Here is a 288,358-nt window from a genome sequence, read left to right on the forward strand (position 1 = left end):
AGTGGAAGCCCCGAAGGGCCGCAGGAGCGCTTCTTTCTTCGGTGTCGATGTGCTAGCACTAACCCGGTACCGAGCGCAAACAATACCGTCAAATTTTCCGATAGTCAACTAACTTTTCCAAACCGAAATACGGAGCGAAAAGGAACACGTCCAAACCTGATGGCGGAAAGAAAACAATCTAAGATGGAGTTGACGCCGATGCGCAATGGAGCCGAAAGGGAGGAGTCCCTCGATCTCGTGACTCGAAAAGACTTCTTCGAAGAAAAACAACTTGTAACACTCTGAGCCCAACACTAGATGGCAGGATAATGCACAGCATGTGTATGTATCTGCAGCTACACATGCCATCGAACATATATATATAGACACACACACACAAGTAATACACACACAACTCTGTTGCTAATTTAAAGAAAAAATCTGACATTATAGTAAAAACCTAAATTCATATCACATTTCAGTGTAATACATAAAATATACATGTAGATCCAAATTTAACTCATTACTCAAGATAATCGATAATCCCAGCATTTCTTCACATCGACACAGCTCATCTCTTTATTTTTCACTACCCACCTACCATCGGATTCAGGTATTGTACACTGTAGGTTGCTACCCCATTTAGATGTGAACTTCTGAGCTCCTTTCCTATCTTCATTTTTATTAATGGATTTATCAACATATGCTGTACAAAAAGTAGACCACCACTGCTCGATATTGTGTGAGCTCTGTCCTTTTTCAGGACAAGTAAGTTGTGGGAATAACAAAACCTGCCCTTTTTAGAGTCCAGCACCCTCTATATGGCACCTTTGGAAAGAAACGGGTGGACCTCCTGAAGCGGGATGGCCAGAAACTCTTCTGAAATTTGTTCTCGGTAGGAGGGATTTTGGTTGGGGAGGAGAGAAAAAGGCAGGGCACAACTTTTCTGAACAATCAGCAAGACCCAACTGTCATACATGATGGATTGCCAACTCAGGAGGGAGAGCCTGATCCTGCTTCACACTTGTTGAGCACGCGCTGCTGACGGCAAACTAAAGTGGTTTATTGGCTGTAGCCTGTCTTAAAATTGTCTGAGCCAGAGTGGACCTAAGACCCTGATAACAAGATCTTAATGGCCATGTCCCAAATGGCATGTGTGCAGTGGCCCAAAAGTCAATGTTTACACATTGTAGTGCAAAGCTGGTGGAGGAAAATCTGCTTTCCAAAGTCATGCATTCCCCTTGATCGTCTATGTGGAGATTAGGTTGGTAATGAGCTAGGGTTTACCTTAGTAGCTGAGGCATGTACAATGAGACTCTCAGGAGCAGTGCGCTTGGTGAGAAATTCCTGATTACAGGGCACCGTCCTAAGATGTCTAGCCACCGGGTGGCTAACAGGTGGACTAATACATGGTTTTGATCAGAGTATCTGTGAGGGCATCATTAAATGTGAGCAAGGCCTCATATGTTGCAGGCTCAGGCTTTAGAATATCTGTCAAATCATTCATTTTAGTCTCAATGGAGGGCAGATGAACTTCTAGTACCTCAACTGCCTTACAAACCAGTACTGCAAATAGGGCACTTTCTTCAGTTCATGGCCTAGGTGGCAAGTAAAGCTGTCTCAGTAACTTTCAAGCCCACTGGGCAGTCTGTAAATCAAGGTATAAGGCATCAGTGTAATGAGGGGGCAGTAAGCTACCCACTCACAATTGAAATTATCAATAGTCATGGGGTGCACCCTGTTCAGGCTCAGGGTCAGCACCAAAAAGTTAATGGAGCCTCTCCTGATAGTTGCAACACGGTAGAGGTACACATTTAGAATTGTGGTGCATGACAACCGGTTGCACTTTTGTAATTTTGTAGAGTGGCATCGGTCGAGCACAGGCCGTTGTCAGTTTAGAGTCCTGCTTGATTGCCAGCTCTGTATCATCCACTGATGGTATTGGCACAGGAGTCAGGAACTGGTGTGTATCTCTGGGTTGGAATGGAAGTCTATGCCAGGGTTAGTATTGGCCCAAACACTGGTTCCAAGGGAACATACTGCCATGAGGCAGAACCTGCTAGCAGTAGCCCAACTGGAGCCCCATGCACTTCTGTGGTTCCAAAAAGGCATGCTAGATGGACCAGGAAGCTGGCTGAAAATTTGCAAATGGCCTCTTTGAAGGCCTTGACCAGCTCCAGTAAACGATGGGTCTGGAATGTCTAAGGCATATAGGTACCAAGTAAGGGATCTGGTTCGAAGCCAGTGACCTCCATGGAATGTGGCTTACATAGTGATGTCTTTGCAACTTTTCTTTGGAGTCTTGAGAAGAGGGATGGGGTCAAGTTCCAGTTTGCTTTCTTATGCTTATGATTGGGCTATATGATTTGCAGAAAAACTTCAAGCGGGAAGTGGAGTAACTGCCTAACAGCCCTGTGACCTGAACTGCACTTGGAGCAGGAGAGGGACCAGCACGAAGACCTTGAATTCTTGTGTTCACCGAGGTATAACTTCACCCCCTCATGCTGAATCACGTGAGGGTACATTATGGTCCATTTTTCATATGACTTAGAGTTGTGTCCGGTGCCCAGACACCCAAGGCACACTTCATGCAGGCCTGTGACTGACATCTGCTTCTGGAGTCACAGCACAGCTTGAACTCTTTGGTTTTCATTGAGGAATTGTTACCTAGCACACTGGAAAGGTTTTGGAATCTTTGGTGGATTGACCAAGTCGGGAGCTCCAGATCCACATCGAGGAGTGCTGGATGAAAGGAACTGATGATCACACGCATGGTGGTGCTTTTTTAGTAGCTCCGCTCCATAACTTCTGGGCTGGTAAGAAGTCAGCGCGGGGTCACACAACATGACCTACTAGCATGTGGGATCGTGGCTAAGAAATGTTAGAGATTCAGTGTGACGTCTGTGGGATATTTTAAGGTGACAAATTTGCAGTCAGATGTATTCATCAGAAAGAAACATATTTAGCTTCAATCTAGGCAGTCTAAAATAGCTACTTAAAGAGAGAGTGGCTATGGGGCAGCAGCAGCAGACAATAACACCATTTAGGGCAGATTTGGAAGCCAAAGGTTTAGTAGAGACAACCTACAAAACATTGTGAAAGAGTGGTGTGAGCGGTTTGCTGTGGCATAGATCTTTTATTACATCGTGAGCATACAGGTCAGCACGGCATTCATGTTCTTCTCTGCCTTTATGGCTGACTTGCCAGAGTACTTATACGTTGTTTGTATCATAATGGAGTATATTGAAAAACGCAGTAAGGACTGATTAATGTGTTATGGGTCAAGCAGTTTAGGATAATCAAGGAAAATGTACACTGCATGCTTGGCAGAAGCGGAGTATACAGTGCTATGGAGAGATTTAGAGGTGAACTATTGTGTGTTTGGCCAGTATCGGAAATAGGAAGACCTTTTGCAAATAAGATGATTGTTGTTGGTGTTTCACCTAATGGGGGCTGTGTGAGAAACAAAGTTATGTGGCATCACAGCAGGGTTGCTGAAGACTAGTTATTGGACAAGGTACCATAAAGTATATGATACGCTGTGCCTTTAAAGGAGGTAGAGTTTTGTGATGGGATGAAGACCTCAAACCAGGTTGTATTGCCAAAGATGAGAGTAGTTTATGCACATAAGCTCCCTAAGCATATAGCTTACTGTGTATTTTAAGAAAGTCGTAAGTGGGATGTGTTCAAATTACTTCTTCATTTTCTTAGATGAAGGTCCATGTGATGTAAGGATCTGGTATGCTTCTGTTTTGTTTGGACGATAGGAATGACTGTGGCTGAGAATATGAACTGTGAGCATGGAAAGCCAAATATGGAGCGGTATCCCTGCCAACATCACCAAAAAACTCACAGTGTGAGGAAGGGGCGGGGCCTTGGAGGGGGCATGACCTTGTGCCAAGAAGCACATAAGAGGCACTTCTGTCCCCAATTCCCCCCCATCCCATCCCCCCGGCACCTAGAAAAAAACAAAAGCTTGCAGGGGTGTTTTTACTCCCATTCATGGACATCGGCAGTTAAAAGACTCAGAAAAGGAGCTGAAAAACCAATGTTTACAGTGGTTTTCAGCTCGCTTTCCCAGCCACCATGTGATAGTGACTCCTCACCGGGAAATTGTGTGAGAGCAGCCAATATCGTGTGTCACACGGTGGCACCGTGTGAGTTGGCAGATTTGGAGCTGGTACATGGAAGGTAAAGGAGACTGGTGGAAGAGCAAGTGGCTTAAGCCTCGCTTTAAGCACCTATTCTGCTTAACCTCCTCTCGCCACTTACAGCCAGCAATGCAAAGAGACTGAACACCAGAGATCCAATTTAAAAGAAGAGAGACAGTACCAGCCATTGGGTTTCAAAATATATTTTATTTGGTCTCTTTTATCATATCGCGATCCACAGGTTGCAGACAGCAAATTCTGACATTTTCTTGTGCTTTTAGGCTCAGTCTAGGAATATACAGTTTTTTCAAGTCTTGAACATATCTTCGTTGATCTCCCTCAACAAATGAGTGAAGTAGGGGATTTGGGGCTGAACGCAAATTAAGTTTCAAGAGTTTGGTCATTGAGCTGGAGATGGTGGTAACGGCAGAGCACAGTCAGGCATTCACGATGCTCTGTTTGACGTATAAGTGACCGAGTTTATGCAGCCCAAGCACCCTCTCCATGCATCTGCCTGTCTAGACATCCTACTTTAGGCCTAGGTCTACCGGAGAACTGAATGAGCAAATGTTTGGGTGGGGAGATCCTTGGGGAAAAAAGAAAATCTGGGAAATAAGATGTGTGCGAGGAATTAATGGAGCTCACAGAGAGATTATTATAAAGCAAAATGTGTGCATTCCCTGTAACAGTCTGTGTAGTCTCAGGAAACCAAACTCTGATGTCATTTCATCCCTTTATCTGTATTCCACAGGTCGGTGCTGAAATATGTTATAACATAAGAACATGACTCCTTCCTAGAATTAGACTTTATTTAAGTCTAAGGGAAAAATTAGTTTTGCTAACAGGAAGGTGGTGCTTTAAGATTTGAGTCTCTCATGTCTCTGAGTGAGAATTTGAGTATAGAAGACTACCAGAAAGGAAGCTTTGTATCTCCGTGAGGGGACTGCTTCTATCAATGTTTGAGTGTGCACAAGGGACACATTTTCCAAACAGTAAGGAAGGAGTGTGCGTTTTAAAGACATTATCAGATTTTTTCACGCTTGAAACGAGGTTTATTGAGAGAGATTTAGTACTGAAATGTTTCTTTAGGCTAGAATTGAGCATGTGGGAATGTAGGTCCACACAGAAAGCAGATGAATGGTCTTTACAATTCTATGGGTCAGTGAGTGTATCTGAGGTTTGTGCACTGTGTGGATATGTATTAACCTAGTTGTGAGAAAGGTGTGTGTGAGCGAGTATGAGTCACTTGTTCTGCCTCTGCATGAACATGTCTGTATGTATGTAGGATGCAATCTGTGGCTTTGTCTTACAACAGATATATGTGTGGATTTGTGGCTGGTCTGTGTGTGGGGATTAGCATATGTATGATGTTAGGCTGGTATTGCCTGGTTTAGTTCCAGTGGATCTCCCAATTTAGACAGTCACTGTATATTGTTTTGCGAGGGCATGAGGCAAGGAGGTTGTTGTTTTTTGTGTAATTTGTGTAATTTGTGTGCTATTTGCCAGGTCTCTTACATATACCTGTCCTGCCATCCTTACGCTTACTTTGGATTAGACCAGCTTCATGCTGACACCTTCCTGATAGTGCCAATGTTGGAAAACAAGGCACTTTGGTGTATAAGGACTCCGATAGTGGCATAACCAAGCATAGTGACAAATGTGCAGATATTTTACCAATTATAATTTAGGAATCTCCTCCCCAGTGGAAGAGGTTACTTAAAATCCCATGTTGCCTAAAGGGAACATCTGTTGAAATTCACTGGCAGTTCATTAGAAACTCAAAAACATTGCCATCCTAACCTTTTTCATCTTAATGGCTGACTGGCCACTTGAACCCATTTGCCAGGTGTTCCAGTAATACTGGTGGGTTGTACATGAATTCAGTGAAGGGTGCCAGGATGGAGAACTGGGATTACAAGCAAGTACCATTTCTTTCTCCATCATTGGATCTGCACTGGTATCCATGATTTCTCAACAGAATGGAAGTCCACCCCTATCAACAGGAGCAAAAAACAACAAATTTATAAAGTGTAAATGAGGTGGACAGAAGGAAGATGAACACCACTTAAACAACCAAGTTGTCAAGTGCATCTTGGCTTATTTTAGCTTCTGATCTGGATTCAGAGGTTTAGGCAGTATTCTTAAACGTGTGAACTGATCTCCATGTAGCATCTGTGTAGTTCTCATAAATAATAGTTGGCCTTTGCTAGCCACTTTTTCCCTTGTAAAATGAGCAAAGTATTTTCCTGAGAGGTATATATTTTAACTTGTGGTACTAAGTCAATAACATGTTATGGTGAAAGGCTGAGTGGGTTCATAATTCTTTGCTCCTATGGAGTACGATGTATGGTTCATTAAAGAGCAGGGCTTGGATTTCACCAACTCCAAAAGTGACACAACTAGGAAAGCAATCTTTCAATAAAGGTTTTTGCATATGGGTTCCAACAAGGGGCCAACTGGCCATGGAAACACAAGGTTTAACTACCAAAGGGTGCTTTATTTTTGTATGGATGGACCCCCGAAAAATCTATAATTAATGGGACAATAAAGAAACAACCTTGAAAGAAATTTTTCATTAGGAGCTCATATACGTGAAATAAATATATAAATATTTTTTAAAAGGCAAATATAGGAGGCATGGTCATTCAGTTTTTCTTGCCATGGTTAGTTGCATCCCACACAACACTTGCGAAACGTCTTTCAGCTGACAAGCACAACAACATGATTGCAAGCTCTAATCAATATAGAATTTGATAATGTTACTTGCAGAATGTATTAGCGAGACCATGAAGGTCATGAACTACAAATTAGGGTACATAATTGTAGGTTGCACTCTGGCAGCAGGTCTGATCTGCACTACCATCTTCTCTGAGGTTGTTTTGAGTAGAAATTCGAACCTCTACTGACACAATCCCTCAAGAGTGATCCAATCTGCTTTAGTTTCTTGAGAATTTTTGTGATAACAACAACTGGTAGAAAAGTGGAAACAACTTTTTAAACCTTTTGATCAGGCTAATCCTGCCTGGATCCTACTCTTGAATTGAGAGTTATCCAATAATAATTAAATAATCAAATCAGTGTCGGAAGCAAAAGCCTTATCCTACCATCTACAACTAAAGGTAATCATTGATAAACATATGATTTTAAAAAAAAATGGCTTGGTTGTCTGTGCCATTACTAGACGAACTGGATCAAATCTCAATACACTAATAGGAATTTATCTAACTAAATCACTGTAGCTTCAAGGACACACAGTAATTGTCTAAAATGTCTGCTCATTCACTCAAAGTGGTGTTTTACAGAAACCATAATAACGTTTAATACATTTTTAAATGAAAATCTGCAGACTAACAGAGAGGACCCCTCTGTAAATGAAAAGCCATTGCTGCACTTAGAACGGGATATTCCCAGATCATTATCCAATACTAAATGTTAAACTGATTTGAAGGAGCATGTATCCCCTGCTCAGCATTACTGGTGAAGAATGTTTGCTTAATCAAGAAGGCGAGACACTGTAAATTGTGCTAGGAAGCATGTTTTACTGTGCCTTGCGATTTAAGTATTTAAATGTGTGTGTTCCTCCAGTAAAACCAAGAGATGCCACCAGATGTCCTTAAACAATATAAATGATTTGACTGAGTAATTTGGTCGACAAAGAATGCCTCTGGCACCCCTAAAATCTTTCTCGGCCTTTATTGAGATTGGGTGAAAGAAAGTTGTCCCTAACGGGGCTTTCATATTGTATCATAGGGATCCATTGCTCTCTAGTAAATGCAAAGGAGGTGCTTATGTTAATGTTTTTTAATAGACTTTAGAACTGAACGTCAGCAGGCGGTTTGGTTGGATGCAGTCTAATGTGGAAAACATGCAAATAAAAGACAATATCTATTTCAGCAGTTCAGACTTCATTTCAATCTAATTTCACAAGGCTTGCATGGCTGACAGACACCTACAATCTTGAGAGATTTGTGTCTATCAGTGTTCCTATGTATTGATACCTGTCCTCTGAAGATGGTGCTAATGATTTAAATACATGTGAATACCCAGAATTTGTCTGGTATCCGCCCCCCACATATAGGAGTTCTACAACACATGTTTGAATGAGGTAATAAGGATAGATGAAAACTCATTTTCCTTTGAGGTTGGATACCGCTAATACCACCATTCCGATGAGGAATGATCTTAGGGCAAATTTCAGGCCTAAAAGTAGGTCCATGAGCTCCAAGCACTCCTTGATTAGAAAAGCCCTGAATTATTTGCCAACATGCATCGTGTAAATCTACGGCACATACTCAAAGTGTTGCAAAGAACATTTGGTGAAGTGTTGCACCAAGAATTTTTCTCAGCCAAGTGTTTGCTGTTTTAAAGTTCACAATAGGCACGTTTCAGGAACTATCTTGAGTTATTCCTTGAGGCCCATGTACCCACATGATTGTATGCTTCAGCATCCTGTGTCTATTTGTTCAGGCAGTGTTGCTTGGCTCTTGTGGGTGGTAATTTTGGAGATTTGAACCTAAGAGCTTAGCCACCGCCTCATATCCTTTACTAATTTATTATTTTTGCTGCTTTTCCAAGACACGCCCCCCCTAATGGAGCAGTTAAAGGTGAGGGAGTACTGGGAAAGTCACTCATTTCACGTAGCATGGGGCCTCCCTTCCAAGACTAACGGTTTGTGGTTTCATCTTCGACTTAACTGTGAAACGTAACAATCACCAAAATATCTCCACCAATTATTGTTGACCTGATACCAATCTAAAAGCTATTCAAAGTAAAGTTACATTTTCAACATGTCCCTCTAAGACCAGTGAGCAATGAATTCTAGAACTGTAGAGTATGGACTGAGATGGTTCAAACGCCTGTCAGACAAACATGGAGAATTGATCAAGCTTGCTGAAAAGGAAGGCAACATGCCTTTGTCCTTTGAAGCACTAATAATTCAGTTTTGAATGGGTTCAGTGTCAGGAAGGCTAGTTTGAAGAGACAATGCCAAACAACTTTTAAGGACAGCACCAGGGAGCAAATAAATATTAACAGACAGGTCACAGCAGATTCCCGTGTGACTCTGTATCTTATCCTGCAGGCTGAGGAAACAGACGCGAGAATACAGTCTGTCTTCAAGAAATAACCTATCTCACTCTAGAACTGTGCTGTAAATTCCATTATGATTCAGGCCTGGAAGAAAGATATGGTGACTGACAGTCTCGAGTACTGGTTGAGGGCCCCTGGGGTCCACAAGGTCTCCCCAAGGGATCTGTGACTGTTACTAAATTAAATAATATTAAAATTAATATTTTAAAATGAATATAGTATATACAAATAAAGACACAAAATTGAAAACGGAAACCTTTTCTATATTTTATTGTGAATTAAATGCAATATTTAAATAATTGAGGATTTGTTTGGTGTACACTTTTTATATTTTTTGTGTAGTGTTCTGAAGTTAAAATCATAGAATCTGCTTAGGCTGGGCGTCCTCAGCTTTCAATAAGGACTTAGTGGGGGTTCCTGGATTCTAGTAATGATTCAGTGGGGGAAGTTAAAAAGCTAAAATAAAAAAGGCTAAAAGTCAGAAGTCAAAAGGGCTAAGAACCGCTGTTCTAGAGTACCCCTTGAATTTCAGGCTTATGAGATATACAGTATCAGCCTCTACTTTCGTCCTGCGCATTTCATCATTGAAGAGTGACCTCCATTAATTACAAAGAAAAATTGGTCTTTTATGCTGCCCATCAGGTTTGAGTTGTGTTAGTCTCAGCCACGATATGCAGCACATTGAGATGCTGTGGAACAAGCTGTACATAGATGAGTCTGCAAAATTTACAGAGCACCTGACTATTTTACTGGATTACAAACAAACCACCAGCAATACCTCAATTACAACTTCCAGGAAGTCATGCTTTTTATCAAGCTGAAGGTGGGGGAATTTGCAGCCTTTTTCGCTCTGGTTGTTTTTTTCACTGTCCTTTCAACTGCGTGTATTTTTCAGCTCGTCTGGTCCGCAAGGAACACAAGGATTATGATGGAGCCAGCTAACATTTTCTCCATGACAACACAATAACACAGGCAGTGTTGGTCCAAAAGTAGGTCTCGGTTTGATTTGGAGGTCGATACTTCTTAACGATTAGGGGTGCTTTGGAACTCGCCCAAGCACAGGCCTACATCATGTCCACTGCTGATTCCATCAGCTCAGGGATCAAGGTCATGAGATGCCCTGCCAGAGCTCTGTGAAGCAATATTTAAACAAGCATTTTCAATGCAACGGGGCTCGCATTTGCTCGAGCTGGAGCTATTTGCGTTGTAAACTCCTAACCTAACTTTTCTTGCCACACAAAGTAAAAGAAAAAAACAAAGTGCGATCGTGTTAAGTAAAATGCAGCGCGATTGCGCTGAAATTGAAAATGAAAAAACGGAGCGCGATTGCGCTATGTAAACCCCAGTGCGATCGCGCTGTGGGGAAAATTAACAGAAAAGTAGTCCAGAAACCAGGCTCAAAACATCGAGCCTCGTATGTTTCTAGTAGTTTACCGGTGCTGTATAGGCGGGCTAAACACCAGAAAAGGCATGACGTATGCATGCCTTTCACAAATGAAAGCAAGCAGATTTCAAAGAGCAAGCCCAGGAACCAATGAAAGAGACTGACGTGACCTGGGCGTGGTTGAAGCCCAAAGAGAGATTACTTTATGGATGGAGCGCTTTGCGCTCGCCCATAAAAACGATGGAGGTCGCGGTTTGAGGGATGTTGACTAGGAGGTTTTACTCTACTACCTCAAGAAAGGTCATTACCTCTTTAACCGTAGGAGGGGGCCTTTATAGTTAAAATAGGTGATCATGACCTTCAAAATTATTCAAAAGTGGTGCCCTTTACGTATGTCTTCTTGCACTGGTAACCAGTGTAAAGTTATACCTGCCTGCAGTGTTCTGATGTGCTATTTTTGCCGTGTGTTTCCTAAGATGGTGACAGAGATTTGTTTTTGGAGTTGTTGCTTCCTAGGCTACTTCAGGTAGAGGTACCTCTTCTCTCATGGACACTCAGGAGAATGTGATGAATAGCCCTTAATTAGATCTTCATCGACACTTAGGGCATAATTTGTGTGTTTCTTCTCAAAAGTGATTCTTCAAACAGCATATTCCTCGAAGAGTGCCTCAATACTGATCCATGGGGAAGCTTCTGCTACCTCAAAGTTCTCAACGTTAAATGCTTCAACATTGTCTAGATGACTAGCAGCCAGTGGGACATGTTTATATGACATCACATTCCTTGCTGTGGAACTGAGAGGTGGGAATGCTGCAGTGGTTATTCCTTTTCACAGATCCCAGCTGTGAAGACTCATATTTGGCCTCAAAGCTGAGAGGTGGAGGCAGCAGCGCCTCCTAGGCTTTGTAGCGACTCCTCTGAGGCTTTGCAGCAGCCCACATGTGCTTTGTTGGTAGCTGAAAAATACCAGCTGCAACTCTGAGGAGCCCCGGTTGTGATTCCACCCTCCTGGCCATTTTTGACATATTAGATATTTTTAAATAGCAAAGAAGCGAGGAAACTACACACTACACAGGGTTTATGGATTATTTTCTTAACTTTGATTCGATGTAAAGTACATTTCGGAAAACAAAGATGTGGTGTCTCCTATAGTGAAAAATGAAAGAAAAAACAATTCTTGGAAAATGTTACAGGGGAAAGCTCACATCAAAATATGTTGCATGTGGTGTAGTTCTGAATACGTGTCTGAAAATAGCCAAATGTGACGAGCAACAAGAGTGCCAGTTGTTCAGAGATCCTAATTTAATTGAGTAAAACATGAACTGCCAGACAATTTCCTCAGGGGTACCCTATTCGAATGGGATATATCTTTTCTCCTTTTGTTGTTGTGCTGCCTGTCTTGCCAACGTTCTTCTGTTTTTTCCACTTATGATAAAACAATTCTCAGGGAAGTTCACGTTGTTCTGCCTCCTTTCTGTGAATTAAAAAAATCTAATTGGCAGCCGGTTTGTAAACAGAGCATTTACTCATGTGTTGTTCCAGGACCCCACTTATAGGTTGAGCTATTCATTGCTTGTGTACATCAGTGAAATTCCATGGTGGTGATTGTCTTGGGACTGCAGGAGAGGTGAGAGGTGAGATGGGCAGAGTAGCAAATGAGGGGACTAGGAGATTCTGAACTTCAGTTAACATTCAGGAATGTCCATTCAGTAGTATATGACACTTGGAATCAGTGAGAAGAAGGATGAGTTGAGTGGGCAGTACAGGTAGTGAGGGATCCAATGCTTTTATTTTAAAAAAGCGTGCTTCTGGAATATTTGATAATTTACCTCAATGTTACCCAAGAATTGAACCACAGTTTAATACATAAGTAGACCTTCACATCACTGGTTTATATGCATGTACCCCGACGCGAGATACAAACACAGCTCTGCTGATCACACTAGGTGCTACAGCATTTCCATTACGGGGAGTCGAATTAAGCTGCAACAGTGCACCTGTCGGCTATCCTCCTCGTAATCCAATACCAGACGGGTGCACTCACTGGCCTGCAGGGTAATCCTACACCCATCCTTGGTCTGGCACACTCTAGAAATGCCCTGCGCATGGACGCAGTAGTTCGTGGCTTCTTGTACACTCTGGCAGCTCCTCATGATCTGCAACATGATCTCGTACACAGCAGGGGATTATCAAGCACCCAATGTGGTCTTTCACGCTAAAGTGGGAAGAGACTGTCTGTTGAAACACTGCATAGGCGGCGGCTTCTCACTCCAGTGGAGCAAGGCTCAAGATACAACTAATACTTAATATACTCTGGTAGGCCGCACACTTTTGAGTAAGGCCTGAAACACTGCAGTAACAGAACGCACTCTGGTCTGGCATTACAGTGGGGGGGCTTGGGTCCCTCAAACTTCCATGGTAGATGGTAGGTAAGCTAGTTTGACATATGTAACTGCAAAGGGGATATCACACTCTCTCATTGCAAGCCATACTTTAGAGCCTCACCTCAACCAGTGCTGAAGGAGGGGTCAGTGCTTCATCTTGGGTATGGCACTCCAGTAAATGATTACACACTCCAACCTTACCCCCTCACACTGCTTGTAGGGAAAAGGAAACGTCACCCAACCTTAGACTCTCCCAAAATTTGACACAGACAACACACGCACAAACACATATCTCCTCCCACACCATGCTTGCATTCACTGGGATTCTGGGGGAAGCTGAATTATCCATTCTGCATGGGTCTAGGCTCACCAGCTGTGAATCAATCTCTTTCTCTCTCTCTCTGGTAAAGGTGGACTTCTGTGGTGTGAACGAATGATGTTAGCTAAACAGCCTACGTACCTCTGGCTGATAAAACTGAGAAACCAATTAAAATTACTGGCTAGATGTACTTACGGTGTTAGAAGCTCAAGGGGAAGTAGGGATCTGCATCAGTACACAAACCTGCTAGAGCTCATCCTCTACCTCATTCCCCGTTCTGTGGCTCATGCTGCATTTTTTCCTGAGCTGGTACCCTTGGTCTCCAGCAGCGTTATAGGAAGAATCTCAGAGTTTGAATTATATCTGGCAAAAGTTGATAGGGGTGCACGATAAGAACACCCACCTTCACGTGTCCAGAGAAGTAGGAAAGCCCCTGCCAGCCACAGACCTTGTATTTGCTAATGGGTTCCATTCTTTTTAGAAGGTACACACAAATGCCACTATCATCTGGTTCATGCAAACATCAAATTTCATTCATCTATCACTGAATCACTTAAGGATCAATGACCTCATCCAGAGCTTTTCGTCTTTGGCAAAACTTTCTAACCCCTCAGAAGGTCTCCCGATTATTAACTTCTACAGCCCTGCCACCAAACATTAAACACCTACCCAACAATTAATTTTACACATACCCATACCCGCTTTCATCTTCCAAAATCGTTCTTAATCTCTTGACCTTTTGCATAATATCTGGAGGAGAACGATAAACCCTCTGTTCTCCTCCACCTGCGAGACGCTTCTGGGCTTGAAGCTGGAACGGATTTCATTCTCAGTATTCTTAGTGGGTCGCTTCAAGGCCCATCACGCCCACCTTGTTGTGTTTCAGCCCACCAGGGGTTCAGGCTGCGGCCAGTTTGTTGGGTTTCTGGTGTAAGCGTCAGTCTGGAGGGCCTGGCTGGAAGCTGGGGTGACGTGGCTGGACTTGGTTGCCCTGCTCGTGGACTTAAACTGGGACGTGGGGCTGGGAAGAAAGGGGTATTTGAGCCACCGGTCCGGATGAGGGAAGGGCTGAAGGGGTCATTGTCCACAGAATTAGGAGGAGCAGGTAATACTTTGCGATCTTGTACAGGAGTGCTGGGGTGGGAGACCCAGGCTGAGCTCTGGAGTAAAGGGGAGGAGCTGGATCTAGTGGACAAAAAAGGGTCAGAGTTCAGGAAAGGATTTCGGGAGAATGTAGGGCTCCTTTCAGATGTTCGGACATGGTCTTTCTTGCATCGTGGCTCTGGAGAGGCTTTTGGACCAGTGGAAACAAAACTCCAAGGGTCGATACGGGGCCTGACTGGGGATGGTCTTGGCCGTGGAATGATCTGGACGTCAGAATGTGGAAACTTAGGGCTGCTGGTCCTGAAACAGGTAGGTCCGGAGGAATCCACCCCTTCTGTGTTCTGGAAGGGAGGAGACAGAGTGGTGAAATCTAGAACCAAAAAGAGAAGACAACCTTCATTAAATCAGAGCTTCGATTGCACACTGTCACATCTTCACCTAGCATCTCGTACTTCCTGAAAATGTGCTCTCTGCTTCCTCGTTCAGCAGTGTACTGGCTTCTCCAAGTAACATTTTAGATGATTTTTGTTTTATTTTAGTTTCTGTTATGCCCTGGTTTGATAACGGATGCATAACAAGCTCTTTAGTGCCCATGTCGCGAGCAGCTCATAGAGGAGCTTTCATCGTACTTGCATACTGCAGTTCCTCTAGGGAAATATTTTATATTGTAGTCTGTCTTCTAATTCTAATGGCGGACTTTTCCTATGAAGTTTGGAATGCTGGTTCTATTTCTGTGGCTCCTCGGCAGATATCTAATCTAGCTCTATTTCCTAATAATACTGCTAGGGAAGGCGTATCATATATGCAAGGTTCTTAAATACTTTTATTATGCAAGTCATGTTTCTCTAGCATTAGCTTTTAGGAAGTGTGACGTGGATGATGTTCCTGTATTTCTATGGTTCCCTTACAGGTTGTCAAAGCTGGGTCTTTTTCCATATCCATGATGTCCTCGGTCACTCCTTTAGTGGAGTTTACTGTTGGTTCTATTTATAGTTCTCGTAAGTGGTTTACTTTGCTAGACCTTCCCCACCAAGTGGATCTTGTTATGCCAATTTATTTCTATGACCTGTGAACCATTTGCTGTGGAAATTGCTTATCATCAAGTAATGTTCTCACTGGGTGTGCTATGTATTCTTCTGGTTCTAAGTTTGCCAGTGTTTGCTATAATAGTCGAATGGGGTTTCCCAAGGAGAGTCCCATTTCGATGGCTATGATTCCCACCAGACTTCCAATCTGCCCATGACGTTCTTTCTATGGCTCATGGGCCTCCTGAGCTTAACTGACAAGAATATGTTTTAGGATCAAATGTAAAGTAAATGTATTAGCCTGTGCAAAGAAAGCAATCATGTAAATGAAAAACACGTTTCAAACTGCCAGAGCATTTCCCATTAACTAAAAATAATTCCACCCTCAGCTTCTTAAAGTCATATGTTTATTAGTCATACTTTTGTATATTGAGATGGTTTTACTGAGTTTTATGCAAAGATGAACACAACCAAGAAAACAAATCAAAGTAAAAAAAAGAGTTGACATTATAGGCTATCGAACTTAAGCATGGAGTGTGGTATACACACCAGGCAAACTCTTGCTTTCAAAATGCACGTGCGGTATGGTGTTTAAGAGGTTGATATAATTAAAGCCAATGGAGAATGAACACTTTTTGGAGGGTGACGTGGGTTTTAAAAGCAAGTGAAAAAGGGGTGGATTAACGCCAGGGGGAGTGACAAGTAAAAACAATTAAATAGTGCAAGGAAATATAAACGTCCAAAGATTAGCACATCTAAGAAAATATAAAAATGTAGTATTTGTGCAGCCACAAATCTGAAAGCTCAGAATTCGGCGGCCCTGAAGTTTTGGAAGTATAGATCTGGTTTGCCCAACATAGGTATGCCCTTAGGAGTGCTCCAAGATACAAATAGGGTCACATTGGCTGTATCAAGTACAAAGTTAGCTGCCCACGCCCTCCTCACCCAGGTGTGAATGGATAGGCGCACATGGCTGATTTCCATTCCAAAATGATTGTGTTTGAGGCCAACATTAGCAAAAGGTCTGTCAAAAAAAATATTTGAAAGCTAAAGGTCTGGGAGTGGACCGGTTCTGAAACCAAAGTTGTGATTACAAAATCTATATCGATACTTATACTGAATATCTCAAGAAGATTATTATTTCCTTCCCATAAATGCTACACAAATTCACAAAGGTACAATGTCTTTGGTTCCAATATAAGTTCTCCGTGGCCAGGCTTAGCTTGAATAATCTGCCTGGTGTCCAGAAGTAACTGTAGACAGAAAGATATCTCCTTTGACCTGATGTTGGGACTATTTTAGAGATGCCTGACATTTTGCAAATATGATTCCACCTGCCAAACAGGGGTCAATTGCCTCAAGATGGAGAAGTGTGGAGCTGGCAGATTTGATAAGTTCTGGATTCCAAGGGTACAGACATAGGAAGCACACAGAAGGCAAGCACTAACCTAGCCTGGTTATAAGAACTTTACATTTTAAACAACCATTTGCAATTCAATGGGTCACATGTTTGCTCCAGTTAGAGCTATTAGCATTGTAAATTTCCAAATGGACTTGTCTTGCCACATAAATTGGAAATGAAGAGTAAAACAGCTGACATAAGTGAGCCGATTCAAAGCGCCATGAGCGTGGAGGTAAGACACAAAAGGAAAAAGAAGTTTGCTTGCAGTCAAACATATCGGCAAACGTGCAATTATCCGTGTAACAGGGTCGGTGTCCAAGGCTGTAACAAAACCACCCCAAGGAGGGACAAAGGTAAAGCAATAACCAAAGATATCAAGGATTTTTGGAAGGCAAGCCCATGAATGAGTGATAGTGATGGGTGAGCGGTTGGCATGGTTAAAAGTCCACAGATAGATTACAACAGGTCAAAGCGCTTGCGCGCTCGACCTAAAAACAGAAAAATAAAATCAGTTTATTTTATAATTCAGTCAAACTAAAAGGAGAGAATGCAGCTTCAAAAACACACCCCAAGATATCACTTCCCTTGCCCAATCATCTGATTTAATGCAAATTGACTAGGTTGACCACCCGTTTGTAATTTTCTCCAACCATCCGTAATCTAGCCCTACCGTCCGTTGTCTGCAAAGCATGTATTAACAGACTGCATTTGTACCTAACTTTAGCCTTTAAGCTAAAGACAAAAGGTAATTAGGGCAATTCAGTTACCCAGCTGGAGTGGAAGGCAGGGAGTCTCCTGTGCTCCGATCCCAAGGGAGGAGCAGACAGATAAGAAACAGGCCTTCTTGCCAAGGGGCTGGGAAACCAGTATTGGCTTAATTGATGGAGTCACTTGAAGGTTTCTGATGGCAAAGATATTTTCTTTTAGAGAAGTACTGTAAGAGTGCCCCAAGTTGAGCTGTGGGGTGTGTGTTTTAATGAACAGTTATAGAAATGTTTGCACTGGGTGTAATCTGTATATTATTGAAATCTATAATTTAGAAGCACTTTTTATCTTTAACCTAAATGTATATGCGCATTTTGTGGCAGCCTATATTACGCTGTGTGTAATGTATGTTTTTAAATAATGACTTAAATATTCACATGCTTTCAGGGTCCGCTGGTCCTCATAGTACTAACGTGCACTGGCAAAGCCAATAGGTCTCATCTATGTAAGAGCTATTGACTTTGCCAATGTGTTTTAGCCATGTTATACACCAGAGTGGCTGCTGTTCAGCATGACTAAAAGTTTGTAGTGTAGAGGAGAGTGGCACAGAGTGTCGTAGAGTGGAATGGAAAACGAGGAGAGCAGAGTGTTGTGGAGTGGAAGAGTGTGTCATATTTAGGGGTGCCATAATGTGGAGTTGTGTAGAGTGGCATACAGTAGAGTGCACTGGTGTAGAGCACATTGGGGTAGAGTGTTGCAGAATATAATGGTAAAGACTTCAGTGGCATGGAGTGCAGCGGCATGGAATTAATCAGTGTACAATGCAGCATTGTAGAACACAGAGGCAAAGAGTGGAGTGGTGCACATCAAAGTGCAGACGTGAAGAGTGTAGAGTGGCATAGAATGCTGTGGCGTAGAGTGTACTGGCATAGAGTGCAGTACTACAGAGTAGAATGTCGTAGAGTTCAGGGGTGGAGAGTGCAGTGTTGCAGAGTAGTGTCAGAGTGCAGTGGTGTACAGTGGAATAGAGTGCCCTAGAGGGCAGTTGTGTAGAGTGCAGTGTCATAGAGTGTAGTGGTTTAGGGTGCAGTGGCATAGAGTGCCATCTGACCGAGTGGAGTGGCACAGAGTGTACTGACAGAGTGGCGTCGTGCAGGGCAGAGTGCAGTGGAGTAGATTGTTTCAGAGCGGAGTAGAGTGCAGTGGCACAGAGAGCAGTGGCATGGAGTGGTGTAAAGTGGAGTGGTGCTGAGTAGAGTGAAGTGATGTTGAGTGCAGTATGCATGGTGTGGTAGCACACTGCCATTACAGACAACATGTTTTTTATTTAAATTATGATTACATTTTCACAGACATACAGTTCTTACTAATAAAACTATCTAGTGCACATACGGTGATGTGTGGAAAGTGCATCACCTAGTGTAATGATTTGTTTTATTCATATTAAAGTATCTGTTTCCAACACAGTTCAGACTTAACCAAAAATGTGCTTCATTTTTATTCCTAATTCGGATATATTCTGTAATACTTGCACAGTTCCTTTAAATGTTGACATGTGATAGGTAAAAATCTCTTTCCTACCCCCTGTTTCGAGCAAGACTGTCACATAAATCCTCTCACTTTGAAGTCAGAGAAAGCAATGTAAGCACCAAGCTTGCGCCAAAGACAAAGCCTGACATATGACCTTGTTTTTTAATGCATAGCAAATATGACGAGATAAGAACAAGCTTCACAGGCCTGTTTATAGAAAGGGGGCACTCCGAAGGATACTGTAAATATGGTTCAAGCAAGAGAAGCAAAAACTCAAGCTGGACAGCATAAAACAAATAAAACCAACAAATCAAAAGCAAGGAAATGTGAGTTACAAACCACAAAACGAGTGGCAAGCAATGGGCGGGATGCATTCCACAGATGCTCTCCGAATATGTGGCAGCCGTGGGATACTTTGTGGGAATAGTCCAGTATTATTGCCCAGTCTGTATTCTGCACAGGTTTGACTATGTCAGTTTCGAGGGTAGTATGGAGAGAAGCCTTGGAGGGGTCTCCATGTTGCAGGAAAGGTCTGTACACCCATCATATCAGTTTGACACCAATCCCTCAATTCCTATGCTATAGTACTTCTGGCACACTTCATGTAGGGTGAGATCTAGATGGCAGACATGAAATAAGGCATTTAATGATTGTTTAAGGTGTTTACAAGTAAGGAATTGACCCATGGGAAGACTGCAGTCTGCCACAAGGGTTTGGAAATCTAGTATCCATCCACAAACAAATCCCTAATTTTAAGATGCCTGCAGCATGCCACTGACAGAGTTGCCCTGAGCGCAGTAGTCCTGTGTGAGTGGGAAGGCCTAGCATAGGTAGTGCAGGAGCGTAGGGTTCCTTTGTGTTAGTGAGTTTATACGTTTTAGAAAAGCAAGAGAAAGCTGTTCAGGATAACCTGGGATGGTGTTCAGTAGAATGGTCAGGAGGAAACAATCAGTAGTGCAGTAAGCCATACTTATAGTCTTTACGGATAAACCCCATCTAATGCAGGGGTGGCTAGACAGCCAGCAAGCCACATGTTGGAGCTGTGCAGCTAAATAGTAGCGTTCTGAGTCTGAAAGGGCTAATCCACCCGCAGTCATGGGTAGCTTTAGAGTGGAAAGAGCTACCGGACTGCACACAAGTGACCAAATCAGGTGTGGAGCGTGTATGAAGAAGGAATGAGGGATGAGCAGGGGAAACTTTGCAAAATAATACAATGATTGGGGGTCGTACACCATCTTCACTAGTGCCACATGGCCTATTACAGAAAGCAGAGGAGAAGACAGAAAACCACACTGGGCTCGGAGAGACAGTGTTACTCCTCCCAGATTTCCACTCTGTTGATTACTGGGGAAATTGTAGATTTTAAACCCTAGGTATTGAAAGGTAACTGATTCACAGTTCAATCTGAGGTATAATTCTATATAAAGGGAAAAACACTGCCATATGTTAATGAAAAACTAATTACATTTTAAAATCTTTCCCATCTTCTTACATTTTGTTTGTGCAATTTACATCCTAAATATTTTCAAGATTCTTTGTGTACTTTGACACAAAGGGATAAACTAGATCACTGGTTTGGCCTTTGCTCAATTGCAAAACCATTTTAAGACATGGACGGAGTGAGCACTTGCCCAGTCCAAACATGTAAAGGGTCTGGGCACTGCTCAGTCTTTACAGGCACAAACAGCGGGCCATTGCAGCAGAAGAGTTTGCCATGGTGGGTGGGTGCTGCTTGTTCAACCACTTTACAGTACCTCCTCTGTTTCTCTCCTCTCTGCTGAGACAACTCCCCACGTATGCAATACTTTCTGATACTCTTGGTGGAACCATCCTGTCCGATTTTACTAATTGTCCCACCTTGTTCTTCTCTTCCTTATTTATCCAGTTCTTAGCAACAACCCTTTGACTAAGTTCCTGTGGATCTCCCATCTGATCTATATTTCACCCTACTCTTTTATTATCTTTCATTGGTAGTTTTGGCTCCCAGCTCTGAGATAAATGTAGAATCCCAAACGTGCACTCTACAGCTGTGGGACTACAGGCAAGTTTTGGGTACTTCACATCCTGACATCAATTGTGAGACTGTCACCCACACCATCTGTGCTGCCTCACTAATATTTTGTTTAGGTTTATAGTGCTCTGGAGGTTGAGGTGAGCCAGATGTTTTTGTTCAACTTGCCTAAACTACCATAATGTTACCGACTGTAATGTTTCCCAAACTGTTTGCGTGGGCTTTAAAAATTTTAGAAAGATAATCAGTATGCTGTTACTGCTTTCTCTCCAAGAAAGGCTGGGTAGATTTGGGTAGAGGTGATGGCTTTGACACTGTGTTCAAGGGCAACAATTTACTATTGGACAAGGACGTAATGTGCTACGTGAATGTAGCATACCAGGAGGCATTCACAAAAAGACCATAGTGAATAAATAATGCTATGTAGAAAATTAGAAATAAATGCACTGATAGCATTGTGAGGTATGGCCTCTTCCTAGATGTACCTATAAAACTGACGTTTTCGTACACAATTGTGCGTGAATACATGGCAACTACAATAAAGCTTAGGGTCTTACCAAGTCGTGTTTTCTCTTCAAGTTTCGGACTCTTTGGCGACCTATGACCCGATAATGGTGACGGAGCACCCCTAGGCACCGAATCGTACCCCAGGTCAATCAGCAGGTCCTCGCTCACCAGATTAGTTCCTGCTGTGGTTGCAAGCGGAGCCGTCTCTTGTTCGCTAGGGTTTGGGTCACTCAAGTCAATGAGTATTTCAGGCGGCTCGCTCGTGACAGGGGTTGGAATCAGTTCAACATTATCGTGAGGAGAAGCGGGTGTTGCACCTGCGAGACAGGCCTCGCCCATCTGTGTAGGAGAGGCGCCTTCCTCCCTGGGCGCATCCATTGGCTGCAGGTCCCGCCCTAGACCCAAGGAAGCCAAGATGGCAGCTCCACGCAGGAGGGCCCGGTGGATAAGCTTTGGCGTTGTGCGGTTGGCGTGAGGAGACACGCGTGCCATCGGAGGGGTTGACTGGCCATGGTGCTCGTTCCTTCTTGTCTCCTCCGCTGAAGGCTGGGGTGCACCTTCCTTCCCTGTGCTCACCGAGGACGACGGGGAAATACTTATTGTGGTGTCGCCTAGAATAATAGACAAAGGAGAGTGTTAAAAACACAACACAAGGTAAGCTATGGAAAGAACTTTACGTTACTTATCGTTATCACAGTTTCAGTGAGCCACAAAAAAAAAAAAAAAAACCTTAGGACACTGAGGCAAATCCAATTTTTAGAAATGGACAGCTCTTGCTTGATCTGTTTGTTAGTATAAGTAAATAAGTGAATATGTTGTGATCTCATAAATAAAACAAAATATTTAAAGGAAAAAATAGATATTTTTTTTCATGAGCATACAAAATGGGAAATCTGCAGCAGAAAGGTCTGGAGTTGCGTACAGTGAAGCCATAAAGGGTTACATGAAGCATGGAGCCAGTGACATCAAGGTCTGTATTACCTACGCATTACTTTTTCAGAATGTCCGCCCAAATACAAACCGATAAGGATGCATGCAGAATTAGAACCTGTGTTTATCATTTCAACACCCACTGCTGCATTTTTTAAATAAAATATATGGCTATTGCCAATTTATTTATAGTAAATGGTACGTTAGAAACCAACCTTGCAATCATGAGTTTGTCATGCCAAGACTTTCACCTGTCAACTGCAATAAGCACACTTGTCAGCGGAAGTATTCAACTCACCGAGCCATTCTACACAGTAACACTTTATTTGTCACAAACAACTGCATTTTAAGGTAGATTGGAGTGCAAACGGACCTGCTGAAGAGGTCTGTGAGCACATTCAGCAAATCTCATTTGACAATATTGGTAAGATGGTTAATGATCTTGCTGTAGGGATTTTAGTGCATCAAGCAGGTCTCGTGCTATAATAATGATCAGTTATCCTAGGTGGTTAAGGCACTTACTATAGAGCTCTATGCATCAATCCAACAAGTCCCACAGTAGATTAATGGAAAGATGGCTCAGGTGTGTAATGCATCTGCTGTAGCGAGCAGTTCGTTTTCTACTATCCAAAGATATGTATTGCTGCACAGCACCAACTGTATCCTGCAGGCCACAGGTTTGTGTACAGAGAAGACAGCTTCCTGTGTTAATATTTTTTTATTGCCGAACCCCTTCTGTAAACTGCTGGTCACAAATTCCAATCCTGGGAAAATAGCTCAGTCGATGGGGTACTGTACAAATAGCTGGGTTTAAACGGTAAAAGTATACTTTGAGTACATTCGCATTTCAACTGTTATTTTGTTTTTGCAAGGCGGATATATTGGGTAGTAACAGAGAACGAATTTGGGGACAGAAAACAATTCAGTTTGTACTGTGTGCTATATACATTTCCATTTTGGTGTAATTAATCTCTCTCTCGCTCCTTCCTAACGGAAGCAAAGCTATTGGCCCATGAAATATATTTGTTAAAGGCAGTTCCAGATGCCGCCAGCAGGTGGGAGAAGAGGTAAGGGCATACATTTACCAAATCTCCCACAGTGTCGCGAAGACGTTTGCATTATGAACATGGCTCCTTCCTTCCCTAGTTGTTTACAATGTATTTACACGGTTTCACTGATTACTGGGTGTTGAGACGACTCCGTTATTCACCCGCAGCTACAGAGAGAATATCGTTACGAAACGCGGTAGTGTGCATCGAGGCACTGTTGATCTTTCACGAGGACGAAAACAATTGACATAAGGGGCCGCTTCTGATCGTTGTGCACCGGGGTGTGTCATGATTTAGCTCATACGATGCTGCAAAGCAATGTGTGTAACATTTAGGTTCAAATCTTGGTATATCAGTTAAACGGGTTATGCATGACCTCCAAATGGATGCAGGTCATTTGCAAGACGTACATTTTAATCCCCACAGGCAAAGAAGCATTCAAACATTAATTCTTCTGAGGCCAGTAAAATGAGTAGCTTTGAGGTGGGTGGCAATTAAAGGCTAGAAGAGGTAGCTGGGTTCTAAATTGGTGAATGCTAAGCGTTCATATGTCGGATATTCTTCCATCGCGCTTGCAAGTGTGAAAAGTTCCGTTTTCCGGAGCTTCCAAAATCTGTTGTAATTTGATTCCGCTCTCAAATGGTTGTCTAAGGGCAGCGGTATGATAACTGTGATCCGGAGTGTAGCGCAGGTGGTCTGCGAATGTAGGGGCGGGATCAGAGATGCAACTAAAAATGACAAAATATTCTGCAACTACTTTGTTGGTCTTTCATCTGCAGATAACTGCATATAAATAAAAACGCACACACTTTAAATGAAAAATAAATTAAAGCTCGACTAATCTGGGAAACGCATTGTTCTGTTAGGAAAGCCCAGATGGTTAATGTAATCAATTCCGATATCTATGGACCTAACTGGAGAGTCACTGATCTGCATTCTGGTTGGTGCACTGAGGAATTTGTGTATTTACAGTGCTATGTGGTCCCAGCTTGTGACAGAAGGCACTGTGAATATGCAAGTCATTAGTCTAAAAATGTAGTACACTCAGTATAATTGAGACAATACAATATAAGATAGGCTGCCTCAAGAAGTGCACAAATATTGTTTAAATGCTTTCAAACGTATTTTTATCGATATACAATTATACCTATTGTAAACTTTTCTTAGTGTTCCATTAAAAGGATGAATTCTAAAACTGGTAACACCTTTAGCATAGCGAAAAAGAACGCTCCTTTATCACACTAGGGCATCAAATGATTATCAAATAGTTCTATCACTTAAAGCCAGGGCTACTGGAATTATGTGATTCTGCGGGTGAGGTGTTTTTCGCATAGTTGTGGATTTGCTGCATTTGCCTCATCTTCTATCATCTGCTACATAATTTGCAGATAAATGTCTCTAGCTCAAATGGATCAAAAGTTACAGAAAATGTATCAACACTTGTTCCTGCGCAGCTGAAGGCACTGCACAAAGGCTGACCATTCACCTTTCAGTTGTGTATTTAGTGTATTTGGGTGTTAAACTAGTACTAATAAGGTGAAACCTTTGTCCGGACAGTCTTAAAAGTGTAAAAATGACAAAATAATGAAATTATATAAAAAATTGCCCGATTATGTTACATAATTTGTATTTTCATGTTGCATAATTTAGTTAACCCTGTTGCATAATTTGCTCTTTCCTTGTTGCATAATTCCAATGGCTCTGCTTAAACCCTATAAGGAACTTCAACCAGCCTTTAGAATTGTTGATTAACAACTGCACATATTTATATTTCTTTCTGGTAGCAGATACCCTGGAGAGAAGGCTTGTTTCTTCTTTGGCTTTGCCTTTTTTCATTTCCAATTAAAGGAGACGCCTTCTTTCAACATGCTGAGGCAACTTAAAATGAGCATTAACTGAAGAACAGTTGTTTGTAAAAGTATGGGAAGCTGTTTTGGTAAAACTAAAAGAGCTTGAGGACATTGTGTCCACTTCATCCTGTGGGTAGGGGTTTTCCACAGTTTTGGCCCTTGCAATTAATGGTGTGTCTCCATATTTTAGCTTCTTATAGATTCAGTGGTGAATACAATACAGCGGCTGTACTCTCAACTATGGGTGTGCGAAATCTGCATCATTTGCTTCTGCATAGTTATGTAAAATTTCAGCAAAATTACGAAAAATGAAAAATGTGCCCATGCATCAATTTTTGACACAAAGGTGCATTTCATGGAGAAAAAAATGAAAAAACTCAAAAGTGCTGCAATTGAATAGTTGTTCCTATGCATTCACAGATTTTTTTTTACCACAAATGGTGCATAATTACATGAAGTTGCGCAATGGTGTAATTTTGGGAAATTAATTTAACTGTAACTTGAAAATGTGGACAATATGCAGGAATAGTTTCAATTTCACCCAGGCCTGTTCACAACCTTTTGTAGCAGCTTGGATAGTGAGACACTTACTATTAGTGGGAGAGTCACATTTGTTTTCCATCTGAGTATTACATTTCTTTACCTGTCAGACTTATAGTTGAATCTGTATGTAAACACAACGGAAGAGGAAAATGTCACTTACCCAGTGGACATCTGTTCACGGCATGTAGTGCTGCAGATTCACATGCTATGCATAAGTCCGGCATCTAATGTTGGGCTCGGAGTGTTATAAGTTGTTTTTCTTCGAAGAAGCTTTTTTCGAGTCACGAGATCGAGTGACTCCTCCTCTCGGTGATAGTGCGCATGGGCATTGAGTTCTTTGTTAGATTGTTTTCCCGCAGATGGTAAATTAAGGAGTGAAGAGATGTCCATGCAAAGTATATACATATTTACATAAATAAAAATACTGCAACATCTACAGGCTTACTGGGAGGAGGGAGGGCATATGTGAATCTGCAGCACTACATGCCACGAACAGATGTACACTGGGTAAGTGACAGTTTCTGTTCGATGGCATATGTAGCTGCAGATACACATGCTATGCATAGACTGAAAGGCAGTACCCTCCTAAAATAAGCGGTGGCTAGCCCGTAGGAGTTGGAGTAGTTTGAAATAGTGTTTTAAGCACTGCTTGACCATCATTTGCTTGTTGGAGAGATAGCACATCTACACAGTAGTGTTTAGTAAATGTGTCTGGTGTGGACCATGTGGCTGCTTTACATATGTTTGCCATTGGTATATTTCCTAAGAATGCCATTGAAGCACCTTTCTTTCTAGTAGAATGTGCTTTAAGAGTTACTAATAGTTGCCTTTTAGCTTTAAGGCAGCAAGTTTGAATACACTTTACTATCCATCTGGCTAATCCCTGTTTTGAAATAGGATTACCCTTATGAGGCTGCTGAAAAGCCACAAAAAGTTGTTTAGATTTTCTGAAAACTTTTGTTCTTTCTATATAATACATGAGAGCTCTTTTGACATCAAGAGTGTGAAGAGCTCTTTCAGCAACTGAATCTGGCTGTGGAAGAGGGCTGGCAATTCTACTGACTGGTTGATGTGAAATGGTGAAACCACCTTGAGTAGAAATTTTGGATTTGTCCTAAATACTATTTTGTGTTTGTGAATTTGGAAGAAAGGTTCTTCTAAAGTGAATGCTTGAATTTCACTAACTCTCCTAAAGGAAGTAATTGCTACTAGGAAAGCAACTTTCCATGAGAGAAACTGAAGTGCGCAAGAATGCATGGGTTCAAATGGTGGGACCCATAAGCCCTGTGAGCACAATGTTAAGATTCCAGGCAGGGACTGTGGAGCTCTAGGCGGAATAACTCTTTTAAGACCTTCCATAAAAGCTTTTATGACAGGGATTCTAAACAGAGAAGTATGCTGTCTGTTTTGGAGGTAGGTGATAGTGCTGTTAAATTATTTTTAATAGATGAATATGCAAAATTTGCTTTTTGTAAGTAAAGCAAGTGACATACAATATCCTGTACTGATGCTTTAAGTGGATCAATGTTTTGGGGTTCACAGTAATATACAAAACGTTTCCATTTAGCTGCATAGCACTGTCTAGTTCCAGGTTTACGCACATCTTTTAGAATGTCCATAAATTCTGCTGGAAGCTGTAGATATCCAAACTCCATGGCCTCAGGAGCCAAATCGCTAGGTTGAGCATACTGGGATTGGGATGCCTGATGTGACCTTTGTTTTGATTCAATAGGTCTGGTCTGTTTGGGAGCTTGTGATGTGGTACTAGAGATAAATCCAACAGTGTTCTGTACCAGTGTTGACGTGTCTACGTGGGAGCTATGAGTATCATAGTGAGGGAGGTGTGACTGATCTTGTTGACCAGAAATGGAATTAGTGAGAGAGGGGTAAAAGCGTAAGCAAATATCCCTGACTAGTTCATTGATAGAGCATGACCCTTGGATCGAGGGTGTGGGTACCTGCATGCGAAGTTTGGGCATTTTGCATTTTCGCTTGTTGCGAACAGGTCTATGTCTGTGCTTCCACACATGTGAAAGTACTGTTGAATCACTTGTGGGTGAATTTCCCTTTTGTGTATTTGTTGCTGCATCCTGCTTAAGAGGTCTGCTAATTGGTTGTGTATCCCTGGGAAATACTCTCATAGTAGTTGAATGTGATTGTGAATTGCCCACTTCCAAATTGTCTGTGCCAGAAGGGGCAATTGAGATGAGTGTGTCCCCCCTATTTTTGCAGATAATACATTGTTGTCATGTTGTCTGTCTTTATCAACACTGTTTTGTGGGTGATCTGTGGTTGGAATGCTTTGAGTGCTATAAACACTGCTAGCAATTCCAAGTGATTTATGTGGTAAGTTTGTTGAATGGAGTCCCATTGTCCCTGTAAGGTAAGATTGTTGAGATGGGCTTCCCAACCTGTCATTGATGCATCAGTGGTTATTATGGTCTGTGGCACAGGGTCCTGAAATGACCGCTCTTTTGATAAGTTGGTGTGATTCCACTAACGCAGAGAGTTTTAAGTGTGGCGGTCCAACATCACCAGATCGTGAAGTTGGCCCTGTGCATGAGACCATTATTGTGAGAGACACTTTTGTAGGGGTCTCATGTTTAGACATGCATTGGGTACTTTTGCTATGCACGATGCCATCATTCCCAATAGTTTCATGATAAGCCTTACAGTGTAAGTTTGTATTGAGCTGTGATATGAGAATGTGGAAAGCTTGAATTCTCTGCGGGTTTGGGTATGCTAATGCTGACTGTGTGTTCAGAATTGCTCCCAAATACGGTTGTATTTGCACTGGTTGGAGATGAGATTTTTGATAATTGATTGTGAACCCTAGGCTGTGTAGGGTATGGATTGTATATTGTGTGTGCTGTTGATAGGTTTGAATGGTACTGGCTTTTATGAGCCAGTCGTCCATATAGGAAAAGACATGTATACGTTGCCTTCTGAGGTATGCTGCAACCACTGTGAGGCATTTGGTGAATACCTTTGGTGCTGTTGTTACTTCAAAGGGTACACTTTGAACTGGTAGTGCTGGCCTGCTGTCACAAATCTTAGATATTTGCATTGTGCTGGATGTTTGGGAATGTGGAAGTAAGCATCGTTTAGATCTAATGCTGTAATATAGTCTTGTTTTTGTAGTAAAGGAATGACATCCTGAAGAGTGACCAAGTGGAAATGATCTGACAGGATGTACTGATTGAGGGGTCTGAGTTCCAGGACTGGTCTGAGAGTACCATACTTTTTTATATAAGTATAGACAATATACTCCTTTCCTTTGTTAAGGTATAGGTACCATCTCTATTGCACCTTTGATTAGAAGTGATTGTACTTCTTGTTTTAATAGAATGAGATGCCTGTGAGTTAGTCTGTGTGAACGATTATTTGGAATATTTGGTGGAGTGGAATGAGTTCAAGACAATAAACATGTTGGATAATTGATAGAAACCACGATCCATAGTGATGTTGTGCCATGGTGGATAGAAATTCACCAGTCTTCCTCCCACAGGAGATGTGTGCTCTGTGGGGATGGTGAGAAGGTCACTGTTTATTTGATTGTGAGGTACCTCTGGATGTGGAAGGTTTACCTCTTCCTCTATTGTCGGATTCTTTATAGGAGCCTCCAAATGATCCTCTAGTGTAGAATTATGAGGATTGTTTTTGATGGGTGGTTGCTGTTTCTGTAGTGGATGGTTTGAAATCCCCTCTAAATTGTGGTCCTCAAAAAGTACCCCTAGTGGGTGTGGTATACAACGCCCCCATAGCTTTAGCTATTTCCGAATCTTTTTTAAGTTTGTCTATTGTTGTGTCCACCTCAGGGCCGAATAACTGTTGTTTATCAAAAGGCATGTTTAGGACTGCCTGCTGTATCTCAGGTTTGAAAGCTGAACTTCTTAATCAGGCATGTCTTCCAATAAGCACACTGGTGTTAACTGACCTAGCTGCTGTATCAGCTGCATCCATAGCAGATCTAATAGCATTATTAGAGATTGCTTGTCCTTCGTTAACTATTTGTTGTCCCTTTTTTGGTGTTCTGGAGGGAGGTATTGTAACAGCTTCTCCATTTTGTCCCAGTGTGCTCTGTCATACCTAGCCAAAAGAGCTTGTGAATTGGCTATCCTCCAGTGATTTGCAGCTTGTGAAGCTACCGTTTTCCCAGCTGCAACGATTTTCCTGCTTTCCTTATCAAGAGGAGGGGCATCTCCTGTGGACTGACTCTTAGCCCTTTTCCTCGCTGCACCAACTACAATGGAATCAGGAGGTAGTTGAGTTCTTATAAACACAGGGTCGGAGGGTGCTGGTTTATATTTTTTGTCCACTCTAGGAGTGATAATCCTAGCTTTAACAGGCTCTTGAAAGATATCAGAAGCATGTCTGAGCAAGCATGGAAGCATAGGAAGACATTTGTGTTGCTTATGCGTTGATGCTAGTGTGTCAAACAGAAAATCCTGCTCTATGTGGTCAGTGTGCATTTGCACATTATGGTAGGCTGCAGCTCTAGCCACTACTTGATTATATGCTGTAGTATCTTCTGGTGGTGAGGGTCTGGCAGGATATAACTGAGGGTCAGTTGATAAAATTGGATCTGAGTCATATGTATCCCATGGACCTATGTTCTGTTGGTCATCACTAATATCATCCCCATGTGGTGAAATTTAGGATGTATGTGGTGATAATTGTGCCTCATATGTGGGTGATGGTGGTGGAGGTGGCGTGGAAGGAGGAACAGGAGAATGTGGTGGTGAAGGCTGTTTCTGCTTTGAAGTCACTCCCTGTTGTTTGTCCTTGAAGACCTTCTTTGGTGTAGGTTTTGAAGTGTGTTTAAAAGTCAATTTCCTTTTAAAGGACATTGGAGGGGAGGCAATTATTCTTCCTTTAAACACCATCTTGAGACGACGAGCTCTACAGTCCCACAAAGTCTTTTTTTGATCGAAAAGATCTACAGGTGACACAATTGTCCTCTTGATGGTTTGGAGATAGACGAAGATTGCACACAGAATGCTGATCGGTGTATGGAAATTTAGTGACACCGAGGACAGAACTGAAACGGAGTCCATTCCATCAGACTCACATTGAAGTAGGCCCTTACAGGGCTTTGCCCTTTCAAGGATGAGAAAACCGACCCGACGGTCTAAATTGGATCGAGTATAGATGGAAACACGATTGAAAACAATACCAATGATATTGTAGAAAGAGCAGAATATGTTCTGAATTACCGAACCGAGATTCACTAGATTGAGAGGAAACACGTCCGAACCAGGCGGCAGAAACAAACCAATCTAACAAAGGACTTGATGCCCATGCACACTATCATCGAGAGGAGGAGTCACTCAATCTCGTGACTCTAAAAAAGCTTCTTCGAAGAAAAACAACTTGTAACACTCCGAGCCCAACACTAGATGGCAAACTTATGCATACCATGTGCATCTGCAGCTACACATGCCATTAAACACATGGATTCACTTGCACACCACATTTAAAGTAGTGTTTATTTTATACATGGGCTCTGGCAGACTACACTCTTCTCCTAATTGTGAAACTATGATCAGCATGCCAGTGGAATGACTCACGAATGACTACAATCCTGGAAAGTAAAGAATCATTGGCGATAATATTGCTACCTCTACTTTATGATTATTGATACTTGAAGGATTTTATGAACAAATATTTCACAATCACTTTTGGAAGGAGAATGAATTGACAATTATATTGTGGTTTTAATCAATTTATTTGTGTGGTTAAATCAGAGTAAATTTGAGAATAAATGTTGATATGGTTTTAAAGAGAAAGTGTGATACTCTTCCTCTACCCATCCACAAATTTTAGGAGTGTTCCCGCCCTTTCCCAAATGAGACAATGATTTACCCCTGCCGTTCACAAGTTTAAACCTTTGACAGTTTTCAGGGTGCAAATTACTTACCAGTCTGAGAATGTTCATCTTCTATTTCAGGTTATGACACCCAGCAAACTGTTGCATTAACTAATTTATTTATTTTTTATTTTATTTTTTACATAACACAAACGTGGACCAAGGGCACTGAAGCATTTAATTTACATGAGCATCACAATAAATTACACAAGGGCATATTTAGTGTTCTCTTTTGTTTTGGTTTTTAGCCGCAGGGAGATTATGTGAATTGCACAGAGTCACAGGATGGAGAGTGGACACCGGTATTTGAAATTGGTTCCCCATTTCCAAAGTTGGCAGATCTGGCTGTTAGGCCACATCTCATATCTTAAAAAAGAATAACTAGCCCTTGTGAGCAGATTTACAAACAAGCATAATCCTGCCACGATGACAGGCAAATGTAGGTAGAGCCACATACGAGGGCAAAGTCCCACCATTCCTAGTTATGTATTGGATTTTGGCTGCTTAAATGCTACTATAACTTTGAGAATCAGACCCTTTGTTTCTTCTGATGCCCTGCTGGCTCTGGAGGGAAGGTGGTGGGGGAGGGAGTGCGACAATATCTATCTGTACGCCCTCTGGTCTCTAACACCTATGTCCAGCCAGGACACTACACAAAATACAACTTGACAATAGGCATTACTGTTTGTTTTCACTTACAGTGATTAAACAGGGTGCTGAGAAGGGCACCCTGGAATCTTTAAATTGACTAGATCAAACCTCCTAAGTTCCTGTTTATGGCTCTCAGAGACTGATCAAAAGAAGACTACACAGTGGAAAACCAGACAACTGGAATTAGCATCAGAAACACTGTCCGAAACACCCTCACTCAGGCCTGCCAACTCATGCAGTGCCACTTTGCGTCACGTGATCGGAGTTCCCGTCAAAGTTTCTCTCTGAAAAGCCAATAGCACACAGTGAGCACAAGACGAGCTGGAAACCCTTTCAAAAAGTAGGCTTTCAGTTCAAGTGTGGAGGATCTATATCACTGAAGTTAGTAACAGTTTTTCTCTGTGAAATGGAAGTCAGCTTCACAAGGCTTTGTTTGTGCATTGTGGAAAGAGAAGGAGATGCTTCTGAGGAAATTAAGGGATCTAACTCCTGCCACCTCTCATGGCCCTCCATGAAGGACCCATGTCCCACTGAAGGGTCTTAAGTCCCACCCAGTCCAAGTCATCACCTTCTGTCTCAGACTGAACTTTTTTTCAACATTGGCAGGTCTGCCCACCCCATTCTTCTGAGAAAAGAAAAACGGTATTAGTTTACAGAAAGAGATCCACCTTGTAATAATCCTAACAGCCAATGCCAGGAGCACCATACATATCCAGAATATTTTTAATGTTTGCCTCCATTGCTTAGGAGAAATGATGGATATGATATTAGGTTGAAGGCTTGGAACACAGATTTATTTTCATAAAAAGTGAGTTGTGTGGCTAAGTCTGAAGACTATTTTCCTCATCCATCCTGTTTTCTTGTTCTTTCTAGTGACAAGGTCATGGCATAGCCAAATTATCCAATCAGAACACTTACAAAATGCAAAATATAGTGAAGGGCTCCTATATTCCCATCACCCTCATACAAAGAAAACCATGAGGTCCTGCTCCCTTCCCAACCTTACAAACCCTCAGTTAAATAAGTGGGATGTGGTCTGCTGTTGGGGCTCTTGGGTGTGACTGACTACCACAGGAAGCGTGCACCCTTCCACTATAGCATATGTTTATGTCCTGTTTGGGTCGTTCAAAGATACGGACACCACTACTACCTTGACGTGGCAGACTTTGGCCATGTCTAACGTAAGCCTCTAAGAGGTAAACTCATTATTCCACGCATGGTTTGTATCCACTTGAGTGTGTTGTGTTTGCTCTCGCCTAGCTTTCTGAACAACCTAGGGAAAGTAGTAACTGGATACTAACCACTACTAATACCAATCTGTCACATAAGAACCTGCATAATTATTGGAATGAAGACTCCATTTAAGCTATACGGCCGAATTTAGGAGCACCACCAGTCCAAAAGGGACCATGAGAGAAAGTGCAATGATGATTTATAGGATTCATTGGACACAATAGATAACTATATTGTTATCAAGAATCTCCATGATCTTAAATAATGGCACTTTCATTTAGTAAGCTGCAAAGAGGTTTTCGGTTTATATTCCAAGTAGTTCAAGACAGACTAATCTGAAATCTACTCAAGTCCCAATAGTATTTCAATCATGTATTACACACTTGCCGCCTTCCACAAACTCGCCAGACACCACCACCACCAGGAGGAGAACACTAGTAACATTAACAAAGGAGTGCACAGAATCAACAAGTTAAACAATGTAGGCATCACTTTTCACGTAGCAACCATGTTCCCTATCAGTACCGTTTACATCTTCCATTTTGGGCACTGCGAGTGTTTCAGGTTGTTCTGGGCTGATGTACCACGTGGTTTCCTCGAGTCGGGATCGCCTCCTGCCAGGTAATAAGCAAGAGCTGTATGTTAGATGTTTTTGGCCCAAAAAAGTTTTTGGGCATTAGCCAAGACTTCTTGATTTTACCAAAATAATGTGTGTCATATACTTATTTATAGGGGCTTTCAGTAAGCCTTATACATTAATCTTTCTCTTTCGTTCTTACATTTTATTTCGACCTGCTATAGCACACGGGATGGAGCAAGTAGATCACCCCACTTCAGCAAATGGCTTAACGTCAGTCTGTGTGATGGCACAGCCTCACACAAATTAGTGTCTTAAATGTCAGGGACTGTAAACATTATAAACTTTTGTTTATAGACTGAAGAGGACCCCTTAGCTTCCCAAAAATACAGTTTTGCAAAAAGCTTAACAAAACCCCCACACCTGTTGGCTTTGGCAATGCTTATTCGTCTTTGCCGCATCCACCCTCTTGTCCACACTAGAATTGGACTAGAATTCAGAAGCGAGTAGCTTTACTCCATGCCACTGAGATGCCATATTTGTCTCCTGCACTTTTACATAGGAAAGTATTATGGGAGTCACTATCCAATTGTTTTAATTCAAACGACCCTAGATTACAACCTGAAAGCTGGGGCTCAAAACACTGTCTATCGTCCGTGACAAAGATCTGTGAGGTTACAGCAAGGTGATTCAGTGGTCGTACCTTCCATCCGAGGTACAGGAGTCCCATGGTTTTGGAGAGCTAGGCCCCCAGGTCCATCCGGATTTCTTCTCTCCGTTGCGGGTGCTTTCCTGCTGTCGACGGGCAGTCTTGCGCCCCCAAGTCTGGCTGGTCTCGCTGGGGTCCACTGTTCATTGGGTAGAAAGGGTGAGAAAGACGTGGCTAGTGAGCAAAACAAATGATGGGAGGGCATGAATCTGTGATCGGAATCCAGAAATCAAAAGTTGGGAGGTAGGATGGAGACAGTAACAGCGAAGATGGTGATTTCTGTCCCTGGTGAACACCTATTGTCCACTGTACCAGGGTCCACCTAACAGGATAGTCAGAGACCTCCCCACCAGCTACATTGCTTTTATTTAGTCTGTTACTCTGGAACCTCACAAAAATGCTGTATTGTGGATAACCTGCCGAAATACATTTATTCATGTTACCCACAATTCATCTCTTTTCAAGTACACGTTCTCTGTGGCACACTTCCTAAACTACGTCTGGGCACTCGGCACAGCAGGATATTGACATGGCACTAATAAAATAGGCTGAATTTAAAACATGGGCAATTAAATTCTCCAAGCCAACAGAAACTCCTCTAGTTGCCTGTGATGCAAATATAAGCAACATAAACGAGCTGGTTTACAGTGGGGCTCAATCTATGAGCTTTCACTCTTTGGCTTCTACTGGGAATGGCAGCTGGAACAGTGTTACTGTCGGGTAAAATAGGAGAAATAAGGTCCCCATCAATCAGAATAGAGGGAAAGAGGAAGTTATAATTAAGGGCATCGTGAGGAAGGAACTAAGCCAGGGACAGTGGGAGACCCGTCTATATTAGTTAATGCAGTGAGAGACCCTTTCCCCTCCAACATATGCCTTGTTCATACACTGTATGGCTCTGAAGCGTGGGAACGTTGGGGATCCTCCGGAACCATTCTCTAGAACTTTTTTCCTCTGGTCCAGCCCCGGAGAGGCCTGCACGGTGATCCTGTGCTTGAAATCTGGAAAAGAGGCCAGAAAGAAAATGAAATAATCAGACACAGCACATAACCATATTCAAGGTGGGTGGACAGAGGCTGAACCACAATTTGGAGTGAGGTTGGACCCAACGGAGAGTGTATGTTATGGGGTGGAGAGGCTGAATTTGGAATTTCTATAGCACCAAATATGCTTGATTAGGCCTGCGGGTTCCTGGAGAACAGATGGTAATTTCTTAAGAAAGATAGGATGCCTGGAGATTTAAAAAGCAAGATATACGTTTAGAACTGTGCAGGTGCCTTATGAAGACTAACGTAAGGTATCTTCTGAGGTACATTCTAGAACAATGTCTTTAATGTAGGTCAGGATGTATGTTTTTAAATATCTTGTGAGGCATATATTGTGGCATGTTATGGTGTACCTTGCGAGAGACGTAACACTCCTTGCCAGTACCTTTTTGGCATCCGCATGTCTTGAAACTTAGCAAAAGGTATTTTTTTCTCTTATTTTGTAATGTTTTCTAGAAACGTCCATTAGGTTTCACTAGAAGCAATTCATGAAATATCTCCTGCATACATGCCAACAGACTTGGTTCGGGTGGGAGACCCCAGATTTTTTAAGCCAAAAATGTCTTCTGATTATAATTGCCTCTTCTGTCATATGTCAATGGGGAAAAACCATCCCCCCGATATTTTTTTTTATATCCCCCACCTTCCAGTTGTAAAATGCGGACATGCATGCTTCCAGTGTATATTTTTGGGAGGCTTCCCCCCGTTAATTGTTTGAGGTTCTTATTACAATTTTTATCTCTTTACTACCCTTTTTTGCAACACAGATGACATCAATTTTCCTGTGAGTTATCCCCATATCAAAACAATCAGAATATACTGCTGTTTTTTATTTATCTTTAAAGGGTGATTTGTGGTACATAATCCCTGTGATACGAGCCCGGAACAAGACATCAGGCGGAAAGCGAAAAAAGGGGTATTGTGCAGAAAGTGGAATGGTGGAGGGCCTCAACCGGAAAGCAAAGAAGGTGAGGCAGACTAGTTTCTATCTCTCTAGATGGGAGAACACCAGCCACCCCCACAGGCCCTCGACTGTCCCCCGTCGCTTTAGGTAACTTGTGAGGGTCACGGTGTGTCAGCGCGGGGAGAGAAATTAATTTGACTTATGTAATTAAGCTTTCTTCAGTGCTTAGCTGGCTGGGCACTGTACGGAGGCAGGCTGGGGACTTGGCTGGGTGGCGGTGTTGGGGGGGGGGGGGGGGTTGCTGCAGAAGCGGGGGGAGGGGCAGCGCCAGCCTGGACACGACACAATGGCTTCGAGTGTGCACGCTGCACACCCACATGCCTTAGTCAGCAGAATGAGGGGGAGCAACAGGCTGTCTGGACCCAGGGATGGACTGCTAGAGGAAACACTGGCTGCACAGGAGGCCTGCCTCTGGTGGGGGCATGGGAGAAGAGCGGGGCTTTCAGTTCTGGTTTGCCCGACCACCCAGCCCATCCCTCTAGTTCACTCGCATTTAACATGCATACAGAACACAGGCATGTGTGAGAGAGGGGCTACACACACACACCTCAAAAACAAATAGCTACAAACAGGCATTCCTAGCACAGACACGTGGGAAGAGGCACAAAGAAATACAATTTGTAGTGTTAAAAATAGAAACCAACTCAAAATTAACGGGCCAAACAGAGAAACTAGCTGGTAGATGAACAGACGGACTCACAAACAAACACACTGAGGGCACTCATTAACATTGGAAACCACGCGCAAAAATAATCGCCGAATACATTTATCGTTACACAATACACACAAATAAATCTGGAACGTGGAAGCAGACCCAAAACAAACAAGCATTGGCAATGCCAAACAGTGTAAGTAAATAGCAGTGAGATGAATATGCATCATCTGTGTGAAAGCAAAGAACGTTAGCATAATATTGGTGTAGGGGAAAATGTCATGTGACAGTTGCACTGCCAAGACAGGCCGAAAAAGCCATGTAGGTTAATGACTGTCCTCCTCCCATCTATGCTGCTGCCAGGGAAACACAAACACAATACATTTCCTAGTTATCTAAGGCACTTTTACAGCATTACAATGTTATGTGTGTGCCCCTGAATGCTCAAGCTAAGTCAGCTGGACAACACACACAAAATGATCACAGCTGCGAGGAGGGGAAACAGTTTTTTTGGAAGCACACAATGTCTGTCCAATCAAAACAGGTACTCCTGGCTCCCAACATGTAGGCGGAGCCGAAGTCCCTTTCTAGTGATGTTCACATTGTCTGGCTACAGCTCCGCTGTCATGCCAGACCACAAAGACATAGGTGAGGCCTGAAAAAACATACACGCAGTCAAGTTACACTGGACTCACACAAAATGCCAAATAGACATGCATACTAATAACACTAAAATAAATGCACACAATATTTAGATATAAAAAATATGGTAGGCAAATGGGTCTACCAAACACAGAAACATAAAAGTCAACAGATACAAACAACTGCTACATACACCCACAAAGAGACATTCCACAGTCGCACTGAGGTGCACAATAGAGCAGACACCATTACATCCTGAGACACCTAGATAAAACACATAAGCATACATACATTTGTAGACATACAGATGCAGAGACAAAGGTACACGAGCTTATGTAACACACTAGCAGATGCAAAGGAAAAACTTATAAGTGACTGAAACACAAAACTGGCACGCAGACACAAATTCCATTTGCAATGGCAGAAAAATTAGACTTTAAGACAGAGGTGACGCACACAGAGACTCGGAAACAAGAAGTGAAAAAAGAATAACAGACACATAGGCAAGCTGTCCATACTGTCACACGCACCGAAACAGTGAAAAACAGAGCGCACGCAATAAAAATCATAAAAAAGGCAACTATTTAACCATGGCAGGAGGCCTGAACAACAAACAGAAGTTCACAGACTGGCAAATGCATGGACACGTTACACAGACAGCCATACTCCCGTACAGACTTACATAATCATTATGAAAAGAAGACCCCAGAAGCCACGAGTTAGTGATATGGTCTGCAGCTTTCTTGTGAAAGCCACATTTGTCAGCTCGTGAAGGAATTGGTATCCAAGGAAGCAAGACAACCGCGTGCGCTACTAACAGCCAACATCCTTCCTTTTGAAGGAAGAGCCTTACAGTGGAAAGGAAAAGAAAATTAAACGGCCATCTTGAGATGAATGGGAAAGAGGATCGGCCCCGTGTGGGCTACTCCGGCAGCTGGCCTGTGAAACAAAGACATCAATTCCTGCTAACAGATCCCCTGCATATGCACAAGGAGGATTGAAGATATTCTGCCCCCTCCGGGAACTCTAGAGCCAGGAAGTCACAAAGGCCATGTCAACCTTCCTGCAGAAATCGGGGACAAAAGGAAATCAAACGACAGAGAGGTACCTGAGCTCTTGGAAGGGAAATACAAACTTGAAAACAGGCTGAAAGTACATAAAGTGCTAGTAAGGGCTCCAGGCTTCCCATTTAGAACTGTGCCACAGAAGTTCCATTATACACCCAGGGCTCGTAAAGAACCCAGTAAGACATACAGGGGTGAACAGAAAAGGGCGCCATAGTAAAGAACAGTATGCTTTGATAACAAAAGAAAGAGCAAGCACTGCCAAAGCCAAAAGTGTCCGAGTTTAAAGTGCTAATACATGGAATGTAAAAACATTAAAGCCAGGCAATAAACGAAAGGCGGATTATACTGAGAGCTCCCTAGCTGTAAAGGAGTACCTCGTGCAGGTCAATCAATACAAGCACGGGAGAGAAGTCTGAAGGATACACCCAAAGAGCCAACAGCATTAGGTGAGAGGGTAATGTTCTACTGGGCGTAGCCAAGATGTGCTACTCAAAGTCTCAAGCCAAAGTTTCAAGAGACTGGCAGAAGAAAGCCAATGGTGGAGCCGGGAGACCTAAATTGCACTCCATGCGTGTTTTAAGCAACATGTCTGCTTGACAGTTGTCCTAAGAATGATCCAAGAAGGGTCAAGTTCTGTTGTGCCTCCTTGCACGCCCACCTTCCTTGTCAATCACCTCAGTGTCCCCGATGTTCACAATAAAGGTTTTGACAAAATTGAAAGTGATGGAGGAGACGTTCAGATCACTATCGACTAAAGAAGAAATACAGCAGCTAATAAACACTTAACAGTAAAAAGTCACTAAAGTTCAACTACAAAAGCAACCAACAGCGACACCTAACCACTCCATCTCAGCCCCCTTTAGTGTTCCTGGTGCACACAGACCTTCCTCTTGCACAGGTTGCCTTGCACTTAACTGCGCAAATGTTTAACTTAGAGCTTGACAATAACAAAATAAAAATAAAAAAACAACAGACACTGCATAAAAAGTAACTAAAAGATGAAACATTCCACACATAACACTGTAAAACACGTCGACATTATTGTTGTAGAAGTTCTCTTGATCCTCATTACTACGATGACATTGATGTAGGTGAGACCTCTCGCCCTTAGACTCACTGTCACCCCCATCCTAGGCTACATTCTGGTGTGGGTCCCACTCCCCAGCATATGGCTACCATGTATCTGGTTCTAATAGAAACTGTTCTGGTTTTGGTGGTGCAGTCTGTATAAACTGCCTCATTCTATGTCTGGCTCTAGATAGATCTTTGTTCAGGGTGCAGTGAAAATCCATTCGTACTATGTCATATTAACACGTTCTTGTTTAATATAGTGCCTCAAACTGCACGTTTGCTGTTTCTTAGAGCTGTAAGTGACACTTTTAATGCTCACAATTTACTAAACTGAGAAGGATTTGAGGGTGAGTTGGCCTTCATTGATCTAAACTGAAGAGCAGACAAGAAGATCACAGGAGATATCAGCAGACAGCATTTACTGCTTGCTAGTGTGTTCAGTCTAGGCAAATGTTAAAGTGGTATTATTGCAGTCTGATTTGAACCACATGTGGAAACCCTGCCTCAGAAAGAACTTCTTTCCCCTTCCATCTGACAGCAACATTCGAGACGCAATGCCTCTATTAGCTTTATCAAAAGTTGCCTAAGGTGTGAGCCTTATAGTACTCTGATCTCAAACTCTCTTCATCCTCTGATGGCTCTAGATCGTCATTTTAAAACAAACCTGCATCCTTCAGAATGTGATTTTGAAGGAAACTCTACAATGGATGTTGAGAAACATGCTGGACGAGATGCCTTATGAAAGTCAAGATCTCTGACCCCACTTAAAATATTCCTCTATTTTTCCAATACTTACCGCTCTTCAACCAAAGATATTTGCTCTATGTTTGCACTTGCAGTGTCATGACATTAGAGCCTGGGCATGCCAGAGAGTGGGGACAACAAACTTGGCAAGCGCTTAAACGCAAATAAGATAAGTGTGTTTTTATCTCCTAAAAATACAAACTTAAAATATGTATTCCCTATCCTTTAATTTTTACAGAGGGTTCTTATAATTAACACAATGGAATTGCACTATTGAGGCAGAGCAAACACAGCTCTGTTCCTCTTTGTGCGCGTCTATATGGTCTGACCTAGACTGTGCTGCACCCAGGGAAGCCTTCATCCCTGCTCTTAAAGGGACACGGGGTGAGACTTCTGCTAAACCTCACATTTGCTGTGGATTAGGATTGCCTTATTTCACATTACTTTTGTTTTGCTCCATCTCTAAGGAGAAGTAGGGGTTGGTCCCATAGTTAGTCAGGCTAAAACTCCAGCAAAAACGTTATTTTATTCAGATGTAGGCATGGGGTAATAGGTACTGTTTGGCCCTACAATTTCCTACACTCTTCAAAACCATTACTCCCTTCACCTCTGCTCCTTTTTGTTATTTTATGTAACAAAGTAGTCGAGGTGCTCAAGCTTAGAATTTCCTCCATTTTGGAGCCATCTGTCCACTATAGTGACCTTAGTGCAGCCGCAAGCGCTGAGTGCCGTACCAAGAGGCATGCCAATCTTGTCACTATCCCGCCCCTTCAACTTGTTCCTCTTGAAGGTGCCCTTGCGCTTCTTGACATTGGGCTTCTCCTTGTTCATCTGGCGGATGAGGAGCGTCAATTCCCGTTCGAACACCTCTAGCTCCCACTGAGCCAGCTCATGCTCCCTTTGGCGCAGGAATTCCTCATGTGACTTCTGCTCTAGCGCCGCACGCTTCAGTTCTTCCTCACGGCTCAGCAGCTCCTAGAGTTGGATGGAAAGAGGACAATAGATTTAATGGCATTGAGGAGTTCAGGATAAAAGTGTGGAGGCCAAATAACATGGAAGGAATAACATGGAAGGAATAACTAGGGAAGGAGGTAGGGGTCGAGCTTCAACTGCATCAGTGGGTGCTTTCGGTGAGTTTTGAATCTGTATTAAGTTTATTTGTTCAGCAATTAGAAACCCCTCCAGAAAGCTTTCTTAATAATAATAGAAGTGGTTAAAAAAAAAAAAAGACGTTTTGTCAGCGGGGTGATTACAATCGAGATGCAGAGTTGTGAGTTATGAAATGTACAGAAACAAAGCAGAGTATTCATTTTAGAGTTTATATATACAGACGCAAAACATAACATGCAGATTTCTATACGCAAATCAAGGGATGAAGGTGAGGTGGGTGGTGTGAGGAGGTAGATAGCAGATGGCTTTTCGAAGACTAAGAAAGTGCGTATTTAGAGAGAATGTGAAATGTCAGAGTATCTCAGAGGAGATTAAAAAGTGCAATCCAAAGGGGAGGGTGAGAGGAAACCTTGAAAGGGACTAGGTTAGAAAACTGCTAAGGTTTTGGTTGGCAGAGTTGGAGTTAGTGCTGGCGATGATAAGATGAGATTTTCTCTTTTTTCTGCCTTTTCACTTTCTTTTTCTCTGCTTTCGCCTTTCTCGTTTTTTTTTGCCCTTTTCCCCCCCTTCGTTTCCCTGCCGCTGCGTCCCCTGCTGCCCGCCCCCCCTGAGCTGCACATTTGCGCTCTGCTCCCGCCTCCCAGCTGCTCCTCCCTCCCACTTCCCCTTCTTAATGGCGGTCGCTGCGCGGTGAGGAGCGTGACCCTTGACCTGTTTGTGGTCAGAGAAGCTCCATACACCGCACATCTCCACCTGAATGCGCCTGTGACTTTTTCCCCGCCCTCGCTGCTGCTGCAAGTTCGAGGCCCTCCTCCACTCGCAGGCTCCCGCCTGCGCCTCATCCCTGGTGGCCAATGGAGAGCCGTAAGTATTTTGTGTCTGCCTTGTGTCTGTTTTTCTCCTTTTTCTGCCGTTTCACTTTCTTTTTCTCTGCTTTTGCCTCATTCTTGGTTATTTTGCCCTTTTTCTTCCTTCGTTTCCCCGTCGCTGCATCCCCTGCAGCCCCGTCCATTCGCGCTCCGCTCCCGCCTCCCAGCCGCTCCGCCCTCCCACCTCCCCTTTTTAATAGCGGTAGCTGCGTGACCGCACCGCTGTTCCAAGCCCGTCTGCGCCTGGACTGCACCCAGCGCCAGACCCCCTGCCCCCGTGACCGCCACAGCACCCGACGCTACTACAAAGCCAACACTCTCCACGCAGTCAACACCCGCCGATCAGCCACCTGCTTCCAGGCCTCACCAAAGCTCATCCACAGACCCTTCTCCTGCCGAAGCTGCAGCTTCACCAGCCCCCGAGCAGCCGCCCCGCCCGCCAGAACTGGTCGCAACCACCTCAGATGCATCCTTCTCAACATCCGCTCAGTCCACAAGCACGCCATTAAACTCTTGAACCTTCTCGACTCATCCTCCCCGGACATCGCCTTCCTGATGGAGACCTAGAGGAACCCATCCTCAGCACCCGACATCGCCATAGCCATCCTGGACGGCTACAAGATAACCTGAGGGACAGCACCAACACACCAGGAGGAGGGATCGCCATCGTCCACAGAAACACCATCAGAATCTGGACCAACACCGAAGACACCCTCAGCACCACCGAACACATGCACTTCCAAATCCACATCGACCCCCAAGACAACCCTCAGAGGAACCCTCATCTACAGACCCCCAGGACCTCGACCACAGTTCAGCGACTCCATCGCCGACATAGTCAGCACTCAAGCCCTTGCTTCTACAGACTACATCCTCCTCGGAGACCTGAACTTCCACCTCAAGAACACCAATGACAGCAACTACACTGCCCTGCTCGACAATCTTGCCAACCTTAGACTCAGACAGCTCATCACGTCACCCACCCACTCCGCCGGACACACGCTTGACCCCATCTTCTCCGCCAGCAGCTACGTCACCTTCAGCCACACCACCGAACTCCACTGGACCGACCACCGCTGCATCCACTTCACCTTCGAGAAACCCACCACGCACCACCACCGCAACAGTTCCCCCGCTGCAGCTGGAACAAAGCCACCAACGACCAGCTGATCTCCGCCCTTGCCCGAACCCCACCAGCCAACACGACCGACCCCAACACAGCTGCCCGCAACCTCAGGCAATGGATCGACGACTGCACCAATGCTCTCGCCCGATCAATAAACCCTCCTACAAACGCATCACCAGAAAGGCCACCTGTTTCACCACCGACCTCCAAACCTCCAAACAGACTTGCCAAAAACTCGAGAAGAAATGGCGCCAAGAACAGACACCAGCCACCCACACGGCCCTCAAGAACGCCATCCGCAGGCACCACCAGCTCATCCGGACCGCCAAGAGATCCTCCTTCAAGGAACGCATCGACAACAACGCGCACAACAGCAAAGGGCTCTTCAACATCGTGAAGGAACTCTCCAACCCCAGCTACAGCACCAACGACATCCCACCTTTGCAAGAACTCTGCGACTCCCTTGCCACCTTCTTTCACCGCAATATCACAGACATTCACGACAGCTTCAACACCAAGACCCCACCAGCAGTTGCCAGCACCTCTGACTAACCGCCCCTAGCCACACCAACCTCCTGCTCTCCTGGACCCACGTCAGCAACGACGGCATCACCAAAGTCATGAACACCATCGACTCCAGCTCACCATCCGACCCCTGCCCGCACCACATCTTCAACAAAGCGAGCTCCATCATCACCCCCCCAACTCTGGACGATCATCAACAGCTCCTTCGAGACCGCCACATTCCCGGAAAGCTGGAAGAACGCCAAGATCAACGTCTTACTCAAGAAACCCTAGGCAGACCCTAAAGACCTCAAAAACTACCGGCCCATCTCCCTGCTCCCGTTCCCGACAAAGTTAGTTGTGAAAATAGTCAACAGACAACTGACCCACCACCTTGAGGAAAATAACACTCTGGACCCATCCCAATCCGGTTTTCGCAGCAACCACAGCACCAAGACCACCCTCATCGCCACCACCGACAACATCAGGACCCTGTTGGACAGAGGCGAGACTGCGGCCCTCATCCTCCTGGACCTCTCGGCCGCTTTTGACACCGTCTGCCACCACGCCCTACGCACACGCCTCCACGACGCAGGGATCCGCGACAAAGCCGTGGACTGGATCACCTCCTTCCTCACCGGCAGAACCCAGAGAGACGCTTCACCCCTTCCGATCTGAAGCCACCAAGACCATCTGCGGTGTACCCCAAGGATCTTCCCGCAGCCTGACCCTCTTCAACGGCTACATGGCACCGCTCGCCAACATCATCCGATCTCACAACCTCAACATCGTCTCTTACGCCGATGGCACCCAGCTGATTCTCTCCCTTAACAAGGACCCCGCCACAGCCAAAACCAACCTCCACGAAAGAATGAAGGCCGTCGCTAGTTGGATGGAGAACAGTCGCCTTAAACTGAACTCGGACAAGACAGAGGTCCTCATTCTCTGTCCCAACCCCTCCGCCTGGGACGACTCCTGGTGGCCGACCACACTGGGAGCCGCACCAATGCCCACCAACCACGCACGCAACCTGGGTTTCATCCTAGACTCATCGCTCTCCATGACCAAACAAGTCAGCACCGTCTCATCCTCCTGCTTCAATACCCTCCTCATGCTCCGCAAGATCTACAGGTGGATCACCACCAAAACAAGAAGGGCGGTCACCAAGGACCTCATCAGCAGCAGACTGGACTACGGTAACGCTCTACGCCGGAACCACAGCCAACCTCCAAAAAAGACTGCAACGCATACAGAACGCCTGCACGCCTCATCCTCGACATCCACAGCCACATCACAGCCCACCTGAGAGACCTACACTTGCTCCCCGTCAACAAGAGGATCACCTTCAAGCTCCTCACCCACGCCCACAAAGCACTCCACAACACCGGACCAGCATACCTCAATGAACGACTCACCATCTACAACCCGAACCGACAACTCCGCTCCGCCGACCTCGCCCTCGCCACCGTTCCACGCATCCACAAGACAACAACCGGCAGCAGATCATTCTCCTACCTCGCCGCCAAGACCTGGAACACCCTCCCCCATCCACTTACGGCAGACCAAGGACCTGCTGACCTTCAGGAGACATCTCAAGATGTGGCTGTTCGAGCAGTAGCAGTTCCTCCTCCCTCCCCCCCCCCAAGCGCCTTGAGACCCTTGCGGGTGAGTAGCACGCTCTACAAATATACTGATTGATTGATTGGGTATGTGGGCAAGAAGCTGGGATTGGTTTTAAGATTTTGAAAACTATGGTGGGTATGTTGGCAAGAAGCTGGGATTGGTTTTAAGATTTTGGAAACTATGGTGAAAATTTTGTAATGGATGCTGCTCCTGGCTAAGAGCCACATCTTTGAGTGATGGTGGTGTTCATCTGTGGAGAATGAAACCTTGTAGCAAAACTGATGTTTTACATCCAGATGCGAAAAGTCGTAGTGTGTAAAGCAACAAGTCAGTTGTTATAATAGTGTGGTTAATCCTAATGTTGATAACAGTCTCTAGCAACTTTAGCTCTTGTGGATATATGGCATGTGCTTACATACTCTTGCAACACACCCCCGGCAATGCATAGCTGCCTAGATTATTTCTTTGTACACACAAATGCAACTCATGGGGTAGTGGACACACAATACTTAACCCGCTATCTGTCAGATCACACACCATTATTACTTACATATTCACTGGAGTGACAGAGGCCGAAGATACCCCCGTATGGCGACTCAGTGTTGACTGACCAGGTCTTTAGGACTACGCTTACAGATAACCTTTACCAATATTCCAACCACAACAGGGGTAGTACACACAGCAAGGCAACAGACGGGAATACTATGAAAGTGTGATCTGAGGAGTGTGCCTCACCACTACGGTCAGCATACGCTGGATGCCGGAAAAAGACCTGGTACGAAAGGAGACAGAACTAGCAGCACTTGAAAGGGCATTATCATCTAGCCTGGACAGCCTAGGTGCATGGGACAGACAACTACACAGTATAAGAGCTGTGGGACAGCTTAAGAAGAACACAAGAAACACAGGGCAATGCCACTGGTATTTAGAGGGAGACAAAGCGGGACGAATGATGGTCTGCTTGATACACTCTGAGAATGTTACGCACCACATTTTAACGATTCAAAATCAACAGGTTGTAGCGGTGCATACACAACAGGCAATTAACAGTGCTTTTGCATCTCACTTGCAACAGGTGTATACTGAGTCCCCACATGAACTAATGATGACCCCTCTGCCCAGCTTTTTGACAAACCTGCCACTTCTGTGCTTGTCTCCTGGGGACTGTAGGATCTTAGGAGCCCCACTAGATAAACTAATAACTCCTTGACTCAATTACCTCATTGAAAACCCCTTAAGCACTGGGAAACAATGGATTTCCTGCTGAATTCTATACATTTCTTTGACAGCTTATCTGACAAATTACTACCAGTCTACAATGTGGTCCTGCGGGGAGTTTGCCTCCCAGATGCTATAGGGAGGCTCTGATCGTTATGATACCTAAGCCGGGTAGGGAACCCTTGGAGATGGCTTCTTATAGACCACTCTCCATGTTGAATGTCGATCAGAAGATCCTTACCGATGCTCTGGCAAAGAGACTACTCCTCTACCTTCCGCAACTCATTCATAATGGCCAATCAGGCTTTATCCCACAGAAGAATAAGCTACTTAACTTGCGTTGCCTTGCCCATGTCCTCCATACGCCAGAGCTACAGGATGACCCTACACATTGGCCTTTCTGGATCTAGAACAGGCCTTTGTCTCTGTGCGATGGGAGTATATATGGCAGAAGCTGGACAAACTGGGATTGGAGAGTATGTCGAATGGGCGCAGTTACTTTATACGTCCTGAAGGGCTAGGGTAAAAGCAGGTCGATATGTGTCAGATGTCACTGAATTACAGTGCAGAACTCAACAAGGATACCCCCTGTCTCCTTGATCATCACTGTTGCAATGAACCCCTTGCCTGTCTATTGTGTCAGGCCCTACATGTATGGGGTATGCAAATGGGCAACACTGAACATATAGGGGGTCATTCTGACCTCGGCGGTAAAAGGCCCTTACCGCCGGTCAGAAGTCCGCCATACTACCACTGCGGCCGCGGTAAACCGCCACGGTCATTCTGACCACCAACTGTGAAACCGCCAACAATCCGACATCCAAGGAAGGCCGCCTCATCAGCGGGCCGCGGAAAACTGGAGATGACCAAACCTCCACCGTCACGCCAACACAAACACGCCCATGCCATTCTGACTCACCAATCCACGCGGCGGTCTTTCAACCGCGGTATTCCATTGGCAGTACACACCGCCGCGCTCAAAATACACACACAGCTCCAAAACACAGCCACATTGGACAATTTGAAATACACACACCTGACACACATACAAACAACACTCCCACACATCCAATCAACTATAAAACACACACCCACATCACCCACAAACCCCCACTAGTTGGAAATCGGAGGGAAGGCGAGAGAGATAGAGATAGAGAGAGCGAGCACAGCAATAGAAAACCCCAACACACACAGGAACCCTACTTCATCACCCACACCACATCTACGCACACATCACCACGCACATCACCACAAACACCACCCCACACCTCATCCACACCACCCCATGGTACCCCAAAGACACCCCAGGTTCTCGGACCAAGAACTCAGGGTCATGGTGGAGGAAATTATAAGGGTTGAGCCCCAGCTCTTCGGCACACAGGTGCAGCACACCACTATAGCAAGGAAGGCTGAGCTATGGCAAAGGATCGTAGACAGGGTCAACGCTGTGGGACAGCATCCCAGAAATCGGGAAGATATCAGAAAGCGATGGAACGACCTACGGGGGAAGGTGCGCTCGATGGTGTCGCGACACAACATCGCTGTGCAGAAGACTGGCGGCGGACCCCCACCCACTCCACCCCAATTCACAGCATGGGAGCAAGAGGTGGTAAACATCCTGCATCCTGATGGCCTCGCTGGAGTACACGGAGGAATGGACTCTGGTAAGTCGAATCTCAACTACTTCACCCCCCCCCCCAACCACCAGCATGCCAACCCCCCCCCCTCACCCCCAATCTCAACCCCCCAGCACACAACCTCCCTGCCAATGTCTTACCAGCACAACCCACCCTAAACAACACCAACCCCTGAATGCCAACACAAACCATACACAGCCACCACCAAAGCATGACCATTGCACATACCCATACACCCCCCCCCCCACCACCCTCACAACACCTCCCACAAGGGAATGCCAGCACTGGGGGACAAGGGCACTCAAAATGCACGCCATGGCACACACCGAAACAATAACCATACTCCTTTACCCCTGCAGGGCCCGAATGCCAACACACCGCCACGGAGGGTCCAGAGTTGTCCATCCCACCCCCAGAACAGGCCCCCAGCGAGGACAGCAGCTCTGTCGACCTAGAACCTGATGACCAGCCCTGACCATCGGGGACCTCTGGACAGTCGGTTCCCCACACACAGACACAGGCCACAGCAGACCCAACCCCCTCTGGGAACACAAGCACAGCTCCGACCCAGCGGGCCCATGCCTCTGTCTCGCGGACGCGTCAATCAGCGGTGTGTCCGCCACTACAGGGCACCCAGGCTGACCCAACACCCCAACAACAACAGGGACCTGGGGGCAGTGGTAGTGGGCACACCGTCCAGGGGACAGAGGCTCGGGGAAACAGGGCAACTGGGAGGGCTGCTGTGCGACAGGGGGGGGAGGACAGGCCCAGGGAACCGACTCTCCAAGAGGCCCTCACCACCATCATGGGAGCATACCACCACTCCCAGGAGACGATGGCGACGGTACTGGCCAGGTTCACCGAGATCCAGGCACAGCAGGAGGAACGGTACATGGGGTTCAGCAATTAACTCAGGAACATCGCTACCGCTATGGGGACCATAGTCCAGGCCCTCAACCGTATAGAAACCACATTGCGGGACGATGTGGCACCACAAAGGGCCCCTGTCACTAGCCAGGAACAGCCTACCACCTCCGCCGGCGCTAGTGGTCAGGAGGCCCCCACAGAACGACGGGCCACCAGAACCCCACCTCCTGCTGAAGAACAACCACCCGCAAGAGGAACCTGAGATCTCAAAGGAAGACAGAGTAGGATGCCAAGACCCCCGCCAGCCTAATATCCCCCCGGATGTAATTCCACTGTCCCACAGTGTCACCCTGTCCTACCTTGAACTGCCCCTGCTCCATCCTTCCACAGGCATATGGACAATGCACCTGTGCGACCGAGAACTGGACTCTGCCATGGACATAACTCCACCCTCACCCATCACCGTTTTAATATCATGTACCAATATCTAGCACTAAAAATAAATCACTCATTGCACTGAAATAATTCTGGAGTCAGCCTGTATTATTTACAAATGTATAACACATTACTTATCAATAATGTTCTGTTATTTATGTGATGACAACATACCGATGTCAATAAGCACTAGTCCATGGGCTAACCAAGCAGAAGTCACGCAGTGGGTCATACAGCACTGAAAAGGGAAGGGAAAATCAAACATCAGTTTAAAAGAACTGGGTGGAAATACACAAAGTAAAGATGCAGGGGGCTTTCAGTAAATGTTAAATGGCGTGGGTGATTCCTACCTGTGTGCTACTGAAAATACTGTTGGATAACTCTGTCCCTGTTGTCTGGGTCGTCCTCTTCGTCTTCCTCCTCTTCACTCTCCGCAGGCTCCACAGCTGCTTCAACACCACCATCTGGACCATCCTCCTGCAGGAAAGGCACCTGACGTCACAATGCCAGATTGTGAAGCATACAGCAGGCCACGATGATCTGGCACACCTTCTTTGGTGAGTACATCAGGGATCCCCCTGTCATATGCAGGCACCTAAACCTGGCCTTCAGGAGGCCAAAAGTTCTTTCAATGATCCTCCTAGTTCGCCCATGGGCCTCATTGTACCGTTCCTCTGCCCTGGTCCGGGGATTCCTCACTGGGGTCAATAGCCAAGGCAGGTTGGGGTAACCAGAGTCACCAATTAGCCACACACGTTGTCTCTGTAGCTGTTCCATCACATAAGGGATGCTGCTATTTCGCATCCCATACGCGTCATGCACTGACCCAGGGAACTTGGCATTCACATGGGAGATGTACTGGTCAGCCAAACAGACCACCTGGACGTTCATAGAATGGTAACTTTTCCTGTTTCTGTACACCTGCTCATCGTCTTTTGGGGGTACTAAAGCCACATGGGTCCCATCAATGGCACCAATTATGTTGGGGATATGTCCAAGGGCATAAAAATCACCCTTCACAGTGGGCAAATCAACCTCCTCAGGGAATACAATGTAGCGCCGCATGTGTTTCGTCAGGGCAGACAACACTCTAGACAAGATTTTTGAAAACATAGGCTGAGACATTCCAGATGACATGGCCACTGTTGTCTGGAATGAGCCACTTGCCAAAAAATGGAGGACTGACAGAACCTGCACTAGAGGGGGAATTCCTGTGGGTTGGCGGATGGGGGACATAAGGGCTGGCTCCAGCTGGGCACACAGTTCATGTATAGTGGCTCGGTCAAGTCGGTATCGTAGTATGATATGGCGTTCTTCCATTGTCGACAGGTCCACCAGCGGTCGGTACACGCGAGGATTCATCCTTCTCCTCGCAAGTCCCAGCGGACGGTGCCTAGGAAGGACAACATGGAGCACAGAGTCAAGCAAATCACAGGTACGTTCACCACTGCATGCATAGCACACGGTTATCTATGTATTGAAAGGCGTGTATGTGTGGCAATGCAAGGCCTAGGCCTGTGTGACGCAGTACAAATTATGCCATGTGGGCCCTTGAAATGGCGGCTGCCTGACCTGTGAAGTGGGACAATGGGATGTGAGGTCAATGCGCTGGCGTGGCACACCGTGGCGGTAGGCGGTCAAAGACCGCTATACGAAGCCGCATTGGCTAACATTGAGGCCTATGGGTTTCAGGAGCCAATGACGAGGTGCGCCGGCGGTCGCGGTACGCACCGCCGCGGTACGCACCGCCGCGGGCGTGACCGCCATTTTCTATCTGCTTAATCACTCGAGACCTGATCATCCACAGGAGAGGACCTATACTGCAAGTGCTGCTGTGACCTCGGTCTGGAAGTGACAATGGCTGCTGCGACTGGGGAAAGGGCCCCTGCCTTCACGTCTGAGGAGTTGGAGAAACTTGTGGATGGGGTCCTCCCCCAGTATGCGTTACTCTACGGTCCTCCAGACCAACAGGTAAGTACACTGGGTGCACATTGAATGGGCTATGCCTGTGTGGAGTGGGGTGGATGTAAGTTGGTGGGGTGGGGTGCGAATGAGGAGTGCAACGCATGACAGATGAGAGCATGTGCCATATGGCAAGGTTGGGGAGGGGGGGGCCAATCGCATCTAACATGCAGAACATTGATGATTTTTCCTTCCCACCCTGTACATGTCAAATAGGTCAGCGCCCATCAGAAAGTGGACATTTGGCGTGCCATCGCCAAGGAAGTCCGGGCCCTGGGGGTCCACGTCAGACGGGGCACCCACTGCCGCAAGAGGTGGGAGGACATCCGCCGCGGGACCAGGAAGACCGCCGAGTCACTGCTGGGGATGGCCTCCCAACCTAGGAGGGGTGCCAGTCGTACCCTGACCCCCCTGATGTCCCGGATCCTGGCGGTGGCCTACCCTGATTTGGATGGGCGCTTGAGGACATCACAGCAGACACAAGGGGGTGAGTATCAGCACATTCTGCTATCTCTCTGCGCAGTGGAGGCGTCTGGGTGGGGGAGGAGGGTTGTGGGTGACATTAGGCCAGGGCGCTTTCTGTAGTGTAGTCCTCTCCTTTAGGCATGGCCCTGTGCTCCCGGCCCCCACCTCTGTAGGGTGACAAGTACAGCTATCGATGGTCCAGCATCACACATGTGCGCCTTTGTCGTCTCTAGACCTGTTGTCCTAGTCAGAAGTACTGAGTAGTGTACCCCGAATGCGCAGCTTAGTGTATGAGGCTCCTGTGTCTGTCCTCTCCGCCAACGGTGTTGACATTGCATGCACTCAACCTGGTCTTCGTTTTTCTCCCCCTACCCTTCTTCTTCATCTTCTTGTGCATGTGTGCATTAGCATCATCAGGCGGAGGAGAATTGGCATCGGAGCACGAGGGAGCTGCAAGTCACAAGGCCCCGGTGGGACCAGGAACAGACACCGAGGGCACCAGTGATCCGGAGGGCGAGGGGAGCACCACAACGGGGACCGGTGGTGACACCAGCGACAGCGACACGTCCTCGGATGGGAGCTCCCTAGCGGTGGCGGCAACATCCGGGCCCCCCGCCTCTACAGGTACAGCCGCCACCCAGCGCACCAGCCCCGCCCTCCCAGCAGCCCCTCAGCCTACGCTCCGTGCCCGCTCGCCCAGGAAGGCGGGCGTCTCCTTCGCCCCAGGCACCTCAGCCCCTGCCCCTGTTACCCCTGCTGCCCTCAGTGAGGAGGTCATTGACCTCCTGAGGACCATCATTGTTGGGCAGACTACCCTTTTGAATGCCATCCAGGGGGTAGAAAGGGAGGTGCATCGGAGCAATGCCTACCTGGAGGGCATTCATTCGGGTCAGGCTGCCCATCAACGATCGTTCAATGCTCTGGCCTCAGCACTGACGGCAGCCATTGTCCCTGTTTCCAGCCTCCCTCTTCTGACTGCCTCCACCCTGTCTCTGTCTCCTGTTCCTCAGCCTATCCCATCCACACCATCAGACCAGCCTGCACACACCTCAACACCCAAGGGCAGCTCATCCAGACACAAGCACCACAGAACCCACAAGCATTCACGCAAGCAACACCCAGATGCAGACATTCCAACAGTCACTACCACCTCTGTGTCCCCCTCCTCCTCGTCTCCCTCCTCCCTCCCTGTGACGTCTACACTCACACCTGCATGCACACCACCATCAGCCAGTGCTTCCATCACCAGCACACCCTCCAGTCCAGTCCGCACACGTGCAGTCACCACCCCCACTACCATTTACACGTCCCCTGTGTCCTCTCCCACTGTGTCTGTCACCCCCTCTTCCAAGACACACAAACGCAGGCAGACACCCACCCAACAGCCATCCACCTCACAACAGCCTCCAGCACAAGCACCTGCACCCAAAGACAGCACACCTGACTCTCCTACAACCACATCCTCTTCCTCCACTCCCATCACCACTTCTCCTACCTTTTACCTTGGTCCTAAGAAAGTTTTCCTCGCTAATCTTGACCTCTTTCCCTCCACTGACCCACCCCCTCCATCTGCAAAGAGTCCCAAGAGCACCTCAGCCACCACCAGCCCAGCTTCGAGTGTCACTGTGGTGCATGGGTTCTGGAGTCCACCCTTTGCCAGCAGTGACACTTCAATCAGCAGCAAGGGGACAGCCAGCCCCCCCCAGGCAAGAGGACCCGGAAACTAAAGGGCCGCCGTGTGAGGACTGACACGGCTGCCCCCATGGAGCCAAGTTCGCCCACTTCACCAGCCACAACAGCTAGGGGAGGCAAGGGCCCGAGAGCCCCATCTAAGGAGCGAAAGGGCAGCAGGGCGGAGAAGTCAGCCAGCAGGAGCGCGGAGCAGGAGGGGCCCACAAGCCCCATCCCGGGTGTTAGGGAGAACACCAAAGGGCCCAGGACTCCGTCACCGAAGGGTCCAGCAACAGCACGGTCGGAGGGCGACTGAGCAGGGAGTCCAGGCCAGGTCTGGCTCCCTTGACTTACTGGACGAGCACCGCTGAAGAGGGCCCCGCCGTGCAGAAGAGCACCGCTGAACAGGGCCCCGCCGTGCAGAAGAGCACCGCTGAACAGGGCCCCGCCGTGCAGAAGAGCACCGCTGAACAGGGCCCCGCCGTGCAGAAGAGCACCGCTGAACAGGGCCCCGCCGTGCAGAAGAGCACCGCTGAAGAGGGCCCCGCCGTGCAGAAGAGCACCGCTGAACAGGGCCCCGCCGTGCAGAAGAGCACCGCTGAACAGGGCCCCGCCGTCTCAAGCACCGCTCCGCTGGGCCCCGCCGTCTTAAGCACCGCTCCGCTGGGCCCCGCAGTCTCAAGCACCGCTCTGCTGGGCCCCGCCGTCTCAAGCACCGCTCCGCTGGGCCCTTCCTGTCAAGCACCGCTCCGCTGGGCCCCGCAGTCTCAAGCACCGCTCCGCTGGGCCCCGCAGTCTCAAGCACCGCTCCGCTGGGCCCCACCGTCTCAAGCACCGCTCCGCTGGGCCCCGCCGTCTCAAGCACCGCTCCGCTGGGCCCTTCCTGTCAAGCACCGCTCCGCTGGGCCCCGCAGTCTCAAGCACCGCTCCGCTGGGCCCCGCCGTCTCAAGCACCGCTCCGCTGGGCCCTTCCTGTCAAGCACCGCTCCGCTGGGCCCCGCAGTCTCAAGCACCGCTCCGCTGGGCCCCGCAGTCTCAAGCACCGCTCCGCTGGGCCCCGCAGTCTCAAGCACCGCTCCGCTGGGCCCCGCCGTCTCAAGCACCGCTCCGCTGGGCCCTTCCTGTCAAGCACCGCTCCGCTAGGCCCCGCCGTCTCAAGCACCGCTCCGCTGGGCCCTTCCTGTCAAGCACCGCTCCGCTGGGCCCCGCCGTCTCAAGCACCGCTCCGCTGGGCCCTTCCTGTCAAGCACCGCTCCGCTGGGCCCCGCCGTCTCAAGCTCCGCTCCGCTGGGCCCTTCCTGTCAAGCACCGCTCCGCTGGGCCCCGCCGTCTCAAGCACCGCTCCGCTGGGCCCTTCCTGTCAAGCACCGCTCCGCTGGGCCCCGCCGTCTCAAGCACCGCTCCGCTGGGCCCTTCCTGTCAAGCACCGCTCCGCTGGGCCCCGCCGTCTCAAGCACCGCTCCGCTGGGCCCTTCCTGTCAAGCACCGCTCCGCTGGGCCCCGCCGTCTCAAGCACCGCTCCGCTGGGCCCTTCCTGTCAAGCACCGCTCCGCTGGGCCCCACCGTCTCAAGCTTCGCTCCGCTGGGCCCTTCCTGTCAAGCACCGCTCTGCTGGGCCCCGCCGCCTCAAGCACCGCTCCGCTGGGCCCCGCCGTCTCAAGCACCGCTCTGCTGGGCCCTTCCTGCATGCACTGTTAACGGTTCACTGTGCCCACCATGCCTCCTCCTTGACCAGTGGAGACTGTAATCCACTTGAGAGACTGTGACTTTGCACTCCCCAGGATGGCACAGTGGGCAACCCACCCACTTGTGAGACTTGAGAGACTGTGGCTTTGCACTCCCCAGGATTGAACAGTGGGCAACCCACCTACTGTAGAGACTTGAGAGACTGTGGCTTTGCACTCCCCAGGATGGCACAGTAGGCATGGTGGCCCCTTCGTGGTTCTGGCGTCGTGGACTCATGTGGCTGTGGTGCCCCCCCCCTTCCCTTCCCCCTGAGGTGCCTGTAGTTTTTTCATCAGATGCCCCTGCAGTGTTCTCTCCAGAGGACTCAGGTCTCCTGTGTGGGCTTTGCCCTTGTGTTGTTACACTTTGGCCCACGGACACTTCGATTTTCTTTTGATGTGCAGGACTAATTGCCTCGGTTATCCATTGCACTGTATATAGACTTATTTTGATATTGATTTTTTGGCTAGTTGACCATAACTTTTCAGAGCCTAGTTTGTACATAAATTTTAATTCACAATTTAATTATGTCTTTGCATTTATCAGGGGGGTTTGGGTGGTGTCACTGTGACTTGTTGCTCTGCATTGGTGTGTACATAGTTTGGGGTGTGGGGGTCGCATATGTGTGTGCCCGTAAGCTTTCCTCCGCCCCCCTCCCGTGTGTCGTAGGTGCAGTACTCACCGTTGTCATCTGCGCCGGCGTTCGTACTCGTGGTAGATGAGCAGGTAGACGAGAGCAGGTAGTATGTTTAATTCGGGTTCCATGCTGTCCTCCTTCCTCGTGGAGTGCGTAGAGGTGAGCGTTTTCCCGTTCGTAGTCTGTTTCCGCCGTGTTTTTATCGGCGGGGTTCCCGCCCCGGAAAAGGTGGCGGATTGGTGAGTTGTGATAGGGTGGGCGGTACATTGCCTGCCGCCTGCCTGTTGGCGGTGACCGCCGCGCTGTTTGTCTGTACCGCCGCGGCGGGCGGAGTGTTAATGTGGCGGGCTGTGTTGGCGGTTCCCGCCAGGGTCAAAATTCCATTTTTTGGACCGCCAGCCTGTTGGCGGGTTGGCCGCCGCTTTATCACCGACCGCCAGGGTTAGAATCACCCCCATAGTGTCACTGCATGCTGATGACGCAATAATCTATCTCTGCAAACCCAATATATAAGTTCCACTGTTGCTAAATGTTATGCATGAGTTTTGGGAATATTCAGGATTGCTACTTAATAGTATTAAATCCATACTGTTCCTGTTTGGCGTTTACAGGGCTTACCTGCACAACAACTCCCAATGATAGGCCTGCCCTGGACGGTAGACAAGGTTAAATATCTTAGAATATATATTATGCATGCTGTGCGACAGACTTTTCAGTGAACTTAGGCAGAGTGATATCTAATTTGCATGCCCGATCAAGTTTTGGAATATCCTTAGGTTGTCTCTGATGGGGAAGATAGCGATAATTAAAATGGTGATCTTGCTTCGCTGCCTTTACATCCTACAGGAAGCAATGTATGAGATACCCAGAGAGGTGTTCCGAGAAATAGACTCCCTATTGGTGGAACTTCTATGGGCCAGTGCGAGATGCAGAGTAGGCCTCAATGTTTTTAAAAGGGAATGGGATAAGAGGGGTATGGAAGTCCCGATCTAGAATTGTATTACCTTGCGGCCCAGTTGCAGCATGCTGTACACTGGTTGGCTGGTTGGATGGTGACTCTAACTGGGAGAGATCATTATTTCAGGACATGCATGACGGATACCAGCTAGGTAGATTGTTGATGTGGTGTCATGACATTCTAGGCACGTTCCCATTTTTCATCCAGTTACTGGGCATACTCTGGGACCAGAACGGTTCGACAAGTGATCGGGTGCATCTCATACGCCCCAGGTTTGGATATACAAATTATATGACAGTTGATAAGTGGCAGAAGAGTCGGTGTTTAATGCTGTCCTATCTCTTCCGTGGATGGGTGGTGCTTTATTACTATACAGAAGCCAATGAACACTTTTGATCTGGGGAGTGGACAATACCTCCAGTATGCCAAAATTGCAGCCACTGCCCGACTATTATGTCAACGTTCCCCGTCGCCCCTCAATCCTCACATAGGATGATGATGCTGTTAAATATGGTGGGCGGACATTGTCTCATAACATTTGTACAGGGCCCTTTGTGCAGATAAATGAACAGTACTGCTGTTACTGGAAGAGGCGTGGCAATGTCTCTGTGACGATCCTATTACTCCAAAAGACTGGCACAAAATACATACTGGGGTCTGTAGGACATCTACTTGTGCATGATTCAAGCAATAGAATATAATATTGTGCATATGATATACCTCTTCCCTAAAAAATGCATTCCATTTATCCTGGCAGGGACCACCGATGTCCGCAATGTGGCACTGCTGAAGCCGATTATTTACATTTCTTTTGGCACTGCACAATTGTGGCCCCTTTCTGGGTGGCTGTACTTTCCCATCTTAAACACGCCACAGGTTGGGAGGTGTCCCAGCAGATCACCCGATGTTTGCTGGGTCTACTCCCTGAAAACCCTAAGAAAGCATTAAGCAGATGGTATGTCATATTGGGGCTTACGTGGAAAAGAGGAGCATTGCAATACATTGGCTTAGTCCCCGATCCGACGACTGAAGATTGGAAAAAGGATTTCATTGAACTGGCTGGAGCGGAAGAGGCACATATAAGGAGAACACAGAGACACAAAGGCAGCAAATGCCCTGTTGGCCTGGGGGACAATCACCCAGGCTTTATCAGAGCCCTTGGAAACGTTTTGTTCTGCTGTTGGAAGTGACGGAGCTGCTTCCCTGTTAAATGGGATGAATATATTTGGCCTTGGCTGACACAGTCAGGCACCTTCTATAATGCTCTAAGACATCTACGGAGATATGTACATGCTTAGCGATGGGGAACACATAACAAACAGCTTATTATTTACCACTACATACTGAGAGAGCAGGAAGCTATTGGGAGGGGAAATGGGGTATGAAGAAATGTTTGCACTGCTGTTTAAAGGAGGTTTTTTTTTTTATTTCCTTTTTTTCCTGTGTGTTCTTGTTTCTTAAAATTGTATGTTCAACTTGCAATGATACTGCAATTCCACTCATGGAAATATACCCAATGCTCTTCCCTTAATGTGAAGACATTCTTACCAACTTATATTCTTTTAACGTCAGAGTGTTTCCTGATACGTATTCACCAAGATCACTGATGTTCTGATACCAGCCTCTGATGTGGATTTGTGTTCACTGAGTGAAGATGCTTATGTGATGCTATTAAGACGTGCTGTGTTGTATATTCTCAAATGCTAATAAAGAAATGTATTTAAAAAAAACTTTAGTGTTGATAAGGAATTGGGGGATTGTAAGGAGAAGTGTAAATGGGATAACGTGATGAGAAGTAACTGAGTCTGACTGGAAAAGATGAAGGATTCAAATCTAATGGTAGAACTTGGCCGAGGACTCTAAGTCTCACTTTGTTACGGGCCTTTAATGCTTGGCTCTCCTTTCGTAAAATTAAGTGAGGGCTTGACTTACTGACCCCACAGGAAGGGCCAGACTGGGCCTTCTGTTGATACACGAAAAAGTTTGGACTTATTTCCCTCTATCGACAGGAAGGCCATTCCTAATAGAAATGGAGGTGGCCTGTTTTCCTGAAATTAACGCAGAGCCAGGACTATACCCACAAGGAGCAAACAGTTAGTTAGGGGCATTGACCGCCGCACTGCATTTCCAACGAATCAATCATCCTTTCTCACAAAGATCAGAGATAAGTAAAAGGACACGAAGACGATTCTGCCTTATGAGTGAGATGTGATTTTCACTCAGGGTGGTAGTGTGGCTCTGCGTCCAAGTTTCTCAATTACTGAATCTTCCCTGAAGGAAGTCAACTACTGCACTGTTTATCCAAATAGGACAGGATTTACCCTAAGAGGAAGTCACATGATGACCATCTTACCCAAGTAGGAAGTGCGGGACTGTGCCTCTAGCAGCTAAAATCGTTGCCACAGAAAGCATGTTGCCCAACCAGTTTATGGTGCGCCATGTGACAAAGGTGTCTCGTGTTCTCATTCCATTGTGTTACTCTTCCCTTGTGTCATTTCAGATACCACTGTTGGTTAGCAAAGATCTACGAGAGCAAATTAAAAAAGATATATTTTGGAATTTTCACCATTTTTGAACCAACATGCGAGCAACAGCTGATTTTATGTCTAACTCACATTTGTGTGCTGAAATTCATCTTCCGGCACAACTCTGACTAAATGACAGTTTTGGTAGTTTATCAACACACTACTAAACAGAATGTTGCATAACTGAACAACATTTTTGTTTTTTAATTAGGTCGTGCTTTAAGCAGATTTTCTAGGGCCAGAATAGTGGCATGGATAAAACACAACAGAATACACCCAGCGGGGTCCTTCAAGGTGCTATAATCATAGCCCTGGGGAAAAGTCAGACACTGGGCAGGGACTCCACAGAGACTCTTGCTCTGACTTCTTTTTTCCATGAATCCTGTGGTACCGAAATGCAGCGTCTTGTACAGTGTATCTTCCTCTTCTCCCTGTCTTCTGCTGTTCACAAGTCCAGATTCTTCAGTTCTCTTCACAGGACTTGTGGTTAACCATGCACACTGTCCTCAGCTATGTGGCCTCCAGAAACTGTCACACAATTCCAGCTGATCCTTACCAGTGATGTGACCAAAACACCTGTGTCTCTCACAAAGCTTACCCTCTTTGAAATCATGAAATATGTTAACTCAAAGCTCTCACTCACATTTTGTGACATTTAAAATGAATCACTCATCCACTCTATTTTTTCAGTGATTTGAACTTGGCAGCACACTCTGAACAAGCATTTGCAATGTAATAGGTCTTGCGTTTGCTTGAGTTAGAGCTATTGGCACTGTAAATGTATAACTGGACTTTTCTTGCCACATAAATTGGTCAACCCTGCTGCATAATTTGGTCCTCTCTGCCACATAATTCCAGTGGCCCCGCATATAACTAAATCACTTCCATTTACTGCAGAGAGTCTTGCCCTGATGGTCATTAACATTTCTTAGATTGTTTTTAGTACTTTTTTCTTGTAATTTAATTTTAATGAGGGTGATGTGTGAGGGACTGCTACTGACATTTTCAGAGAAATGTGTTTGTTTCATGCAGCATACATCAAAAAGGTTCTTTAAGACCAAAACAGGACCTCGCATATTAGAGATGGAAGGTGTCAAGGAGGTTATTTGCAGTAATATTAGTGAGCTGCTGCTGTGTTACAAGTATTGAAAACACACATCACTATCCCTTAATATTAGATGTAAACACATTAAGAATTTGGACGAGTGTGCCTGTGCATTGTCAGTGACCTGGTCAAAGGGGTTGATTAAGTGCTGGAACTGAATCATAAATTCAAATCTGTTATGAACAGGGGCCCCCAATATACATTTGGCCGAGGGCCCCCAAAACCCCTTAAGATGCCCCAGGGGAGAACTAGGACAAAAGTATGATAAATGTGGTTGCACAAGTAGGGATGTGGATTAGGCTGCAGTTGTCAGTAGCTGGGAGAGTATATCTTATGAAGATGGATCTTTTCCTGAAAACACACTTTTTCATTCCACACTTTCAGTGGCTGAAACATGCCAATATATGGTAAGCAGGGCCCATAAAAGGGTCTTCAGGGGCAGCAGAAAGAGAGAGGAATGCAGATTTGTAGGTGGAGTAAGTGGAATAAAGCACATTGCATTGTGAAATGACCAACATTTTTGAAGTCTTTCCAAACAGAGAGAGGAAGACAGCGTGGGCCTGTTTTTGCCTGTGTGTACAAATTCCTGGCGAAATCTGACAGACACCGCACCATACCCGACTGAAAGCACCTTTCCATGCAACAAAGGATGACATGGTATATAATATTTTAAAGTGACTTCAAGCTCTGCAGCTATGTGAATTCTAGGTGCTGGACAACTTATGCCTTAAAATCTTCTCCCAAATCACTGTGGTTATTCTGCAGTTTCATAAAGCCCAAACTCAAGCAGCAGGCATTGAGGTACTTTACAGGAGCCCCAATTATATTACACAAGTGTACATTCATTTTATGGGGGGCACGGGGAGATTAAGTGAATTGCCCAGAATCACGGGATGGTGAATCAACGCAGATACTTGTACCTTGTTCCCCAGTTAGAACAGTGCAGCTTTGGCGCTATGCCACATTTGAGACATCTGTTGACGGAGCGCATCAATTACAGCAGGAATGCTTTGGATAGCATGGACCAAAAGAACACAGAATTAAATAAAGCATGTGAAATCTAATCAGGGAAAACATGGTTACATTAACTATTTCACACTTATAATATGCTGGTTGAAACAAACCTGCAACCTTTACCGTTCTAATGTGCACAAAGCAGGGAAAGGGTGCGGTACCACAGGGTGTCCCCTTGGGATGTCTTTTGGCCACACAAGGTACTGCACCCTTCAATCCTGAATTCAACACATCCCCAATTACTTCCGGGCCCCGTGCTGAAGAATGAAGCGCAGCACCTGTTTTGTGAAAAGTTTTACACTGGCATTCAGGTTAAGAGGTAGGGGAGACAAGAGTAATATGCTGGCTGAAAAAAATACGAAGCAACATCCTGGAAAAAGCAAACACTGATAGAGAATGCTAAATTAAGTAAAGCATGTGAAATGTAAGCAGGACCAACATGGTTACATAAGCTGAGAGCAAGAATGTTCTGCAAATGAAAAGGGAAGCTTCAACGAACATGAGCAGGAAACCAAGAAAAAAAGTCTCACAATAAACAGATTAATATGACAAAGCGCAATTGTACAGTAGTTAGTCCCTGCTTCCAAAGAGAAAAAGGAGGGACAAAGAGGCAGGACTGACCACTAGCAAGCAAGAATTTATAAATGACACTGAAACTAACAAATGAAATGGGTTTAAGCCCACAGAAGTACATTACAAGTATACAAGAGGTCATACACTTATGCTCAACATAAAAAATTGTCAAACAGTGACCAAGACCTCCAGTATTACGTGCCCTAATTTTCACATGTCCCTTATTTTTCATGTCTCCCAAAACCATACATTTTCCCTTCTCGAAGTCACCAACCTCTGGTGAATATAGCTTCTCCAAATCTCTTCACCACTCCTTCCTGATTGTTGATTTTCAATTGCTCAATCTTGCCTTCTGTGTCACCTCCCGATCATCCCTCCCACATGCTGTCACTCCCAATTACAGCTATCCTTCGAGCACCCTTACTTCTTGTGAAGGCCCTTGTTCACATTAATATACAATCCTTTGCATGTACCACACTCTCCTTCACCTCATCCAATTGCGCTCAATTAGTTTTGAAACAACTGTTTCTAATCACTCCTATCCACTACCAATGTGTGATATTCCACTTCCCTCCCATTATGCAGCTGCCTTCTTATTGTCTGTGTCTCCTTCTTACATGTGTCTACTGCATATGCCTCATGGTCTCACCAGCTGCTTCCCATGTGCTGTGGCCCAGGTTGCCATCTGTGAAGCCTCATTCCCCCTTTCCTCATCCCATTAATCTCCATCTCCGCTATTGGCACCTGTGTGCATGTTTTCCTTTTCTATTGCCACAGACCCATTCCATAAGTGTCTTTTGTATCATGGCTCCTTTCTCCTAAACTCAATATCGCACCCCATCCAATGTGCTGTGGCTTACAGACCTCCATACAACTAGCACCCTTACTTTGCGACTTGGAAAAAGCGCTGAAAACAAGCTACCTTTTCCTTGGTTCGCAGTTCATCAAACATGCTCTGGATTTCCAGCTTCCAGTCATCCTGCATGGAGTGGAATGAGTCCTGGGGCATCTCCTCCAGCACCTGCACTTCCAGCGCCATCAGCTGCTCCAGGATGGAGACGAAGCTTGGCCGCTTGTGGGGATCCTGGGCCCAGCACTCTGGAAGGAATATAGGTATGAGAAGCAAAAGGTGTAGAATTGTGATAAAGGACATACACCACAAACTGCCTCTTGTACATTACACCCTCTACATACATAGTGGAGTGAGCCATGGTGTTCAACCAGCATGACAACTGATCAACACTGTGTGACTTTTGGAATATCTTGCATGATGGTTGCACCGACAGCTATCTGTATTTGATGACCTCTACTCTTCCCAGCCTCCTACCACCAATTCTTTCCACCTTTATAGATAAGGAGTGTTTTGTGTTCTTTATCCTGTCTCCATAATCTCCCAATATATGTCCTTCAGATTCTCACACAGACAGCTGTGATGACTTCTTCTTTATCTGTCACTCTCCACATGCAGTAGAATTTCCCAGTTTAACCCGATCTAATTCTCCATCAGTCTCTGCGATGATCTGTAAATTCCCTGAAGCTGTTGCTTCATCTTCCAGGCTCCTATTCTGTCCATTCAGATAACATACATGGTAGTTGCTACTGCCTGTACATTCTCCTTTACTGCTCACACACCTCCTCATATTCCACTTTATTCTAACTGTGTCCCATCCTCTACGGCATATATGTTCAGTGTGACTGTCACCACACACTTCAGCACTTCCCAGTCTATCCCTGTAACAACCCACCCTACTTCGGGTTGCCATGACTCTCCCACAAACAAATGCCCTAGTTTCCAAGTCTTTCCTCATTAGACCTCATCTCTCCATCTTGAGCAGTTGTGATCTGTAACTTTCCTTTAACAGTCTCCACGCCTAGAGCCTCACAATCTGTCCTCCCTCACTATAACTGTTGGTTTCTGCTCTTCGTTGCCCACACCTCTGAGCTCACCTATCCATTTTGACGGAATTTTCCTCTCTACATCTCTGTCAACTTCTGTATTCTCTCTAGCAATGAACACAGAACTGGGTGACCTTTTCAATCATCATCAGATTCTCAGCTGTGGCTACTCTGGCCTTTATTTTCTCTATGTACGCCCTCAAATGCCAGAGTCACAGTGAGCACAACAGCCATACTCTTGTCTTTATAGCTAAAGCAGCAGCTTAAGTTCTGAGGAAAGCACGCCTATATAGAACCAGATCAAACTCTGCTGCTTGAAGTGCTCCATTGTTTTTTAGAGTAGTGCTAAAAATGAGTTTACAAGATCCTTCATCATGTTCTACTGGACCCTCTTCAGATATGGCTCTTCTTCATTTGTGCATATGTATGTATTGGGATGTATGCGGCACAAAGTAGGAAAGCAATGGAGTGTTGCATATGCCGGGGTATGAGGTTGTGCCAGTTATGTGCACTAGGGGTAACTGAGTGGCGGGGAGGCTTCGTTTAACATTCGGCTTAGGGACAAAAGGAGGTTCCTTAATTATAGCAAAAGAAATGCTTTTTGAATGGTTGTGTTTTCAACTTTCTTCTGAAGAGGTTATTCCAGATCCCAGGTGCATAGGTTAGGAAGAATTAACATCTTAACGTTTTTGTAATGTTTAGCATCTAATCTGTCAATGTCATGGCTTTGTGAGTTACCATGGCTTCTAGAGATGGTAAATCCTTTTTGTGCTATAATGAGGTGCATTTGTTGTAAGTGTCTTGCAGATGTCACAAAACATCTTGAAAATGATGTGGGTCTGCAGTGACGGTCAATGGAGTGGTGAAGTGGTCACACTTAGAAAGGCAGCTGTGAGTAGGAAACTCTCGAGAGGTGTCAAAGGTGCATGTGGAATGCCGGTGAGCAAAGAGTTGTGTCACCCAGAAGGGAAATGACAACACTTGTAAAATGACTGCCAAGTCCACTTGGGGGAAGGGTCTGTAGGGAAGTAATAACTGACACTTGGCTATTTTTTTCTGGGGGTAAGGACTGGTAACATAAATTTTCAGTTGGCGATTAATCTACTAATTTTAGTTTTGTGAGAATCTGCTGTGTGATTCCATTGAGGTTCAAATCAGAGGCACTGCTGGTTTCGATTAGTTTGAAGCTGTTGGCTAGAAGATTAAACCTGTGGTCTTTGTGGAGTTCAACTTATAGTAGAAACTTGACATGCACACTTCGAAGATATCACTGTAATCTTTGAGCTGGTCAGCGTAACTGTTCCACAGATTTCATTTAAAGGTGGGTGTTATCAGTGTACCAGAGGGTTTTGCTTCCAACATTGGCAATTTGTGTTCTTACAAGGTCCATCTGTAGGCTCAAGATCACGAGAGAGAAAATTGTTGCTTGGACTACTTCACAACAGGTCACTGTTATATGGAAGTCTTCATCTCTTAGAGCTGATGCCAGTTGGCGAGGAAGAACCAGTGCACCATATCGTCGTCAGCTTCCATGCATGTTGACTAGATGTTTATCAGAATCTGAAAGGTTCAATTTGTCAAAGACAGCTGACAATATGAGGTAGAATGGGAGGCAGGAAATCCGAATGTCTGTATTCACCACAATATTCATGTGCAGCAGCATGGTCGGAAGCCAGCTGGCCATTAGTCGACAGATGGATATGAGTGAGGCATTGACTACATTCAGAGTGGCTGTGAGAGCTTCCCAAGGAAGGATTGTATGATCACGGGTGTGATAACATCATCTTTATAAGTGGTAGCATAGTGGACGAGGAAAGTATCCATTTAAACATGGTCTTCTAGTCTAATATAATCTAAAATGATTTATAAAGTGCAAGAGGTTACTCTAAAGGATGTCCTGGCACTGAGAGGAGGCTTAACTCGCCTGCAAGAGCAGAGCAGGCCTTGTTATTAGAGATCTTGTGCAAAAAGTCAGGTATTGGGGGCTTTTTGGAAGATTACGTGATCAGAAATTAATTGAATAGATGTGGCTACAGAATTCCAGTTTTGGTTGTTAAATAGGACATTTGAGAGTAGATGTGGATCTAGGAAATCTCGGGGTTTATAGAGAATCAACTTGGTGCAAAGGTAAAAAAGACCAATCTGATGAATTGCATATTGTGCAATGCACAGCATGTTGAAGAGAATGCATTTTGGGATGGATAACCAGTGAAGAGAAATCCTGAAAACTAAAATCTGAGCCTTCCAAGGTAGATTGAATATGAAACGAATTTCCGAGTTTTGAATTTGATGAAGGAGGGTCATTGATTTATGAGGGAGTACCAGGTAAAGTGTGTTGCAGTAGTCCAGCCTTGAATCTAAGTTCTGACAGCCAAGCGCTTGTCTGTTAAGGGTAGGAATGGACACATTTTCAAAGCAAACAATGATGTTGAAAACAACTGGGAGGAGAGCGTACTGATTTGAGGGATAAGGTAAGATTTTGATCCAGCCAGACACCCAGGTTTCTGACATCAGTTACTCGAGTGGACAGGGGACCCAAGGTTGCTGGTCACCAGCCCGAGGAACAGGGTGTGGCTGACTTCCCTAGAAGAAGAATTTTGTTATGTCCATATTGATTTTCATTAATTAGTTGTTCATCCAAATCACAACAGCTAAGAGTTTGATGTGTGCATCAAGAGGCAGAGATTGAACAGAATCTGTGAATCAACAGCATAAGTCTTAAAAAGACTGACCAAAGGAACAGATTAAACTAGCTAGATGATGAGTGTGCATGTTAAATAGTGCAATGCAGAGAGAGAACTCTTGGGGGACCCACAACTCCAATTTACAGAACTTTTATATGAAAGATCCTTGTCTGCATGTTGTGTGGAGGTATTTGAGATATGATGGCTGCTTGCTTAATGTTCTCAATATGCGGCACTATTTTGTCAAATTTCTCATTGAAGAACTGGTTGATGGTGGGGCGAATATCTGTGAAGTGAGATATTGGAAGTTTCAGCTTCCTTTGATGGTGTGTCTGAGTTCTTGAAGTTGGCTCAGCATCAGGGTGAGTCTTAGGTGATAATTTAATGATAGTAGGGTCCTTTTGATTTTCTGTATGGACCTTAGAGATTTCGGTTTTCTGAGGATTTCTTTCAGTGAGGGTTTTCACTAATTCTTTTCCTGTTTGCTGATGGTGGATGTGGTGTTGGTAAGGCGTTTGGTTAATCAGGGTGAGGTGGGTTTTGGCTTTACTTTCCACATTTCATAAGAATGGGCGGAGGCAGGATGTAAATCATGTCCTTAGGGGTGCAAATGTGCGAGTCAATTAGGAAGCTAACACCACTTTCGGGGGCTTTTGAGGTTGCCAGTGTTGAGAGCGCTTACTGGAAGAAGTTAATGCAGAGGACACTGAAAGGGACACAAGGCTAAGTGGGTTTAGATAAGCTGTTGTGGGTGGCTTGTGTGTAGTGGATGAGAATCAGAATTGCAACAGGTCATATCAGCACAGTCAAATCTAGGGTTGCAGTTGATGGTCTCCCTGAAGAAGAAGCAAGCTTGAGAGGAGGTTTAGTGTGAGTTGGTTCATTAATGTGTTGTTTGAGGTTCAGATTGGTTGTAACGTGGTGTTTGAGGTTGAAGGTGTGGAGTTTCTTTATTTTGCTCTACTAGAACCTTAAAGCTTGACCCTACAATATCCTCAATTTTGTTTTACATGTGGCTCAGTGTTCTACAAGCTTCATATTGTTTCACCATGGTAATTAAAATATGGGTCTCCAACAGCTTCCCAAATGCTTTCTCCTCTGATTAACTTTCATTCAGACAATAAGATTTTAGCACTACACATGGTACAATTAGAGAAACTGAGCAATGCATGGGTACTTCACAGATCGAAAGGAGCAACAAGCACCCAGCAAATCACACTGTGAAGTAAAATGGTAACTGATGGACAACAGAAGCAGAGTATTCCCCTCCAAACTCACCTGACATGAGCTGTGTGAAGGGCTCGGGGCAGGTGGAGGGGATTGGGAGCGTTAGCTTATTTACTGCTACACCATAGGCCACTGCCAGGCCATCAATGCCACGGTACGGCACCTCCCCTGTCAGCAGCTCCCAGAGAAGCACACCATAACTGTGGAAAAAATATTAAGTTTGTGATTTACTTGTATACTGCCGTATGTAAGGATCTGAGGACAGTCTCTATTTTTCTGTTAAACAATATAAAGTAAAACATTCTTCTAGGATTGGCATTGGGAAGAAGAGTGTCACAAGTGGAATCCTTGCCCTCAGGTATTGAAGGCCTTTCTTTATCACCAGTTATTCACTTGTACACACCTAACTAAAGGGGCTTTTTACCCACCTATCTGCGACTTTCTAGTTTTAGCCCTCAGCTCAAGACACCTACATCCCGGCACGGCTCCTCCAAGGGCGGAGGAGTGTCACCCCCCACCTGCAAACCTTTCAGAACAAAAGGATAATAAACTATATTTATTATCCTTTTGTTGTGAAGGGGCAGGGTCATGGGGGTGACTAGCAGTGAAGGGGTGTGCAGAGCACTCCCCCCTCAAAGCAAGCGTGTTTGGCTGGCTGCCTTGGGCCGGCCAAACACACACATGCAGTAGGCTCTCTCCAGTCTGGCACTGTGTTGCTGGGCTGGAGAAAGCATGCACAGGCTCCCAGTCTGCCTGGGAGTGCCCTGGCTGGGTGCTCCCAGTCAAACCTGACAGCGCTCTGACCAGAAGGGCAGGCTGGGAGCCTGTGCCTGCAGAAACGATGGAAAGGGGAGCAGCGCTGTGCGGGTCGACAGATCACGTACGTTTTTATTTTTTAAAATGTATTAAATGTACCCCCTACTCCCCATCTCCCCATTCCTCCCGCCGCACTGCACCCGATCCGCCCCTTGTTAGAGCAGCAAGCCACGACTGCCTACATCACATATTTTCATCCTCCTATTTTACATTTAGAGCTTAGATTTAATGATGGGGGAAATGTGAGAGCCTTTTACCCACCCTCTTCAGTATCTCATTGCCAGCCTGTTACCTAACTCCAAACTGCCCCAACCTCAAAAATTGCTCAGCCCTCAAATCCTCAAAGGCCTCATTTTACTGCTCAGCTCCCAAACTCAGAAAACTTGTATTGGCACTGCTCCTCCACCATGTCTATCTAAGTTCCTCCTCCAATGACTCACCAAGTGCTCCTACCTCTGTGCTTTTTTCCTACTTTCATCGCCCTTTGACCTTTTCCTCACCATCCCCTTGCTCTTACCTCCAAACATCACTGCCCTTGGAGAAGGTAGACGACTTGATGACCTCAGGCGCCATCCAGGCATAAGTACCAGCTGTACTCATCTTGGTAGTTTTGTGCCACTCACGAGCCAGGCCGAAGTCTGTGATTTTCAGAGTCTTGTTCTCCATATCCTCGTTCTCGATCTTCTGGAAGAGCAGTACTGGCAGATCAAAAAAAGTGACAGGGTCAAGGGGATGTATGGAACTAGGTCATACCAAATAGGACCTTCACAAGGCAAACCTACTGCTACACATTGAGATACAATGGAGACATTTCACCCTTCTGGTGTTTTAAATGGTGGATGGCCTTGCAGGATCCAGTTAGGCCTAATTCGACATACACTTATAAAGTAGGTAAACAATGTGATACTTAGGTGAGGGACGCCAGGGCACAGTTGTATTACAGAAAGAGAAGGTTTTGTTACTACATTACATAATAGCATTTGGTGGGAACAACATCTGAGCCAATACTCCATTTACTAAAGTAAAGAAAGTGAAAGACTCTAGCAGCCCTCTCGAATAGGCAACCCTGGAAGTATGTGATAGACTTGTGAGTGGCACAGATCAACCTGACATGGTAGTCTGTCACAACTGTCAACACCGGCACCAGAAGCAGGATGGTTCCCCCCTAAGGCCCTCGCCACACTGCAGGAGTAAGGCCCACATGTGACTGTGACATGAAAACACTCCCACCCCCAAAGCCCAGTTGGTAGCCCACTGCGGTTGTCAGTCCCTGAACTCGGGAGTGTGAAGGATCCTAAGCCTAGATCCATGAGGCAGCTGTATGTGACAAGGGTGGCACATAAAATACTGGTGAGTCACCACTGTAAACACCCTGGAGCCCCTTGTCCTTTTCCGAGATTAGAATGGCTTAAATAAAGAAGCATGCTGTGGCTATACCCTGCACCGTCTACACGCAAACATTGTCAGTATGTAAGAGTTTTTGACCCCCAGAGGTCTTCTTGGAACTGAGAGGATTCGCTCGCACGGTTGCTAGTCTGAGCTGTGCCGACTGTAGCCCTTCACCTCTATAAGCAATAGTGGCACCACGGTCGATATCCTCAATACTCATTGAAGACCCCAAACTCTCAGATACTGCTGAATTTAACTTACAGAACGTGCTCTCTGAACAGATGCTGCGCATTACTAATTTAGGTTAAACAAAAATGTTATTGTAAGCCTTACTTCCCCACGCTCCCATCTTTTTTGGATACAGAAAGGTAATTGTGTATATAGACTTTGAATATGCAAAGCATATAAATATTGTAACACTTCCTGAAGTTACTAAGCATATTGAATTAATAATAATAAAAGTCATGTCTTTCCATAAAAGAATAACCCTGCTTGAACCGGTGGTGTAGCAAGACAGATACAGGTCTTAATGCAATTAACAACAATGGGTCCCGTCTCCCTAGCTTGGTATAGACAGCTACAGGGCTTTGGTCCCACTGTGCTGCATTAATGTTAACTACATACCATTTAATGTGGGTAATACATGCGCAGTCTAAACTACCCCAACCCACAGCCCAAGAGAAAGCCTTGACTGCTTGAACTTGCTACTCCAGTATGGGTCCTGTGTTTCCAAGGACAGCAGCAAAACTTGCTACATGAATTGCTCGACTCTGAATCACACAGGAAGCTGAGAACAGGCCCGACACTCATCTAAATGAGCATCTACTCACCATCCAAAGTCAGGTTTTTGAACATCATTCCTCTCCAAATTTAAAATACAGAGCTCCCCGTGTCTCTGCGCTGCTACCTCTCATCTACCGTCCAACATGTATCGAGCTGCAAAGATCATTAAGGACTTCTGAATTCCATATACACCCAATGCAAGTCAACGAGTGGTCATCAAGTTCTGTCCCTAGTTGTGCCAGAAAACACGAACCTGCTGTAATCCCAACGTGCCTTAAAACTATTCAGATTTCGATGAACAGCAAAAAGACTCTTCCCACACAGATGGAAGAAAAAGAGATACTCATGCTTAGCACCCTCAGGTGACTTAGCTTTCTCTTGTCAAAACTTGCTAGATCATCTCCATCACTGATCAGAGCTTTACAAAACCTAGAGTTGATGTTTGAATCAAATCTGTAGTTAACCCACCATATCAACCACCTTCTACCAGCACGTCACAGCCAAGGCCCGCACTCTGTACATTTCTTCTTTACCACCTTTGCATCCCATCTAATCCAAGATATCATCCTGTCTAGCCTGCTCTATTTAAACAAACAAAATACGGGTCTCTCCACTACCCTCATTTACAATCTCCAAAATTAAGTTTTAATCTCAAACTGCAGGGATCGGAATTTGGGAGTGCTGAAGACTAATGAATTCCAGCTTGTGCTTATTCTGTCCCTAGATATCTACCCCACTGTGAAAGCCAAGCAACGCCATTCAAGCCTGCGGAAACTGTATGTATTTCCAGGCTCTCTGGAATGTTTGACTAAAACAGAAAAAAATAACCCTCCAGAAAGCAGGCGTGCATTTGACACAATATTGTTGGGTTGATAATCGTCAAAACAGAAGAGTTGAAGGGCCTGAAGCTGGCACTTGTGGATGCTGTACTCAGGTGACTGGAGCAGTGCTGTTCTTTCCCAATCATTCCTTTAGGGCAGAAGATGTGTGGGTTGCGGCACTGCTACGTGCCAAATGCAGCATACAAGATATCAATCCTGGGCCATATTATTTTAAATGGCGCACTGTCCCTGCCTGCATCGCGCACACCCATAATTGGTTACACCGTTAACAGACAGGGACGGTGCACCTTGTTGCATATACAATGTCTGGGGCCCTATTAGACATTGTGCCCCATGGGTGCAAAGGGTGCATTTGCCCTCTTTGTGCACCCCCAAGAAACAATTGTATTACCAAAGGGGCCGCAGACGCTCGTGTAATACAGATAGCGCTGGCGCACATATAGCACCAGCAGTATCATGAGAGGAAGTTCCCTCATTTGTATGGAAGCATAGCCACATGCAAAAGAGGGAATCTTTTTGTGTCTGTGCCCACACCATATTGTAGACACGGGCACAGACACAAACTGGCCGTTAGGAGGGCGCACTCAAAGTGCGGCACAAAAAGGTGGCAGACAGTGTGCCTCCTGAAAGCAGTCCTCTGAAGAGGGCGAAGGGGGTTCCATGGCTCCCTCCCCCAGGCATCCCCCGCATGCAGGTGCACTCACTCACTGCGCTTGCCTTCTGGATCTTTCCCCTTTCTTTAAAGAGCAGGCAGACTGCCACCTGCACTGTGAAAAACGGCTTTGAAGCAGCCACTCTGTATTTCACTGAAAGCACCTCCTCCATGCCAGCACAGGTTTGCAGTTGCTCTGGTGGAAGCGCACTGTTTGCAGTAGGGTGCAGTGTACATGTTTGCGCCAAGCATGCATGTTTATTAGAGCACATGTTTAAAAGTGCATCCTGGCACAAACAGGTACAGTGCTCCCTTTCCATAATACGGACCCTGGTCCTCAATGCAGCTGCAAACTAGCACAGAGCAGACAGCCAGCAATATTATTTTTAATGATATAAGCTATTGGCCACACTTTGGAACATGGATTTGCAATGTAATGGGTCTCGCATTTGTTCGACTTAGAGCTATTAGCGTTGTAAAGTCCTAACCAGACTTTTCTTGCTCATAAATTGAAAATGAAAAGTAATACAGTTTTAAATAAGCGAGCCGATTTAAAGCGGCACAGCATGAGCATGAAGGAGCACACAAAAGGAGACAGAAGTTTGCTTGCAGTCAAATGTATCGGCAGCAATGCAATTATCTATGTAACAAGATCAATGTCATGCAAGGCACTCGACTACTGCCCAGCCAGATTGCGCTGCGTAAGAAATAAAAAGAAAAGGTAGTCTAGAAACCTTGCAGAAAACATGGAGCCACAGTTTCAGTAATTTACTAGTGCTCTAGAGGAGGGATAAACACCAGAAAAGGCATGACGTATGTATGCCTTTCACAAATGAAATCAAGCAAATTTTAAAAGGCAAGCCTACGATTCAACGAACCTCATGGGCATGACTTGGGCGTGGTTAAAAGCCCACAGAGAGACTGCAACAGGGGCCAGAGCGCTTGCGTGCTCAACCCTAAAAAGTGAAGAATTGTGGTTGCTATGGGAAATTATGGTGGCCAAAATAATAGTGCTAAAAAACTGGAAATCCTTTATTAAATCTCACATGGATACTCAATATGGCAAATCTATTGCACCAGGAAAAAATATAATTTAACTTAAAAAGGTCAAGCACAGCAATTTAAGATCATTTCGTAAGACTTTTTCGGATCTGTATGATTTGCCATTGCAGCGCCAACTGAATAATACTCACTCTCTCAAACATTCATATAAATTATCTTTATATGGCAAAAAATGTATTATATTTACAAGCTGTAAAAATGTGAGAAGAAATGTAAAATTGTGTACTTATCCAAATGCCTGCAGACAAATCATAAACATGTAGAAAAAAAGGTTTGAAACAATTAATTAATATGCAACAGTAATAAATGTGTGTATTTTAAGGAACAAAATCAAAACTAATAGCAGGCCTGTAAAAATGTATTAGATAAAAATATACATCCTTTTAAATATTAAATATACTATAGCCAAAGAATTACTACATAAATTTACTCTTAAAATTGTGACTAATTATTTATTTCAATTTCTGTAAATTTGAAAAAAAAACTGTGAGAAAACAATATTTCTCAACTTACATTGAAATACATTTTTGTCTTGACTTTATGACGTTGATTAGCCAATGTTCATGCAAAATAAATGTTAACTAATCCTAATATGATGCGGAGGCAAAGGAGTTCCCTCATTTGCATATGGCTAGCCCCTCATACCAATGAGAGAATACACCCATCGGAAGCTAATGGGTGCAAACTTTCACTGGTATACTCCTATTACAGAAGGGGCAAACAAGCAGCTAAAACCTCTCCTGTAATCCTAAAATGTCACTGTGAGTAGTATTTTAGGATTACAGATCAGGTTTCTGTAATATGGCCTCTACTAGCCTAAAACATAACCCCCTATTTCATGGTATTATAGAAGAAAATTCTTGGGTTAAAAATAAAGTGTACAGCATGAACAAAAGTGACTGCATAATTATAATGTGCCCAAGGTTCAAGTTTCGAAAAATGTGCAGTACACCCCTTATGTTACCTACAGTACTCCATTTTCCATCCAACCCCAAGTGAATTATGTGTAATTGGCACCAGGGAACGAAACTCCACTCCTTCTCCAAGACTGTAGCGTGAAATGCGCACACGCGGACATCTGACAAATCTTCTAAAAGTAAGTACTATCCATCCAGCAAGATCAAGACAAATAAAATACCTTGTCTTCCCTCTCTGCAAATCAACACAAATAAACATTTATAAATCACATTATCACTCTATCCAGTAATTGAAAGGATTATGATAATCTTTTCACACCTAACTACGTAACCAATCACATAGCAGGCTGCAATGGATAAAATCACCTGGTCCACAGATTTGAAGGCTCTGAAGTTCACCATACTTTTTTTCTAAACAAAAACAACAACAACTGTCATAACAAATAGGTCTGGTTTAATATTAGGGGAAACAAGTGTGATTGTGTTTTTTTTAGTAGGTGGGAAGTATGAGTGTGGATTTGTGTGCATGTGAATGGGGGTGGGGGTTGCCCAAGCTGCCCTAGAAGGACAAGCCCATAATGAAACATCATCTTGGGCTACAACAGTATGGAAACTGGGAGTGATACTGCATTGCTCCACAGACTGCATTAGAAGAGGTAAGCTGTGTTACTGGAAAACAGAGTAAGAAGATACAGTTTGCACAGCAAATGGATGTGAGGAATTGGGTTATTGGTTGACGGGATGTGAGCTCTTCTCAAAACACAAAATTCACTAAATTAACCTGTACTTAACCCTCTGGCAGCCTGGTGCGAAGCAGTCAGGCTTAACTTAGAGGCAGTGCATAAAGTATTTATGCAGCACCTAAACAGTAATAAAGTGATGACACAAGAACACCAATTTAGAAAACTATAGTAAATATATCAAATTATTTGACACCAAAACAACAATACTCCAATCTGCAGACCAGAGATATGCAATGTTAAATATTTATGTAAAATAAACAAGCCTGGAAACACAAAGCACCAACTGTGGTCATCTGGGCGCACTGGACTTGGACAAAGTCACAAGTTCAGGCTGACCACGATGGAGGGTGGAACAGATACAGATACAGGGACCTGGTTAGGCTCACTGAGAATTGAACCTTATGTCCTGGATGTGCGGCATTGCATGGTGCAGCAGCAGTTCCGAAGAGTGAGGCAGGATCCTGCATCGATTTGTGCTGCGTTGTATCAGAGCAGATGAGCTGCATGGGCTGCGTGGTGAGGTCTGCATCTAGTTCCGATGGGGAGCTACAAGAGCTATAACGCGAGATCCTGCATCAAGTTGCATCACGCTGCGTGAGTTCTGATGAGGACCACAGATGGGCTGGCAGAGCATCTTCATCCCCCTTTCCAAGGGTCCAGGACTGGAGAGGCACTCTTAGGGGCAGAACCCTGATACAGAGTTCAGGGTTGTTGGAGTCACTCTGTTGGTCCTGGGTTCAAGGTGCAGGACCAGGCCTTCTCCCCCAGGCATCAGGGCAGCAGAGCAGTCCTTCTTGCAGGCAAGGCAGCAGAGCAGCTGGGCTGGCCTTTTTGCAGCATAGAAGTAGGAAAGCATAGCAGTCCTTCTGAGTCCTTCACAGGTCCAGAAGTGATCTGAAGCGTTTGGTCTGAGGGTCCAATATCTATACTTGGTGCCTTCTTTGAAGTGGAAGACACTTCTGGGAGTTTACCCCTACGGAGGTCTCTGAAATTTCCTGCCTCCTTGCTCTGGTCCCAGTCTGTCTTGGGGCATAATAGGCTAGTGTGCAGTCCTTTGTGAGTGTGGTGGGCCAGAGACTTGGAAGTGCAAGTGTAGTAGGTGACGGTCCCCCCCCCCTTCATTAAGCCAGGGTGGCCCATCCTGCCAACACTCTGACCCTCTATTGCAGTGGTTCCCAACCTTTTGATTTCTGGGGACCCCCACTTTAACATTAATGGAACCCAGGGACTCCCACTGAATCATCATTCGAATCCGGGGACCCCCGCCTGAGTCATTACTGGAAGCTGGGGACCTAATTTGTCAATATTTGTTAATATTTTTTAATTTTCTAAGCTCTCGCGGACCCCCTGAGAAGGCTTTGCGGACCCCAAGGGGGCCCCGGACCACAGGTTGGGTACCACTGCTCTATTGTGATATTGTCTGGGAGAAATACACAAAGGACAACTGAAAACAACACCTTGTCATGTGACCCCAAAACAGGTTGCAGGCACCAAATGGTAGGAACAAGAAAATGTCAACTTACTAAAAATGACATGTTCACAATTTTGACTTAAAATCAGACATTCCGATTAAAGGTTTTAAATTACAATTATTTACAGCCAACCTCAACATCCCTACCTACTTCCCTTCAAATATTATCACTTATTTTACGTAATAAGGTAACCCATTGTTAACCTATGGGAGAAGTAGGTCTTGCATTAGTGAAAATGGATTTGAGAGTTTTTCACTATCAGAACATGTTAAACTTGAAAGAACATGTCCATCTTTTTAAACAACACAAACTGCCCTATGGGCTGTTTATGGGCTACCCTAAGGGTGACTTATATGTACAAAAAGGGAAGGTTTAGGCCTTGCAATAGGTTTTTTTGGCAGGTCAAAATGACAGCTTAAAACTGCAAACACAGACTGCAATGTCAGGCTGAGACGTATTTAAAAGGTTACTTAAGTGGGTGGCACAATTAGTGCTTCAGAACCACAGGTAGCATTTAACTTACAGGCCCTGGATATATGTAGCACCAATTTTCTAGGGTATTACAGGTAAATTAAATGTGCCAATAGGTGTAAGCCAATTACAAGAACTTTAGCAGTGGTAAAGAGCACAGAGGCCTAAATGCCAACAAAACCGGGTTCAGAAAAAATGAGGGTGAAGGCAAGTTTGGGGATGACCATACAAGGAGGCCTAGGTCTAAAAGTGGTGAACTTAAGAGACACGCAAAGCAAAATATAACATAGTAGATTTTACACAAACTGGCATCCTGCTGAGTTAATATGTACCAGCAATAGAAGTAATTTTTATATTGCTAATTATACACTGCATGGTGACAATATGCCACCCAAAAAACACAGTGAATGAAATAGCTTAGCAATTAAACAATATGTGCATGATTCAGGAAATTGGACCAGGCATGGGGACCCACTATCTCTGTATCTGGCAGTATGGCTAGTGCAGGCATGTTAACTCTCTCTGCAATATTGTCTGTTCCAGGTGTTCTAGTGAGTAGCTGTGCCAATTACAGTTCACATTAGCAAGTGGGAAAACGCATTAAGAAAAGACTGAAGCAAAATAGGGGTTGATAAAAGACCCAAGACCCCAAGCTAGCCTCTCACATTTGTCCCTAGGAAAAAGATGAAACTAAATTTGTTACCATTATAGAGTTGTCATTAAGGTGTTGGTGTAGTAAAGTGCATCACCAATAAATATTATTAGGAGCTGTTTTGTCGGCAACAACTACAGTGGCAAAGACAGAAAAGTAGTAACAACAGCCCTGCTAGCACACAAAAAATGAAACATGACAACTCCCCACCCTACATTGGGCATGGACAAGGGAACAAAATAAAAGTAGCAACCCCCTCACTAGCCTCTGAGCAGGAATGGAAATGAGTGTCAAAAGCCCTCCCATGCCTTGGGCAGAGGATACTGCATTGTTCCACTGATGCTCATAAATGCCTGGCTCTATTGATGGACCCTACTGCTCATGTCAACTGATTCTTGTTACTGCTTGGAACCATGGGGGCCCACTCACACTGGAACCATTGATCTCATTAACACTGAAGCCCTTCTATCTCATTAATGTTTGAGGTCTCTGATTTTTATTACCCCATGGGTCAAATAATGCTTCTTGCTGTTTGCGGCCATTAAATTTCACTAAAGCTGGGACCACTGAAGTTCAGTATGTTGCTGCCAATGGGTATGAATATTGCTTGGCACCACTGTTGTTCAGTACAACATGCGGCCACTGATGCTCATTAATGCCTATGACCACAGATACTCATTATTGCCTAAATCTATCACTTTTTCTAACATTGCCTGGCACCATGATTTGTGTAATTCAAAGGGACCATTAATGCTCCTTGTGCCTGAGGCAATTTATAGTCATTTGGTTATTGGGTAATTACAACTCCTTACAGGTTGAGACCATTTCCCCCAGGTCCCTCTAGTCCATGTCCCATTAATTCCTAATTGGAGATATCTATCTCCACGACAGAAAAAAGAACATGAGGAATGCTGGGGATATCCCCTCCACAGCCCCTTCCTTTGGTAGTACATAAGCTGTAATTCTTCTGACAGGACGAGGACACAGGGATATCATCCCTGCCAAGCTTGGACTCCTGTTCCTGAGGCGTTTCCCTGCATTCTGCTGGGCTCACTGTGGTGGTGCCACTGTTTGCTTCTCAGGGGCTGCTGGGCGGGCCCTTACTTGCCAGGGTGATGGTCCTCTGTGGCTCATTGATAGGGTGGCAGGTTGCTAGTGGCTACATGGGTGCAGCCCATTTCCCTTGGGAGCTGAGGGTTCCGGTCCATTTTTTTCTTTCCGGCAGTGGAGGACTGCTTAGAGAGTCTCCCGGCCAGCTGGGAGCCTTGTGGATGGAGCAGGAAGCTGGGCGCTCACCTGACTTCCTCCTTGGGACGCTGCTGTTGCCGAGCATGCGCAGGAGGCGAGCTATTGGCTCAGATGCTGGTGTGTTCCTGGGGCGAGTACCGCTTGCTGGTTTTTTCGCTTTCTGTGGGCCGCGCTGCTGTTTGGTGAAGGATAAAGCATATTAACATGATGCAGTGATCGGGGCCTCTTATCCGGTGCCAGGGGGGGCCGGTGTTGGCACTTGCACTTTGGGGCTGCCTTCAGCGTGGCAGGACGGTTCCAGGCTCAGTCCCTCGGGCTGGACGGCAGCAGGGGCTTCCTCGCAGCAGCTATCCCCTCTCCCACGGGGTCCGGCGGTTGGTCCGGATCAGGCACGCAGTTCCCTCTCGTTCTGCAGGTGCGGCACTTCCCCGCAACATTGGTATGCTCTTATGACATGCTTGACAGGGCTGTTGTGGTGTCTCCCTGTTCATTGTTTTTGCAGGGGTATGCTGCATGGTACGCTGGGATTGTGCTGTCCCCCTTCTGTGTGTTTATCGGTCCGGGTGCCTGGTGGGTGGGGCAGGGGTTGCTCGGGTCTGCCCTGCCTCTTACATCTCTGTGACATGTCTGGTTCTGTTGCCGCTCCCCTCCTTTTTGTTTCAGGCTTCTGGTTCTTTGGGGTGCCTTCAGCTGGCCCTTCCGGATGGCACCTGTTTCACTCTGCTTTCTGCAGCTTTTGAAGGTCCGGTCTGGTGGATATGGGTTTGGGCCTCTGCCTGTGCATGCCTTGGGCTCTTGGCCTCCCACAGTGTTTTTGGGCCTGTACCCTGCTGTCTCAGCTTCTTCTGTATTGTTTTGGTGACGCGGGTTTTTGTTTACGGTGGCTTTGTTTGTGGCTGGTGTGGCGGTTGTGGTGCCCCACCTTTTTCTTTATCTTCCAGCCTTCTTCGTGTCCCACCAGAGTGGTGTGGCTTCTATCCTGGCGTTTCTGTTGTCTCTCCTCTCCTTTTTTATGGGGTGCTGCCAGGTGTTTGGCACTCTGCATGGTGGGGGGGGGGAGGGGGCATGCATTTCTGTCTGTGCCTCCTCCTTTCCCTCCTGTTTGTTCTGGTGCTGTGTCTCCTTCGTGGTCCCTGTTGACAGTTGATGATGGGTCAGGGTTTCACTTTCCTTTTCTTTTCTGGCAATGCTCCAGGGGTGATCCCCTTCTCTGGACCTTGCCCATGAAAGTGGGGGGGAAGAGGGAGGGGTGTGCCTAGTGTTCCGGGTTTGTATGTATCTGTTCCCCTCTTGTCAGGCCTTCGCCGGCCGCTGCCTTTTCATTTTTTCCCATAGGGAGCGTTGCCAGTTTTGGTCCCTCATGGTGCAATGGGGTTTTGGTTGGCCTGTGTCTGCTCTTGGTTGTGGTGTCCTGCACGCTGCACTGCCTGTTCTTTTTTGTGGGCAGCCTTGTTGTCCTGGTTACAGCCTCTCAGGCCGTATCCTTGAGTTTTCTTCTGGTGGTAGGTGTTGTCACTTCTCTCTGTAGTTCCGTCTTTTCTTGTGCCCATCCTTTATCCTGGCAGGATGTGTTCTGTGGGACAGTTGTGCTCTCGCTTCGTGTTTCTTTTCTTGCCGTTTCTGTTGTGACCAGTCTGGTGGGCATGCTTCTGGGTCTTCTTAGGGGTGACGGACCCTTTTCTTTGGTGTCTCTTCTCGCTGTCTGCTTTCCAGACTGCGTTTGCTGCAATCTCTGGGTCTGTGTCCTGTTCACATGGGTGGTTTGCGGCCACCCGAATGCCTCCCCCCAGTACGGGGTTCCTGCCCCTTTGTTGGGGCCTGTTCAGGGGGTCGGGGTTGTCCTGAGGGGTTCCCCAAACTGGCTGCGGTCTCCTTTTTGCGGGGGGGTCGTGTTGCCTTCCATCGCATGGGGCTGCTCCTTGCATATGCTTCAGGGGTCGCTTGTTGGCTCCTCCGCATGGTGTTCCTCCCTTCAGTGGACTCCTGCTGTTTGGTTGTTGCCCACTTTGGTATGGTGTGGGGTGTTCAGTTGCATTCTTCTGGCCGCACAGGTCTTTCCGTGTCTGTTTGTGGGTGGTATCCCTTTTGGACTGGGACTCTTCCACATGTTTCTTCCTCAGGTGCTGTGGGGTTCTTCCTTGAAGTGCTGTTTGGCAGGGTGCATGTTCTTGGGTTTCCCTGTATCGATCTCTAGTCTCCACTGTGTATGTGCTAGGGGGTGGTGGCTCCGCTGGTGGTGTTCCTTCTTCTCTGGAGGGTCTTTTGTTTCCTTCTTTGGCCGCTTTGCTCTTTAGTGACCTGTCTCTGTGGTCCTTTGGCAGCCCTTTGGGTTGTGTGGGGCTCCTTGGCCTGGTTCCTGTTGCTCCCTTTTTCCAGCTGTGTCTTTGGTTGGAGCCGGCTGTTGTATCAGTCCCCATCCAAGGTTGGTGCCTCTGTTTCAGTCCTTGGCTCTGGGGTTTAGTGGCCAGTGTTCTGCTCTCAATGCTGTTTTTTTCAGCTGTTAGGATGCTTCTTCCTCACCCTTTCTGGGTTCTTCTGTTGAATCTGCTTTGGGTTTTTTCCCTTCTTGTTCCTTGTGTGTCCAGAGGCTTTGTGGGTGTTGTTAGGGCTGTTTGGGCTTTTTTGTTGCAGGGGTTTTCTTGCTTCCTGCCCTGCCCTGGCTCCTCCCTGTTCCTGGTCTTGGGTGGCCCCCTTCAGGTTTCTGGTTCCTGTTGGCTGAGCCTTCTCTTGGATGCCACTACTGCAGCTGGTTGTGCTTTTGGGCAGGTTGTGTCCTGCTTTGTTGGGTTGCCTCTCGTGGTGCGCTCTGCCTACCGTGTGCCTGTGGTGTTTTGTCTTCCAGGGGCTGGTGGTTTCGTGGTCCCTCTCCCCTGTTGTTTTCCTCTATTTTTTTTGGAGGGGGGGTATGTCTCTCTTTCTTGGTGGGGCAGTTGCCAGGAGTTGACTTGAGGTTGCCGCTGTCAGGCATTTCCTTCTTTTGTGTACTGCTTTCTTGGCAGACAGGCCTCAGCTACTGTGTGACTGCTGTGGCCTTGCCTTCTTTGCTCTGCTTGGTTCCTGTCTCCAGGGTCTGCTTCCCCTCTTGTACCTGTTGTTCATGGCGTTTCAGGCTTTTGGGCAGGTTGTGTCCTGCTTTGTTGGGTTGCCTCTTGTGGTGCGCTCTGCCTACCGTGTGCCTGTGGTGTTTTGTCTTCCAGGGGCTGGTGGTTTTGTGGTCCCTCTCCCCTGTTTTCCTCTTTTTTTTTTGGAGGGGGGTATGTCTCTCTTTCTTGGTGGGGCAGTTGCCAGGAGTTGACTTGAGATTGCCCGCTGTCAGGCATTTTCTTCTTTTGTGTACTGCTTTCTTGGCAGATAGGCCTCAGCTACTGTGTGACTGCTGTGGCCTTGCCTTCTTTGCTCTGCTTGGTTCCTGTCTCCAGGGTCTGCTTCCCCTCTTGTACCTGTTGTTCATGGGGTTTCAGGGGGCTTGGGGGCCCTGTCGGTCCCCTGGTCCTGGTGTCTGTTGAGCTTCTTTCCCCCCGGGGCATCGCTGCCCTGTTTCTGCCTTGCATCCGGAAAGAACTCCGGGTGGTATTTGCTTGTTCGTGGTTTACTCCGGAGGTCGCTGTTTTACATTTTCATGGGGTTGACTCTGGTGTGGCCTTAGTTGCTTCCCTTTCCTTACGCTCTGGTCCTGTGGCAGCTCTCTGTCTGGTCGTTGTCTGGCATGGGCTGCTGTGGTTGGGCTTCCCCAGTTTCTGGATGTAGCTGGGAAGTGTTTTTGTCTGCGAGCCTTTGGTTCGGCTCCTGTGTGTCTCTGGAGGTAGCTGCTGTTCCACTTTTCTCTTTATTGGTGGTCTCTTGGTTGGCCCTCTCTTTGGTTGGGGGGGGGGGGGGGCTACGGGTCCTGAGCTCTCGTGGGGCTGTGGTCCCAGCCTTGTCTTTTTCAGCCTATGGGGTTCTTTTTGTGTGTTTGCTCTTCCTTGTTCCTGTGGTTCCTTTTTGGTTCCATTGATTGCGAAGCATCATTTTCCTGCCTTGGGTTCTCAGGGCATGGACGTATCCGGTCGGCCTCTTCCTTCCAGGCTTTGCCTTGGTCTTTGTGGTTGTTGTTGGATCATGTCCAGCGGGGTTGGTAAGTGAGCATATTTTTTAGATCCATCTCCCGAGCCGTCTGTTGCTCTGGCTTTTGTGGGGTCTTGTCTTCCTCCTCTGGTGGGGATCTTGTTCTGGTCTCCACGGATTGTTGCGGTCTTTGGGGAAGATAGTCTTTGTCTGTTCCCCTTCTTGTGCTCTGCCATGCTAATGGCGGCGGTTCCTCTGCTCCTTGGGTCTGGGCCAGTCGCTTTCTTTCTGGTTCGCGCTTGGCCTCTGTTTTGGCATGGGTCTTCAGTAAGGGTTCTGTTGGATTTCTATTTGTGGTATTTGGTTTGGTTTCCCTTCCTGGGGTGTTGTGTTCACTCAGGACGGTTTTGCCTGCTTGGGTATTCTTCAATTAGTGATGAATGAGATGAGGACTAGAGGGACCTGGGGCTAATGTTCTATTACTTACTGGTAATCTTCATTACTCCTGGTCCTGTTGTCCTAGTCCCATTCCTCATGTCCCTCCCCACCCTTCTGTGCCGCCAGCCTTCTGTTGGGGGCTTGGTAGTGCAGGTGGAATGCTGGGTAAGTACAGCTTATGTACTACCAGAAGGAGGGGCTGGGGAGGGGATATTCCAGTGTTCCTCATGTTCTTTTTTCTGTCGTGGAGATAGTTATTTCCAATTAATGATGAATGGGACGAGGACAACAGGACCAGGAGTAATGAAGATTACCTGTAAGTAATAGAACATTAATGGTTACAAATGCCAGCGACTAATCAGGGTCCTTAGTGACTGAGTTCAATGATGATTAGAGGGAGGTGCCTTGAATGACCACTGATGCGCTAAGCTGTGATGTTTACATACATGGGCCTTTAAGGATCATTCCTACGGGGTTTGGTGGGGAAGGAAGGAGTTTGATCCTTGTTGGTGTCAGGGTCAATTGACTCTACACGATGGGGTTCGAACCACAAAAAAACACACATTTCACTTGAAGAAACTATAGGTGAACTTGAGTTAAATTTAACAGGAGGAGGTGAATCGGGCATACAACATAACACTTCAAAAGACAGGAAATATAACAATTAAGGTTGTAAGTTCACCTTAATACCCTGCCAACCAATATTTATAACCTCATATTATATCACACATCAAATACTACAATACATTGAACATAGTATCAGTAAAGTGATAAGACTGATCTTTACAAATGGAAAGAATGACGCACAAAAACTGATTAAATGTTAAACAGCAGCAAACAATGTCCAAACTGTGACCATACAGCATTATGTAAGGCAGAATTAGTAATGCAAGACGGTTTGTCCTCGCCATACAAAGAAACCAGGACATCATACTGTCAATATGAGATGCTTGGAGTAAACACCAATATGCATTAAGAACAAAAATACAGTTGCGCAATTATTACATTCAGTTATCACTCCACCTACATAACTCATGATACATTGAAACTGCAACATTTTAAGACCAAATATTTCATTCTAGAGCTGTTTGACTGATACGCTAACATGCTATCTGTTTTCTCTTAACTGAGACGGTGGAGTTACACGGTAGTCCTAAAACCTCATGGAACACCCCACTATGAATAATTTGAAGAGTAGAGTTGGATTAGCTCCAAAGTTATTCCACATGCACCAAAGCATCACTACGGCAGGCCTAGAGGTGGAACGTGGCAGGCACCATAGGTCTTTTAGGGACACTTAAAGCACCAAGCAACAGCTGGGCAAGCTTACTGACACTCTCTCAAACGATTCCCGATGTTCTTGAAGTGCGGGTAAACACCGATAAATAAAACTAATTGTAATCAAAATTATATTACAAGTAAACAGGGTGTGAATGATTCCATTTTTTTTTGGTTTTCTAAGGATGGTGTGCGCTGAAGGTCATTAACTCCTTGACTACCAGAAGCGCATGCGTGTGAACCCACCTGTGTGTCTCTTACTCTGCACCCACGGGTATTGCTCCACACAGAAGAGAGGGCCACATTTTGGACTTTAAAGTGGGGATTCATGATTTTATTTTTACAAAACGAGAACAAGAGGATTATCAAGGAAACCATTTTCAAACTTTATGTTATACTCCTCACCTCAGGCATGATAAACATTTATGTAGAAAAATCACATTATAGGATAAACCTGTATTCGCTAGTGTTAAACATGTACTGTGTTACGTAAATTCCTTACAGCAGAATTGCCACATTATGAACCACGATGTGCATCAACACCTTCCTCGCCCACGTGTGTCCTTTAGTGTACTAGTACACTTACAATCTATAAAGTTGAAATTTACAAATTTGGAATACTGGATCTGCCCAGTAACAAGCAATTAACACGGGGGGTGTTCTAAGCAGCATGTTTGAGTTCTGTTGAATGCTGCAATAATAAATGGATAACTATTCAGCACTCAAGCGTTGAGCTGACCTGTCCGCGTGTAAACTATAAGTATGATCAACCTGTCTCCGATCTCAGTTAAGATATTATGGGGGTCATTCCAACCCTGGCGGTCGGTGTTAAAGCTGCGGCCAAACCGCAAACAGGCTGGCGGGAAAAAAAATGGAATTCCGACCCTGGCGGAAACTGGCAACAGCGACCGCCACAACAACACACCGCCCGCCACGGCGGCACAAACAAACAGCGCGGCGGTCACCGCCAACAGACAGGCGGGAGACAATGTACCGCCCACTCTATCACAACCTACCAATCCGCCACCTTTTCCGGGGCGGTAGCCCCGCCGATAAAAACACGGCGGAAACAGCCATTTCGAAGGGAAAGCGCTCACCTCCATACAGCCCACGAGTAATCAGGACAGCATGGAACCCGAACTCCACATACTCCCAGCGATAGTGTTCCTACTCCTCTACCAGGAGCACGAACGCCGGCGCAGAAGACAACGGTGAGTACTGCACCTACGACACAGGGGAGGGGAAATTATTACGGGTACACACATACGCGACACACCCACCCTCACCCTCACCCACTACAACACACACATCAATGCATAGCAACACATCAGAGTGACACCCCCTAAACCCCCCGGAAGAATGCAAATACAAAAGGAAATGATTCTAAACATTGGAATATATTGTAATACTGCCAAAAAATATATATACACACATCAAAATCTCTTATATACATAAATGTACAAGTCCGAGCATTGTAGCAGGCATTGTTCGTGGACCACTGGGCCCAAATCACATGGGCAAAGCCCACACAGGATACCTGACTCCAACGGAGAGAACACTGCAGGGGCATCAGATAACAAAACTACAGGCACCTCAGGGGGAAGGGAAGGGGGGGCACCTCAGCCAGATGAGTGCACGACGCCAGATCCACGAGGGGCCTCCATGGCCACTGTTCAATCCTGGGGAGTGCAAAGCCACAGTCTCACAAGTCCAGACAGTGGGTGGGCTTCCCACTGTTACATCCTGGGGAGTGCAAAGCCACAGTCTCACAAGTCCAGACAGTGGGTGGGCTTCCCACTGTTACATCCTGGGGAGTGCAAAGCCACAGTCTCACAAGTGGATAACAGTCTCCACTGGTTCTGGAGGGGGCCTGGTGCCCAGAGTGCTTCGTGCAGCCCTGTCCGACACAGATGCGGGCCAGCCCCTGCCACTCATGGGCCAGCGGTACTTGAGATGAAGGGCCCAGTTCAGCGGTGCTTGAGACGGCGGTGCCCAGCGCAGCGGTACTTGAGATGAAGGGCCCAGTTCAGCGGTGCTTGAGATGAAGGGCCCAGCGCAGCGGTGCTTGAGATGAAGGGCCCAGTTCAGCAGTGCTTGAGACGGCGGTGCCCAGCGCAGCGGTACTTGAGATGAAGGGCCCAGTTCAGCGGTGCTTGAGATGAAGGGCCCAGTTCAGCGGTGCTTGAGATGAAGGGCCCAGTTCAGCGGTGCTTGAGATGAAGGGCCCAGTTCAGCGGTGCTTGAGACGGCGGTGCCCAGCGCAGCGGTACTTGAGATGAAGGGCCCAGTTCAGCGGTGCTTGAGATGAAGGGCCCAGTTCAGCGGTGCTTGAGACGGCGGTGCCCAGTTCAGCGGTGCTTGAGATGAAGGGCCCAGTTCAGCGGTGCTTGAGATGAAGGGCCCAGCGCAGCGGTGCTTGAGATGAAGGGCCCAGTTCAGCGGTGCTTGAGACGGCGGTGCCCAGCGCAGCGGTACTTGAGATGAAGGGCCCAGTTCAGCGGTGCTTGAGATGAAGGGCCCAGTTCAGCGGCGCTTGAGACGGCGGTGCCCAGCGCAGCGGTACTTGAGATGAAGGGCCCAGTTCAGCGGTACTTGAGATGAAGGGCCCAGCGCAGCGGTGCTTGAGATGAAGGGCCCAGTTCAGTGGTGCTTGAGACGGCGGTGCCCAGCGCAGCGGTACTTGAGATGAAGGGCCCAGTTCAGCGGTGCTTGAGACGGCGGTGCCCAGCGCAGCGGTGCTTGAGATGAAGGGCCCAGTTCAGCGGATCCGGCCATGGCGGGGAGGTCATTTGCCACCTGTCCTGTGGCTGGCGGGCCCTCCTGGGCTGCAGTGCCGGGCCTGTTGGTGGCCTCCTGCCCACCTGGGATGGGGCTGGCGGGGCCCTCCTGGCCAGCTGGGCTGATGGCGGTGTTGTCGGGCGTGCTGCCCTTCCCAGCCTTCCCTGATCGCCTGTGGCCCTTCCCCACCTTGGGCGGTGTGCCAGCTGTCTCAAAAATTCCTGCCGCAGCCATGGTAGGGGTTTTAGTCCCTGGTGTTTTCACCCTCTCGCGCCGGCCACTGCCTATCTTGGGATGTTTCTCCGGGGGTGGGCTGCCGTGCCTTGGCTTCGTACCGAACTGGCTGCCCTGGAGGGTGGGGCACTCCACAGTCCATGGCAGACTGTGATGACAGGGGCCGGTTTTGTCGTGGCTGAGGTGCTGACTGTAGTCCTATGACATGGACGGGGTGGGGGACTTGGAGGAAAGAGGTTGAGTTTGGACAGGAAAAGCTTTTTAGGAGCAGTGGGATGGGTAGGTGTAGTGTGTATGGGAGTGGAGGAAGAGGTTGTGGTTGTAGGAGTTGTAAGTCTGGTGGCTTTGGGTGCAGGTGCTTGGGCTGGAGGCTGTCGTGAGGTGGATGGCTGTTGGGTGGGTGGCTGCCTGCGTTTGTGTATCTTGGAAGAGGGGGTCACAGACACACTGGGAGAGGACACAGGGGACGTGTAAATGGTAGTGGGGGTGGTGAGTGCACGTGTGCGGGGGGTGCTGGTGTGTGTGCTGGTGATGGACGTAGTGGCTGAAGATGTTGTGCATGCAGGTGTGAGTGGAGACGTGACAGGGAGGGAGGAGGGAGACGAGGAGGAGGGGGACACAGTGGAGGCAGTGGGTGTTGGTATGTCTGTATGTGATGTTGCTTGTGTGAATGCCTGTGTGATGTGTGGTGCTTATGTCTGGCTGAGCTTCCCTTGGGTGTTGAGGTGTGTGCAGGCTGGTCTGATGGTGTGTCTGGGATAGGCAGAGGTACAGATGATAGGGTATGGGTGGAGGAAGTTGGAGGGGGGAGGCTAGAGACAGGGACAATGGCCGCCATCAGTGCTGAGGCCAGAGTCTGGAACGATCGCTGAAGGGCAGCCTGACCAGAATGAATGCCCTCCAGGTATGCATTACTCTGGTGCACCTCTCTTTCGACACCCTGGATGGCATTCAAAATGGTAGACTGCCCAACAGTGAGCGTCCTCAGGAGGTCAATGATCTCCTCACTGAGGGCAGCAGGGGTGACTGGGGCAGGGCCTGAGGTGCCTGGGGCGAAGGAGATGCCCACCTTCCTGGGTGAGTGGGCACGGGGCAAACACTGAGGGGCTACTGGGAGGGCGGTGCTGGTGCGGTGGGTGGCGGCTGTACCTGTTGGTGCGGGGGGCACACATGTTGCCGCCACCACAAGGGAGCTCCCTTCAGAGGACGAGTCGGTGTCACTGATGTCTGCCCGAGTTCCCGCTGTGGAGCTCCCCTCGCCCTCTGTCCCACTGGTGAATTCGGAGTCCGTTGCATGGCCCTCCATGGCCATGTGGGATGCAGCTCCCTCGTGCTCCGATGCCACTGCTCCTCCGCCTGATGATGCTAATGCACACATGAACAGGAAGACCACAAAAAAGGGGGGGGGGGAGAAAATAAAGACATGTTGAGTGCATGCATTGGCGACACCGTTGGCAGACAGGACAGACACAGAAGCCCCCTGCACTACGCTGCGCACTTTGGGTCGACTACTCAATCCGTGGGACATGGCCTACAAGCCTATGGACGACATCGGCACACAGATGACACAGGGCCATGAATAGCTGTACTTGGCACCCTACAGAGGTGGAGGGCGGGGGCACAGGGCCATGCCTTACGGAGGGGCCTAGCCTACAGAAATCGCCCTGGCCTAGGGATACCCACAGCCCTCCTCCCCCACCCAGACACCTCCACTGCGCGCAAAGTCACCAGGATGAGAGTGTACTCACCCCCTTGTGTCTGCTGTGATGTCCTCACGCGCCCATCCAAATCGGGGTAGGCCACCGTCAGGATCCGTGACATCAGGGGGGTCAAAGTCCGACTGGCACCCCTCCCACGTTGGGAGGCCATCCCCAGCTGAGCCTCTGCCGTCTTCCTGCTCCAGCTGCGGATGTCCTCCCATCTCTTCCGGCAGTGGGTGCCCCGTCTGTGGTGGACCCCCAGGGTCCAGACGTCCTTGGCGATGGCACGCCAAATATCGATCTTCTGGTGGGCGCTGACCTATGTGAAATGTACGGGGGGAGAAAAATAGTCATCACCTTCTGCACGCTCAATGTGAGTGGCCCCCCATCCCTACCCTTGCCATGTGGCACATGCTCTCACCGTCGTTTGATGCATGCCTCAATCGCTCCACTCCCCACCATCTTTCATCCACCCCACTCAACACAGGCATTCCCCACAAAGCATGGTTCCAGTGTACTTACCTGTTGGTCTGGAGGACCGTAGAGTAGCGCGTACTGGGGGAGGACCCCATCCACAAGTTTCTCCAATTCCTGAGCAGTGAAGGCAGGGGCCCTTTCCCCAGTCGCATGAGCCATTGTCTCTTCCAGACCAAGGTCACAGCAGCTCTTGCAGTGTAGGTCCTCTCCTGTCGAAGATCAGGTATCGAGTGATTAAGCAGATATAAAATGGCGGCCATGGCGGTGCGTACCGCGACCGCCGGCGCACATCGTCATTGGCTCCTGAGACCCATAGGGTCCAATGTTAACCAATGCTGCTTAGCGCTGCGGTCTTCGACCGCCTACCGCCATGGTGTGCCACGCCAGCGCAGTTACCTCACATCCCATTGTCGCACTTCACAGGTCAGGCAGCCGCCATTTCAGGGGCCCACATGGCTTACTTTCTACTGCGTCACACATACCTAGGCCTTGCATCAACACTCATACAAACCATTCAATGGATTGAGAATCGTGTTATGTGCAAGCTGTGGTTACGTACCTGTGGGTTGATTGACTCTGTGCTCGCTGTTGTCCTTCATAGGCACCGTCCGCTGGGACATGCGAGGAGATGGCAGAATCTTCCCATGTACAGACCGCGGGTGGACCTGTCGACAATGGAGGAAAGACATGTCATACTGACATACAGGCTTGACCGAGCCACTATTCATGAACTGTGTGCCCAGCTGGAGCCAGACCTGAAGTCACCAATCCGCCAACCCACAGGGATCCCCCCTCAAGTGCAGGTGCTGTCAGTGCTCCATTTCTTTGCAAGTGGGTCATTTCAAACAACAGTGGCCATATCATCAGGGATGTCCCAGCCTATGTTTTTCAAGGTGTTGTCCAGAGTGTTGTCTGCCCTGCTGAAACACATGCGCAGCTACATCGTTTTCCCTGAGGTGGGGGATTTGCCTACAGTGAAGTGTGATTTCTATGCCCTTGGACATATCCCCAACATCATAGGTGCCATTGATGGGACCCATGTGGCTTTGGTTCCCCCACAGAGGAGTGAACAGGTGTACAGAAACAGGAAGAGTTATCATTCGATGAATGTACAGATGGTGTGTTTGGCAGATCAGTACATCTCCCATGTTAATGCCAAGTTCCCTGGCTCAGTGCATGACGCATATATCATGCGGAATAGCAGCATCCCTTACATGATGGGTCAACTCCAGAGGCAACGTGTGTGGCTAATTGGTGACTCTGGTTACCCCAACCTGTCATGGCTACTGACCCCAGTGAGGAATCCCAGGACAAGGGCAGAGGAACGGTACAATGAGGCCCATGGGTGAACTAGGAGGGTGATCGAGCGGACCTTCGGCCTCCTGAAGGCCAGGTTCTGCTGCCTCCATATGACAGGTGGATCCCTATTCTACTCACCAAAGAAGGTGTGCCAGATCATCGTGGCCTGCTGTATGCTTCACAACCTGGCTTTGCGACGACAGGTGCCTTTTCTGCAGGAGGATGGTCCAGATGGTGGTGTTGTAGCAGCTGTGGAGCCTGTGGAGAGTGAAGACGAGGAAGCCGAAGAAGACGACATAGACAACAGGAACACAGTAATACAGCAGTATTTTCAATGACACACAGGTAAGAATACACACCGGCATATTACATATACTTAAACACTACTACCTCTCTACTGTCTGTCCTTTTCCCCCAGTGTATGGTAACTGAGTTGTGACTTTCCCTTCCGATTTCAGAGATGTGGGCCCCACTGCGTGACATGTGCTTTGTTTACCCATGGACTACAGCTGTGTGACAGTGGTATGTTGGCATCACAATGTAAATAGGCATTTTGGCACGGTAATGTCTAATACATTTGTACAAAATCACAGCCAGACTCCTGATTGTTTTGTGCAATAACTGTGTTTATTACAGTGCTCTATATTGGTGGGTGGTTGCAAATCGGTGAGGGGTGATGGTGGAGGATTGTCCATGGCAGAGTCCAGAATATTTGTATCACAGTTGCATTGTCCAAATGGCTGTGGGAAGTGGAGCAGGGGCAGTTTAAGGATGGACAGGGTGACAATGTGGGACAGTGAGATGACAATCAGGGAGGTATCCTTTCCTGGCGGGGGTCTTGGCATCTTACTCTGTCTTCTTCCTGGATCTCAGGGCCCGCTTGCGGGGTGGTTCTCCTTCTGCAGCGGGTGGGGTGCTGGTGGCCTGTTGGTCCTGTGGCGGGGCCTCCTGTCGACTAGCGCCGGCAGAGGTGGTAGGCAGTTCTTGGTCCATGCTAGTGTCAGGGGCCCTTTGTGGTGCCACAGTGTCCCGCAATGTGGTGACTACCTGATTCAGAGCCCCTACAATGGTGCCCAGGGCGGAACTGATGGTTCGTAGTTCCTCCATGAACCCCAAATACTGTTCCTCCTGCAGGAGCTGGATCTCCTGAAACCTGGCCAGGACCGTCGCCATCGTCTCCTGGGAATAATGGTATGCTCCCATGATGGAGGAGAGGGCCTCGTGGAGAGTGGGTTCCCTGGGCCTGTCCCCCCCCTGTCGCACTGCAGCCCTCCCAGTTCCCCTGTTTCCCTGGGCCTCTGTCCCCTGGACCGTGTGCCCACTACCACTGCCCCCAGGTCCCTGTTGTTGTTGGGGTGGTGGGTTAACCTGGGTGCCCTGTAGTGGTGGACACACCGCTGATTGACGTGTCCTGGGGACAGAGGGATGGGCCCGCTGGGTGGGTGCTGTGCTGGTGTTCCCAGAGGGGGGAAGGTCTGCTGTGGCCTGTTGCTGTCTGAGGGGAACCGACTGTCCCGAGGTCCCCGATGGGCCGGGCTGGTCATCTAGATCCAGGTCGACAGAGGTGCTGTCATCACTGTGGGCCTCTTCTGGGGGTGGAGTGGACATTTGTGGACCCTCCTGCGCGGTGACGTGGCGTTCGGGTCCTGCAGGGGTATATATGGATGGTTATTGCATCTGTGTGTGCCATAGCGTGCAATGGGTGGGTGCCCGTGTACCCCAGTGCTGGCATTCCTGTGTGGGGGCTTTTGTGACGGTGGTTTGGGGGGGGATGGGGATGTGCAGTGGGCATGCTTTGGTGATGGGTGTCCATGCTTTGTGGTCGCATGCACGGCTTGGGGTTGGGATGGGTGGGTTGTGATGGTGAGACATTTACAAGGAGTAAGTGTGATGGGGGTGGGGGTGGGGGTATGACTTGGCATGCTGGTGGGGTGCGGGGGATGAAGTAGTGAGGATGAGACTTACCAGAGTCCATTCCTCCAGATACACCTGCGAGGCCCTCAGGATGCAGGATCACCAAAACCTGCTCCTCCCATGTTGTAAATTCTGGGGGAGGAGGTGGGGGTCCACCGCCAGTCCGCGGCACTGCGATGTTGTGCCTGGATACCATTGAACGCACCTTCCCCCGTAGGTCGTTCCACCGCTTCCTGATGTTGTCCCTATTTCTTGGGTGCTGTCCCACAGCGTAGACCCTGTCGACTATTCTGCTCCATCTTCCTGGCAATGGTGGTGTGCTGCACCTGTGTCCCGAAGAGCTGTGGCTCTACCCGTACAATTTCCTCCACCATGACCCTGAGTTCATCCTCAGAAAACCTGGGGTGTCTTTGCGGTGCCATGGGGTGGTGTGGGTGATGTGTGGGGTGGATTGTGTGGTGCTAAGTGTGGTGATGTGTATTGGTGTGTTGTGTGAAGTGCGTGGTAATATTGCTGGGTGTATGTAATATGCGCGTCTGGGTGCTCGGTTCTCTATTTCTCTGTGAGTGGTCCCGATTCTCTAGGAGTGGAGGTTTGTGGGTGATGTGGGTGTGTGTTTTATATTTAATTGGGTGTGTGGGAGTGGTGTGTGTATGTGTATCAGGTGTGTGTGTTTCGAATTGTCCAATGTGGCTGTGTTTTGTAAGTGTGCGTGTATTTTGAGCACGGCGGTGTGTACCGCCAATAGAATACCGCGGTTGAAAGACCGCCGCGTGGATTCGTGTGTCGTGATAGTGTGGGCGTATTTCTGTTGGCGTGACGGTGGAGGTTTGGTCATCGCCAGTTTCTCGCTGGCCTTTGGTGTGGCGGACTTTTGTGGATGTCTGTATTTTGGCGGATTGCCTGTTGTGGGTCAGAATGACCGTGGCGGTTTACCGCGGCGGTATGTTGGCGGTCTTCTGACAGCGGTAAGCGGCTTTTATCGCCAGGGTTGGAATGACCCCCTATGTATGCTTGTCCCGTTATTTTTTAATTTAACTGTTTTTTTTTGTGTTCTGAAAACATTTGTATACTTACAATCATTTACACAGTACACACATTTAATAATTAATGTCTTTCACACAATTTATTTCCCAAGCAGACCCCCGATAATAACTTTAAAAAATACTGAGTTTTAATTTTCAAAAATTCAAAAAAGGTGTACAGTTAAAATGCAACTGCTTGCCATGGTTGCATAACTCACTGAGCCCTTTTACCTGATTCTAACTCATGCCTTGCTGGCTAAATAACTATTGATGCAAAAAACAAGCATTTGCAAAGCCAATAGGTCTCACCTGTGCTGGAGCTATTGGCTTTGCCAATGTGTTTTAACCATTTTGTACGCCAGTGTGGCTGCTATTTAGCATAGCTAAAAGTTAGCAGCATAGAAGAGAGTGGCGTGGAGTGTTGTTGCGTGTGAAAGTGAAGAGTAAAGTGTTGTAGAGTGGAAGTGCAGAAAGTGTTGTGTATTGGAGTGGAATAGTGTGGAGTCGCGTACAGTGGCATACACTGGAGAGGAGCAGAGTGGACTGGTGTAGGGTGCATTGGTGAAGAGTGTTGCAGAGTACAGTCACACCGAGTGCAGCGGCGTACAATCCAGCATCATAGAATCAGTGGTGTAGATTAGAGTGGTGCATAATAGAGTGCAGTGGTGCAGAGTGGAGTGGCTGCAAAGTATAGAGTGGCTGCAGAGTAGAGTGGCATTGAGTTGAGTGATGCAGAGGGCGGTGATGCAGAGCAGTCAAGTGGCATAGAGTGCAGTGGCGTAGAGTGCAGAGTAGAGCTGAGTGGCATAGAGTGCAGTGGTGTAGAGTGGTGCAGAGTAGAGAAGTATAGAGTGGTCCAGAGTAGAGAAGTATAGAATGGTACAGAGTACTGTATAGTGCTGTAGAGTGCAGTGGCATAGAGTGCAATGACGTAGAGTGGAGTAGTGCAGAGCAGAGTGGCGGAGAGTTCAGTGGTGGAGAGTGCAATGTTGCAGAGTAGAGTGCCAGAGTGCCTTAGTGTACAGTAGAGTGGTGAAAAGAGCAGTGGCTTAGAGTACAGTGATGCAGTGGCATACAATGCAGTGACAGAGTGCAGTGGTGTAAAGTGCATTGACGTAAAGTGCTGTGGTTGAGTAGAGTGTCAGAGTGCAGTGGCCCGGAGTGGCGTAGAGTGCAGTGGCATAGAGTAGATTGTTCAGAGTGGAGAGGTGCTAGGTAGAGTGCAGTTGCATAGAGTGGCATAGAGTACAGTGGTGTAGAGTGCAGTGGTGCAGAACAGATTAGATTGGCATACAGCGGATTGATGTAAAGGGCAGGGGCATGGAGTTGAGTGTTACAGAGTAAATTGCACTGACATAGAGTGTACTGGCATACAGTACAGTGGTGTAGCGTGCAGTGCTGCAGAGTAGCGTACAGTGCAGTGGCACAGAGTTGAATTGTGTAGAGTAGATTGCTGTGGCCTAACCTGGAGTGGTGTAGAGTGCAGTGGCGAATAGTGCATTGGCATAAAGTAGGATGGTACAGGCTAGAGTAGAGAGGCATAGTGTGAAGTGACAGAGTGCAGTAGCATAGAGTGAAGTAGTGCAGAGTGCAGTGGCGTGCAGTGGTGTTAAGTGGAGTGGTGCTGAACAGAGTGCAGTGATGTAGAGTGGTGCAGAGTAGAGTGGAGTTGCATACAGTGGATTATTCATGGTGTGGTAGCACATTACCATTACAGACATCACATTTTCAATTGAAATATCCATTACATTTGCACAGGCATACAGATTTACAATAAAACTATACATTGCACAGACGAAAATATGTGGAAATTGCATCACTTAGTGTAATGATTTGCTTCTATCATGTTGTAGTATTTGTCTCCAACACACTACAGAAATAACAAAAAATGTGCTTCATTTGTGTTCCTAATTCTGAAATACTTCCACAGTTCATTTAAATGTTGTTGTGTGCTAGAAAAAAACTGTTTCCTACTCCTAGTATCCAGCAAGATTGTCACATAAATCCTCTCATTCTGAAATCAGAGAAAGAAAAGTAATCAAGCTCCCTAGGAACACAGCACCTGACATGTGACCTTGGTCTTTGAATGCACAGCAAATGTGATGAGATACAAAAAAGATTTACAGGCCTGTTTACAGAAAGGAGGCACTCGGAAGGATACTGTGAGTAAGGTTTCCGCAAGGGAAGGTACAAACTCAAGCTGGACAGTCTAAAGCAAATAAAGCCAGCAAATAAAAAGCAAGAAAATGTGAGTTACAAACCACAAGGCCAATGGCTAGCAATGGGCAGAATGCATTCCTAGGTTAGCTTTCTGAATTTTCCCAAGATGTCTTTAGCAAGCTGTCTGGGAGGCTGCAACCTTAAATGGCAAGCAACGGGCAGAATGAATTTCTAGGTCAGCTTTCTGAAAGCACCCAAGAGATCTTTAGCAAACCTGCGACCTAAAAAAAAATTAACCCACTGGGCTATTTTATGCAAACACGAATTCTGTGACATACGTATTTTATATTATTATCTGCAACAGACACTTCGCCCCTCCTAGCTATTTAATTATTCAATCTTACAACCATCGATTACGTGCGGGCCGTTGCAACATTTGCATCAATCCTCTGAGTTATCTTACTATTTATACCCTACAACATATGCCTGTAGCATGTAAATAACCCCACCGCCACCTCCCAGCTACTTTAAAATACAGTCTGCCACAAAGTGAGGGAGAATACTTTTATATCACTTTCTCATTTAACTAATTTGGGGTTGGACTTTTTCAAACATAATTCAAATGACGACTGCCATTGAACCGTCATCAAGACTCCGCGCCTTCTTGCTGAAGCACCGTTTATCCAAATTGTGGACTTCCAAGCTTGTGTGCTCCCAACTGCTTTAGTCCCCCAGTCCGACCCTTGTTCCCGGATTTTTCCCTTCGTTTCCAGTATTGGTTCCCTCCCCACCCTGCTTCATCCCCTCCTTTATACGAGGTAGGCGTTTCGCTTTAATGTTTCTGCTGACAGCTGGCATGGATGGGGAAGTCGTATCAGACACCGGGCCTGCGTCACTGGGGGCGGGTGGCCTTGTTGAGAAACCCCGTAGGCCGGAGAATGCACTTCTCGGCACTCAGGAAGCCACGCCGTGACTGGTCGCAGTTTCTGCTAAGCCGGCCAGACGAGTTTCAGCCAGCATGGCCAGCCCAGGGCAATATCCGCCACTACTCGATGCAAGAAAGATCCGGTTCCTCGCTCGTCAAGGGCACAAGGCTCTTAAACCAAATCTGGTCGGAGGCACATGCTAGCAACCGGGCGCGAGGCCTTCCAAGGCAGCAAGGGGCCTTCTGTGGTGCGAGGAGACTGTTAGTGGCATCCCTGTGGTGATACCAGTGGCTGAGAGGATCAGCTGAGGCGCCTCAGGCGTTTTACCACCTGACTTCAAGTTCTCGCTGAAGTCTGGTTCCGAGATTCGTACATCCTAATCTTACTCTTTGTTTATTATCTGCCAACCACAACACTATCAACTGTCTCGGGGGAACTACAACTTCCTGACGTTTCTTTGTGTTTCCTTCCTCTTTCCACGGGTGCACTGCAGTCCATCAGAGATCCGGAAGTATGGTGCTGATCGCTGCTCTGTTCTAACTGCTCTGCTTTTTCCCCCAGCTTCCTTCTTTCTTCTTTCTTGTGCACACCCATCAAGTCTACCCGTCTAATGTCGGTTTGATAGGATAAAGGAGTGAATTCTAGTGGCTGGGTGGCTTGAGATAACTCAATGGCAACAAAGTCATCAGTCTAGTCCTGGGATTTCCGTGTACAAATCATTTTCTGGTGTAGTACCAGACAAATTGATTCTGTTGAAGTGAAGCAAGAGAACAATTCTAAGCATAAATTAGGTGGTTATAAAGAAGGCCCATGACCAGCAAATCCCTAAAAACGTGGATTGATCTGGTAACCCTGCACACACCTGTTTGACTTGTTTTCAAGCCCCATCTCTCGCATATCTCCAGAATTTGAGCAACTGTTAATAAGAACTCACACTTGCTCCTTGTCACTCAAGACAGTGTACTCCTCTTCTGGGTTTTCATACAACACCTAGATCATCCAAGAACTTGTAGTTTTGGTTCAGTCTAGTTGATGCAATTAAACTCACACCCCCTGAAAACATTAATTAGTACAACCCATTATTGCATTACCAGAAGATTAACTCAGTTTTCTGAACAGTGCCCTTCTTCCCTCGTCAAAAGTTTCTGGTAACAGGAGTTCAGTTGACACACAGGACCAACAAAATAACACAAAATAAACTTTATGAATTGCCTGCCAACTGTGCATTTTGACACAATACTTCCGGCATATAAATGGTCACAAAGTTCTTCTGAAATCTGGGAATTCTGGGCTTCCTACTGACCAGGATCAACATGCCCTGTTACTTCTATATTTAGACTAATGGTAGAAGGAATTCCCAGGTGGGTTTTGGTTTCATGATCTTGTCAGAAAGCAGGACCGGAGACTCAGTAAGAACAGGGGAAGGATATGTTAAACTGCCTTAAGCTGAGGCATCTCAGGAAAGGAAAGGCTGGCACTCTCCGCAGTATCAGTGTGAACTTTTACATTCATGGAGAATGTAAACAAGCATTCGCAATGCAATAGGTATTGCATCTGTGAGAGTTAGAGCTATTGGCGTTGTAAATGACAATGTCTTTCACCAATGTGTTTTGGTTTGGAGTGTAGTGGATGTCTGCCAGGTGCCGCAGCCACCCTCCCAGGCCTGTCGCTGCAGGAGAGAGCACACATCAAGGCCACCATCCTGGGAGTGGTTTTGCCTTGTTCCTACAGACTGGCTGTGACACCCTAGAGATGCAACCCTTTCTAGTGTGTTTAACAAATCTTTTATAGCACCAAATAACCACAAAGAGGCACCTTCATGGCATTTAACCTGGAGAATTAGGGGATCAAAAGAGTTAGAAGCAAAGAAAAGGGGGCAGCCATATATTTCCGTGGGTTAAACTTTTAAAGGAATCATTCCTCTACATTGGCAAAACCAGCCTAACTTTTAAAAATAGTGACTATATACAAAGAGAATATCAGAAGAGGCAGCTTAACTGCAAATAAATTATAGCAATTTTGTTAAGAATGGTACCTGCTTTGTGGCACTATTTAATGGCAGAATCAGTATTACCTAATATATATATATATATATATATATATATATATATATATATATATATATATATATATATTGCCAGGCCTTTTCCCCCTCCTGTGCCGAGCTTTTTTTTGGCTATTTGGGGCAGTTAGCGCTTAGGCCCTCATAACTTTTTGTTCACATAAGCTACCCACGCCAAATTTGCGTCCTTTTTTTCCCCAACATCATAGGGATTCTAGAGGTACCCAGAATTTGTGGGTTCCCCAGAAGGGGGCCAAGAAATTAGCCAAAATACAGTGAAAATTTCGTTTTTTTTAAAAAAATGGGAAAAAGGGGCTGCAGAAGAAGGCTAGTGGTTTTTCCCCTGAAAATGGCATCAACAAAGGGTTTGCGGTGCTAAAATCACCAGCTTCCCAGCTTTCAGGAACAGGTCAGACTTGAATCAGAAAACCTAATTTTTCAACACAATTTTGGCATTTTACTGGGACATACCCCATTTTTATGTTTTTTTGTGCTTTCAGCCTCCTTCCAGTCAGTGACAGAAATGGGCATGAAACCAATGCTGGATCCCAGAAACCGAAACATTTCTGAAAAGTAGACAAAATTCTGAATTCAGCAAGGGGTAATTTGTTTAGATCCTACAAGGGTTTCCTACAGAAAATAACAACTGGAAAAAAAAAAAATGAAATTGAGGTGAAAAAAAATTGCAATTTTTCTCAACATTTTACTCTAACTTTTTCTTGCAATGTCAGATTTTTTAAAGCAATCTACCGTTACATCTGCTGGACTCTTCTGGTTGCGGGGATATATAGGGCTTGTAGGTTCATTAGGAACTCTAGGTACCCAGAGTCAATAAATGACCTTCACCCTGCAGTGGGTTTTCATTCTCTACCGGGTATACAGCAATTCATTTGCTGAAATATAAAGAGTAAAAAATAGCTATCAAGAAAACCTTTGTATTTCCAAAATGGGCACAAGATAAGATGTTGAGGAGCAGTGGTTATTTGCACATCTCTGAATTCCGGGGTGCCCATACTAGCATGTGAATTAGAGGGCATTTCTCAAATAGACGTCTTTTTTACACACTCTCCTATATTTGGAAGGAAACAATGTAGAGAAAGACAAGGGGCAATAACATTTGTTTTGCTATTTTATGTTCCCCCAAGTCTCCCGATAAAAATGATACCTCACTTATGTGGGTGGGCCTAGCGCCCACGAAAGGAAATGGCCCAAAACCCAATGTGGACACATCACATTTTGTCACAAAAAACAGAGGTGTTTTTTGCAAAGTGCCTACCTGTGGATTTTGGCCTCTAGCTCAGCTGGCCCCAGGGGGGGGGGGCAGAAATGGCCTAAAATAAATTTGCCCTCCAACCACCCGGGGAGCGACCCTTGCCTACGGGGTCGCTCCCCTTGCGTGACGGCGCAAAAAAAAAAAGATCCCCAGTGCCTAGTGGTTTCTGCCCCCCTTGGGGGCAGATTCACCTAAAATCGGCCGATTTGCCCCCAAGGGGGGCAGAAATGGTCTAAATACAATTTGCCCCTCCAAGCGAGCGACCCTTGCCTAAGGGGTCGCTCCCCATCTCTAAAAAAACAAACAAACAAAAAAAAAAAACACAATTTTTTTTTTAGCTCTGGCGCCTAGAGGTTTCTGCCCCCCAGGGGCAGATCGCCTAATAACAATAGGCCGATCTGCCCCCAGGGGGGGCAGAAATGGCCTAAAATAAATTTGCCCCCCAGGGGAGTGACCCTTGCCTACAGGGTCGCTCCCTTTGCGTGACGGCGCAAACAAAAAAAAAGATTCCTGGTGCCTAGTGGTTTCTGCCCCCCCTGGGGGCAGATCGGCCTAATAACAATAGGCTGATCTGCCCCCCCTGGCCTAAAATAAATTTGCCCCTCCCCCGGGGAGTGACCCTTGCCTACGGGGTCGCTCCCCTTGCGTGACAGCGCAAAAAAAAAAGATCCCTGGTGCCTAGTGGTTTCTGCCCCCCTTGTCCTAAAATCAGCCGATCTGCCCCCAAAGCGGGCAGAAATGGCCTAAATACAATTTGCCCCTCCAGGGGAGCGACCCTGGGGGCAGATCAGCCTAATAACAATAGGCCGATCTGCCCCGGGGGGGGGGGCAGAAATGGCCTAAAATAAATTTGCCCCCCAAGCAGCCCCCGGGGAGCGACCCTTGCCTACGGGGTCGCTCCCCTTGCGTGACGGCGCAAAAAAAAAAGATCCCTGGTCCCTAGTGGTTTCTACCCCCCTTGGGGACAGATTGACCTAAAATCAGCCAATCTTGCATAAGGGGTCACTCCCCATCTCTAAAAAACAAACAACGAAAAAATAAAACACAAAAAAAAGATTAGCCCTGACGCCTAGAGTTTTCAGCCTAATACCAATAGGCCGATCTGCCCCCAGGGGGGGCAGAAATGGCCTAAAATAAATGTGCCCCCCCCCCCCCCCCGGGGAGCGACCCTTGCCTACGGGGTCACTCCACTTGCGTGACGGCGCAGATCCCTGGTGACCTAAAATCGTCCGATCTGCCCCCAAAGCGGGCAGAAATGGCCTAATACAATTTGCCCCTCCAGGGGAGCGACCCTTACCTAAGGGGATGCTCCCCATCTGTAAAACAACAAACAAAAAAAATCCCCGGTGCCTAGTGGTTTCTGCCCCCCTTGGGGGCAGATCGGAATAATTAAAATAGGCTGATCTGCCCCCCTGGTGGGCAGAAATGGCCTAAAATAAATTTGAACCCAGGGGAACGACCCTTGCCTAAGGGGTCGCTCCCCTTACTTGAAATTCACGAACAAAAAAAAAAACTCCCTGGTGTCTAGTGGTTTCTGTCCCCCTTGGGGGCAGATTGGCCTCATAAAAATAGGCCAATCTGCCCCCAAGGGGGGCAGAAATGGCCTAAATATAATTTGCCCCCTATTGGGAGCGACCCTTGCCTAAGGGGTCGCCCCCCACCTCTAAAACAAAAAAACGAGAAAAAAAAAAAATGTATCCCTGGTGCCTAGAGGTTTCTGCCCCCAAGGGGGGCAGAAAAGGCCTTAAAAAAAAATGCCCCCCTGGGAGCGACCCTTACCCAAGGGGTCGCTCCCACATGCCAGTTTCCTTTTTTAAATAAAATCCCTGGTGTCTAGTGGGCGTTTTGACAGCCGGATTGCTTTCAATCCGGCTGCCAAAACGCAGAGAGAGACTTCAAAGGGAAGGAAATAACTTTCCTTCCCTTTGAAGCCTCTCTCGGCCTCCCCCAAGTGATCGGAAGAGAAATGCAAAGCATTTCTCTTCCGATCGTGCTGGAAGCTGATCTTCCAGCGTGATGGGAGGAGGCCCTGTGACTAACAGCGCGCGATCACACGTTGACATCACAGGGGGGGTGGGGGACGTCAGGGGTGGAAGGGGAAGGGCTTTCCCTTCCATCCCTGCCTTGGGGGGGAACCCCACAGAGGGAGCGCTAGCACTCCCTCTGGGCTGTGTGCCCAGGACGTAATGGCAGCACTGTGCCGCAGGACGTAACCATTACGTTCGCGGCACAGAAGGATATATATATATATATATATATATATATATATATATATATATATATGTGGAAAATGTCACTTACCAGGAGTACATCTGTTCGTGGCATGTTCCGCTGCAGATTCACATGCTGTGCATAGGTCCTGCCATCTAGTGTTGGGTTCGGAGTGTTACAAGTTGTTTTTCTTCTAAGAAGTGTTTTTGAGTCACGGGATCGAGTGATTCCTCTTCGGCTCCATTGCACATGGGCATCGACTCAGTCTTAGATTGTTTTCCGCAAAGGGTAAGGTAGAAGTAATAGAGTATAAAGAAAAGAGATGTCCATGCAAATGGAAGTGAAATAAATAAATATATATATATATATACATATACATATGCACAAATGTTTGTTGTAACTTAAACAACACAGGCTCCCGGGGAGGCGGGTGGGCGCATGTGAATCTGCAGCGGAACATGCCACGAACAAATGTACACTGGGTAAGTGACATTTTCCGTTCGATGGCATGTGTAGCTGCAGATACACATGTTGTGCATAGACTACAAAGCAGTTTTCCTCCCATAAGCGGTGGTCAGCCTGTAGGAGTTGAAGTTGTTTGAAATAAGTGTTCTTAGTACAGCCTGTCCTACTGTGGCTTGTTGTGCTGCTAACACATCTATACAGTAATGCTTGGAAAATGTATTTGGTGTTGACCAAGTGGCTGCTTTACAAATCTCTGTCATTGGTATATTTCCTAAAAAGGCCATTGTTGCACCTTTTTTCTTGTGGAATGTGCTTTTGGTGTTACTAATAGCTTTTGGCTTTTAGGTAACACGTTTGGATGCATTTTACTATCCATCTAGCTAGTCCTTGTTTTGAGATTGGATTTCCAGTATGTGGTTTTTGGAATGCCACAAATAACTGTTTAGTTTTCCTAAATGATTTTGTTCTGTCAATGTAATACATTAAAGCTCTTTTAATGTCTAATGTATTCAGCGCTCTTTCTGCTACTGAGTCTGGCTGTGGGAAGAAGACTGGAAGTTCCACTGTTTGATTGATATGAAACAGTGAGATGACTTTAGGTAGGAATTTTGGGTTTGTGCGAAGTACTACTTTATGTTTGTGTACTTGTATAAAGGGTTGTTCAATAGTGAATGCTTGTATTTCACTAACTCTTCGTAATGAAGTGACTGCAACGAGGAATGCTACTTTCCACGTTCGATATTGAATCCAACACAAATGCATGGGTTCAAATGGTGGACCCATGAGCCGTGTGAGTACAATATTGAGATTCCATGAAGGCACTGGAGGTGTTCTTTGTGGTATGATACGTTTTAGCCCTCCCATGAAGGCTCTGATAACAGGGACTCTAAATAGAGACGTGTGTTGTATATTTTGTAAATACGCTGAAATAGCTGTGAGATGTTTTTAATGGATAAAAAAAGCTAAATTTGCTTTTTGTACATGAAGTAAATATCCTACAATGTCTTGTATTGATGCGGAAAGAGGTGTATTTTGTTTGGATTGATAGTAAAAGACAAACCTTTTTCCATTTGTTGGCATAGCACTGCCTGGTAGTGTTTTTTTTTGCTTGTTTAATTACTTCCATACATTCTGGTGGAAGAAGTAGATATCCAAACCCTAAGACTTCAGGAGCCAAATTGCTAGATAGAGTATTGCTGGATTTGGATGCCTGATTAGTTGTTTGTTTTGTGTCAACAGATCCGGTCTGTTTGGCAGTTTGAAGTGTGGTACTAGTGATAGGTCTAACAATGTTGTGTACCATGGTTGACGTGCCCACGTTGGCGCTATAAGTATGAGTTTGTTTTGATGCAGTTTGTTGACCAGAAATGGAATGAGCGGGAGAGGGGGAAAAGCGTAAGCAAATATCTCTGACCAGTTGATCCATAGAGCATTGCCCTTGGATAGAGGGTGTGGGAACCTGGATGCAAAGTTTTGGCATTTTGCATTTTCGCTGGTGGCGAATAGATCTATGTCTGGTGCTCCCCATTGGTGAACGTATTTGTGAAGTACTTGGGGGTGAATTTCCCACTCGTGTGTTTGTTGATGATCCCGGCTGAGAACATCTGCTAATTGATTGTGTATCCCTGGAATGTATTGTGCTGCAGGGTGAATGTTGCTGTGTATTGCCCAATGCAAAATCTTTTGTGCTAGAAGGCATAGTTGTGATGAGTGGGTCCCTCCTTGTTTGTTTAGGTAGTACATTGTAGTCATGTTTAGATGAGAATGTGTTTGTGAACGAAAAGAGGTTGAAAGGCTTTGAGTGCTAGAAATACGGCTAGCAATTCTAAGTGGTTTATGTGAAGTTGTTTGTGTTTGGTGTCCCATTGTCCTTGAATGTTGTGATTGTTCGGGTGTGCTCCCCATCCAATCATTGATGCATCTGTTGTAAGTGTGGTTTGAGGCACAGGATCTTGAAATGGCCGCCTTTTGTTTAAATTTTTTGGAATTCCACCACTGAACTGGTATGCATGTTTGGCGGTCTATTAGCACTAGATCTTGAAGTTGACCGTGTGCCTGTGACCATTGTTTTGCAAGGCACTGTTGTAAGGGCCGCATGCTTAGTCTTGCATTTGGGACAATGGCGATGCATGATGCCATCATGCCCAACAGTTTCATGACAGACTTGACTGTGTACTGTTGGTTTGGCTGAATTTGTAGTAATATATTGTGGAATGATTGTACCCTTTGTGGACTTGGGCTTCCAAGTACTGTTTGGGTATTTAATGTGGCTCCTAAATACTGTTGATCTTGTGCTGATTGTAAGTGAGATTTTTGGTAGTTTATTGAGAACCCTAGCGTGTGTAGGGTCTGTATTACATAACGTGTATGGTGTTGACACTGTGTCTGGCTTTTGGATTTTATTAGCCAGTCGTCGAGATATGGGAAGACATGGATGTGTTGCCTTCTTATGTTGGCTGCGACTACAGTAAGGCATTTTGTAAATACTCTTGGAGCTGTTGTTATCCTGAAAGGTAACACCTTGAACTGGTAATGTTTTCCTTGTATTACAAACCTGAGATATTTTCTGTGCGCTGGATCGATGGGTATGTGAAAATATGCATCTTTGAGATCCAATGTTGCCATAAAATCTTGTTGTTGTAACAGAGGGACTACATCCTGTAGTGTTACCATGTGAAAGTGTTCTGATAGGATGTAAAGATTGAGGGTTCTGAGATCTAGTATTGGTCTCAATGTTCCTTCTTTTTTGGGAATGAGGAAATAGAGGGAGTAAACCCCTGTTCCTGTTTGACGATGAGGTACAAGCTCTATGGCTTGTTTGAGGAGTAGTGACTGTACCTCTGTTTGCAACATTGAAATGTGTTGGGAGGAGGGTTTGTGTGGTTTTGGAGGTATATCTGGAGGAATTTGTGCGAATTCTATGCAGTAACCATGTTGGATAATGAATAAGATCCAATTGTCTGTTGTGATGGGTAACCAGTGTGTGTGGAACTTTTGCAGTCTTCCTCCCACAGGGGAAGTGTGGTGAGGGAAGATGTGGAGCAAGTCACTGCTGTGTGCGTGGGGTTTGCTTTGATGGCTGATATTTTCCCCTACCTCCTGGGAATTGGTCCATGTAGGTTCCTCGAAACCCACGTCTTTGGTACTGAGGCTAGTAAAACGGTTTTGATTGTGAGGTAAATGCCTCAGATGTTTGGGCTCTAAAACCTCCCCTGTATTGAGGCTTTCGAAATGATCCTCTGCACTGTGTTGAATAAAGAGCACCCATGGCTTTAGCAGTGTCAAGAGTCCTTTTTCAATTTTTCAATGGCTGTATCAACCTGAGTGCCAAAAAGCTGTTTTTCATTAAATGGCATGTTAAGGACAGCCTGCTGGATTTCTGGTTTAAACCCTGACGACCGAAGCCATGCATGTCTTCTAATGGTGACCGCAGTATTGATTGTTCTTGCTGCTGTGTCTGCGGAGTCTAGAGCTGACCTAATTTGATTATTTGTAATAGCCTGTCCTTCCTCAGCTATTTGCTGGGCTCTTTTTTGTTGATCCTTGGGGAGATGCTGGATGAGATCTTTCAACTCGTCCCAGTGGGCCCTATCGTACCTAGCCAGTAGTGCTTGGAAGTTGGCTATTCTCCATTGACATTGGCTGCTTGTGATGCTACTCGTTTACCAGCAGCATCGAATTTCCTGCTTTCTTTATCTGGTGGCGGGGCATCACCTGACGACTGGGAGTTAGCCCTTTTCCTTGCTGCGCTGACAACTACGGAATCTGGAGGTAGCTGCTGGGTAATGAAAGCTGGGTCAGAAGGAGGCGACTTATATTTCTTTTCTACCCTAGGAGTGATGACTCTTGCCTTAACTGGTTCCTGCAAAATCTGATGTGCATTTTTTAACATGACAGGAAGCATGGGTAGAGACTGGTAAGGAGTGTGAGTGGATGATAATGTGTTAAAAAGAAAATCATCCTAAAGAGGTTCTGTGTGCATGGCTATGTTATGGTATGACGCTGCCCTAGCTAGAACCTGAGTGTATGAGGTGCTATCCTCTGGGGGGGATGGTTTTGACGGATAGCAGTCTGGACTGTTATCAGAAATGGAATCATCGGAAAGGTCCCATGGGTTGACATTATCTTGGTGCGAATCTGCAGACTGCACTGGTGACTGTGCAGTGGTGGTAGTAGGTGGAGAGACAGTCCGGTGAGGAGAATGAGGAGACTGATGAGGTGAGAACGGAGGAGGTGGAGATTTTTGTTTGGGTTTTGGCACTTTAGCTGGTGGCTGATCAGTGTCCAATTGTCCTTGAAAGGCCAGCTTCCTCTTTGTTTTTAGAGGAGGTGCAGTTAGGATCTTGCCAGTGTCTTTATGAATCTGAATTCTAGCCTGCCTTTCATCAAATTCCTCCATTTGCGTAAGTTCTTCCGAAAATCTATGGCTTGCTTTAAGTTGTTTGGAAAGTCCATGCTCTCTGTGTATATGGGTCTTTTCAGCTCCGAAGCTGGTTTCCTCGGGATCGAAAGGCCTAGAGTAGATGTTGGCCTCGGCTCCGAGAGGGATTTTCAAGGCTTCGACTCAATGGGTTGATGTTTGCCTATTTCGGAGCCTGTGCTTCGACTTGAGTCCGAAGGCTTCGGTGGCGTGGCCTTTCTCTGTGCCGAACTTGTTGCTTGGTCACCGGAAGTCTTTTTACAGGTGGAGCCATGGCCTTCTGGCAGTGGCGTCCCCAAGGACTTGTGTTTGGGCTTGGATAGGACAGGGACAGGCATACTCATGTGCTGTCCTGCCCTGACTAGTCTGTCAAAGTCTGACTCTTGCTCTGAGTCGGTCCCCCGAACGAAGACTGCAGTGTGCATAATCTCTTCTTCCACGTCGAGACGTTCGGTGCTTCTCAACGCCATTTCCAACCTTCGTGCTCTTCGGTCTTGTAGAGTCTTCTTTGAGCGGGAAGGATCTGCAGGCCTCGCAAGTATCCTCTTGATGGTCTGGAGATAGACACAGGTTACAGACAAGATGTTGGTCCGTATAAGGGAACTTGGCGAGGCACCGAGGGCAGAAACGAAACAGGGTCCGGTCCATGAGGCTTCGACAAGGCTTTGGTCGGCCCGATCAGGCCTGGGTTGGGAGCGGGTGCCCCGGAGGGCAAGTAAGGAACTGGATCCACTGGTACTGATGTGTCGATGATAGATGGTACGCGATCGAAACAATACTGACTAATTAGAGAGTTTGTAGCACTTTTCTGACTCGAACTATCGGAGCAAAAAGAAACACTTTCGAACCCGATGGCAGAAAGAAAACAATCTAAATGGAGTCGATGCCCATGCACAATGGAGCCGAAGAGGGGGAGTCACTCGATCCCGTGACTCGAAAACACTTCTTCAAAGAAAACCAACTTGTAGCACTCCGAGCCCAACACTAGATGGCAGGACCTATGCACAGCATGTGTATCTGCAGCTACACATGCCATCGAACTATATATATATGTTATTCCGATACTGCCCCAAAACGCACCAGACAAAGATCCCTAGGGGAGAGATTGTGACGTAAGGGCCAGAGCTGCCGACTTTGGAGCTGGGGAACACGGTTCTAGTCTCAGCCCTGGCTCAACATCTTGTGATTCTGGGCAAATCACTTAGACCCTAATTATAACATCAGAGGTATATACCGCAGTGGTGCCGACTGCCAACATACCGCCACTGCAGCTACCATCCTTCCACCATATTATGAGCACTGCCTGACTTCCACCACAATAAGGATGAAAATCCGGCAGTGCTCATGGTGGAGGATGGTGGTAAGCTGGCGCTGCTAACACCAGCACCACCACGCCACAAGAACGCCGCCAGCTGTATTATGACCAGTAATACGGCCTGGCGGTGTTCTGCTGGCGGGGTGCTGCTGGTGGTAGCAGTGCCCTTCCTGATCCCTGCCGGAAGACCTCCTCACCCAAGGTAAGTCGGGCTTCAGACAGGGGAGGGGGGTGAGAGGATGGGGGTGTTGTGTGTGTGTGTGTGTGTGTATGTCTGAGTGTGTGCATGAATGAGTGAGTGTGTGCATGAATGAGTGAGTGTGTGCATGAATGAGTGAGTGTGTATGTGTGTGTGAATGCATCTGTGTGTGATGTGTTGTTTGCGTGGTTGTATGCATGTAAGTGAATGCGTGTAAGAATGGTCAAGTGAGTGTGCGTCTGCATGTCAGTGTGATTGTGTGTACGAATGTGTGTGAGTATGTCTGGAAGAATGTATGAATAAATGTGTGTATGTCAGTGTGTGAATGAATTAGTGTATGCCTGGTGCATGTGGGTGTCTGTGTGCGTGTATGCAGGGAGGAGGGTGGGGGGGTGACTTTGGATGGGGGGGTAGGGGAGACACCTACCGCTGACAGGGAATGTTTTCCCTGTCACCGGTAGGGCCTGCCGCCTTGGTTTTCGTGGCGTTGCTAACGCCACGAAAACCATGGTGGTAGGCCGGCTCATAATGCCATGGGCGGTACTATGCTGGCCGCCGGGCTGGAGATAGACATCTCCTGCCCGGTAGCTCATACCACCATGGCGGTATGAGTGGAGATGTGGCGGGTTGGCTGCAACCAACCCGCCAATCTCATAATGTGGTGGTATGTACCACCAGCCTGTTGGCGGTCGTACCGCAACATTATCCCTGGCAGTCAAAAGACCTTCAGGGACATAATGATCCCCCCTTAGTCTCCCCTTGCTACTAAAGATGAATGTATTCTTGTGCAATGTAACCAGTGCTCATGTAAAGCACTGTAATACCTTTGTATCAAGTTCACCCTATATAAAACTGCAATTCTTTATAAATAAAGCGCTCCAATACCTTTGTGTCGAGTTCGCACTACACAAAACTGTGAAAAAATAGATAGAAAAGCCAGCGCAGACATTGCAAAGAAACAGCAAGATGCCCAAAACCAAGGAATACAGAGAAATATACACCATGAGCGAAGCGACAAGGCAAAAGAAAAAATAGTGTGCCACACAAAGGTACCTTCCAAATCGTTCAATAATCCATGTAACAGGGTAAGTCTCCAAGGTGATAGCAAAACAACCTCAAGATGAGACAAATGTAAAGCATTTACCAACGGACACATGAAGAGTAATGGGTGTAAGATGGGTGTGGTTAAAGCCCACAGGATAGATTACAACATGTCGAGAAGGGTAGTGCTTGCGTGCCGCTATGCTTGACTTAAAACATCAGTGTTTGTACAGCAAGCATATTTCTCAGCAGGCCATAAACCTTAGCATGTGCTTGAGACCCAGTGACCATCTTTATAATCTGGGTATAACTTTCCTCATGGCCAACTGCACCTTTGTTCGACAATCATGACATATGTTTGAATCAGCAAGGACCTTGCTATGCGAATTCCACATTTTCTTTGCAGAGAACAATTGCTTCTTTTGGACTGAAGAAAATTTGGAAAAGTATTTCTGAAAATCGAGTTGTATGGTGGAAATTAACTCTGCACTATTTGAAAATGTATTTGAACATTTAATACAAACTCTCTTAAAGACTACAGAATTGTCACGTTACACTAGTGATCTTTTGTGTGAGGGAACAAGAAGATTTCTTAAGTCAGAAATATGTTGCTCATGTTATGTATATAAGTCAAATCATATGGTATTGGAATTCTAGTAAGTTTACACCAGTTTCTGTGATAGGAATTGCAGGATACTAATGTTCGCTAATTTGTCATCCTTCAGTCATAAAATATTCAAATAGAAACTATACCTCATGTTCCACAGTGACCACATAGTGAAGAAGCATGAGATACTTATTCTACTCAAAGAGAGAGAAGTGTCAGCAGACATATATTTAAGGTACCCATCTCTTGTACGTTTTGTTTGAAGAATTACCCCTTTCACAGCAAAATACAGAGAGTAGGTTACCCAGAGGGACTGCTGTATTAATTCACTGTTACCGTTTTTTATGTAGCGCAAACTCAACCCAAAGGTTTTCGAGCGCTTTAAATGAGTACCAGTTACATTACACAAGGACTCATTCATTTTTGTAGGCAAGGGGAGATTAAGTGATTTGCACAGAATCACAGGTTGTTGAGCCCACCCGAGACTCAAACCTGGTTCCAAAGTCGGCAGCTCTGGACATTATGCCTCATCCTCCTACAGTTAAGCGCAACATTTTCAGGGCAAGGTTCTAAAGCTACCTTTGTCTTAAACACTCATTACCTCGTCTAGACACCAGTGACCAGCAGAAGTGCGGAACTCGATGAATCAGAGTAGTAGAGTCTGTCTCAGTTTTCAATCTTATCACATTCCTCTTTCCCTGTTTCCACCACTGTCCCTTGTATCTCAGTGGACGGGGTCTTTGATGAAGGCCATGAGAACAATAAGTATGGATCACTCCTGTTGGAATCTGAACAGGTTAGTGCACTGTACCAGGTCTTCAGTGGTAATGTGTTAGCTTGGGTTTTTACCATACTGATACCTACTTGACAAATCTAACACATTAATAGATTGGTTTAAAGTCATTTTTGAGTGACTTAAGATCAATCAGTCATGGAATCAGAACAAAAATCTTGAGTATTTTTGGTTTCAAATAATACGTTTCAAGAATAACATGTTTGCGATCTGGAATCAGACCAATGAGCTCAAATAACTGCTATCATACAGCATTTCTGAACTATTTACTTGCACAAGTGGTGTTTTGTTCAAGGCACCAAACTAATGAATATTTTCATTCAGCTGGATCACCTCACAAGTAGAAGAAAGTTGAGAAGGGAGACACGCTGAGCCTATTGGAGCATTGTCAAGATGCAGGCAAACTAAAATGTTCTAAAATATGGCAGGACTATGTGTTATTAATGTGGGTAATTATGCAATGGCCTGGCTCATGACAACAAAAGCACTGGTGGAAAATGCTTAAGTTCAGTAGACAAACAATGTACTTGGTGAGTATGGCAGTGTAAGCACCTCATTTTAACACGAAGGGGGTGAGAGGAAACTTTGTGGTACTACATCCCTAGCTGTAATTAATTTAACACACCAAGAAGGTGTAACACCTTAATCATGCTCAAAGGTAGTCAGCGCAGATAGAACCTTGTATGCAGTAAGCCCAGATTCATCATAGGTTATGAAATATTATTGCAACATCACTCCAATACCCACATCATGTGGCATGTTTCATCACTTGACCTGCTCCAGAGCCGCCACTACGGAGAGAGTCGTATGCTGCCAAGATAATTTACTAGTGTCTTATAGCGGGACAAACTGAAATGTATCTTAGGGTACCCTGCTTTTGTTTGGATTCTGCTTCTCCCCAAATAGACACTAAGGTGAAATGTACTTTGAATGACATCGAAGAACTTTAATAGGCCCCTCAGCAGCAGAATAACAGAAAAAAATGAGAATGAGCATAACCTTTCACGTCAGCGCTAATCTGGTCCATTTTAGTTTTTAGTGAAGATGATGAAGGTTAAGTAGATAAACTAAAGGAGACTTGCAACCCCCATGTGGAGTATTGGCGGAACATCAGTACTGAAGGATTACCCTGCTCCTACTGGGCTTCACTATACACTGCAACATGTAGATTAAACAATTACATGAAGATTTACACTCATTCCCCTCCAATTTACCAACAAGAATGGGACAGAACTGCACCAAAGTACGAAGCAAAATTGAAGACAGAATAATAGGACCAATACTACTAACAAGAGGATATAGATTTTGTTATCATGAAGCCATTGTAGAAGATACAAAAAAAATCTCCCTTGCAAAGATCAGAGAAGTTGATGACTTTTTAGGTGAACTCTTTCAGACTATAATTACTACATACAATAAGGGAGACTATCTTGGTGAAAGTGGAGCCCAGTTGCCCCTAAATGTGCCTACTCAGAGCCAAAATCAGCCTTTTAACTGAAGCATCGCTAAGCGTTTCAAGCTTCTCTATCTTTAGGTATTAACAGCAGTGCAATGGGCATGAATGGCTTGTTTAATCTAACATACCTAAAATACAGTCCATTAATAGTCTGCTAAAACAAAAAAAACATGTCAGCTCACTATTGCTTCCCTTCCATAGGTAACTATTGCTTAGCTGAGCAGTCAGAACATAATGGTGAACCCCATCCTGGACTTTGTCTCAGGGCATCTAGATGAGCGTATCTCAACAACGTTAAAAAGAATAATGTCTAAACACACAGTATCACACCAGTGTTAAAAAGAATATCTTGGGGGGGGTGACCTAGCTCGCAATGGAGTAGAACACAGAGTCCTATCACTCCGGTCCCCAACCTCACTCCAATTGCCATCTACAGCATGGAACCAGGTCCGGACCCCAAGAGCGTAGTGGGGGAATCTCCTGTTGTGCTCCCCCAGCATGAGTAAACTTTGCAGGTGCATCCTGGGCCGGATCTGAATACAGCAGAGCGGGCCCGCAGCCACGGCCTAGATGTTCCCAGCTGCCATTTTGGAAGATGCCCACGAAGTGCCGTCTACTTTGCTCTACTAGCTGCAACATCGAGCTCTGCCTCTCCAGCTCCTGCGGTGGAGTGACCTGCTAGGGCCCCAAACCAAGAGCTCTCACAGAGGAGGGCTAGCTCTTGGAGTCCAGGGGAGCACCGCATCTCGCCAGACCTAATGTGTTAACGGCACCAATTGCGGCGGTGAGACACATTACACCTTAGCCTCGCTTTGACAGTGCTCATGGGGCCCGTGCTGGGGCCCAGCAACCTTGCCCAAGCAGCCCCACCCGAAAAGCCAGAAATAAACAGCACAGAAGGCTTGGCTATTACTGGCGCTGATGAGAGGCACCCTCTCCCGGACCGGACACGGAGAAGCTGGGAGGAGTGCGAGAGTGTGACTCCACTCAAACACTGCTGACCTGGGGTTGTGACTTGGAGCAGGAAGACTCTCAGCACACCCAAGAGACCCGGAATACCTCTTGAGCAGCACAGGCTTGACTCCTCACATATGCACTCTACAGGAGCCGAGCCGACACTGGGATCACAGTCAAAGGGGCTCGGACGACCTGTTAACATATAACTTTAGTTTGCAGTTTGTTGCGTGGGGCCAGCCATCAGCTCATGGAGACACCTTCATTAACAATCTCTGGCCAACGCAGCCAGGGGCCCCTGTGGGTGCCTCGCCGGAGTCTCTAGTGAACCCTTAGGGGACTGCATCCTCGCTCTCCCATCTCCAGTAGATTCATAACTTCCCAGCAGCGCCACGGAACTGCCTCTGAGCGAGCCCTGGTTCTGCATGACGACCAACCTGCCAATACCTTCAAGGGGGCCTCCACCTCTCTACAAGAAAACCATCTAGTACTCCTATCGTCACCTCGCTCTAATACATCTCCCCCCCTTCCTGGGGACTACTTGACCATGGCGCTTGACAGTGTATGCACCCTCGCTCACCCGTACTGCCAAGCCATGCTTAACGGTCCTGGCCTGGTTGACCTCCTTTCATCACAACCGCCCTCTACCACTCCAGATGAGGGCCCCTGCAGGCACGCCCTGCAAAAGAACAGCCAAAGAGTCCTCAGTCACCACCTTGTGGAACAAGAATTCTCCCAAAGAGAAGGATCTGCCACTGGAGCCTCTCGACAAAACTATGGAGTCTTCGGTTGCTACCCTCCTGACACAGGAGTACATGAATCTCTTTGTACAAGAAATCCGAACAGAGATAGGCTCACTTCCAGAAGACATCTAATTCTGCATCAGGGAGGTTAAGAAGAATGTATCTGATCTAGGAGAGAGAGTCAGCTTGGAAGACCACAAGATGCTGTGGTGCCGAATCATGACTGCAGAGGAGCAACTTCTCAAACTTCTCAAGCTCCAGCTCAAACACAAGGACCTGCAGAACCACAGTCGGCAGAATAACATTTGTATAAGGGGGATAACGAGGGGGCAAGAATGAGATGATATAATGGCATTTACAGCAGCGCAAGCAGTTACGGGAGAAGCTGAAGCTATTGTCCCTTTCCTAGATAGAGCACACCGACTCCCACGACCACTGCTCTGAAACGTCAGGGGGGGAGACAGGGAGGGTCACTGATCGAACAACCATGTCTTGAGGTTCTTTCTGAAAACCAGGAGGTCTTTGGTTTTGCAAAGGTCGGTGGGGATGGAGTTCCAGGTTTTGGGGGCGAGGTAGGAGAAAGACCTGCCTCCTGTGGTGGTGCGTTGGATGCGGGGGACTTTGGCTAGGGCGAGGTCGGCTGATCGGAGGTTGCGTGTGGGAGTGTGGAAGTTAACTCTTTCGTTGAGGTAGGTTGGGCCGGTGTTGTGGAGGGATTTGTTTGCGTGGATGAGGATCTTGAATGCGATTCTCTTTTCTATGGGGAGCCAGTGAAGGGATTTGAGGTGTGGTGAGATTCGTTCGTGGCGGGGGAGGCCCAGGACGAGGCATGCAGCTGTGTTCTGGATTCTCTAGAGTTTGCGTTTGAGTTTGAGTGTGGTGCCGGCGTAGAGGGTGTTACCGTAGTCCAGTCTGCTGCTGATGAGTGCGTGGGTGACTGTATTTCTGGTTTCTGGGGGAATCCATTTGAAGGATTTTTTTAGAGTGCGGAGTGTGTGGAAGCAGGAGGAGGTTAGAGCATTGATTTGCTGTGTCATGGAGAGGGAGGGGTCAAGGATGATGCTGAGGTTGCGTGCGTGGTTTGCGGGGGTGGGTGCGGGCCTAGGGCGGTGGGCCACCAGGAGTCGTCCCATGTGGTTTTGTTGGGGCCGAAGTTGATGATCTCGGTTTTGTTTGAGTTGAGCTTGAGGTGGTTAGTGGTCATCCAGTTGGCGGTGTCGAGGAGAGCGGCGTGTAGGTTGGTTTTGGCGGTGGTAGGGTTGCGGGTGAGGGAGAGGATGAGTTGGGTGTCATCTGCATAGGAGAGGATAGTGATTCCGTGTGCTCGGAGGATGTTGGCTAGGGGGATCATGTAGATGTTGAAGAGTGTGGGGCTGAGGGAGGACCCTTGGGGGACTCCGCAGGTGATCTTGGTAATGTTGGAGTGGAAGGGTGGAAGGCGGACTCTCTGGGTCCGGTCGGTGAGGAAGGAGGTGAGCCAGTCTAAGGCTTTGGGCGAATTCCTATGTTGTCGAGGCGTGTGCGGAGTGTGTGGTGGCAGACAGTGTCAAAGGCAGCAGAGAGGTCTAGGAGGATGAGTGCGACGGTCTCGCCTTTGTCGACTTTGGTCCTGATGTCGTCAGTGCATGTGATGAGGGCGGTTTCCGTGCTGTGGTTTTTGCAGAACCCCGGATTGTGAGGGGTCAAGAGTATTGTTTGCTTCGAGGAAGTGGGATAGGCGGGCGTTGACTAATTTCTCTGCAACCTTGGCGGGGAAAGGGAGGAGGGAGATGGGGCGGTAGTTGGAGAGGACATCTGGGTCGGCTTGTTTTTTTTTTTAGGAGAGCGGTGATTTCCACGTGCTTCCAGGGGTCTGGTTAGGTGGCAGAGTCGAAAGAGGAGTTGATTGTGTTGCAGAGTATGGGGCGATGGTTGGGCTAGCTTTGTTGTAGAGACAGGCAGGGGTTGGAGGGGGAACCGGAGTGGATGGAGTTCATGTTTTTTTCGGTTTCTTCGTGTGTGGTGGGGGTCCAAGTGGAGAGTGTGGTGGGGGGGGTCAACAGTGGGGGTTGGGTGAGTGAGCGGTGTGTGTGATGGGTGTGTGTGGTATGAAGCTGTTGTGGATGTCCAGGATTTTGTGGCGGAAGTGGTTGGAAAGGGCGTCACATAGGGGCTGTGTGTGTGGGGTCTATGTTGCTGGCTTTGGGTTTTGCAAGTTCATTGATGATGGTGAAGAGTTCTTTGCTGTTTTGAGAGTTGATGTCAAGGCGTGTCTTGTAGTGATCTCTTTTGGCGGTGCGTATGAGTTGGTGATGGGTGCGAATGGTGGTTTTGAGGGTTGAGAAGTTGGTTGTGGAAGGTTCTGCTTCATAATGAGCTAACTGCAGCTCTAACTTTCTTCTAGTGGGAGGTACTGGCGGGATGTTCGTCCCACAATTAACCAAGATGGCTCTGGCGGCAGGGAAGGATTGGAGGAACCCCCTGCCCTTTTGCTCTGTAGAGCCCTACCTCCATCGGACAGTACCCCTCCAGGCATCCCATGCCCGGGACGGTATCTCTTCTGTTGAACTGCCGGAACAGTTACTCTGGCCTCAGTGGGAAATGGACATGAAGGTTGAACCCGGTTGGTATTTTGTTGTTTTAACCCCATTTCTTTTCAGGTCTTTGCTTTATAATTGCAAATTTACTAAAGACTAGTATGGTACGGTATGGTGACAAATAATCGTAATATTCAGGCTAGCAGGTGGGGATTACGTGCGGTGCAGGGATCCACATGTACAGCTATGACACAACTCACATCAGCAGCCTCAGTGCCACTGGCCAAGGGCCTCAGAATGCTTTCCCTGAATGTCTGTGGCCTTAATTCCCCTACTAAACGAAGGAAGATTTGGAGTTATATCCTGCTCCATGACCGTGATATAGTCTTCCTACAGGAGACACCTGCAGAATGAAGACCGCCACAAAATAGTGCACCCTTGTTATCCCATCCGATACTTGGCCTCTACAGATACCAAAACAGTGGGGGGGTGGATCTTATGCAAGTTGCGTCAAGGCTACAACATTACTAAAGTCATAAGGGACAATGGTGGCAGATTCTTGACTTTGCATATGCTGCGAGGACAACATTACCTTACATTACTCACCCTCTATGTTTTTGCCAGAGCTGGGCCCCCATCTGGTTACTCTATACAACACCTTCTCACAGGAAACTGGTCTTTCCCCCTCCATGGTGACCACAGAGATTTCCCTTATACCCAAGCTGGTCAATGACCCAACACTTTGCTCTTTGTACCACCCAATACCCCTCCTCAATACAGATGCGAAACACTTCACTAAAATTCTGGCCCTTAGACTGGAACCCCATCTACCTTACCTTATAGAACCTGACCAACTAAGGTTCGTAAGTCATAGGCAGTGGGCACATTTAATAGAGAAAACACACCGTCACTAGATACCAGCATGCCTGACGCAGAAAAGGTCTTTGACTGGGTGAAATGGGTCTTTCTAAATGCAGTCTTAGGTAAAATAGGGCTGAGCCCAACCATGTTATCCCGGATTACGGTGTCATATGCAAATCCGGTAGCCACCATTAGGGTAAATGGATGAGGCACTGCTCCCATCCCCATTCGCAAAGGCACCCGGCAAGGCTGTCCTCTGTCACCCCCTAGCAACTCTTACGCCTTTCTATTCTTGCAGACCTACACAAATGGAAATACCATCCCATCTCCTGGCTTGGGAGAATTAATGTGATTAAAATTAATATTCTACCCTGCACTCTTTACTTATTCTAAACTTTACCTACTTCTATTCATAGCACAACTACAACAAGATATCAGTGCGTACATATGGGATGGGAAGAGCCCCAGAATCTCTCAATCGCTTCTGACACAACTACGCAATGGGGGGGGGAGCTGGTGTACCCCAACCTCATTGAATATTACTGCACAGCCCACTCGCAATTAATTTCCACCTGGACAGAGCGGGAGAGTGAATCCCACTAGCTCCATATGGATAGGGCAGTAGCCTGTTAACCACTATGTGTCCTGGCCTAACTCCTCAGACACATCTGACCTTGCAGCGCATATCTTGCCACACCCACCAAAAAGGTCCTCAATATCTGGATCAGACTGGTGGGAAGGAGGGGATTGAGCTTGTTCCCCTCCCCAATACCCCAATAGTACTTAAACCTGACTTGCCACCTGCCCTGTCCCCGCAGACCTTCACAGTCTGGACAGATAATGAATATAGAACCCTCCGTGAGTTGTTTGTAGGGACAGATATAAAAACCTTTGAGCAGTGTAAGACAGAATTCCATCTGACAGATAATGCTAAGCTTCAGTACCTCCAACTCCATCACTGGGCCCTCCACCCCTCAGTATATCCAAACATTACGAGACCATACACCTCATTTGAGAACCTAGTCAAATCCTATGACGGCACACGTGGCTTCATATCCAACACTCACACCATACTACAAGACTCTTCTCTACCTCCCCTCCCATATCAATTAAAATGGCACTCGGCCGATGCAGAAGTGATAACACCAAAACAGTGGGACAAACTATGGCAGGACATACCTAAGACTTATCAATCCCTCGCCCTGCAGGAAGCAGCCTATAAGATCATGTTTCAATGGTAGTACACACCAACCCACCTCACCGCAGTATATAAGGGGAAGCATGACATGCGTTGGCGATGTCACAACACCCTGGGGGACTTTAAACACATTAGGTGGGCCTGCACCCCAATAACCACCTTCTGGAAAGAGATCCTCAATCATATCAAAGACACTATAGAATACCCCTGCCCCCCTACTTATCACACAGTTATCCTTGAACTACACCCTCCCACTCTCAAAGCAATGATGCAGGCCGAGTGGACACTTATCAGTTACATGCTTCATGAGGCCTGACAACTCATTGCATTAGCTTGAAACCAAGCAGCGCCACCCAACATGGCCGAATGGTTTTCACCACTATGGTATATCTTGGCCATGGAACAGCTCTCACATACTCTAATAAGGATAAGAAATTCCAAATGATATGGAACCCTCTCATCAGCTATCTCACATGCATTGATTTTGTATGCTTTAATCCCCCATGACTCAGGGCCTTGCAACTCTTCCCAGACACATAAGAGATACATTCGAAACACCTATTCTACCTACCTGTCACCTAAGCATGTTTGATAACAGGAAACCAGATGAAAAATGTGATAGGAGACTGATGAAAACTTTGACCTGCTTACGTTAACACTGTTTGATTGTATGTTGTTACAGGTTGTCTGATACACCTGACTTCTTTTTCTTTTTCCTATCCTTTCCCATATCTTCCCCTACCCTATCCTCCCCTGATCCCCTCCCACCCCTTTTTTTTTGTCGACCTGGTATCTCCCCTGACTTTCTACCTCACCACTCTCCTCCACCTCCCTCACGTTGAATTACTAATGCATATGGATGCAGAAAACTATTACTTGGTTACAAACCTAGGTACTAACAGGAAGCACTGGAAGCCAGGTTGGTGTTACCCTGTTGTATGTTACTTGCATAATCTTTAATAAAGAGCATTAAAAAAAAGAATACCTTGGATCTGGCGAACTAGCCAACGTTTTACCTGCTGGAGGACTATCTAAAATGGTGAAGGTGCCTGGGAAATGGATTTGTGATTTTTTTTGGTTGCTACTCATATTTTACCTCTTTTGTAAACAAGTTTCTGACCTAAGCAAGGCAGCGAGGCATATTTGATTACACTTTAGTATGACTGAGCTCCAGGAAGTAGTTAAGGTCAGCACTCTTTAGTGGTGTTACTGGAGATGCCGTTGGCTTTTGATACAGTTGACCACAAGTGCATTCTGTCCAGTTTGTCTCTATCAGTACAAGTTGGGCAGAATTGATTTGAGTCATTACTGAACAATCACAACTAATGGATATCATCCTGTGGGGTTCCTCAAGATCCTCTCTGTCCCCAAATCTAGTCAATGTTTACATGAAGCCATTAGTTCATATGCTGAAAAGCAAAGACCTCAAACTTTAGTCCTACTGCAAATACCCCAAAGCAGACAATTAAACAGAATTCTTAAGGCTCACAAATCTTTGGATATCTGGCTCAAACTAAATAAATCCAAACTAAGGCCAGAATTCTGAGTGCCAACTATAATTCAAAGGGTTGTGAGGGACACGGTGACCCCTCCATATTCTCACAGAACAGATTACATTTCCAGGAAAAGGGAATGCTTTTCATGGTAAATAGCATCAGATTCCTAAACAAATAAAGTGGCTAAAAAATGTTTTTTTTGTTTATAAAGAAAAAAAACAAAATAGATTTTCCCCTTCATCCCGAAAAGTCTCTGAGCAATAGGCACAGGAGCAATGACTGATTACAGACTCCCTATTGAATCCCAATATTTGAAGAACTTTCTAAAGAACTGTTTTCAAACAGAAAGTTCAGAATGTGGTGTTCAGATCTGGCCGCAAGATAAGCAAAGTCAACCATGACAGAGAAGACAGGTGAAGTCTGTGCTGGTTGGCAGGTATGGAAGCATTACTTTCATTAGTCCCAATTTAGCCTTTGGTATGCTTAACTGGAGATCTACCTGCATACCCTTTGTAAGCCTTTTCAGTGGCAAACTTCAAGACAAGGTCCGAGTTTGCCTAAGAGAAACTTATTGTAGAAAATATACCTTTTCTGTATGGTCACTTCATATTTTTCACCTTTTGCTGGACCCTACATTTTTGCTGGTTTTAGAACTCTGTGCACTATACCCCTGCTAACCAGTAGTACCCTGCCTGCACCCACACTTTAAGCATGGTTGGATTGGCATACTCCTAACTGGAATATCTAACTAGCTTAGATTCCTAGTATATGGTACAAAGTGAACCCCGGGCCTGTAAGTTAAGCGCCACTAGTAGACTGCAGCACCTACAGTGGCAGTGTAAACACAGTTTCAGGCTAACACGTGTAGCACAAATATAGCAGTGTAAAAACTTCAAACTGTCAAAATAAACCATTTGACAGGACAAAACATCCAGTTTTAATATTAATAAGTCATTCCTGTGTAAGCCTTGTAGTCCACAAGGCAGAGTGCATGGTATTTGAAAGTAGGACACATAAAAATGTAATGTTTAATGAGTACAGATTGAACTCCTAAAACTGTATATTCAGAATACGACTACCTAGGAAAATAATGAAACAACTATTTTTCATGTTATTAAAAATTCAATAGTCTGATATTTAATAAATATTAAGGAAAAGTACCTTTTAGAAATATACCCTTTCCGGAGCTGAAGTTCCTGGAGGCTAAATTTGCATTTGCTCGTCTACTTCTGCCAGCCTGGGATTAGCATTTGAAAAGTTGTGAAAAAGGTGTGAAACGCTTTCCAGGAGCAAAAAATAGGCTGACTTGCATTCCCAATCTGATCCTCTGAAAATATGCAGGGTCTGGGTTGTGAGCAACCTTTATGGCATTAATGTGTCAAATTCTGCTTGCATGTCAAATCCTGCTTGGCAGGTCTGCTGGGTTTACAAATAACGCTTTGGGGCATACTTTAAAGGAAGGGAAACGGGATGCCAAAACAATTCTTGTGTATCCCCTCTTTTGTTGCTGGAAAACTCTATTTTTATTCTACCTGATGTCTGTCTCTGGGTTTAATGTGGGTGCAGTGGCTGCCCCAAACTGGATTTTATCATAAGATGTGGGAGGACACTGGGGTTGTTACAGTACCACAGTACACTCCGCACTGACACCCACAGCCTTATGGGACCATATTTAGTGTGGTTGAAGATTTTCACCCATGAAATTGGCAACTTTGGTAGGTTTGGACACAGAAACCTTTACCCAATCGGTTAAGGGGTGGCCAGGAGTCGTTCCCACCCACTAGCTCGTGCCAGATGTGAATGTGGAATCCCCAGACACCTACTTCGGAGCACTCCTAGTCCTGAGTAAAATCAGAAGAGTACTGTTGTATGTGGCCTTGGACGAGTGCTGAAGGATTGAGCCTGCTCCCTCTTCCACCCAGGACAAAGAATTGGGTTCCAAGGGTCATAAGGCTGACCTCCTGTTAATGCTACAAGGATACAAAAAGCTACAATAGGCCTTTCCTGCACTCAAAGGACTAAAGTCAGAATGTAAAAGCTTTGACCAGGACGGCCCTGGTTGGTGCATGGAACAAACATTTCATTGCGTTCAGAGTCACATTGTGGCTAGGTCCCAGTATACCATGATCATTGGCTCTTTATGCTTCTTGGTGCTATTTCTTCTTAAAAAAAAAAAAAAAAGAAATTCATATCTCTGGCTCCCCTTGTTGCTTTGTTGTCAATTTGGTGCAATTTTGTTTATCTAATCTTACTGGATTTTTCTATTTCGGTTTGGGATTTTTTTATTTTGTATTTTAACCTTATTACTCTTTTGGTACTGCATAAATACTTTACACATTGCCCTACATTAAGCCTGTCTGCCCTGTGCCTAAACTACCTGGGGGTTAAGTTCAGGTTAATGTAGTGACTTTGAGGATCCAACCTGACAAGGGTTGTGATTATTCCTTGAGGTGGGTAGACACCCACTGCAAATAAACTTCTAATTTCTTAAACTTCTTAAGAATTCCTTGGGCAGAATTTGCCAAAAACATGATATATTTATTCTCAGTCATCGGAGACAAGCTCTATCCTTCAGCCTCTCTGGGAAATACCTTAAATAAAATCATCTTACATTGGTCTAACCATCCATTCTCTATTCTACTCTATTCACCTCAATACTTAACTTGTGTAACCAGCAGGCAAAGGTAATCCAGTTTTAGGCACGCTATAAGCGCTAACCACCCACTATACTGACTACTATCAACAGAACACTATCACAGACAAAAGGTATAGCCACTTTTATGTATTGGTGCACTATTTGATGTTCGCATCTCCTTTTGGCATGTCTTTCATGCTTCCATTCACACCCAAGCATGTTCGAGGTGGACAAAGAGATGTTAAGCAATTTACTTAAGTGGTGAACTTCACGAAATCTCATAGAATTTCAAAGATTTATTAGATTCAAAATGGTGCTGGAAATAATGAATTTCCCAGTTGACCTTGCCAGGATTTAATTTCATGACCTTAAATTCACACAGGGTTGTCAGAAGAGGGTGGCTAAGCAAGTTATTGTCTACATTTTATTTTTAGTCAACATAAATGCCTTAGGCTTAGAAAAAAAAGCAAGCAAATTTACCAGGGACGTTTTCACTTTGTGGTCCCTTTGCACAAAAAAGAACGCTGTCACTGCCTGCCTTTTCCTTTGTCGGTATTCAAGGAACAAGTCGCAAAGACTCATTCTTAAAGTTGGCTGATTTAACACGTCACAACACGGATGTAAAGGCCTCCTCATCTGAGGTGAGCCACTGCAACTAATACCCGCTCCATTTCAAAAGAAAAACTCTAACCTGATGTCATGATAATTATGAAGCTGGTATTTTAGTAATCAAAAAACTGTAACCACAGACCAGCCTCTGTATAGTGGAAGGACGTCAGAAGTGGCAGAGACATACGTTGTGAGTTGCGAAGAGTGCTTACACTTAAGATTAAAGAGGTTTGTCACAAAAGGTATATGTAGTATTCAACTGTGTACTGAACAGCTGGTCAAGTATTCTGCTGAACTTCTATATCATTAAAATATATGGGTCTAAATAACACCTTATTTGGAATCAGTGTTGTAATAAACTCCTTTTCTCTCATTTATCACTGCAGCACAGAGGTCAAAATTGTTACCAAACGGCAGTGGAACAGTACTGAGAAAAATGTATTTCGACTCCTTTCGTCTAGAATCAGTTGACAGAAAAAACAATTTAACAATTTGGCCGTAAACACACATTTAGCTGTAATGATCCAGTCTCACTGCATGGATTATCCCTTGTGTTCTGGATGTCTGTCTTTAAAACTAGTGCACATGATTAACCCCTACAGCGCCCGATCGCGCCCTTCCAGGGGTGTAATTTTTTTGTTTTTTTAAATAAAACGGGGGGGGGGGGGGAGGTTTCGCCTGTGCGCAGGGAGAACCCCTTTGGGGGCAATAATTTTTTTTAACAGCTGTATGATATCCCTGTGGGCCACTATGGCCCCCAAGGAAACCATACAACTGTTAAAAAAAATATATATATATATATATACATATATATATATGGAAAATGTCACTTACCCAGTGTACATCCGTTCGTGGCATGAGACGCTGCAGATTCACATGCTGTGCATTATCCTGCCATCTAGTGTTGGGCTCGGAGTGTTACAAGTTGTTTTTCTTCGAAGAAGTCTTTTCGAGTCACGAGACCGAGGGACTCCTCCCTTTCGGCTCCATTGAGCATGGGCGTCGACTCCATCTTAGATTGTTTTCCCTGCAGAGGGTGAGGTAGGAGTTGTGAATATACTAAATGTGCCCATGCAATGAAGTAGGTATGTATGTACATAATGTGTATTAAAATAATATTTATTTACAAATTTACAGTTTTTATCCAACTTCTAACGGCTACAGGCTCCCGGGGAGGTGGGAGGGCGCATGTGAATCTGCAGCGTCTCATGCCACGAACAGATGTACACTGGGTAAGTGACATTTTCCGTTCAATGGCATGTGTAGCTGCAGATACACATGCTGTGCATAGACTAATAAGCAGTAATCTCCCCAAAAGCGGTGGCTTAGCCTGTAGGAGTTGACGTTGTCTGAAATAATGTTCTTAATACAGCTTGTCCTACTGTGGCTTGTTGAGTTGTTAACACATCTACACAGTAATGCTTCGTGAATGTCTGAGGCGTAGACCAGGTGGCTGCCTTACAAATTTCTGTCATAGGTATATTTCCCAGAAAAGCCATTGTGGCGCCTTTTTTTCTAGTGGAATGTGCTCTTGGTGCAATAGGTAACTCTCTTTTTGCTTTAATATAGCAAGTTTGACTACACTTAACTATCCATCTGGCAATGCCTTGTTTGGATATAGGATTACCTGCATGAGGTTTTTGGAAGGCTACAAACAATTGTTTTGTTTTACGAAATTGTTTTGTTCTGTCAATGTAATACATTAGTGCTCTTTTTATGTCTGATGTATGTAAGGCTCTTTCGGCTACTGAGTCTGGCTGTGGAAAGAAGACTGGGAGTTCCACTGTTTGGTTTAGGTGGAATGGTGATATAACCTTTGGTAGGAATTTGGGATTTGTACAGAGAACCACTTTATGTTTATGTATTTGTATAAAGGGTTCTTGTATAGTAAATGCTTGTATCTCACTTACTCTTCTAAGTGATGTGATAGCTATTAGAAAGGCTACTTTCCAAGTTAAGTATTGCATTTCACAAGAGTGCATGGGTTCAAATGGTGGTCCCATGATTCGTGTTAATACAATATTAAGGTTTCACTAAGGTACTGGTGGTGTTCTCGGGGGTATGATTCTTTTTAATCCCTCCATAAATGCTTTGATGACTGGGATTCTAAAAAGCGATGTTGAATGTGTAATCTGCAGATAGGCAGATATTGCTGTGAGATGTATTTTAATTTAAGAGAATGCTAGCTTAGACTTTTGTAAGTGTAATAAGTAGCTTACAATGTCCTTTGCGGAAGCATGTAGTGGTTGAATTTGATTATTGTGTCAGTAATGAACAAATCTTTTCCATTTGTTTGCGTAACAATGTCTTGTAGTAGGTTTTCTAGCTTGTTTAATGACCTCCATACATTCTTGTGTAAGGTCTAAGTACCCAAATTCTAAGACTTCAGGAGCCAGATTGCTAGATTGAGCGATGCTGGATTCGGGTGTCTGATCTGTTGAGTTAACAGATCTGGCCTGTTTGGTAGTTTGATATGAGGTACTATAGATAGGTCCAGCAGTGTTGTGTACCACGGTTGGCGAGCCCAGGTTGGTGCTAAGAGAATTCGTTTGAGTTTGTTTTGACTTAGTTTGTTTACCAGATAAGGAATGAGTGGGAGAGGGGGAAAAGCGTAAGCAAATATCCCTGACCAACTGATCCATAACGCATTGCCCTTGGATTGAGGGTGTGGGTACCTGGATGCGAAGTTTTGGCATTTTGCATTTTCTTTTGTTGCGAATAGGTCTATTTTTGCTGTTCCCCAGCGTAGGAAGTAATCCTGTAGAATCTGGGGATGAATTTCCCATTCGTGTGTTTGCTGGTGATCTCGACTGAGGATGTCGGCCAACTGGTTCTGAATGCCTGGGATGTATTGTGCTATTAGGCGAATGTGATTGTGAATTGCCCAATGCCAAATGTTTTGGGCTAAGAGACACAGTTGTGACGAGTGTGTCCCTCCTTGTTTGTTGAGATAATACATTGTTGTCATGTTGTCGGTTTTGACAAGAATGTGTTTGTGGGCTATTAGTGGTTGAAATGCTTTTAATGCTAGAAACACTGCCAACAGTTCTAAATGATTTATGTGGAATTGCTTTTGTTGATTGTCCCATTGTACCTGTATGCTGTGCTTGTTGAGGTGTGCTCCCCACCCCATCATGGAAGCATCTGTTGTGATCATATCTTGAGGCACTGGGTCTTGGAATGGCCGCCCTTTGTTTAAATTTATAGGGTTCCACCATTGAAGCGAGAAGTGTGTCTGGCAGTCTATCAACACTAGATCTTGGAGTTGACCCTGTGCCTGTGTCCATTGTTTTGCTAGGCACTGTTGTAGAGGCCGAATGTGTAATCTTGCGTTTGGGACAATGGCTATGCATGAAGACATCATGCCTAGAAGTTTCATTACAAACCTTACTTGGTAGTGTTGGTTTGGCTGTATGTTTGATGTTATATTTCGGAACGCCTGTACTCTTTGTGGACTTGGCGTGGCAATCGCTTTTTGTGTGTTAAGTGTTGCTCCCAAGTATTGTTGTAATTGGGATGGCTGCAAATGTGATTTCTGGTAATTTATCGAAAATCCTAGTTTGTGTAGAGTTTCTATAATGTATTGCGTGTGAAGAAGACATTGTTGTTGAGTGCTGGTTTTTATTAGCCAGTTGTCTAAGTACGGGAATACGTGCATGTGCTGTCTCCTTATGTGAGCGGCTACTACTGCAAGGCATTTTGTGAATACCCTTGGGGCTGTTGTTATCCCGAACTGTAACACTTTGAATTGATAGTGTACGCCGTGTATTACAAACCTTAAGTATTTTCTGTGGGAAGGATGTATGGGTATGTGAAAGTAGGCATCCTTGAGATCTAATGTTGACATGTAGTCCTCTTTTTTTGAGTAATGGAACCACGTCTTGAAGTGTTACCATGTGGAAGTGATCCGATTTGATGAAGAGATTCAGCGTTCTGAGGTCTAATATGGGTCTTAATGTTTTGTCTTTCTTTGGAATTAGGAAATATAGTGAGTAGACGCCTGTTCCTTTTTGATGGTTGGGTACTAACTCTATTGGTTGTTTTTGTAACAATGCTTGGACTTCTAGTTGTAACAGGTGTAACTGTTGTTTGGACATATTGTGTGCTCTTGGGGGCACATCTGGCGGGAAATTTATGAATTCTTTGCAATAACCATGTTGGATAATGGCTAGGACCCATGCGTCCGTAGTTATGTGTGTCCAGTTTTTGTAGTATGCAGTAAGTCTCCCCCCCACTGGTGTTAAGTGTTGGGGTTTTGTGACATTGAAGTCACTGTTTGGTTTGACTTGTTTTAGGGGTTTGGAACTTTCCCCTTGCTCTTGGGAATTGTCCACCCCTATATGAGCCTCGAATCCCTCCTCTCTGGTATTGTCCCTGATAGGTGGGTCTGGTTTGCGAGGTGGAAGGTTCTGGTGTTTGCATACGAAACCCCCCTCTAAATTGTGGCTTTCTAAATGTGCCTCTGCTTTGTGGGGATCCTTCCTCATCAACCTATTGGGCACGTTTCTGGTGTTCTTTGGGCAAGTGCTGTATAATGTGTTGCATCTCGTCCCAGTGTGCCCTGTCGTAGCGAGCCAGTAGGGCTTGCGAGTTTGCGATCCGCCATTGATTGGCTGCCTGTGCTGCCACCCGTTTGCCCACTGCATCAAACTTCCTACTTTCCTTGTCAGGCGGTGGAGCGTCTCCTGATGATTGAGAGGTTGCCCTCTTTCTTGCTGCTCCTACAACAACAGAGTCTGGTGTAAGTTGCTGTGTTATAAACACAGGGTCTGTTGGGGGAAGTTTGTATTTTTTCTCTACCCTAGGTGTGATAGCCCTTCCTTTCACTGGCTCCTGGAAGACCTGTTTTGTGTGCTTGAGCATGCCTGGGAGCATTGGCAGACTCTGGTAGGAAGTGTGGGTGGACGCCAAGGTATTGAATAGGAAATCATCCTCTATTGTCTCTGAATGCATTGCTACTTGTGGAATGTAGCTGCCCTTGATAGTACCTGTTTATTTGTAGTACTGTCCTCTGGAGGTGACGGCCTTGTTGGGTAACAATCTGGGCTGTTGTCTGATACCGGAGCATCATATAAGTCCCATGCATCCGGATCACCCTGTGTCATCCCTGTATGGGTCGGTGACTGCATTGGGGGTGTTGTTTCCGGGGGCAGCTGTGGTGAATGCAGTGGAGAAGATTGTGGCGAAAACCTTGGTGGTGGTGTTTTATCTCTTGCCACCTTTGCCTTCAGCTGCATTTCTGACTCATAAATTGCCAGCTTTCTTTTGGTTTTAACTGGAGGAAGAGTTTGTATTTTCCCAGTCTCTTTCTGGATATGCAACCTCCTTTGTGTATGGTCTGGTTCCCCCATACCTATCTCCTGCTCAAATCTGTGTTTTTGCATTTGGCTGGAAAGTCCTTGCTCTTCCGTGTAAGAGCTTCTTTTCAGCTTCGAAGCCGCTTTTTTCGGTACCGAAGCTTCCGAAAAAGTCTTTTTCGGTTCCGACGTAACTTTTCTCACCTTGGGTGAGTTGAACTCTTGGTGCCGAGATCGTTCGGAGCCTGAATCTCGACCGGAGTCGGTTGTCTTCGGCAGTTCTTTGGCCTTTTTCGGTGCCGATGTTTGGTCACCGTCTTTTCGATGGGTTAAGCCATGGCCTGCTGGCGGTGGCATCCCCTTGGCCTTTGCAATCTTTGTGTGAGTCTTGGACGGGGCAGTTTTACTCACTGTTTTCTGCGTCGTCGTGGGTCGCTCACTTTCGGAATCATCTGAGTCCGTTCCCAGGATGGAAATTCTTTCCTCCTCTTCGACGTCGAGTTGTTCCCTCGGTGGCGACCCCATTTGTAGTCTTCTGGCTCTTCGATCGCGTAGGGTCTTTTTCTATCGAAATGCCCGACAGGCCTCACAAGTATCCTCCCTGTGTTCTGGTGATAGACACAGATTACAGACCAAGGGGGTCATTCCGACCCTGGCGGCCGGCGGTTTGCTGGCGGGAACACCGCCAACAGGCTGGCGGTGTCCCGCCAGCAAGTATGACCGTGGCGCAAAAGCCACGGCCATACCGCCGGCCCCTCCATTTACCCGCCAGGTTTCCACCTGGCGGTCATAATCCCCAGGGCAGCGGAGTCCCCGACCGCCTGCCTGTCCGTGGCGGTAGACACCGCCATGGAAAGGCTGGCGGTAAGGGGACGCACTGGGCCCCTGGGGGCCCCTGCACTGCCCATGCACTTGGCATGGGCAGTGCAGGGGCCCCCAGGCGTAGCCCCGTCGCGCATTTCACTGCCCGAATTTCAGGCAGTGAAATGCGCGACGGGAGCTACTGCACCCGCTGCACATCAAAATTGCCGCCGTTTCTATTACGAGCCGGCGGCAATGTTGATGTGCCATTTCCGCTGGGCCAGCGGACGGTAACGCTGTTACCGTCCGCTGGCCCAGCGGAAATGTCGGAATAGGGAGGCATGAATACCGCCGCCAATGGCGGTATTCTGTCTCGCCCTGCCTCGGCGGTCTGGAAAAAAGACCGCCGAGGTCGGAATGACCACCCAAGTGTTGGTCTGTATAAGGATACTTCGAGTGGCACTTCGGACAGAAGCGGAAGGGGGTCCGGTCCATTAGTTTCATCGATGGACGCAGTCAGGCCGACCAGGCCCTGCTGAAGAGCGGAAGCCCTGAAGGGCCGCCGGAGCGCTTCTACTATCGGTGTCGATACGCTAACACTAAACCGGTACCGAGAGCGAACAATACCGTTGAATGTTCAATATTTAGCTAACTTTCCCGATTCGAAATACGGAGTGAAGAGGAACACGTCCGAACCCGATGGCGTAAAGAAAAAAATCTAAGATGGAGTCGACGCCCATGCGCAATGGAGCCGAAAGGGAGGAGTCCCTCGGTCTTGTGACTCGAAAAGACTTCTTCGAAGAAAAAGAACTTGTAACACTCCGAGCCCAACACTAGATGGCAGGATAATGCACAGCATGTGTATCTGCAGCTACACATGCCATCGAACATATATATATATATATATATATATATATATATATGGAAAATGTCACTTACCCAGTGTACATCTGTTCGTGGCATGAGACGCTGCAGATTCACATGCTTTGCACATCCCGCCATCTAGTGTTGGGCTCAGAGTGTTACAAGTTGTTTTTCTTCGAAGAAGTCTTTTCGAGTCACGAGATCGAGGGACTCCTCCCCTTTCGACTCCATTGCGCATGGGCGTCGACTCCATCTTAGATTGTTTTCCCCGCAGAGGGTGAGGTAGGAGTTGTGTATTATAGTAATAGTGCCCATGCAATGGAGTAAATATGTATGTACATAATATAGTTTAAGGTGATATATTTACAAATTTACAAATGTTCAAGATCAACTTCGAAACGGCTACAGGCTCCCGGGGAGGCGGGTGGGCGCATGTGAATCTGCAGCGTCTCATGCCACAAACAGATGTTCACTGGGTAAGTGACATTTTCTGTTCGATGGCATGTGTAGCTGCAGATACACATGCCTTGCATAGACTAGTAAGCAGTTATCTCCCCAAAAGCGGTGGTTCAGCCTGTAGGAGTTGAAGTTGTTTGAAACAAAGTTTGTAGTACCGCTGGCCTACTGTGGCTTGTTGTGCTGTTAACACATCCACGCAGTAGTGCTTGGTAAACGTATGAGGCGTAGACCATGTGGCTGCCTTACATATTTCAGTCATTGGAATGTTTCCTAGAAAGGCCATAGTAGCACCTTTCTTTCTAGTTGAGTGTGCCTTTGGTGTAATAGGCAGTTGTCTGTTTGCTTTGAGATAACAGGTTTGAATGCATTTAACTATCCATCTAGCAATGCCTTGTTTGGAAATTGGATTTCCTGCATGAGGTTTTTGGAAAGCAACAAATAATTGTTTTGTTTTCCGAATTTGTTTTGTTCTGTCAATGTAGTACATTAACGCTCTTTTGATGTCTAATGTATGTAGTGCTCTTTCAGCTACAGAATCTGGCTCTGGGAAGAACAATGGTTGTTCCACAGTTTGAATCAAGTGGAACGGTGATATGACTTTTGGTAAGAATTTAGGATTTGTTCGTAAAACTACTTTATGCTTGTGTATCTGAATATATGGTTCTTGTATGGTAAATGCTTGTATCTCACTTACTCTTCTTAGAGATGTGATGGCAATTAGAAATGCAACTTTCCATGTTAAGTATTGCATTTCACATGAGTGCATGGGTTCAAAAGGTGGACCCATGAGTCGTGTTAAGACAATGTTGAGGTTCCACGAAGGAACTGGTGGTTGTCTTGGTGTATAATTCTCTTTAAGCCTTCCATAAACGCTTTTATGACTGGTATCCTAAATAGTGAAGTTGAGTGCGTAATTTGCAGATAAGCTGAAATTGCGGTAAGATGTATCTTAATGGATGAAAAAGCTAGCTTTGACTTTTGCAAATGTAGTAAGTAGCTTACGATGTCTTTGGCAGATGCGTGTAAGGGTTGAATTTGATTAATATGGCAATAATAAACAACTCTTTTCCACTTATTTGCATAGCAATGTCTAGTGGTTGGTTTCCTAGCTTGTTTTATGACTTCCATACATTCCTGTGTAAGGTCTAAGTGTCCGAATTCTAAGACTTCAGGAGCCAAATTGCTAGATTCAGCGATGCTGGATTTGGGTGTCTGATCTGTTGTTTGTGTTGAGTTAACAGATCTGGTCTGTTTGGTAGTTTGACATGAGGCACTACTGAGAGGTCTAGTAGTGTTGTGTACCAAGGTTGTCTTGCCCAAGTTGGTGCTATTAGTATGAGTTTGAGTTTGTTTTGACTCAATTTGTTTACCAGATATGGAAGGAGTGGGAGAGGGGGAAAAGCGTATGCAAATATCCCTGACCAACTCATCCATAACGCATTGCCCTGAGACTGATCTTGTGGGTACCTGGATACGAAGTTTCAGCATTTTGTGTTTTCTTTTGTTGCAAATAGGTCTATTTGTGGTGTTCCCCACCTTTGGAAGTAAGTGTTTAGTATTTGGGGGTGAATCTCCCATTTGTGGATTTGTTGGTGATCCCGAGAGAGATTGTCTGCTAACTGGTTCTGAATTCCTGGAATGAACTGTGCTATTAGGCGAATGTGGTTGTGAATCGCCCAATGCCATATTCTCTGTGCCAGGAGACACAACTGTGTTGAGTGTGTTCCTCCCTGTTTGTTTAGGTAATACATCGTCGTCATGTTGTCTGTTTTGACAAGAATGTGTTTGTGGCTTATTATGGGTTGAAATGCCTTTAACCCTAGAAATACTGCCAGTAGTTCTAAGTGATTTATGTGAAACTGTGTTTGCTGAGTGTCCCATTGTCCCTGGATGCTGTGTTGATTGAGGTGTGCTTCCCCACCCTATCATGGAGGCATCTGTAGTTATTACGTATTGAGGCACTGGGTCTTGGAAAGGCCGCCCTTGGTTTAAATTGATATTGTTCCACCATTCAAGCGAGGTGTATGTTTGGCGGTCTATCAACACTAGATCTAGAAGTTGACCCTGTGCCTGTGACCATTGTGATGCTAGGCACTGTTGTAAGGGCCGCATGTGCAATCTTGCGTTTGGGACAATGGCTATGCATGAGGACATCATGCCTAGTAGTTTCATCACCATTTTGACTTGTATCTTTTGTTTTGGATACATGGCCTGTATTATATTGTGAAATGCTTGTACCCTTTATGGACTTGGAGTGGCAATCCCTTTTGCTGTGTTGATTGTCGCCCCTAAGTATTGCTGTGTTTGACACGGCTGAAGGTGTGACTTTGTGTAGTTGATTGAGAAACCTAGTTTGTGGAGGGTTTCTATAACGTAACTTGTGTGTTGTGAACACCGTTCTAGCGTGTTGGTTTTGATTAACCAATCGTCTAGGTACGGGAACACATGTATTTGTTGCCTTCTGATATGTGCGGCCACTACTGCCAGGCATTTTGTAAAAACTCTTGGCGCAGTTGTTATTCCGAATGGCAACGCCTTGAATTGGTAATGTACCCCTTGGAATACAAACCTTAAGTACTTTCTGTGTGAAGGATGTATCGGTATATGGAAATATGCATCCTTTAGGTCTAGAGTTGTCATGTAGTCTTGTTGTTTGAGCAGTGGGATTACGTCCTGTAATTTCACCATGTGAAAGTGATCTGATTTGATGTAGGTATTTAACGTTCTGAGTTCTAATATAGGTCTTAGAGTCTTGTCCTTTTTGGGTATGAGAAAGGACATAGAGTAAACTCCTGTTCCTTTCTGATGAATTGGTACTAATTCTATTGCTTCTTTTTGTAGCAATGCTTGGACCTCTAGTCCTAGAAGGTCCATGTGTTGTTTTGACATATTGTGTGTTTTCGGTGGGACGTTTGGAGGGAATTTGAGAAATTCTATGCAATAACCATGCTGGATAATTGCTAGGACTCAAGTGTCTGTTGTTATTTCCTCCCAATGTTTGTAAAACTTGGTTAGTCTCCCCCCTACCGGTGTTATGTGTTGGGGATTTGTGACGTGGAAGTCACTGCTTGTTTTGAGGAGTTTTGGGACTTTGGAACTTCCCTCTACTCTTTTGGAATTGTCCCCCTCTATATTGTCCCGAAAAAACTTCCCCGCTGATATTGGCTCTGATAAGTGGGCCTTGTTTGTGAGGTTGTGGGTTCTGTAGTTTGTCCTCGAAACCCCCCTCTAAAATGCGTTTTGCGAAATTTGCCTCTGCTCTGTGGGGACTAGAGTGCACCCATGGCTTTGGCCATATCAGTGTCCTTTCTAAGTTTTTCGATAGCAGTGTCCACCTTCGGCCCAAACAACTGCTGTCCGTTAAAAGGCATATTCAGCACGGCTTGTTGTATTTCCGGCTTGAATCCTGACGTACGCAGCCATGCGTGTCTCCTTATGGTTACTGCAGTATTTACTGTCCTAGCAGCTGTATCTGCTGCATACATTGCTGACCGTATCTGATTGTTTGAGATTCTCAGTCCTTCCTCCACCACCTGTTGTGCCCTTTTCTGGAACTCTTTGGGTAAGTGTTCAATGAAATGTTGCATTTCGTCCCAATGAGCCCTATCATATCTTGCCAGCAGTGCCTGTGAGTTGGCAATGCGCCATTGGTTGGCCGCTTGTGCTGCAACCCTTTTCCCCGCAGCGTCGAACTTACGACTCTCCTTGTCTGGAGGTGGTGCGTCTCCCGAGGTGTGAGAGTTTGCTCTCTTGCGAGCTGCCCCTACTACCACAGAGTCTGGTGTTAATTGCTGCGTGATATATACCGGGTCTGTTGGCGGTGGCTTGTATTTTTTCTCCACTCTTGGAGTTATGGCCCTTCCCTTCACAGGCTCCTGAAACACCTGTATGGAGTGTTTTAGCATTCCCGGTAGCATAGGGAGGCTTTGGTATTGGCTATGAGTGGAGGATAGTGTGTTAAATAAAAAGTCATCCTCAATAGGCTCTGCATGCAGGGTGACATTATGAAATGCCGCTGCTCTTGACACCACCTGTGTGTAGGCTGTACTGTCCTCAGGTGGTGACGGTCTCGCTGGGTAACAGTCTGGGCTGTTATCTGACACTGGCGCATCATAAAGATCCCATGCGTCGGGATCATCCTGACTCATTCCAGTATGAGTTGGGGACTGCATCAGTGGTGGAGTGGCTACCGGTGATGTGTGCGTTGAGCGTGGTGGAGATGGTGGCGGTGTTACTTGTCTTGCCACCTTTGCCTGTGGCTGCTTGTCTTTTTCTTGAAAGGCAAGTCTTCTTTTCATCCTAATTGGGGGAAGAGTACTTATCTTCCCTGTGTCCTTTTGGATGTGGAGCCTTCTCTGAGTGTAGTCTGGCTCCATTGACTCTAGTTCTTGTCCGAACTTATGTCCTTGCATTTGTGAGGACAGTCCCTGTTCCTCAGTGTAGGAACCTGTTTTGGGTTCCGAGGCCAGATGTTTCGGAATGGAAACCTTTTCGGCTGTCTTTTTCGGCTCCGACAACACTTTTTTTTATTTTTGGCATCCTAGTCTCTCGGTGCCGAATCGTTTCGGTGCCACTCTCTCGGTGCCGAACTTGCTCGGACCCACTGTCTCGGGGTCGAGTCTGCTGTGTGCCGATATCTCGACCGGAGTCGGATGTCTTCGACACATGCGTGCCCTTTTTCGGTGCCGATGATCGGTCACCTAATTTTCGGGTTAAGCCATGGCCTGCTGGCGGTGGCGTCCCCTGGGCTTTTGCGGTCTTTTCGTGAGTTTTGTGTGTCGACGTCTTACTCACGGTTTTAGGCGTCTGTTCGGGATCAACCTCGTCCGAGTCCGAATCCTCGATGGAGAAGGTTTCTTCTTCCTCCTCCAAGTGTCTTTGTCCTGTCGGCGCCGACGCCATTTGCCGTCTTCTCGCTCTTCGGTCTCTTAATGTCTTCCTCGACCGAAACGCTTGACAGGCTTCACAAGTATCTTCTTTGTGTTCTGGAGACAAACACAAGTTACAGACCAGGTGCTGATCTGTATAAGGATACTTGTTGTGACATTTGGGGCAGAAGCGGAATGGGGTCCGTTTCATTAGCCTTGAAGAGACACGTGGTCGGGCCGACCAGGCCCCGACGGGGGATCGAAAAACCCCGAAGGGCCACCGGAGCTCTTCACAAATCGGTGTCGATCTGTTGTAACTAACCCGATACCGAACGCAAACAATACTGTCAAATTTTCCGAGATTCTAACTATCTTTCCGAACCGAAACGCAGAGCGAAAGGAACACGTCCGAACCCGATGGCTGAAAGAAAACAATCTAAGATGGAGTCGACGCCCATGCGCAATGGAGCCGAAAGGGGAGGAGTCCCTCGATCTCGTGACACGAAAATACTTCTTCGAAGAAAAACAACTTGTAACACTCCGAGCCCAACACTAGATGGCGGGATGTGCAAAGCATGTGTATCTGCAGCTACACATGCCATCGAACATATATATATATATATATATATATATATATATATATATATATATATATATATAGATATATATATATATAGAGAGAGAGAGAGAGAGAGAGAGCAAGCAATCGATCACTTTTGTCAACGTGTGTGGTTTCCCTGGGGGCTGTAACCGGCCCCCCGGAAAACCACACCCAAATATAAAAGTGATCTCTTTATATATATGCACATACTTCAACTGACGCGTTTCAACTGTAGCTTTTAGGCAGCAATAAAAAAAAGTCAAGTAACTCTTGTTTCTGCTAGAAAAGAATCTGACTTTTGTCTAGTGGCAGTTTTGATGCCATAAGGTAGCGCAGAAGGTTTATATGCCTACTGAAATTATCAAACCTGTATTATATGTGAATAGCTGAGTGGATTAGTAAAGCCAGCCATTATCTGTCCTATAATACAAATGAAATGTATGTGCGAGGGGGACTATGGAGAGATGAAATGCACTTTTGCTGGGTGGTAGTGAGGGAATCGGAGGATTGGACTGGGCGCTAGAGGAGCTAAAGAACGTGATGACTGGTATGTGACAAGGTGATGTAATAGTGTGTCTTTTTTTATTTTTTTTGTGTCTTGAGAGAACATGCTGATTGAGGGAAGAAGTGATGGTAAGGTGACCTCTACTGTTGCAGGTATCACACACACACCCACCAGCAATTTTGTGACTGTCTACATAGGCCAGTGTTTTAGAGCAACAGTTTAGCCAGTAGCAGAGATGGCATCTTGTTGGATGACTGCTGCTTAAGCCCTAGCCTGGGTTACAGAGGGCAGGTCTGATGCAGGATCAGGGACTGAGATAGCAGATACTGAGACAGCATCTGAGGGATAGGGAAATAGCGCAGACCCTGGGAGTGATTTTTCAGTCAGAGGAGTCCCATCCGACAACTCCTCTTCCAGTGATTCTGAGGGAGGTGATGAACACAGTCCTGCTGTCCCTTCACAAGCACAGTCTGTGCAGCGGGACAATAGCGGGTTCGCCCAACCCAAAGAGCAGGTGCATGCGGCAGCAAGCATAGAGAGAGTGCTCTCTTGGGAGCTCCCCAATTTAGTTCAGCCCCAGATTCCACCGCCCAAAACGTATTGTGGAGACATTAAAATTATCTATCACAAAACAAACTGGTTTTGTAAGGTAGGTGCCTGTGTTTTTGGTCCTGGGCTCGGCAGCCATATAAGGAAACATACCAAACCCAGACATTTCTGGAAACTAGACATTCCAGGGAAGTCCACAGAGGTGTGACTTGTGTGGATTGCCCAAAGTTTTCTTACCCAGAATACCCTGCAAAGCTGAAATGTTGAATAAAAACTATTTTGATGCATTTCTGTCAATATGCTGGGATCCAAAAAATTCCTGCCACCCAGTGTTTCAGCACCTGTCCAGATAAAAACGCTACCCCACTTGAGTGCCTGTACCTAGTGCCTGAGTCAGGAATGTAAGGACCAACATTGACCGTTGTGTGATCTATTCCTGTTGCAGGCACTAGGCCAACCCACACAAGTGAAGTACCATTTATATCGGGAGACTTGGGGGAGTGCTGGGTGGAAGGAAATTTGTGGCTCCTCTCAGATTCCAGAACATTCTGTCACCAAAATGTGAAGAAAAAGTGTTTTTTTGGCCAATTTTTGAGGTTTGCAAAGGACTCTGGGTAACAGATCCTGGTGAGAGCCCCACAGGTGACCCCCTCTTGGATTCTCCTAGGTGTCTAGTTTTCAAAAATGCACAGGTTCAGTATCTTTACTTAGGTGCCAGCTGAGCTAGAGGCCAAAATCCACAGCTAGGCACTTTGCAAAAAACACGTACATTTTTAATGTAAAAATGTGATGTGTCCATGTTGCGTTTCCTGTTGCGGGCATTAGGCATACCCACGAAAGTGAGGTACCATTTTTATCGGGAGACTTGGGGGGACATAGAATAGCAGAACAAGTGTTATTGCCCCTTATCTTTCTCTACATTTTTTCCTTCCAAATGTAAGACAGTGTGTAAAAAAGACATCTATTTGAAAAATGCCCTGCAATTCACATGCTAGTATGGGCACCCCGGAATTCAGAGATGTGCAAATAACCACTGCTTCTCAAAACCTTTTCTTGTGCTCATTTAGGAAATACAAAGGTTTTCTTGAAACCTATTTTTCACTCTTTATATTTCAGCAAATGAATTGCTGTATACCTGTTTAGAATGAAAACCCATTGCAAGGTGCAGCTCATTTATTGTCTCTGAGTACCTTGGGTTCTTGATGAACCTAAAAGCCCTATATATCCCTGCAACCAGAAGAGTCCAGCAGACTTAACGGTATATTGCTTTAAAAAATCTGACATTGCAGGAAAAAATAACAGAGTAAAACACAGAGAAAAATGGCTGTTTTTTTATCTCAATTTCAATATTTTTTATTTCAGCTGTTAGTTTCTGTAGGAAAACCTTGTAGGATCTACTCAAATGATCCCTTGCTGAATTTAGAATTTTGTCTACTTTAGCTTTCTGGGATCCAGCATTGGTTTCACACGCTAACAGGAAGGTGGCTGAAAGCACAAACAGTAGTAAAAATGGGGTAAGTCTCAGTAAAATGCCAAAATTGTATTGAAAAATGTAGTTTTCGGATTCAAGTCTGCCTGTTCCTGAAAGCTGGGAAGATGGTGATTTAAGCACCACAAACCCTTTGTTGATGCCATTTTCAGCAGCCCTTTGTTCCCAGTTATTTGAAAAAAACAAAATTTTTGCTGTTTCTTGGTCTCCTCCAGGGAAACCCACAAACTCTGGGTACCTTTAGAATCCCTATGATGTTGGAAGAAAAGGATGCAAATTTGGCGTGATTAGCTTATGTGGACAAAAATTTATGAAGGCCTAAGTGCGAACTACCCCAAATAGCCCCAAAAAAGGGCTCAGCACTGGGGGGTGGGAGGAAGGCCCAGCACCTAAGGGGTTAAACAGTATGGCATAAACCATACATATCCACCAGGTGCAATCTATTGACTACCACTGTTGAATGGGGAGGATCATCAACACTCCCTTCAAGCTGCACATTTTAAGAGACATGGCTTTTCACAACTGTACATAATGGGAACAACATAGCAAGCTCTGTGCATCTGTATATGTTTTTTATATGATGTGAGAGCAGTAACTATGGGGCACTTTGCACATTTGACGTTTATTTTGACAAGAACTGTTTTGGGAAGAAATACCAGTGCATAAATAGGGACTGGTGCAAGGCAGCCTGCCTCTGTGCTTATGTTCCTTTGAATATAACAGCAACGGTACTTAAAAGAACAGTGGGCGTGGAGAGATCGGAACAGGTTAATTCTGTGTGGATTCTAAATATTTATTGATCTAGGACTAAAGAGCAGGATATTGATACGGGGCACAGGTTCAACTGACAATCTGACACATCGGATTCCAATAACTAATTCCCTCTCAACCAATTCAGCCCCAGATTACACCCGACAACCCTTGATGATACCACATTATGCCCGGCTTTAACCTACAAAATCAGCTTGACAGCTCACCTTGGAAACTAGCTTCAAAAAACCTGTGCCTCATCTGAAGGAAAGCAAACTCCCTGCAGAAGTTTAGGACTATCTTTGGATTTTGAGGCCAGTTGGCTGGGAACCAACTTCTTATTTAGTCACCTTCTTACGTGGAAGGACTCTTGTTACGCCTTTCTTTCCCCATTTTCGGATCTAATCTCCCTCCTTTCACATTGATGTCGTCTCCATGGAGAAAGGGGGAATAAATCGAAGAAGGCATGAGATGGGGGCTGCTGCAGGAGAGGGTGAGATGGTTGAGTAGCATTAGCAGGGCTGTTATCTGCCCACAAGTCTCCAACCTCACACCACTTCCCTGCTTGCTTGCCCACCTCCTGGGGTGAACCGCCACGGGTTTCCCGTGGCTGCACTTATCTTCCTGTGATCAAATGCCAACTACCTGTCAAGTCCAAGCGGAGGGGGTTATATGGTCTCACTGACCCTCTTCAGACATGTGATCAACACACACATATGCAGAACACAAGTACTTATTCATGCTATTCATGTGAACTAGGTTGGCGTCATTGGAATTAGTTCCACTATTCAGCCTGCTAAGTATGAAATGTATTTCACACTGGTCTCAAACATTTAGTATAGTTTTAGGTTAATTTACTTTTTACACAGACCGCCATGTTATGAATAGCTTCATAGAGCGAAAAAAAAATCCACTAGGAAGGCGCGTAGATTTCTAATAGCATCAGCAAATGTAAGTATCTTTTTCTTGCAAAATGCTTTTTCTTCTGACAACCTAGAAAGTGTCTTATCTGTCACTCTGTCCATCTGTCTCTTAATCCATACTGTTCAGGGGAGACATCAGCTTCCCTTGTGTGCTTTCAAACCAGTAAAACTGCTGGACGTTAGTCGGACATTTATTCCACGTGATAAAACCACTACTGGACAATGATTACATGTTTTCTCTAATCTATATAGTTATAGTCAAAGGTAATGCAAGGAATGGTGCCAACTGCCAAAGGCAACTGGGTCCTGCTTGTGCTTCATAGGACCGTGTATGACTATTATGCGCAATCATAATGAAAATCACGCTTTCGTGTTCAGATTTTACAAAAAAAATCCACTCCTACCCTCTTTTCATAGGATCGTACGAAGTGAAGATGTAAAGTGATACCAGCATATTGATTGTGAAGCTAAAACTGCCTTCACGTCTCTAAAAAAAAAAACATAGGACATACCTCATCTGCTCCTTCTCTGGTTATGAGCCTGCAAGAAGAATATCCTGGTTTTGCTTCTGATTGCGGGCCACAGCAGGAAAAAGAGAACCGGTGAACTTATGGGCAGGAGTATGTGTCAAGGGTCTCAATTTATCAGCCTCGTGCTCATAGGTTGATAGAGATTCTAAACCCACTTACCTTTTAAGCTGCAAAAGTCCTGGGATGGTGGTGCTGTGGCAGGCAATGACGTGTGCGGTTGGTGTCACTGTTACTTTGTGACCTGTTCACACACCTTTAATAGGTCAACCACCACCCACACCCTCACAAGGGCTGAAGAGCAATTCCTGCATACACAAAGGAGACAGCTCCTATCATCTAACACCCAAAAATTTAATAATCCAGGGCCTCACTACCAATGTTCCCTCTTACTTTTTTCGACTATGTGCAAAAGTGTAACATCTCTGTGCATTGCAGCCAAAGCTATGTGCACCAGGAAATGATCATACATACAAGTGTTATCTGGGGTTCCACTTTAGGCCAAACAGGCATGTGCTCATGTTTCTTTATTAGCATTTGTTATGCTAAACAGGTTTATAAACCCACATTGTGGGTTACTTCTTCTGTGGTACAGCTTTTCCCTAGCATTTATGCTGCACAAGAGATAGAGCTATGCAAGCCTAGAAATTCATAGGGAGGGTTGAGCCAGATACGATCCTTTAGAATATCCCGCATGAAACAATACAGTAAGTGGCATGCAAGAAATATGACCAAGATTCTTTCAAATTAAAAATAGGGTATTTCATTAATAGTTGCATTTCAGTTTATTTTTAGTGCAATAGCTGACAGCACAGCAAATTGAGAATGCAGGGCTTGAAACTGTAGGACTGCAGCAGCAGACTGCCACAACCATAAAACATAACATAACATCTGACTTTTCATTACTCTGAAAATGCAGCATCAGATTGTAAGCCCAAGAACCATTCTTCAACATCACACCAGGCTCCGGAGACCATACAATAACAATAAAGTATGAGGCGTACCACAAATGTACTTTCCCACCATCAGTATCTAGAAGGAGTGTTTCAACTTGTCTCCCTGACCTTGTATGCAGATGTGGTGGAGTTGAGGAGGATACAGGCAACACTCTGGTGCTATTCCGACAGTGCCAATTCAAAGGGAGTCCTTACAGTATTGCACACATGCACCAGTACTTTAGGTAGACTGAAACTGTTGAGGAATCTCTAAAAGGGGCCTGGCAAAAGAAGTGTAACAAAGCATCCTTTGCAAGAGTTTATGGCTGGAAACGTGTGAACCAGAATCCTGGGCTTTACCCTGCAGCACATTTAACCAGCAACTGGTGCCTTTGAGATTTTTCTGTTACTAAATCCAGGCATAACACAACATTGGACCTGCTCCTAAAACAAACCAGACCTATTGGCTTTGCCAAAGAATTTAGCTGTATCACACAAATGAGTAGCAATGATTTTATTGCGATACGGTGAACTGATAATGTCTCCCCTTCACACCAGTGTTCTCTGCAGTCCCTCATGCTGTTAGACACTTACATCCTTTTCTCCCTCTGCTTTCTGAAATCCTCAATATGCATATCTCACACATCATCTTTTTCCTCTTGTACACCATTTTTTCACTCTCTGCTGAACATACTTCATTTCACCTCATCTACTTCAGCATTCCCCCCACACACACACACCACTCACCCCCTTACCTGCTGAAAGCGCTGCATTTTGTTTCTTTTTGGTGGTCATATTTGTGAAGTTGTGTTACTCTTCCACCCATGTTTCACAGTTAGTTAGCATACATATAACCAGCACTCTTTATGGTTTGAGAGAGGCCAACATTGGAGGTACATGTAGTCTGAACACCTGTAGGACTCAGTGACAGGCTCTGTGAGAAACTGGCACTGCATCCTGCCTTAACTACAGAGCTCTCAATCACATCCCATCATAATCACACATCCACAGTTTCTACCCAATAAGACACATAGATGTGACTCAGTTCACAGTATGCACTGTACAAGAGTCACATACATTGCATTAAAAACTGTAAATACACAAAATGTGTAAAACCTCATCCTCTCAGGTAATGCACACTGGAATTATACATGAAGCATTCATGCATCAAAGAATATTTTATTTAAAATGGGAAGGTAATGGAGTGACTGTTGATGTAAGAATGTGTGTGGTGTGTATTTCCAAAACACTTGGATTTATTACTGTATGTGCTGTACAGTGATTATGAGTGCAACATTTATAAACGCAAACTGTGGTTGTAAATGAAACAAACTGAAAACTTTATTTTATGTTGAAGGGAAGCCAGCATGAACCGAAAAGAGGTAGGAAAACATTTCCTACCTGCTCAGACAGTGGTGCTGCAGTTACACATAATGTTATTGTTATCTGTGCAAGGTCCTGAGCAAATTCACTTTCCGGTCAGAAAGTACAATCCTCCATCATTGTTAGCAGTGTCACGTAGCTTAGGTTTATGCATATTGTGAAAAGACCAGGTAATAGGAAGTAGCTTAGCAATGCCCTGATCTTTGGAGCAAGGAAGGAGAGTGGCCCCTTCAACTGCTGTTGGGATAGGAAAATATGGAACTTTACATTAATTAATGGTCTCTGGTGCCACTGCACCTGCTGCACCAATGTGTAGCTACTCCCCTGGTAATAAGGACAGCTCATGCACACTACATAGACACAGTGAGCTCGTGCCCCTAGAAGAAAATGTTACATTTAGTGTTCTGCAGATGCATATCTTCCGTTTATGCAGCGTCATTAGGGTCCTGGGACGGAGGTTTCAGCTCGCCAGCCGGCCCATGCACTGATGCACAAAGAATGATCAAGCTGATCTTTATCCACGAGTGGAAGGGCTGGGACAAGAACAGCCGAAGCCCTTCCTGCAGGAGCATCAGCTGTCACTTTAAGCAAAACATTATTACCAGGCCGTAGAGTCATGCCCTTCCAAAATACATTAATCAGAGATGCCAGTGCTGCCTGCATGCCCCTGTATCCGTTCCCATATCACCCAAACTAATGCAGCAAGTGACTGCACTGAAGACAGGTGCTGCGCACCTTGTGACCCTCTGCAGCCCTCCGTACTTCTCTTCCACAGTGAAATTCTCCTCCACACTAGATTGTATCCGCTTCTCTCTGTGGTTCTCGAACACACACACGTGGCCTATGTGTTCGTGCCTCTTGCATTTGTGAAAGCAGCTGAAAACAGTATTTTGCAAGATTTGTGAAGTGTGCGCGCTTTCAATCTAGATTGTGCACTTGGGAAAGTTAAGATGCGCAGGCGCTCATGCGCGCACCTTAAAGGGAACACTGCTCACTATCGCTACTATGAATTTTCATAACCTATAAACCTTCGCTGGGCTCCGCTGTTACGTTTCTGACCACACAGTGACTGTGCATGATAGCACCTGAGAAAATCTTGGCCATCTGGAATTCAACTAGAAGATGGCTGTGGCCAATTGTGGTACACTGCCAACATCACAGCTGAGAGCTGCCTTAGAAATTGATTTATAGCAAAATTCCTTTTTCTGATCTGCTTCCAAGCTTTACCAAACCCAAGTACCGTCGTTGCATCCCTTTTTATGATCTACATTGCTCCTGAATCCATGTTTTTGTCATATCTTGCAGGCCCATTAGGGCTCCGTCCTCTGTCACTTAGAGGCAACTAGGGCTTGATGCTTCTTCATTCCCCGTCTCATTCTATTAGTGAAATAATTCATTGAAGCTTTCCCCCACACAGTATCTCAGAAGTGTGTAATCTCTGAGAAGAGAACAGGATTAGATTTGATCCCTTGTTTGTTTTTTCCAGCTCCTATCTCCTTTCTGTGTTCTTATTTCCTTCCACCCACTGGATGTCTTTTATTGTGCAAGTGTTACAAGAACAGAGAGTCTTGGGACAGGTCGCTAGTGCTTCAACTGTTTCCAAGCCCTTTCATGAAATACCCTGGAAACGTGAGAGTGGAAACTTCTGTAACCCTCTGCTGCTGGTTTATAATGATCACACCTGCAATGATATTGGACAATTCAGAAAACGCTTCCTTGGAAAACAGGAAAAGTGGAGAAAATAAGTGCAGGAAGCTTTGTTGACTCATCACTGACCACTAATGATAATCAGGTCGCTTTTCTTTTGTCAGACATGATGATCGATCTCTGTTGAGACTCCCTATACTGGGTAGCCAGTGACCTTCGAAAGGAAGGCCAATGACCTGCCAGTGATGTTCCCCAAATTGCACCAGATATGTGACCTTGTTCTATGGCAATCTGCCTGCATCTGTCTGCAATATTAATGTTTTTCTCTATTATCTGACAAAATGAAGTGAGTGCAGTTCTGCAAATCTTCCCGTCGTTAAAGATCTTTTAGTCACAGCCTACATGTAATATCCTGCTCTCTGAAATGCAAGTCAATACGAAATTACAAAAGCTTTTTTTTAAAATGACTAAGTCCCCCTGGCAATTTTCAGAACCTAGCATTCAAGCTGCGCTGCCCCAAGTGCAAGAGCATGGATTTCACATGAGACTAGCCCTAGTCAAGCCTTTTTTCTTTAAACCTTAGTGTTCAATAGAGGAGACAATAATCTGTGCAGCATGACAATGAGTTGGAGGTGAAACACCATTCATTTGCAGCACCTTTTGGTAATCTCTTGGTGCGGATTCTGTAACTACATAACCATCAAATGCAAAGTGCAAGTCTGGATGGTGGAATTTGATTACGTTAGCGTGCTGCTTGGATGTTAAACATTTAGCCAACCTGCTGGTTTTTTTTTCAAAGGTGGTACATTTTAGAGCATTTCTATTAAAACATTTGATTCCATGGATAGAGCGCACTATTTTCGGAGCTCAGATCATTTGTTTTTGATAATTAGATAACGCCATACCACTGGAACATGGCTGTCAGATCTCCCTCCAAGATATCCTGTCCCTTTTTTTCAATCCCAGTCTCTCCCCCACATCTGCCTCTATTACCCCACCTCGCTCCACTCTCTTCTCTACAAAACCCCTTCTGCTTCTATATCACTTTGTTTCATCAGTGTTGTAGTGAGTTTCACACAAAACTGCTCACATACTTAAAGAGGCTGTTTGCAGTATCTGGTCAGGCTACAAGCCCTTACGGAAAGACTAAAAATTCAGGTTAACAACTTTGACTAGAATAACTCATTTTCGATCGCTGAGGTGTGGTGGGTATGGAGGCCGTTGACAGACATTAGATTCTTTTTTCTTGTTGGTCCTCACTTTCAAAATTTCCTGGAGTTAAAAAAGAAGCATTGAACAAAGCAGCTGGATCTAATCCGAGGAGGCAGTTTTGGGAGCTCGCACAGAGCAGCTTTTGAGGAGCTTGATTTACATAAAGTAGGACAAAGCATTCTGGCAATCTGATGATGATGTGTTTTTTTCTCTCAATGCTGCCACAGGGACTAATTAGGCCTTTCACAGATATTCACGTAAAGAGTTTCTAAGGCAGCTAAATTAGTTATCGGATGTGTCTGGTAGATATAGAAGTGCAAATCAGATGTAACTGATGACTTCTTCTGAAATTGATCCAATAAGTAAGCAAATTTAAACAGGAAATTATGTGGGATCACTAGCTGAGTTAGTAGAACTAAAGTCCGTTGTAATCTCCTGCAAGGCACTCATTACCTCCGGGAGCTGTAGACTCGTCGTCTCTGCCGGACCTTCCAGTTTCCAGACAGTGCATGCTTAGCTGGCTAGCTTCAACAGTGCTTTTCAGTTAGTGGGTCCATAGCCTCCACAAGGCCTGGTAGTCATTTAGGAAGGCACCTGGTGTAAGCGTTGTAAATCCTTAATTCAGCAGAAACTCAATAAAAAAATCAAAATAGTTCCTGTACTTCCCATGTAACAGGAGCTAAAGGTATCTCTCAGTATGCCTAAACAAGTTATATTGGATTATGCATATCATTAAAAACGACCAGGCTAGAATTCTACTGGGATTATCCCATTCACCAATGTGCAGCTGGTCGTGTTCTTTTCCATCCTCCATTTTACCTCGCTGTGATATATCTAGTGAGACAGGACTTGTGGTCAAGAAAATCTCATTACAATGCAGTTCGTTGCTTGTTCTTACAGAGACGGCATATGCATTATATACCTCTCAGAAGAACAGTGAGGAACCACTGAGAACATAAATTCAGAAGAGGCTCAACTAGTCACTGGAATGGGTCACTGCTGTGATTGGCAAAAATCATAGGAATCTTTGTAAAGCAACGGTGAAGAAAAGGTATCTACAGCCCAGCCGAAAAACACAGGAACTCATTATCTGAAAAGGGTAACCCTGTACAAAGCCATACAATCATTTACAGCAAATTTACTATTAATATTTTAAACATAACAGTTACAGCCTGGTGGACACCCTAATAAAACCAAGGGCTCCTCTACAGACAAGAGGTGCCAAAGACTTTTCACCATGTGTCAGACGGCAGCATTGGTCACAAATCTAGCCAAGCCAACAGTAACATGTCTGGTATACATTAACAGCCTTTCTGAAAGACATCCAAGAGCCCATGCTATCAATGATGCCATTAGATAGCAGAACCCAGGGCAATGCAGGGGAGTTGGATGTGCTCTCCTGGAATTCTTCCTGCTTCCTTTTTATGAGTCTTTTCCAACATCAGCTACACTGCAACCACTCTTTCCTTCATGAATAAAACAGGCAGTCATTAGATCACCTTTCGGGAAAGCTTCTTGGTTCCCAGCTGAACAGATCTGAAAGTGAGAGCCATACTACTTTGAGACATAATAGGACAGAGAAGAAAGTTTCACAAGAAATTATAATGTTCTCAAGTCTGCGGAGGCCCTTGCTTTCCACATGCTTGGAGTGTTTTATGACTAGTGTGAGCCAAGTTCCTTTGATTTTGCCACAATCATATGTACAACATGCTTACTTATGGGGGCTTTCAGCAAGCGCTCTTCATCCACTGGTCTGCTGCTTAATACATTTTTCTTCTGCTCATCATGAGGGAATGGGTCTGTCCACTTCAGCCACTGGTTAAGCTCATTGCGACTAATGGTTTTCTGCTCTTTCACAAATAATACATCCACCCTCAAAGTAGTTCCCCTTTAGTGAGGAGGACTATTATGGAAATGATCCCTTTCTGCACCCCAAGAATATCTTTAGACCTCAGCTCTGGATGGCGCACATGCGCTGTCTCAAACTAAGACATGCTGTATCTACTTCTGGGCTTACAGCCCGCCCATAGGCTTCTCATTTGATGGCACCATTCTCGCACTATTTTTTGGACTCCCCATTTGACATGCATTCGTCATGTATGTAACACTATTTAGCCCTCCCCGAGAGCACAGGCCAAGTACTATAAACTTACGCAACAGCAATTTTTAAATTATTGTTTCTGGACTACTTTTTAGGTCGAGCATAAGCATACAACCTCAAGTATACTTTAGTATACATCTTCAGTGGGCTTACAGCAATTTCATTTGCTCGTTTCAGTGTCATTTAAAAATCCTTCCTTGCTAGTGGTCAGTCATACCTGTTAGTCCCTCCTTTTTCTCTTTGAGAGCAGGGACCAACTACTGTATAAATATGCTTTGTCCTGTTTATGTCTTCTTTAAGGGACTTTTCTTTTCTTTTTTTCCTGCTTGTGCTCAGTGAAGCTTAGCCTCCTCCTATGGGCTGCATGCCCCTACCACTACCCCTTGCTTCTCCAAGTACTCATGCACCCACTGTGTCACTAATGAGGCCAACAGGTGCTTGAAGTTCTGAGCATTCAACAGTGCCTTTTATTTTATTTATTTATGTTTTAAAGGCACCGGGCTCACTGATTTCCTTGTGCTTCAGGGCATATATTACAGCTCCGCCATTCCAACCAATCAGTGGGATTCACAGGGTGGCACCGGCTCAAGCCAATGGGAGAATGATTAACTTGGGCCAATCAGAGCCTGCGCCCACTCCCCTATCAACTCACTCTAGGGGCTCTACTGACTGCTTGGTAATATACTTTAGCTCAAGAGTGAAAGGTTGCAGTTGGGACAAAGAGGAGGCAGCTTTGGATTGCAGGCTTATGCTTTTCTGCCCTGCTAGGTGTTTGTGTCTACATCCTCAGTGTCACTGAGCTTACTTGAGGCGCTGCCCGTTACATAGATACATAGCCAGCTGGTATACGGGAAGGTCTTTTGTTTTCTGAGCGTTGTCTGTGATGTCTGGTAATGTTTTGGTTGCCTTAAAAATAAATTGTCGTCTTTATTTCCAAGCAACGTGGGTCTCACTTTTGACATCTTGTCACAAGCCTACCATCGCACTCTACTTTCTTTGCGTGAACGGGGAGTTTTTTTTTTTAGGCAATCAAAACGTTACCAAGCACACAACACAGAGCAAGCACAGAAAACAAAACACTCCCAGTACAGTCTCTTAAAATTGGCAGTCATATTGGAGTTGTTTTTTGGTATACGTTTCGAAATAAATCTTCGTGACTATGTACATTCACATATCTGTGACCTCAAAAGTATGTTTTCTGAAAATAAATTAAATAAGAAGAAAACAACATCTAGATGGTTGGTTTTACAGCAACATGTTTCCTTTCATAGCTGTCATCTAAGATTAATTCGACAATTACGTGCTTGGCTTTAACTTCCGGGCTGGCAGCAGGTAGTTTCGAAATTGGTTTAAGGCCTTTCACTCTTCCCAAAAATCACATTTACAGTATAACTCCCACTTTCACAGAATCTTTTCCAAAGTGGTCCATCTGTTATTTCATTGTGCGGGGCTGTTACAGGACAGCCGCATGTACGTGATGTTTTGAAGTAGTGCGATTGTCTCATGGGTACGCACAATAACATATACGGTAGCATAACAATAAATGTGGGATTGAATGATACATTCTCATTTACAATGCCAATAGCTATAAATCTCACAAATGCAAGACCGGCTGCATTGCAAATTCTTGTTTAAATGGGTGACCAGTCTACCACACATTAGGAGCACTGTTGTTTGAATTAGTGCTGATTTTTACCATACATGCAGCTCGCTCTGCAGGCTCTTTTTTAGGGTCGAACCTGCGATAGCATGCGTTAGCGCATGCGTATCGCTTGCAAGACGCTGTAGTAGTTAGAAAAGGGCTCGGAGCATCGCCCATGTCACGTCAGTGTCTTTCATTGGTTCGTGGGCTTGCCTTTTAAGATCAGCTTGCTTTCATTAGTGGAGGGCATGCATACGTCATGCCTTTTCCGGTGGTTAGCCCTGCTCGAGCGCAGTACTGAAAACATATGAGGCTCGCTGTTTTCCATCCGGTTTGTGGACTACTTTTTTTCACTTTTTTCGGAGCACGATCTCGCTTGGCAGAAGTCGAGCGCTTTGCATGACATCGACCCTGTTACATAGTTAATTGCACTTTTGATGGTTACATAGATAATTGCACTTTTGCCGATAGGTTTCACTACGAGTGAACTGTTATTTCAGTTTGTGTACCTATTTTCATTTTTAAGCAGGACAATCATGCTAATTTTTTTTACATTTAATGAGGCAAGAAAAGTCTGGTTAGGAGTTTACAACTGCTAATAGCTCTAACTCTGAGAAATGCGAGACCCGTTGCATTGGAAGCACGTCTCTACCAGCGTTTCAATTTAGTGTATTAAAATTCCCTTTAATTTCGAATATCTTGTTCAAACACTCCCAATAATTAAAACAGGATTCCTTCAGGTCACAAATTCTCTCTTCAGCCCTCTTTCCCTTTGGTTCGGCGTCCCTGTCTCCACCCTAACTCTATTCAGTCCACTGGCTCATCGTAGCAGCCTCCATACCTTTGCTCATGCTGTCTTCCGATAGTTTCACGCCAGACCTGAAGTTATTTATTTTTTATTTTTTAAAAGATGCCTCCTTTCCTGAGATCCTATAATAGGCCACTGGCCATGTCTGACACAGAGAGCTGCGCCCCTTAGATGCCAGCCTTTGTGCATCACCATTAGTTTGATATGAGTTGAATGCCACCTCTTAAGTCACAGTCTGACCGCCCAAAATACTATTGGTCAACCACTCAGGGAGCTCTTCCAGGGCCTGTGCACATTCAAATTGCCACCTACAATTTGCATGAACTTTCTATGTTTATTATCAGCGTTCCACCAGCCTATCAGAGTATGTGCACAACATCTTTCTTTTGTACTGGACAACGACTTTCTGATTTGTGAAGCTCTGCCCAACCTCAATGCTCTACTTGTGTCGAATTGAAATTGCCAATTCAAATGAGCATAATTGAATTGTATTATGCTGCTAATGTTTTTTGTCAACCTTCCATCCAGCAGACCTGCCAAGCTTCGAATAATTTCAGCCTATGAACTTGGAGGGACAAGGGGAAGAAGAGGTTTGGACCTCACGGCTAGGATAGCTGACAGCTTTTCAAATTCCTTGTGTGTGATACTTCCATGGTTTAAGTGTGCATATGAGTGGCATTCTGTTGTCAAAAGAACGACAATTTCCAGTGACTAAAACCAACATGCATTGTAAAAGCCCATAGATTTCGACAATCTCAGAGCTATAGGCGTAAGAAATGTTAATGGTTAATGTATTCGCATATATCAATGACAGCCCCAGAGCCATACACAAATACATTTACATTGTCAACACCTATAGCTCTCAGGTTGCCAGACTGGCGAGGCCTATTGACTTTGCCAGTGCTTGTTGTCATTAGTCAGTGATTTTTTTTAAATATATCGAGGAGGGGTGTGGTAGCGCCCCCAATAATAAAGTTTTGCAAAACACAACCATAACGAAAATAAAGACAACCATGGAGAACAAGCCAAAGGACTGGCACGCAGTGCCAGCCATATTGGCATCGCTTAGTTTGATGCCTGCCAAGACAAGAGATCAAAATGGTTCTTACCATGTTCTCTCAACTTCTGCAGCACACCTAGTCCTGGCCCTAAGATCACAATGTAAGATTAACACTCCCAAGTGAAGCCTGTATGCGCAAACGCAGTGGTCCCACTCCCAGGCCAGCACGCGCCACAGTAATAACAGCACTCCACAACTGGCATGCGTCACTGTGGAGTAGCTCAAATCAAGATGCTGAAATTGGCTGGTCGAGAACATGTGAACAAAAAGGCGGAGCAGCTTCCTCCGTTTTGCAGTGTTAGTTGGGGGTCTTCTAAAAATATCTCTTGGCTTCAAATTAGTGTTTTCTGAGGAATTTTGTGGAGTACTACTTACAGTGCACAGATGCACACGCGGGAAGTCAATTATAGTTTTGAAAGTAGTCAAAGCGTTCTTCTAACAGCCATCACAAGAACATAATTTTTACAGATATTAAACTGTTGGGGGCAAATTCTTTCCAGGCTGAGGAGAGAAAGGAGTTAGTGTTAAGTTAGTTTAAAGGAAAACGAGGTAATTAGGAGTTCAGAGTCCAGGGTTAAGGTGCTCTCGTAAATGACTAGTTTCCCTTCCTAGCAAGTCATTATACATAATCACACAATACTTTGAAGGAGCTTAGTCAACTGTACTCATTTCTACATAATTCTAGTTTTAAAATCATGCTATGGTTATCAGGTCTCACCAGAGACAGCACGACTGTGCTGTCACATACAACGATGTAAAGAAAAACCAGCATGTAAAAAAACACTGTATGGCACTGTGAAGCTTTACACGTAAATAGCATGGAAATTGATATGAGTTTGCCTAGAATCAAAGAACTGTAGAATAATATTGATGTAGGCGAAAATGTCATTTGATAGTTGCACTGTCAAGCCAGGCCTAAACATCACTGTAGATTAGTGACTGCCCTTCTTCCATCTGTGCTGCTGTCAGAGAAAAACACCATGAATTATCTAGTTACCTAAAACACTTTAATAGCATTACAAAGACTGTGTGAGCCTGAAAGTTCAAGCGCAGGAAGCTGAATGATCAAAATGATAACAGCTGTGTGGAGGGCAAGTACCTCTGCCCAATCAAAACATTAACTCCTGGCTCCCAACAGGTGGGTGGAACTAAAGCCCCTTTCTAGTGATGCTCGCATAATTGCTGGTGACAGAGGTGCTATCAAGCTAGACCATAAAAACCTCCAAAAAGCGGGCTTTTAGGCCACCCATTCCTAACAATTGGTTGGCTTCATTTTCCCTCTTATTTTCTTCTTCTTTGGTGAGCGCTTCTGCACATATCATCTTCACTTTGTCTTAGTGTTTTTGTTTTCTTTCCTGCAGCATGGACAAGGTACTGACTGAGTTCTTGAATAATGTTCTTCAGCGCTGCTTGCATTTGGATTGTGGTACTTTTTTGTGTTAGTGTGTACTGTTTTTTATATGTTCTTTTTACAAGCTCCTTTGCCACTCTATGTTGTTTTTTAGCTATTTTATGCCCCTTAGTTTTAGTTTTTTTCGTCTTGGCCCGGCCACTCCCTCGCTCAATGTTTGCTTTCCACCATTTTCCAAAACTTCATCTTCCAGTAAGCAGCTTTTCTTTGACCAGTCTTGTCCAAGCCGCATAACAAAACAACATGATTTAATACATTTTAATACAGTTACATGTTGCAGCATTCACTAAGAGTGAGTTTGTTTATAACTCGTTCTTGTTTTGGTCACATTCTTTGTAATGCCTCCCTCCCTCCTTCCCAAACTGAAAAAGCCAACATAAGCTACATGTTGTGAAACTGTACCAACTGGTACTTGCATAAATGCATGTGTATGTAAAATGTTTTGTAAATTTCGTACTTGTATAGCGCACTACTCACCCGTTAGGGTCTCAAGGCGCTGTACACATACTGCTGTGGAACCCTTCCTGGTTTTTCCATGTGAGTTGCCCACTCCTGGGCAACCTCCAAGGTGAAGCCAGGCATCCCAGCGCTGTTGGGGCCATTGTGGAGATTAAGCAAGCTATTGCCCAGAGTTACAGAGTGGGACCCATGAATTAGATTAGGCAGAGATGCGAGAATTATCAGGTCCGAGGAAATTGAGCCCAAGACCCGCTGAGGCGGGAATTGAACCCTGGTCCCGGGCCAGATTTCTGCATCAGGGTCTGCCGCTCTAACCATTGAGCCACACTTCTCCACCATGCATTGTGGTATGCATGCCATTATCATTTCATAGGCTGTATACCTCAATAATACATCATACCCATTGAAATACCAGAATGAACACAATAACAGGCCGTGACATGCCATACCATAGAATAACAGACCATGACATACTATATTTTACAAAAACAAACTATACCATGCCATACTATACAATAATAGGCCATACCAATACAATGACAGTTCATATCATATCATACCAAATCAGACCATAAAATGACAGGCCATACCACATCATACTATACAATGAAAGGCCATACCATATCATTCTATACGATGAAAGGCCATACCATATCGTACCAATCATTTAAGTCACAATCACATCCTTTTACTTCTGCCGACCTCTGAGCACTGAAGTCGCTTTCACCTTCCTTTACCTCTACCCATTGTCAACTCTCAAGACACTCTAACTTCCCTTTAATTCTATTCATTCCTCAACCCTCAAGTCACCCTCACCTCCCTTTACCTCTACCTTCCTCCACTACTTAATTTGGGGCAGCGGTTGCCAGTGGGGCCCACTGGCATTCATTTTTGGGGTTTGTGGGGCCCATCTGCACTTATTTTTCCTTTCCAGATATTGCTTGAGAGCAACAGATAGGAAAACACAAATGTAAAAGAACAAGGAAGAGAAGACGGAAAAACTAAAGAAGGGAGACAGCAGGAGCCTGCAAGAGTGACAAAGGAGCAGAGAGCAACTGCCAGGGCAGTAAATAGGCATGAGGTGGATTTTGGACTAAGAAGCCTTGGTATTCAGTGCAGGACATTTAATAGCTCTGGCTCTTGTCTTTTGAGCAGTGCTTTGGGCTAAAGCACTCACTATGTGACAAATTAATTATTACCTTTACTTCAACCCTAAAGTCACCCTTACCGCCCTTTAACTTTACTCACCCTAAAATCAGTTGTCTTTAAAAAATATAAAAAGTATGCTATTTTAAAAATATGTACCTGCTTAGTAAAGCTCCTGCATGATAAAGCCTGTGAGGTAAAGACTGCTTTCCCCTCAGACAAGACATATGTGTTTTTGAGGCACAGCATGTTGTTTTATGCCCTTCAGTATGTTTTGAGGGCACCTTCACCTCTTTGACAGTTTGCCTCCTCCCTTCCTCCTGCCCACCCCCCTATACTTTAGATCTCACGTGAGACACAACAAGCGCTGTCACTTGTGAGACATTTTGGTATTTAAGGGACTTAGAGACTGCCAGTCAGTTACCATTACTTGGCTTCATCGTCATTTACATTTCATTGCTTCTCTTAGGTCAACAAGTGCCGTCTTCGTGTGCATGGCCCAGGTACTTCTTCCCTTGCTAGTGTCCTTACACTGCTTGCCACTTTCAGGAGGTACTTTTTATGGGCGAGCGCAAAGCACTCCGTCCCATTCTGTAATCTCTCTTCGGGCTTCCAACCATGCCCATGTCACGTCAGTCACTTACATTGGTTAGTGGACTTGCCTTTTAAAATCCGCTTGCTTTCATTTGTGAAAGGCATGCATACGTCATGCCTTTTCCAGTGTTTAGCCCACCTACACAGCACCGGTAAGCTACTAAAAACATACGAGGCTCGATGTTTTCAGCATGGTGTCCGGACTACTTTATCTGTTAATTTTCCACGTAGCGTGATCGTGCTGTATTTACCATAGTGCAATTGCGCTGCATTTTTTTTTTCTTTACAATGCTAATAGCTCTAACTCGAGCAAATGCGAGACCCGTTGCATTGAAAATGCTTGTTTCCTTTTACTAGTTTCCCCTTCCTCCCTCCACCTCCTGCATTGTTGCCTGCCTTACCCCCACCCTTCCCCTGAGTTGTTACTTGTCCAGTCCACTCCTTCCCCGTTGGTGTTTGGCCAGTCCACCCACTTCCACCTCCGTCTCGTTACTTACCCCCTTCAGGCCCACAGATCCCAAAACCTTGAATGTACTGCAGCAAATAGACAAAAAAGGTGATGAAAAGAATGCTTGCAAATAGTATAAACCACTAGCAATCACTCTAAGTAACATCCAACCAAATGTTTTAGCCCACTGTGCCACTCTGGAGAGAGACCTGCCTCATGCTAATCAGTGCTGACCTTGCTCTTCATTGGAACAATCTATCCTGAACTGATGGGTTAGCACCCTCCAGAAGGGTACACACTCAATCTTAGAGTGGTTTTGGCCTTGTTGAACTTACGTAGTGAGGTATAGCTTGGAGTCTGTGGCACAGCAAGCACGGGAACCATGTTTGGGCATACCGTAGGCCACGTAGGACATTACATTAAACACATAAAAGATGATGGGAGGAATACTTGAAAATAGTAAAAACTAGTGGCAATGGTCTTGGTAGGATGCCAAACCCCAGTGCCATGCCACAGGACTCAATTTATGTCTCACTGAAGGGGGCTGAAGTAGGCCGAAAGCTGTCTTGGGTGGCTTGTCCTATCTGGAGAGGACCAACCCTGCCAAATGAAGGAGCTCTCCTACTGGAACATGACCAAGACTGATTTCCATATGACCTTTTTCTGTCTAGAATGGTACACAGGGCAAGAAATGATTGACCAATGGAATTATTGCAAGTGGCTGAGATTAATTCAAGCATTTCTTTCCATCACCTTGTTGTTTTCTGCAGTGTACACCCCAAGTGTGACAGCTGTGTTGAGTTGTGGGTCACATGCTCACTGTGCCACATGACTGAAGCTATACATCACTGGTAAGGCCTAAGTATGCAGAAATGCTTCTGGGCTCATTTGTGTTCCCAAACGGGAGACAGACCTGGCATTTCAGCTGGATTGTTCTTAATGCGTCAGGATCAAAGATGATTTGCATATGGTTAGTTTCCATCTAGAGTAGTAACACAGTAGGTGAAAAACGACTGCCTAAGAAGCAGCCCTGAGCAATTACTAGTAGCTGAGATTAATTCCTGCATTTATTCCATCACCTTTTTGTTTGCTGCATTTAGGTCTATTACAAGCATGTTGCACAAACTTTAACATAACATATGTATGCTGCCTACCCTCTGGAAGACATACTTCCTTGTTACTGCCATCACTGCTGCCGCTTTAAAAGATTTTGTACCTGTATGCATCCCTGCGAAACTTGTATCCTCCCTTGTATCATAAAGAATAGGGATAATGCAAGGATCAGAGTGCATAAAGGGCACACCTGTTTCATGCTCTTTAGGACATCGAAGTAGTTCTAACCCAGTTTAATCGGACAGTATCTTTAGGCTGATGATAAAGAACCAGAATAGCTTTTATATTTTATATCCGAGTCATACTGGGAACAGATAGAATACCTCACATGCCTGTATTATAGGGATATCTCACACAGCAGCAAAGGAAGGGTGACAGGACTGGTAACCTACTGGCATGGCTGTTTAAGTCTGTCAACTCACAAAAACCCACAGGAGCTGTGCGGTTACTCACGAGTCAGGTGGTGGTGACATAATCGGAGATCCATACTTTGTTTTTCTAATACTATACACCTAGGGTGACCACCCGTCCGTAAATTTCACAGACTGACCGTAATTTCGCCCTGCCGTCTGTTGTCCGTGATAAAATGCTTAACGGACAGCATTTGTCTCTAATTTTAGCCTTTCACCAAAAGGACAACGGAGAGTAGGGCGAAATTATGGGTAGATTAGTTTCCCCAGCTGGATTCAAAGGCAGGGAGTCTCCTGCGCTCCGAGGGAGGGAGGGGCAGACAGATAAGAAACAGACCTTCTTGCCAGGGTGTCTCCTTCTCAATGTTGTTCCAAGGTGAGGTGTGGAGTGTGTGGTTTTAATGAAGGGTTATAAAAAGTGTTGGAACTAGGTATAAACTGTATACTATTCAAATCTGTATTTGAGAAGCACTGTTTTTTATTTAACTAAAATGTATTTGCCATTTTGTAGCAGCCTATATTATGATGAAATTGTAATTATATAGCGCTTACTACCCCTGATGAGGCATTGAATGCATGTTTAAAATAAGGACTTACATATCCACAGTTCTTTCAGGGACCTCAGAACCTCATAGTACTAACAAACATTGGCAAAGCCAATAGGTCTTGTCTACGCAGGAGTTATTGGTTTTGCCAATGTGTTTAAGCCATGTTATACACCAGAGTGGCTGCTGTTCAGCATGGCTAAAACTTAGTGGCATAGTGGTGTGGAGTGGAGTAGAGTGGCATAGGAGCAGTGGCATAGAGCTCAGTGGTGCAAAGTATAGTGCAGCGGGGTATAGTGCAGTTGTTTAGAGTGCACTGGCGTATAGTGCAGTGGTTTAGAGTGCTGTGGCATGGAGTGGCGTGGGGCAGAGTAGAGTGGTATAGAGTGCAGTGGAGTAGAGTGGCATACAATAGAGTGGAAGAGAATGCAGTAGTGTAGAGTGGTGCAGTGCAGAATAGAGTATAGTGCTGTAGAGTGCAGTTGCGTAGAGTGGAGTGATGCAGAGTGCAGTGGCATAGAGTGTAGTGGCGTAGAATGCAGTAGTACAGAGTAGACTGGTGTACAGTATAGTGGTGGAGAGTGCAATGTTGCTGAGTAGAGTGTCAGTGCAGTGATGTGGAGTAGAGTGGCACAGAGGGCAGTGACGTAGAGTACAGTGGTGCAGAGTAGAGGGCAGTGGCGTACAGTGCAGTTGTTTAGAATGCAGTGGCATAGAGTGGCATGGTGTAGAGTAGCATAGAGTGCAGTGGAGTAGAGTAACATACAATAGAGTGGCAGAGAGTGCAGTAATGCAGAGTGAATCAGTATCATAGAGTGCAGAGTAGACTCATGTGGCATACAGTGCAGTGGTATAGAGTGGTGCAGAGTGGTGCAGTGCAGAGTAGAGTATAGTGCCTAGAGTGCAGTGCCATAGAGTGCAGTGATGCACAGTGCAGTGGCATAGAATGCAGTAGTACAGAGTAGAGTGGTGTAGAGTGCAGTGTTGCAGAGTAGAGTGTCAGTGCAGTCGTGTAGGGTAGTACAGAGAACAGTGGCATAGAGTACAGTGGTGCAGAGTAAAGGGCAGTGGCATACAGTGCAGTTGTTTAAAGTGCACTGGTCTAGAGTGCAGTGGCATATAGTGGCATGGGGCAGAGTAGAGTGGATAGAGTGTACTGGTGAGGAATGTAGTAGTACAGAGTAGAGAGGTGTACAGTACAGTGGCGGCCAGTGCAGTGTTGCAAAGTAGAGTGTCAGCGTGCAGTGGTGTAGTGTGCATTGAACTAGAGTGCAGTGATCAGAGTGGCACAGAGTGTAGTGGCGTGGAATAGATTGTTTCAGAGTAGAGTGCAGTTAAATAGAGGGGAGAGGTGCAGGGTAGAGTGCAGTGGCATATAATGCAGTGGCACAGAGTGCAGTGGCATAAAGTAGATTGTTTCACAGTAGAGTGAAGTGGCTTAGTGTAGAGAGGTGCAGGGTAGAGTGGAGTTGCATAGAGTGGCATAGAGTGTAATGGCATAGAGTAAAGTGGTGTTGAGTGCCGTGGCATATAGTGCAGAGGTGCAGAGTAAATTAGAGTGACGTACAGTGTATTGATGAGAGTGCAGGGGCACAGAGTTGAGTGTTACAGAGTAAAGTACACTAGCAGAGTGTATTAACTTAGAGTCCAGTGGCGTACAGTGCAGTGTTGCCGAGTGGCATAGAGTGGACTTGTGCAGACTAGATTTGTGTTGCGTAGACTGCAGTGGTATAGCGAGCAGAGGAGCAGAGCGCAGAGGTGTAGAGAGGTGTAAAGTGCATTAGCATAGAGTAGAGTGGTACAGAGTACAGTAGAGAGGCATAGCGTGAAGTAGCATAGAGCGCATTGGCATAATGTGGAATGGTTCAGAATGGAGAAGAGTGCAGTTCAGTGGCATGGAGTGGCGTAAAGTGTAGTGATACAGAGTAGAATGCAGTGGTCTGAAGTGGTGCAGAGCAGAGTGGAGTGGAGTATGCATGGTGTGGAAACACACTACCATTACAGACAACACATTTTTTATTGAAATGACCATTAGAATTGCACAGATATACAGTTTTCCAAATCAAACTATACTGTGCACAGACGATGATGTGTGGAAATTGAATCACCTAATGCAATGATTTTTTTATATCATATAAAGGTATTTGTTTCCTGCACAGTTCAGAATTAACAGAATGTGCTTCATTTGTACTCCTAATTCCGATATATTCTGAAGATTATTTAAATGTTGTCATGTGATAGAAAAACTCTTTCCTAACCCCAGTATCCAGCAAGATTGTCCCATAAATCCTCTCACTTTCTAGTCAGAGAAAGAAAAGTTCCCGCCGAAGACAGAGCCTGAGATTTGACTTTGTTCTTTTAATGCACAGCAAACGTGATGAGATAAGAACAAGATTTACAGGCCTGTTTACAAAAAGGGAGCATTCGGAAGGATACTGTAAATAAGGTTTTAGCAAGGGAAGGGATGAACTCAAGCTGCATAGCCTAAAACAAATAAAGCCAGCAAATTGAAAGCAACAAAATGTGAGTTACAAACCACAAGGCCAATGGCAAGCAACGGGTGGAATGCATTCACAAGGAAGCACTATGAATGCACTTAAAGTGACAGCTGTGGGATACTTTGTGGGGAAAGTCCAGTATTTTAGTCCAGTCCATATCTTGCAGAGGTTTGGCCGCATTAATCACCCAGGTAGTTTGACGAGAAGACCTGAAGTTGTTTCCATGGTGCGAGAAAGTTCTGTACACCCATTCTATCAGTTTGCCACCAGTTCCTATGGTGTAGAGCTTCTGGTACACCTTTTGTAGAGTTAGTGCTAGATGGCAGACTTGAAATAGGGCATTTAATGATTATTTGAGGTGGTTGTAAATAAGGAGTTGACGGGGGTGAAGATGGTAGTCTGCCACAGGGGTTTGGAAATGTAGTAGCTCGCCGTACGGAAACAAATCCCCCAATTTTAAGATACCTGCAGCATGCCACTGATGGAGTTGCTCAGAGCACAGCCATCCTGTGTGAGTGGGAAGGCTTAGCAAAGGTAGTGCAGGAGCATAGGGTTTCTTCATATCAGTGAGTTTAGAGGTTCTAGCAAGGCAAGAGAAAGCTGTGCATGATAACCCTGGATGGTGATCCGTAGAATGGTCAGTTGGAAACAATGAGCAGTGCATTAAGCCTTTCTTAAAAGTCTTTACTAGTAAACCCCAGCTCATGCAGGGAGGTGGGCAGAAAGCCAGCGAGCCACCCATTGGACCTGTGCAGCTGAATAATAGCATTCTAAGTCCAGAAGACCTAATCCACCCACAGTCACTGATAGTTTTAGAGTGGAAAGAGCTACACGATGGTGCTGCAGCGACCAAATCAGATGTGTGGCTTGTCTGAAGAAGGAATGAAGGATGAGCAGGGGATGGTTCGCAAAATAATACTAACATTGGGGTAGCACACAATCTTCACTAGTGCCATGTGGCCCACTACAGAAAGCAGAAGAGAAGACCAAAAAACAAACTGGGCTTGGAGGGACAGTGACGCTCTGCCGAGATTTTCATCCTGCAAATCAGTGGGAGAATGGTAGATATTAATCACTAGGTATCAAAAGGTAACTGGTTCCCAGTTCAATCTGAGATCGAATTGTATATAAAGGGGAAAACAGTACCATATGTTAAAGAAACACTAACATTTTAAAATTCCTACATTTTTTACGTGCAATTTATATCCCAAATATTTTGAAGATTCTATGTGTACTTGACACTTTGGGATAACCTAGATCACTAGTTTGGCTTTTACTCAATTTCAAAACCATTTAAAGACATGGACAGAGCGGGCAATTGCCTTGCGCAACCTTGCAAGGGGTCTGGCCCCTGCTCACCCTTCACAAGCACAACAGCAGACCATTGCACCAGAAGAGTTTGCCAAAGTGGATGGGTGTTGCTTGTTCAACCACTTAACAATGCCTCTTCTGTTTTTCTCCTGTGTGCAGAGACAATTCCCCAGTTACCCAATACCTTCTGTTAGTCTTGGTGGACCCATCTTGTCTGATTTTAGGAATTGTCCCACCTTGTTCTTCTCTTCCTTATTTATCCAGTGCTTAGCAACAACCCTTTGAATTACTTGCCATGGATCTCCCATTTGATCTCGATTTCATCCTCCTCTTTTATTATTTTTGATTGGTAGTCTGGGCTCCCATTTCTGAGATAAATGTAGAGTCCCAGACATACATTCTAGTGCTGTGAGACTACAGACAAGTTGTGGGTACCTCACTTCCTGACATTAGGTGTGAGATTGTCGCCCACACCATCTGTCCTACCTCTTTAATTTTTTTGTAGGGTGAAATTGCATGGGCTATTGGGGTAAGCCAGATGTTTTTGTTCAATTTGTTTAAACTAGCATAAGGTTAATTACCTTAAGGTTTCCCAAACTATTTGCCAGGTATTTTAAAAAGTTCAGAAACATAATCAAGAAAGATTGGGTAGATTTGGGTGGGGGTGATGGCCTTGTCGCAATACTGAAGGGCATTAATTTACAACTGAACAAGGACATCATGTGATACCTGAATGTAGCATACCAGGAGGCAATCACAAAAATACCACAATGAATAAGTAGTGCTATGTTAAAAAAGGGTAAATAAATGCACTGACAACATAGTGAGGCATGGCCTCTCTTGCGTTTGTCTGTAGGACAGACGTTTGTTCCTGAATTTTTGTCCTTAATTTTGACCCTTTGTCCTGAATTTTTGTCCTGAATTTTGACCCTTTGTCCTGAATTTTTTACAGTCCTGTCCAGAATTTGCCTCAATGCCAGGTGGTCACCCTATATACAACACTGCATGCCTCTCCCACCCTGCATGCCTGGATTGCCCAAAACTCTGCACAGTTCACAGATGAGGATTCCGTGTCTCACAGAGGCCCAAATGTTGACCTTGAATGGTGACCTAGAGATACAAGAGGTGAAACTCTGTCAAACAGTTAATGAATGGAACGACACCAGGGATGAATAGACCCCCCTCAAAGTACTAACCGACCAATCCTGTCTGGTGACCTGACCACATGTCATGTATAAAAGTGGCTCTACAAGAAGGGCTGCTCCGGGACTTGGTTAGGGAAGCTACTATAGTAGTGTTGCCAAAGCAAGAGCGGGACTCTTTTGATGTTCGATCATACAGACCTCTTTTCCTTATGACTACGGAAAATAAGATACTAGGAAAAATCATAGGGAAGCAACTGCTCCCCTACGGACTGCGGCTGATCCGACCAGATTTTGACACCTTATTTATGATCATATTTGTTTGCAGTGTTGGCCATTTTTATTTCCTTTTCTTTCCATTTCCTCGTCCTTTACCTTTTTCAAATTACTCTTTTCCTCCACCGGCCTTCCTCGTCCCTTTAAATTTGTTGTTCAATACATCTGACCTTTATATTTAGAATTTCTCCAATCCCATTCTTGTTCCTTTTGTCCTGTTTCAGTCCAGAGTTTGCTGATGTTTCTCTCAATTTCTAGGTTTCACGTGTTCTTTTCTTTTCCAATATTCTCCAGACTTTCCTTATATTCTTACATTCCTTTCCTCTGCTCACTCCTTTCCCATATTCTTGATTCACCCCACCCCTTTCTGTTTCCTTTTCTCTCTCACTCCCACCCCCCTTCTCAACTGCTTCCCTTTCTTAGTCACACCATCTCAACGTCTCCTTTATATTATGCCCCCTGGCCTTCTGTTTTCCCACCTCTTTTCACTTCTGTCTGCCCTCCCTTCTTTTTTCATGGCGACTTCCTGCCCCTTACCACCACAATGTGCCGTATTTGTACTAAACGCTGAGTATTGTCCTATTGTCTGTGGCAGGCCTCGCCCCGGGCCTCGGAGGGCCTGGACAGGAAGCCGTGCGCGAGCCTGCCACCGCTGACAGGAAACGCAGCTTCGGCCTTTCTGCAGGCCAGCACTGCTACTGTCCGTCAGCACCCCAAAGCTCTGAGCTGTGTGTGTGTGGTGGGATCGATAACTCAATGTGGGGGCCTGTGGGAGGGTTTCCAATTCGGAAAGTGACGTATTTGGTAAGACGCCGATGTCTCCGAAAGACGGGGAGGGATGGGACAGAGTCAGTCACTTGCTTCAGATTCATGGCAGAGCGTTCAAAGACAAAACGCCCCATTGGATAAGAAAGTAAAAACAGCGGACAGGCGAGTTCGCCCATGCTACTTCATTCAGATGACGCCGCATTTAAATGTATTGGATTTTTAAGAGGGCGGGGCTCGAAAGTTGATTTTAGACGTCTCCGGCTCGGGGTTCCCCGAGCAAGTATCGAAAAGCTGACAAGGCAACAACAGTAACATGAAGGCTCGAAACATTAGAAACTTCTTTCTGGGCCCTACCTGAATGACTCTGAAGCTTCCACACGACGACTAGTGGCACAACGAGCTAGTCTCATGCCAAGATAAGTGGCCTAACAGAAGTAGGTGACCCTGAGGAACAGGTGGGGATTGTGGCCCCGGCAACCCAAATAGAGGAATCTGAAAATACACTAGCGATGACTCAGGAGTTGTATAGAGGGAGGACGAACAACACAATAGAACGAGATAAATTCACACGGCTTGTCTAACCGAACAATCTGACTTTTCAACCCTTAAGTACTTTATTTTACACATGTTAGTAACAGCTCAGCATCCGGGAACAAACCCACGCAGCATGTTGGTGGATTTATTGACATGCATGTATTACAACGTGTTTGGGAAGCATAGACATAACCCATACTTGATGATGTATATGAATTTGAAATTTAACTTCAGAACATGAAGTCTTTTGAATAGCTGCATTAAGTCTTATCACTGCAAAAACGGGTCCAGCTTGTCCTTTGCATCTAAATGCGCCAGCTGGGTTTGGGTATTATTTTGCATAGGCACACCAAAACATTTTCTTCTGCCAAAATGTAAACTAAAATACATTTAGGGGAGCTGGATTTTTGAAGGGGTTTGTCCATCAACTCAAAGTGAAACAGAAAAAAAGCCACTTTAATGTGGTGTTATCGACTTACTTAAGTCAACGGAACCATTTATGACTGCCCACGAGGGAAATTGTCACTCAATTAGAGGCCTCGAGGTGTTTGTTTAATATTCCGAGTTTAATGGAGAAGCTGGAATTTTGAGTTGTTTATTTGTCCGTTTAGTTTATCAATCTGTTTCCGCCGATATAAAACTACATAGTTTTCAATGCATTTCAAAGGATTTACCAAACCAATCTCATTCTTGATTCAAAGGACCCCATTTTAATATTCCAGTATCAGGAAGGGATAGCTGTGAGATTGTTCCATGTCTGACAGTGCTCTCGGTTGCTGTGCGAGAAGCGTGCATGATGGCGAGCCCCCATATCTCTCCCACAATATCCCCAATAATCGAAAGGACACTTAACTGCCATTGTGAAAATGAACTAAAAACAAATACTCTAATTCATGCCAAAATTTGAAATCACATACAGAGGAAATTTACAAGAGACAAAAAAAAGAAAATAATTCAGCAGAATGTTATTCCTCTGCTTACTTTCTTTGGCGTGTGTAGCGTTTAGAGTGGATTTTAGGTAGGAGAGATCAATATTTACATCATTTTAGCTTTGGCATGGACATTGGCTCTCCCTCACGGTCTCCGTTTATGCTGCAATAGCGTCGGTTGCAATATGTGCTCAACCAGGCCTCTCACCACAGCTGCCATACGCCGAGAGGCCCATCCTGTATTTTCAACCCAGCTGGCCTGTCCTGATAACTTCATGGGTTTCCTGCGCACAGTTCCTGTTGCATACCCCTTTTCAGAGATAGCAGGAGGTCAGAGACTTTCGTCACAGTACATGGGTAAGGTGTCGAGTTTATTAACTTGCCACTAGGCCCGTTCTAGAAAGCAAGATGCCAACCCGTGTTCCACCAACAGTGGGGCAAAATGGGTGGACACCTAGAAAATCAAGTACATCTGGCAATCGTAGTTGCATGTGAACCTGTATGCTAATACTGTCAACTTTTTAATAGGATTTTTGTCTTTCTTTACGTTAACCAGTGGAATTTCCTTTGTTTCTTCCACGGGCCATATGCAGACCAGTTCATGAGCAGGTCTCCGTATCACTCCATGTTCCGCACATGATCCGTACACTCCCATCTGAAAACGGGTTAACTGGGATTTTTGCAAGGGATTCTCTTCTCTTTTTCTTTTTAGAAGAATATTAAGATTAGGAACCCAAATAAAGCTCAGTCAGAGCTCATATAAAATAGAGTTTTCTATGCTCTAACAAATTATTTGATCTTTAAAGAGCGCTCTGGATATGCAGCAAAGCTACAAGTGCATATCATATATAAAACATATACACACACATTTTTAAATGTGCAAATCCATCCAAATGTCCATTGCACGCATGCTTGAAAACTACAAACTGTAGGAGAAGCTGAATCATGTGGACGTTTATACTACTGTGGAAAGAGACTTTCAGATTCGAAAAACCGAATAAACAAAATAAAAAACCCAGAAATATATAGTAGAAAGAAGATCCTATACTAAAGATCATGGTGGTACTGATAATCCTAGAAGAAATGTGAGAAAGAAATCCTGACAGAAGGGGATACTGAACGCCCAGAACAACACTCCAATACAACCCAGGAAGAAAAAAAAACAACGAAGGAATTAAAAACAAAAAGGTCAAGGACGGGCAGGGGCATGGAAAATTAATGAGAAAAATATAAAGTTGGAGTCCATTTTGGGTATAGCATGCAGGAGCCATGTCAGGCTGCCTGTGACAATCACAGGCATGCACGAACTAGGTAGACTGCTTGAGGCAATCAGAGGGAAGCCACAGAACTGAAAAAACAGCTTCGCAGCTGGAGGCCACTTGATGAGGCTTGGTCGGCCCGTGGGCCTACGTGGAAGAGTTTAGGGGAATCTATCCATGGACAAACCCCACCGCCACCTACAGCCACCATGTGTGCTTTGGGGTGGCCGCCTTTTGAGTGAAAGGGAATGCACAATTTCTTCAAACAAGATTACAATTTTTAAAGGTGGTATACTAATAAGTAGGATGATTACAAGTGGTAGCAGAAACAGCAGGTACACATTTGAGGGCTATTGAATAAGGTGTGGCAAACTTATGGAGAAAATGAGAAACCACATCTGTCTAATGTAATCTACCTGATTGATCAGGATAATTAATCGCTGTAAATTAATGTCAGATTAAAAACATACATTTCTAGCCCAATTCTTCTTTAACAGTGATGCAAAGGTTGAAAAGAGTAAAAAGACATGGGAGAAGAGCATGTCCTTAAATAACTTTTATCAGTTTTCCAGGAGTAATTTTCCCAGTTTGCATGAGATCCTTGTGCAAAAAAACGTAAAAGGAGCTCTCCTCGCCTAATAAAAATATGCGCTTCCCATAAAAAATGTTTTAAAAAAACATTTAAACAAAACAAGCACTGGCAAAGCCAACAGGTACATCTTTGGAGACCAGCCTTTTGGCTTTATCACAGAACTTTATTGCTGGGGAAGATACCACGTCTTCAACAATTTGGAAAAAAACATCTGCTAAAAGCAAAAATATTTTTTGTGTCTCAGAATGCACATGTTGAAACTGTAGATCCTGAACCGGAAAGAAACTTTGTTGTTTGTGGCTGCGCTTCTTGTGAAGAGCAGAAACTCATCACTCATATTGAAGTTAGCCAGTGGTTAAAGTAAGTGGACCCATTGCCATGGTGTATGCAGTACTGGGAGGAATAAATATGTGAACAGAACAATAACAGACCAGTGAATGAAGAGGGATGGCTGAAAGCTAAGTAATAATTTTACTAAACTTTACTTTATGATTTTAGTAAAATCAATAGGTCTTGGCTAATGCTAGACCTGTTAAAAATAAGAAAAACTCTGAAAAATTCAAAAACGTATTCTGTATTGTGGTACTGTGGATTTGTTTTTTTTTTAAGAATTTCAGTTTCCTGAGAGGTCTACTGAAAAAGTATTTCACTCTTATCTGATGTTATTTGTTGTACTTAACTGTGAAATGAGAAACACTAGATTAAGACCCAGAAAGGCACATGCTTCTTTCACGTTAAAGGTGGTGAATCCAAGACATGCCAGCACTGGAGCTCAAACCAAATTTCTTCCAGAGGTTAACAAACTTGACTGCTGCGGAAAGAGGATATGAAAAATCAACCTGATAACTTGCATAAAATGTTTCTAGAAACATCAAAAGCAGACATACTCCAAAGAGCACAGACAAAAAGGGATTGCCTTCATAACGAGTGTTAATACAATTAAAAAAAAAAAAAAAAAATCCTACAAATTACATGGATTTAAAACTGCATTGAGCAACAGAAGAATCTTATATGTTAAGATCCATGGCCTCCTCTGTAGTTAAAAACAAAACATGTTCTCAAGAAATCTTGCATTGTAATAGAAACACTATCATATAGTAGCTGGAAAATTCGGTTCTGGCATTGTCTCAGGTAAAAAGCTAATAATAGGACAAGTCTGAATTTTAGACAGGTCGCAGTCGCTAGACACAATTTGCCTTTCTTTGATCATTGTCTGTTTTAAAGTTCGTCGAAGCAGAAAACGATGATTTCAGTTTTGATGTATGTCTACACACGGGTGCATTACAGCAGTTTTCCTTTATTTCGTGTAAAACTGTGTTAACTTTTAATTTGCTAAATTGAGACAGAGAGCGCAGTGGGAAGACAGTGCCTTTGCTCTACTTTAGCCTGACTTTTAAAATGGAACCTGCGACTAAACAAGTGCTAGACATATAACCTGAACCAAACTCGAGCCACATTTGTCGCCCATTTGTCACAACAAGTCCGTGCACCGACTTGGAAGTATTGGTTGCACATAGGTAGGACGTATGTCTTCTCTGTGGATGAAATAAAACAAGGAGTGACCCACAAGTTGCCATTACACCGTGGATGGCACCCTGCTCTCTGATTTCTAATCTGGTCCAAATTATAATCCTTAACTTCCCTGCCTCAGCTGCTCCTGCCTCTACCCCTGCTTCTTTCTCCATTTCTTGTCAACGTATCAATGTCTTGAAGAGCCAGGAACATGAGGGTAGTTTTTAATCCCTCCCTATTGTTAGAAACACTATCCCCGCCGATATTCACACGCGCACCAATAGCATATCCTATTTCAATCCAGAACACCCACCTCCCCATTCTACTCGCTCACAAGGCAACGTAGTCTAATCCTGATTTTGAAAATACGGTTCAAGTGCCCACTATCATCAGGACACCACCCTCCGCCCATGTCATCGTACATATCACTGTTTTCCAAAGTTCAGTACCCCCAAAGAAGACTTATCACCAAACAGAAAACCTTCTCAAATGCCTTAGCACTATTACCCCACACCCTTAGGCAACCTCACCTCCCTTCACCTCACAGATAATATCTGACTCACACTAGAACCTCCGTAGCTAGCATCTCCTGTATCCTGGAATAATTTACGTATCAAAGCTTTAAAAACCAAAGTGTGTTTAGCCTTGCAATAGAGGAAGAAAACCCCAAATACTTCATATCCTGAAGAACACAAGAACGCCCCAGCTACCCTCACAACCTCTCAAGTCTGCAAAGGAATCTTATTACCAGTCTTTCTACGCTTCCACCTTTAAAATCTTACCTATGCAATTACTACTCTTTACATCTTCCCTCGCACCTGTGTCCCTCTTGGCCTGCTCCTCTCATGTACTATCTTGCCTGCCACATCATTTGTACCACTCCATCATCTAAGCCATTTACCCTCATTGCTTCCGAACTGCAATGATCTTACCTCTAAAGAAAAAACACCACTGCTCACTCACTCCCCAGCATAGTACCACTCGGGCACTAGATTTCCATATTTCCTAACAATTCCTCAAAGTCTGGTGTTTAATCTACTAAACTCTTGCTCGGTAAAAATGACTTGCTAGATCCCCTTCTCTCCGATTTTAGGGCACAATGTCCCAAAGAAGCCACTCTTAGCTACTTATTAAATTTCCTATACTCTACTCAACACTATCTCTATTATTCCACCCCTCCGCTTCTCTGCGACATGGGTATGGTCAAATCTCCTAGTTTGCTATTCAACCTAATCAAGCTTGGAATCACAGACTCGGCTTTTAAATGATTTTCATACTATCCTTCTCCTTTTTGGAATTCTGGTCTTCACGCTCCAGCCCCATCTCTGCCAATTGGGAGTCCCCCAAGGTTTTGTCCTGGGTCCTCTTCTCACAGCTTACCTCATATTTTAGCAATATTATCGCCTCCATCAGTCTTTTTCTATCATTTCTGTGTTAACAATACCTAAATTGTTGTCTCGTTTTCCTTTTTCACTCATCAACTCCAAACAAATAACTCAAACTGTCTGAGAGCCATTCCATTCACTTATGTTAAGTTTGTCCCTAATGCAAATCACCCGTTTTTATGTCTGCTCTGACCTGCTCCCTTTCTCTACATTAGTACATACTCATTTTCTGGCATATGAGGAGAGTGGTTGTACTAAATGCCGAACTCTGAAACTATGACAAAAACCTGTCATCTAGATGATATTCCATCACAGTCTAGGTGACTTTGCAATGGGTGAAGGACACAAGGGATCCATATAAAGATTTCAGTCTTTCAAAGCAACTAAGAGTAGACGAAAACCGACACACAGTTAAATTCTAATGCAGCATCCATTTTTTCTGCCCTTTCAGTCTTCCCTTTATTTTCCAACCATAAATTTGGAAAGAGCAGAGTAGACCTAATTCACCGTTTTTAGAGCTCATTTTGGGGGTTGGTCTCTCTGTTGGAGTGAAGGGAAAGAGCAATGCATCTTTTTTTAAATTGATCTTTTGTTAAACATCTTTTGGTTAGGTCATTTGATTTGCTTTCACAACTCAGCCCCTGGGCTGTCGGGCAGGAAGCTGTACTTAGAAAATATGCATCGATGTTTTACTTAGAAGGAAAAGGAATTAAAAAGAATTTGTCTACTATTACAGCAACACTATAGTTCAGAGTCTGAGCATAATTACAGGGATTCTAAAATAGCATTCCAACTAAGGCATCATAGTCCATCAGTACCTGTGAATGAAGACTAAGGAACCGAACATATTCAGTCAAGAAGATTGAGAAAAATCTATATACTTCTGCAAATATCTTCCTTATTCATTTGTCTGTGAGTTGGCCTGGTTGAACTGGCTGCAGGAGTCCTTTAATACTGGAGCTGCAATCCAGAGCAAAGAAAATGGGTCAACAATAAAAAGAACATAGACAAAGTATGCACCCGTTTGGAACATAAATTCCAGATTAACCCATTTCCATCCGACTGTCTCCAGGCAATACCGTCCACCCTCAATTAAAAAAAAAGATACAATTTAACAACAAGCACTTTATGCTTTGTTATGCATTCTTATTGGGGTGTGTGTCAGTATATTCGCTGTGTATTTTATTGCTAAACACCCTTTTGAGTAGGACACACCCACCAAAGCAGAGACACCTTAATAAAGGCTGGCACATATGCCAGACCCTTCCTTCCTACTGTGTAGGAGATCAGCCACTCTAAACCTTTTTCTCCCAGTGCTAATAGTGGGCATTCCCTCATTTAAAACCTGGGAAGTACAATACTTATTACTGCGAGGCAATCGTGCCCACAAAGGAATACGAGCTATGTAATTTTAATCGCCCGAACCTTTCGGGGGTACTCTGGGTCAGTGTGCATACCCTGACCACCTCTCCTATTGTTGCTACCTTTCCTGTCTGTCCCATTGTCACCCATAGAGATGGGGCAGCACTTACTCTCTGCAAAGCACAGGAAACTGACATCCACTGCCGGTGCATCAGTACCAGTGGAGGTCGATTCAAGATAGACCACTGTTTCCCAAGCAGGGCAGATTTATAGGGTGCTTCAGACTGTCATAAGGGATTCTACAAAAATTCATGAAATATAGCATGAAATATTAAACCAAAAATCATAACATACTAAATAAACTATGAAAGAAAAGAGAGCATTCCAGACATTCCACAAAATATTGCCAGAAAATGCCAATAATAGAAAATTCTTGGTGAGATGTAAATACATATCAAAGGTGTATTTTTTGGGTCAGATCATGTTTAAGACTATGTTTCACTGATCGTGTTTGTTTCAGGAAGCCGCTTCACAAGAAGCAAGAGGTAAGCTCTGTTCCCGCAAGGTCAAGTCCCAACAATTCGCTCTGACTGCCAACTGCTTCCCAGAATTCTCTAGAATTCCTGTCTTCTTTTATATGCTACCAGGTTGTTCACGAAAGTTATTTTTCTTTAATTAATTGTGACGATCGGACAACCAAGGAAATCTCCGAGTAAATTATTTTCAGGAATGAGTGCACATTTGGTCTCCAATATCCATTACGTTTGCCATTTTGTAGATATATAGCAGCTCTTAAAATATATCTGGGTAATAATTTAACAGTAATTGAGTTATTTCTGGTGCTCAACCTTTTTTGGCCCTGCAAACATTTTTATGGATTCCGATTCGTAGGGACTAGGAAATTATTGTATGCGTTCTTCCCTGGGGAAAATGGCTGGGAATCTATGATTTAGAGATTATAGACAGTGTGATTTGGGAGTGATGCTCAGTCCTCACGGGGGCATTGACAAGCCACAGGAACGCCCCCCCACTTTTCGAAACACAGGGACCCTTTCTCCCGGTTCATGCTAGGCCCATCTTGTCGGGAGATCACAGGCTCAGAACTGCCACAAAAAATGAACTAATAAGAGCTATTGGCGTTGGCAATGTGTTTTGCCATGTTGTACACCAGTGTGGCTGCTGTTCAGCATGGCTAAAAGTTAGTGGCGTGGAGTGAGGGGGTAGAGTGTCACGGAGTGGATATGTTGGAAGGTCGTAGAGTGGAGTAGGCTGAGTAGAGTTGTTGAGGGGAGTACGTTTCAGTGGTTCAGACGCAGAAAGTGTTGTAGAGAGGAGTAGTTTGGAGTGGACTGAGGTAGTGGGGTGGATTGGATTGGAGTACAGTGGGGTGGGGTGGGGTGGGATAGAGTGGAGTGGACTGAGTGGAGTAGGGTGGATTAAGTGGAGTACGGTGGAGTGAGTGGGGTGGATTGAGTGGGGTGAATTAGATTGGACTGCAGTGGGGTGGGTTGGACTCACTGGTTGGTGTGGGGTGGATTGATTTATGTCAGGTGGGTTGGATTGTGTGCATGGATTGGATTGTCTGGGGTGGATTGGGATGGGGAGGGGTGGATTGGGGTGTGATGGGATGGATTGGGCTGTATTGGAGTGGGGCTGGATGGATTGGTGGGTAGTGTGGACAGAACTGGGGTGGGGTGGATTGGATTGGGACAGAGTGGGTGGATTGAAGTAGAGTGTGGTGAATTGGAGTAGGGTGGACTGGATTGAGTTGGGTGGATTGGATTGGGTGTGGTGGGATACTGTAGGGTGGATTGGATTGTGGTGAGGTGGGGTGTGTTAGACTGGATTGGGGTGGATAAGAGTGGGCTGGAGTGGAGTGGGATGGACTGCACTGAGGTGGGGTGGAGTGGAGTGCACTGAACTGGGATGGGTTGAGAAGGGCTGGACTGGGGTGGAGTGAATTAGAGTTGGGTAACCTGGATAGATTGGATTGTGTTGGATTCAACTGGGATGGGGTGGATTGGGGTACAGCAGGGTGGACTGGAGTGGAGTAAGTGGAGTGGACTAAAATGGGGTGGGGTGGCTTTGGATGGGGTGGGATGCATTGGATTGTGGTAGATTAGATATGGGTAGGGTGGACTGGAGTGGATCGCCCTAAAGTGTGGTAACCTGGATTGGTGTGTGGTGAATTGGATTGGAGTGGGGGTGGACTAGAGTGGGGTGTATCAGATTGGGGTGAAGTGGATTGGAGTGAGGTGGATTGGATTGAGTGGGTGGAGATGATTGTTTGGGGTGGACTGGATTGGGGTGGGGTGGACTGGAATGGGTTCAGAGGATCAGAATGGGTTTGGGTGGAGTGGACTGGATTGTAATGGGTTGGCTTGGAGTCGGGTGGATTGGAGTGGAAAGTATTGGTGTGGGATGACTGGGGTGGTGTGGGTGGATAGGATTCAAGAGAGGTGGATTGCAGTGGACTTAATTTGAGCGGGGTGTGTTGGACTGGAGTAGGGTGGGTTGGATAGATTTGAGTCAGTAAATCAGCCTGCAGTGGGGTGGATTGGACTGGATTGGGGTGAATTGGAGTTGGGCAGATTGTTTTGGATTTGAGTGGGGCAGATTATATTAAGGTGGATTAGAGTGGGGCAATTTGTATGAGTGGATTGGATTGGAGTGGGGTGAATTGGGATGGAACGGGGTGGATTGAGTTGGGGTGAGGTGGACTGGATTGCAGTGGGGCATATTGTTTTGGATTGGAGTGGGGCAGATTGAAGTGCGGTGGACTGGAGTGGGACAGATTGTTTTGGATTGTAGTGGGGAAGACTGGAGTGGGGCGGATTTGAGTGGGGCATATTGTTTTGGGCTGGAGTGGGTCAGATTAGAGTGGGGTGGATTAGACTAGGACAGATTGTTTTGGATTGAAGTGGGGCGTATTGGACTGGGTCAGATTGTTTTCGATTGGAGTGGGGCGGATTGTTTTGGACTGGAGTCGGTTAGATTGGAGTTGGGCGGATTCGAGGGGGACAGATTGTTTTGGACTGAAGTAGGGCAAATGGGAGTGGGGTGGATTGGACTGGGGCAGATTGTTTTGTCTTAAAGTGGGCCGACTGGAGTGGGGAAGATCGTTTAGGACTGGAGTGTGCAAATAGGAGTGAGGCATATTGTTTTGGAATGGAGTGGGGCATATTGTTTTAGAGTAGTGCAGATTGATTTGGATTAGAGTGGGTCGAATTGGATTGGGACAGATTAGCATGGGGTGTGTGGTTTGGAGTGGGATGGGGGTTGGAGTAGATTGGATTGGAGTGAGTGGTTTGGATTGTAGTTGGGTGGATTGGTGTGGAGTAAGGTAGGGTGAATTGTAGTGGAGCAGATTGGTGGGAGTGAGGTGCACTGCACGATGTGTTAAAGCATCATTAAAAAATGTACATATAATAAAGATCAAATGTAGCTTTGCAATATTTCAAACAAGATATTCGCCATCTTTAGAGAAGAGCACCCACGAGCAAACCAAACAAAATATGAGTGGAAAGTGAGAAAAGATGACTTGGCAAAATAAAAGAAAGCTAGCTATATATAAAAAAAATAAAATTTAGCAAATTTATTTGTGCTGCTGGGCATGCTTTTGCCAGTCACAAGTCTACTGTTTGCCAGGCTCTAGAAGTTAAAAAGGACAAAATAGTACCTTGATCACCGGGAGCAGTGGATAGGCACTGATTAAGTATAATCAACCAGTGCTTGATCCTTGCTCCACAGAGAGGAAAGGAAATTATGCCAGTCCTGCAGTGACAAATTTACAGACACTGTAAAGAAGAGTATCACACAAGCCAAAAAACAATGAGCAGCAGGCAGACTCCAAGCCCTTTAATGTGCACAACAGAGTCTCGCAAGTGAGACGCATGCCCTAGCGCATGCATTCACAGGCTCACCCATAAAAAAGTAATTCTAAATTAAGTCGACTGACGTCTCCTACAGATGGGTTGATTGTGCCCCATTTCAAGCCTTCAATTAACACTACTGAAATAGTCTTGTCTGGCTCCTGTGTTCTGAAGAGCTTTCATTGTTTTCTACTGATTTTATTTTTGCTAAAGTAGACTGATTTAGAAACGGCTTTTAGTGGGGGGGCGGGGAGGGGCAAATAAGAGGTCATTTTTTAATACAACTGCAGGTAACAAACTTTTTCCATGGGTGTAAAGTGAGGAGTGCCTTGTGACTCAGGACAGAAATTAGGCAGCAGACTGGGTCGACAAGACACATGAGGGAAATTTCTATTTTTCTTTTTTCCGATTAGGAAAATACCATTTTTCTTTTGCATATTTTTAAAGACACAAGTGATAAGCAGAAAGATACATTAGGTAGGTTCCCAGAATCATTTTCTACCTTAAATGACACTGCACTGTCATCTGCATATAAGTGAGATCAATTCTGGGGTGTCTGGATGATGTTAGGCAGTGCCATGTAGGCTTTGAAAATGACTTGAGACAAGGCAAGGTACAGCGTAAATTTTGGCTCAACCCCTGACTTCAGCACTTAGCCTATATATATACGTGACATTCCGTATAATGTGTGCTCTAACATTATTAATGTAAATTGTTGCACTTCAATTCAATGATGAGGTAAATTTACTGTAGTGTTAGTAAATTGTGTACATGGTGTGCCTTCACGTTATTAAACAAAATGTAATCAATGAAATGTTCTATGAAGCCATCCTCATACTGATGGAGTGTATTTGTATTAGAAACTAAAGCAATGTATGCGAGGTGTGCACTCGTTTTTATAATTTTATGCTAAAAATGTAGTTCCTAAAATCTTCATGTTTTGAATATATGGATATATTAAAATTCATGTATACAGAAGTCATATTGCATTAGATCTAACTAACATGAATTTTTGTCTGGAAATGTGCAATTGGCATTTATATAAATGTTGAAATATAATGTGCACAATATAACATGATATTAAATGTGCATTGGTAAATAATATTCTTTATTTGTCTTGCCTGGGCCTGAATTTCTGTGAACATGCCAAGTCACTGCAGGTGCATTCACACAAAATGTTAGTTTGGAAATAGATGTACTATTGTTTTAATAATAGAGCGTCTGAGAAAGAGACCTTGATGGATGAACACAAAGAAACAGCGGGTGAGAGGACTGTCCCTTATTCATAAAAGTTGCGAATGATGTCTAAAGGACCAAGGATATCAGCGTTCTCAGGACCAGTCTGGGAGAGAAGGTGCATGTTGCAAGTTTACAACCTGAGACAGACGAATACAATGGAGCTCCTGATAACATGAGGAGTATGTTACCTAACAAGGTTGTGTGGTATTAACTAGTGTTGTCACAGATCAATTTCAGGATATTTTCTCCTGGACTTGAAAGGTACACACCTCTGACTTTCCCCTTGTCTCTTTGCTTTTCCGAGTGTGGCTTAGGCTAAAACTGAACACTCTCTAAAAAGACTCTTGATCAAGCTTCTGAAATGCTAACACCACCTTGTCTTCTAATTTCGATCCCCATGCCCTTTAAGAAATATTTTTTTCTTTTTCTTGGCCTGCCTTCTTTGCTTTTTGAGATTTTTCCTTAATCTATAGAATATCTTTGGGAGATGCCCTTAGATTGTACCCATGTATAGGTGGAAGACCAATGACATTTCACTGAGTACCAAATCTTATTGCTGATACTCTGTATCACTGTAACTGAATTCTTGGTTTGCCTTATGCTAATCCACCTAAACTTCATCTGGAGTTTGGGTTATGTTGTTATTCTGCATCTTCACAGCATGTTTTGCAATCCGTTTATATAAACCTGACTGTTAACTTATAAAAAAAATCCTTAACTTTATTTCAGATTTGGGTCCTTAATGTATGACCAAATGGGTTTCAATGCAAGTTCACGTTGACTTGTTGAGAACTAACTTCCTATATATAGCCCTTCACAGAACAGAGACTCATCACCTAAAGAGAAGGGTGAAATGTTCTAACAAACCTTTGGGTATGCAACACCTGTTGATGGTAGTTTTTGAGACATAAGGGAAGAGTTTAACTTAGTGGGTACAGTATTTAGATAGATAAAGAGGTAGATTGTTACAATAAAATACCTGTAATGAACTGTAAACTGCCAGCCTCACAAGAAAGTCCTGAGGGTCAATGGTATCAAATGCGGCAGAGAAGTCCAATAGTATCATGTTGCTGGGGATGCCTTGATCAGGACCGCTGTGATGTTCACTATTGTCGAATAAGTGTCACACTGCTGTCTAAAATCAGACTAAAAATCACTTTGTAAGAAAAGAGTAGGCTCGTGGAAGACATTTCCAGGATCCGCAGAAGGATTCCTTACTAGAGATGTAATGATAGCATGTTTAAAGGTCTCACATACAGCACTAATTGTGAGAAAAGAACTGAACAGTTTCACTGATGGTAGATGTAAGAGGTGTAAATCCAAGCTTGATTCTGCACCTCCAACACCCAGAGAGTGCCTCTACATGTTAAGGTGAGCGGTGAGATACCTTTAGTGGATAGGAGATGGGCCCAGCATCAACGCAGGGAAAGGGTTCCGTGAGAAAACATGCATGGAAGATGGGAGTGGCGACCGTCAGACTCTTTTGCTGAGGCAGAAGTAGACATCTGAGGCGGAGTGAGCCAGCATGGTAGGGCCGGAGGTCTGGCAAAAATTCAGGTTGACATTATAGCCCACAGCCTGGAATGCTGCCCCTGTGTTATCAATGAAGTGAATTATGCTCATCTGTTAGCACTTGGCAGCAGTTAGGGGTTTCTTCCTCCAAGCTGAATGTTGGCTATCTGGTGAACAGGGGTGTGCACTGGTGGAGGAAACACATAATAGTAGTCTATAGAATGGCAGTGTACAGGGCTTGTCATCAGCCTTTCATAAAGGAGATGCTTACATAAAAGGGGGTTAAAGAACCAGACTGAGGTGACAGGTCAATGCCACCCACCTCTAGACAATCACCAGAAGAGAGACAAGAGCTCTCTCAAGTGACACACATCTCCTAGGACTTCTCACAGCAATTCCTGAAGAAAAGAAAGGGAATGGGTGGCCTCAGTCTCCTGGGACTTGAAGGAATGTATCAGAGATCAACAGAAAGACATTGATGAGTTTGGTACAAGGACAGATGATCGGACTAAACTGTAGATTATCAGATGAAATTCTTCACCTTGGCAATACATTTCTGTCCAATCAACGGCACTATATTGAAATCCTCTTAAAATAAAAATACTTTGAGAACTGCTAATCTGGGTTCTTGAGTCTTGGGTCGACCAAAGGGGACAGAGGGTTCAGACATTAATTCCTACATTCAGAGGCTCCTGCAGCATGTAAGAAACTAAGCCCAGTGATCCACCAGTTTTCCTCAACAGAGTTCAGAGTTGCTACATTGTACGGCTGATGAGAGGAACCACCAGACAGTGTGGCGTGAGTCCAAAATGTCTTTGAGGAGGAAATTATGAGACCAGTCCATCATGTGGACAGTACCACCACTGCAGGCCATAAAATGTCCCCATTTAATGGCTTGGTGGCCAGCAACCTCCAGGGGAGATAAAATCTTAGCCCAATTACTTTATTCAGGTGGAAAAATGACACAGCATAACAGTGGGGCATTTGTTTTTCAGCTGATATTCTCCTGGGTTACATAAAAACATGTTCAAGTCTCCACAGAACGTCCAAAATATATAGGGCATTACAATCAACTCACCAGCCATAGAAACTGATGTTCAAAAGCCCACCCAGAAAACATGCAGAAAGAGGGATCATGGTTGGAAGTCTCCACCGTCTCTATTCCATAAAAGAAATTGTGGACGGTAAAAGTCAAGCAATTAAATAAATGGCAGTATCAGGCAGAGGAAACCGTTGAAGGGCTATGTAAAGGTGGAGGAGTCAGGAGTGCCTGGAGGCCTGGCAGGAACTGATGACTCAAGCAGAGACTAATGTTTGATGATGGGTTGGCTCAAGTGGGCCAGAGGGGAGGAAGGGAAAGTGTGTCCATTCCAAGAATGTATAGGATGACCACTGCCGGAGATGGACTTGGCCATCCTCAATCATTAGAATCACAAGGGTTTCTCTGAACTAATGCGGGACAAGGATATTATGTAGTCCAGGAGTGCTCACCTTTTACCCAGTAAATTAATCTTCAGGAGAGGGCGCTTCTGTTATTCATTTTTGGTTCAGCATCAAGTTGACCAGGTTGTTATGTGAGAGTTTCAGATCTATGGGGTTAGAGAAGGGAAGGGATGGGCAGGCGATCACAGAGCCATAAAAAGAGTGGCTGAAGGGGAGAAGGTGGTAGCTTTTGTGACATGAAAGCTCAATGAAATCCACAGTAATTTTAACTATCTTCAAAGCAGCTCAATTGTCACTTTTAGCTACAATTAAAATTCTAAGTCTTAATCTGAAGAGTCTAAAACATGCCATGGAAATGTCTGGTGACACATAACTTCTTAAGAGAGAATGGATGTGACATGTGTCTCCTGCAGGAGACCTGACTTCTTAAGAAGGACTGGTCCTAGTTAAATCTGGGCAGTTCCTTTGAAATTCTTTGCCTCAGCAGGGGCAAAATCGATGGAGGTGGCAATACTGTGCAGTCACAACTTTGAAGGTCATATGCTAAAAACTCACAAAAACAGCAAGGAGAAGCACAGGGGTTGTTACCCATATATGGACTCAAACTTACATCACAGTCTTCTTCTATTCCCCTTACATAAAACATGAGGCATTTGTAAGACAACCATTTCAAATATATTTAAAATAGTTAAGGGAGAAATCCTTATCTGGGAGGATCTCAGCTTGGTAATGGACATAGTAAAGGATTGTTGACAGCAGCAACTTGTTGAAAGACGCCCAGCCTCTGCAGCATTCAGGAGCTGGTTGGAAGGGGTGGTTTTAGTATACAGGTGGAGACATTCTCACATCGATGAAGTGGACTACATATTTCATTTACATAGTGTTATGATCTGTAAATATCAGAATAGTTATACACAAAATAATATAGACTCCCAAATAAAGGACATATATTAGTATAACAAAAGTTACAGTCACAAAGATTCCATCCAAAAAAAGAAACTGTTTTTCATCACGATCCAGGTAAACATAATCCGATTCCAAAAAATTATTCTTAAATGAGTATCTATCGTATCGTCCCCCTATCAGAATTGCATAAATTAAATCCCAAAAGTTCATCCAATTCCAAAGTAAGCGTAATCAGATTCACAGTTCAATCCTGAGTAAATGTCCATCCCATCGTCCCGCTGTCAACACGTGTTTCATCCTGGGAGTGCCCACGGATTTCTTCAGGACCTCCTGAAACTACTTATTCCACTCGTATAATTGTTGGAATATCCCTTGTAATCTGTTATTATTATAAGGTCTCCGCTATTAAATAAGATGCCGTCGTCACGCGAGTACGCTGCTCCGACAAATGTCCATTATCTAGGGGACGATGGGATGGAGTCCTGGGCCCGTGGGTGTCGTCCGTCACTCCCGGAATGGGGCTGGTGGGGCCCTCCTGGGCAGCTCGGCTGCTGCCTGACTTCTCCGCCCTGCTGCCCTTGACCTCCTTCGCTGAAGCTCTGTGGCCCTTGCCTCCCTTTGATGATGTGGCAGGTGACGGGGCAAGGCTAGTGTCCTTGGTGGCAGCCGTCTCAGGCTTGTCGCGCCGGCCCTTATTCTTTTTTGTCCTCTTCCCAGGGGGTGGGCTGGCTGTCCCCTTGCTGCTGGCCGATGTTCCTGCCCTAGGAGCTGGTGGACTCCAATAGCCCTGCACTATGGTCACAGTAGATGCAGGGCTGGTGGTGGCTGAGGTGCTGTTTGGACTCTTACCAGGTGGAGGGGGTGGGTCAGGTGAGGCAAAGAGGTAAATTTTGGAGAGGAAAAGTTTTTTAGGAGCCATGGGAAGGGTAGGTGCAGTGGGTATGGGAGTGGAGGAAGAGGATGTGGTTGTAGGAGAGTCAAGTGTGCTGTCTTTGGGTGCAGGTGCTTGTGACGGAGGCTGTCGTGAGGTGAATGGCTGTTGGGTGGGTGGCTGCCTGCGTTTGTGTGGTTTGGAGGCGGGGGTGACAGACACACTGGGAGAGGACACAGGGGACGTGTAAATGGCAGTGGGGGTGGTGACTGCACGTGTGCGGACTGTAATGGAGGGTGTGCTGGTGATGGAAGTACTGGATGATGGTGGTGTGCATGCAGGTGTGAGTGGAGACGTCACGAGGAGGGAGATGAGGAGGTGGGGGACACAGAGGTGGAAGTGACTGTTGGCATGTCTGCATCTGGATGTTGCTTGGGTGAATGCTTGTGGGATCTGTGGTGCTTATGTCTGGATGAGCTGCCCTTGGGTGTTGAGGTGTGTGCAGGCTGGTCTAATGGTGTGGATGAGATAGGCAGAGGAACAGGAGACTGGGACTGGGTGGAGGGAGTCAGAAGAGGGAGGCTGGAGACAGGGACAATGGCTGCCGTCAGTGCTGAGGCCAGAGCGTTGAACGATCGCTGATGGGCAGCCTGACCCGAATGAATGCCCTCCAGGTATGCATTGCTCCGATGCACCTCCCTTTCTACACCCTGGATGGCATTCAAAAGGGTAGACTGCCCAACAATGAGCGTCCTGAGGTCAATGACCGCCTCACTGAGGGCAGCAGGGGTAACTGGGGCAGGTCCTGAGGTGCCTGGGGCGAAGGAGATAGCCGGCTTCCTGGCCGAGCGGGCACGGGGCGAACGCTGAGGGGCTGCTGGGAGGACGGGGCAGGTGCGCTGGGTGGCGGCTGTACCTGCTGTTGCGGTGGGCATGGATGTTGCCGCCACCACAAGGGAGCTCCCTTCCGAGGACGTGTCGGTGTCGCTGACGTCACCACGGGTCCCCGTTGTGGAGCTCCCCTCGCCCTCCGTCTCACTGGTGTACTCGGATTCTGTTGCATGGCCCTCCGGGGCCATGTGAGATGCAGCTCCCTTGTGCGCCGATGCCACTTCTGCTCCGCCTGATGATGCTAATGCACACATGAACAGGAAGACAAAGAAAATGGGGGTGGGGGAGAAATGAAGACAGGTTGAGTGCATGCATTGGCAACACCGTTGGCGGAGAGGACAGACACAGAAGCCCCCTGCACTAGGCCGCGCAATCTGGATACACTACTCAGTTATTATGACTAGGCCTACAGGTCAATGGACAACAAATGCACACATGGGTGAGGCCGGACCATGGATAGCTGTACTTGGCACCCTACAGAGGTGGGGGGCGGGGGCACAGGGCCATGCCTAACGGAGGGGCCTAGCCTACAGAATGCGCCCTGGCCCAGAGATAGCCCCAGCCCTCCTCCCCCACCCAGACACCTTCACTCACCCCCTTGTGTCTGCTGTGATGTCCTCACGCGCCCATCCAAATCGGGGTAGGCCACCGCAAGGATCCGGGACATCAGGGGGGTCAATTGGCGGCTGGCACCCCTTCTACGTTGGGAGGCCATCCCCAGCAGAGACTCGGCGGTCTTTCTGGTCCCGCGGCGGATGTCCTCCCACCTCTTTCGGCAGTGGGTGCCCTGTCTGTTGTGGACCCCCAGGGCCTGGACGTCCTTGGCGATGGCATGCCAAATGTCGATCTTCTGATGGGCGCTGACCTATGTGACATGTACAGGGTTGAAACATAAATATCATCACTTTTCTGCCTGGTCAATGTGAGTGGCCCCTCCCCTCCCCAACCTTGCCATGTGGCACATGCTCTCATCTTTCGTGCGTTGCACTCCTCATTCGCTCCCATCCCCACTATCTTACATCCACCCCACTCAACACAGGCATAGCCCATTCAACGTGCACCCTGTGTACTAACCTGTTGGTCTGGAGGACCGTAGAGTAGCGCATACTGGGGGAGGACCCCATCAACAAGTTTCTCCAATTCTTCAGAAGTGAAGGCAGGGGCCCTTTCCCCAGTCGCAGCAGCCATTGTATCTCTCAGACCGAGGTCACAGCAGCACTTGCAGTATAGGTCCTCTCCTGTGGATGATCAGGTCTCGAGTGAATAATCAGATAGAAAATGGCGGTCACGCCCACGGCGGTGCGTACCGCCGCGGTGCGTACCGTGACCGCCGGCGCACATCGTCATTGGCTAATGAAACCCATAGGGTTCAATGTTAACCAATGCGGCTTAGCACCGCGGTCTTCGACCGCCACGGTGTGCAACGCCAGCGCATTGACCTCACATCCCACTGTCACACTTCACAGGTCAGGCAGCCGCCATTTCAAGGGCCCACATGGCTTGATTTCTACTGCGTCACACAGGCATAGGCCTTGCATTGCAACTCATACAAGCCTTTCAATGCATAGCGAATCGTGTACTGTGCAAGCTGTGTGAACGAACCTGTGGGTTGCTTGACTGTGTGCTCCATGTTGTCCTTCCTAGGCACCGTCCGCTGGGAATTGCGAGTAGAAGGAGGAATCCTCCCGTGTACCAACCGCTGGTGGACCTGTCGACAATGGAAGAACGACATATCATACTTACATACCGGCTTGACAGAGCAACTATACATGAACTATGTGCCCAGCTGGAGCCAGACCTGATGTCCCCCATCTGCCAACCCACAGGGATTCCCCCTCTGGTGCAGGTTCTGTCAGTACTTCATTTTTTGGCAAGTGGGTCTTTTCAGACAACAGTGGCCATATCATCAGGGATGTCTCAGCCTATGTTTTCAAAGGTTTTGTCCAGAGTGTTGTCTGCCCTGATGAAATACATGCATGGTTACATTACTTTCCCTGAGGTGGGCGATTTGGCTACAGTGAAGGGTAAGTTCTATGCCCTTGGACATATCCCCAACATCATTGGTGCCACTGATGGGACCCATGTGGCTTTGGTTCCCCCCAGTGAAAGTGAGCAGGTGTACAGAAACATAAAAAGTTATCATTCGATGAATGTCCAGGTGGTCTGTTTGGCTGACCAGTACATCTCCCATGTAAATGCCAAGTTCCCTGGGTCAGTGCATGACGCGTATGTCATGCGAAATAGCAGCATCCCGTATGTGATGGAACAGCTACAGAGACACCGTGTGTGGCTAATAGGTGACTATGGTTACCCCAACCTGTCATGGCTACTGACCCCAGTGAGGAATCCCCGGACCAGGGCAGAGGAACGGTACAATGAGGCCCATGGGCGAACTCGGAGGATAATGGAAAGGACCTTCGGGCTCCTGAAGACCAGGTTTAGGTGCCTGCATATGACAGGGGGATCCCTTATGTACTCACCAAAGAAGGTGTGCCATATCATCGTGGCCTGCTGTATGCTTCACAATCTTGCTTTGCGACGCCAGGTGCCTTTCCTACAGGAGGATGGTCCAGATGGTGGTGTTGTAGCAGCTGTGGAGCCTGTGGAGAGTGAAGAGGAGGAAGACAACGGGGACGACACGGACAACAGGGATACAGTCATACAACAATATTTTCAGTAGCACACAGGTAAGAATCACCCACGCCATATTACATTTACTTAAGGCCTCATGCGTCTGTACTGTCTGTGTTTCCCCCCAGTTCCTGTTAACTGATTTGTGACTTTCCCTTACATTTTCAGAGCTGTATGACCCACTGCGTGACTTCTGCTTTGTTTGCCCATGGACTAAAGCTTATTGGAATTGGTATGTTGTCGTCACAAAGTTACTGGACATTATTGCACCGTTATGTGTAATACATTTGTTGAGAATACAAGCAGACTCCTGTTTATTTAAGTGCAATAAGTTATTTATTTTAAGTGCTACATATTGGTACATGAATTGTCAAATGGTGATGGGTGGGGGTGGAGTAATGTCCATGGCAGAGTCCAGTTCTCAGACGCACAGGTGCATTGTCCATATGCCTGTGGAAGGATGGAGCAGGGGCAGTTAAAGGTTGGACAGGGTGACAATGTGGGACAGTGGGATGACATCAGGGGGTATCGTATGCTGGCGGGGGTCTTGGCATCCTACTCTGTCTTCTTGTGAGATCTCAGGTTCCGCTTGCGGGGTGGTTCTTCTTCAGCAGGAGGTGGGGTTCTGGTGGCCTGTTGTTGTGTGTGGGCCTCCTGTCCACTAGCGCCGGCGGAGGTGGTAGGCTGTTCCTGGCCTGGGCTAGTGACAGGGGCCCTTTGTGGTGCCACATGGTCCCGCAATGTGGTGACTATCTGGTTAAGGGCCACGACGATGGTCCCCATTGCGGAACCAATGTTCCTCAGTTCCTCTCTGAACCCCATGTACCGTTCCTCCTGCTGTGCCTGGATCTCCTGGAACCTGGCCAGTACCGTCGCCATCGTCTCCTGGGAGTGGTTGTAAGCTCCCATGATGGAGGAGAGGGCCTCTTGGAGAGTGGGTTCCCTGGGCCTGTCCCCCCCTGTCGCACAGCAGCCCTCCCAGTTCCCCTGTGTTCCTGGGCCTCTGTCCCCTGGACGGTGTGCCCACTACCACTGCCCCCAGGTCCCTGTTGTTGTTGGGGTGGTGGGTCAACCTGGGTGCCCTGTAGTGGCGGACACACCGCTGATTGACGTGTCCTGGAGACAAAGGCATGGGCCCGCTGGGTGGGAGCTGTGCTGGTGTTCCCAGAGGGGGTTAGGTCTGCTGTTGCCTGTGGCTGTCTGTGGGGAACCGACTGTCCAGAGGTCCCCGATGGGCCGGGCTGGTCATCTGGGTCCAGGTCGACAGAGCTGCTGTCATCGCTGGGGGCCTCTTCTGGGGGTGGGATGGACATCTCTGTACCCTCCGTGGCGGTGTGGTGGCGTTCGGGTCCTGCAGGGGTATGAAGGTATGGTTATTGCTTCTGTGTGTGGCATTACGTGTGTTGGGTGGGTATCCGTGTACCCAAGTGCAGGCATTCCCTTGTGTGGGCTTTTGTGAGGGTGGGTTGTGGGGGTGATGTGTGTGTGCAGTGGGCATGCTTTGGTGATGGGTGTCCATGCTTTGGGGACGCATGCAGGGCTAGGTTTCGGGATGGGTGGGTTGTGATGGTGAGCCATTTGCAAGGAGTTGGTGTGATGGGGTGGGGGCATGATTTGGCATGCAGGTGGGGTGGGGGGAATGAAGTAGTGAAGATTTGACTTACCAGAGTCCATTCCTCCGCCAACTCCTGCGAGGCCCTCAGGATGCAGGATGTGCAAGACTTCCTCCTCCCATGCTGTGAATTCTGGGGGAGTAGGTGGGGGTCCGCCGCCAGTCTTCTGCACCGCAATGTTGTGCCTCGATACCATGGAACGCAGCTTCCCCCGTAGGTCGTTCCAGCGCTTCCTTATGTCATCCCAATTGCGTGGATGCTGTCCCACCGCGTTGACCCTGTCCACTATCCTTTGCCATAGCTCCATCTTCCTGGCAATTGTGGTATGCTGGACCTGTGCCCCGAAGAGCTGGGGCTCTACACGGACTATTTCCTCCACCATGACCCTGAGTTCTGCGTCACTGAACCTGGGATGTCTTTGGGGTGCCATGGGGTGGTGTGGCGTTTGTGGTGATGAGTGTGGTGCGTGTGGTGGTGTGTGGTGTTTGGTGCGTGGATTCTGTGTGGGTGATGGTGTTGTGTGCCTCTGTGTTGTGTGATTGTCTATTCTGTGCTCTCTCTCTAGCCTTCGTCAATAATTTCGGGTCGTAGGGGTTTGTGGGTGATGTGGGTGTGTGTTTTATATTGTGTTGGGTGTGTGGGAGTGGTGTTAGTATGTGTATCAGGTGTGTGTGTTTCAAAATGACCAATGTGGCTGAGTTTTCTATGTGTGTGTGTATTTTGACCGCGGAGGTGTGTACCGCCAATGGAATACCGCGTTTGAAAGACCGCCGCGTGGATTCGTGTGTCGTGATAGTGTGGGCGTATTTCTGTTGGCGTGACGGTGGAGGTTTGGTCATCGCCATTTTTTCGCCGACCTTTGGTACGGCGGACTTTTGTGGATGTCGGGTTTGTGGCGGTTTGGCAGTTGCGGGTCAGAATGACCGTGGCGGTTTACTGCGGCCGCGGCGGTGTTATGGCGGTCTTCTGACCGGCGGTAAGCGCCTTTTACCGCCGAGGTCAGAATGACCCCCTAAGTTCCTTCTGAGAGTCTTCTACCTTTGTGCCAGGCTCTCTGGCCCAGGTTGTCCTGGCTCAATGTATGCTCTGATAAATAGATGCGTACAGATGAACAAGGCACCTATAATAGCAGAGAGATAGTCTTACGAGTTGGTTTCACATGGAGACGTACCAATACCACATATAAAATGATAAAATGAGTATATTAGGCGTTGATGCGGATATGTCTGGTGGAATGGGAGAACACGGAGACAAATAAACAATGCTGTGGGATTGATCATCTACCATCGGAGGCCCCTCTTTGGCAAATACTCTGGTTCCCATTACTCACAGAAGTAGGGACCTGCATTCCTCACCTATACCATGAGCCACTCTAGAGTTGTGGGATAAGATAGCAGTCAAAAAGGGCTGCTATCTTTTCCGTCTCATGTCATCCCATGTGTTTTAAACCAGACTACACCCTAGAAGTAGATGGTAGACAAACCTACCTTCTTAAGGTGGACAGAAAATAATTGTGTAATGTCAGTCTCCTCATTTAGTAAGGCCCAAATCTTACAAACCGAAGAGCATAAGCATCAATGCAACCTCCCCTAGGCAGAAAGATGTTTTACTACAATTTATACACACAGCGGTCAAAGAAAAGGGTCTCGTAGATACTCACCAACGTTGAGAAATGGATAGAGTACTACACAGGACAAACATGATATATAATCCGTAAACAAACACTAGGAGAAACAGCCAAGCACAAAACACCAACTCAAAGAAGATGGGACTAGGATTAGGACAAATCCATATTGGTAAGGGGAGGGAAAGACTGTATGGCAAGGCATGAATTGTAGAACATAGTTATGATGTTATGGAAATTCATTATAAATTGCTAACATACTGCTACAGAACTCCACTCAGAATAGAAGGTGTAGGGCCGACCAAAAAGGATGCGTGTTGGAGGGGACGTGGGACAACAGGGTCCCTATTCTATCCTCTATAGTACTTCATAAAATAGTGGAGAATTTGACTAGGTTATAACTGGAGAAAGCCTTTGAAATTTCCATAAAGAGAGAACAGGGGTGGGGTTGCACTGCTGGGCCTCCCTATCCCAATGGACAGGTTCTATAAATTGATTAAAGGCAAACAGCTAGCAATGGGACTGCTTAAAGCTATTCAAGTTATATTAGTTGCATGGTGGAAACAGTTGTTATCAGGATGCTTGGACCAGATCAGTAGGCTATAGGATAACCTCTTACAGGAAAAAAGTCATAATTTATTGAGCAACGTCATAAATTTTACGAAACCAACTGAGTCATATACATTTCTATAGTATTCCATGAATAAAGAGAACTACGCCAAACTAGATAACTTAGGTCACTTGAACCTTATGCATGAGGGATGGTCCCTGTTTTTGCACTAAACAGTGGTGGCACTAGCTCACAAAATGATTGAGGTGATTTCCGAACAACAATCTGGGAGGCATTGAAAGTGGCATTTGGACGCAATTTATTTAACATCGCCCATGACGGTGGAGGAGATGGATGCAGTTTAGAGGATAACTGCAGTAGGTTTGTGGATTAGACGTTAACAATACACTCAGCGGCCAATTAATGTAGGCGGGTTTTTATGTACTTGTAAACTTTCAATAAAAATATTTAAAACTAAAATCAAATTCTCCAGTGGTTTCGTGTAGATATTTTAGCCGTAAATCTTGGGTTTGTGGAATTTTTACTTTGATGTGTTAAATCATGAATATACCATTTGATGGCTTTTTTCAAGGAGGTCACCCTGCAAGTGGATCAACAGTATTTCTTAGCATATTCATCAATCAGTATTTCTTAGCATAGTACTGTGGGAATCTGCAATACCCCTAGTACTCACAAGATATTAAAGCAAAGGTTATTTTGCCTTGAATTATTAGCGTTATTAAGAACCATTTGCAGTAAAAGACTGGTTGCAAAAAGTGATTGCACATCGACTTTTTGTAACCAGCTTTAATTTTGCAACGCAGCCTATGTACATACAGGTCAATTCACAAAACAACCTGCCTATCAATTACACAAGTCACCATTTGCAATCCTGTCCTTGGCTACGAAAATGAGATAGCGGCCTGCAAGGAACAACAGATCAACATCTTGTGTTTGCATTCCCAAACAAGAAGAGTTTTTTTGCTTTTGTTTTTTCAAGCAGAACCCTTTTCTAAAGGAACCAGTGCTGCATTCAAAAATAAAAGTTTCCATTTGGAAAGGCATTAGTGGGAGGGTGCAATGGTTCCTTGGACCACTGCCAACACATTCTCTCCCCCCCGCCCAAGGCTACCCAACATGATTTAAAAAAAGAGGACAGTTTCCATTTTGCGACTCTCTTACTACCTCTGTTGAGGAGTCACTAACATTTCAATGCTTTGCAACAGTGGTCAAAATCCATTGATAAATCTCATACTAAATCTCAATCATGGTCCTTACTAATTGTAATTAAGAATGAGTTGCTAAACACGTTTTCCCAAGCGCAAAACATGTTAAGTGAATACTAAAATGCCATTTTGAGGTAGCAAAGTCTGTGATTTTATGAACCTTGGTGTTTGTGGCAGCAAAATGGTATATGACGGGGCGTGGTTGAGGCGTCAAGATTGCGGACGCACTGCTGTAGTGCTCCGGACCCCTCCGTCAGCCGCCTCTAGCTGCAAATGGCATCCGCACTCATCGGCAGCACCATCGCGCTCTGGGGGTGCTGCCGCCCCCCAAGAGACAAAAAAAAAGAAGAAAAAAAAGGGAGATTCCCTGACCTTTTGGCCCGGCGGCGGGTTGTGGTAGCATCGCTGCCGAGGGCATCCAAGATGGCAGATGCAGTGTGACGGCCGAGACGCTGACCAGGAGAGAGCCCTGAGGCACCGCAGGGCCTGATATCTGTTCGGGTGCTGTGCCACGCAGAGCCTCGGATGAGGTCTGCGAACAAAGCTGCCCCCGAGGTCGCGCAACAAAGCCGACAGAAAGGAGAACCGCAACACCCTGCGCAGGGAGATGTGGAGACGCGCGGACCAGGACACGTGTGAGTGAGGGGGCCGTGGCGAGGTGCAGCACAAAGGGGGCCATGTCGGGAATAAAGAGTGCGACTCCCCCTTCCCTTCCTCCCCCCTTTTTCCCTTCCTTTCCCCCTCTTATCCCACCCTCAACTGACTGTTGCACCTGGTCCCGTCCAGACAGCCACAGGGGGAGCGGCGCGGAGGCGGGCTGTGGCAGAGAAGGCTGACCCGCAGGTGCCCTATGGCCCCCCACAGGGGGACCCAGAGCTCTGCGCCACTGGAGAGGGGCGTGGAGGGGGCCTATGAAAGGGCACTGAGGAGTATTTTGTAAGTGAAGGGCCAAGAAGGAGGAGGAGTGCAGCCAATGGGCTGCTTCAACACTCAGGACACAAGAGACTATCTTGCAGGTAAAAGGAGTGTGGGACTAAGCGGCATTCCTGGGGCGTAGTGAGGGAAGTCAACACCCCCCCAAAGTTGTCAGCCCAACAGAACGGTGGTTGGAGAGGCCTGGGGGTTGAGAGACTTTGGAGCCCAGCGCCACAGGAGTGACGCATCGAGGACCACTTAAGGGGCCCTGGAGATGATTCTCTGAGCGAGGGGTCGTGAGCAACGGGAGTGCAACCAGCAGACTGTTATAGCTCCCGGGACACTAGAGATTAACCTGCAGCAGTGAAAGGTGTGTGGTCGAGCAGCAATCCTGGAGTGTAGAGAAGAGTGACAGCGCCCCCAGAGTTCTGTGGCAACCTGGCTGGCTATTACCGGTGGACTCTCTCGTGAACCCGTACTTTGGACATCAAGTGGGATGCCATTATGGGGAAGGACAAATCAGCGTGGCAGGCAGCGGTGCAAATGCGCATTCACCAGTTTACCACAGGTGCACGTGGGACCCGAGTGGAAGAGTGTACTGCAGGTGGAGGAGGGGATCCACAGACGGTGTCAGGAGATTTGACAACAATCCTTCAAGCCATCCAGGTATCCCAAGCAGCTGTGGAGTCCAAGATAGGGGAAGTAAGGGTGGATGTAGCCTTGGTCCGGCAAGACCTCCGCAACACCAAAGCTCAAATCACGGAGGCGGAATCGAGGATATCTACAGTTGAAGATGATGTGACGGCTCTCAAAGCGCAGGTCTCTGCACTGACTTCGTGCACGTCAGAGCTATATCGAAGAGCCGAAGACGCGGAGAAGAGGTCCAGGCGTAACAACCTTCGTTTGGTGGGCCTTCCGGAGACCATTGCAGCTTCTTCTCTGGTCACCTTTTTAGAGGACTGGTTCCGATCTTGGATGCCGATGGACCGTCTTACACCATGGTTCGCGACTGAGCACACCCACAGGGCCTTACAGTCAAAGCCCCCGCCGGGCTCTCCACCCAGGCCAGTGGTACTCTGTCTCTTCAACTTTAAGGATCGAGACGCTATACTGCAGGCAGCCCAAACTAGGGGAGACCTTTTTTGCAATGGGACAAAGGTCCTCCTTTTTCCTGACTATACTAGGGATGTGCAACAACAGCGCCACCCATTCACCGAAGTAAAGCAGAAGCTGCGGGCAATGGACATATCATATTGTCTCCTATTCCCAGACAAAACTCAGGGTGGTCCATGGAAATAAAACAAATTTCTTTGAACAACCGGCCACGGCATGGACTTGGCTGACGGAGGAGGTCCCTCTTGGAACCTTTAACAAAGGGTCAAGCCTGAGGTGTGAAGGAGCACAGCAGAGCCAGCAACAAAAGCGACCGTCTGATCAGCACCATCGTACGCGATCCAGGCGGCGCGGGACACACCAGAGCTCCCGCTCGGCCTCCCCCTCTGAGACTCTACATAATGAACCACGGCTCCAGCGATCATTGGAGGGTCTCGGGGGGAATCTGGACCCATCTGAAACACCTCGGGCCCGGTCAGGGTCCCTAAATGACTCGGATCTGTCCCGCAGTCCAGCGCTGTAACTTGCAGAACGATGGATAATCTGGGAAGGTGCTAACTGCCTGGATGAGAGACAATATTGCTTATGATATATCACCAGTATATATATGTTTTTCCTTTCTGATCCGACATTCTGGAGGGGTCTACCACTGCTCACATAGTTAACGTTATACCTTACTATGTTCGAAAGTGAGGTGAATTACATGGGCGACAGATGCTTCTGGGGGGAATTATGGGGTGGGAGTTGGGGGGAAGGGGAGTTTAGGTCTTATTCTAAGATATGTGTTACTATTTCCTACCATTTTGGTATGTTTGGGTTTGTTTACAAGTGCAAGAGACAGGAGATTCAATGAACCACTTAAGAGAACAGGGGCGCTCATTCCGTTGCAAAGGCGACACCACGGGGGGAGCTCCAAACCAACCGGTGGCGTATCCCAGGAGCTTCACTACCGAATCTCAAGACAACCATTCCTTTGAGTCCGACACAGATCATCTCATGGAATGTTAATGTTCTTTTAGACAAAATTAAGTGCACCGCAGTGTTTGGCTTCATATTTCGATACCGACCTGAGGTGCTCCTGCTACAGAAAAATGCACCTCTCGGGGATCACTGCCCCTTTTTGGTCCATAGAGGTTTCGACAGAGTGTACCACGCCGGGTTTGCGCGCGGGTCGCGAGGGGTAGCTATATTACTGCATCGTTCATTCGCAATAACGAAAATCCAGGTATGGAAAGACAGGCAGGGACATTATGTGGCCATTACTGGAAAGGTGGAGGGTGCCACGATTAATTTGATTAGTGTCTACGCCCCTTCCGCAATGGTGCGAGGGCTAACTATGTTGGGAGGAGACTTTAACGCAGCCCCAGACCCTGCTATAGATGTGGCTGGTCCGCCTTCAACTTACAGGCAAACAATGGCAGCGGGAATCACGGGATGGCTAACGGCGACAGGGCTTTGCGATGCCTGGAGGGTGTAGCATCCGAGATGGCAGCAGTTCACTCATACATCGGTGGCTCAAGGCTCGCAATCCAGAATTGACCTGGTACTATTGCCAAGGACAGACTGCACCAGCCTCTCCCATGTTGATATCCTAGCTAGGGGTATTTCCGACCACGCCCCCATCCGGTTCGTTGTGAGCCAGGCCCGGTCATTGACTCGTCCTATGTGGCGGTTGAATGCGTGGTTTCTGCAGGACAGAGCCTACATTGGGCAATTGAGACAAGCACAACGCAAATACTTCACCTTAAAAGAGGGGTCAATGGCTTCTTCGGGAACCTTGTGGGCAGCAAGCAAGGCAGTCCTACGAGGTGCAGCCAAAGGCCTGATCCGTGAGCAGGAGCAGCTGCGGACCCAAAGTATTGAGCGGTTGGAGTCGCGAGCAAGGGATTTGGAGAAGGAGCATGAGGCGAGGCCCAATGAAGATGTGACGCGTCAGCTCATATTAATCCATGAGGGAATCCAAGATCAGTCTTTAGAGGCTGCAAAGCATTTGTGGTGGGCTACTACTGCGAAGATCTAAGGTTGGGAGGACAAAACTGGTAAACTACTATACTGGCTGGTATCTCACCACCGACCTTCTAAGATCATCCCTGAAATCTCTGATGAGAAAAGGGGCTAAGTCGCAGGCAACACGGAGATAGCAGAGGCCTTTCCCCGGTACTACCAGACATTGTATCGGGCGTCAACACAGATTGCTTCGGGACGGGCAGGACAGCTGCTGGAGGAAGTTCCCCTTCCGTGACTGCCGGTGGCAGAGATGCAGATTCAAGATGAACCAGTTGATGCGGAGGAGATCGAGGCGGCTATCTCTGTATTGGGAGCGGGGAAAACTCCGGGTCCTGAGTACTATAAAGCGTTCAGGGAACATTTGGTGCCACATCTACCAGCACTTTTTGCAGAGGTAGGAGGAAAAGGGTCATTCCCAGAGGAGCTACATATTGGCCACCATTGTGGTGCTTCCTAAAACCCAACCGCCGTCATAGCAATGTGCAGACTATAGGCCGATTTCGTTGATTAACAATGAGGTTAAAATCTATGCTACTATTCTCGCAGCTCGTCTCAAGCGAGTGCTTCTGCAACTAATACACCCCGACCAATGCGGGTTTATGGCAACTCGTAGCACCTGGCACTGCATCCGCCGATTGCATGTAGCTTTGGCAGAGCGCCGCCGGTTACCCCGAGACCTTGCTCTTCTTTTTATAGACTTCGAGAAAGCCTTTGATTCGGTAGACTAGGGGTTTCTCTTTTTGGTGCTCCAGAGAGTAGGTTTTGTACCAAGATTTTGCCGCCTGGTCAGCGCATTGTATGCTAGCCCCTCAGCTCGTGTGCTGGTTAATGGGACCCTGTCCTCAGTATTCGCAGTTCGTCAGGGCACATGACAGGGGTGCCCCTTGTCTTCTCTTCTATTCACCTTAGCGATTGAGCCGTTAGCTCAGATAATCAGATCAGATCCAATATATCGCAGTTGGAGATGGGGGTTCTCCCAGGAAGACAAGATAGCTTTATATGCCGACGACCTCCTACTGCATACGGAAGAGCCCAGTATATCGAGCCCACGGAGTGTTCACCTGTTGCGGCGCTACAAGCAGGTGTGGGGACTCAAAATGAACGCTGCCAAGTCAGTGTTGGTCCCCCTGGCGAGTTTGCGTGACTGTTTTGACTGGCAGGACGGGATACCCTTACGTAGGCTCAGTTTTAAATATCTAGGTATTTGGGTAATCCTTCTGCCTGAGCTGATGTGGGCCAGAAATCTGTCTCCGCTCTTGGCCTGCATCAAGACGGACCTGCAGAGGTGGCAGGTTCTGCCGCTAAATGTAATGGCCCGGGTGGCTCTATACAAGATGTTTGTCTTGCCCAGACTGCTATATGTATTTCAGAGTTTTCCCCTCCCAATCCCACGCTCCTGGTTTAGAGCTCTAGAGAGCGCCACCACACTGTTTCTTTAGAAAGGGGCCAGGCACCGAATGGCGGCACAAAATTGCCGGAGAGGAATATACGTTGGTGGTCAGGGCGCCTCAGATCCTTATTTATATTATCTGCCATCCCAGCTGCTGGTGATTCATGACTGGTTTAAGGGGGTGGACTGACCCAGCCTATCAGATAGAGTTGGATATCTTGGGCTTTCCACATATTCTTGATGTGCTATAAGGCGCTCCCCTTCCGCAGGAAATGGAAACGATAACTAAGGTGGTCTTCTTGGCGTGGCGTGCCGCGTTAAGGCATATATTGGTGGAATGCTGTTGTCACCCAGCAGACCCCGTTATGGAGGGGGAAATGGTTAAGTGAGAAGGCGGCTCTTGAAGAGTTCGTGGAATGGGACCTGTTGGGTATTTCATTGGTGGGAGACGTGTGGAAAGGGGATGTACTGAAATCATTTCAGGAACTGCAGGCAGACCTTCAACTAACTCAAACGCAGTTCTTTAGATACCTTCAGCTTCAACAAGCTCTGGGAGAGCATTTGCCGACCGCATGCACCTTGACAGAGTTCAGCACTCTTGAGGCCAAGTTGCTCATGGGGAGTCTGGGAGGGAAGGGTATCTCTCAGATCTATACAATGTTAGTTAATAATGTTCCCGGGAACCTGGACTCAATTAGAACCAAATGGGAATCATGGGTGGGAGTCTTAGAGGAGTCCGAATGGATGGAGGCTTTGATGGCGCCAAGGGTGCTGGCAGTGTCAGCGAGTCTTTGCACAGTGCAATTCTACTACTTACACAGAGCATATTTGGTACCAATTCGGCTACACCAGGCTGGACTGCGCCCTACTGCTCAATGTCCAAGATGTGCTTGAGAGCCGGCGGATTTCTTTCATATGGTCTGGTCTTGTCCAGTATTGCAGATATACTGGGGCAAAGTAGTTCACGAGCTGAGCAAGTTGTTGGGGCAGGAGATGCAGATGTCAGCAAAACCAATCCTGTTGGGGGTGATGGAGGAAATGGGGGGAACGCGAGCCAAGTGTGCCCTCGCGGGTACGGCTCTGCTGGTTGCAAAGAGAGATATTGCTGCTGCCTGAAACTCTTCTGTGGGTCTGTCAGTTCAAAAATGGAGGAGGGGAGTGGTCTGGTGCGCAAGCCAAGAAAAGCTGGTGTACGAATCCAGGGGTTGTCCTCAAAAACACAAGAAGGTTTGCGGACGATGGTTGGAAATGCTGTGATAGGCTCGGAAAGGGCTTTGACTCTCAGTGTGGTATTAATCATTGACTTGCTGTGTGTCTCCTGGAATGTCATACCGTTAATTGTTAATGATGCCCTGGAGCTTGAGATCACTGAGCTGTATGTGTCAACTGTCTTGCACTTCTGTGTTTTAAAAATAAAAACCTTGTTTATAAAAAAAATGGTATATGACATTGGGTCCCAAGTGTTATGTATATATATATATATATATATATATATATATATATATATATATATATATATATATATATGCTTTAGAAAGGTTCCAGGTATAACCCAGCTTCTTCCACCTTTCGGGGTCAGTGCAGGTCACGGCCACCAGCAGGCATTATTGTGAAACAGAAAGTATGCCATTCCTCCTAGGCATAAAAAAGACCGCACTCCAAAGTTCTTAGATGCAAAATAAATTTAATGGCAACGCGTTGCGATCAAACGATCTTCTTCACAGCCCATTAACACTACAGTGCTCCACTCTCTTTAAAGAGACATAGTCAACCACTAATAAACATAATAAAAGTACTTTGAAACATCCCTCAAATCGATCATACCACTTAGTACCAAAAAGAGAAGACAGAAAAAAAGAGAGAAGAGAAAAAAAGTGAAAAGAGAGAAAAAAGGGAACTAAAAGAAACTAAAAATATATGATCAGAAAATAATGTGATTTAGCCAAAAATAACTATTCTTCAACATAAGTGTAATATTAAGTCTCCAATATTGCCTAATGATCCCAATGCATCATTCTATTAAAACATTAATTTCGGGAAAATCATGAGGGCTTAATTTTTAGACCATATGTACAAAAAGTTCCTCATCCATATTCAATCCCATCGGGGTCTTACTGTGGAGATGGACAATATATTCTGATTCCATTATGGATAGTCTTCTTTCCCGGTCACCACCACTACCAGAACACAGCACCCGATCAATGCCAAAAAATGAAAACATATTAAGATTTTGTGCATGTATTTCTTTCCAATGCCTTGCTACTGGATAATTCTGATCACAGTTCTTTATTGCCCTCAAATGTCCAAGTATTTGCTTCTTTACAGGAAAAATTGTACTGCCTACATATATTAGACCACATGAGTAGTTAAGGACATAAATGCAAAAATCACAACTGCATGTGATAAATTTATCAGTGTTCTTGCTTTCTCCATTTGGTAACAAAAACAGTCTTCACATTCTTACTACTTCTACATGCCTTACATTTTCCACATTTAAAGAAACCTTTCTGTTCCGATAACCAACCTTCCTGCTTAGTGCTCATACTCAAATTACTCTGCACCAGCATGCCTCGCAAGGACCTTGATTTACGATAGGTGATCAGAGGATATGGTGTCACCTTATTTCCAATAACAGGATCAATTCGTATCAGATGCCAATGTTTAGTGATCATTGTCTTAATCTTTGCTAAGATAAACATAAGCATTTTTATTTGTCTCTTGATAATGGTATTTGTAATGTTTATGATTTGAAGCTTTATATTATTATGGTCATTTGGCCTTAAAATGTAAATTGAATTGAAAAGTGAAGAGAGGCTATAACTAGCTCATTATAAATCGAATTATTGTAAAGTAGAAATTATTGAAATAATAGAATGATATTATGGGATCATTAGGCAATATTGGAGACTTAATATTAAATTTATGTTGAAGATAGGTTATTTTTGGCTAAATCACATTATATACTGATTATATATTTTTAGTTTCTTTTAGTTCCCTTTTTTTCCTCTCTTTTCTCTTCTCTCTTTCTTCTGTCTTCTCTTTTTGGTATTACGTGGTATGATCGATTTAAGCGATGTTTCAAAGTATTTTTACTATGTTTATTAGTGGGTGGACTATGTCTCTTTAAATAGAGGGGAGCACTGTGCTGTTTATGGGCTGTGAAGAAGATCGTTTGATCGAAATGCGTCGCCATTAAATTTATTTTGCATCTAAGAACTTTGGAGTGCAGTCTTTTTTATGCCTAGGAGGAATGGCATTTTTCGGTTTTACTATTTACATATAAATATTTTAGTTTTTTTTTTTAAAAGGTGAAGGCCACATGAGAGGATTCTACTCTTCCTGGATATACAAGCTTATTTCCCTGAATCAGTGCAATTCAAACAGCTTGTTAGTATCTCTGCAGATTTTGGGGGGGATCTTTTCAAATGTATATATGCTTGAGAAGGTAAGTTTAGAAAGAATTAATTTAAAACATTTTCAGTATTTTAGATGTCAGAGACATTTAATATGTTTAAGAGTGAACGTCCAAGGCTACTCACATCAAAAACAGTGCATCTGTGGTGTTGCGCCTTGATATACATTTTGAGAGTTACTGACCACTGTATTGTTATTAGGCAAGTTTTAATAGCTTGTCTTCATTTTCTCTGACCAGTTTTACAGTTGGCAGTAAGATATTATGAAATAATCAGAATCTTTGAAAATGAAGGACTGTGCTGTCCTTTTCAATAACACCACTCTCCATGCTGCCCTTCAGTCAGATCAGCACACTTTTCCTTTGTCTTTACTTAAGTCAGTCTCGACTTTGTTCTCACTATAAATACAGAAATAGGCATTCTTGGATGCCCTTTTTTATAACCATCATTCACAACCTGATTGCCATATTTTTTTAATACTCTTTCGTCTGTCAAAATTCCACACACTATTCTCTCCTTGTTTTGTTTCAAGTGTTCCTATTCCTTCTACTCATATTTTATTTCAGCTTGTCCACAATGACATGAGGCCACGTGAGCCTATCACCCAGAATGATGTCCATGCCACCTGCCTGGCTAATTTCAGGTAAGACAACTCCCACATTTCAATTACTCCTCCTTATGTCAATTCCTCCATTGTTCCCACTTAGGGACAAACATCCACACGCAACAATTCAAGATCCTTAAAATCCAGATCCCTTTTCCCTGCAACTCACACATCGGCGTGGTATCTTAAGGAATTAAAAAAGGCAAAATTAATTTCTAAATTAAAGTCTTGTAGAGGACTAATGGAACTGCCAAAGCTCTAGGTGGGTAAATAGCAACTGGATTCGGATCAAGAAGTAATTAAATGGAGCATGTTAGCAAAATTAATGTTACACTCAACACAGCAATATAACATCTCTTTAAATAAGAAGCATATCTATTTAAGACTCAATAAATTGTTCCACCAGTTCACATCAATCCACTCCTTTTACACATTCGTCATTCTAGAATACCAGAATAGCGCTCAAAAAGGGCTCTTTGCATGTACACAATATTCATTTCCAGAACGTCGAGACTAACAGAAGTCTGCCTATCCCTACATAAAACCTCGGAATGTTCCGCAGTAGATAGATTATTGCTGGCAATGGATTTTGATCACTACTGCAGCCGCCTTAGTATTTACATGTACATTTTATAAAATAGTCTTCAGGTGGGTGACCATATTACCTCTTTAAATGAAACATCACTGAAGTCTTGTAGCCTTATTACCTCTCCACTATTATCGTAATTTTGTGGCTTTCACATGTTCATGTTTTAGGTCTGGTTAAATGTCAGACTGAGAAAAAAATAGTTAAAATGGTGAAGGTTTCCATTCCTTTGTCATTCCAGCTTATTTGTAAAGGGCACCATCACCCTCCTCCGTTATGCAGGTTCACACCTCACAGACCACATATCCCATAACACCTTCCAGTCTACCGTCTGATTCAAACACACAAGCTGTGGACCGCAGCAGCTCCGCTCCACCTTGGCCCAGCACAGACCACGAATCATGGCTGATTTGTGTAGAGCTCGTGAATTCATGCCAAGCACCCCGCTTTTAACACCTCAAAAGGTACATATTTCAGCACACACACACACAAAAATATGGTTTATCCAGAACTGAACTATTTTAGATCTTTTAAGAACTACTGACACTAAAGGCTTCAATATGATCCCTTTTTGGACAGAATACATACGTAAAGGACTCCCCAATCGGAAAAATTACCACCTTCAAAGGCCATGTCCTTAGTGTCATATGCTTGGCTCCCATTTAGAAATCTATATAATATTTTATGTGTCATCTTGCAAATGTATCCACAAGAGTGCTCACAACTATTGGGCGAAGGAGTGCAAGTGCATACACATTTTCCCACTGCAGTTGCTTATAAACTGCAAACTACAATTTATTTGAATAAAGTGCTTGTATTAGATATGTAGTTTGCAAAATCAGCCGCATTAGCAAACTAAAAAATATTTGATTCTGTCTGTACCAGGCCGCATCTAGACCATGTTTCCTTTTATTTAAAGCTTTTCTGCTTTTCAGTCCACGGAGAGTAGGATGCTGTGAAATTGCTATACAGCAGCTGTACTCCCTCTACGAGGTGTACGAAAACAAGCAGACAGGAGGAGTGTCACATGCACACCGGCATTGGGAACCACCAACATATGTATGTAATGATGAATGTCACTTATGTAGCGTAAACCTTTATATTAAAAAAAAATGGGAGCACATTTTAAAACACAAGTGAGGCACAAGCTAATAAGGGGAGCAGCAAACAGAGAACAGCATTGGTGAAAATCCAATATGTCTGACATAGGCTGTCACCCTTCTGGCTTTCTCAATGCTTGTTTTGCTTTTCATGATTTTTGTAAAACTTTATTGTTGAAAGGAAGTTGCCAGGCTTTCACCAATTCCAAAAATATGTATTTAGACTAAAAAAAACACACATTGCCATAGTAGTCACGGCACTGAAGTAAAATAGTTTGTGTGTGGAGGTACTTCTAGTGAAAAAGCAGAAATCCATCACCCAGAGAATTAACCAATGGCTGAAGCAGCATGACCTACTGCCCCCATGCTGTAGTGGGCGGAAGCAAAATGGGGATGCCAACAAAAGACCAATGGATAAAGAGAGTTGCCTGAAAGTCCCTATAAATATGATATATATATATATATATATATAGAGAGAGAGAGAGAGAGAGAGAGATAGACACACAAATATAGACACAAAAAATACAAACACACAGTGTGTTATTTGGGATATCAAAAAGTCACGGCTAACCAAGACCTAAAGAAAAGGGAGGGTGTGAGGGGTAGTTTGAGGGGGACATGCAAGGACAAAGCTTTAAGAGGTGACATAGAGGGCACACAGTGGTAATTGGATGAGAAAGTGGGGGTAGGGCTGGTTGACCGTCAGTATATGGCAGGTATCGCCAAGCTTTTTAACATGCCTATAAAGAATAACTCAATAGTAAAATACTGCAGCAGTAGAAATGCATGCCTCAGCATTAAAGCACCGGTGGTAGGAATTAGCGGAGTTTTATTTTGCAGAATTACGAGGAATTACATGCAAATTACCTGAGATACTGCAGAATTCTGCAAAAAGGCAGACTGGGCACAACACTGTGCAGTACATATTAATAGATCCTCCACATCCGCCTCCAGGATTATCAAGATAAGTTTATTAGGTAACAAGGTGTACTCCAACCGTTCCCTTCAACAACAGCTACTAACTGCCACACAGAGAATTCCATTCACCCTTCCCTTACACACAACAACCTATTCAGGAATTCTAAACCCAACTTACAAATAAAAAAATAAATGCAATATAAATAAATAACAGGATATCAATAATGACTTTATCACAATACAGTAAAAACGGTAACATGTACCAATTTAACACTAAGCGATATAACAAGATAATACAAACCTAACAGAAAGACAGGCTCATGTTGTTATTTAATTTTTACACTTCTGTAGGATAACATTTATGAGCTTTCCAAACACCATTCTGCAACCTCTCGCTATTCCATCTCACTTCCACAACCTTACAGGGGAATAACCAAACTGAATCACCCTTCTTTCTCATTCTTCTCTTCTTATGCCCGATCAAATCGTTCACCACAAATGAACATGTCTTGAATCTCGAACACAATTCATGCCTCAATTGATACTTTTTCTGATATTCACATACCCTTCTCCGTCCTCCTTTTCTTTATAACACCTCAACGACAAAGGTATCCTTCATTCACCCTGGAAACACTCTAGAATGAGGCTCCTTCCCTTAAAGTAAACGGAAAAGTGGAACTCCACTGGCTGAGGGTGGAGTGATTCTATAACTCCAAAACATCCTTTGGATCTCTTTCTTCCAGCATAACTTACCACTAATAATCAATTGCATTCTCAGACAAAACTTGATTACATCTCTCCACCAAGCCCATTTCTCTTGAACGATAAACTCCAGTTTGATGGTGAATCATGCCATTTTTAAGTAGAAATTCTTCCATACATCCGGATACAAATTGTGGACCATTATCAGTGACTATTTCTTTTGGCCACCCTCACGTACAAACACATTGCTCAAAAACTCCATAACACTCTCTATTGACGTGATTCACAAACTTCACCCCGGTCCATTTGGAGAAATAGTTCATTAACTAGAAGGCATCCTTTCCTACACATACTCTGAAATAGATTAGCCAGCTTATGTCTAAACCACATTTGTTCTATGGCCAGTTAGGGAATTCCAAAGGTGTTAGTGGTGTTTCTTGCGACTTATGTGACTTGTCACTTCTAGTACAAGCTAGACAATTACTAACAAACCTTTCAATCATTCTGTCCATACCATGCCACCAAAACTGATTCTTTGCTTTTCCCTTCATACCAGATATTCCGCCATGCCCCTCATGTGGGAGGCTCATCAATCGTTCTATCAATTTAGTGGGAGCAATCAATCTACCACCATGACACAACTGGTCATCAATCCACACCACCTCATTCCAAACCACCTTGTAATCATCCAATAATGAAGCCACAGATGGTTCCATTGGCTATCCCTCCGTCACACATTTTTTGATCATCACTTCATCCAAATCCATCTCTCTGTTCTATTCCTTCTCCGTAATAATTCCACAACAGTACTCTGATACAGCAGCTACGAAAACTGCATCATCATTTATGCACCCATCATAAACCTCACTGCTCCATTCAAGTTAGAAGTTGAGATAAACAATCAGCATTGAGGTTGGTATGCAATAGAACATACTTAACATCAAAATGAAATTCCTGGAGACAGTAAAGTCATTTCGCCAACCTCGGTGTAGCCTTACCCCCTCCTTTAGCTGAAAACAATTTAATTAACAGCTTATGATCGGTCCTTAGTTCAAACAAGCTGCCCCAAATCTCTTAGATGAGCTTGTGATGCACCAAAAATGGTCCGTTTATCTCTAATTTGCCCCAAATTCCTCGAATGGCTAATCAAATAATGCATGTTGGTTTAGAGACTTTAAAAGCCAGTTTTACACAAAGTCTCTGGCTCATTGAGCTCTAATATGCGCCACTTGCCACGCATTTTCTAGAAAGTATCCGTCCAGACTTTTAACAAACCATCGTGTTGCAACAAAAAAGGTTACAATACCGATTTGTGAGTTTGCTGCTTTTATTTTTGATTTCACGATTTGTGTTTTTTGCCCCAGGCTGACCGTGGCAACACCATCCTTTGGGCCTGGAAGCTGCTGTCTACCTGTCATTGAGCTTTCTCAATGTTTTCTTTTCTAGATGAGAGTATCCTGAATTTTCCTAAAATGATCTTGTAATATGGAAGCTTCCATCTTAGTGTCCATTAAATGGCAGCTATTGGAGCTCGAGGCTTTTATCACAGCTGTGAATTGGGAAAACCGATGATGGCTCTCATATTATTTGATGTTGCTGCCTTTGCCTGTGTTCTTGAAACATTTGGAGGTGGTGGTGAGGTTTGGAGGTGATTCTGGCGGTGAACTGCAAGATTTGGTGACATCCCTGAATGTGGCAAACTAATCTACCGTCATGCTTGTGAACAACAAAGCTGCTGTGATCTCACACGTAAATTTAACATTCTATATGTATCACACACTTAAATTAGCTTTTTTAATGGCTTATGTGATTTTGAAGCTTTTGTAATTTCACACAAATTAATTAGATTCGTTTTTTCTGTCACTTGTGAACTCGAAGCATTAGTGATGTCACACTTGTGATTTAGAAGAATTACCGATGTGAGGCTTGTAAATTAGAAAGTTAACAAGGAGATACCAGGCTCGTGGCATGGAACTTTGATGACACACTTGTGAGTTAGAAGCTCTGGTTAAGTCACAGTAGGATTTGGAAGCGTCAGTGTGAGCTGTCCATAAACAACTATTAAAGGTTTATCAAATTAAAAAAAAACATTATAATAAACATGTGGCTAATATGTATAAGCAATTTAGACAGAAAGATAGACTGCAAAATAAAAAACAAAAAGCCGAAATCTTTTAGCTTTGCCAATGCTTGTTCTTGGCTTACTGTAAGCATCCACAGCATAATGGTGCCCACATTTTGCACATTGATGGTCCTGGAATAACGGTGGAAAATACAGGCATATTGCTGAAATCTAGGACATGACATGGCTACATATGGGCATACAAAGCATCTGCAAAATCGTGTGATCAAAACAAGCATTTGCAATGCAATAGGTCTCGCGTTTGCTCGAGTTAGAGCTATTAGCGTTGTAAATTCCTAACTGAACTTTTCTTACCACATAAATGGAATATGTAAAGTAAAACAGTTCACTTAAGCAAGTCAATTCAAAGTGCCACGGCCATCATGAGCACGAAGGAGAGACACAAAAGGGAAAAGAAGTTTGCTTGCAGTCAAACATATCGGCATACGTGAAATTATCCATGTTACAGGGTCGGTCCCCAAGGCTGTAACAAAACCACCCCAAGGAGGGACAAACAAAGAATTTACCATTGTCATCAAGGATTTTTGAAAGGCAAGCCCACGAACGGGCTGGAGTATGGCATAGTACAGGGAATGTGATGGATTGTGGCATGTCACCAGTTTGTAAAGCATCATGGAGCAGTGCTGTGTTTGTCTTTGATGATCAGCATACTGTTTGCAGACAACCATCTAGGCCACCATTAGAGAAGTGGGGCAGGTGATACCCTGGGCAAAGTTTGTCTCTGTGCAGCAAAATTGATAGTTAAGTCTTGCAATCGAGAAAGAGAATAAAGATGTTGAGAGTTCACATGTAGGATGATGCAAATGTCGATCTTGGGTGGTATACTTTGAACATAGATCTATACCCAGAGTCACTCAAATTATATGACAGGGAATGGGCAACTTATGCAGCAGGGTTCAGTAAATTATGCAGCAAGAAAAGGCAAATTATGTGGCATAATGCAGGACATTTTCTGATAGCATTACTTTATTATTTTGTCACTATTACATTTTCTGTACATTGGTCGTACCTCATTACTACCAGCTGAACACTCACATATAGCAATAAGCAATAGAAAAGTGAATAGTCAGCCATTGCAAAAGGCCTTCCACTACAGAGGCAGGAGATGCTTTGGTGTTGGGTGTATAGTGTGCAGTCTCAGGGCCTACGCACTCCTACTCCCCACTGACTCGCCCTGTGAAACATGCTGCACGTGCTGACAGCCCAGCCAATAGTATGTTGCAAGGTCTCTTCAAGGAGTGGTGCTTGAGGAAATCTGCCCCATTGTCTCCCCTCTCTGAGGTTGATGAAAATGCATTATGAGCCAGGGAATTTTTCACAATATTTGATGCGAGATACTTACAGTCCTTAAGACAAGGCAATAGTCAAGTACCAGACAGGCTGATGGAAATGAGTAGCAGGATCCATTGCTTGACTCTCATATTTTAATCCTGTGTTAGGAAGATACCTGGAAAAATATTTTTAGCGCACCCACATTCAATTTTTATATAGGTCTGGCAGTTTGACAAATCGAGAACATAAATGTCAGCATCAGTGACGTAGCATCACACAAACTAGGGAGCCTGTAACTAGGCAGCAGTACAACTGATGAAGAAGAGTGCCCTTTGAATGCCTCTAGGACCTAATGTAAAACCAACTGATGACGTGTATAACACTAGGTAGGTGAAGGTTCATCATTCTTTGAGTACATGAACACAGGGCGATTTCATAAGTTATATTTCTTTTTCGTGCAGGGGTTTTTTATTTCCCGTTTGTTTATGGAGAGCATACAACAGTGCTTTAATGCCTCACTCTATCTTTAGTGTATTAACCCCTCTATTGTACCTGCTCTCTATGTGAGAGAAAACCATGTGGCATCCTTCCTGTTACGGCCACCTGTCCTTTACTAGTTGTTTGTGTTAAGGGAAGTTGTGTTGCCCCTGTCCATCTTGTACCTTTATTGTGCTATGAGGCTGGATATTAAACTTTTCACGAAACAACAACAAAAGATTTGCATGGCCTATGCTTGTTTTAAAGCATGATGTGAGTGAAAGAGTGAATGAACTCTTACAGAAGATGTAAGCAGAGTGTACTTTTTGTTTTACATATGAAACAAGCATGTTTAAAATGGAGGAGGCTACTTAAAATATTGCTGAGAAGGACCTTCTTGTTACCTCTAACACCTCCAACCAACTTACACATTTTAGTTTTGAACCCATAATGAAAGTGTGAAAAGCAGAACTACAAACCCCACAATACAACACATTAAATTAAACAAAAATAGATGCTGTCAGTGCTTAACCCCTTCAATGCGCACTACCTCCCTGGTGCGGGTCACGACCAGTGGGCGACACCAGGGAGGGGGTTATTAAATCCTCGGGTGCATCGCACCCGAGGATTTTTTTTTTTTTTTCAGTCCCAGGGAGACACGGAAGCTCTTCCCCCCACCCGCCCCACGCTGACGTAACAATGTTGATTTCCCCATCGGAGCAGGAAGCAACCTTGTGGCCGCTTCCTGCTCCGATGGAGAAAACGGCCTTCAGCTGCTATCGGGGGCCAGGAAACAGGTTCAGGAAGGCCTTGTAAGAAAGGGGAGAGTCTCCCCTTTCTTACGAGGCCTTCTGAAAGTGTTTCCTGGCCCCCGATCGCAGCATAGCTGCGATCGGGGGCCAGGAAACACCACTAGACGCCAGGGATTTCACTTGGGGGGGGTCGGTCCCCTCGGAAAACGGGCAATATTTTTTTTTGTTGTTGTAGTGTATCCCTGGGGACCATTTTGGCCCCCAAGGAAGCCATACAACAACTAAAAAATATAAAGATCTATATATATAGATCTATCTATGTAGATATATCAATGTACATGGATATATCTATAGATAGATCTATAGATATATGTGTGTGTATGTGTATATATATATATATATATATATATATACACACACACACATATATATATAACATCTATAGATATATCTATATATATATATCACTTTTGTCAATATGTGTGGGGTTTCCCCGGGGGCTGCGATCGGCCCCCAGGAAAACCAGACCCACATATAAAAGTGATATATATTTATATATAGATTTGCCACCAGTTGTCTTGCAGTTGCAGCTTGCGTCTTCAAAGCAATGCACATACTTTAACTGACGCTTTTCAACTGTAACTTTTAGGCAGCAATAAAAAAGTCAAGTAAGTATTGTGACTATGTTTCTGCTACAAAAGGGTCAGACTTGTCTAGTGGCAGTTTTAGTGCCATAAAGAAGCGCAGAAGGTTTATATGCCTACTGCAAAGAGCAAATCTGTATTTTATGTAAATAGCTGAGTACATCAGTAAAGTCAGCCATTACCTGCGCTATAATACAAATGAAATGTATGTGCGGGGTGGAGGGCGGCTATGGAGAGATGAAGGGCACTTTTGCTGGGTGGTAATGAGGGAATCCGAGGAGGAGGGAGTGGGAGCACCAATAATGACTGTTGGACTGGGCGCAGGAGGTGCTAAAGACTGTGACAAATGGTATGTGACAAGGTGTTTTTTGAGTGTCTTGAAAGAACGTGCTGATTGAGGGAAGAAGTGCAGGTAAGGTGGCCTCTACTGTTGCACGTATCTCACACACACCATCTATTTTTTGACTGTCTACGTAGGCGAGTGCTTTAGAGCAACAGTTTAGCCAATAGCAGAGATGGCATCTTGATGGATGACTGCTGCCGGCACTCGGGTTATAGAGGACAGCTCTGACATAGGATCAGAGACTGAGACATCAGATACTGAGACAGCATCTGAGGGATAGGACAATGGCGCAGACTCTGGGAGTGATTTTTCAGTCGGAGGAGTCCCATTCGATAACTCCTCTTCCAGTACATTATGAGGGAGGTGATGAGGACAGTCCTGCTGTCCCTTCGCAAGCAGTTTGTGCAACTGGGTAAAAGTGGGTTAGCCCAACCCAGAGAGCAGGTGAATGCGGCGGCAAGCAGAGAGAGAGAGAGAGTGCTCTCTTGGGAGCTCCCTAATTTAGTTCAGTCCCAAATTCCACCGCCCAAATCGTATTGTGGAGACATCAAAATTATCTATCGCAAAACAAACTGGTTTTGTAAGGCAGGCACCTGTGTTTTTGGTCCTGGGTTCGGCAGCCATATAGAGAAACACACTAAACCCAAACATTTCTGGAAACTAGACATTCGGGGGAGTCCACAGAGGTGTGACTTGTGTGGATTCCCCAAAGTTTTCTTACCCAGATACCCTTAAAAGCTGAAATGTTAAATAAAAACTCTATTTTTCTCGCATTTCTGTCACACAAACTAAAGGAATGTACTGGGATCCATAAAATTCCTACCACCCAGTGATTCCTCACCTGTCCTGATAAAAACACTACCCCACTTGAGTGCCTTCACCTAGTGCCTGCGTCAGGAATGGATCACCCCAGGGTCAACATCTGCATCATGTAAGGACCAACATTGACCGTTGTGTGATCTATTCCTGTAGCGGGCACCAGGCCTACCCACACAAGTGAGGTACCATTTTTATCGGGAGACTTGGGGGAATGCTGGGTGGAAGGAAATTTGTGGCTCCTCTCAGATTCCAGAACTTTCTGTCACCGAAATGAGAGGAAAAAGTGTTTTTTTGGCCAAATGTTGATGTTTGCAAAGGATTCTGGGTAACAGAACCTGGTCAGAGCCCCACAAGTCACCCCATCTTGCATTCCCCTGGGTTTCTAGTTTTCAAAAATGCGCTGGTTTGCTAAGTTTCCCCCGGTGCCGGCTGAGCTAGAGGCCAAAATCCACAGGTAGGCACTGTTTTTTATGAAAAAATTTTATGTGTCCACGTTGTGTTTTGGGGCATTTCCTGTCGCGGGCGCTAGGCCTACCCACACAAGTAAGGTATCATTTTTATCGGGAGACTTGGGGGAACGCTGGGTGGAAGGAAATTTGTGGCTCCTCTCAGATTCCAGAACTTTCTGTCACCGAAATGTGAGGAAAACGTGTTTTTTTAGCCACGTTTTGAGGTTTGCAAAGGATTCTGGGTAACAGAACCTGGTCAGAGGCCCACAAGTCACCCCATATTGGATTCCCCTAGGTCTCTAGTTTTCAAAAATGCACAGGTTTGGTAGGTTTCCCTATGTGCCGGCTGAGCTAGAGGCCAAAATCTACAGGTAGGCACTTTGCAAAAAACACCTCTGTTTTCTGTCAAAAAATGGGATGTGTCCACGTTGTGTTTTGGGGCATTTCCTGTCGCGGGCGCTAGGCCTACCCACACAAGTGAGGTATCATTTTTATCGGGAGACTTGGGGGAACGCTGGGTGGAAGGAAATTTGTGGCTACTCTAAGATTCCAGAACTTTCTGTCACTGAAATGTGAGGAAAACATGTTTTCTTAGCCACGTTTTGAGATTTGCAAAGGATTCTGGGTAACAGAACCTGGTCAGAGCCCCACAAGTCACCCCATCTTGGATTCCTCTAGGTCTCTAGTTTTCAAACATGCACAGGGTTGGTAGGTTTCCCTAGGTGCCGGCTGAGCTAGAGGCCAAAATCAACTGCTAGGCACTTTGCAAAAAAAAATTCTATCAAAAATATGGGATGTGTCCACGTTGTGTTTTGGGGTATTTCCTGTGGCGGGCGCTAGGCCTACCCACACAAGTGAGGTATAATTTTTATCGGGAGACTTGGGGGAACATAGAATAGCAAAACAAGTGTTAGTGCCCCTTATCTTTCTCTACATTTTTTCCTTCCAAATATAATAGAGTGTGCAAAAAAGACTTCTATTTGAGAAATGCCCTGCAATTCACATGCTAGTATTGGCACCCCGGAATTCAGAGATATGCAAATAACCACTGCTCCTCAAAACCTTATCTTGAGCCCATTTTGGAAATGCAAAGGTTTTCTTGATACTTATTTTTCACTCTTCATATTTCAGCAAATGAATTGCTGTATACCCAGTATAGAATGAAAACCAACTGCAGGGTGCAGCTCATTTATTGGCTCTGGGTACCTAGGGTTCTTGATGAACCTACAAGCCCTTTATATCCCCGCAACCAGAAGAGTCCAGCAGACATAACGGTATATTGCTTTCAAAAATCTGACATCGCAGGAAAAAGTTACAGAGTAAAACATAAAGAAAATGGCTGTTGTTTTCAGCTCAATTTCAATATTTTTTTTATTTCAGCCTTTTTTTCTGTAGGAAAACCTTGTAGGATCTACACAAATGACCCCTTGCTGAATTCAGAATTTTGTCTAGTTTTCAGAAATGTTTAGCTTTCCATGATCCAGCATTGGTTTCACACCCATTCCTGTCACTAACTGGAAGGAGGCTGAAAGCACCAAAAATAGTAAAAATGGGGTATGTCCCAGTAAAATGCCAAATTTATGTTGAAAAATGTGGTTTTCTGATTCAAGTCTGCCCGTTCCTGAAAGGTGAGAAGATGGTGATTTCAGCACAAGAAACCCTTTGTTGATGGCATTTTCAGGTAAAAAAAAACACAAGCCTTCTTCGGCAGCCCTTTTTTCCCATTTTTTTGGAAAAAACGAAATTTTCACTGTATTTTGGCTAATTTCTTGGTCTCCTCCAGGGGAAACCACAAACTCTGGGTACCATTAGAATCCGTAGGATGTTGGAAAAAAAGGACGAAAATTTGGCATGGATAGCTTATGTGGACAAAAAGTTATGAAGGCCTAAGCGCGAACTACCTCAAATAGCCAAAAAAGGGCTCAGCACTGGGGGGGGGGGGAAGGCCCAGCAGCTAAGAGGTTAATACGAGCTGGTGGTTTCTGGAGTTAGGCACCTGCGTTTAGTTGTCAACACCGGCACTTGTGACAGACTGCAACATAGGGGCGCCGTCTGATTTAGAGATGAAGACAATTGTTATTCAAGATACCTTAAAATGACCAAAACCTGCTTCCCAGTTCTTTCTTATAGCTTTCGGGGCCTGGAATGGACTGAACTATCACACTTGTAGGAGTGTGATAGTTAATAGTTATGTTGGTAATGCCTTAAGCACCGCTGATCGGGGCAGTGGGTGGTACCAGCTGCAGTGGCCTTCTGACAAGAGCCCTGGCACTTTTATGTCATAATGCAAAAGCAAGACTTGTGAAATGCAAAATAAAACTTAGTTCCTGGCTTTCTGCCTTTCTGTTGTTGACAATAAACGGTTAAATAGCTCAGTGGGTGAGAAGGCAGACATAGCCTTCTATATGCAAATACCTGCATCCCACTCTAATGGGCTAACATTTACACATCCCAGAAAAAGACTTTACCAAAACAACGGAAGCAGCAGTTAGATGTGTCTAAAGACACAGAAAGGAAACATAATGAGCTGTCACACCCTGTTGTCGAGTCGTTCCTCGGATGGTTTGTGTGATTAGGTGGTGCGCTGAAAACACCTCTGTGATGCTGCGTTCGTTGAAAAAGTCCAATACATGCAGGTGCTGCCGCTCAACGGCCGCCATTGACCGCCACCCCCGCCCTTACATCACTTAACCCTTCCTTTTGTTTGACTTATGACTTCAGAAATCTTTCGAAATTAGTGTCTTACTTGATACTGTGATGTCTCCTGCGATACACATTATCTCTTTACAGTCTCTAAACATCTCTGACGCCGTACAGCTACGAACGGCGATTGGGAGAAGCAGAGAAGTCTAACACCTGTTGCGACTGGCTTGTCCCTTTGGTAAATCCTCCCAATACTACACTCTCCTCCTACGATGCCCGACCGCATGAACGAAACAAAGTAAACTTTCAATAATTCCCGCTTGTTGCCGTTCAACACCCGTGAACGTGAAGCAGTTTAGAGCAGCTGCGTGGGAAAATGAGTTACCCCACAGCACGGGTTTATTGGCGATACAGGGTAATTGCCGGGAGGGAAGAACTGCACCGACGCCTCGAAAGCGAGGACCGTGGCGCGCCATCTTGGAAAGGTGAGAGGAGGTGTCACTGGCTGGCGGCTCTGCTGCTCCCGTGACGTGGGCCATGTCACGTATACTTGGCGCCAGGCGTGTGTCATGGCAGGTTTTACCTGCCCTGCCTTACCCGTCTTGCAGGCACCCAAGTTCCATGTTGTTGTTTTTTTGGGATGGATGGCGTAAAGAGGGTCACTGGGTCCATTTTTGTTGTCACGAACATTGCTTGTTTAGCTCTTAATGTCACACAAAGGTCACTTCCAAGCTCCTTATGAATCAAAGGAGGGAATGAAAAGGGCGAATGGTTTGAGAAGTATGGAGGAAATACGAAAGATGTACATAAATAAAGCGGGAAGTCGGGAATGACTGGGATGTTTTTTCATGTTCCCAAGGTAAAAGAACGCCGAGGGCAAACCTGTGAGAGGCCCAAGGGCACACTCCCCGCTGGAAGTTACCCGAGTCTTGCCGTAGAAAGGCAACGGTGTCGGTGTGTGTTGCACAAATTAATTACATTTCTCTGCTGCAGGGCTCCTATCTGGTCCTCAGCTTTTAATTTTCAGTGTAATAACTTACTCAGCGCCTCCTCTTTGTTTGCTATAACTAAAGCTGTTACACAACATGTAGTCTCTGAATGTCACGTGGAGTACTTTGGAAGGTTTCTTAACATAACTGTTGGTGTTGCTCAAACATTCAAATTATGCGGAAGTTTCTTCTAAATTGAGCACTTTATGTACATATCCTCTAGAAGAATCAAAATCCACTCACTCGGGAGGAATTCCATAATCCCAGAACACACACCAGGTACTCCCACGGGTCCATGGGTTATATAGTTAAAATATTTACACCTATATCTGAGGAATGTGGGGCTGTGACAGAGTTTCCCAAGTGGTTTGTTGCAACCCTCGACGAAAGATCAGTAAGGTTATGGAATTGTGGATGAGGAGGAGAAACACGGGTAGATGCAGCCAAAAACAGCTCAAAAACAGACATGGGGTGAGTGAGCGATAGAAACCAGAAGGAGCCATGGAAAGCAGAGCGACACACTAGAATTAAGCCCATTGTCAGCAAAGAAGAGAGGGAGATCTTGGGAACCTGGTCTGAGAGAGAGCAGGCCATATGTGGGACAAAGCTTTATCAAAAGGCAGATGACAGACGTAGGGAGATGCAGCCATATAACAGCCGGAGATAGCAGAAATAGACCTAGCAGCGATGATTCAAAGTAAGATGATTAGTAGCACCAGGGAGGCCCAGCAAGATCATCCAGGGCCCACTGCTAACATGTCCAGCAGTCTGGAAAGGGCAGCGTGGAAAACCACATCTGTCTCCTCCTCTGCAGCAGCAGCTTGGTCGGCATCTTGGTGCACAACATTTTGCATGTGCAAATGGTGCAGAGCCCAATTTGAATAGGCCAATAAGAGGTGAGAGAGGCAGGGTCTCATGGTTCAAAGAACGGCATGCGCATGAGCTACATCTGGTTTGCCATGTGCCATTGATTTCCCACCCACACCACTGAGGAAAGTGGGAGTCAAAGCTGCATTGGTGGGCAGGATCAGCACCATTTAGCTTCACCATGTAACTCAGAAGGCATGGACACCAAGGAGCAACAAATTGAACAAACAGAGGGTGACGGGGCAGACATGGCATTTGCAGCCCAGGCACAGCCAGAGGAGGCCGCAAACACCACAAATCAGTAACTGGAAAGCCTAGATCTGTAGTACAACACAACAAAAGGTCACAATGGTGCCGTCAAAGAATGATTTATGGATGATCAAATGATGATTTATGACGATGACTTATGGTTCTGCTTGCAAACAACTCTGAGTGAGGTTTCTAATATTTTGAGAGTATTGGCAATATACGATCTTTGGCCAATTAATGACCAGCAGTATTCTGAAGTGTTTTTGTGATGGTTGATCACGTTGATGAATTCTAATAAACTGTGGCCTTTACCACCACCCTATGTCTTTGGCAAAGAAGGGAATTGGGACTGGTGGGTATGGGGCCTGGAGCCTGAGGACCAGCGGGTAGCCGACTGGGGCAGGCTCACTCAGCCCTGGACCGGTTGGGGTGATGGAGATGGGGATACAGACTTAGGGAAAATAAAGCCAAAGAGCACAGAATGACAGACATAGGATAAAAAAAATCATATCAAAGGCTACTAGGGAAGGAAAGTGGGACGAGAGAGAATTGTCTGATCAGTGCAGTTGCCCTAAGTTCTTTTGAGGTGGCTGAAGGCAGAATTTAACTCAAGTAAAGAAACGGAGTAAGCAGGATACTTTCTTGACTCCCTTCTGTTTCCATTTTCTTTAGTATGACAAAATGATAGACAACCCTTCCTTATAGTCCAAGTCTCAAAAGCAGAATGTAATAATTTTTTTTTTACATAATCCAAACAGAATGTTTGTTCTTAGTGTGCCAAGCACTTCTTGTTCCCTCCGAACAAAGCGCTCTAAATGCAATCAAATTTTCCTCCACCTTTCTTCTGACCCACGTCTCCCCTCTGAAGCATAGGTTGATTCAATAGTACTTTATCACAGTTATAAAAAACTTAATACCCATGGGCATCGAAGAGTTACAAGCAATCTGACAGATAACAAAATCAGAGCAACACTGTTTAGTTCATAGAAACATTCAAAGCGTCTTTCATCGATTCTCTTGAGGCACTACAGAGCTGACTTGCATGAAAGCAGTAAGTGCTTATAAAGGCCATGTGTGTTATGTGCCATCTCATATTCCCACACTGGATATATCGTCCTTCACGTTCATACACAACAAAGTAGCTAAGCCACCAAAACTATACTGAAAGAAAAGCAAGGATCGAATTTTTTCTCCGTTGCATATGTTAGCACCCTACCCTACAGTATGCCTATGGATTAAACCGATAATTGGAATAGTCGCCTCAGCCACTAATCATGGCATGCTTTATCATAGGCAGTCCATCCACACCCTGGTAAGATGATACTACCAGGGAGGACTCAAACAAAATTCTTGGGAGTCCTTATATAAAATATCAGCTGGATATAAGCAGGGATCCAGATCCCTCACTAAAATACCTATTGGTATACCCCAAAGATATCCCTTATTAGAGGTACCAAAGGCATGAATAAAAACAGGGTTTATTGGGTCCCATACTGGACTCAGTCTTCCAAGGGACCCTAATTGTAAGCCAACATGTTTCGGCCCTACTCAATGAACCCAAATGGGTCTAGGGGCCTTCGTTGGGCTATCATAAATAACTGTCCCTGCTTGTCGCTATACCATCTGAAACATACATGTGAGGCCTAAGGCTCTCACCTGATACTAGAGAACCTTGCCTTCCAAAGTACCTAGAAAAGTAATTATGAAGGAGAAAAAAAACATTAATAGAACCCATATTTTGCCAGACTGTGGGGAAAAAAATATTCCCTTTGAAGTTCATTGATTTTACTTCTCTCAGTCTAATTGCCTTAATCATAACTTAATCTTTCTGAGCTATTTAAATAATAGTCTCTGATATGTCCACTTTTTTTGGATAACTTGGAGGAACGCCCCCATTTCACCCGACACCCTTTTTTGTGTAGCACTGTCTAGAGGCTACAATTACACTTATCTAGAATAAATTAGACCTTTACAAACCTACTAGTTTGTCCAATGTTTATAACCATTATAAAATTGTCATAACAATAAATGGAATAGTAATTATTATGTGTTTGATAGGTATTCCCTTCACGACAATTTGTGAAAAAAATGTTTTTATATGTGTACGTACACTCGGTCATTGAGCTGTTATTCCTATTCACCTTGGTATACATGTGGGAAAAAAGACTTCCACATTACAACTCTCAAATTTGGTACACTTGGAAGAAATGTATTATGTACTCATTACACCTAGTAGACGTAACCCATAAGGTAATTTACAAGTCCCTTTGAACGAAACACTGTTTTTTCATGAATACTCCATGGCCACAGGACTGCTAACTGTAACCTATTCGCTGTAAAGCCAGAGATGCAATCCAAATTGTCCCCCACCTTTCTTCTGATGCACGCCTCCCCCTGAAACCTAGGTTGATTCAACAGCATGTTATCACATGTATAAAGCACTTAATACCCATGGGCATCGAAAAGTTACAAGCAATCTAATAGGTAACAAAATCAGAGCAGCAGTATTTAGTTCATAGGAACATCCAAGGCATCTTTCATGGATTCTCTTGAGGTACTACAGAGCTGACTTGCATGAAATCAGTACATTCTTATAAAGGCCATGTGTGTTATGTGCCATCTCATATTCCCTTGCTGAGTATAGTGTCCTTCACAAACATTGGCATGACCCTGACCTTCTTATAATACTGGGTTGTGTCTACTCAGCAGCTTGCCTTCTTGCAGTTTAAATTTCGTGAAATACAATAGTAACAAAAGAGAATACTTTTGTTGTGTAGAGATACTGTATGGAGTAACACTCTCCAGATCGCAGAAATATGGCCAGACAGACTGAATCTTTGCTTGCCCCCGACACCTGCAGTTTTAGGATTGGAGTTGTATTGATGACCCACTGATCTGTATGGAAAAGAAGAAGGTCTCCCTTAGTGTTCCTGTGGAAATTCTTCATTAACAGCCAGACACCCACTGGGATATTATCACCCCAATTACAGTGGGGATATTTCTAGCATAGTGTAGAGAAAATGTAGTTTGTATTAAAGGCTACAAAGTGGCTACTAAAAAAAATATAAATAAAGTTTCTTCTTGGATTACTGCACTGGATTATAACGTGGGACTCCCTCTGTGCCTCGTTTCCCACATTTTGCAGTTTAAGAACACTAAACCCACCTGCGGATGGATCACCAGGATGGCAAGACACCCGCTGGTCCTTGCACAGCTCCTATGTACAAAAATGTCTAGTGTAAGACCTAGCACACTACCAATCCAGCTGAACGTCTTACTTGATTGATCCGCTTGGTTCAGACTCTTCCGGCAGTATAATACTCAGTGTCTCTATAGGAGTTTCTCCAATATTTTCCAGAAAAACTCTTATTGGTCCAGGTGGCCACATAATCGAAAGCTCTTACAAAACACCTGCAGTATCTTTGCCACCTCTCTGAGTAAACTGAAGATCTATCTCTGTTCACTACAATGCCCACTATGAAATTAAAATATACACTTTTGGTTCCATTTTAGTTCCAAGAGAACATAGCAGCTGTACAGATTAGGTGATTCAGACTATGGACGAATTTGAGCATGCAGGGCAGAGAGGGTAGTCGTAGCAGTGGTAGACATAGGATCTCAAGGGATATCGGGTGTACAGGTCATAGAGAGAAACAGATGCAAGTCAAGGGATAAGAGTGCAACAACAGAAGAGGAAGCACCACCCAGAGGTGATAGAATTAAAGAGTAGACATGACCAATTTAAGGGTGACAGGTATAAAATTCAGATTTGTTAGGCCTGGGGTAAATTATGCTGTAGGAAATATATTTGAAGAAATAAAGACAATAACCAAGGTAATATCTAGGGAAGATGGAGGTGTGAAAACAGATCTCTGGCGATGGTGGTCACCAAGCGGTGGAAACATAAAAAGTGTGATGAGCACATGGAGGGCAGAAGGAAAGCTATAGAGAGGGCAGAAGGCAGGTTTGATGCTGATGTGGTCATAAAGAGGTGACAAGAAGCCATTACGGTGATTTAGCACATAACATCAAAGGGACCTTCTTAAGGATAATGGAGCCTTTGACAGCAGAGGAGAGCAGAAGGGACATACTTTAGTTTGATGGAGAAACAGAGTCAAGGTTCAGAGATAACGCAGTAGACAAACTTGTTGCTGATGTGGCATTTGAAGCGCACACTAGACAATCTTATAGTAATGGAGCCACACACATAAAAGAGGCAGACTTTTGGGAGACAAAACCAGTTGTTTCAGAGGATATAGTCATAGGGATGTCTGGGTTATGAAGAGCACTGAAGATAGAGCCAGAGAATTGGAACCAAAAAGAGCAGAGGAAAATATCCTGCTCTCTCTGGTAATGCCCTACCTTCTCCAACTGATCTGGTGTCCGACAGTCTCCTGTGGATCACTCTAACAGATGATCTAGTCTCATGTGGTGTCTTTAGGTATTTATACTCTCAGTGTAGCATTGCCAGAGGGTGTCACTAAACTATTTGTTTGGTTCCATACAGTCTACAATCTGATTGTGTCCCTAGTGCTGCCATTTCCATATGTCCCAGTGTCAGGTAGCTTGTTAAGTCTGTCACATCTGTTTCTCATGCCCTGTATAATGACAGGCCCTCCGCCTGATGAGCTTTCTAGAACTTCCATATGCACTTACCAGTAACTCACTGATGTAAGGACATGCTACAGAGTTCTGTGTCTAACCTGAGGGGAACAAGATGCAACCCCAGCACAACCAATGAAGCATTTCATTCCCTGTGGTCGAAAAATAGAGAACCAGTGATTTGGGCAATAGTAATACCTTCTCCTTGCTGGACTATAAAAATGAAAAAAAACCTGGTCTCAAGTAAGGTTTATAGAAATCATTACATCTACCTGTTCGTCAAGACTGACATAAGGGGAGGGTACTAGGTTGACCTCCAGTCATATGCCCCAGGCAAAATCTAATCATATGTGCATTACAATAATTTGTGATGCCCACACAGTTCTGACTTGAGCATTCTGACTTGCTCTCCTACACCTTTTCCTCCTCATCCTCTTCTGATGGTTTCTGGCCTTGAGGCACTAGGAGACACGCATTTCCCATTATCTCTTTTTCTAGGCTATTGCCATCTTCTGCTGGGACTTCTCAGACTACCACTCATAGATCTTGCACATGCCCTCTTCGATCTTAGAATCACTGAAATACGTTACTTGTTTCACTCAAATGGAAATTAACACCACAAGTCGTAAATACGCATCTAATTAAAATAGCCAGGCAAACTTTACATTTAGCATTCTCTCCTCTAATTTCCCTTGCAGAACAGGCCAACCTATACTGGGACATCCACGCACATTACATGTACAGGTCGCAATTTATCCCACGTATTGTTCAAGAGGCTCATGCGCTGCATTACAGTACCAGCAATTTTGGTTTTACCAATTATAAATCAAAGACCTCGAAATCCCAAAGGAGCTACGTAAATCTGGAAAAGCTTGTGATTTTGTGTATTTATTCGCCAAAGTGCATTATTGGTGAAGTTGTCCAATGCTTGCATTAAGGGGGAAAAACGCATAAAACCTTCACATTTGGAGAATTCTAGAGTTGCACTTCAGGAAAAACCTGCTTTACAGGTCTCCACTCTTTAGTGTACTTAGTTCTATCATCATTAAAGCTGAGTTAGGAAGCCAACACTAGCATTGTTTCAAGAAGATGAAGATAACAACAATCAGCACATAAAAAGGACTCAAGCAGCTAAAACACTGGCTTCAATAGGGACTGAGTGGACATGGAGGTTAAGAGGAAAGTGAGGACTGTACTCACTGTTGTTGGACTTCAAGTCCCGATGAATGATGGGGACGATGGCTTCATTGTGCAGGTAGCACATTCCCCTTGCAATCTGGATGGCCCAGTTGACCAAGATGTGCGGTGGGATGCGGCGGCCAGCCAGTGCTCGGCTGAGTGCCCCACCGGAGGCGTATTCCATGATGAGGCAGAGGTTAGGCTCTTGTAGGCACACTGACTTCAAGGCGATTATGTTGGGGTGGTGGAGCAAGGCAAAGAGGCGGGCTTCCTGGCGCACATTCTCGGCAGTCACACTAATGTCCTCATCAGGGTCCAGGCGGGCAGCTTTCACAGCCACTAGCTCATCCCGCCAGCTGCCCCGGTACACCTTGCCAAAACCACCCACTCCAATCACCTCCTCAAGCTGCAGCTCCCCAAAATCCACTTCAGGCAGGCGAGCTGCCGCTGCTACTTCCTCCACCTCTGCCACATCCCCATTGCAGAGCTTAGCATAGGCAGGCGCCTTGCAAGACACATAGTTGGATGGGAAGATGCCCACCTTGTTGTTGACTTTGCCGGCCCACCATCCTTCATCGCCTGAGATAGCAGAGTCCCAGGACAACACCTCCACCAGGTCACCCTTGCGCAAGGTAAGCTCATCCCCACAGCTGGCTTCATAGTCGAAGAGGGCCGTCCAGATGGGGTTGGTAAAAGCACCAACTGGGCTTTGGTTCCGCGTGCCACTCCAGGGTGAGAGTGGAGCCTTGAGGAAGATATTCTTCAGGGGTTCCATGGAAGGCCGCAACGGGCACAGGGGTCACCTTCCTCTCTGCCCAGCTCATGGAAGCAGTGAGGACTAGCCAAGGGTGTGCGTGAGAAACACACCAGATGATCTAAGAAGCAACAAATTCACAACCAAGAAACCACCTTATTTTTTCCAGGCTCACAAAAAATTGTATTTTTAAAGTAGCTGGACCAAAAGTACAGACGAAAACCAGTTATGGTAGAGTATCTTTTTACTTTCCCCAAATCACAACCAACAAACGAAGTTGAACCCATGAAAAGTGAGGTCGATTTTCTAGATCCAATCTATCCTTGCCCGAGATCTCCAACACCCACAGATACCGCTTTCAACTCCCAGGGTGTTCACGGGGAAGTTGGACAGTCATGCTCGGACGTAGCAACCGAGAGCACCGCTCTCCATTAACTTTCGAGGATGTGAATACAAAAATTATTTTAACTAAAAATCAGTTCAATAAATAAAATTAAATTAAAAAACAACAACACAGGTGCGGTGGGGGACCGAGAGTCGCTGCCACTGTCGCACGGGCGCACGAGTAGGTTCGTCTCCAGGCACGACCGATGGCTGCTACCGGTGGTGGCTTCCTCAGCTCCTCCCGCCTGTGACCGTCGGTCTTTTCAGGCTCAACTTTCCGCGTCGTCCTCTGCAGGAAGTTTCTTTCCTGTTTTTTTTTTTTTTTTTTTTAAGAGCAGCAGGGACAAACCGGTCCCAGGGCCGACAGGAAGCGCGACACACGCATACACTGCACACACACACAACAGCGCACGAAGCCAAAATGGTTTCGGCCCACAGGTTCACCGGAGACCTGATCGTTGCAGATGGACACCAGGTCTGCAGGTCACTCGGTCGCTAACCAAAAGCGTTTGCAGTCGAGTTTATCGTGACAGCGACAGTTGAGGGATCCTTGCCGGCTGAGGAAGGGGTGGGGGGGGTTCCTGTCAGTAACATGAATTGTTTTCCACCGCTTCCCCCACGAGTCCCTGCTCGCTCTCTTTCTCTCTCTCGCTGTACTTTTGCCCCTGGAGGCGTCTCGGCCTCCCTAGGGGTGGGGTTTACAAGTACGGCTTATTGTGTGTGTGTTTTGTAGCAGGAAGGACACCAGCTGACTGACTTGGCTTTTTTTTCTTTCTTCTATAATCTGGCTCAAGTCTGTGACAGCTCAGGAATTTTTATTCCCCCCCCTTCTCTTCTCCAGTCCAAACAAACAATGAAAATGTCAAGTTCCTTTCTTTTGACAACGCGGCTTCCCCATCAACACAATAGCCACTCGCATCCCTCCACCACAATCTACACTAAAACCACCACCCCTCCCCCACCTACTCTCGCGAGTAGTTGGGAGGTCTGTGTTTTTTTTTTAGCATTGGGCTCACATTTGCGGTGCTCTCAGGTCGTCCCTTGTGAAGTACAATGTTCTGCTATTCAAAATTTTCAACCCTTGATCACGTTACACTCGAGGACTTGACGTTTTATTTGCACATTCCTAACGCAGAATATAGTTCTGGTTATTTCTACGTATTTAGTGTATTATTGTATTTTAAAGAGTGGTGCAGTCACCCAGTAGCATCTTTCTAAGTTTTATGTTGATATGTGTGCAGATGTGTACTGCAGGGGCGTAACAAAGGCCTCTGCAGCACTCTCAGATGCGGACGGACCCCCATCTCAAGGGGACCTCCTCAGCACAGCACCTGGCCTGAGTGAGTCCGAAGTGGGGCCGCCTCCATGTTCTGGAAGGGGGGGGGGGGGGGGGGGTCGTTTAGGGAAGAAGCTTCCAGTTTCGTTATGCCACTGGCGTCATGGGTGTATTAGTGTGCATGCCATGGGTATTGTGAGTCGCATTTGTACTCAGATGGCTTGTATTTAAGTGGTGTGTGCTTTCAACTTCGTGCCCTGTTTTGTTCAAACGTAGTGCCCTGTCTTGTTTATTAATTGAGGAGTTTTATAAATTGTCTCGTTTTTGTATACATCAGCCGCAAAATCGAATTAGAAGAGACGTGGTGGACACTGCATCCCGTCAGATGGGGTAAGCACAGGTTAAGGTCAGTAGGGCAGGACTTAATAGATGATGTTCTGCAATCTCATGCCCTTAGGATCTGGGGGAGCTGTTCAGAAGATAACTGAAACAATCTTGTTTATGTTGTCCCCTTTTCACACACCAGAATGTACAGTAAGTCTGCAAGTGTATAAGTAGGTACTGGTGTGTCTGGGAACTCCAGAATATGCGCTTTTGAGCACTTAACTGGTGATTTGCTTATGCGTGAATGACAATGGAGAGATGTGCAATGGTGGGGTATTTTGACTGTGTACATTTCCACGTAGATTTTATTGACCAACAACAACCTGAATACACAACTGAAAGACTATGGTCCATATTAATCATTTTTTAGCGCAGCATTTGCGTCATTTTTTGACACAAAAGCAGCGCAAACTTCCAAAATACAATTGTATTTTGTAAGTTTGCGCCGATTTTGCGTCAAAAAAACGGCGCAAATGCGGCGCTAAAAAAGTATAAACATGGGCCTTTTTCCGTATATTACTCTTAGTTCTACCCGTCCTCGTCCCAGTCATTACTTGTGAGGTATACTAAAGCCAACAAAGCCTTTGGAAATAAAAGGATTGGATTCACCAAAAGGCAAGAGCATTCCATTTTTAAATCAAAATAATGAAATCAATCAATTGTTAGGGCACATCAACCTAATGACAAGAAAACTAGAATTTTCCTTAATATCACCAATATTCTACAATTGGTAGTATTTCACAAAAATATCCTCTGACGTCCATGTCTCAGCCTTTCATATTTCCTAATGGGAGGCTTTTTGAAATTCTATTCAAGAGCTTCCTTGAATTCCATTCAAAATAATTAAACCTGTTCTGCATAAGCCATAGCAATGGTTGACTTGATCCACACACTAAGGGGGTTATTCCAACTTTGGAGGAGGTGTTAATCCGTCCCAAAAGTGACGGATATACCACCAGCCGTATTACGAGTTCCATAGGATATAATGGACTCGTAATACGGCTGGTGGTAAATCCGTCACTTTTTTTTCCGTCACTTTTGGGACGGATTAACACCTCCTCCAAAGTTGGAATAACCCCCTAAGTCTTTTAGATGCTTTCTTATCTCTCCTTGATAGGCCAAAATCCCCAACACACGACCTAACCTTCTGAATCACCGGACCTGTGAAAAAAAGACTAAGCTCTTTTAACATCCATCATATTCAGAGATTCCTGTTTATCTGTGGTAGGAGAAGGAAAGACACATGGAAGCATAATGTCCTGGAAAAATCAAAGGAATAAAAGCAGGATTATGTTTTAGTATCAGCCCATCCAAAAACAATCTCAAACAAGCACTAGCAATGCCAAAAGGTGTGGTTTATGAATGAAAGTGCCTTTTGTGTCATTAATGGATTTGGCATTTTATAATTCAATATACATGCATTCTGTCATCTTTGCACTCATGCATCTGTTCATCCATTTACTGATTCATTCTTGCATTCATCTTCGTTTGCAGCTGCAAGAAAATACACACACTCAACAACACATGCAAAATACATGAGAGGAATACTTGTAGAAAAAAGAAAACATGTTGCCATCGAAACACAGCGTGTATACACTTCTAATAAGAAAACTAAATATAGCAGCGGATATCCATCTTGCAGAGGTATTGTACATAGTATATTGTGGTTTTAAAGTTCCAGCATGGTCACCGGAATGGTAAAACAGCATTCCATGGTGGTTCCCTAGTCTAGAGGAAGTGTCCACGTGGAATGTGGCACACTGTACATGTATTGAGCGGCAAGGAAGCAATACATTAGCATTGCCTAGGAAGCTGTAGTTTCCTCTTTAGAAAAAATAAAATAAAAAGACGAGGTGCAAAGAAATGAAAGAGGAATTATGAAGGAGAATATTGAAAGCTAAAGAACCACCCAGCCTTGACACTGAAGCACATTTGTTTTCAGGTGAATGGGCGCATGTTGTGATGAACTGCAGTAATTCACAGGGCAAGAGAGCCAATGACTGATGTGGACTCAACCATTACCTGGGAGCAATATATTGTCTTTGCTGAAAGCAGAGTGTATGTGACACTCAGACAGACCAATGACAGAGGTAGGCTGACATAAACACCATCTACGTACCTATATGGAGATATATATAAATACATGTAGAGTTGTATGTATTATGGAATATCCTCACGAATGGGTAAGCTTGTCAGGACTTCTTAAGATATTTTAGCAATAATTATTTCAGAGGAATCTTTGACCCCTCGTGTTTGGCAGAGGGGGTAACTAACAACAAAATCTTTCCCTATTAAGGTATTCTGGTCAACTTCCTGTAACGGAATACCCATCTGTGGACTTTAATATAGAGTAAGAACAATCCACCTTTAAATAAATACTGACTTTAACTTATGCATTTCTCAATCAATATGTTAGGCCTAAAGCTTTTTTCATAACTTATCATTATAAACAATCAGGCCTGTATCTTTTGTCATTGACTTGTAACCATATCCAGTTCAACCATACTGTGTTGCTCATAAGTTTTCCCACTAGACATTCATTGGGTATATTGTAATAAAATTAATGATATGCACACAATTTCAGTTATCAAACAATATAAAATATAGGATCTCAACATAAAAATAATAAGAACTCCCATTCCTAATTGTGAAGAGGTAAAGTTGAGCCCACCTAGGGGTATTACACAAGGGGATGAGGATCGCTGATAAAGCATGCTACACAAATTTTGTGTGGGTGAGAGGCCTTTTAAACATTAGGCACTTGTCCAATGAGCTTAATGATGTGAGTGAAGGACACAATATACTAGGCGGTTGTTCTCCTTTATTGTGGTTAATATGAATTTCACCTAAGCCTAGTATTTTGTTGCACAAAATCTTGCAAATAACCGCCGTAGGCAAGGGTTTCGTGACACACTTGAACAAACCATGGGGACAGAAGATTTGCACCATGATAAAACTATTTATGCTCTTTCAAGAGAGATTACAGTTTAAAATAGCCTTTACTGCTCCTTACACACCCTCAGTCTCAAAGGTTTTAGGCCTATTAAAAACAAAAAAAAGTATGCCTAGAGAATATCCCTTCTCCATGTCTATAACAGTCAACATGTTTCAACTGGCTTTTTAAACTATCCATTGGGCCACTCTGCTTGCTTTAGGACCAGATAGATCCCTAAACCAATTTTATTCAAATATGTTGGTGTATCCCTCATTCAATCCATGCATAACCCACTCATGCTCACAAACTGACTCTTTCGTTTTGTGAGCATAATGAAAATCTAGAAGAAAAACATTAATTTTATCTTGTACCCTTTCTGGATCTTATCCATAACCCATATGTCTGAAGTTAACCTTTGCCATGCATCCACAAAGTGGTACGTACAGCTACAAACCTGCAACTGTAAACCAATCATTTCTTGCTGCTGGGCTCAAAATTAAAGTCTGCACAGACCCAGTTGCTTCCTTCCACAGCTCATGCACAAAGTTTGCATACTTCCTCCACCAGATCTAGAAAGTACAGAAGGGATGCTGACTTCACATGAACAGTAAGCTTTCCAGGAAGATTAAAAATGTGCATTAACTGGAACACCGAAATGTTGTCAAATGGCAAGTGATCCTTCAAAATGCTCCTGCAATCTGCTGCTGCAACAGAGGACCTTTGGCTCCCCCACAATCCTGGAGGGGAGGATCCCAGAGTCCAAGATGAAGGACCCTTGTGCCAGGTGAGACAGGAAACAAAGAAGAGGATGCTGGTAATGCCAGCCCAATTATGGGGCACAGCATAGGATGGAAGGGGCTGCCTTTTCAGCACACCTGATGGTTCCTGTCTTAGAGGTAGGATTCATCTCACAAGTAATGACTGGGATATCACAATTGGGCTCTAAGACCCCCAACTTTGTGGTAATGACACAGGGAAAATTAGATGTCAATGTGACATTCGATTTATGAGTGCCACTTACATTTCTTTCTGAGGAGTGTTATTACCAGCCCTGCACAGGTACAAATCAGAGTCATCTTCCCCTGTGTTTAGTCAACCTCAACCAGGACATGTAGTGTGTTTATAGAAATTTGCCAGGACAAGTAATGAAAAATGGTGACTGTAATGTCAAATCTGCAATACCTGGTTCCCTTTAAACACAGGACCTAAGTGGGAACAAAAAGCAGCCATAGCAAACATATTTAAACTATCCCCACTCTCTTTCCCCTCCATCCAACCCAGTTACCCTCCGGGACCCAGAGAAAATGACAGAAGTGTCAGCTGAGTCCCTGGACCTTCCAAACGGTCCCCCAAAGACTCATCCCCATGGGGAAAGGCCTGATGGAATAAATGGCTAATCCAGTCTTTCTTCCATGTACCTGGGTTTAAATGAGTGTGTATACGTGAGGGTACATATATGTGTATATGGCTGCATGCATATTAGTGTGCATATTAGTTTGTGTACTTAACACAAGTGTATAAATGGCATGAGCACGAACGTGCTGAACTGTATTTGTCGACATACCACTGAGTGCACAATTGTATATCTAACTAACTGTGAATTTGTGAATCCAACTTTATGTGCATATCTGTATAAACCCAACTGTGTACTAGTGCATACATCCAATTGTGCATGTATGTTTAAGCCTAAGTCTATGTGCATGTGTGTTTGTGAGCATATGTCTGTCTGAATGCATCTTAGTCTACAATTGTAGATATACATACACACCCACGTGTACACTAGTGCATAGCCACAAGTGTTCATTTGTATACGTGCCTTAGTGTGCATCTACCTGACAATATATGTATAAATACTTGAGTGTTAATGCATCTGTACCTGAAAGTGAATGTTTGTAAACCTTAGAGTGCTTGTATGTATTTACCCAAATGCAGTGCTTCATTTGTTTACAAAAAAAGAGGAAAAGTAAGTCGTGGGGCTCTTCTTGAGAAGCCATCGCAGCCTGCACCATCTATTGCCCCTGCCTGCGCTGCCAAAAACAGTACTAACAGAACTGCAAACCATCCCACTCCTACAAGTGTGAGAATTCAGACTATTCTAGACCACCCAAAGCTATAAGAATGGCGCAGAATAGTCAGAATTGTCAATATAATACATTTTGAATTTTTAAAACATTGTTGTTGGGCTTATCTCAAAATTAGACTGACAGTGCCACCATGTGGTGGACTATCATTAGTGCCAGTGTTGAGAATTAAGTGATGGCGCCAAGCATTGGAAACCACCAGCTCAAATTAAACACTGCATGACTGTTAACATGTGTATGTACCTGAATGTAAATAAATGTCTATGCCCAAGTGTTTTAGCCTATATATCCCTAAGCATGCCCACAACTGAGTGTGCATGCATAGATATATTCGAATGGACATCTATTTACCTGAGTTTGTATCTGTGTTTATGTACCCAGGTGTGCATTTGAGTACATTTCTGGATAGTGACGTGTATACATTCCTGAGTGTGCTTGTGTTTACATATTTCAGGTATTTTATTATTGCATGTGTAAATCTGCACTGGTAATACAAATACTGTGTCCTAAAGCGGTGTGAGTGACAAGATTATGGTATTTACGATATCCATTTACTGTCTGGGACACTGTATGAGGATTATTCACATGTGCTTTTTACCAAGTGATAAAGCTACACCATACACACAGGACATACATCATTTCCTTGAGCCGTCAGCATTGGAAGGGTATTGTAGAAGCTATCAACCATTACAGAAATTCAGCTACTTATATTTTAGCTGAAAGGCCTTTTCCGACAAGAAGTCACCTCCTGCTAAAGAATCAACAGCCATTTTGGATTTTACACTCCATCTCAATCCTCCTGCCTTATGTGCCATCTGGACTTAATATCACTACAGAATTACAGCATGGCCTCCAGCGGAATAAGAAAGACATCATTTACTGAAAGGGAATCATGGTACGTGCTGGGGAGGTAATGAAAGCGGACCCAATTAAAAAAAAAAAATTGTCTAAATAAAGCAAGTGTAAAGTAAAGGTAAAAATAATGCAGGACAATGTAAAGAAAGTAAATGGGGTAGCTCCTTTTTAAAGTACAGTTTTAATGTGCAGTTTAAGACAGGTGTTGACACCCGAGGAGTCATGTTCAAGTGCTAATATGTAAGCACATGCAAGAATCACAGGCTACTGGTGTTGGAGCACCAGAGTTGCAGCTACAATCTTGGAAGAAAATACAAGCTAGCATCTACAAATCAAACATTGAGAGTACTGAAGACTGAGCGGATGCAGAAGAAAAAGAAGGACAAGATTATATTTTGCTTTTTTTATTGGACTTGTAGAGAAATATATATTTTTTATTTTAAAAGCAGAGAAGCTACATATATGAACCTTTGTATCTGCATAAGTACGTCAGTTGTACATAGGCAACTAATACTGATGCTATGTATCCCTATTCTTTTGCAGCTGTCACCAGTGAACAGGCATTAGTTACCAATGAGCCATCACATTCAGAAAGGAGGAATAAGAGATCACTACATGCTCAACAAGGAATGTGAATCCACAAATACACTAACCTCTATTGCTTGATACTACTTCTGTCAGTAGCATCAAAAACTCCTCCACTATGGCTCAAATAACAAGTACACCTCCCAAGCACTGCTGCAGGTGGCAATGATACATCAAGAGCACATCTCTCTCTAATTGTACCAATAGACACTGCTAACCTAGTTGAGCCTATTGAATGTGCTGACACTTCATCAGAGAACAATGCCATCAATGATCCAGAGCGAGTTTATGAAGAACAGGAAGAATATGAGGATACTAATGAGGTTTTTAATGTTGACACTGGGGACTGAACCTCAGGTGTAGCCACGTCCAATAGGGCTTGTAAGTCATGTGGCCTTTGTAGTTCCCTTCCCCCTCTCCTCTTCCCATCGCTTGTGTGGACTGGATCTTGGCAGTCGTGATTCACACGAGGTAAAAGGGGCGGCATGGGGGGGGCGGGAGCGCGACCAAAAGTTATCTGTTTCGCCACCAACGAACCACTCCTCACCTGTAGGGACAGCTTCAGGCTTCCAGCCTGTCCTGCTGGCAGCAGGAAAGCAGCAGTAGGATTGGACAGATTGCCCTGGCTTGGTGCTCTGAGGCAGAGTGGGAGCCTCTGCCTGCTCTCTCCAATCTGGCACTGCGTTACCGTTTTGGACAGAGCCTACTGCGCATGTATGTTTGGCCAGCCCGAGACGTCCGGCCAAGCATACATGCGCACTTAGTCCATGTCATGCCCGTGGCCCCGTCCTTTTTGCAGTAAAAACATAATAAACATAGTTTATTATGTTTTTACTGTAGAACCTTTGCAGCTGCTGCTGCTGGCGGGGGCGGTGCTCTTCCGCTACTGCCCCACATTTCTTGGCTATGTAGATGTTGTGGTTTGTTGATATGGGCATGTTTTGGCCTTCTGCCCCTCTTCCACCCTGCCTTCTGCCTGCGTGCTTAGTCTAGAATTTGATTGTGGGGTCTGTTATGCCTTGCCCCTCCATTGTCTTCAGCTGGCCTTTTCTTGTTTCCAGGAGAGGCATTGGGGTCCCTCACTTCCTTTTGCTTCGTCCTGAGGTTCCTAGTCTGTGGCCATTTTGTGGGCTATTGCAAAGCATGCTTGCTGAGTTGCGTGTGCCCTGTGGTTTGGGCATCTGTGTCTTCCATGATCTTCCCTGTTCTCAGCCGGGTTTAGGCTGGTATGCCTGGTTTCCAGTACTGGCTATTCTTTCGGGTTCGCCTTCCTCTTTGAAGTCGAGGTGGCTTCGACTTCCTTCTGACTGAGGCATGGGATCGGTGTCCCCTACTCTCAGGCTCGCATCTTCATGTCTGGCCTCCCTGCTGGACTTGGAGCTTTGATGGTCTGTTTCTTGTGCTTAGCCTTCCGTACTATGCTTTCTGTTGCTCCTGAACTGTGTTCAGCTGTTTTTTGAGTTTGGCCTCCTTTTATTGGAGGTGGAAGCCCTAAGGGCTGGTTATTGTGTCTGGCCTTCGTTCCTCTCTGTCTACTGAACTTGGGGATGTGTTAATGATCCAGATCTTTTTATTAAAGGAGACCACGCCATGCTTCCATTTTCCTTAACAGTTCACAAAGAGAATACACGTCTTTTAGAAAGTGTTTCTATGTAAGTCACACAGTTTAACGTGTTCAGCTTTCATGGCAGGCTCCTTATTCGATTCCTTAGGAGGGCAAGTGGAACAATTAGGAAAGGGTGGAATGTAAGGGTAATGGGTCACCGTGGGAAGGACGCAGGAATAGAAGAGAGTACATTACAGAACCCAACGCTAGGAGCCTGACTCTCCACGCAAACAATCGCCTTTGAGGCCATATTAAATCTCTCCAGGAGAAAGAGGAGTGGACGAGGTTCGAGTCTGCTCAACGTCTTGTGATCCTGGGTAAATCATTTAATTATTATGTGGCCTAAAACAACAATAAACAATCTGACCTGGTGTAAAGTAAAGAGCTGCAATGCCCTTGGTCCTAGTTCCCACTATATAAAATTGCAGACAAAAAAAAAAAATAGCACACCAAACCCAAGGACCATTATTATTAGGTCCAAATGAAGCAGTTGCTGGAGGCCTTCAATAAAGGATTGCACAGTGCCTGTGTCTAAGAATAGGTCCTCCTTTTCCACATGCCAGACTTTCAGTCTTTCAGGGTTTGTTACAGTCTCTCACAACTAGGTCTAACCGTTCCTATGGGATCTTCATCTGACTTTTCATGTATTTTGGCATGTTTCACTAGTCCGGAAATGGAAGTATCCTTATGTCCACAGTTTATGGAGAGTCTTTTGCTCAAGTTCCGGGTCATAGGGCACTGCTATGACTGCGCCACTGACAGAGGGAGTATCTGAGCGCGACACCCGGGCGTATATGGCCTGTACTCTGCATAGATGTTTACCCTTGGACGGAGCCCAAGTTCACCAGGAAAAAGAGTACCACCTCAGAAGCGGAGGCATCCGGAGGCACGACGGGGGAGCTGGGAAGGGGGTAGGGAGGGGTAGAGGGCAGAGGTGACATCTGCCACTACCCCCGAAAAACCTCTGAGACCAGACGTGGGGGTGTACTATTAATGAGGTCTCTGTAATGGATATGGCTAAGAGGCAGAGGGGGAATCTGTGCACCTTAGACACTGTGGTGTCGAGGGTCTGTGACGAAACAGACCACGTGAAACCGGCCGTGATTAGGTGGGGTGTTTCCAACTTGTGAGGAGTTGGTGCGCCCCGGATGTGTCGAGGTGTGTTTCACCTCTCGTTTAAAGTAAATTGGTTTGCTCTCGGGTTAGAGAGCGGGGATATAAATAAACGGGGGGCGTGGTCAGGAAGGTCAGAGTGGCTGAGGCGTGCATTCAACTCGGCAGAGCCCCGTGCTCCCAAGATTGAATAGCAAGGCCTTTGAAGACCGCGTGACCCCAATGAAACGGCAAAACCTGTGTCAGTATTTATTTGAAGTTCAGTGCAACATCCTGACGAAGTGTACTAATAAACATTAGTACATTACATAGGCGACGAGGACGGGCGGAGCCGCGCTGTTGCTCCAATGAGTCATCCCGGTCCACACAGACAGAAACGGTGAGCGGCGCTTGTGCGGAGAGTGCGTTCCAGCGCTCATCACGTTTAACACATGGCAGCGGCCACTGTACATGTGGTGCTCGTGCCGCATGTGTGAAAAAAAAAAAAAAAAACGCGGTGTTTCCCGGGGCGGCGAAATGCTGCACCCAGGACGGCGGCCACTCATCAAGTGGTGCTCGTGCCGCAAATGGGTGCAGATTCCTTCAAGGAAACAAAACTCTGTCCACAGAAGACTGCCCAGTGACATAGGGCGCAAAAAAAAAAAAAGTAAAAGAGGACAAACAATACCTCAGCTGAAACAAAAGGGGGACACAGGGAGCACCCTCACCGGCCCAGTGAGTCTATCCACAAGGGCAATTCTGGAACAGTTCATGGGGGACACCCCATGCCACCCCGATTGAACAAATGTGGAATAAGATGATGTGTGTGACACAATAAGGAACTAGCAGTGCATATACGTCACGCGTTTTCCTCTGCCACAAAAGAGAACGTGAACATTGTGTGGAGCCACCCGTAAGAAAAAAAAATATATACATCATGTCAGCCATACCGCCAATGGAGCCATTCATAGTCGAGGGTGCCCCCTCAACGCAGGCCCCCAAATGGAAAGAGTGGGTAGAGAGAGTACTTCTCTACTTTGAAGCCACCAAGGTTGGAAACGATGAAAAACGCGCCATGTTACTCCACATAGCGGGAAGAGACATCTACAAAATAGCAAAAAACCTGGTCGAGGACACCCCGAAAACACATGCCACGCTCATTGCCGCGCTGAACAGGCATTTCGAACCTATGGCCAACACAGACTACGAAAGGTTCATATTCCGGCAGGCCAGGCAGCAAGCGGACGAATCACTGGATGCGTTCCATTTGAGGCTAAAAGATCTAGCAAGTACATGCAGGTTCACGGATGAAATGGAGGAAGTGAGGGGACAGATAATACAAGGTTGCTCTTCATTGAGACTCAGGGAACGCATACTGGAGGAATCAGGAAAGTCACTGCCAGACATCCTGCAAATGGGGAGAACGAAGGAGCTATCGAAGGCTCGGGCATCCCACATGGAGGCAGTCCTGCAGCACCCCATCAAGGAAGAGGCCACTAATGCCGTCATGGCACCCGCAAACAGACAAAGGACGAAGCCAAGCAGACCGCAAGGGAGACAGTGTGGATATTGTGGGGGGACACACAAACCATATGAGTGCCCGGCCAGAGGCAAAACGTGCTCCAACTGCGGAAAGACAAACCATTTTGCCAAGGTGTGTCGATCAAAGACAGCAAGACCCGGTAACGCATCCGTCAACACAGCATCAAGCAAGTCAGAACATGGCAGCGACATGGATGAGGTTGAGAATGTCGTGCATGTGGTCCATGCCATATTCACAGTAGGGAGCACTGACCGTATGAGGGCAAAACTGCCAAGGTGTCAGGTCCATATTGGCACCCACAAGACTGTTGCAGTGGTAGACACGGGGCGTCAATTAATCTCCTAGCTGCAGAAGAATATTGGCGAATGGTGCCAGCCCGACCCTGACAAAAGCCAGAGTAAGGGTTTACGCCTACGGACAAAGTCACCCCCTGGCCCTATTAGGGGCGTTCCAGACAGACATCGCTCATGGCTCACAATCCATCCCGGCCAGAGTGTATGTAACAGAGGCGAGACAAGGAAAGCTGCTTGGTTGCAATGCGGCGGAAGAACTGGGAATTGTTACTTTCGCACTCAGCATTCATCAAGAATCTGTGGCGGACCTGCTAACCCAATACCAGGAAGTCTTCGAAGGGATTGGGTGCCTTCGGGCCGTGAAATCAAGCTACACATCGACAAAACTATCCAGCCGGTAGCCCTCCGCCACCGGAGGGTGGCGTTCCACCTTTGGCCACAGGTGGAAAAGGAGCTAGATCATCTTGAAAAAGCCGGTATCATTGAGAAGGTATCGGGGCCCACACCGTGGGTGTCGCCCATCGTGGTAGCAAGAAAACCCAAACAGCCGGGAGAGGTCCGCATCTGCGTGGACATGCGCCTCCCCAACGCCGCCATCAAAAGGGAGAGGCATTTAACCCCCACCATTGACGACATCCTGGGAGAACTCAGGGAATCACGTTGGTTTTCCAAACTCGACCTTCGATCAGGGTACCATCAGTTGATACTAGCCAAGGAATCTAGGTACATCACAACATTCTCCACTCATGTCGGGCTGAGGAGATATAAACGGCTGAGCTTCGAAATTTCCATTGCCGCAGAAGTATTCCAAAATGTTATTCAGGAACTGTTGGCTGATCTCCCGGGAACCATCAACGTTAGTGATGACATCCTCATCCATGCTCCCACGATTGCCGAAAACCACTCTCACCTTAGGAGTGTACTTCAGCGCATACGAGAGTCAGGACTTACCTTGCACCGCCGCAAGTGTGAATTCCTGAAAGACAGGATTCAATTTTTTGGATACATTTTTTCAGCAAATGGCGTGGGGATGGTAAATTGTTGTGGCCGTTTTATTAAAGATCTGTCAAATCTTACCCAACCTCTTAGGAGGCTAACCAAAGCCTCTGAATTGTGGGACTGGGGGCCAGAGGAAGAAAAGCCGTGTGAAGCCATTAAGGATGCGCTGTCCAGTGAGACAACATTAAAGTACTTTGATCCAAAAAGAGAGACCAAGATCGCTGTTGACGCTGGACTGAAGGGTCTAGGGGCCGTATTGCTTCAAGAACGGGTGGGAGGACTATGGTCCCCCGTCACGTATGCCAGCAGGTCACTTATCGAAACGGAGCAACGATACTCCCAAATAGAAAAGGAGGCCATAGCAGTGCACTGGGGCTGTAAGCATTATCACATATACATCTACGGCCGCCCTTTTGTTGTGACCACGGATCATAAGCCTCTACTACCTCTATTCAATGGCACCGCATCAAAGCCGCCACCGAGAATAGAAAAATGGATGCTACAGCTACAAGACTATCGATGTCGGCTGGAGCATCACCCAGGGGTGGAAAATCCGGCGGATTATTTGTCTCGTCACCCCAGGACAGCCTCAGAGATAGAGATATCGGACGCAAGAGAAACAGAAGAATACGTTTGGTACGTGACTGACCGGTCCCAACCACTCCCAATATCAATGGACGACATCGTCCAAGCAACCAAGGAAGATGACTGTTTGCAAAGATCCCTGATGGCTGTGCGACACAACAAGTGGCACTCCATGATGAAGCAACTACCTCTGTTGAACTCTGACTCCCAGCGCATTTTCAAAAGTTTGTTTCACGTGAAAGACAAACTTACGATGGATGAAAGAGGGTGTTTGCTACGCAGCAGTAGATTAGTTCTTCCGTCGAGTCTCACAGGTAAGGCGGTGGAACTAGCTCACAATGGTCATCAGGGTATGGTCAAAACCAAAAGTCGATTGCGCTCCAAAGTGTGGTTTCCTATCATGGATGAACAGGTGGAGAAAGTGGCGAGGTCTTGCATCTGGTGCCAAGCCATAGGAGAGTCGCCAAGACCTGTACCGGTGGAGACTGAGCCTGCCCCCGATGGTCCGTGGGTGTCGGCGAGTCTGGATTTTGGCAGTCTGCCGGATGGTAGACACACATTGGTCATAATTGACGACTTTTCAAAGTATCCTGAAGTTGAGATTATCTCCTCCCTCACGGCTGATGTGGTTATTTCAAGTCTGGAGAAGGTCATGGCTACCCAGGGTATTATCTCAGAGATCAAGACAGACAATGGTCCTCCGTTCCAAAGTCGTGAGTTTTCAGAATATCTCGCCAACGTGGGGACTAGACATCGGAGGATCACGCCGAGGTGGCCTCAGGCCAACGGTGAGGTGGAAAGGTTCATGAGGACTTTGAACAAGGTGATTCGCATTGCCCATGCCAATCACCAAACGATGGATTATGCCATTTACTCCTTTCTACGAAACTATCGGCAGACACCTAATTCGACGACGAACCGGTCCCAAAGTCATGTGGCATTTGGGAGAGTATCGACCGATCTGCTACCACATCACCCGTCTTGGGTGCCTCCACCTCCCCGTCCGGATCAAGCACAGGAAAGGAGGTTGGTTTCGAACCAGCGCGCCAGTGTGCACCGGCGGGCTGCTCACTCGGATCTCACGGTGGGTGATGCAGTGTTGCTAAAGAACCATTCTCCCAAAAGTAAATTCCGAACAACCTATAGCCCCACTTCATGGGTGGTCATCCGCCCAAAGGGGTCTGCTGTGGTGGCAAAACGAGACGGAGAAATAATAACGAGGAATGTGTCTCTGTTTAAACGATTCTTCCCGTCCGGGGACGGATCTCCAGATGAACAGGTCGATCAACGAGATAATTGCTCGTTGTTAGTTTCCCCCATGAGCGGTGATGGCCATCCCGTTCTTGTGACTGGCCACGAAGGACTTATCGCTGCAGAATCCGCGGAAACCCCAAATGATTCGGGGGATACTATTCCGGCATTGGGTCGGGCTGAAGCCACCAGATATCATCTGCGCAGTAATCCTTGCCCGTCGGTCCATGACCATCTAGTTGATGTTTGACTTTATGTGCATTTGTTGTGTTTGTTTGTTATCTTTTTGGAGGAATGTGGTGTCGAGGGTCTGTGACGAAACAGACCACGCAACACCAGCCGTGATTAGTGGGGGTGTTTCCAACTTGTGAGGAGTTGGTGGGCCCCGGATGTGTTGAGGTGTGTTTCACCTCTCGTTTAAAGTAAATTGGTTTGCTCTCGGGTTAGAGAGCGGGGATATAAATAAACGGGGGGCGTGGTCAGGAAGGTCTGAGTGGCCGAGGCGTGCATTCAACTCGGCAGAGCCCCGTGCTCCCGAGACAGATTAGCAAAGCCTTTGAAGACCGCGTGACCCCAATGAAACGGCAAAACCTGTGTCAGTATTTATTTTAAGTTCAGTGCAACATCCTGACGAAGTGTACTAATAAACATTAGTACATTACAGACACCATAAATAAAAAACTAGACAAGGTCAAAAAATCAGTCTTGAGAAAATAGAATTATGGGGTTTCGCCCATCGGGCAAGCCACTTTGCCCCACCTGCTACAGATAGCAGTGCAACTCTTCGATCTAAGTCCATCGAGCCCAGGCCTGCCCACTTTCCTGAAAACCTTTTTGGGGGGGGGGGGCAAGGCTCAAAACGACTGCCCCTCTTCGGAACGTGCCCAGAGCATGTCCTTCCTGAGCTGTTGTTCCAAGGATGCCAAGAGTCTTCAATAAAAACATGTATGTGTGACAAAAAAGAGTAGGAATCCGAGCCCGATCTTCAGAGCTCCTAGAGAAGGCGGCAATGATGTCTTCCTCCAAGCTCGTCCCCGTGGAGCCGAGTTTAGCTGGTTTCTATGTTTGTCCCACTGTTATACGCCAGGTTATGTTGTTGCTCTTGTGCCCCCTTGATTGCTATCCATATTGCCTTGTTCGAGGGTGCGCGCTCCGCAATGTTTACATTCACTGCATGGGTTCTACTTTCCTATCGTCCAGGATGTCCAGCTCACCCTGGCCCGGTGCTTGTTTCCTGCAGGGTTTTGATTTAGAAGTTTGTCTGTGGCTATACCACTGCTCTCTCTTGCATCTCCCTTTTGGGGCTGTGGGGTTGGGTGTTTGATGATGCGTGCCGTTCTTGCTCCCTGACAAGTGGTTCCTTCAACCCTTTCTCTTTGTTTTTTTTTGTGAAAATCGCCACTCTCTCTCTCTCACTCTCCCCCCCCCTCTCTCTCCCCTCTTCCTTGGCTCCTTGCAGTTGAATCTTTTGTGTATTGCTTGCTGTGAGTGGCTGCTTGTGGGCCCTCCCCCACGTGCTCCTAGTTGGTTTGGCCAGAGGTTCAGCTGCTGGCTCCTTGGGTGGTGGACTTATGAATTCCCCCCTCACATCTTTGGATGCTAGTTGGTCTTGTACTTCCCCTTATGATCCCTACTAGTCTTCTCGTTTATAGGTTGTGTACCCTCTCCCAGGGCCCTCCAGTTCTGTTTTTTGGGCTGTCAGCCCTAGACTCCCTGCTGGATTTGTTAGGGCTTGGTGTTTTTCTCTGACTGTCGTCTGCTCTTGCCTTTGCACTCAAATGCTGTTTTACCTGTTTTCCCTGCTCCCTACAGGGCTAGGGTTGGTTTCACTCTGCTTACCTTTGCAGTGTTTAGTTTCACGTTTATTTGAAAAGTGCATAGTTATTCGATATCATTACACCATTTTTAAAGAAAAATGTTAAAATCACATAAGTACATTTCTACGATATACCCTTAAAAACATTATAACCTTTAATACACTGTCTGGAGTGCTAAGAGTACAACAAATTAAAACATACAACATATGTTGCAACAAAATTATCCTCATACCCTGCAAAGCTAATAGCAAAAAAATATATAACATTAAAGTGCCCTAATATTCAAAATGCAGTCCCTGGAACATTTTATTTTCCAAAATTCACACCCCCCCCCAAACTTTTTAAAAGGTTCAGACGTTTTTCTCCACAGTCTACAATACTAAAAAATGTTAAAAGTGCCAAGTGACAAAGTGCAATACTAACCTCTAAAAAGCTTTATATTTAATCCCCCCAGCCCACAGAATAAATACAAACATCTTGCCCACACCGCCTACAGTATTGGGGTTTCAGAGTGCCTGAAAAACGCACAATCAAATTTACAATCTACATTTTGTGAAAATGTAAAAATACCATAAAAAGATCACACTCTCCTGCCCCCTTGGAGTTCACCTTGCCTTGATCATAAAGCTTTTTGATGCCAATTGCAAACAAATTGTTAGTTTAGAGTTTAAAATAGTATCTAGTGATTTAAAACTACTAACCAATGTTTGCCTACGTGTACAAATACATCTCTGGTTAAAGGCATCCTTCAAAAAACTTCTTCGCTCATTTAAACAAACCTTTACATAGACAGACCAAATGGATAAAATGTCTACCCCACAACCGCACAAACTACACGGAAAGTTTGAACCTACGTGTTCCCAGGGGACTGTGTTAGCTCGTCCTGGCAGGTGACCAAAGCAATTACTAATGAATAAGTTATTTTCCTTTCTTGACCACCCTGCCTCCAGGTATGGCTCGGGTTTTCGAGTTTTATACTAATTTAATATCAAACATGAGTGAGATCTTCTTGAAAGGAGACCCTTATCCGTGATTAGAGATATATTCTTCACTGTGCAGTTAATAACTTTTTAAAAAGCATCATAAGGGATACATCTATCCCACAAAGGCTGGACCCCCAGATCAACCAATGCCTCATCCAGGCACTGCCGAGGTGGTGCCAAGGGATTGGAACCAGCCTCCTCCCAGAATGCTTGACATAGCTGGTTCCCCGTAGTTTGCTGTAAATTCTTCTATATCTTAATGTAGCTGCCCTTTCTTGCTATAATTTGAGTCAACTACCCAAACTCAAGCCTAAACTGTGCTTGAGACGAATTAGTTGGGAGATAGAACAAGGGCATGAAAAAGTTTTCAATAATCCCATTAAAAGTACTGGCGTCTCTACCATGCAAAGCTTTATTTCTGTAACTAATTCTTGACACTAATTTAGCTGCAATTACTTGTAACAGAGGCAGATAACTAATCTAACGATCTTTGAAGGGTATGGAAAGGAAGCATCAACAAATTTTCTTTCTGCTGTAAATCAAGTCTTTGAGGTAAAAACAAAGATCCCTTGCCATCAAATAAAACTCCTAGATAATTATAAAACTTAATCTGTTCTAATTCTTGACCTTGCAGGTACCACTCATAGTTTTAATGTATTTTTTACTTCCATAACTTTAGTTTTTTTCTCATTTATTATTATTCCGTTTGCCTCAGTGTATTTAGACAAACTAGCAATAAGCCGCCATAGTCCTACTTTTGTTTGACTTAAGAGGATGACGTCATCTGCCTAAAGAGGGTTGGAAATAAACATTTCTCCTATTTTTGGAGGGTTCGCATTCAGCTCATTTAGCTTTACAGTCAGGTCTGATTAAAAAAAAAAGATTAAACAAATATAGTGCAAGCACACAACCCTGCTTACAGCCTTGTTTGGTCTCTATTTTGCTCAACAAAAAAGAATCATCCCCCCATCTTCACTCTAACCCAGATGTTAGTATATAACATCCATATGGATTTTAGTGATTGAGCAGGAATCACCCAAGAGGCTAACTTTTCCCAAAGCCGATTACGCTGTACCAGATCAAAAGTGGACTTAAAGTCCATAAACACAGGTATAACAGTTGATTTATTTGATTACACTTGTCTTTAACATTAGACAAGGATAAAATATTAACTGCTGTCCCTGGCCTTTTTTCCAAAACCTGAATGATTTGCAGGAATAATAAAATGTTCAGAATCCCAGGATACAAGATCTTCTAAGAATAAACCTTCATAGTACTTTGCCTCAGTGTCTTTTAAAGTACTTAAATGATAATTTCCTCCCGGCCATGAGCGATTCCCTCCTTTTAATATCGGGTGAATCATAGACCCCCTCCACGACTGTGGGATGGTTTCGAGCTCTAAAGCACCCATTAAAGACAATCGCCAGCTTTTCTGTCCAAAATCCTGGGTTTGTTTTATATAAAGCATTTGGTACCACATTTGGACCTGGTGCCCCCACCTGCCTGCTGTTCCTGAACCGCCTAACAATCTGATCCACTGAAAATATTGGTTCTATGGCTCCATTATATCCATCAAAAACCATTTTTTCACCCTCACCTGTGCGCAAAACTCCCCCTGTAACTCCCTTTTTAGAAAATTCCTCTTTAGTTTCTTTTGTATGGTTAAAAACACTGTGTTAAAAACTCAAAACAATTCTGAAATGTTAGAAGTTATCATGGTCATTGGAGCTTTGTTCAGACCATTCACCATTTTCCAAAACCCCTGTGAATTACTCTTTTTACTTAAAAATAATGTCTTAGCCCAGAAGTTATGCATTCTCAAGGCCCTATGTTCCCACATTAGCTTACGATAGGTATTATTAATGATTATTAGCTCTATTTGAATTTGTCAATTCCTTGGTTGCTTCTTAGCTAATCTTAGAATTCTGTTTCATTTCCATTTCCTCCCTATTAAAATAGGGGAGGCCTACATTTTTGTTCTATTTATGTCCCCATTGTATGAATCTGGCCTGGTGTGTGGTAGACACCTATGGTTTTGGCACCTTATACGAGGTGACCCCTATTAATAAATGTAGGCACTGTCTAGGAAGCCACGATTCTCTAGAGGTAGCTGTGGATGAGCAGCCAAGACTTATCTACAAGACGTGCAAAGCTTATGCAAAGCCACAATAGTCACACAGCAACCTATCACACATGAAAGAACCACACAGTGTTACAAAAATAAAGGTACTTCATTATAGTAACACAACACTAGATTACTCATAGGCAGTCACCCAACCGGAGGTAAGTACACACTATACATATATATATATAGACATATATACATACACACAGTAATAATTAGGAATTGGTATAAGAAACAACAAGCATTGACAAGCCTTAGTGAAAAATAGTTAGGACCCTACGGGAGGACCAAACCATATATAAAAATAGCAGGATGGGAAGTGAAGTCCCCCACACAAGGATATGGAGTCGTTAGAGGGAGTCTGGAAGAGCTAGGGACCCCAAGAGGTGAGTATCTAAGTGACCCCCAATGACCAGGAGAGCAGAGGTAAGTACCTGGTCTTCCCAAGGACTAACAAGAGGACTTAGAAAAAGGATTGTGCAAGAACAGGACCAGACTAGAAGAAACAAAAGGTGGATTTTGGAAGAAGAGGACCTGCCAATGAAGGGGACAGAGTTAATTCCACGATGGAGTTTCCACTGGGGGCAGCAGCCACTACCCACCCGTCTGTGGATGAAGTCCAGGTCGACTCGGGAAGAAGAAGACCAGTTGTGTAGCCCAGGAGCTGCAGAGGAGTCCTTGTAGTGGTGCCAATGGTGTCCCACATCGGTTGTTTGGGTTGCAGGTGGTCAGTGGTGTAGGCGAACTACCAACAGGCCTTGGCAAATGCAAGAGGAGAAAAAGAAGGGTTGCAAGGCTGAAGAGGACCAGCAAGGTCCAGGGGACTCGGCCCTTGGGGGGGGGGGGGGGGGGAGTCTGGGATGACCCTCAGCAGACAGGAGAGCAAACAAAAGCAGTCCCTGCCCCCACAGGCAAACCACTGGCTGCAGGCACAGTAAGTTCCAGCAAGCCCCAATCAGTACACCTGGGGAGGAGTCCCACATCACTGGAGCAGCAGAGAAGAGACTGTGCTTGGCAGAAAGAAGTGGTGGGGGCCGGGGCTACTTGGAGCCTGAAGATCCCTTGGAACAGGAGAAAACAAGCCTTGGTTGGTGCAAGAGTTGTGGTGCATAGTGGTACTGTACTTCAAGAAGAAGCAAAGGCTCACCATCTCCCAAATTGGACAGCTGGCATAGAGGACCAGGGGGAACCCTTCAGACCACCACCTGTGATGCAGGATCCATGCAGTTCCAGAGGAGAGTTAATCCACGCAGCTGGACTTCATTGCAGTAGGTGCCTGCAAATTCAGGGGTGTGACTCATTCACTCCAAGGGAGATTCCTCCTTGCTTCTTGTAGCATGCTGAAGTCTCGCCAACCTCAGAGGATGCACAGCTGGGGAAATGTTGCAGTTGCTGGATGGAGTCAGAGAAACGATGTTGCAAATCGAGGTTGCCTCAGGAGTTTTGTCTTGTCGGTTCCTGAAGAGACCAGCTGCAGTTCCAGTGGTCAGAAGTAGAAGTAAACAATGCAGAGGAGTTCTGGTGGAGTCTTGCACATCAAATTTTGTGACCCACCCACAAAGGAGTCCCTAAATAGCCCTAGAAGGGGGTTTGGCCACTTATCAGGAGGGGTCTCTGACATCACCTGTCTGACCTGGCCACTCAGATGATCCCAGTGGCCTCTGCACATCTTGGTTTCAAGATGGCAGAATTGAGTGGCCACCTAGAGGAACTCTGGGCATCACCCCTGGCGTGGTGATGGACAGGTCAATGGTCACTCCTCTGTCCTTTGTCCAGTTTCACGCCAGAACAGGGACCAGGTGTCCCTGGGCTGGTGCAAACTGGTTTATGCAAGAAGGGCACCAAATGTGCCCTTCAAAGCAAACCGGTGGCTTGGGGAGGCTACCTCTCCCAAGCCTTGTAACACCTTTTGTTCCAAGGGAGAGGGTGTTGCCTCCCTCTCCCACAGTAAATCTTTTGTTCTTCCTTCCTCTGCCTGAACTGGTCAAGCAGTAGGAGAGCAGAAACCTGACTGAGAGGTGGCAGCAGTGTGGGCTGCTTGGAAAACCCTAGAAGACTGGTAGGAGCAATACTGGGGGTCCTCTAAGGAGCCCGAAGAGTACATGGAATCATACAACCAATACTGGCAACAGTATTGGGGTATGATTCCAACATGTTTGATTCCAAAAATGCCCAGGTTCGGATTTACCATTATGTAGCTGGACACAGTCCAGTACACGGGTAAAATGGTTTGCCCGGACTTATAAGGTCCAGTGTAATGGAACTGGAGCTCGCAGGGGCACCTATGCTTGTGCAGTGGTGCCCTTAGACACAGGGACCTGCATCCTGCTCTTTGGGCTAGGAGGGCCTACCCTAGTGGTGACTTACAGTGACCTGGTGCAGTGAACTGTAGTGAAAGGGTGCATGCACCTTTTCACGCAGGCTGCAATGGCAGGCCTGCAGACACATTTTGCATGGGCTCTTATGGGTGGCACAATACATGCTGCAACCCATGGGGAACCCCTGGTGCCCAAATACCCTGGGTACCTAAGTACCATATACTAGAGAATTATAAGGGGGCACAGTATTCCAATTGTGGACCGCATAAAAGTCCTAGGGAACCAATTTAGATGGAGAGAGCACAATCACTGGGGTCCTGGTTAGCAGGATACCAGTGAAAACAGTCTAAGCACACTGATAGCAGGCAAAAAGGGAGGGTAACCATGCCCAAAAGAGTGACTTTCCTACACCTATCACATTCCGGACGCTGACAGTTTTTTTGATAATTTAGCAAAAATCATAGCCATAAATATCACTAAAAAATGTGACCATGTAGTTATTGGATCAACAGAATCATTGTTCGAACAATGGTTAGACAAAGCAGTTTCATTAACACCAATAGGATCAATCAAACCTTCACTCCAGCTGAGTTTTTTGTAATTAGTAGTGGCTAATTCTGCCAGGGGTTTGACTGCAAGTTTGTGCATTGGATCATAATGATTAATCTCCACTCTTTCCTGACAATGGCCACTCTTAATCTGACTTTATGATCTGATATTTTGCTCTTAATCTTAATAATGCCAACATATCCACTGTGTAATCAATTGTTGAGTATATTTCTGAAGCATAACAAGAGGCTGAGGGTGGGGTGTCTTGCTGATAGATTCCATTCAGGAATCTAAGACCCTTGGCCTCCAAATTATTAACAAAAGAAACAGCTTTGGCATTCGTAGAATGTGAACCAATAGTCCCCACTAATTGCTGTTGGATTGCCTACAAAAGATACTGTTGCAAAATTTGTTCTTCTCTTTTGAAAGGCCACAACAATTTCATATTGAAGTTACCGGCCACTAAAAGCTCTGTGGAAACAAGGACTTGTAAACTTGTTAATATTGTTTCTTCCAATTTGGAGGTCATTAGCTTCTTAGAACGAGCATCAGGATGCATGTACATATTAATTACCAGAAGTGGCCTTGCAATCTCTTTATGCCAATTTAACAGTTTAACTACCCAAATGTTTACATTATCCACTTCTACCTGCTTACAATACGTCTTTAACCCCACTGCAATGAATGTTGCCAACCCCCTTTTCACATTTTGTGCAGGAGAATAGAAACCAATATACCCATCTATTGCAAAGGGTTGTGTATCCCAGGTCTCCTGCAATAAAATAATTAGAAAATCATTCAACAGACTTGTTAGGTCCTTTTGTTGATTATTTGAATTTACCCCATTGATGTTCCAAGAACAGAAATGTAGTGTTTTTTGGTGAGGTCATGCCCATTTAGATCTTGGGGTGGACTATATGACCATCAGGAACAGCTACCGTCATGAAGAGCGGCTTTCAACCACCTTAAGCTTAACTGCTCAAGATGGTCCCTGTTATACTTGCATGGATCTCATCTGATGGAATATGGGGACCGATATGGCAGGTGAAGGTGAGTTTCCAGCTGGATTCATAAGAATTGAGAAAGGTTGCCTATGAACTCTCACCTTATCTAACTTTGTCGAAGTACTTAGATTTACTAAAGGATCAAGGTATCTTATCTGTCGTGGTACTGTAATCACAATTTCCCAATTTAAAAAAGTGCCTTTCTCTTTTACTAGCAGGCTGAGATGTCGCCCATGTTACCAAAGTAGATTCCTGAATGTTTTTTCATTCTCCTTAGTCAAAGGCAAAAATTTTATAGAATCAACATGTATAGACCGAATACTTTTAAGGGCTGGTAATACATGTAAGAGTTTAAACATATTTCAACGGTTAAATATATCATGCGCCCCCCCCACCAGGTCTGATATTCTGGTGCAAATACTGTTTGATTACCCCCAGTAGGGAGTCTGTGGAGAGAATACCCTTTTGTTACATCCAATTTTGTGTCAAACACTGGCCCACTTATATCATTAATAATAATTGGGGCAGAGGGGCTAGGCCCAAAGTCTAACCCCCACTGGCAGCTCAAGTTCGGCCGATCATTTGATATATTTACTGATTTAACTTCACGAGTGAACCTTCCATGAACATCCTCTCCCTGCACCCTTTGCACAACAGTATTTACTTCAATAGCAGGACAGCCTCTCTTGCTCTAAGTTTCCTCAGGTTTGTGTGCACATTGTACAAATGCACCTTCAGTATTTGTTGTGTTAGCTACCATCCCTTGCTCAGAAACTTTTTGGATCCCAATTTCAGGCCCTCGGTTACTACCCACCTGTTCTCCCTCAGACCTTGTTGTAATTGGGGAAGACATGAATCTGACTTCACATGTGTCCGATCCATAACGGTAGAGGGAGTATGATGCTTCTTAGATACAACAGCCCCCGCAAGAGAGTTAATTCCTCATTGGTTTCAAGGCCGCCTTGTCCACCCTGATAAGAACTAAAGAGTAACAACTGCTTTGTGCTTGAAGACCTACCCTTTTTATCTTGGTTTAGCTCAGAGCTCTTTCTGCCCCCATTCCTAGTATCGGAGCTATCTATTGTATTTACACAGACGTCAATATTGACAACTGAAACACCCTTTATTTTATTTATAGCTTTATGTTGTTTTTTTCCTCTGTCTTTTAGTAATTTGATAATCTTGTTGTTTTTGTAGTTGTAGGGGCTGAGCCTGAATTTGATCTAAAAGCTTCTTTTTGGTTGAAATTCCAGGTTTAGAGTCTTGCCCCCCTTCTACTGACTCAAGACAACAAACATGATCACTAGCTCTTCCCTTTCTGGTGTCACCACCAGTGCAAACGCCAGCCTATGGCTGTTGATTTGAAGGGGCTTGATTTTTATCACTACTAACAATGTTCAAGATAGCCTTAAAATCATCCATTAAAGTAGTTAGAACATCCGGTAGTGTAACAAGTTTATTAATTATTGGAGCACTGGTGCAGTTCGGCTTTGTTATTTCAGCAAACTACTGTGCTTGTCTGATCAAAGCAGTTAAATCAGCCAACTGTTTTTCAATCCCCAACACAGATTTAGCCATGACTTTCTACAAGTCCACCTGCACATCCATTTTTGTAGACTGGTAAGACAGAGCATCAAGAGTTAGTTGAGAGGTTGTAAAGAAAATATCCCACACAGTCCCATGATCTAATTTGGCTATCCTCATTACTCTCTCCTGGGCCGAGACTGTCACTGTCAGGAGTTTGATCTTGTAGTGATCCAATAACCGAGTTTTCTATCATTTTTTCCATGATCGTAATAAATACTTGATATACACCGACAATGAGATATCACCTCCTTCTGTAAAACTGAAATAGTAGCGTGCACTCCTTGCCTTGCAACCTCTGTATCGATTGTCAATATTTGTAGTCACACCCTTTACATTGCACAAGGTAGGGAGACTCAAATTACAAGGACCTTGGTTTGGGAAACCTTCAATATCAAGGGCATAAGGTGTACTTTGGGCCTCAATAACACAAAACATCTGTCCACCCTCCTGGCCCTTTGAGCTTGATGACATTGTTGAGGTTTTTATATCGTTCTTAACAATAGCTTGCACCTCTAAGGGTGCAGGGGAACAGTTTTCCAAAGTCCTGTTTGAGATGTTTGCCTGCAGAGACGAGGGGGCTACTGGAGAAGATGATCTTAAAGTGAGTAACTCTAAGTCACTAATAGAGCCCCAGGCAGTCTCTTTTTTTTCTCAAATATTTTCTCCAAACTTCCCTCCAATACTTCCAACTAATTACCTGGCACATTGATCTCCACCTCCCCCTTCACTCCAAGAACAGATTTGTTTCCCTTCTCGTGTACATGACTGCTTTCACTCTTTATTGGGGAAATTGGATGCAGAAGGCCCGCTGTTCTTTCAGGAAGAGTAAAAATAGCTCTAACAAGATCCTTCAGAAAGTCAAATTGATAGGGAACTTCCACTGACTTCTCAAACATTTGCGAGATGGGAGAGATTAGCTTCTGGTGCTTCTGGTTCATTTTTAACTTCTGGCTCTGAGATGATGACTTTTGTTTTCTCCTTGTCAGCTGCTGGGTTAATCTTTCCTTCCCTGACCGCATCTTCTCTGTTGAAAGATGTTTGGGACTATAATTCCTTTATTTACTATTCCCAAGAGTATCTTCAGAAGGATTATAAAACTATAACAGGCAAAATTTGCCTAATACGCCTAACCACGCCACCAAACCTCCTTTGTACAGGCGGGCACAAATACGTAGCAGGGAAGCTGATCTCCTCTATTTAGCTGGACAGAGCTGTTACACGGTCTTCCTCTGTCACCTTATTATAAGTGAAGATATGGGCCCATATTTATTCCAAAATCAAGGGAAGAGTAAGCCAGGACCACAAGCCACGCCTGTATAAACGAGCTGCTCCCGCAGCCCATGGCACTCAACCCCAGACGTAAGTCCTTGCCCGCCCAATTTGAAACACCGCAAAAGGTGGCCCAATCAAGCCTAGTGCTTCCAAAAAGTTATATCTAATATGTCCCCAAACCACAGCCACTACATCCTCATCTACGCGCATCACACTCTTCCAACAGCAGGGGGCTAAAAACACCCAAAAAAAACAAACCCACAAATGTCTGCTCCTAGTCCACTCCTGGCCCTGCGAAATGTCTTGCTTCGCCCACCTCACCTCACATGCAGCCTCCTCCGGTCTCCTCCGATCTCCAACCTGGTTTTAGCCCAGCTCCTGCCTCCTGGCAGGTGTTTCAAAGCCTGTACCATTGTTTTATAATTGACCTTTTGGCTTGTTCTTAGCCAGGCCTCGGTCTGTTCTATGTATGCGTCTCCTGATGCCTTCCCATTATTCAGGTGTTGGAACTGTATGGGGCTTGCCCATCAGGATTCTTCGCTGGGCACCTGTAGGGTTTTCTTGGGTTTGGCTAATTTGTAGTCATGTAGCCAGGCTGTTGCACCCTGCCGTCCTCCTATTTCCTTTAACCAGGTGTTTGGGCTGTGGTGCCCTTGTTCTTCTGGCCTTGCTCAAGGGCATCCTCCTTCCCCTGGAGGTGGTGTTGATGTTTGGTAGCTTGTCTGAGTGTGGCTGTAGATTGCTGCTCTTTGAACGTTCCTCTTTTAGCTCTTCTACCTGGTATCAACCCCCTTCTTGGAACCCTTTGCTCTTGGTTCTTTGACCAAGTCAGTTAGGTCAGATTTGGTGGTTCAGGCCATACTTACCCCCATGTGTTTCTTGCTGAGCTTAGGGTTTGGGGTGTGTTGTCCCCAGTTTTGGTCAGGTTTGCCCTAGGCTTTCTACTCTGCACCCTGCTGGGCCTGGTGCTTGAGGGTTGTACATGATCCCTGTCTTGTTTCACTTTGGCCTTCTTCTTTTCCTTAGTTTATGAGGTTCAGAGTGTGGATTGTGGTTGTTCTTGGTTCCTTTTGTTTTGTGTTGGTCACCATTCAACTGTTTTCTTCTCCTGGACTTTGGTGGTGTGGACATGGTTTCACATGATTTCTATTATTTAAGGCTTTCTCTAGGATTGTTGTGTAGGATTTCCCTTTTGCTTTGCTATGGTTCTTCCCTGTCTGGTTGGGCAGTGCTGGACCAGCATAGATCTTTGCTGGGGCTGTTGTTCAGCGTTCATCCTTCTTGTTGGTTCTATGATGTGGTTTTCCTTTGGGATCTTTCACTTTTCCTGCTGGGCCCTGCCTCTAGGCAGTCTTGAGTGCTCTTTGTGCCACACTCTCCAGTGTGTTTCTTCCTTTTATGTGGTCTTGCCTTTGATTTAGCTGTTAGTGCTTCCTTGTTCTATGGTCTGGTCCCTTCAGCCAGTGCAAATGGCATTAGGGTGCTGTTGCTTCCAGGTGAAGTCTACTTTGCTCACTTTGTGTTGCGCTGTTTCTTATTTAGGGACATTGCTCTGGTTTTTGGGGAACCCTGGTGCCTTTGTGGGATGAGAATCTGCTTTTGGTGTTGGCTTGTGCTGGTATCCTGGTGCGCTTCTCCAGCTCATTGACTCCATTGCCTCTGCCTCTAGTTGTCCCTTCCTTGAGGATGGCATCTGAGGCTTGTGCACCCTGTTGCCGGGGTTGGATTTGTCTACTGATGTTCAGGATAGCTTTGTGCTGGGCTCCCCTCCAGGAGTGGGTGTCATCCTAGTTCTTGATCTGCTTACTCTGTGTTTCTTCCTGCTGTGCTTTGGCTGTGGGTGCACCTTTGTCCCTGTTTTCTGGATTCAGCTTGCCATTGACTTTTGTTCCCTGCACTGCTTCATCCAGTGATGGTGTGCTTTGATTTTTGTAGGTTTCTTACATTGTCTAGAGAATTTGTGTGTGTGAGCTGAAATCGGGTCATGTTTTACTGTTTTAATATATCCTCACTTTGTAGGGACTGGGACACAGAAGGTTGAGGAAGTAATGGAGTAATTACATACAAGTAATATCCACTACTCTGATTACCCTTCCTTGTCCCTGTGTTTAGTTTTCCTCCTGGGTCGTATTGGGATGAAAAATAGGTCTGGGCACCATACAAATGTGGCCCACAACTACGGATTATTTCTTTTCTCATAACACTGCTTCTGTGTTTTAAGTTTTATCAAAATAAGGAAGGGGTGTTCTCCAAAGGAGGGACGTCTAAAAAACTGAATTATCTCAGTCTAGCTGCCAAGATCTATGAAATAGTTATTGATACTTAACTTTTATTTTCTTAACTCCAGTAAGATGAAAAAAAATGAAAACATCACAAGCACTCCTTGTGCGTGGATTAGTTCACATAAGTGAATCACAGATGAATATCATTGGGCCACCTCTATTCAGCCCTCCCCACCCCTCTTCTCAATCTACATACATTGGCAGAGCCAAGTTAGCTTTTTAATCAATGGCCGGCCCACCGGAGTGCTCGCATTGATGACTCCTACCATGTTAGTTGGTGAAAAGAAGGTAAAAGAAGCCCATCTGCTTCCTGGTACAGGCTTCCAGGAAGGCCAGTTAGGCCCCCAGCTGAGCTGCTGGTGGCTTCTGAACAGCAGAGATCGATCACAAATCGGTCACCACTCTGCCCTAAAAAGCGGCCCACAGCTGCATTTCGGACACTGGCTCACCGGCCATTGCCTGAGTGCCCGGCTAACCAATCCGACCCTGGTTTCCTCCCTCCTTCCCCTTTGTCATGACTGCCATTCCTGGCAGGGCCACCTTTTGGGCGGTGTGACTGGTGAAGCTGCATCCAGTGCTGACTTATGGGTTTAAAAGCACATGCACTTCCTTGCAGTTTTCAGGCGAAAAAGGCTAAATATTTCTGTGATTAATGTTTATAAAGGTGAAAGATCAGAAGTTTGTCTAGTGGCAGTTTCGACTCATCATAAAGTGGAGCAGAAAGTTAATGTGCCTGCTACAAAGAACATGAACCATGCAGGTCATAGAACTGAGTGTGGGTGAACTATGGATAGTGCTATAAAAATTATATTTATGTCAGAGAGAGGCTATGTAGAGTTGAGGTGCACTGTTGGAGAGTAGTTGTGAGGGAATTCATGGAGAAGACTGTTGTACCGGGTGCCACCAGTGCTAAAGCCAGCTCTGATTCCTGGTTTTGGGGGCATCAGAAAGTGATGTGTATCAAGCCTCTTTACGATCTAAGGCATTGTGAAGGGGAATAAAGTAGGAAGGAGAGAGAAAAGTAGAAGGGGTTTGATTTATTAGCTAGGTCACTTGCTTCATTTGAGAGGTGGACACTGTGTACCCCCTGAATATCGAATCAGCAGTATTGATGGGACAGAATATCAAGGACAGAATCTTGAAAATAAAATATCAACAGGTAAGTAAGTCTAGATTTTCTATCCTTAACTCCTGATATATATATATATACATACACAGTAAATATATCTTTAAGGTACGTAGATGTGGAGTTAGGAATGGTAAATCTATACTTCCATATACACACTCACTTTTTGATATTTTGTCCCTCAATATTCTGTCCCCAATATTCGTATGCCACACTATTGTTGGTGTCGATATTCAGGAGGACAATCATTAAACACTCCTAAGTACTGGTACGAGGAAGGAGTTTCAGAGTAATGATGACTACAAATAAGTAATAGGCACATTGTATACTTACCCCATTGGACAAACTTGCACTTTAGTTTAAATATTGTCAATTCTTTAACTGTAAGTCACAGGGTGATGGCTTAATGGTGCCAAGTTCAGAGAAACCGGTTCAAGCCTAAGGAAATGTAATGGTTCTATGGATAAAAACCTCAAGATCCTCTCTCACTCATAAAAGGGTAGTAGAGGCACCCACAAAACCAAACAGGTTTCAGGTTCCATCTTCAGGCCAGGTTTTCTATGACCACTATGTCATCTGCTTGGTTTCTGCCTGCTGGACCGATACAGAGGCACAGTTCTGTATCCCTGGCATGTCTTCTACCCTCTTCTTATGCAGTGGCCCCTCGTGTTTCTAATGTTAGATTATCATGTTTCTTTATACACACTTTTGCATTGAGTCGTCCTTGATGTATGTCTCAGTCTTCTGGGCCTAGGGGTTGTCTTCTAGTCTTCTCTGGGATTTTCATCTGCACATCTTCCAGGAGAGGTACAGCAAGAGGATTACTCCCAGGGTTTTTATTCATTATGTCTAGACTCTGCTAGCTAGCACCTGGATTTCTACCAATTGAATAGTTTTGTTGTAACTCATAAAATAATATTAACTGCGCTTATAAATGTGGCTTTCTACTCAATTTCTAGAAGTGTGAAGTCTCTTCAAAAATCACCTGACGTAGGGATGAACTTCCAATTGTGAACATCCCCTTTTTTGGAAATTCCCCCAAGCTGCATTTTCATATCAGCATCAAATTCAATGGTTCCCACTGTGGACTAGTAAGATGTCACTCATTTGTAAATTCTCTTCTTTTGGTTTTCATAGGCTTCTGGCATGTCATTAATCTGTCAAAGGGTGCAGTAGAATATCTAAACACCACTAGACCGCAATATCTACAGCTCTGTTGGACTGACTGAGGTAGAGGTGCAAATTCAAACTCTTTATGACAGGAAGTCAGCAACGCCCCAGAGACCCAGAGAACTGTATCTCTTGCTGGGCCTGCGCTCATACCTTGCCCTGCCCTGTAGATCTTTGGTAAACCACTGGTAGTCATCACCAAAGCCTGTGGCCCAGTAGTATCAAGGTTTGTGGTCTGAAAAAGTCTTCTTTTTTACCTAGAATGCTGGTATACAATCTGGTGGCTAGGGCCGGTCAGGCTGAATTAGAATCTACTGGAGCCACCTTGCACCTTGTGGTTTCCAAGGTGCCATTAGTATAGTGTTTGGGAACACCCTAACCTACAAAACCCCTTTGTTCCAAATGGGTACCAATGATTCTAGTAAGTGCCTTCGAAAATGGATTCCTATAAGTCCCATAGTGCACAGGCTGGGTGTAGTGAGTGAGTCCCACCATTTGTAAGTTAAATTGAGGCGGCACAAGAAAATTGTGTTTCTTCCCTTAAGGCTGTTTGCCAGAGTGGGGACATGTCCATCTAATCCTACGAGCAGACGCAGGTCCTCAGCCTAAGGTTTTTTCCCTGTGCCGTGTATGGCCAGTTCAGACCTGCCTCTTGGTTCCCCCATCAGTGGAAAATTATGACTGCAGCAAGCCTGATACATTTTGCTCATGACTCTAGCATTGTCAGATGTCAACTGTGAAGTGATATGATGTCTCGGCATCACTTGCATCCTGAACTTAATGATAGACCACTCGGGGACAACACTGGTGTCCTGAATTGTGTCCAGCAAACCCACTTTACAATGCTGAAGCACTTGGGTTCCAGTATCCCGGAAAAAAGCAATAAGTGTCCTGTGTCCTTTTTGACAAACAGTATCTTATATGCTATTTGGGTTAGCATCTCCAGCCCACTTTTGTGAAGTAGATTTCTTGGATTTGGCAATTTCAGCAAAGTGTTGCCCCAGCAAGCAGGGCATCTTTGCTTGAGTACATGGCTTCAGGAGAACTAGGACAAAGAGCAGATCGCTCATTGCTCTAAAAGATGGTCCCTATGTTTTTCACAAGCTCACTAATCACTGTTGATTATCGACAGGCGGTTCGACTTTGAGGCCTTAATCATTTCTTTATTATTTTTATGGTCACATTTCCCAGAATAACACAAATGTACTCTCATTTTATTTTAAAATTTTAAAGGATGCAAGGGCATCTGTGACTTTGTCCCCTTACTCTTTCACATAGCCCTTACCTAATCTTTGCAAACTCTAGTAACGGTCCCTTTAACCCGAATCTTAACCTGGCACCAAACCCTGTTCAGGTACATCAACCAATAACCTTCACTCTGTATTTCACCCTCAACTTTTACCTGACATTTATTCTTAGCTTAACCTGAACACTTTCCCTCAGCTTTCCTAACCTTAAAAATTGTACACTGGTCCGAGCTTTTTAACAACATGGTAAATAATGATCCACTTTATTTTTTTAGAAAAACGCTTCGGCTGTCCCTAGTTTTTAAGTATAAATGGCCTGACATACATAAGATAAATTGTAGCAGTCAGCCTGGGATCTACTTATCATTTGCTGAGAGCTGGGAACGAAGGAGTGGTAAGCATGACCAGGACCGAGAGGATCTAAAGATTGCTGAGCACTCATGATCCCTCTTGATGGAGTAACGTTCCCTAACAGGCAGTGATACTGGAATTATGTGTCGGGGAGGACTAGAATATGTGGCATAATGCCCACATTTTCCTGGCAGTATTGCCTCACTATGTTGACATGTTTGGACGTTAACACTCTCTGGGCAAAGGTTTCACCGCAGTATTATGAGTTTAACACCAAAACACAGCATTCAGCAACTGGAAGATGGTCAATTAACCTTTGCAAAGGGCCTGCCATTGCACGGCAACACGAGTGGAAGAGTTTCCACTAACAATTGATACATTTGCTCTAGAAATGCATTTTTTGTAAAACACTGAAAATGATGCAGGAGATTATAGATTAAGTGTGGTAAATCCATACTTATGCGGAAACTGCAGTGCAACAGAATCACATAATTCCAAGGGCTGTGTCCGCAGACTCCTTATCAACTATTATATATTATCAAGCTATGTTTAGTGCTAAAATAACACTTGGGTTTACATTTTAGCCGCAGAAGTGTTTTTGTGCATGCATTAGTTTTAACTGCTTTGCCTTTGGCTCTTTCAAATAGGGACATGTACTTTTACAAATATATATTTCTGATTCGATAAGGATATTTATTGAGTGTTTTTCCTATGTGTCATTCTGTTGCTGAGTTCTAGACCCTAGACCCTCTCCTAAAGAGAGGCTTGGATACTCAGCCACTGTACACTGGATGGTGACAAGACACAAATTGGAATACTTGGCACCTCAAAGAGCACTGCTGTCACACAGAACAGAGTCTTAATCAATGGCACACACAGTACAACCACACCGCACACAAACAAGCTGAAGTGGTGACCCCAGTTGTGCTTGCAATTAGCAGTTTCAACCGGTTTGAACAGGAGCATTGGTATACATCACTATGGGTTAAAGGTCCGCTTCAGACGTGCTGGTGTACACTCTGGTGTATATAGATACACATTAAGGTTTATGTAAAAAACACACACTCCTCTATAATTACTGAGGTGCACTCAGAGGTACGCCGATGTGCACTGGCTCACACAGGAGCTCTGCTGGTCGAGCACTTTTCAAAACGAGGTGGAGCACCTACAGTGGACAGGGTGTTGAGACCGCAGGGTAAAACACGAGTGCAGGCTGAAAAGACAAACAACACGGGCCAGGCATACACTGAAAGTACACTGGACTATACACAAATGTATATGCACAAAAAGTGGTGGAGGCTGCTGGCAAGAGTGCTGGAATGGTCGTGTGGAGACTTGTGCATGGCGGATCAATGTGATTCAACCATGCTAGCTCTTAGCACTGCTTGGCACCTTAAACTGAACAGGGACAAGTTCAAGATGCATCTGTTTCATCTGAACTGTGTAAAATGTCACTGTTACCAACCTCGGAGCTCAGAGGACTGAGTACACCAGTCATCCCTTTGCCTATCACTAGCTCATCTTTCAGATGCTGTTGTTCCCCATTACACTTTTTGGTCATATCATTTTTGGTTAGTTTGGATGCCGCAGTATGAACATGTTTTTTCCCCATCAAGGAGGAAAATGATAAGGTCTTGGATTGCCGTTCCCTGAGAAAGTAAGGAAACATTTTGACTATGTATATTTTGGTGATGGTCCAGATTTTAGAAGGCTGTAGTTACGTGAAACGGATGTCCTGACACTGAGGGCTATTTTCACTACAATGAGGAGCTAAAGAAAAAGGTTTTAATACATTTTTGACCAGGAATGGCAGTCATGGAGACTTACTTAATAGAAAGAAAAGAGAAAGACCAGTGGGCGAATTATAGTAAGCATGTACTGATCCTGTGTGCATCGCTTAAGCATTACACAATGGTTCACCTGGTTCTGCATCAGCAAAGTTATATCCAGATGACTTAATGAATGTACAACCAAGATAATTATTGTGAGAGGGCAATGTAAGAAAACATATTGCCCTGTTGTAATTTAGACTTTTTAATTCATCAAAAGTATGTACAACCCTAAAAAACTATTGAAATGATTTTATGTGCAAACGACCAGTGTACACTCATTATCAAAGGATAAAAGAGATATGAAGAAAAGTGCTCAGTGTCCCAGTGCGGAGATAATACATAGAAGTAGGGAAATCACACTAATAAAAAAGACCATCTTTCAAGTATGTGTCTCCAAGAGCACACGTTAGATCAAACTATACAGTAGCAATTCTTTACACAACTTAATAATTAATGTTCTGTGCGGTAGATGGTGTTTCAAACCAGTTTGGGATGTGGAGTTCTCTTCAGGACCCGAGAGAGGAATAGCAAAATGATTACTAAGGCTAGTTCAGAGAATTAAGATAGACGATTTGAAAGAAATGCGGGAATTAATATCTGGGACATGAGGCCGCACAGTCCAGAATAGTCTCAGAGTAGTATATTTTCAGGGTAGTTTATACAGCAATTATCTGAAGAGGAATGAATGTGAGCATTAGCTCGTACTGAAATCAAATAATCACCACAATCTGAATAAATGGAAGATATACTCACTCGGTTGGGTGGCTAACCTAAAACACGTATTACATCATTAGTATGATCAACCGATACTCAGGATGAACATATATCTCAATTATAGGTAAACACAAAATCAAGGATACACAATAGGAATGACTCTTACCAATTGAGTCCTTTAAATAACTATAGAGTGTTCCAACTTTTCAATAAAGAAAGAAATCAGAGTGCCCTGTAGGTCCGGTGGGTACTACCATCAGCACCTCTGAGATGGTGACTACCTCTATTCTATGGTGGTGAGTGAGCGTAGGCCATGGGAGTCCAGTCACCATGACCTTGTTGCATGAGGACGGCTCCCAGCCTTAGTGGGCTTGGGTCGACAGTAATTGTGGTCTGTTTGTAAGGGTCGAAGTAGTACAGAGTGGTGTCAGCGGAGAGGGATTCTCTTGGTTGCCTGTAACACTTGTTCCTGTGCCATGCACCATGTCTACGAGCTTGCAGCTTTTATGAGGTCTCTGGAACCCGAACAACTTTCACATTCTCAGGGTTGGGGCTACATCACTTGCTGAGAACATACACCCAAAAAAGTAGATTTGTTGCTTCATGAATTCACACTCTTTCTTGAGTCCTGAGTCCTGGATCCTTCTGCGCACCCCGCGAAGGCATTCGTGATGCTCCCTCACAAATTCCGTTCTGTTTACAGCTTTGGGCAGAGCATGGACAGTCTATTTTGTGGCCTTGTGTTTTGATGCTTTGCAAACTTTAGCAAAATGGTTGCACTTGCCACATGCTGTGCACTTCCTGCCATTGGTAGGGCAGGCTCTGCCGGCCTGCGGGTCTGCCTTCCGCAGTATCCACAGGTCCTTTGGTGTCAGGCCTTCTCTTCTGGGTCTCAGCGTTGCATTACATTTGAACTGCGTTAACCAGTTCTGCTTTGATTGCTCTGTGGAGGACAACTTCCATATGTGGTGCATGAGCTTTCGAGAGCTCTTTGACCTGCCAAGTGTAAGTATGTCTCTGGGGGATTTTCCAGATTCTTGCAGTATTGCTTCCCTCAGCTTGGATGAGACACAGTCTTGTATGTTGAATGATTTGGCTTTTTATCTCCTCTTGTTCATCACTAAACCCACAGGTACTAGCAAGTTCTTTGAGTCTGCCATAGAATCCATCCTGTTATTCTTCTGGTTCTTGGCGAGCTTGCCTAAAGATGAAACACTCACATCCCCTGTTTGACATTGGCTCAAAGTGCACATTCAGGTCTGTGATAAGCATGGAGTATGTTCTGAACACTGCTTCCGTAGGGTTTTGTACACCTTATGGTTGTCTTTGCCTTCTAAATGTAGCAGAAGGGTACTGTGACGGTCTGCTGCAATTGCATTGGCCTCAAAATAGAGTTTCAAAGTGCATCACCCAGTCTCTCCACATGGGTGCTTGGGATAACAGCACAGCTGCAATGAGGAAAGGTTTGACGTCAGTCACTGTGGACATTTTGATGTGGTCAGAGTGGTTTGCAGTTGTGAGGTTGTCTCTGTGTAGGGGCTGATGTTCTGAGATCACTCCTCACGGCATGGGCCAGGGTTTGTGTATGGACAGTGAATCTATCTGGCCTCCTTTTTTTTTAGTGGGCACTGTTTGTAGAGTAGCGGTCCTTGCAGTGATGGGGAACCTCCACCAACCTGAGATGGTTGCCACTATAGAAAAGAGTCACCTGCTCGGCCTGTCCTGGGCTGGGCCTGGGCCGAGGTGCCAGGCCTTCTGCAGCAGCTCCACTTGGGGGGGGGGGGGGAGAGTCATTTTGGGGTCTATTGTGGGGCATGGGCTGGTCTAGGTTGGTGAGGCTGGGCCCAGAGAATGCTCTCCCCTACCTGCGCAGCACAAGTACCGCAAGAGTAGTGTCAAGCCAGGCGGCCATCGCATAGGAGGATGCAAGGGTGAGGCGGGCAGGAGCATCGCTTGGCATGAGCCTTGTCACCAGTGTAATGTCAGTGGTGGTGGGCTCTGATGCTTGTCGAGCAGCCTTGTACTTCACTGTACCTGCGCGGCATGACATAAATCGGAGCCACTAGTTGCATCAATAGCATTTAGTGCATAACAGACAAGCAGCCACACCCTCAACCTTTTACGGACGGGAGACCAACAGACACACGCCTGTTTTTCTTTTTCACTCAGTCTCCCCTTGTAGTGGACTACACTACAAGGAGCTGGACTAATTCACAACTCCGACCAACCAACCGGCCATCGCGGTCCAGTGTGCAGATTGACAGGTGCGGTGCACCTTCACTGTCAAGGCTCCTGTAGCATCAATCAATCAATCAATCAAATAATTTCTTAAGCACAATATTCACCCGGTAGGGTCTCAAGGTGGTGGGGGGTAGTGGCCGGTTAACTGCCCATGTTTTCAGGCGCTTTCTGAAGGTTAGTAGGTTGTGGTTCTTGCATAGGTTAGTGGGGAGGGAGTTCCAGGTCTTGGCGGCGAGGTGAGCATGGACAAGGACCTTGTAAATGATCCTTTTGTTGATGGGCAACCAGTGTAGGGATCTTAGGTGGGTGGATATGTGTTCGTGGCGAGGGAGGTTGAGGATGAGTCGTGTGGCTGCGTTCTGGATTCGCTGGAGTTTTCTTTGAAGTTTGGCTGTGGTCCCTGCGTAGAGGGTGTTGCCGTAGTCCAGTCTGCTGCTGTTGAGGGCGCGGGTGACTGTTCTTCTTGTTTCCAAGGGTATCCATTTGAAAGTCTTGTGTAGCATGCGAAGGGTGTTGAAGCAGGAGGATGGTATGGTGTTGATTTGCTGGGTCATGGAGAGGGATGAGTCCAGTATGATGCCAAGGTTGTGTGCGTGGGTGGTGGGTGCTGGGGGTGGTCCGAGGGTGGTGGGCCACCAGGAGTCGTTCCATGCTGTCTTGTTAGGGCCGAAGATGAGGATCTCTGTTTTGTTTGAGTTCAATTTGAAGTGGCTTGTTGTCATCCATTTGGCGGTGTCGAGGAGTCCAGCATGCAGGTTAATCTTGGCGGTGGCTGGGTTCCTGGTGAGGGAGATGATGAGCTGGGTGTCGTCAGCATAAGAAATGATGGTGATGCCATGAGGGCGGAGAATGTTGGCGAGAGGGGCCATGTAGATGTTAAAGAGGGTGGGGCTGAGGGAGGATCCTTGGGGGACCCCACAGATGATCTTGGCGGCTGTAGACCGGAAAGGAGGGAGGCAAACTCTTTGGGTTCTTTCGGAGAGGTAGGAGGTGAGCCAGTCCAGGGCCTTTTGGCAAATTCCGGCATTGAACAGGTGTGCGCAAACGGTTTGGTGGCATACAGTGTCAAAAGCTGCAGAGAGGTCTAGGAGGATGAGGGCGACGGTCTCGCCCTTGTCCACTCTGGTCCTGATGTCGTCTGTGCAGGCGATGAGGGTGGTCTCAGTAATGTAGTTCTTGCTGAATCCAGATTGGGAAGCATCAAGTGAATTGTTTTTTTCAAGGAAGTAAGATAGTTGTGCGTTGACTATCTTCTTGGCAACCTTTGAGGTGAAGTGGAGAAGAGAAATGGGTCGGTAGTTTGTGAGGTCTTCTGGGTCTGCTTTGGGTTTTTTCAGAAGAGCCTTGACTTCGGCGTGCTTCCAAATATTTGGGAAGGTTGCGGTGTCGAAGGAACTGTTGATGATGGCACGGAGCTGGGGACCGAAGATTTGGCTGGCCTTGTTGAAAATGTGGTGGGGGCACGGGTCTGTTGGGGAGCCTGAGTGGATGGAGTTCATGGTTTTTCCGATTTCTTCGTCGTTGGTGGGGGTCAAGGTGTTCAGTCGATTGGTGCGGCAGGGCGTTGTAGTGTTGGTTGTGTCGGTGGTGGTGGGTGCTGATGGTGAGGATGATGAGAATCTGTCGTGTATGTCTGCGATTTTCCAGTGGAAGTAGTTGGAGAGGGAGTTGCAGAGGTCTTGGGAGTGTTGAGGGTTGATGGTGCAGGATTTGGGTTTGGTGAGTTCTTTGATGATGGCAAAGAGTTCCTTGTTGTTGTGTGTGTTGTTGTCTACGCGTTCTTTGTAGAATGATCGTTTAGTGGTCCGGATGAGTTGGTGGTGTTTGCGCATGGCTGTTTTGAGGGCAGAGAAGTTGCTCATTGAGGGTTCTTGGCGCCAGGCTTTCTCAGTGTTTTGGCATTCTCGTTTGGAAGATTGAAGCTCTGTGGTGAACCAGGGGGCGGTCTTGGTGGTGCGGGTGTTGTTGTTTGTTTTCAAAGGGGTGAGGGAGTCTGCGCAGGTTCCTAGCCATCATGTGAGGTTGTGGGCCGCGGTGTTGGGGTCGATGGTGATGGGCGGTGGAGCTTGTGAGAGGTTGAAGATCAGGTATTCCTTGGAGATCTTGTGCCACTTGCGGTAGGGTGTGGTGTGTTGTTGGTGGTGGGTTTCATGAAGGAGAAATGGATGCAGTGGTGGTCAGTCCAGTGGAGTTCGGTGGTGTGAGTGAAGGTGATGTGGTTGCTGAAGGTGAAGATGGCGTCTAGTGTGTGTCCCGCTGAGTGGGTGGGTGAGGTGACCAGTTCCTTGAGGCAAGGGTTTGTAAGGTTGTTGAGCAGGGCTGTGGTGTTGCAGTCGTGGGTGCTTTCCAGGTGAAAGTTGAGGTCACCAAGGAGTATGTAGTCTGTGGAGGAGAGGGTGTGGGAGCAGATGGTATCGGCGATGGTGGCACAGAATGGGGGGCGGGGTCCTGATGATCTGCAGATGAGGGTTCCTCTAAGGGTAAGCGTTTATGTGTATTTGAAAGTGTAGGTGTTCTGCGTTGTCTAGGGAGTCATTGGTGATGGGGGAGATTTTGATAGAGTTTTTGTGTATTATGGCGATACCTCCTCCTGGTTTGTTGGTGTGGTCTCTACGGGTGATTTTGCAACTCCCTGGGATGGCTATGACGATGTCGGGTTCTGATGAGGGGTTCATCCATGTTTCAGTGAGGAAGTCGGTGTCAGGGGAGTTTGTGGTGAGTAGGTCCCAAAGTTCGATGGCATGCTTGTGGACGGAGCGGGTGTTAAGGAGGATACAGTTGAGGTGGTTGCGTGGTTGGGTGTTGTTGCTGTGCTTGTTGGTGTTGCTGGTGTTGGTGTGAGTGCAGGAGAAATGGCATGAGTGGCATGAGAAAGGTCTGTGTGTGTGTTTGGGGTTGGCCTGGGCGCATTCGGGATGCAGGCCTGGGTTGAGGGCAAGGAGTTCTGTGGAGGAGTAGTGGTACTTCGGGGGGTCAGAGGAGCGAGGACCAGGAGGACAGGCGCTAGGCGCGGTCCAAGCGCGGACGGGCGCAGACGGGCTTGCCTCTGGCGCGCCGCTGCCATTAAAAAGGGGAGGTGGGAGGAAGGAGCAGCTGGGAGGCGGGAGGGTGTGTCAAATGGGGTGCGAGGGGGGCGAGCCGCAGGGGATGCAGCAGCTGGGCTAACCAGGAACCGGCAAGCGCCGGAAAAAAGTGAAACGGGCACAAAATGGAGCGCGAAACAAAGCGGGGCACAAAAAGGGCACAGTCAAGGTACAAACACAATTCTGAAAATGAAAATGAAACGCAAAAAACGAAAAGCAATCTGTAGATGGAAATAACAGACATGCCTACCACTAGGCATCAGGGATGAGGCGCAGGCGCGTGCCTGCGGGTGGTGGAGGGCCTCGAACTTCGTCTGTGGCAGTAACGGCAGGGACAGGGGCACGGAGGCAGGCAGGTGGAGCTGAAGTGTACTCCTGGCCCGAAGCAGGTCAGGGGGTCACACCAGGCTCCTCGCAGCGGCCGCCATTAAGAAGGCTAATACCAAAAGGATATACCAATATATCCACATGTCTGAAAAGAGGTTTGGACTGCAGAGGAGATCATGGAGAATAATTCAGGATTGGTTGAGGGTACCAGTGTTGCAGAAGGATCCAGACAATAAATTGAGACAAACAAGATTAAAAATTTAATAAAAAACATGAAAATGTAAAAGGTGGATGTAACGGGCGAGGTGCCGATCCCGGGTCCGAAGCTCCCGTCGGGGAAGAAAATCGATACCCCCGGGGCACGGAGGAGGATTCCCCTAGAATGACGTATGACGCGGAGGGGGTCATAAAGAGGAAAAGAGAAGACGGACGAAAAGAGAGGTCGGAGGAAAAGGAGGAGCCGAGAACGCGGAAGAGCCGAGGAGAGGAAACCACCACCATCCAGGAGCCGGAGGAAGAGCGAGAGAACACCGGGGCAGGAGAGCAGAGCACGAAAAGAGAACCCACCTTCACCCAGGAGCTAAAGGGAGAGGAAGACACCGCCAGCAACGTGATCGAGACGGAGGGAGAGACCCGGAAGGCGGGACGCCTCGAGGACAGGAGGAACCAGTGGGCGACCCCCAACCCGACCGAAGAGAAATCGGGGGACCACCTACTTGCCGGCCGCGCCCCTGGAGGGACGTGGCCCTCCCAGGTACGACTATACCCTGCCTGGCAGACTCTGTCAGGTTGGCTCACAGGGAAAAGAGGGAGGTGGGGGGAGAAAAGGGAGGACGGGGAGGTTTCTTCAAAGGAAGGGCATAGACCTGCAGAGAGAGGGGAAACCCGTTTACTTAACCCACGGACTGGGACACCTCCGGAGAAACCCTAGAAAGAAGAGAAGGGGTTGACCGGGACACCGGGGAGAGAAGGCACAATAAATAAATAGAGAAACCCACCACAACCAGCACCACCGCCCTACCTGTTTCACCACCCCTACTAACCCCTATCTGAACCCTTACCTTAGCCCTACTTCAATTTTCACTACCTGATTATTTTTATTTTCCTTTCTTTTGGGGAATACGGGCGACCGGAGGACGGGAAACCAGACCGCCTCAAGACGGAGCCAAGACACCACCAGAGCCTGGAAAGAGAAAAGAAAAGGGGCTTTGAGGAAATAGAAACTAGGGCTGATCTTGTGAAGAGGAACAAGAGAGGACTGGCCAAGATATAAATAAAACAATAATATTCCCTCTATTAGCAGTGCCTGTCGTATTCTTCCAATATCTTGCATATGTCAGATAACGAACCCATTTACAGTGGTGTCAGAAGTGGGATATTGGAACAAGCGACAGGAGAATTCTAGAAGATGGAGGGTGCACCCACAATGGCCGACATGATGCAGCAACTGGCTGAGGGCCAACGCCATCTGCAAATTGTATGGGAGGAACAACAGAAGGCTGCCAAGGTGGAAAGGGAGGCTCTGCAAAATGCACTTAAAAGTCAGGCCACTATCATGGCCAACAATCAGTTGGTACATGACAACGCCATAAAAACTTTGACTGATACCATTGCCGCAACTAGGGTACATCCAAATGTACCGAGTTCCGTTTTGCAGAGATATCAGGAAGGCGAAGATCCCGACGCCTTCTTTACTAACTTTGAACGCGTTGCCCTTTCAGCCACCTGGCCGCAGGACAGATGGGGTCAATATATCGCTCCCTTGTTAACCGGGACACTTCAAGCAGCATATCAAGCGGTTAACCCAGGAGGAACAACGCCCTATCCGGACATCAAGAAGAGTATCCTAGAAAGGGTCGGTTTTGATACAGAACATTATCGGGTTCGCTTCCGGAAGGCCAAGTGGGGCCCCGCTGAGAACCCTCGAGCCTTATATTTCCGGGTCAAAGACCTAGGGCTCAAATGGCTTGGACCCATAGGGACGAATAGGGAAGACGTTATCGAGGCCGTCCTCCTAGAACAATATTTAGATGCCCTACCCACCAATACTCGCCATTGGATCAAGCAACACCCAAACCCCGACACGAATACTACTATTGAGCTGGCCTGCGCTTTCCACCGCTCCCTCGAATTCAAAACACCACTCCCGCGGTTGTTACCTCAACCCGTTAGGCAAAACCCAGGACAATCCGCAGCCACAGGGAAAAGGCTAATAGAGGAACCGGGAAGATTACGAGGGATGGAAAAACCATATGGGCAGCAGCCCCAATGTTTTAGTTGTGGGGAGTGGGGACACATTGCCCGCTTTTGTCCTTTGAAGGCCGGGAAACCCGAACCCATGGAAATAGGGATTACGAGAGGCCGGGTATTCTACACCGGGGGGAAAGAAACTCAATACAAAAAAATAGTGTCCATTAATGGAAGGGATACGTTGGCGCTCATCGACTCCGGATGTAGCCAGTCCGTAATTAGAGCGGACCTAATTACTGAGCATAACCTTGATCCGGATTTCACGGTATCCATATGCTGCGTTCATGGGGAAACAAGGGAATACCCCCTAATATGGACTACCCTTTTTTGGGAAGGAAAAGAGACCCCCATACGGCTGGGGGTAGTTGAAGGTTTGGTGGAAGAAGCCATCATAGGAACAGACTTTAAAGACTTTCCGATCCTCTTAGACAGCACACAGAGTAAGAATGACCTGGATGCCTGGTTGGGAAGTGCCCCTTTTTCTGAACTAAACATACCAACCCCGGTGATCCGCTATAAACCCACTAAAAGAGAGAAACGAGAAGCCAGGAAGTCCTATGAAAGAGGAGATATGAACCACGATAGTCTTAATGCACAGGTACTCGCCCTCGTTGGTCTTCCACCCTTCCGCTGTAGTCAAAGAGACGATCCCAGTCTGATCCATGCCTGGAAAAGCGCCAAACCTCGAACCATAGAGGATAAGGGTCCCTCCTTTATAATAAATAGAAATCTGCTATATCGGGTCACCAGTAACGAGAGAGGGGAAAATAAACAATTATTGGTTCCCGAACCCTATAGGCAGCAGGTGTTGCACCTAGCCCATAGTCAGCCGGGGGGTGGTCATTATGGGAGAGAGAAAACCGAGGAGTACCTATTAAGGAAGTTCTATTGGCCTGGGGTTTTTTCTCATATCAGAAAGTTCTGTCAACAATGCCCTAGATGTCAGTTAATCGATCCCGGACCCCAGAAAAAAGCCCCCCTACATCCTCTGCCCATTATTGACGTACCTTTCTCTAGAATAGGAATGGATTTAGTCGGACCACTTCTACCGTCTTCCAAGGGATACCGATATATCCTAGTATTGGTCGACTACGCCTCTAGATATCCGGAAGCTATCCCCCTGAACAGTATTAGCACCAAAAGTGTCGCCAACGCCATGATAAGTTTCTTCTCACGAATAGGGTTTCCCCGAGAAATATTGACGGACCAAGGGACCCAGTTTATGTCCAACCTAATGGCTCAGATCTGTCAAATATTAGGCATACGACAGCTCAGGACAGCGGTTTATCATCCCCAGACAGACGGATTAGTAGAGAGGTATAATCGCACCCTGAAGACCCTCCTGAGAAAGACGATTTCCGAGTCAGGTAAAGATTGGGACAAGAAACTTCCTCTAGTGTTATATGCGGTCAGAACCCATGAACAAGCCTCTACAGGGCATAGTCCATTCGAACTGCTGTTTGGGCGACAGCCTAGAACCCTATTGGACATGGCAGCTGAACTATGGGAGGAAGACGAAAACGGGGAAAAGCCTCTCCTAGAGTACACTAGCGAGTTAAAGTCTCGACTACAAACAATATGGGAAGATGTGAGAGGGCATATGGAAAAAGCCCAGGAGAAACAGAAACGATACTATGATAGGAACACGCAAGTGCGATCTTTTGTAGAGGGAGACCGAGTATTAGTGCTTTTACCCAGTTCAGACAATAAACTCTTGGCAAAATGGCAAGGACCCTATAAAGTAATAGCAGCAGTAACTCCCGTTACCTATAAGCTACAACTAACAACTAATCCCAACCGATTTCAGATCTTTCATGTTAACTTACTAAAAAGATGGGAGGAATCACAGGTGGATCAAAATATGAACTGTTTAATTAATACAGTAAAAGAGCTAGAAATAGGGTGGTGCCCCACGGACCCCCCCCCCAAGGGGCGAGGTACCCCTCCGAAATGCAGAGTTAACAGTGCAACAGAACCAACAACTAAACCAACTCCTTAATAAGCAGCCCCACATGTTTTCCCCGATGCCAGGTAAAACAGATCTAATCCACCACCAGATTATAACCCAACCGGGAAAAATAATCCGGTTACGCCCCTATCGCATTCCCGAAGCAAGGAAGGTCATAGTTGAAGAGGAGGTAAAAAGGATGTTAGACATGGGTATTATAGAGCCGTCCCAAAGTCCCTGGTGCTCCCCGGTTGTATTAGTGCCAAAACCGGACGGATCTATACGGTTCTGTATCGACTTTAGACAAGTCAATGCCGTGTCCCAATTTGACACGTATCCTCTTCCCAGGGTAGACGAACTTCTAGAACGGCTGGGTAAAGCTAAATACATGTCTACCCTGGACCTAACCAAGGGGTACTGGCAGATTCCTTTAGCTAAAGCAGATAAAGAAAAAACGGCGTTCTCCACCTCTTCCGGTTTATATCACTTTAACGTACTTCCCTTTGGACTACATGGGGCCCCCGCCACTTTTCAGAGACTGATCGATACTATATTGCGACCACATACCAGATACGCAGCCGCCTATCTAGATGACATCGTTATTCATAGCGAAACCTGGGAAGACCATTTATCCCATTTAGAACTGATCATTAAAGCACTGGCGGCGGCCGGATTGACCGCCAATCCTTCCAAGAGCCGACTGGCCTTCAATGAAATTCCCTATCTGGGGTATCATATTGGAAACGGGAATATCAGACCACAAATGAGTAAAATTGAAGCCATTTTACGCATAAGAGCACCCAGTACAAAAAAGGAGATCCGTTCCTTCCTCGGACTAGTGGGATATTATCGTAGATTCATACCCCACTACTCTACAGTAGCCGCCCCTCTCACTGACCTGTTGAGGAAAGGTCAACCTAAGAACATCACAAGTTTAACTATTCTACAATCCCATAGCTATCGTACCTTACAACGATGTCTAACCACGCAACCGGTATTAAAATGTCCTGAGTTCAGCCGTCCCTTCCACCTCCAAACGGACGCATCGGACGTAGGCCTGGGTGCAGTACTTTTTCAAAAAGATTAAAATGAGATAAGCCATCCAGTGGTCTTCATTAGTCGCAAGCTATTTCCACGGGAACAGAACTATCCCATAATAGAGCGTGAGTGCCTGGCCATTAAATGGGCTGTGGAAAGTCTTCAGTATTATCTCCTAGGGAGGTCCTTCCTTTTATACACCGACCACGCACCTCTTACCTGGCTCTCGAGGTATAAAGATACCAACGCTCGCATTTTAAGATGGTTTATGGAGCTTCAACCTTTCTCCTTCCAGGTTTGTCATCTCCCTGGGGACCTTATGGGGCAAGCGGACTATCTGTCTCGATTTCCGGGACCTGGGGGGCTCGAACAGCCCCATCCAAGGGAGGGGATGTGTAACGGGCGAGGTGCCGATCCCGGGTCCGAAGCTCCCGTCGGGGAAGAAAATCGATACCCCCGGGGCACGGAGGAGGATTCCCCTAGAATGAAGTATGACGCGGAGGGCGTCATAAAGAGGAAAAGAGAAGACGGACGAAAAGAGAGGTCGGAGGAAAAGGAGGAGCCGAGAACACGGAAGAGCCGAGGAGAGGAAACCACCACCATCCAGGAGCCGGAGGAAGAGCGAGAGAACACCGGGGCAGGAGAGCAGAGCACGAAAAGAGAACCCACCTTCACCCAGGAGCTAAAGGGAGAGGAAGACACCGCCAGCAACGTGATCGAGACGGAGGGAGAGACCTGGAAGGCGGGACGCCTCGAGGACAGGAGGAACCAGTGGGCGACCCCCAACCCGACCGAAGAGAAATCGGGGGACCACCTACTTGCCGGCCGTGCCCCTGGAGGGACGTGGCCCTCCCAGGTACGACTATACCCTGCCTGGCAGACTCTGTCAGGTTGGCTCACAGGGAAAAGAGGGAGGTGGGGGTAGAAAAGGGAGGACGGGGAGGTTTCTTCAAAGGAAGGGCATAGACCTGCAGAGAGAGGGGAAACCCGTTTACTTAACCCACGGACTGGGACACCTCCGGAGAAACCCTAGAAAGAAGAGAAGGGGTTGACCGGGACACCGGGGAGAGAAGGCACAATAAATAAATAAATAGAGAAACCCACCACAACCAGCACCACCGCCCTACCTGTTTCACCACCCCTACTAACCCCTATCTGAACCCTTACCTTAGCCCTACTTCAATTTTCACTACCTGATTATTTTTATTTTCCTTTCTTTTGGGGAATAGGGGCGACCGGAGGACGGGAAACCAGACCGCCTCAAGACGGAGCCAAGACACCACCAGAGCCTGGAAAGAGAAAAGAAAAGGGGCTTTGAGGAAATAGAAACTAGGGCTGATCTTGTGAAGAGGAACAAGAGAGGACTGGCCAAGATATAAATAAAACAATAATATTCCCTCAATTAGCAGTGCCTGTCGTATTCTTCCAATATCTTGCATATGTCAGATAACGAACCCATTTACAGTGGAAATAGGGGAGAGAAAACTTTTTTTTTAAAAAAAACCTATTGAGTGAAAAAACCAATGGGATCCCGGCAGGGAACATTCTCTTCACAGTTCATAGAACAGTGCCAATTAATTCCGTAAAGGATATACAGTCACTCCACAAAATTAACTATTTGAGAATGGTAACAGTAATGAGAGAGGCAATCACAAGAAGCAATTATGATCACAAACAGAGTTTGTTGCACACATAGGGAGGCATATTTTCTCCATTTCCTCTATAGAATTCAGTCCCTTTTGAATAGAATCACATCTGTCAAAACATTTTCATTCCTATCATTGCAGGATAGTGCAGATGTTGTATCCTCTTTCTGGAGTTACTGTTTGCTTAATCATCTGCCATCTCATGTTGCCCCCTCTATGATTACATTCCCTTGAAATTCACCACAAGAAGGGAATTAGCAAAAAGTCATCTGATTTTACTCCTGTGTTGTTCAATGCGTTTCTTGACTTGTTGTGTTGTTTGGCCTTTGTGAATCAGATTACACGGCACTAAATACAGTAAACAACATTTAATGAATTACAGTTTGAAAAGGATTTCAGTTTCCATTGTAATGTGCCATGTGGGAATTTTTTGTACTTACAGTAAATTTTCAAGCAGTACAATTAGAGCATCTAAAATGGCCAACTAATGTAGCCAAATCCCAGCTTGTTTCTAGAGTGGATTTTCTCTGTGGTTGCTTGCCTGCTGCATGAACTAAATGATCTTTTATATTTTTGTCTGTTTTATAGGGAAATAAAGGCACGTCAAGACAGGCATTATTGATTTGAAGATTTTCCCAATCTTTCTTGATAATCTTAACCACTCGGTTTGTGTGGGGTGAAAAAGTAGACACATAGACAATTTTGTCCAGATCTTTTCTAGGTTTTTGTTGCAAAAGTACATTGCAATTACAGAATTGAGATATTCTACAAATTCTGATAGAGATGCTGAGGGGCCATATTAGATCATCAAAATATCATCAAGATACCTCTTCCAGCAACATAATTTTGGCCTAAAGAGATTATTTTTTATTAAAAACAAACTGTTGTTCAAAATGACCCACAAAGAGATCCGGGAGATTTGGGGCAAAAATTGCCTCCATTGAAGTGCCCTTGCATTGTTTGTAAAACTTCCAATGTATGAGAAGTAGTTTCTGGTTAGGATAATGTCAAGGAGTTGAATAATTAAGCTCATCAAAACTTGCACAGGAAGTACTTTCTTCTATCAAATTAATTAAGTGGGTACTGTTACCATCACAAGAGAGAATCTGAGGTACAAAGCCCTTGATAAAATGATTGGCATATACCCCTAGAGGTTCTAAAATGGACCCGCACCCAGACAGTATGGGTCTCAATGGGATATTCTAGATAGACCTTGGGAAGGGTATAGAGGATTGGCGTCCTCTGACTTTTCTTTTCAAGCAGTCAAATTAATGTGGATTAAGAAAGCCTTCAGCCTTAGACATTATGGTTAATGTAAGGATGGCCTCTGTGATCTCAACTAGGGGATTATGTCTTGGTTGTTTGTAATGGTCCTGGTTATTTAGTTGCCTGAGGACTTCTTAGTCATAATTTACTTGATTGTGAATAAAAATCCCAACACCCTTGCTGGTTTGATCACAATGTTGGTATCATTCTTGAGGGTGTTTAGGGCTTTCATTTCTTCCATGCTAATGTTCCATGAATGAAAGTATCTCTAGTCTCTCATAAGGTATAGGTCCCTTAGAACCCTATTCTCAAAAGTAATGACCTCAGGTGGCATAGAGTTGTTTAGGGGAATGAAGGAGGTGCCTTCACATTAGTGGCAGAGGAGAATGGTGGAGTGTCATTTGTGAAGAAAAAAATATATTTTTTCATATTTCTTTTTCCAGGTTTTACAAGTGATATGAATATTACTGTTATATAAAAAAGAGAAAAAGAAAATCGTCATGTGAGCAACAGAGATTTAATAACAAACAAAGATGGGTGGAGAGAGATGTTGCCTGACACATGTGCCCCCGCACACAGCATGTACAACAGTGAGGCAGAGGAGGCGAAGGAAGGGAGAGGATGAACCTGACCCACCAAAGGAAAGGGGGATAGAGGTGGAGGCGGCGCAAGAGAGAGGGATTGAAGAGGGTCTAATTCACATCTCTATCACAGAATAATGGGGTTTATAATTGACAGGGACTGAAAGGGATAGTTGGATACGTTTTCAGACCATGGGAGTATGGGCCCTATGATATCAATGACAAATGACCTCAGCCACCACAGTTGAGGTCCTGTAGCCTCAGTCTGCCCTGTGGCCATCAAACTAGTCTGACACCAGGGTATGCATTACAGACAGTGCCATGAGTGCCCAAGCGGGTGTACACTCCTTTTCTGTAATTCCAGGAAACGGCTGGTTTACATATGCCGGCGCAGATGCTTGTGCCCACCCCCTGTAAAAATTATCGCAATGGAGCACCTGTAGTTTCCACATTATCTTAAGAGGGTGTTTCCTCATTTGCATGAGCATGGCCCCATGCAAATAAAGAAAACACTTTGCCTCTGCATATATACTTTGCAGTGGACATGGGCGAAGATGCAAAGAGGCTGACAGGAGGCACATTGACTGTGAGCCACCACAAGTGGTGCACAGTTAGTACCCCACCTGAGTGCAGCCCTCTAGTTGAATGGAAATGGGATCCCATGGACCCCCCCTACCCCTCAGCTATACCTCTGCAACCGACTGCAGTGACTCACTCCACCGGCCTGCAGGAAGTCTCTGTCGCCCATTGAGGGGCCGGGGAGTGCAGCACACTGCCCTAGTCTGCACCACTCGTACCTACTAAAGTGCAGTGCAGTGCAGACTTAGTCCAGTTCAGCATTTATAACTGAAAGGGCGTGTTTTTCCCTTTGCTCCCAACTCAGGGAGCCATTGCTCTATATTATTTCTTGTTTATTGCTTTATACTAAATAACTGCTGCAACCCAGATGCTTTTGGGGTTTACACACCACTTTTCAAGAATAGTATGTCTGACAGAGAGCCCCCCGACTTACATAGAAGATATAACGAAAGTTATTAGTGGCCTCTCTCTTTTACCCACTCAAAAACACCCAGTGGAAATCCCAAGGGGCAGCTGTTGCGAAATTAGTCAAATGTAAAAAGAAACTTTTAAGATCAGAATTGCATGCATTAATGGTCACTGAATACGTGCAAGAAGGAATTATTCCTCTTAGCTTACGGGTTCGTAATGTCCCAGGTACTTTCAGAGAAGATAAGAAATTTAGAGGTGTATTCAGCCATGTTGCCACCCCATACTGTAGGCACTGGATGGTATTGGGCAGAGAAATGGCTCTCAAACACTGCAAGAAAGAGTAAGAAGAAAGAGCAGAATTGGAAAAACTACTGCACGAAACAAATCCAGCTACTGAGGCAAAGGTTGCCATTTAAAAATTGAATAAAACAATTAAAGAGTTTCATACATTTGAAATCAAAAAGAAAGATAACAAGGTTCAGAAATACATCAAGAATTATAGCAAGGAAAAAGCATGCCCTTATTTAGCTGAGGATTTGTATTCCCGAAGTCAGACCTACAACAAATATTAAACCTGGGGCAAATTTTAAAATAACAAAACAGTTACTTTTTTAGAATTGTCCAGTGGCTCAGACAATTCTGACCCACAAGAAGGTGCAAGCTCAAAGACTGCTCGATCAGGACAACATTTTTTAGTCACAGGACAAATGGGCAAAAGGCAAGTGAAGGGCCCAAGCACTGTACCCAGGAAACAGAAAGGCCGGGAGGAATGGGCAGAGAGGCACCACGAATGCTAAGGAAGTATCCATCTTTTATTTGTCAAAGCCTAACCTGTCTTCTCCCGAAATAGAAATCCTGAGCAGGGGTCACTCTTTTGTGGTTACAGAGAGAACTGTTTTTTTTTTACAATGTCAGACAGAAGTCCAAAAGATCTTTCTTACAGTACGACTGAGAAATTTCTTCTCCAGATCCGACAACTGCCCGTAACGAATGGATAAATGGGTACGATGACCGAATCTGAGGACCCACCCAAGGGAGTGGCCCTAAATAGCCCTGAAAGGCACCCAGCCAGGTGACCGCCTACCAGGAGGGGGGATCTGACATCACCTGGCCTGGCCACTCAGATGCTCCCAGAGTTCCCTGCCAACCTAGGATTCAAGATGGCAGAACCCTCTGGAAGAGCTCTGGGAACCACCTCTGGGGTAGTGATGGACAGGGGAGTGGTTACTCCCCTTTCCATTGTCCAGTTTCGCACCAGAGCAGGGACTGGAGGTCCCTGAACTGGTGTAGACTGGTTTATGCACAAAGGGCACCAAATGTGTCCTTCAAAGAATACCAGTGGCTTGGGGAGGCTGCCCCTCCCAAGCCTTGTAACACCTATTTCCAAAAGTGTTACCCCTCCTCTCTCCCATAAAAAAAAAACCTTTGTTCTGCTTTCCTGGGCTTGAGCTGTTCAAGCAGCAGGAAGGCAGAGACCTGTCTGAGGGGTGACAGCAGCTTGGGCTGCTGGAAACGCGGGAAGACTGGTAGGAGCAATGGAGCTCTCAGAGTGCATGGAATCATACTTCCAATACTGGCAACAGTATTGGGGTATGATTCTGACATGTTTGATACAAAACATGCCTAGTTTCGGAGTTACCATTATGTAGCTGGACATAGGTAGTGACCCATGTCCAGTACATGCATAAAATGGCATCCATGTAATCACAAAATCCATGAAAGTGGCACTGGAGTCCGTAGAGGCACCTCTGCTAGTGCAGGGGTGCCCTCACACACAGGTACTTGCACCTTGCCCTCTGGGCTAGGAGGGCCTGCCATAGGGGTGACTTACAGTGACCTGGTGCAGTGACTTATAGTGAAAAAGGGTGCAGGCACCAGGCTGCAATGGCAGGCATTCAGAACACTTTGCATGGGCTCCCCAGGGGTTGCATAATGCATGCTGCAGCCCATGGGGATCCCCTGGTATCCCAATGCCCTGGTTACCTGTGTACTATATACTATGGACTTGATGGGGGCACCAGTATGCCAAATGTGGGGTGAAAATGGTACATCTTACCAAGTTAGTATGGAGAGAGCATAAGCACTAGGGTCTTGGTTAGCAGGATCCCATTGAACACATCCACACACACTGACAACAGGCAGAAAATGGGGGGAACCATGCCAAGAAAGAGGGTATTTCCTACAGGATAGGAAACAAATATAAACACAGATGAAGAGAAGAAGGTCGAAGTGTAGAAAGATGCCACATAAATGATACACAACTGCAAGCACTCTAGGAGATGCACCATATGCATGTTTTGAATAACATAGGAGGCCATGCAAAGCTTCATGACTCACAGAGGTTGCTGTGGATCCCGCCATTTAGCGCTCACATACCACGGTCATCTGAAAGGGGTTAGTCAGGCAGGGTACAGAGCTAGACTTAACGTCTACGGAGATCATGTCATTTCTGGCAACCTCACTTGGTATGGCGTTTGGAATCCTCTCCAGGGAAGTGACTTGTCAGGAGTACCTCCAGATCCAAGAAGCCACTTCTAACTACTATCTTTATATTCATATTCCTAATTTAAGATGGCTTTGTTCTCCCTCTGTGATACAAGGTGCAGCAACAGTGTGAAAGGGACACACAAACGTTCACAATTCACAAGGGAGCTGTTTGAGTTGAAGGCTTTTCCGATTACTGCTGCACTTTTCATCAGGCCTGTCCCTCTTTCTGTGCATTATTGTTTTCTTTTGTTCCATTTCGGCTTACCTGGCTCCTCTTTCTCTCCATTTTGTGTTAGAGTTCTTTCTGGGTCTTGTCCTTGATTTTTTTCTCTGCTACCTGTGCTTCCGTTTCACTGGACCAGTTGCTTGCCCGCACCCTCCCTGAGTACAAATCACCTCCAGTGTAAAGGGTGGTGAATCATACTTCATTCATATTGAGTCGTCACTGTGGTTACTATCCGACTGTGTAACACTGATATGTACCTGTATGTCCATCTCATTACATGTTTTCAGTGGTGATTCAGTTCATTCTTGCTTCATTTCTGTCCCATGTTTCCCCATTTCTTGATCAACAATGCATTGTGTAATGCATGTACTAGGCTTCCACGACTTCAGGAAGGCACTGGACCTGTTTGCTCGCATCTCTGTCTTGCTGTCGCTTGTGTTTATGATGACAAAGGGACCAGAAGTCTGCAAGGCTCCCAAACCCAAGAGCTGTATGCTGTCAATGTTGACCGATGCTTAGGTGAGGAGATATTCTCTACTAGATGGCAGTTTGTTTTCAGTGCCTAATTTGTGCTGGTGTTATCAGGTGCTTGACACCTATTTCTTAACACCGACCCTTTGACATTCTACCACATGGTGGTGCTATCAGATTATTTTTTGAGCCAATCAATAGAGTTTGATACCTTCCCAAAATAATACCAGTGAGCTCGGGCAATTTGTTCAATTTTGGCGAGCTAGAATAGTCCAAACTTGCACATTTATAGGAGTATGATGGTTAGAGGATGGCACTGGCACAGGCATTTTGCAGAGCTGGCAGGGGCTGCTGGCGACAAAAGCTGCAGTTTCCTCCTGAGAAATACCAAAGGCTCCAGTACTAACTTTGTTTTAAACAAAATCAGCACTGCTCGACACTTTGCCCAAATGACTGATTTAGCTGACTCTGGTTCTGAAAATGTTGGTATCAGCCAAATTCTCTGTTCTTGACCTTAAAGTTGAGTGCCAAGAGGGAGTAAGATCACTGCAGAGAACCAGCTGCACCTACCAAATTGATAACTTTTACTGCAGCCCCACACACCGCTTTGGACACTCTCCCAGTAAACACAGTCAAAATAAGTCAAGTGCAGTATGATTCCTGCCTCACAGTAAGATATGGGACCACATCGGGGAATAACCGTCGTCTTGAGATTGCCAATTGTGGAAAGAGGAAAACATGATAGATGCGTGAATTTGTCTCTGCCGCTAGTAATTGGTAGCTCACTGTGTTAAACAACGCTTAGTGAGATCCCTGTGCTATTGAGTGTGTGCTAACGGTGTGTGCTAACAAAGGCTGACAATTCCAGGAGGCATCCTGAATGCGTGGGGATGCCAGTCATAGCACCATTCAATTTTGTGCCAATATTTCTGCATGATAAGTATACAAAACAGTGATGGATGGAATGCTTTAAATAATCTGAGCCACTGATAATCACTTGGGCCACATCCCAATCCATCGCTATTCTTCACCCCATGCCATTTCAGTTTAGACCTAGCTATATGCAAATCAGTCTTGACCCAGCTCCCACAGGAACCTTCCAGCCCGAACTGCCAAGCCAGATCCTCCCTGAATCAGAACACAAGCAACCAAGGACCAGTTTCGCCCTAGTTATGGGTTTATCAGCTGGGTACAGCTTGGTTCCAGTGACAAAGTGTGCACGAGACCCACATATGACTAGATGACTGTGCCACTGGAACCAAGATATACCTGACTGAAGAGCCCATAACAAGTACAAGACCGGTCCTGGGTTGCTCGTGTTCCGGTCCAGGGAGGACGTTGCCTGGCAGTTTGGGTTGGACTGTTCCCATGAGGAATAGGGTTCAGACTGATTTGCATATGGCTTGGTAAAAACAGAGGTGGCATGGAGGGCGAAAAACGATGGAATGGGCTGTAGACGAACAATTCCCAGTGGCTGAGATTAATTCAAGCATTCCATCTATCACCTTGTTGCTTTTTAATAGTTCTGCATGAATCAGCACACAGACAGATAAGCAGGATCTTGGCCTTACATGGAGAGGGGCAGTCTCACCATACTGGGGAATCCTGATATTGAGAAATATGCCTCCTATGCACAGCATATAGCTACCGGTGAACACATAACCAAACACATATGGCCAAAGTCAACCTTGTACCCACCTCTTCTTTCAAGTAGAAAACCCACTCACCTGGTGCCAAAGCATTTCTTCACTTCTCTTGACATGTCCTTGGTGGCTAAGCATTCCCTTTGAACATCAGTTATGTGTGACTCAACCCATGGCCTCAAAAAATATCTGTGCAAACCACCTAGTGCTGGAATAGCAGAGAGGGACAGGGGTCTGATGATCAAGTGACAGAAGGAGCTTGTCTGGCTGGTGGGTTTCCCTACAGGACACTCAGGTACACAGGCTCTGTCTCTTTAGGATTGCCATTTATGCTGCTTATTTCATTTTAGGACCTACATATAGTTTTTGCTCAGATATTAATTTATAAAGCAACTAATTCGTTAAAACAACTAGGTCAGGGAAACCAAAGATTTTCTTAGGAGTCTGTTATCTGCACTTGAATGCTGGGATTGACGAAACCCCAAGTTGCATAGACTGGATTCCAGCTCATGTCTTTTTCCTTTATCTCCTTCCACTCTCTTTATCTCACACTTGCAAGATTTGTTCCTCTCTGACTGCTCCATTTTGTCTATATTTTCCTATCTTAGTTTTCCTTCTTCTCCTTTCCTAGTCTTCCTTTCCTAGTTTTCCTCTCTTTCTTTTCCTCAAGGTTAAAGTCTGGTGATGGAAAGTAAATCACAGTGAGCAAAAATGTATGCTGATGTCCATCATCTGTAACCATTCGCTAAGATTAAGTACTGATTCTATGCCCATATGACACTAACACACACAAACACATGTATGTCTCTTTTGCACACTTAAATGGATAGGTGCTATCTCTAAAAGATGTTAATGGATGTGAGTTCTGTCCCTGTGCTTTAGGACACTCAAGCATATGAGGCACTATCTGGGCATATAATTGTTGTGGCGGGGTTTAAGCAGCAGCATTTGATGTATGCTGGCTGTACTTGCCCATATGTAGCAGCACTACACATTAACTGGCTGTAGCTGAGCAATTAATGCAAATCCAACCTTATGGCTAATGTTATAACTAAGGTGTTTCTCTAGAGGGGGAATTTCAGGCAGACATCCAGCGGTGCATAGCCAGTAGCTGTTCCTATATTAGTTAGTGCTTAAGTAGAAGGAACAGTGCCACAGCACCCTCGGAACAACACACCCAACCAATCAGCTTTTCATTCTCCTTTGGTCCAAAAGCCAACTATCAATGAGAAGAACCAGCAGAGCCAGGATTCGGTCTAATCATGTGCAAGAGGAATCTCTCTTTGTCACCTCCGGACACACGGAGTATTGATACATGTCTGCACCTCAACCGTGTGCTGCCACTGTTGTAGAGCTTGCAGTTAACTTCATCAAACGATTAAAAGATTTACCAACAGAAGCTGTCCCTTTTCTTTGTGCTTGTTTCAGCGTTTTTTCTGTTGATGAGCAACCTCTCCCCATAGCCCATTATTTGTTCTTTAATCCCCGGAGTGTGTATGTTTGAATCTTCTAATTGACCAAACATTCTCTTAGGCGAATTGGTGCCCAACAGAGATGACTGTTTCATCTTTTTAAACCATTCAGCGCCATGAGGCAGTCCCATATTTGTCTAAATGGGGTTGAAATGTGCGTGGAAAGACAAGGGTTGTGAACATTGCAATGTGATAAATTTCCTTTTACTTTGATACATCTTCTTAGACATCTGTATGCTCAATTAGGACCATTGTCTGTTTTGCTAAATAATATGACCAGGGATTTATTTGTGCAAGTGGTGAGTACCGTCCCCTGTTTTTAGGACCATGAATTATTTTTCCTCCTCAGGCTTTAACCCACAGCAACAGAAAGAAAAGCAGAAACAGGGAAAAGATGGAGAGGGAGAAAGATCGCAGAAGAATGACAAAGGGAGAAAGCAGGGACAAAACAACCTGCAATAGAGATCTAATGGTTCATGAGTGTAAAAATGTTAGAGGAAAGAGATATGCACTTGAATCAAGGCTAGTCAGTTCTGGTGTTGGGCAACCAGGAATTCGGCAGGCCTGGCACCAGGCTTTTAGGAAAAACGTCCGGGCCCTGCTTATATATTTATTTTTGCACTGTGATAACTTTGCCAGCTATTGTAATCAAATGTAAATATGACACCATATTTACAATTTGTTGTAATTATAATGAATACATAGTTTTTTGCCATTCACTAAATCCTGCTTTTGCGTTCCACTTCCAAATTGCACTCTGTGTTTGCCCTCTTCTTTTACTTGTTACATAGGGATTGAGTCTAGTTGCTTGAACATAGACTTCGCAATTAGGACATTGTTAGTTCGAATAACTTGCCACAGAGGAACCCCTTATTGCTGGAGAAGTTTGAAGAACAGGCTCCAGAAGCACAAGGGCAATGGGCCTTCTCCGTCTGGTTGTAGGAGGCAGGCATAACTTAGAATGAAACCTATGAAGTATGGTTGGTCAGTAGGTAGGGAGGTGTTAGGAGAGAGCTGACCAGTGTTTGTCCAGGAGGGTTGGATCTATGGTAGATCTTTGGGATGACCACAGACTATGTAAATAGGTTCTAAAATGTCAGTGTGCGTAATTGTCTTCTTTTGCTGTTATGCCAGTTTTCACTTATGTTGGCAACCTATAGGTTATGAGGAACAGTAGGACCCGAAGGTCAAACAACACCAGTGATTTTAGGAGCAAATTGTGGATTGGTAGGAAGTAAAATGAAAAGATGGACCAGTAAATCCAGGAAGGGAAGGAGAACCTGTGGGTCAATTTGGGGAATGGTTTTACTGATAGAACTGACTGGATTGCTTAGGAGCCAGGTAGGGTAGGTAATAACGGAGTACCTAAGAGCTGGAAGGACCCGGGCTTGGTAGGCCTAAGCAATTGGAATTAATATATGTAATAGGTAATTGGAGTATGTTATCACCCAATTTAGACAAGCCATGATACATTACCACTGCAGGTTGTAGTTTATTTTAGGTCAGGCTTGACAGCGCACCCGCGTGCAGCAAGTACTGTTCCCAATTATTTAACATATACAGAGAGTGGTCAATGACATCCCAGAGGAGTATAGCCCTCGCACCTTATGCTTTTGACTGTATGGTATTCCACCTTCCCGGAAGTGCTTCCACATGGCTGCAAAAGGGGTTATTTTACATCTCAATCATAACGATGATGTAACATTGAATACTTTATCACCTATATGCATTCTATGCAGAAAGCAATTCTGTTTTTTGCTACTTTTCCCACATTTGCCAAGCCAATATAATACTTCAGGCTTTAACAGAATTAACCACATGTCTTAATGTAAACTTGTAAACAGAATTAGTTTAATGCCTGTTTATATGTGCTGCTACATTAAAGCCAGACTTATTGGCTTTACCAAAGCTTGTTGCGTTTGTCATAGGTAGTACCGACCAACTAAAACCATAAATGATATATTGACGTGTTTGAAACCGGGGAGTGCGTAAGCCAGAAATATACAATTGTTCCAAAACATGGTTAGCAAAATCCGTTCAAACACAAAACGAAGGGCCATCTGTAATGAACTTGTTAAAGAAGAATATATACAAGTAAGTAACAAAATTATAAACGAATGGAAGTACTTGGGCGGGGAGATACAAAGCAATGCACGATTCGAAAAGTAACAAGGTAACTAAACACGAATTGAGCACATCTCGAGAAAAAACACATCCAGTTCCAACCACATTGTAACTTTCAAACTGCGCTTTAATCATTTATGCGACAGTGTAACCACTTTGGGATACCTCCCACAGCAATACCAGAGAGCGAACCCCAGGGACAACTATTCACTCGTCTAAACACTACACTCCACGTTTCAAAAGCTTTGACCAGCAGTTAGGGAGTACCAAAAGATGAATTAAGCTCACTTACGACACAGGCCACGTTTACACAAATCTAATGCTATTTATGGTATTATTTGAATATGGTTTAATATATTTATGGCCGAGTTTCATTTTAATTAAGACGGTTTGGGTTTGTGCGCCGCCCGCTTGTAGATAACGGTAAGACTCCATTTTTTCTCGGAGAACTCCCTCCTTATTGCCTGCCCTGCAGCGCCCTCTGCTGCTGGCCGAGTAAAACAGCAAGAAATTCAGTCGCACAATGGAAAGGGCCCTTTATTTTGAGAACTGGTGCGGCTCCCTCCTTCTGTATTTAAAATATACCTCATTAACAGGAAACACCGCGCACAACCACGATTAAGCTACCAATGTATTTAATAGCATGACAATAAATCTGTATTATTTTAATGTTTTTTGTATTGGTTTAGATCACAATTTGAATGCAGATAAAGGACACCCGCCCATCCATATTGTCTTGCCTTTCCACTTTGTGTTCGTTTTTTGCGCTCCAAATAGTGGCATAGCAAGTGCGCTACTATTGACACTATTGAAGGTGCCCCTTGTCTAAGAGCCACAGGCTTCGATAAATGCATATGGTCGCATAGCTCTGAAGTGCAATAGCAAGAAAAGACATGTAATCACAGTTTGTAAGAATGCTTTATTGTTCACTACTCATGGAAAACAATTAGAAAATATGTGAAAACAATATGTGTTGGGCTGAGCAGCAAGGATGGGAGAGAAAAAAGGAAGAATAAACAAAATGTTCTTAGCGATATTCATAAACCTCACAATGCAACTGGATTAATCAGAAACCATTCTTTCTGCTGCAGGCAGTTATAATAAAATCCTGAACTTATATATGAAAAACCAAATATTTTCTAGGGCAAATTATTTTGTTGTTGTCTGTATGTCAAATGATTCCATTATCTCATTATGTATGCTGCACATGGCATGATTCAGTCTTTTCTGGGACATAATTGACTTGAAGTCCAGTGAAGTTTATCCAGCCTCAAAGAAGATACTGGGATATCTAAGATGACCTGTTAGGGGGTTCTCAACCCATATTAAAAAAAAAAGCTCTCTCTGTTGGAAGCATGTTTTCAAAGTATGACTGCAAGTTCTGGCCCTGAAGAATACTTAAAGATACTGGATAATATAGGAAACTGAGGTGAAGGTAGCAAATGGTCAATTTCTTGATACTGAGCAATGGTGTCTTTATCTCTGTGCCCATGTTTGAGGGTTCAGTCCATACTGTAATCACTCATTGAATTTTTATGTGTCTAATTAATGTGTCATGCTGTAAGGAAATCCCCACCCCTCTATTACATTGACTGCACCTTGACTGCCCACAGTTGCTAATCTTTAAGAGTCAGTTGTATAACGGCTTAGTAAATTGGAATTTAAGAGTATTGTAGACCATGGGGCACCAATAAGTATCTGTTGTGCTTGTCTCTCTATGCATGGTCACTTCCAAACTTGTTGCTTTCGCCCCTCCTGTTTTCTGAACCTGTTTTTATTGGCTTTTAGGACTCTGTGTACTTTACCACTGCTAACCAATGGTAAAGTGATTGTGCTCTCTTCTTTGCACATGGTAAAATTGACTTACATCCAATAGGATCAGTTTATTTACTTATAAGTCCCTAGTAAAGTGGTACTACATGTCTCTAGGGCCTTTAAATTAAATGCCACTAGTGGGCCTTCAGCAGTTTTTGTACCACCCACTTAGATGGCCCTTTCAAACATGCTTCACGCCAGCCACTGCAGACTATAGTGTAGTTTTAAATTGACATTTTCAACCTGGCAAAATAAACCTTTTGACATGCCTAAACCTTAATTTTTTATTCAAGTGTCACCCTAAAGTAGGCCCTAATCAGCCCGTAGGGTGGGTGGAGCACATTTAAAATGTTGGCCATGTGGTTTTAAGTTTTACACATCCTGGTAGTGAAAACTTCTGAAATTCATTTGTCACTAATGCAAGGCCTGCCTCTCCCATAGGTTAACAGTGGGTTACCTTATTACATTTCATAAGCAATACCTTCAATTGGGAACAGGTAAGAAAGTCAAGTTTTGCATGTAAAGAAAGAAAGAAACGACTGAGTGTAGTTGGCAGATGGCCTTTGAGTATTCCTCCCAGACAGTAAGACAGGATGGCTCAATTACATTTAGAATGGGTTGCCTCAGCAGACTCACAAAGAACTTGACACCAGTCTAGTGTCACCCCAGATCCCTTGGAATCTGGCAGGGGAAGAAAGGAAATTCCAGAACTAGATGTGGGGGAAGTCTAGAAGGCTCTCCCACTTCAAAAGCAGGCACCAGCTATAAATATTGGAAAGGTTCTCCCACTTCAAAAGCAGGCACCAGCTATAAATATTGGACCCTCAAATCAAATCTACAATACACACCTAGAACTGTGGAAGTCTACAGAAAGACTTATTTATACACCATGGTACTACCTTGCTGCTTTAGGTATGCCTTGTTTCTCAAAGAACTGTGCTGCTGCTTGGGGCCTGCCATGTTCCTGAGAAAACCGCCCTGCTTCTTGGGGCCTACCTTGTTTCTTGAAAGAGAGAGGACCATCCCTTTGAACTAAGGACTACCTGAGTGACTCTAACGGTCAGGTGGCTGCCCTCCTTTTATGGGCTACAGGGACCCAACAAGCTTCAGGGGCCTCACAGCACCTGCCCAGCTGACCTGCTGGCCCTTCCTGGACCTGAAGCTGGACCTGCCTGAGGCTTTCTGATCTCTGCTGGAATCAGTTTCTGACCCTAAGAGATGTCCACTCCAAGTCCTCGACCCCTGGCTGGGATTAGTTGAGCTCCTGTGAAATCCTGATTCTTTGAACTCTGAGCATATGACTTTGAGGAGGTAACCTCTTTTAGTGGGACTAACCTGGTCCACGTATCCGGCCCACACTCCTCCTTGTGTAGAGTCTGAATGTATGACTGTTCCGGTCTACCGACCAGGTAGCCACAGGTAGAGCTTTCTGCTTCTTGGTGCTATTTTTACTTAGACCTTTAAAATTGCATATACGTCAGTGCCACTGATTGGAATTTTGTCATTTTGGTCTCATTTTATTTATTACATTTTACTCTGTTTTCTAAACTGTTGTGGGGTTTTTCTTGTATTGTGTTTTCACTTTTCTGCAGTTTGAGTGCAACATAAATACTTAACACAGTGCTCCTGAGTGAAGCCTGACTGTTTTTGCACCAGGCTGTCGGAGAATTAAGCACAGCTTAATTTAGTGACTTCTGAGGTTCACCCTGAAAAAGAGTGTGTTTTTGCTTGAGAAGGATTTTCACCCCACTCAATCAAAAACCCAATTTCTTACAGTATCCAACATTCAATAATCACCTACTAACCCAGGCCTCTAGAAGAGGCTTGTCAAAGAATAAAAGCTTTCACAAACAATGCTATTAAAAGAATCCTTGACCAGATCGCCAGTTGTTAATTCACTAGCGTTAGTAGACAGCACCACTCCATTAAACATGGTCCTGTGTGTATGTTTTAGCCAAAGAATTATAAGATTTATAATCCCAGCTTCTCCTTTATAAATAAAAGTATGATGTAATAAGCACTGTATTAAAATGTGCACAATCCTCCCAACAGTGGCATTTGTCCACAAGGGCAGTCTCTGGGCATTTTCATCAGAACCTATAACACCATAACTACAGTGCTGTGGGGGACGTGGAACCATTCTGTACTCATGGTCAATAATATTTTCAGCAGATAACTTTGCTGCTACTTACTTTACCATTGCACAGGAGGTGTAGTGAGGATACTACCACAGGCAGCTGAACTGTATTGCTTGCTCTCCTGTGGCTGCAAGGTGGAGATCCAGGCACAGTATGCACTCAATGCAGCACAAAATATAAAACACAAAAAAAAAACGTTTAACTTTTCTGTTCAATCTGCTCGAAAAATTAGTGCAGATGGATGCCATGAGTGTAAAGGGATCACAAACTAAAAAGCTGAAGATGTAGATAAAATGTGAAATGAAATATGCTTTCTGTATGAGATGCTCACAAAATGAGATGCACAGTGTGTGTGTATTGGAGATAGATACTTTACAAACGTGAAAAGCCTAATGTGAAAGAAAGAGATACATAAAACTTAGTATGTGAGATGCCTTCAAAACAAGATGCTGTGTGTGTTTGTGTGTGTACGTTTGTAATATATTCGCAATAATGAGATGTGTGTGTGAGAGATCTGTCATACAAACACATAACACTTGCTTTGTGAGACACAGTACAGTATGTCGTGAGATGCTTTAAAACAATGAGAAATGTGGCACCGGCTTGTGAGATGCTCACAGAAATTCAGTGTAGTAAAATATGTCAAACGAGATGACTGTGGATGATGCTTGGTTCATAGGCAAATCTAAGGTCTTCTTGGGAGCCAGTACAGGCTTTAATTCATAGAATCATGTGAGGCTTCATGGTGTCAAAGAGTTATTCTTTTTTGAAAGGCACTCTAAGATTATTACCAGACCAGGAAAGGTGTGCACTAGGTACAATTAGAATGTGTTGTGCTAAAAAATATTTTTGAAAGGACTGTGATCAATCAAACATTGAGCGGCAAATTTGTAACTTTTGAATCAACATAGCACAGTAACCAAAGTTGCTTTCCTGCATCAATAGGAGAGAGTAGAACTGCACAATACCTACTAAGATATAACACCAATTTTGTCTCTCTGTGCTGGTGCACATTTGTCTTCCTTGTGCCAAAGCACACAGCCATGCATTTTGGTGCATGGGAGTGTGTGTTTGAAGTCAAGTGTTGGTTTTTGTAATGGATGGGTACCCTTCTGTACAAAAACTATGCTTTAACAGTTTAATATTTTGACCACTGAGTGTTTGCTGTAAAGTGCTGTACATGCATAAAGTTTCAAAAGTTTAGAGAAAATAAAACTTTACTCATTCTTTATGCCTGCCTCGAGCAGGTGCAAATTTTTGACACAAGGCCCTATTTACCTCTTTTTTTTTTAGTAAATAGGGCTTTGCATCAAAAACCATGGATGGTTGTCTGGAAATTAAAGGTGGCCAAGCTCAAGCCAGGCTCGAGACGGAAGCCTGGCTCTGCAGGAGAGCCTGTTAGGACCTCAAGCCCATAATGAGCTGAGCATTGGCTTCTGCCTGCCACACTCCCTTTACCCAGGATGTGGCATTACGGTTAGAGCTGCCGACTGGAGCTGGGGAACTAGGATCAGGTTTTGCATCGGCTCAATATCCTGTGATTCTGGGCTAATCATTTAATCTCTCCATGCCAGTAAAAAATGCATGTGATCTTCTATAATGTAACTGTGCTCACATAAAGCGCTCTGATACCTTTTGGTTGAGTTTGCGCTATAATTCAAAAACTGCAGAAAAATGCACTGAGAGGTCAAAATAGAAACTTAAAGTAAGGATGAACCAATAGATACCCATTTAATAAATTTAATTCATCAT

The 288,358-nt window shown here is 45.3% G+C and overlaps 1 protein-coding gene across 1 annotated transcript; it reads right to left on the reverse strand.

Moving 5' to 3' along the window:
* Positions 1–4,317: 4,317 nt before the first annotated feature.
* MAP3K11 (mitogen-activated protein kinase kinase kinase 11) lies at positions 4,318–223,669 on the reverse strand. The gene is made up of 10 exons (XM_069207900.1): positions 221,882–223,669; positions 70,351–70,531; positions 69,069–69,217; positions 64,133–64,308; positions 41,921–42,161; positions 35,888–36,001; positions 34,995–35,139; positions 34,240–34,328; positions 21,640–22,200; positions 4,318–14,779 (listed from the first exon to the last, which is right to left on the reverse strand). The coding sequence occupies exons 1-10, from the start codon at positions 222,633–222,635 to the stop codon at positions 14,157–14,159; spliced, it is 3,033 nt and encodes a 1,010-aa protein (XP_069064001.1). The 5' UTR covers positions 222,636–223,669; the 3' UTR covers positions 4,318–14,156.
* Positions 223,670–288,358: the final 64,689 nt, after the last annotated feature.

The sequence above is a fragment of the Pleurodeles waltl genome, chromosome 9, assembly GCF_031143425.1.
Source record: "Pleurodeles waltl isolate 20211129_DDA chromosome 9, aPleWal1.hap1.20221129, whole genome shotgun sequence".
NCBI lineage: Eukaryota > Metazoa > Chordata > Amphibia > Caudata > Salamandridae > Pleurodeles > Pleurodeles waltl.

Coding starts and splice junctions, on each gene's coding strand:
- MAP3K11 (XM_069207900.1), bottom strand. CDS start 222,635: ATGGAACCCCTGAAGAATATCTTCCTCAAGGCTCCACTCTCACCCTGG. Junction 64,309..69,068: donor CTTCACACAGCTCATGTCAG/GTGAGTTTGGAG, acceptor TATTCCTTCCAG/AGTGCTGGGCCCAGGATCCC. Junction 22,201..34,239: donor CAAAATGGAAGATGTAAACG/GTACTGATAGGG, acceptor CTATTATTCTAG/GCGACACCACAATAAGTATT.